At 40.8% G+C, this 252890-nt stretch overlaps 2 protein-coding genes across 10 annotated transcripts; both read right to left on the bottom strand.

Moving 5' to 3' along the window:
- Positions 1 to 79787: 79787 nt before the first annotated feature.
- Positions 79788 to 204241, bottom strand: ccdc18 (coiled-coil domain containing 18). 7 transcript variants are annotated; one of them, XM_059983902.1, is made up of 31 exons: positions 204109 to 204241; positions 201004 to 201165; positions 196753 to 196887; positions 185515 to 185707; positions 181455 to 181619; positions 179526 to 179635; positions 177978 to 178106; positions 163959 to 164055; positions 163755 to 163876; positions 162813 to 163119; positions 161649 to 161767; positions 158135 to 158292; positions 147059 to 147261; positions 141248 to 141358; positions 139713 to 139844; positions 123277 to 123411; positions 120903 to 120980; positions 120572 to 120688; positions 118616 to 118783; positions 118376 to 118518; positions 117030 to 117193; positions 116217 to 116430; positions 109637 to 109736; positions 105882 to 105998; positions 102740 to 102883; positions 101238 to 101441; positions 97838 to 97975; positions 95720 to 95917; positions 87703 to 88257; positions 82845 to 82942; positions 79788 to 80097 (listed from the first exon to the last, which is right to left on the bottom strand). In XM_059983902.1, the coding sequence occupies exons 3-31, from the start codon at positions 196884 to 196886 to the stop codon at positions 80049 to 80051; spliced, it is 4602 nt and encodes a 1533-aa protein (XP_059839885.1). In that variant the 5' UTR covers position 196887; positions 201004 to 201165; positions 204109 to 204241; the 3' UTR covers positions 79788 to 80048. The 7 variants fall into 7 exon arrangements, with proteins under 7 accessions (XP_059839885.1, XP_059839886.1, XP_059839888.1 ...); XM_059983903.1 differs by having other exon boundaries at positions 196753 to 196841; XM_059983905.1 differs by lacking the exon at positions 120572 to 120688.
- Positions 204242 to 209030: 4789 nt separating this feature from the next.
- On the bottom strand, positions 209031 to 251806 carry mtf2 (metal response element binding transcription factor 2). Of its 3 annotated transcripts, XR_009514692.1 has the most exons (16): positions 251659 to 251806; positions 250327 to 250553; positions 245791 to 245872; positions 242937 to 243032; positions 242755 to 242855; positions 241518 to 241666; positions 240795 to 240890; positions 237719 to 237787; positions 237130 to 237253; positions 233999 to 234066; positions 233181 to 233369; positions 228956 to 229067; positions 218144 to 218235; positions 216726 to 216868; positions 213980 to 214084; positions 210420 to 210436 (listed from the first exon to the last, which is right to left on the bottom strand). XR_009514692.1 is itself a non-coding variant. In XM_059983900.1 (15 exons), exons 2-15 carry the CDS (start codon positions 250531 to 250533, stop codon positions 210088 to 210090), a joined length of 1839 nt encoding a protein of 612 aa, XP_059839883.1. In that variant the 5' UTR covers positions 250534 to 250553; positions 251659 to 251806; the 3' UTR covers positions 209032 to 210087. The 3 variants fall into 3 exon arrangements, 2 of the variants coding, with proteins under 2 accessions (XP_059839884.1, XP_059839883.1); XM_059983900.1 differs by lacking the exon at positions 216726 to 216868 and having other exon boundaries at positions 209032 to 210436; XM_059983901.1 differs by lacking the exons at positions 216726 to 216868; positions 245791 to 245872; positions 251659 to 251806 and having other exon boundaries at positions 209031 to 210436; positions 250327 to 250440.
- Between the last annotated feature and the right edge of the window lie 1084 nt (positions 251807 to 252890).

The following is a 252890-nucleotide window of genomic DNA, read 5'->3' as shown; positions in this document are numbered from 1 at the left end:
ATAGTAACAGCCAGCAGATATCCAGTTGGATAGGCTATTGCTTTAAATAGCAATGGAATGAAATGCTTACTGCTGATGAATGTATGTAAGGTTGAGCAGTTATTGTTCTACACTGATTGATGTCAACACCTGACTACTCTGCAACACTTCAGGATTCAAGGTTGTTCATTCTGGTTCTTCAATACACAAGTGTAAAGCAGAACAAGATGATTATTACTCCAAATCCGAAACAGCATAACAAAACTCAATAGGCATAAATAACAATAAATGTGAAAACATTGTTATAAAACACAGTGTACAAGTGTAACACGCTGTAGGGTTTCACTGGTAATGTAATGGTTTCTCTGTAGCAGCAATGTTTGGGTTATGACTCAAGATAAACGGGGTTTGGAATGCTGTTGTTTTTCCTTGTGAGTCTGGAAGAGAGATATCCGCGGGCTTTTGCTGGGGAGAGAACAGGAGAGAAAACGCGAATGGAGACCGCCAGACGGGGTGGACTTGGAATGAGGGTCCGCAGGGCAGCGATGATCGGAGGAGGCCGATGGTGGACAATCGGCTTATCAGTGAGCTCCAACCTTGCGCAATAGACCGTTTCATAAGAATGGGCCCTTTTTTCTTTTTTTTGTTTCTTTACTAACCATAAAGTAAGAATTATAAAGCTTAGCCATTTAATCGCATATTGTGTACTGCTTGTTATTTCATGGTACTGATTTGTAACAGGAGACACATCGCCCAGCATCCACCTGAACGAGATTTCTTAGGCTTGGCCAGGCCAGGGGCTATCACCCCTATATTAAGCCGCTAGCCAAAGCGAGAGCTACACAAGTAACTGTCATATACAGACCTGACTGTATGTACATGATGTAACACTAAGTAGTGTTAATAGTGGTGGGGTGGGTTAATGGGTGAAGGTGTTGATCAGCCTGATGGCTTGTGGAATGTAACTGGTTTTGATTTTGGTGGTCCTGGTGTGGATGATTCATAGCCTCCTCCCTGATGGAAGTGGGACAAGCAGTCCATGAGCAGGGTGAGTTGGATCCTTCATGATGTTCCTGGCCATTTTCCAGCACCTTTCTGCATGTAAGTCCTTGATGGCAGGTAGACTGGTGCCGGTAATGGATTGGGCAGCATTAACTCCCAATTGTAGAGCCCTCCTGTTGTCCACAGTGCAGTTTCCACACCACACAATGATGCAGCGCTTTCCTAGGCTGCATTTCTACTCCTACAATTGTGTATACATTCCAAAACTAACCCTGCACAGGCTGCAAGCTTGCTGGGTCTGCACTACAGTCAAGAACAGTGTTGTTTTTCAACAGGTTTCTAAACCAGGAAGCACTGTTTATCTTGGCTAGATAACTCAAGAACAGCATCTGAAGCTAAGCAAAGGTGGATGTTTTTAACATCGAAAGACTGGCAGAACAGGTACTTATCTTAAAATTTGGAGCTTTTCTTGTGAAAAACAATTCTTCAGAAATGAAAGAGAAGGAAGGGTTTTAAAATATCTGTGTACAGTCATTCTTCTCTAACAGGTCTAACCTGCGGAGTCCTGGATATAATAGGTTTCTATGCTTGGTATATTTATATAATTTACACATTTTATTATAGGCACCTTGATTGCTTAGACTTTGAATCAAAATTTTGAATGGAGTAGGTTAACTTTCAAAGAGAATTTTTTTCACTATTGTAAGTTCAAATAAACTAAAAGCAGCTTATTAACCTTATTGATCGGGAAAGAAAAGACCCAGAGTAAGATGTCATAGGGTGGGACAGTAGCTCCAGGGGTTTAGGCTCAGTCCTGACCTCAAGTACAGTTTGTACAGAGTTTGCACACTTTGCCTGTGACCACATGGATGTCCTCGTGGAATTCCAGTTTATTCCCACATCGAAAAGGTGTGTAATATAAAAGCAGAACATTTACATCAAAATTAACTTTATTTATAATAAACTGTATTTACAAGAATATACCTTGTAATGATTTTTCATTCTTACATTCATGGACAAAGTGTTAATTATTACATTACTTGTAATATTTGGAGGTGCTACATTTTGGTAGGAATAATCAAAATAGGACATACATGATAAATGGTAGGGCACTGAGGAATGCAGTAGAACAGAGTGATCTAGGAATAATGGTGCATTGTTCCCTGAGGTGGACTCTCATGTGGATAGGGTGGTGAAGAAAGCTTTTGGGATGCTGGCCTTTATAAATCAGAGCATTGAGTATATGATGCACCATCAATAACTCTCGGAGACGTGAGGCGAGATATAGGCTTTTATTGGCTAGAAGAAAGAACAAGCAGCAAATGACCACCACACTACATCCTGGAGACTGAGGGCAGGGCTCAGACTCCAAATGCCTTTATACCGGGGTCTGTGGGAGGAGCCACAGGAGCAGTCAGCGGGGGGCGTGTCCAGACAGGTATATGTAGTTCACCACAGTATAGGAATTGGGATGTAATGTTAAAATTGTACAAGGCATTGGTGAGGCCAGATTTGGAGTATTGTGTACAGTTCTGGTCACCGAATTATAGGAAAGATGTCAACAAGATAGAGAGAGTACAGAGGAGATTTACTAGAATGTTACCTGGGTTTCAGCACCTAAGTTACAGAGAAAGGTTGAACAAGTTAGATCTTTATTCTTTGGAGCACAGAAGGTTGAGAGGGGACTTGATAGAGGTATTTAAAATTATGAGGGAGATAGACAGAGTTGACGTGGATAGGCTTTCTCCACTGAGAGTAGGGGAGATTCAAACAAGAGGACATGAGTTGAGAGTTAGGGGGCAAAAGTTTAGGGTAACACGAGGGGGAACTTCTTTACTCAGAGAGTGGTAGCTGTATGAAACGAACTTCCAGTAGAAGTGGTTGAGGAAGGTTTAATATTGTCATTTAAAGTAAAATTGGATAGGTATATGGACGGGAAAGGAATGGAGGGTTATGGGCTCAGTGCAGGTTGGTGGGACTCAGTGAGAGTAAGCGTTCGGCATGGGCTAGAAGGGCCGAGATGGCCTGTTTCTATATTGTAATTGTTACATGTGTACAATGCATATGTATGTAATCAAAATGGCTTCTTTGGTTTGCTAGAGTAGGAATGCTTTTATGTCTGATAAGTGTTTTTTTCTCGCAGTTGTTTAGCTTTGGACTTGCTGATATGGGGATTGTATTCATTTGTTGACCAATGGGAATGTTATTTTGTCTTGTGGGGCTGGGAGCTTGGGGGTTTCGCGGTCTTTTCAGGGGAGGCGGGAAGGAGATGCCAAGGAAGGTGGACGTGCGCTGCACTACTCGGTCGACCACCGGATGTGGTCCTAGGTGCGAGGACGTGGAGGTCGGAGGCAACTGACGAGGGGTCGAATGGTTTGATGGTTGAGCTCCAATGATGTGCACTAAACTGACTGAACTTTGATAAGTTGGCACCTTTTGCTTTTTCTTTTCTTTCTGTGGTCCTGTGCCTAGTACTCTTTTAGTTTTAGTAAAATCTTTAAAGTGTATTCCATAACGGTATCTGGTGTGAGTTTGATATGGTGTGCGTGCACACAGCATAAACTTGATTCTCACAGCACCTGCGTGTACGGGAGGTGGGGTTGGTGAGTGGCTGGATCTCCTTTTCCCCTAGACATATACCAGCCTGTTGGGTAAGTGTTACACATGGTTATAAATGGTTAAAGCCAATAGGACTGTCGACACTCATGTGGCCCCGTGTAGTAGTACACTATGACAATAATTGAGGAGCTTCCTTCTCTCAGAAGCCAAGGCTGGAATTGCTCAGAAGGTCAGGCTGCATCAGTGAGAAGAGATGTGTTGATGGGTCAGGTAACTGGCTACTGTCAGTCTCCCTTTGTATGTAGGTGAGTGTGGGATCGGGGAGGAGGTAATGGGAAGAATAAAATGAGGTCCTGAGAAAGGGTCTCGGCCCGGAGAATCAATTGTTTGTTCCTCTCCATAGATACTGCCTGACCTGCTGAGCTCCTGTATTACTGTGTGTGTGTGTGTGTGTGTGTGTGTGTGTGTGTGTGTGTGTGTGTGTGTGTGTGTGTTGTGTTGCTTTGGATTTCCAGCGTCTGGAGCCTTTCTCGTGTTTATCATTTCAGGATTAGTGTAAATGGGTGCATTATGTGTGGCAAAGATTTGACGCTCTAAAGACCCTGCTGTCGTGATGTATGACTCTATGTGTTTGGTATCTTTTGTGAGGTTCTTTAACCAGAGGGTGGTGAATCTGTGGAATTCCTTGCCTCAGAGAACAGAGCACGGGTTATTGGATATATTTAAAAGTCGGTAGGTTCTTGATTAGTAAAGGTGTCAAAGTTTACAGTGTCAGTACTTCCAGTTGAAATCTGTCTTTTTGTGTGACAGTCTGTGGTTTTGTATTGCCATGTACTCCTGTCCCCGCTCCTGCTCTACTCCGGCCCCTGTATCACTGAGTACTCCATCTCTCATCTGTTTCTCGTACCCGTATTTACCTGTATTGCTGCCACCTGTATCTCATTGTGCTCCACCTATCATCTGCCTCTCTGTTTATTGCTCAGTGTATTTCAGTCCTGTGCTTTCACCTATTTATTGCCAGATTGTGCCAGTGAATTTTCCTGAGCCCTTCCAGCATTCGAATTTGTACTCTGACCGTCTGAATGTCGACTCTGCCTGTTTGCCGATTCTGGCTTTTGGATTTCTCTGGATCTTTTGATCTCTGCCTGAACTTTGTCACTGACTTTGTTTGCACCTCGGGATTTGTTACTCAATTAATGTCACTGTGTGCACAGGACTGGGTCTGCGATTGGATCCCTGCTTCAGCATCCTGACAAGAAGATAGGAGAGTGGAATTGAGAGGGTTAATAAATCATCCATGATGGAATGGCGGAGTAGACTCGACAGTCCGGATGGCCTAATTCTACTCCAATACCTTATGGTCTTATAAACCAGAAGCAGTTCAGAGTTTGGTCATGGGGATATTGGGAGCAGAGGACTTCTGGTTTTCTCAGCGAACATATCCAGAAGCATTCTTATATACATGACCACGTTTTATAAAGTTAGTAACGTCTTTCCAGTGTGTTTAAATATTAGCTTTCAGCTCATGATATTTAGATTTTGGCTCTCTGTAAGAGTTGAAAGCAGCCAGACTGGTGTCCTTCTATGCTGGGCAGTGAGGCACCAACCAGTCCTCTGGACAGTGCTCCATGCCCTGAGCCAGCCTTCAGTCTCCCTCAGTACAACTCGGGAAGACCCATACTCAAGGTTTGGAATGTATTGGAGGGAGTTCTACCTCGGCACAGTGGAATGGGTATGCTCTGTACAGCCCGAGGAAATGGCGTTATTTTTGAAAAGACCTTTGTCTTTGCATGTCTGGCTGACACTGGGTGTGACCAAATATTGAACTGCTCAAACAGCAGGTTGGATCCTGTGCATGGCTTAGGATCATAATCTATATTTTAAACTGGCACATGAGAAGAGCCAGGAGATACAGAGGAAGGGAAAACTACCACAGCCAGAACAATCACAGTGACAGAGCCATAACTATGTACTAGTGTGTCCAGTTCAATGCCAACTTGTTAAACTGTGGACACAAGACTGTCAAATCTCCCCCATCAAAAGAGTCATTTCTTGGAAACCATTGACCACTAATTCTTTCTGATCTCGATTATCTAAATTATCTCAGTGGTGCTAATATAATTAGACAAGTCCTCAAGGTGTTTATGTGCTGCCTTTTTGCTAAACATATCAGTGAAAATGGATCATTCACGCTGTAACCACAGAATTACAAAGCTCCCCACGCCTTCAGGAAATGAAGCCTGAGTATAAGAAAAATCTTGTGGAAGGAAACGAGAAAATCTGTAAGTGCGGGAAATCCAAGCAACACACAACAAAATTCTGGAGAAAACTCAACAGGCCAGGAAATATCTATGGAAAAAAGTGCAGTTGACATTTCGGGCCAAAACCCTTCGGCAGAACTCCTTGTGGAAGGAGTTGTGAAATGAGAATTTCCTTGTACCTGGTGCTTACAGTAAATTGGAGTTAGACCATAATACAATGAATTAGACCATTCTAGCCCATCGAGCCTGCTCTGCCATTCCATCAATACAAAAGCAAGGATGTAGTGCTGAGACTTTATAAGGCATTGCTCAGATTACATTTGGGAGAATTGTGAGCATTTTTGGCCCCCCTATCTAGGAAAGGATGCACTGACGAAGGGTCTCAGCCCGAAATGTCGACGGTGCTTCTCCCTGTAGATGCTAGCTGGCCTGCTGAGTTCCACCAGCATTTTGTGTGTTTTGTTTGAATTTCCAGCATCTGTAGATTTCCTCGTGTTCACTGGCATTGGACAGGGTCCAGAGGAGGTTCACAGAAGTTATCTCAGGACTGAAAGGGTTAAACTAATTGGCACATTTGGTGTGGTGACTCTGGGCCTGTATTCTCTTGAATTTAGAAGAATGATGGACGAGGGGAGGGATCTCATTGAAAAGCCTAGATAAAGTACACAGGGCACAGCCTCAGAGTAGAAGGACATTGATTTTGAACAGAGATGAGGAGGAATTTCTTTAGCTAGAGGGTGGCAAATTCCTTGCCACAGATGACTGTGGAGGCCAAGTCATTGAGTATATTCGGGATTTGGGAACAGCTTCTTTCCAACTGCGATAAGACTACTGAACAGATCCTGACCTGGATCTGGGCCGTACCTTCCAAATATCCGGATATGACTTGCACTACCTTTCTTTCCCTTTTCTATTTTCTAATTATGATTTATAATTTAAATTTTTATTATACTTACTTCGATTTGTACTCCAGGGAGCACGAAGCGCAGAATCAAATATTGCTGTGATGATTGTATGCTCTAGTATCAATTGTTTGGTGACAATAAAGTAAAGTAAGTAAGTATTTAAAGCCGAGCTTGATAGGTTCTTGATTTGTAACAGCATTAAAAGTTTCAGGGATAAGGCAGGAGAATGAGGTTGAGAAGGATAATAAATCAGCCAAGATGGAATGGCAGAGCAGACCCGATGAATTTAATGGCATAATTCTGCTTCTAAGGCGCCACGGTAGCGTGACATTATTACAGCTCAGGATGTTCCAGAGTTCGCAATTCAATTCCCATGGCATCCTGATAGGAGTCTCCGTATGTCCTCCCTGTGGAATGCCAGGTTTTGGGGGAATGGGGGAAGAAATGTGATCTAAGTGACTCTGACTGTGGAATGATTGTTGGTGCCAGACGGGGTGGTCTGAGTATCTCAGAAACTGCTGATCTCCTGGGATTTTCATACACAACGGTCTCTAGAGTTTATAGAGTAGATGGCGACAGCTGCAGAAGACCATGAAAGTATATTCAGTGGAGAATTTATTAAGTACCTATAAAGTGGCCACTGAGCGTAACAACAAGGCAGCGAGACTTCACCCACACCCAGTTCTACCATTCACAACAATCATGCCCATGCCGACCTTAGCCTCAGCCCCACTGACAAGGACTGGAATGGGAAATTGAGTATTTTAAGAATAGTTAGGGAAGTGGAAACAAAGTTGAGATCAGATGAGTCAAAGGCTCAAATGACCATCCCTGATTGTAATTCTCCTCTTCTCACCCCCTTAATCTTCCTTCCTTGAAAGGTGGCAAATTTTTTACCATTATAAATCTGTTTCAACCACAAACTCTTTCAACTGCTTCCTTCTGGCAAATGGTACCACAGCATTAAGGCCAGGACCAACAGGCTCTGGGACAGCTTCTCTCACCAGGCCACCAGATTGATCAATACACATTGATCTGATTGCACATCTGACTACACATGTATACAAAACAATTATGCAGACAATCTTAGTGTTTGAGCAATATCTTCCCACATTTCCTTTCCTTATTGCTTGTACATAGTGACAGAAACGCAACATGAAGATTTTCACTCCTCACATTGTGAGATGGGTGTATGAAAATAAAATTCTATTTCTAATTTAAATTTTAATCTGTTGATGAAGTTACCATTCAATATTCTAAACTTGTGGTAAGCCATGATCTGTTAATGCAGCCTTTCTTCAAATTCTAACACCTTACATTCAAAGCTGGAAATATAAATACTTCATGCAGTTTTTCTGGTGTAGCCACATCCTTCCTGCAATGTGGTAAGCAGAAGAGCATGCAATTCTCCTCTTGTGACCAAATTTGCAAATTGTGCAAACCTAGCGTGTCTTTCCTGTTCTTATCTCCTTAACATTGGCTAATAAACACAAGGATCCCATAACATTTCTCAAAATTTACCAACATCTCATTACTTACAGGGATCTACAGGCATATTTAATGTTTGTATATAAATATTTCCTATTCTAATTTAATTTTTTTATGCCACAAAACAACAAACTTCATGATGTATGAGTGAGCACCTCCCTGTCAGTGCATTCAGAGCAGTCCAGCAGAGTTTCCTCAGATGCCTTTTTTCACAGTTTGACATGGTTTCTAGCTGTGCCCTCTTTTTGAGGTATTGTTCGGTAGGCGGGCACTAGATGCATGGCATTGACTCTTGGCCTGGACGATGCAGTACTGGCATCACTGCACCGTACCTACACACACCTGGAGAGTCCCAGATCATTTGTTAGGATGGCATTTGTGGACTTGTCCAGCACATTTAACACTGTGCAACCTCCCCACCTGGGACACAAACTCCGGCAAGTGAATGTAAAGCCCCACCTCTCCTTCTTCACAGACAGACACCAAAAAGTGAGATGTGATGGTTATATGAGCACCAACTGGAGCAGCACAGGGCTTGGTTATCTCACCAGCCTTGTTCACACTGTACACAGACAACTGCAGGAGCTCACACACAGGCACGCAGTACATCAAGTACACAGATGACACAGTCATCTTTGACACTACCAGCTCTGGTGATTCATCAATGTGGAAACCAATACCTTTGGTGGATGGTGCACAAACAACTATGTGGATCCAAAGCCCAGTAAAAAACTAAGGGAATGGTAGTGCACTTTAAAAAACAACAGTACACTATCCCAACCCTGGCCAGTTGACAGAGCGTGTTGGACTGCACAAGTACCTCGGCACAACTATAGATAACAAAATCACCTTTAAGACCAATGGTGTGTTGATACTCTCCAAGGACCAACAACAGCTATTTTCCCTTTGGAAGGTAGAGAAACTCCAGGTGCAGCCATCGAGTCTCCAAACATTTGACAAATGCTTCATCGAATCAGTAGTAACATCATGGCATGGTTCGGAGCAATGAGCACTAGCAACCTCAGCCGGCTCAGCAGAAATGTCAGAAAAAGTAGCGATATCATCGGCCAGGAACAAGAATCAACAAACAGCAGAAGATATTACACATACACTTCACTTGTACTCCACCCTCGTGCCATCTGGATGCCGCTACAGGTCCCTGCCCATCAGCACCAGAAGAGCCTTATCCCGTTTTGTGCCTTCCTCCATTTGCCTCCTCAACAACCAATTTTGAATCTATAATATGCTTAGCACCTTTGATAGTAAAAACAGTCAGTTTTAACATGTGCACTTGTATTTTAAAATCACATACATTAATTAGAAACATTGAAACATAGAAACAGAAAACCTACAGCACAATACAGGCCCTTCAGCCCACAAAGTTGTGCCAAACATGTCCCTACTATAGAAACTACTAGGCTTACCTACAGCCCTCTATTTTTCTAAGCTCCATGCACCTGTCTAAAAGTCTCTTAAAAGACCCTATCGTATCTGCTTCCACCACCGTTGCCGGCAGCCCATTCCATGCACTCACCACTCTTTGAGTAAAAATTTACCCCTGCCATCTACTCTGTACCTACTCCCCAGCACCTTAAACCTGTGTCCTCTTGTGGCAACTCATTTCAGCCCTGGGAAGAAGCTTCTGACTATCCACATGATCAATGCCTCTCATCATCTTGTACACCTCTATCAGGTCACCTCTCATTCTCCATCGCTCCAAGGAGAAAAGGCCGAGTTCACTCAACCTGTTCTCATATGGCATGCTCCCCAGTCCAGGCAACATCCTTGTAAATCTCCTCTGCACCCTTTCTACGGCTTCCACACCCTTCCTGTAGTGAGGCGACCAGAACTGAGCACAGTATTCCAACTGGGGTCTGACCAGGGTCCTATATGGCTGCAACATTACCTCTCGGCTCCTAAATTCAATTCCATGATTGATGAAGGTCAATATACTGTATGCCGCCTTAACCACAGTCAACCTGCATAGCTGCTTTGAATGTCCTATGGACTCTAACCCCAAGATCCCTCTGATCCTCCACACTACCAAGAGTCTTACCATTAATACTATATTCTGCCATCATATTTGACCTACCAAAATAAACCACTTCACATTTACCTGGGTTGAACTCCATCTGCCACTTCTCAGCCCAGTTTTGCATCCTATCAATGTCCTGCTGTAAACTCTGACAGCCCTCCACAGTATCCACAACACCTCCAACCTTTGTGTCATCAGCAAACATACTAACTCATCCCTCTACTTCCTCATCCAGGTAATTTATAAAGATCACAAAGAGTAAGGGTCCCAGAACAGATCCCTGAGGCACACCACTGGTAACCAACCTCCATGCAGAACATGACCCGTCTACAACCACTCTTGGCCTTCTGTCGGCAAGACAGTTCTGGATCCACAAAACAATGTCTTAGTTCCCATGCCTCCTTACTTTCTCAATAAGCCTTGCATGGGGTACCTTATCAAATGCCTTGCTGAAATCCATATACACTACATCTACTGCTCTACCTTCATCAATGTGTTTAGTCACATCCTCAAAAAGTTCAATCAGGCTTGTAAGGCACGACCTGCCTTTGACAAAGCCATGCTAACTATTCCTAATCATATTGTACCTCTCAAAATGTTCATAAGTCCTGCCTCTCAGGATCTTCTCCATCAACTTACCAACCACTGAGGTAAGACTCACTGGTCTATAATTTCCTGGTCTATCTCTACTCCCTTAGTTGAATAAAGGAACAACATCTGCAACCCTCCAACCCTCAGGAAACCTCTCCCCTCCCCATTGATGATGTAAAGATCATCGCCAGAGGCTCAGCAATCTCCTCCCTCACCTCCCACAGAGGCCTGGGGTACATTTCTTCCAGTCCTGGTGACCTATCCAACTTGATGCTTTCCAAAAGTTCCAGCACGTCTTTGTTCTTGGTATCTACATGTTCAAGCTTTTCGGTCTGTTGCAAGTAATCACTACGATCACCAAGATCCTTTTCCATAGTGAATACTGAAGTAAAGTATTCATTAAGTACCTCTGCTATTTCCTCCGGTTCCATACACACTTTCCCACTGTTACATTTGATAGGTCTTATTATTTCACATCTTATCCTCTTGCTCTTCACATACTTGTAGAATGCCTTGGGGTTTTCCTTAATTCTGCCCACCAAGGCCTTCTCATAGCTCCTACTGGCTATCCTAATTTCCTTCTTAAGCTCCTTCCTGTTAGCTTTATAATCTTCTAGATCTCTGACATTACCTAGCTCTCTGAACCTTTTGTAAGCTTTCCTCTTCTTCTTGACTAGATTTATTACAGCCTTTGTACACCATGGTTCCTGTACCCTACCATAACTTCCCTGTCTTATTGGAACGTACCTATATAGAACCCTACATAAACCTCCCCTGAATATTTGCCACATTTCTTCTGTACTTTTCCCTGAAAACATCTGTTTCCAATTTAAGCCTCTAATTTCCTGCCTGATAGCCTCATAATTCCCCATACTCCAATTAAATGCTTTTCTAACTTGTCTGTTCCTATTTCTCTCCAATGCTGTTGTAAAGGAAATAGAATTATGATCACTGTCTCCAAAATGCTCTCCCACTGAGAGATCTGACACCTGATCGGGTTCATTTCCCAATACCAAATCAAGTACAGCCTCTCCTCTTGTAGGCTTATCCACATACTGTGTCAAGAAACCTTCCTGAACACACCTAACAAATTCCACCCCATCTAAACCTCTTGCTCTATGGAGATGCCAATCGATATTTGGGAAATTAAAATCTCCCATCACGACAACTCTGTTATTATTACATCTTTCCAGGGTCTGTTTCCCTATCTGCTCGATATCCCTGTTGCTATTGGGTGACCTATAAAAAACACCCAGTAATGCTATTGACCTCTTCCTGTTCCTAACCACCACCCACAGAGAGTCTGTAGACAATCCCTCTATGACGTCTACCTTTTCTGCAGCAGTGACACTATCTCTGATCATCAGTGCTACACCCCCAACTCTTTTGGCCCCACTCCCTGTCCTTTCTGAAACATCTAAAACCCAGCACCTGAAGTAACCATTCCTGTCCCTAAGCCAACCAAGTCTCTGTAATGGCCACCACATCATATCTTCAAGTACCGATCCACACTCTAAACTTATCCGCTTTGTTCACAACACTCCTTGCGTTAACATAGACACATCTCAAACCTTCGGTCTGAGCGCATCCCTTCTCTATCACCTGCCTATCCTCCCTCTCGCACTGTCTACAAGCTTTCTCTATTTGTGAGCCAACCTCCTCTTCCCCAGTCTCTTCAGTTCGGTTCCCATCCTCCAATAATACTAGTTTAAACTCTTCCCAATAGCCTTAGCAAACCTCCCCGCCAGAATATTGGTCCCCCTGAGATTCAAGTGCAACCCATCCTTTTTGTACAGGTCACACCTGCCCCCAAAAAGGTCCCAATGATTCAGAAATCTGAATCCCTGCCCACTGCTTCTATCCCTCAGCCACACATTTATCCTCCACCTCATTGTATTCCTATTTTCACTATCCTGTGGTACAGGCAGTAATTCCGAGATGACTACCTTTACGGTCCTGCTTCTGAACTTCCTTCCTAACTCCCTGTAGTCTTTTTTCAGGACCTCTTCCCTTTTCCTACTTATGTCATTGGTACCAATATGTACCACGACCTCTGGCTGTTCTCCTTCTCACTTCAGGATATTTTGGACGCGATCTGAAACATCCTGGATCCTGGCACTTGGGAGGCAAACTACCATCTGAGTTTCTTTCCTGCGTCCACAAAATCGCCTGTCTGACCCCCTGCCTATAGAGTTCCCTATCACCACTGCCTTCCTCTTCCCTTCCCTACCCTTCTGAGCCACAGGGCCAGACTCTGTGCTAGAGGCATGGCCACTGCCACTTCCCCCAGGTAGGCTGTCGCCCCCAACCGTACTCAAACAGGAGTACTTATTGTCAAGGGGTACTCTCTAGTACCTGACTCTTCCCCTTCCCCCTCCTGACTGTAACCCACTTGTCTGTCTCCTGAGGCCCTGGTGTGACAACCTGCCTATAACTCCTCTCTATCACCTCCTCGCTCTCCCTGACTAGGTGAAGGTCATCGAGCTGCAGCTCCAGTTCCCTAACACAGTCCCTCAGGAGCTGCAGCTCGACACACCTGGTGCAGATATGGCCGTCCAAGAAGCTGGGAGACTCCAGGACCTCCCACATCTGATACCGAGCACAGAAAACTGGCCTCACACACATACTTCCTACCTCGCCTCGTCCCGTTACCGCCTGAGCCCGTTGAGCCAAAGCCTTACCACTCTGCTGCCTCTCACTCCGCTGCCCGCTCTGACGCTGGCTGCTGACACGGTGGTCTTCTTTTTAAATGTTTCGCACTCTACTGACTGACGTCACGTGCCTGCACAGTCTCACCTCTCTTTAACCTGAGTCGTAAAAAAACTCCCTTCGCTCCGAAAAATCAGCTGTTCACTCACAGCCTTCTTGCTCTGAATAAATTCTTAGAATTTATTATCTATTGTGAGTATTTTATATTGTGTTTAAATGTATATATATATATAGCATGGAGTTGTGTATCTGAAGCCCTGTGACATTGTCCTTATCACTGAACAAACGAAGTTCCTCATGGAAAATAAAGTGAATTGAATACTGTATGTCAGAGATAATAAACCTAATTTTGATTCTGAAATGTCTGTCCCGTCACACTTTTCATTGCTTTATCGTTTATTCTGCATTCTCTTATTGTGTTTGACTTCCCCAAAAGTATTATTTGAAAACAAATTCAAGAATTATTTTCTTCCCATTGACAACTACCTCCCCTCCTTTTCCTCACTGGCATGGTCAAAGTTTGTTTTAATTCATCAGGTTGTACAATCACAAGAGGGATTTCAAAAGGAAACCAAAGGTTTAATGAGTAGCCTGGTTTTCATTAAACGTGAAGTCAGAAGGAAATCTTCCAATACCTTTGCCAAAATTCCTTCCTCAAACTTCATCTAATCAGTCCATTAGGACTGTCCTCAGCAATACTGCACCAAGAACTCATCTTAAGAGCACTTGGTTCAGTAAAGCTGAAGGCAGAGGAACAGGATGCAAGAGGTTACACTTGTGACTGTGTGGCTAAGCACAGCTCCAATGCCACATTTAAGTTTGCTGCCAACACCACTGTCATTGGCCAGATCAAGAGTGGCGAGGAATCAGCATATGGGAGGGAGTTTGAAGATCTGGTTGAGTGGTGCCACAACAACAACCTCTCATTCAATGTCAGCAAGACCAAGGATCTGATTATTGATTTCAGGAGGATGAAACTGGAAATCCGTGAGCCAGTCCGCATCCGGGGATCAAAGGTGGAAAGGATCAGCAACTTGAAGTTCCTCAGTGTTATCATTTCAGAGGATCTGGCCTGGGCCCAGCACATACGTGAAATTATGAAGGAAGCACTACCGTGCCTCTACTTTCTTAGAAGTTTATGAAGGTTTGGCATGACACCTAAAACTTTAGCAAACTTCTATAGATATAGAGAATATGTTGACTGGTTGCATCACAGCCTGGAATGGAAACACCAATGCCCTCGAATAGAAAATCCTATAAAAAGTAGTGGTTACAGCCTGGCCATCATGGGCCAAGTTCTCCCTTACATTGAGCACACCTACCATGAGCACTATCGCAGGAAAGCAGTATCCATCATCAGGGACCTCTACCACCCAGGTCATAATGCTCTCTTCTCACTGCTGCCATCAGGAAGAAGATACAGGAGGGTCAGAGCTCACACTACCAGGTTCAGGAATAATTATTACCCTCAACCATCAGGATCTTGGACCAGTGGGGATAACTTCACTTGCCACATCACTGAACTCTTCCACAATTAATGGACTCACTATCAAGGATACTACATTTCGTGTTCTCGGTATTTATTCCTTATTTATTTGTTTGTGTGTTTGTTTACTTATTCAGTTATTTACCTGCTGTTCCCTTTTTTCATTTGCACAGTGTGTTGTCTTTTTATGCATTGATTGTTTGTCCTCCCAGTTGGCTGCTGTCTTTCATTGAGTCTATTATGGATTTACTAAGTATGCTCGCAAGAAAATGAATCTCAGGTTTGTCTATGATGACAAGCATGTACCTTGATAATAAATTTACTTTGAACTTTATTCAACAACACATTATGAAGCCATATAAATAACTCACACAATTTAATAGGAGTGTCACGGTAACATAGCGGTTAGCATGGTGCTTCACAATGCCAGTGATCTGGGTTCAATTCCCACTACTGTCTATAAGGAGTGTGTGTACATTCTCCTGCAAACACATGGGTGTCCTCTGAGCCCCTTGGTTTCCTCCCATATCTGGAAGATGTGCAGCTTGCTAGGTTAATTGGTCAGATGGGTGTAATTAGGACTTTGCTCCAAGCCCAGCTGCTAAAGGAGGAAGACTGGGCATGGGACTAACAACCCCATTAACACCTCGAGTTACAGAAACACCAGCAAAAGCTCCAAAGAACTCATCCCTGGGAGAGGAAGGATCTTTGCCTGGAAGACGGGGGACTCTGGTGAGCTGCTGTTGGTGACCCAAGCCCCAGTAGGTGTGATGGGCTTAAGTAAGTGTAATTCAGCTCATTGGGCCAGAAGGGTCTTTTACCTGCAGTTTCCCTAAATAAAAATAAAACAAAGTTATAAAAACATGTACAGCCTCATGGGATGGGTATAAAGAGGTGTATTGGGACACCTACGGTAAGGTCTGCAGCCTGAAAAGATTTCTGTTAATCTTCCATGATAACTTCATAAAACAGGAATAAGCGTCTTAAGAGATTGATATTCCCAACAGATATAAGGTTTCCTTCAGCAGGATCAGTAAGGTTAAACCACAGCATCAAGATAGTACACAGTTTGTAGAGCTTTGCAGGCCAAGGACTCTCCAGACAGTTCTGGCTAAACGAGCACAGTGTAGATCTTCAAATAAGTGCCTCAAGCCAGATCAAAACATCAGTTTTTATGCAAATGGACAGTTGAGCACTGAATCAAAATTTCAACTTTATTCAAATATTGGATTATTGTGGAGCTGGAAGCAATCAGTTTGGGAAAAGGTTGAAATCCAAATGCTCTAACTGTTCCAGCAACTGCAAATATTTCAGAATTTACTTTCTTTAAGGTCTTGGAACAACAATGATTAATGATTAGTTTATATAAGTGCTGAATGATGTCCTATGTAGAATTTGTCATAAATTATCAATAGCTAAGATGAAGGTAGAGCAGAATATGGACTTTAGTAAGGCATTTCACAAGGTTCCCCATGGTAGGCTCATGAGGAATGTCAGGAGGCGTGGGATTGAAGATAACAGGCTGTGCTGATTCAGAATTGGCTTTCCCACAGAAGGTAGAGGATGGTAGTAGATGGAAGGTATTCTGCCTGGAGGTTCGTGAACAGTGGTGTTCCATAAGGATCTGTTCTGAGACCCCTGCTCTTCATGGTTTTTATAAATAACTTGGATGAGGAAGTAGAATGTTCGGTTAGTAAGTTTGCAGATGACACAAAGATTGGTAGTATTGTGGATAGTTTAGAAGGTTGTCATGGGTTACAAAGGGACATTGATACAGTACAAAGCTGGGCTGAAAAGGGACACATGGAGTTCAATTCAGAAAAGTGTGAAGCAATTTACTTTGGAAGGTCAAACTTAAAAGCGAAGTACACAGTTAATTAGCAATGTGGAGGAATAGAAGAATCTTGGGCTCCATGTCCATACATGATTAAGAAGGCATATGGTGTGTTGGCCTTCATTAATTGGGAGAACTGAGTTCAAGAGCCGTGAGATAATGTAGCAGCTCTCTAAAACCCTGGTTAGACCACACTGGGAGTATTGTGTTTTGTTTTGGCACCTTATTGTAGGAGGGTTGTAGAAGCTTTAGAGAGAGTGCAGAGGAGATTTACCTGGATGCTGCCTGGAATGGAGAGCATGTCTTGTGAGGAAAAGCTGAATGAGCTGGGGCTTTCCTCTTTAGAGCAATGGAGTTAAGCAGGGAGTGGTGACTTGATAAAGATGTATAAGATGTTAAGGTGTATTGATAGAGTGGACAGTCAGCACCTTCTTCCCAAGATGCAAGTGGCTACTACGAGACTATTATATATTGTAACTCCAGAAATTAATCGGAAGAAAAACACAAGAACTGGGATTAACTTGTCTAATTACTTTTTCTTTTAGTGAGGCACTCACATATGGTTTGGTGGCATAATTGTGTATGCCTTTCACATACTCCTTACATATAACCCAAAAACAAATTATGTAAACAACAAAGAACACTTCATCAAACAACACATTTACAAAATTACACAAATATTACTGGAATATTAAATATACTACACTTCTCTCTGCTTAGCTATAAGCTCCAGTTCAATATAGAATACATCTCAATTCAAATATGTAGCATATTGCTCTCTAGTCATCTTATATACACAGTATATTATAAAATACAATATATTGACAATTATATAAGACATCCAAAGCATAGTAAATTTTAAATTGTCCCATTTAGACCTAAAAATTTAATCATTGTGGAGGATTTCTTAATCTTGTGAGGTGACATCGTTCCTGACAAAGTGGGTCATTCTTCTTGACAGGAGAGACTTGTGGCTGTGAAACAATCTCAGGTTCTGGGATCTCCTCTGTGGTGGTTGTAGGAGTTGACTTTGGGACTGCAGAAAGTGGTAGTGTCAGCTCTGGAAACCTTTCGGCCAAGCCATTTGTAGCTGGGTGGTACGGTGCAGGTGTATTCTGTCTTATTCCATTCATTTTCATGACTGACTGAAACAGTTTCACAATAAGCTGTGGTCCAGTGTCACTGACTGAGTGCTCTGGAACACCAATCCTTGAGAAGAGTCTTCTCAACGCACTTAGCTCCTCCAACACTTCAGCTCTCAGCTTGGATGATACAACTCTCAATCCCCCACCTAGTTAAAATTTGGATAATTGGAATTCCTTCTGCACATTCCAGCCATTTTGGGTGGCCATGCAGACCTGAGACAGTGTGGGGTCATTTCTGGTTTCCCTTTCGATCATCTCTGCCATAATAGGGAGACTTTCAGTTTGCATTAGGGCAAATATGGCAAGAGGGGTATCCTCTTTTTCAAAACTTTCAGGCATTTCCTTTTTCAAAGGGTAAACAGGACAATCCAATGGCATTTCCTTGAATAATTGTCTTCTTGAATTCGATCTTGAAATTGTGTCCTCCAGGAAACAGAGCCCATCTCTACATTTGTGCTGCTGTGGATTGAAAATAGACACTAGTGGCTGATGATCAGTAATGAGGGTAAACTCTCTCCCGTACAAATTCTGTTTGAAATGTTTAACATTCTAAACCAGACTCAATCAATCTCTGTATGTATTTTTTTCTCGGCAGCAGTAATGGAACGTGATGCAAAGTCCATGGGATGTTCACTTCCATCACTTATAACAATATGACATGACTGTACCTTTACCATAAAGCAATGTGTCACAGGCAAGCTTTACCAGACTGTTGGACATTACCAGCTCCTTTACATTTTTGAAAGCCACCTCACCCTGCTTTGTCTGGTGCCATTACTGTTGCCATAGTAATAAGTTCAGGGGGTGAAGTACAGTAGCTATATTTGGCAGGAGCTTGTTACAGTAATTGACAAATCCCGAAAAGGACTTCAACTGAAACATGTCCTTTGGCCTTGGGGCATCCATCACTGTTTGAATTTTCTCAGCACAATTTATTCAATACTTGAGCATTGATGTGATGCTTGTCTTAAAGAATTCACACTTGTTGCATTGTGCTCTAAGCCCATAATCTTCTAACATTTTTAACACTGTCTTATGATTTTGGAGGTATTCCTCGCCATCCTCACTGGTAACAATGATGCCCTCCAGGTAACGTTGAATTCCTGGACAGGCTTGCAGCACCTGGCCTATAGTTTTCTGCCAGAGTGCTACTGCAGATGCTACTCCAGAAAAGTAGCCTATAATAGTGAAAGAGTCCTTTGAGTGTTTATGTTGAGAAACACTTTGGACTCTTCTTCCATCTCTGTCTGTAGGTAGGCCTCAGCTCAGTTGTCTTTGCTGAAGTGTTTCCCTCCAGAAAGGTTTGCAAAGATATACACACCCAATATGGTTCATGTCACTCCCACAGGAGTTACCTTTTCTCCAGTATAAGTTCTTCATTGGATATCAAAGGATCCAGTTCCATTTCTTTGAAGTGCAGTTCAAACTCATTTTGTGGAATGACAAACAGCCAAGCCAGTGTCCAATTCCATTATAAGTAATTTGCCGTTCACCTCTGGTGTAAGCCATTTGCTTGCCTATTGTTAGTTTTCACATTGTAAATCATTATCAGATTTTTCATCAACAGCATGTAGATTAGTGTTCTTTTTGAAAGTTCAACTTAACCTTTTATCTTTTTCTCTTCCCTGTGCTGTCCATTTAGTTTTGTCTGTCTGGCATGCTCTTTGTTGCATTTTCTACAAGTTTTACCTTTAAATCTGATAATCTGGTGTATGTGAGCCCCTGCCACAATGGTAACAGAATTCGTGCAGCCAGTCCAGTTTCTGTTTAGATGATGCAATTTTGTCCACACTCACTTTTATTCCTGACTGCAACTTAATTGTGTGTTTGTCTGCTGTTCCCATTGATACAGTGATTTCAACTGCTCTTTTAAATGTGAGTTGTGCTTCAATTGGGAGCCATTTTTGAATGCTTTCTTGTAAGATTCCACAAGCTAAACAATCTCTCAGTACATCATTAAGCCCATCTCTAAACTGACAATGCTCAGTCAATCTCTTCAGTTCAGCCACGAAAGCTAAAATAAACTCCCCTTCCTTTCGATTACATTTATGAAACCTAAAATGTTCTGCAATCAACAATGGTTTCAGTTTGAAATTTTCCTGCATTACATTTACAATATCAGTAAAGCTCATTTCGGCTGGTTTGGATGGAGCAGTCAAATTTGTAAGTAAACTGTATGCTTCTCCATCTATTACACTCAGCAACACTGGCAATTATTTCTTATCAGCTGTTCCAGCTGAATTAAAATACTGGCTCAGTTTGTTCAGTATACATCATCCAGTATCTGTTGTGCAATTGAAAGCATCTATCTTTCTGATATAGCCAGCCAGTTATGCTGTTTATAATAATAATAATTATTATTATCACCCTGTACTCGTTGTTTACAAACCTGTGGCCATACCCATTGCTTGTTCATTTTGTCCATTTTCCGCCTTTTTTAAAACTCAACCATCTCTCTCCCCTTCCGAAGAAACACATGTTGTGCTTTTTTTAACAGTTCTAATGTCTCTCTCAATCCACTTCCAAAGAATAAACAGGCTGCACTTCAACAAGTAGGTAGTCACCTCAGGCTTGTTTTAAAACTTCCTGGTAAATCCAGAAGCTAATTAAAAGAAAAACATGGAAGCCAAGCCAAGATGAACTTAGTTTTTCTTTCAGCAAGGCGTTCACATATGGCATGCTGGTGTAATGATGTATGCCATTCAGATCCTTACACAGTGCCCATGACGAATTATGTAAACAACAAAGAATGCTTAATCAAACAATGCATTTACAATATTACTGAAATATTAAATATGCTACAGTGGGAGCATAATATTAAGGTGATTGGAGGAAAGTATAGTGAGGATGTCAGCAGTGGGTTTTCACGCAGAGAGTGAGTGGGTGTGTGGAACAAGGGTAGTGGTAGTGGCAGATACAATAGGGGCTCACAGATGAGAGAAAACAGGGGGGCTATGTAAGAGGGAAGGGTTAGATTGATCCTGAAGTAGATTAAAAGGCCGGCACAACGGCTTGGGCTGAAAAGCCTGCACTGTGCTATATTGTTCTATGTTCCAACAAAATTGGAAATGGATTTATTGATTTTCACAAAAGTGTTTGCAGAAGGATCTGTCAATACTGATAACTTGATATTGTATGCATGTGGTGTTTAACAGTTGGAAAATGGAACACAGAACAGGAAAAATCCCTTTGGCTCACCTTGTCTGCATTGCTCATGCCTGCACATGGTCCAAGTCCTTCCATTCCCCATCTGCTCACATGATTGCCTGAATACCTCTTAAATGTTAGTGGTATCTGATTCTACCAGCTTCCAGGCACCTACCCCTCTCTGAAAATCCTTGAAAATCTATGTGGAGCTTTTCCCCTCTCACTGTAAAACTATGACCTCATGTATTTGACATTTCCACTCTGGGAAAAAGTCTGAATATGTACCTTCTCTGTGCACCTCATATTTTTTCAAGATCATAGCTTCTGACTCTGAAGAAAAGAATCCGATTTGTCCACCCTTTCCATATGGCTAATACACTGCAACCTAGGAAACATCCTTGTGAAACTCTTCTGCACCCTCTCCACATCCTTCCTATCGTCTGATGACCAGAACTGCACACCAGAATTGAACATGGACAAACAGAAGTTTTATTCATCTGCAATATGACTTCGCGAACTCAGTGCCCTGACTGATGAAGGCAAGTAGGCCGAAGGCCTTGTTTGCCATCGTATCTACTTGTGTTGTCTCCGAAAGATGTCAGAAAGGATGTATCTATGATAGGACCACAGAATCCGCAGAAAGGTAAAGCTCGCAGCATCAATCCAGGTTTCTCTAAATCAGTTGTGACAATAAAAGATTCCCATGTCACCAGTTTCCTTTCTCTTCTCCTCAGACATACTGTAAAAATTTGAAAGTTATGACCAAATCCTGATATTCCTGAAATCAATGTTTTTAAAGATAATGGAGCCCAGGTTATCCTGGAGAGATGAAGGGCTGTCCCTGCAGCCAAAAACAGGCCTACCACTTAAGTAGTAAGTAAGGCTCAGATACCGGAGTCAACTAGTTTTAGAGAAACATTCAATATGCCATATGATCACAAGCAAGCATTATAATCACAAACAGAATATCCTTTGGGGACTTGGAAACAGAACATCACTGAATCACTTGTATTATGTTCTGTTTTCCTCTTTCTCTAAGCCTTTTTTTTCTAGTTCCAGACTAACTCACATGGTCTGTTTTTGTGGACAGCTACTGAACCAGTGTCAAAAGTGCAGTATCACCCCTGTGCTTTATTTTCCCTCCGTACTTGTCCTCTCTGCAAAGTTTCTCTTATTCTCTACCCCTCAGTATATTAATTCTAATATCTTGGTGCTCATACTTATCTTCAAATTTCTTCTCCAGGTATTTTTTAGTCATCATTCCCAGTTTTCCAAACCCATATTGTTGGCAAAACTCTTGCTGCTCTACAACCGCACTCCATGAGAACTCTTGGGTATAACTTCACCTTATTAACACACTTTTCCTTCAAACGTTCCTAAAAGTCTGACCTTTCAGCCATGTCCTCAGTTCAACCTTCCCATCCTTCTCTGGCTCTTCTCCATTCCATCTCTGCTTATCCACTTCTGCTCCACCTTCGCACAATCCCTTCACAAGTTCTTTTACTTAAAGGAGCTATTGATTCTTATCCCATCCGAGCATCTGTTCTTCAGGGACATTTTGGCGCAAATCTTGCCTGTCTTTCAGGTTGAGTGCTCCACATTGCCCTAAAAACTTTGACTTGACCAGGATGCCCAAGAGGGATGAATAGTGTTGACTGGCTCTATGATTGGTAACAATACATTCAATTTGAAACACGCACTAAATGCAGGAGGAACTCAGCAAGTCAGGCAGCATCTATGGAGGGGAATAAACCATTGGCTTTTTTGGAACCAGGCCCTTCATCAGAACTGGAAAGGAAGGGGACAGAAACCAGAATTAGAAGGCAGGGGAGGGGAAGGAGAACATTGGCATCTGATAGGTGAGACCCAGTGAGGGGGAAGGTGGGTATTTGGGGGAGGATGGATAATATCAGAAGCTGAGAGGTGATAAGTGTAAGAGGTAAAGTTGCAGAAGAAGGAGAAATCTGATAGGACAGGGCAGAAGACCATGGGGAAAGGGAAGAAGGAGGGGAACCAGGGGGAGATGGTGGGCAGGAGAGGAGAAGAGAAGGGCTGAGAGGGTAACGAGAATGAAGCATGGAAACAAGAGAAGGCGGGAGAACAGATAAATTACCAGAAGTTGGAGAAGCCAATGCTCATGCCATTAGGTTGGAGGCTACCCAGATGAAATATGAGGTGCTGCTGCTCCAGTTGGGTCTCATTGTGGTAGAAGAGGAGGCCGTGGACATACATGAAGTCTGCTTTTTGTAAAATTAACTGATTTCCATCACACAATAGGTATTTCTATTCATGGTACAAAAAAAAAATCTGTCAACAGCAACACACGCTTTTTGCTCACCACTTCAGGGGAATAATTGTTTACCTGTTAAATGTTTTTGGAAAACATTTCAGGTTCCCTAAAGGCCCTGTGACAGCGTTGACTTAATGAAAGAAATCACAAGGACCCAGGGTTAGCTCCTGGGTCTGCAGAGCAGAGGGAGGGAGTTGCACCTGGGTTTTGTGCGGAACATCGAGGATTCAGGTAATGGTGCTCAATGCTGCCTCATCCCTCACATTGGATTCACCTCCTGCTGTCACGAGGGAATGTCAAACAGTTTCTCGCTCTCTACTACGTGTGCAAATATGAATGGTGGAGATCTAGAGGAGGATGAGGCAGATAGACATTTATTCCAATCCATTCACAACACTTATACTTCCACAGGAGGCATATCCCCTTTGACACCCTCGAGCTTTTATTGGTGCTTGGTACGGCTGTGACTGCAACAAACTGCAGAAAGTTATGGAACAACTCAGTACATTACACTAACCAGCCTCCCCTCCATGGGCTCTGAACATACTTCTCGCAGCCTCGGAGAAGCAGTGAGTAGAATCAAAGAGCAACCTGCCCCTCTCTTTTGCACACTCCCATTGGGTTGAAGATATAAAATTCTGAAAGCACATACCACCAGGATCAAGGACAGCTTCTACCCCACAGTTATGACTATTGAATGTTTCTCTAGTACAACATGATGGACTCGACCTCACAATCTACCTTGCTATGACCTTGCACCTTATTGTCTGCACATTCCCAGTAACTGTAACGCTTTATTCTGCACTCTGTTATTGTTTTACCTCGTACTACTTCAAGGCACCTTTGTAATAAATTGATCTGTATGAATTAAATGCGAGACACCTTAAAAACCAACTTACCTAAGGGTTTCTTACCAATTCACTTCACTTATATTTCATGAACAGTTTGAGGAGATTTGGTATGTCGCCAAGGACTCTGCAAATTTCTACAGGTGTGCCGTGGAGAGCATCCTAGCTGGTTGCATCACCATCTGGTAAGGAGGGGCCACAGCACAGCACCGGAGCAGAAAAAGCTGCAGAGGGTTGCAAACTCAGCCTGCTCCATCACCGGCACCACCCTCCCCAGGATTGAGGACATCTTTGACAGACGATGCCTCAAAAAGGCAGCATCCATGATTAAGGACCCTCATCATCCAAAGCATGCTCTCTTCTCAATACTCCCACAGAGGGGAGATACAGCAGCCTGAAAACACACACTCGATGTTTTAGGATCAACTTCTTCCCCTCCACCATCAGATTTCTGAACAGACAAGGAAAAAACCTATGAACACTACCTCATTATTTTTGCTCTCTTTGTTTTATTTTTATTGTAACTTATAGTATGTTTTATGTATGGCACTGTACTGCTGCTGCAAGACAACAAACTTCATCACCTATGCTAGTGATAGTAAACATGATTTTGATTCTGATTTGCCACTACTGCCTAGACCAATATGGAGAAGACTGTGGTAGGCCCCTGGGAGTGGCAGTCCAAATGCCCAGTTTCCTCAGTCATGGGTCTGTGGGTGTCTATTTCACCTTGGAGCCAGAAGGTTGGTGGTCTGGTTACCTTCGCACCATATAAAAATATCCAGGCCAGCACTGCAGTACGGTACAGGCGAAGGTCGATATGTCACAGGTTCTGATTATCGGGTGAACTGAGGTCCTACCCGGTGGGCTTCAAAGATTCTGAAGAAGGAAGCTCCGGAGCCTTGTCCAACTCAGAACTGACCCACTCCAGTAAAAAGTGGATTTTTCTGATATCTGGAAACTTGCTGGGCACAAGTTACTGCTTTAATGCCATTTACAAGTTTGTACATGAAATCACTGTAGCAAGCTATCTCTCAAACGATGATGAGCCAGAGTACAGGAAGGAGATAGACAGCTCAGTGGTATGGTGCCATGACAACAATCTTTCAAGATTCAAGATTGTTTAATGTCATTTCCAGTACACAAGTGTAAAGGAGAACCAAATAATTGTTACTCAGGACCTGACACAGCACAAGCAAACACAAAAGATAAAGAACACAATAAAAATAAAAACACAACACATATAAGTACACACTGTAAGAGAGCTTACATTTACATACCTCGATTGTATGTCTATAAAGTGACACTGGGCTAGGAGTCTGATAGGAAATAATAAAGTAGTGGTGGAGTTAGTGGGTGGAGGTGTTGGTCAGCCTTACTGCTTGGGGATAGTATCGGTTTTTGAGGCTGGTGGTCCTGGTGTGGGAGCTGTGTAACTTGTCCCTGATGAGGGTGACACAAACAGTCCATGAGCAGGGCCATTGGGATCCTTCATGATGTTACTGGCCCTTTTGTGGCACCTTTCTGTATATATGTCCTTGATGGCGGGTAGGCTGGTGCTGGTGACGCATTGGAAGTTCTGACTACCCATGGCAGAGCCTTCCTGTTTGCTGCAGTGCGGTTTCCGTACCACGCAGTGACGCAATTTGTTAGGATTGTCTCTGCTACGGATCTGTACGCTGACGTGAGTGTGCAAAGTCCAGCTCTCTTCACCCTCCACAGAACTTGAAGGCGCTGGTGAGCTTTCTTGATTGTGTGGGATGTGTTCTGGGACCATGAGAGGTTGTGTGTGATGTGCACTCCCAGGAGGATAAAATGGCTTTCAGTTTCCGCTGCCATGCCACTGATGCAAAGGGTGGGGTGGGGAGGGGGTGTGAGTGGTGTTACGAACCCTGTAACTGGGTCACTTACCAGCAAAGATAGAGAGGTCCGTTGAAGTCTGATGGTACTATTTTTAACCGTATTTATTGATAAAGATACACAAAAATAATATCAATGCAAACATACAGATAATATACGTCGCCAATACTAAATCTAAAAGCGCGGGTATAATAATAATCAATAAGAAATAGCTCTATCGTTGTCTAGGGGATAATGTATTGTCCGATGGAAATATAACAGTCACTGTTAGTTCGTTCAAGCTGCAGCATTTTGGTTTGAGAGAAAGACAGGTTAAACTTGCCCAGTTCTTTTATGATGCCAATCCTTCGAGAGTCTTTGGGAGTTGGTTTCCCCGTTGTTAGCTAAAAGCCATTCTTCCGTAGTAAAAGCCACCGGTTCCAGGGCAAATGGAACCGAACGCACGTGGCCTCCTCCCATCGGCTTCTGCTATTATGGGATCGCTAGCGTTTCTTCTGGTGCGTCTGAGGGGCTGTTCCCACAGACCCTCTTTTATCCTGACTCACAGGGTCTCAGATGTCAATCAGGTTGGGGGTGATGCAATCCCTCTCTCAACCAGCCCACTTTGCCTGAGGGCTTCCATGTAGCACAGTATTGCAATACACAAGTTCATCTTCAAGAGACAATGGCCGTGTCCCGTAGCTTTATATCGCCGGGGAACGAGACATTCCGCACGTCTCTCTCTCATTTCCTGGGTCTCCTGACCCAAATCAATAGTGATCTTGCGATTCTCACAAAGGAGGGGGCTACCCCGCACCCTTCAGCCCCTCAGAGCTGTGGTACTTTCATAACAGTGGTGTGAGACCTCCTGAAGTTGACAACCATCTCCTTTGCCTTGTTGACACTAAGGAAGAGGTTATTTGTCTGACATCAGACCATAAGATCACAAGACATAGGAGCAGAATTAGGCCATTCAGCCCATCAAGTTCACTCCAACATTTCATCATGACTGATCCCAGATCCCATTCAATCCCATACACCTGCCCTCTCACCATATCCCTTGATGCCCCAAACAATCAGGAATCTATCAACTTCCACTTTGAATATACCCACAGACTTGGCCTCCACTGCAGTTTGTGGCAGAGCATTCCACAGGTTCACCACGCTTCGGCTAAAAGAATTCCTCCTTGCGTCTGTTCTAAAAAGACATCCCTCAGTTTTGAGGCTGTGCCCTCCAGTTCTGGATCCCATCACCAGAGGAAACATTCTCTCCACATTCACCTTATCTCATCCTTCAACATTTGGAAGGTTTGAGTGCAGGTTTTCAAATCAGGCCTTGAGCTCTTCCACCTCGTCCCTGCGGGTCATCTCAGCATTGTTAAAAATGAGCCCCGACACGGTCATATCACGGGTGAACTTGTTGATGTGATTGCTCGGGAGCTTGGCCATGCAGTCATGTGTGAGTACAACAATGGACTCAGCACACCGCCCTGGGGGCATCCATGTAGAGGATGAGGGAGGAGCAGCACGTCTAAGTCAACAGTGTTCAGGTTGAGCAGGTTGAGAGCTTTAAGATCCTAGGCGTGAACATCCCCAGTAGCGTGCCCTGGTCCAACCACATTGACATCTCAGCCAAGGAAGCTCACCAGCGCCAGGGGGTTTGGCACGTCCCCATCAAGTTCTAATAATGTTTATCGATGCACCTGAGAAAGCATTCTGTCCAGACCCTTGATAGCTTGACTGCAAGAAACTGCAGAGAGTTGCGGACACATCTCGGCACATCATAGGAACGAGACTCTGTCTATACTTCTTGCTGCCTCAGTAAAGCAGACGCTCCCCTCCCCAGACGTTCACCCTTCTCCTCTCTTCCACTGGGCAGAAGATACAAAAGACTGAAAGCACGTACCACTAGGCCGAAGGACATCTTCAATCCTGATGTTATCAGACCCTTGACCTCACAATCTGTCTCATTATGATCTTGTACTTCATCATGTACCTGTACTACACGTCTGTTTGCATAACTTTTACACTTTATTCTGCTTTATTGTTTTACCTTAATCTAGCTCAATGCATTGTGTAATAATTTGAAATGCGTAAACATAATGCAAGGCAAGCTTTTCATTCTATCTTGGTACATGTGACAATATTAAGCCAACTTACTACTGCAGTTCCCACATTTCAACAGTGTCTGCGCTTCCAAAGGATTTCATCAGTAGTAACGTGACTTTTTATCTAGTTTTTAAAATGCACTGTATAGATATAAATCTTTATTACGAAACCTGCCAAGTTACTAAAGCATAGACCTCTCATTTCTGCCTTTAATTTTGATATTTGATTTGACTCTTTGCCAGGGTCGTCAAGGAACCTGTTCAGCAGGATTCCATCACTATTATTCAATCCATTGTCCTGTGATGCCTGAGGAATCGACGGACGGAACAGCTTTTCTGCTGATCTTAGGAAGAGGTATGGTAACGTTTGATGTTGTTGAGCATGACCCACCACGGCACTGGTGTGCTGATATGATGGAAAACACCTTCAAGCAGATGCAACGTGATTCAACATCAGTCACACCAACACTTATGCTGTGTTCCCACTTACACTATTTGAAATCCCCTCAACCGGCAATATAGGACTTCTCTACTGGCAAGCCCCTGATGAATGATCTTGATCCAAAACATCGACGATCCATTTTTCTCTACGGAAGCTGGCTGGCCCACTGAATTCCACCAGCAGATTTCAGTGTCAGTCTCCTGAGTCTCTATTCTGACGACAACCTTGACAAATATGTGCCCTTGGAGATTAGGTTTCAATCTCGTCAATAGGCCTACTATTGAATTAATTACAGCAGATCAATTATCCGCATCAGCTATTATTATTTTGAAATGATTCCTGGCTCCAGCTTGGTTACTTTAATGTTGCTTAGATTTTACAAACAAATTGCCGCATTGGAAAACATTTGAACAGTGGGGAGTACATATGTGCATTTCAAAACTGCAGCTAAAACTCAGACTCAGTTCTTGTGGTGAGTTTGTAATTTGGCCTGAAGCTGTAAAATCCACCCTCTGTATGTTGTCATTGGAACAAAATAATCAACAGCTCATACACAAAGGACACACCTGCAATGAAGCTGGGATTTCATCTCTCTGGCATCTACACAGGTAACACACAAACCAGTGGGAACCTAGTCCCACAAATGAACTTGAACCCAACAACCAGAAAACAAATCGCCCCTCTCTTGAACCAATGGAGACACAAGACCAAGGAGCAGAATTAGGCCATTCAGCCCATCGAGTCTGCTCCACCATTTAATTAGAGCTTATTTTTTTCCCTCCCAACACAATTCTCCCGCATTCTCCCCATAACCTTTGACACCCTTACTAATCAACCTCCACTTTAAGTGTACCCAAGAACTTGGCATTCACAGCTGTCTGTAGCAATGAATTCCACCCTCTGACTAAAGAAGTCTCTCTTCATTTCTGTTTTAAAAGGATATCCTATTCTGAGTTTGCACCCTCATGACCTAGACTCCCCCACCCCCATTTGAAACATTCTCTCCACATCCACTGTACCTTAGGCCTTTCAATATTCAATAGGTTTCAATGAGATCCACCTGATTCTTCTAAACTCAAGCGAGTATAGGCCCAGAGCCATCAAATTCACCTCATACATTAACCCTTTCATTCCCAGAATAATTCTCATGAACCTCCTTTGGACCCTCTCCAATGCCAGCACATCCTTTCTTAAAAATGGAGCCCAAAACTGCTCACAATACTCCAAATGTGGTCTGACCAATGCCTGATAAAGCCTCAGCATTACATCCCTGTTGCAAGCAGTACAAGCATAGAATTTGGAATTGCCCCACCACTACTATCATCAACCTCTACTAAAATGTGAACTCTTGTGACTTGGCTGATGTCAACACACAAACAAGTAATTTCATTATGACTTCTACCCCCTTCCTTTCCAGTCCCAATGGTTTGCCCTGAAATGTTGACTATTTATCCCCCTCCGTAGATGCTGCCTGACCAGTTGAGTTCCTCCAGCATTTTGTGTGTGTAGCTCTAACTTCATTTTAACCTCGAAGCAGTTGGTCATAATAGACTGACATTTCCTTAGGAAGACTGGACTGAGGAGGCGTTTGAGTGTAAGAAATCCAAATGCCAGGAGCTGGTAGAGCAGTGCCAGAGTCAGGGATGGAGGGCACGACGCGAGCCTATAGAGATGGTGTGTAGAGGTTTTGCTGGCTGCTCGTTGTGCAGAACCTACTCTCTCCTTGGTATTATGGGGGCTGCAAAGAAAAAACCATCAGGACCATCACGGAGCTGCTGAGGGAGCCTCCAGGTGGCTATGGACCAGGGTGTGTGACCCATTGATCAGTGCTGCCAGGAGACAAGCCACAGCCTGATCAACCCAGGAAATTATAGACCAGTGAGTCTTACCCCAGTGGTTGGTAAGTTGATGGAGAAGATCCTGAGAGGCAGGATTTATGAACATTTGGAGAGGCATAATATGATTAGGAGTAGTCAGCATGGCTTTGTCAAGGGCACATCGTGCCTTACAAGCCTGATTAAATTTTTTGATGATGTGACGAAACACATTGATGAAGGAAGAGCAGTAGATGTAGTGTATATGAATTTCAGCAAGATATTTGATAAGGTACCTCATGCAAGGCTTATTAAGAAAGTAAAGAGGCATGGGATCCAAAGGGACATCGCTTTGTGGATCCAGAACTGGCTTGCCCACAGAAGGCAAAGAGTGGTTGTAGATGGGTCAAATTCTGCATGGAGGCCAGTGACTGGTGGTGTGCCTCAGGGATCTGTTCTGGGACCCTTACTCTTAGTGATTTTTATAAATGACCTGGATGAGGAAGTGCACAGATGGGTTAGTAAGTTTGCTGATGACACAAAGATTGGAGGTGTTGTGGATAGTGTGGAGGGCTGTCAGAGGTTACAGCGGGACATATCTAGGATGCAAACCTGGGCTGAGAAGTGGCAGATGGAGTTAAACCCAGATAAATTTGAAGTGGTTCATTTTGGTTGGTCAAATATGATGGCAGAATATAGTATTAATGGTAAGACTCTTGGCAGTGTGGAGGATCAGAGGGATCTTGAGGTCCGAGTCCATAGGATGCTCAAAGCAGCTGTGCAAATTGACGCTGTGGTTAAGAAGATGTATTGGCCTTCATCAATCATGGAATTGAATTTAGGAGCCCAGAGGTAATGTTGCAGCTATATAGGACCCTGGTCAGATCCCACCTGGAGTATTGTGCTCAGTTCTGATCGCCTCACTACAGGAAGGCTGTGGAAACCATAGAAAAGATGCAGAGGAGATTTACAAGGATGTTGCCTAGATTGGGGAGCATGCCTTATGAGAACAGGTTGAGTGAACTTGGCCTTTTCTCCTTGGAGCGACGGAGGATGAGAGGTGACCTGATAGAGGTGTATAAGTTGATAAGGGGCATTGAATGTATGGATAGTCAGAGGCTTTTTCCCAGGGCTTAAATGATTGCCACGAGAGGATACAGGTTTAAGGTGCTGGGGAGTAGGTACAGAGGAGATGTCAGGGGTAAGTTTTTTACTCAGAGAGTGGTGAGTGTGTGGAATGGACTGCCGGCAATGGTGGTGGAGGTGGATGCGATAGAGTCTTTTAAGTAGGTACATGGAGCTTAGAAAAATAGAGGGCTATGGGTAAGTCTAGTAATTTCTAAGGTAGGTACATGTTTGCCACAACTTTGTGGGCTGAAGGGCCTGTATTGTGCTGTAGGTTTTCTATGTTTCTTTGTTAACCCTGATCGCCTGACGTTGAAAGACCCAAAACATCCAATGACCCCAGGTTACATCACTGATGGCGTGCCCCAGTGCATCCTGGGATGTGCTTCAATGCATGCTGGAGTATTAAACTGTGGGTTAGCTGCACTTAGAGACTTGTGTGCAATGCTGTTTGCCCCATTTCTAGGAAGGATGTGAAGGTGTTGGACAGGGGCAGAAGAGGTTTTCTGGGGTGCTGCTTCGATTAGAGGATGTTAGCTACAAGGAAAGGTTGGACAAGCATAAATTTTTTTCTGGATCATCAGAGACTAGGGGGAAACCTATCTAAGAGTCTCTTGAACATCCTTAATGTATCTGTCTATACCTGGCAACACATTCCATGCAATCACCGCTCTCTTTAAGAAACCTGCCTCTGACATCCCCCCTATATTTGCCTCCAATCACCTTAAAATCATGACCCCTCATATGGGCTATTTTCTCCCTGGGGAAAAATCACTGGCTGTCCACTCTATTCATGCCTCTTACATCTTATACACCTCTATCCAATCACCATTCATCCTCCTTCGCTCCAAAGAGAAAAGCCCTACCTCGCTTCATTTATCCTTAAAAGACATTCTCTCTGCCCAGGCAGCATCCTGGTAAATCTCCTCTGCACCCTTTCTAAAGTTTCCATGTCCTTCCAATAATGAGGTGACCAGAAATGAATGCTATACTCCAAGGACAGTTGAACCAGAGTTTTATAGAGCTGCTACGTTACTTAGCAGCTCCTGAGCTCAATCTCCTGACTAGTGAAGGCCATCCCAGTATATGCCTTCGTAAACATCCTTTCAAGTTGCACAATAACTTTGAGGGAGCTATGGATGTGGAGCATAGGATCCCTCTGATTCTTCACACTGTTAAACTTCCTGCCATTAACCCTGTACTCTGCCTTCAAATCTGACCTTTCAACGTGTATCACTTCACAGTTTTCCAGATTGAATTCCATCTGCTTCTTCTCAGGCCAGATTGGCTTCTTATCAATGTCCCATTTTAACCAATGAGAGCCTTCCGCACTAACCACAGCACCAACAACTTTTGTGCCATCTGTAAACTTACTGACCCACCCTTCCAATTCCTCGTCTAAAAAACACAAAGTGCAGGAGTCTCAGAGCCCCACTGGTCACTGACCTCCAGGCAGAATATGCTCCATCTCTGACCGCCCTCTGCCTTCTGGGGGCAAGTCAGTTGTGAATCACACAGCCAAGTTTCCCTGCATCCCATGCCTCTTGCCATTTTGAATGAGCCTACCATGGGGGAAACCTTGTCAAATGCCTTGCTGAAATCCATACACACCACATTCACTGCTCTAGTTTGCTTTGTTACTTCCCCAAAGAATTCAACCAGGCTCATGAGGCACAAGCTGTCCTCAAAGCCATGCTGACTATCCCTCATCAGACTTAGCTTCTCCACATGCTCGTAAATCCTGTCACTAACAATCTGCTCCAATAGTTTGCCCAACACTGACGCAAGTCTCATAGGTCTATAATTCCTAGGGATTATAATCCCTACTCCCTTTCTTAAAGAAAGGAATACCATTTGCCACTCTCCAATCATCTGCAACTACTCCTGTGGACAGTGAGATGAAAAGATCATCACCGAATGTGGAGAGATCTACCCTAATGTTTTTCGGTGTTCGAGTACATCCTCTTTCTTAATGCCAACATGCTCCAGCACATCAGCCTGTTATATGCAGTGCTCGCATTCATAAAGGTCCCTTTCACTGGCAAATACTGAAGCAAAGTATTCATTCATGACAAACAAGAGAAAATCTGCAGATGCTAGAAATCCTAACAACATGCACAAAATGCTGGAGGAACTCAGCAGGCCAGGCAGCATCTTCGGAAAAGAGTGCAGTCGACGTTTTGGGCCGTGACCCTTCAGCAGGACTGAATATCACTGAGGACAGAGCCTAGCGGCAACTCCTTTGCTTGCATCTTTGGAAACAGCTCTATTTCTATCTTTAATATCTCTTTTTTTCCCTTTTCAGGGTTCTTTTGAAGACCCTGACCTGGAGTTACACGCTGACTTTGGTTCTTTGCGGGAATGGGACCCGCTCTCAGGGCCTGACAACCAGCCATTTTTTGATATGCCAAGGACACGGCCTAGGAGACCAGCGAGTCTTCAGGGTGCCGGATTTTTGTGGCTCTGGAGGAGGGCGGATTCAAAGTCAGTGCCACACAGAAACCCGGTATGTCGTGGGAGTACATGGGACATCGACAGCAGTGAGCTGGCTGTTGGCTATGTGCCCAGAGACCTAAGATCTTTGGGTACAGACCTCAGAAAAAGCCAAGCAACAGACTTTTAACACCATAAATCAGTGGGTTGTTTTGTTATGTCTCCCCTCTCACTGTGTAATGGGGACATCTCTTTTCCTCTTATTAGGGAGGCAGAGAGTCTGTGGTGTGTCGAATCACTGGGTGAACGAGCAGTCTTTGGAGCTCTGCAAGTCTGTGTCTTTATTGATGCTTTGCTGCATGCTTGAGCGCTCGGGGGGGGGGTTGCTGATGATTTTTTGCTGGGGGGGGTCATTGCCTTGCTGCTGCTTGTGCATGGGAGGGGGAGCTGGGGGTGGGGCTACAGGGTTCCAACATTTAACTGTCTTTCATTCTTTGGGGCACTCTGTTTTCGTGGATGTTTGCGAAGAAAAAGAATTTCAGGGTGTATATTGTATACATTTCTCTGACATTAAATGTACCTATTGAACCATTTTGTGTATACTCATTAATGACCTCCTCTTCCTCCTCCAACACTAGGCACATGTTTCCTCTTTTATCCCTGATCGGTCCTCATCATCCTCCTGTTCATCACATATGTGCAGAACACCTTGGGGTTTTCTGAATCTTACTCATCAAGGCCTTCTCATGTCCCCTTCTAGCTCTCCTAAATCCATTCTCACTCCTTTCTGGTTACCACATAACTCTCCAGAGCCCTCTCTGATCCTTACCTCCTAAACCTTAAGTAAGCTTCTTTCTTCCTCTTGACTAGATGTTCCACATCTCTTGTCAACCATGTTTTCTTCACCTTACCATAGCTTCCCTGCCTCAATGGGACAAGCTGATCTAGAACCTCATGCGAGCGCTCCCTAAATAACCTCCACATTTCCATTCTGCATTTCCCTGATACATTTGTTTCCAATTTACACTCCCTAATTCCTGCCTGATAGCATCATTCTCCCTCTCCGAGTTAAATACTTTCCCATACTGACTGTTTCTGTCCTTGCCCAAGGCTATGGTGAAGGTCAGACAGCCGAATTCTTTTTCCCGAATGTCAAATATTGGAAGGCAGAGCTTTAAAGTGGGGGGGGGAATTAAAGTGGAAGTGAGGGGGGAGATTAAAGGGAATGTTTGAAGCAAGTTTTTTTTACTCAGAGAGCAGTGAGTGCCTAGGACACACTGCCAGTGGTGACAGTGGAAGTAGGTACGATAGTGGTGTTCAAGATACTTTTAAATAGACACATGAATATGTAGGGAAAGGAGGGATGTGGATCATCTGCAAGTAGAAGGAATTGGATTAATTTATCACCATGCACAGCAGACATTCTGAACCAAGAGACCTGTTCCTGTGACCCACCTTCAGATCTCCGAAGTGTCCATGAACATTACCTCACCACTCCTTTTTGCCCTATTTATTTACTTTGTCGTTTATAGTAATGTTATGTCATTGACACAAAACAACAGCTTTCACGTCATATACGACAGTGATATCACCCTCACCCTCTTCTCCTCACTACGTTCATGGAGGAAGATACAGGACCCTGAAGACACCCACTTAACATTTTAGGAATAGCATCTTCCCCCTGCCGTCAGATTCCCAACTGGTCCACAAACCCATGAACATGAAGTCACTATTTTGCTCTTTTTTTGCACTATTTATATTTTTTACGTACTCTGGTTGTAACTAGAATAGTTTTTATGTTTTTCTGCTGCCAAGCAACAGATTTCATGACATATATTCTGTCAGTGAGGATAAACCTGATTCTGAGTCTGGTATAAACCCAACTTGATTTTGAAATGACAATAAACTACTCTGAATCTTCTAGTTTTTAAATCTTCTGAATCTTCTAGGATTTTAGTAAGGATTTTGATAAGGTTCCACATGGTAGGCTTATTCAGAAAGTCAGAAGGCATGGGATCCAGGGAAGTTTGGCCAGGTGGATTCAGAATTGGCTTGCCTGAAGAAAGCAGAGGGTCATGGTGGAGGGAATACGTTGGGATTGGAGGGTTGTGATTAGTGGTGTCCCACAAGGATCGGTTTCTCGGACCTCTACTTTTCGTGATTTTTATTAACGACCTAGATGTGGGGGTAGAAGGGTGGGTTGGCAAGTTTGCAGACGACACAAAGATTGGTGGTGTTGTGGATAGTGTAGAGAATTGTTGAAAATTGCAGAGAGACATTGATAGGATGCAGAAGTGGGCTGAGAATTGGCAGATGAAATTCAACCCAGAGAAGTGTGAGGCGGTACACTTTGGAAGGATAAACTCCAAGGCAGAGTACAAAGTAAATGGCAGGATACTTGGAAATGCAGAGGAGCAGAGGCATCTGGGGGTACATGTCCACAGATCCCTGAAAGTTTCCTCACAGGTAGATAGGGTAGTTAAGAAAGCTTATGGGGTGTTAGCTTTCATAAGTTGAGGGATAGAGTTTGAATCGTGGAGTAGTGATGCAGCTCTATAAAACTCTGGTTAGGCCACACTTGGAGTACTCTGTCCAGTTCTGGAAACCTCACTATGTGGAAGCATTGGAAAGGGTACAGAGGAGATTTACCAGGATACTGCCTGGTTTAGAGAGTATGGATTATGATCAGAGATTAAGGGAGCTAGGACTTTACTCTCTGGAGAGAAGGAGGATGAAAGGAGACATGATGGAGGTATACAAAGATATTAAGAGGAATAGATAGAGTGGACAGCCAGCGCCTCTTCCCCAGGGCACCCCTGCTCAATACAAAAGGACATGGGTTTAAGGTAAGGGGAGGGAAGTTCAAGGGGGACATTAGAGGAAGGTTTTTCACTCAGAGAGTGGTTGGTGCGTGGAATGCACTGCCTGAGTCAGTGGTGGAGGCAGATACACTAGTGAAATTTAAGACACTACTAGACAGGTATATGGAGGAATTTAAGGTGGAGGGTTATTTTGGAGGCGGGGTTTAACTGTTGGCACAGCATTGTGGGCCGAAGGGCCTGTATTGTGCTGTATTGTTCTATTTTTTAGTTACCCAGAAATCTCACACAGATGAAACTCTTCCACATGTTTTTAAAGGTTTTCATTTCTAACACCATATAGATAAATGTGATACTTTCTGGATGTGGAAGTTCATATTATTTCCTCCCTTTGATGCACTCAAAGAGTGTCAGAAGTTAACCACGTTAAAAGGTGCCTTTGTTTGGCACACAGAACAACTGGTTAACATCCATCCCTTTAACCATTGCATCCACGTGGTAATGTTACAGCTCTATAATGCTCTGGTCAGGCCACATTTATAACATTGTGTTCGGTTCTGGTTTCCTCATTATCAGAAGGATGTGGAAGGTACGGATGAAATTTAGCAGGATGCTGCCTGGATTAGAGAGCATGACTTATGAGGAAAGGCTGCATTTTCTCTTTGGACCAAAGGTGACTTGATAGAGGTGTATAAGAAGCATAAATAGAATGGACAGCCAGTGCCCTTTTTCCCAGAGTGGAAATGGCCAACCATTTTAAGAGTGAAGGAAAGTTTAGGAGAGATGTCAGAGGTAGATATTATAAAACAGAGTGTGGTGGGTGCATGGAATGGCCTGCCAGGGTGGTTTCAGAGCCTGATACAATAGGGGCATTTAGAAGGGCACATGGATGTAGGAAAATTGGAGGGCTATGGGCTGTGTAGGAGGGAAAGGTTAGACTGATCAAGGAGAAGCTTTATATAGTTGGGCACAACATTGTGGGCCAAAAGGCCTGTATAGTGTTCTACTGTTCTGTAGTTTATGTTCTACAAATAGTCAGTGAATTAATACAGAGGTACAGTACAGTATTGCTTAGTTCTGAGCTGGCCTCTTCTTTGAATGCTGGTCAATTGGTGCTACGTGAGATCTGAAGCTGGGCCACCATTACACAGTCAGCCTTATCAATGCGAGGTCTCAATACAACATTTTACCAATTAATGGTGAATCCAAGAATCAATTTTGTTTTTCTGGTTTTACTCGTGGGAAATTGCCATGGTAATGACCACTTTATTACGAATGCAGAAATCACATGCATTTGCACAAGTGGCTCTGCTGATATTTCTGCACAGCGCTGCAACTAATGAGATCTGTGAAGATTTTCTGGATTATATTTGTTCAATCATTTTACTTATGATGCTGATTGTTTAAAACAACCAGTCAATTCAGATAAGCTTCAGTTTTCTGATGAGAGTTACAGTTCACCATAATGAGCAATGCAAAAAAAATGTTGGCTTTGCTCACTCTGTGATTGGCAGTGATTTACAATTCAATGCAATGATCACATGGTTTCCATTTACTTGCTTCTGTCTGTTTGGTCTTCCGTGTAGTGGTTGAATCGGGTGAATCATGCTCTGGTGATTGCTTCCACAAAGACCAAGCCCTAACAGGGACTCTCATTCCATATGCATTTGTACATTTTGCTCAAAAAATTAAAGGGCTCCATGGTTTCCTTTGGATCTTGCACTGTCTTGTGATCTGTTCTATAATTATCTGTTATACTGAATTGAGCATTTTGGGTTTGTTGATTAATGACTGCAGTAAAAGCACCGCCTTTTCATTTATCTTTGGAGGAGCCAAGGCAAACTATTCCTCAGGAATTAACCAGAGGGAAATTCCATAAAAGAATGGAAACACCTCTGTGGAAGGTGTTGATTGAAAGACTGTGGTCTTCTGATGAAAAAAATAATAATAATCTCAGTTCTCTTCTATAAAATAAAACCACTTCCAGAATAGCTCATTGTAATTATCACTTGGGGAGATTTTAATCACATCATTGAATTTGGGAATACGTACACAATGCTGGAAGAACTCAGCAGGTCAGGCAGCTTCCGTGAGAAAAGAGTAGCCAATGTTTCGGGCTGAGACCCTTCATCAGGAATGGGGGGGGGGGGGGCGGGGGGAAGAGAGGGCTGAAGCCCAGTAATAGAGATAGGGGAGGGGGTAGGGCCTAGAGGCGCCAGGTAGAAAACCAATCAGAGGAAAGATAAAGGGGGAGGAGGAGGGGATAAGCATGAAAGAACTGTAGAGATAAAGAAGCAGAAAGTTGAAAGCGGAGAGAGGCAGAGAGGGACCTGGAATAGGGGGAGGGGGAGGGAATTACTGGAAATTGGAGAATTCAATGTTGAATTTGGGACTCTGCGTCCTATCGAAGTTTCCTGTTAATTAATACTCAGTTTCATGAATGCCATCACAAATTTAGGATCACCCATCTCCAGATCATTTAGAATGAGTCAAATTTTTGAGCTAATCCCAGAAGTAACCCCATTTGGTATAGTCTGCACTGCAGTAATTCTGGCCCACACTAATTTCTGAGGGAGCTTCGTACATTCAGCTGGTAGGCTATTGTATCTGTGGAAGTTAATGAGTGCTTATGGTATATTCAGTTCAAAAGGTTCAAAGTAAATTTATTATCACGGTACAAATATGTCACCATATACAACCCAGAAATTCAGTTTCCCTGCAGGCATACAGAGTAAATCCAAGAAACACAATAGAATCAAAGAAAGCCAGCTCCCAACAGGACAGACAAACAACCAATGTGGAAAAGAGTACAAAGTGTACAAATACAAAAGAAAAATAAATAAGTATCGAGAACATGAGATGAAGAGTCCTTGAAAGTGAGTCAATAGTAGGTGGTGGTCAAACCACAGTAATGGGCTGAGTGAGGTAGTTGAGCGAAGTTATCCTCTCTGGTTCAAGGGCCTGATGGTTGAGGGGTAGTAGCTGTTCCTGAACCTGGTGTTGTGAGTCCTGAGGCTCCTGTACCTTCTTCCTGATGGCAGTAGCGAGACGAGAGCATGGCCTGGGTGGTGTCAGGGTCTTTGATAATGAATGCTGCCTTCCTGCGACAGCGCTTCGTGTAGTTGTGCTCAGTGGTGGGGTGGGGGGGTGGGGGGTTGTAGGATTTTCCATTCAAGAGCATTGGCGTTTTCATTTCAAGCCATGAAGGTCAATATACTCTCCACTACATATCCATAGAAGTTTGTCAAAGTTTTAGATGTCATGTTGAATCTCTGCAAACTTCCAAGAAAGTAGAGGTGCTGCCATCCTTTCTTCATAATGGCACTTACATGCATGACACAGGAGAGCTCTTCTGAAATGTAACACTGAGTTACATTTAAAGTTGATGATTTCCCCAATGAGGACTGGCTCATGGACCTCTGGTTTCCTCCTCCTGAAGTCAATAATTGGCTCCCTAGTTTTGCTGACCCACACTAAAAGGTTGTTGTTACGGCATGACTCAATCTCCTTCCTATATGCTGCTTTGTCACCAACTTTGATTCATCCAACATCAGTGTGTCATCATCAGACTTAAATATGGCATTGGAGCTGTGCCTAACCACATAGTCATGTATAAAGTGAGTAGAGCAAGGGGTTAAGCACACAGCCTTGTGGGACACCTGTACTGGTAGAGATTGTGAGGGAGATGTTGTTGCCAATGTGAACTGACTGGGGCCTGCAAGTGAGGAAATTGGGATTCAAATGCACAAGGAGGGATCAAGGCCAAGGTCTTGAAGCTTATTGATTAGTTTTGAGGGGATGATAGCATTGAATGCTGAGCTGTAGTCGACAAAGAGCATCCTGAATTATGTACCTTTGCTATCCAGGTGTTTCAGAGTTGAGTAAGGAGCCAGTGCAATGGGTTCTGCTGTGGACCTAATATAACAATAGGCAAACTGGAGTGGATCCAAGTCACTTCTCGGTCAGGAGTTGATATGGTTCATCGCTAGCTTCTCTAAGCACTTCATTACAGAGGATGTAAGTGCTATTGGACAATAGTCATTAAGGCAGGTTACCACATTCTTCTTAGGTACTGGTATCATTGAAGCATGCTTGAAGCAGTTGGATACCCCAGTCTTCCAAAGGGAGAGGTTAAAAATATCAGTGAACACTCCAGTCAGTTGATCAGCACAGGCCTTTAGTATTTGGCCGAAGGCTTTCAATGGGTTCACCCTCCGAAAGGATGCTCTCGTGTCAGCCTCAGAGACCAAATCACAGGGTCACTGGGGGCTGTGGGAGTTCCCTCATGTTTTGACAGTCACAATGAGCGTCGATGGCATCGAGCTCATCTGAGAACAAAGGCTTGTTGTCGCCTGTGTCACTTAGTTTCACTTTATAAGAAGTAGTAATGTTCCAGCTCTGCCACACTGTCGAGCATCCTGCAGTGATTCATGTTTGGCCAGGATTACCACTTCTCATGTGATATGGCTTTCCAGAGATCATACCTGCACCTCTTGTATCTTCTTTGATTGCCGGACTTGAATGTCTCTGATCTGGCTCTCGGCAGGTTGCAGATCTCGTGGTTCAACCAGGGCTTCTGGTTGGGGAAGATTCTGAATGATGAATAAACTCTTCTCAGGTTTCCAGCCGGGTAGAGGTATCGATTGTAACTTATGTTTCGATGACAAACTCTGCCATTCTTATTGGGGATGGTGCCTGGGCAAGTCTAGTCCATGGTATTTATACCTCCTTGTCCTCTCGCTCCCGATTGGTTAGTCCTCATCTAATCAAGTTTCCACTCTCCCATCTTGTTTACAATCAAATTCCAGTTCTTACTTAGAGTGAGGCCTTCATCTTTGTTAAAATTCTTTTCCTCTGGTTTTATTTCAACGGCTTCCTTCACCAGGTGGTCCCAAAAGCCATTGGTGCAGCACAGTAGTTTTGTGCTGTCGAAGTCAATAAGCTGTGGCCACTGTGAATGCAGTGTTCTCCCGCCATTGACATGGCAATCCTACCAGAAACCGTGGAAACGTAGGGAAGACAGGCAGTGGTGACGGGTTCCTCTCGTTTGAGGTTTTCTGGTTCTTCTATCAGCTCTTTTAAGGGCCTGATTGATTTCCTCTACCTTGAAGTCATTCTGTAGGTTGCCTCCCTTTCCTGGACATTCTATTATGACAGAAACCGGATGGTAGCCTTGGACATAGCATCTATTGGAAGCCCACTCACGTGGACTTTGTACCTCAACAATAACAGGCACCATCACACCTCCCAACGTCGAGGGTTCTTTCCATTTTGATTAAATTTGCGAAAGCTATTCAGACGTAGTGAGTCTCCCCGAGGAAAAAAGATGATTACGTATGACACTCCTACAGAATGGCTACAAGGTGAAGGAAATCAATCAGGCTCTTAAAAGGGCCGCCGGAAAAACCAAAAACCCAACAGCAAGGAGAAACCTGTTGCTACCGCCTGTCTTCACTATATTTCCATGGTTTGGAAGGATCACGGAGACCTTGAGGAAATACTGGATTCATACCATCCTCAAACCAGTAAGGAAGCTCGAATCACAGCTTAAGTGACCTGGGATTCATGTCAGTTGCCATTTACAGGACTCCCTGTGAATGCAGAGCAGCACATACCAGCCAGACGGGATGCACGGTGGAAACCCGCTTCAAGGAGCACAGGAGGTGTGTCCGTTTGGGTTACCCAGAGAAATCGATAGTAGCAGAACACTGCATTCACAATGGCCATAGGATTGACTTTGATGGCACAAAACTACTGTGCCATGCCAATGGCTTTTGGAACCATCTGGCGAAGGAAGCCATTGAAACAAAATAGAGGAAAAGAACTTTAACAAAGTCAAAGGTCTTGCTCTAAGTAAGAACTGGAATTCAATTGTAAGCAAGGTGGGAGAGTGGAAACCTGATTGGATGAGGGCTAACCAATCAGGAGGGAGGGACTACAGGGGTATAAAACCACATGCCCAGGCATAATTTCTGATGAATATGGCAGAGTTTGCCATCAAAACATCAGTTAAAATTGATACCTGCATCTGGCTGGAAGCCAGAAAGAGTTTATTTGTCATATATGCTGGAAAAGCATTAAATAATTTTTCACTCTGAATGATGTTTTGGGGACACACCTGTTGACGACTGTTTTTATAAAGCCCGTGACAACTGTTCAGATCCTCTGAGGAGTCCTTGAACATGGCCCAATCCACCAACTCTAAGAAACACCGTAGCCGTTCCTCTGTCTCCACGGCTACCTCTTTGTGTTCCTTATCTCTGGAGCTTTGATCCTTAGCCTGTGCTTGTATGCAATAAGAGCAAGACAGCCAAGTGATAAGATTTCCCGATATTCTGTCTAGGCAAGGAACAATATTCCCGATTGTAGTATAGCAGCAGCTGAGTGTGTCGCGACCCCTGATGCTGCAGGTTAAATGCTGATGATAATTGAGTAGAGATTTCTTTAAACACACCTGATTAAAGTCCCTGACTATGATTTTAGATTCTTGCTTGGTTTTGGCATTCAATATCTCAAGTGACTGATTAATGTTGGCTCTTGGCTGTATGCAAACTGTGTTCAGGATCTCAAAGAACTCTCTTGATAAGTAAAACAGTTAGCATTTAATTGTTAGATATTCCAGGTCGGGGGAACAAGAGTGTGACAAGACCTAGACCACTGCGTCCAAACACCATAGAGAGTTCATCATGTAACACCGACCCACCCCTCTTTTTGCCTTCTCCAAATCAGCAGTATGGTGCCTCATGTCTGACCTCTGACCACCTTGTGTCCAAAGTGAGCCATGACTCAGTGAGACACAGAACACAGCATTTCCTCATTTCCCTCCAACCTAGCAAGTCCGCCGCATTCTTCAGAGTGTCATGAAATCGCTGGTTCATTAAATTGGTTTAAGAGTGAATTGCGTAAAGAGAAATTACAGGCTGTAGTTTGCAATGAGAGTAAATCAGAAGAGATACAATATACTTAGAAGTTTTATAAGCAGCCCACAACATGTTGCCGTAGTTCACCGGTGCCATCTTGGAAAGCAATGCCATTGCACTCTGATACTTGAAGTTAGATATTGTATTGTGTAACACAGGTTTATAAGTGCATGTAACCCAATATCAATTTTGCCCAGAGCAGGCTGAGCTAGTGATCAGTTATGAGTAAATTTGCACCACTTCTGTACATGATCAATGTTGGTTTGCCTGATATTTCACCAGTATCATTAACTGAGCTCTGAACATTCCTGACATAAATTGGACTGCAGAATCCCACACTTCAATTGTCATGGCTGTGGTAGTAGAACACATTACATTTTGTTCTTATTTTCTTCATTATTTAAAAGGACTCACTGTTGACGTAGGGACAACCTGCTGGGCAGTCAAAGTACTAAGTTTGTATACCATCCTCCAAGTGGACCACAACCTTGTCATTGTTTGAAAGCTTGCATGCCTCAATAACCCAGAGAGGTGTGCTTGTTGGAGTCAGGGCTTTATACTTTATGTCTTGGTAGGGTCACTCATGCCAAACAGGTCAAAGGGTAGAGGCCAGACTAACAGTGGTGCAACGGTCCTCCAGGTTCAGGGGTTCAGCTCAGGGCTAACAACCCTGACCGGTCAAACAAATCTATTATGGAAACAGCAGTGAAGAATCCTTCTACATCTGGCCAAGGACAGACAGAGATGGAGGATCTTCATTGCTGCCCTAAACGCCAGCAGGAGTAACAGGCAGTAAGCAAGTGGGTATGTACAGTATAACACACACAGCCTAGAGTTCCATCTTCTTGCAGGCAGCCACAAAACAAAGGAACTCATTAGAATCCACAAAAACCCACACAAGAAAGACCAACAAATAAACAAATCCGTACAAACAATAAAAAACGTAAACAGATAAAACGCAGAGCATGAGTTCCTAAAGTGAACCCACAGCCATGGAGCCAGTTGAGTGCTGAGATGAGTGAAGCTGGTCCAGGAGCCCGATGGCTACAGGGCAACGATTACTCTCGACCCCTGCTCCCGCACCACCCCACCCGCCAATGGTAGCAGCGAAGGGAAGGAGGGCTGATCCACCATCCACAGCGTGAACTTCAACAGCTTGAGAGGGCCTGCTTTCCTGGCACTTCGTTCCGGAGCCGCTTGGGAAGTCTCAGCGGCATCCATTATCGGGCGGGCTTGGATGCTGAGGGAATATGATCCCTGTGAGTCTGCTGGGGAAGTCAGAGCCAATGTCTGTGAATGCACAATCCCGCTGGAGGCTGGAGATGACCTGACCCAGGGTTAGAGCACTGTGTTGAAAGCTGAGCTGTGATCAATTACCAGCAGCTTGATGCAGGTATTACTATTGTCCAGGTGACCCAAGGACAAGTGGAGAGCTAGAGAGATTGCATCCGCTGTAGACCTGTAGGCAAATTGCAGTGAGTTCAGATCCCTGCTTAGGCAGGAGTTGATTCTAGCTATGACCAACCTCTCAAAGCACTTCAACACAGTAGATGTGAGTGCCACTGGGTGATAATCGTTGAGGCAGCTCACCCTGCTCTTCTTGGGCACTGGTATGATTGTCGCCTTTTTGACACAGGTGGGAACCTCTGAGAGACCGAAGATGTCCGTGACCACTCCTGCCAGTTGGAAGGCTCAGGTGCTCAATGTTCCTCCAGTTACACCATCAGGATCTGACACCTTGCGAGGGTTCACCCTTTTGACTTCCGCCTCTGAGACCCAGATCACAGGGTCACCAGATTCTGCAGAGATTCACACAGGTGTAGTTTTATTTCCACTTTCAGTGTGCATAAAAGGTGCTTAGCTCATCTGGGAGTGAAGCATCACAGCCATTCATGGTTAGATTTTACCTTGGTAAAAGTAACGGCCTGCAAAATTTGTCAGAGCTGATGTGCATCCAATTCCATCTCTAACCCCAACTGGAATTTTTTTTTTGCTCTTAAAATAGCCTTCTATAGGTCCTACCCAGACTTCTAGTGTTGGATCACGGGTCTTGAATGCCACAGATATAGCTCTCAGCAGACTACAAACCTCCTAGTTCATTCACAGCTTTTGGTCTGGTATATTTTAGAAGGCACGCACTCATCCACACAGGTCTTGATGAAGTTGGTGACAACTGTGGCGTATTCATTCAGATCTGAAGAGGAATCCCACGGTACTTTTCAGTTCACTGACTCAGTGCAGTCCTGTAAGTGGTCCTTCACCTCCCTTGACCATGCCCTCTTGATCCTCATCATTGGTGGAGCCGTCTTTTGTCTCTGCCTATAAGCTGGGAGTAGAAGTACAGCCAGGTGATCAGACTTCCCAAAGTGCAGGCATGGATGACATGGTAAGTATTCTGGCCCTAGGGATCTTATTTTCACTATGGATGTCCAGTCCCTATACATCCCTAGTACTACAGGTGATTAGTTGGGGATAGTAGTTCAGAGACCCCTTCAAGATGGCCTGGTTGAAATCTGTAATGATCGGGAAGGCATTAGTGTGCACTGTTTGTGATTGAATTAGCAGTTAAAACAAGGAGGATAGTGCATGCAGTGTCTACACAATGGGTTTCTAAATCAATCTGCTCAGGAACTAAGTGGGAGACAGGTTATTTTAACTCTAGTCTGAAGCAATGAGAGGGTTAATTAATAACCTTGAAGTTAATGGGTCTTTAGAGAAGAAAGGTGATCATATGACAACACTATATTAAAAGCTTGGAAATGATGGCCAACAGGTGATTGGTCTTTATTGTAAGAGGATTTGAGTACAAGAATAAAGACAACTTATTGCGGTAATATAGGCCCCTGGTGATAGATAGACAAGAACAGAATCAGACTATTTGGCCCATCGAGTCTGCTCTATCATCCCATCATAGCTGATTTATTATCCTTGTCAACCCCATCCTCCTGCCTTCTCCCCATAACCTTTGACATGCTTACTAATCAAGAACCTGTCAACCTCCACTTTAAATACTATCTATCCAATGATTTGGCCTCCACAGCCATCTGTGGCAATGAATTCCAGATATTCACCACACTATGGCTAAAGAAATTCCTCCTCTATTCTTGGAAAAAAGAAAGTGCAAGGAATTCTGATAAAAGTGGTATTGAATGTCACAAAGAGACATTAGTGACAGAGAGACATTATTTTCATTGGCAGAAGGTAAAAAGTCACAAGATGTAGAATGAAAGAGCTCGTCAAATTAACCTAAACGTATCTTAGGAAAAGATGTTTGTAACTCTTGTTTCTGGTATGGAATACTCTAGTGGTGTAGCAGTGGAGGTAGATGGAAGTTAAGAACTATAAGGAAAGAATATGTACGAGCATAAGCAGAGCAAGGTGAAGTGGGACAAACTAGGTTGCTCCTCTGTAGACCTAGTTTCTCATTAGATGGACAAAATTGCCTCCTGTGTTGGCGTCATTCTGCTTGTGCTATAAGGAAAGATTAAGTTGACTGAACCCATACCGAGCAACACACACAAAATGCTGGAGGAACTCAGCAGGCCAGGCAACTTCTTTGGAAAAGAGTACAGTTGGCTTTTTGGACTGACTTCATCACGACTGGAGAAAAAAAAGTTGAGAAGTCAGAGTTAGAAGATGGGAGCGGGGGGGGGGGGGGGTGGGGGGAGGAAGAAGCACAAACTGGGAGAGGGGGAGGGGTGAAGGAAAGAGCTGGCAAGTTGTTTGGTGAAAGAGATACAGGGCAGGAGAAGGGGGAATCTGAAAGGAGAGGACAGATGGCCATGGAATGAGGGAAGGGGGAAGGAGCACCAGAGGGAGGTGATGGACTGGTAAGGAGATAAGGTGAGTGAGGGAAAAGGGAATGGGGCATTATCGGAAGTTTGAGAAATTGATCTTCATGCTGTCAGTTTGGAGGCTACCCAGACGGAATACAAGGTGTTGCTCCTCCAAACTGAGTGTGGCCTCATCGCGACAGCCATGGATTGACATGTCGGAATGGGAGTGGGAAGTGGAATTAAAATGGGTGGCCATTGGGAGATCGTGCATTTTCTGGCAAATGGAATGTAGGTGCTCGGTGAAGCGGTCTCCCAACCTACATCGGGTCTCACCGATATACAGGAGCCACACCGGGAGCACCAGACACAGTAGATGATCCCAACAGATGAACAGGTGAAGTGTTGCCTCACCTGGAAGGACTGTTTGGGGCCCTGAATGGTAGTGAAGGAGGAGGTAAAGGGGCAGGTATAGCATTTGCTCCTCTTGCAAGGATTGAGTCGCAGGAGGGAGATCAGTGGGGAGAGACATATGGACAAGGGAGTTGCGTGGAGGGGAGGGAAAGATGTGCTCCACATCCGTGCAGGAAGCAGCATCAGTGCAGTCATTGAGGTATCGTAGGAGAAGTTGGGGAGTGACACCAGTGCAGGCTTGGAACATTAGCTGTTCCACGTAGCTGACAAAAAAGCAGGCACAGCTGGGACCCATGCAAGTGCCCATGGCTGCACCGTTTGTTTGAAGAAAGTGGGAGGAGCCAAAGGAGAAATTATTGAGTGAGGACCATTTCTGCCAGACAGAGGAGAGTGGTGCTGGAGGGGAACAGGTTGGGTCTGCTGTCTGGAAAGAAACAGAGAGCTTTGAGGCCTTCCTGGTGGAGGATGGAGGTGTCTAGGGACTGGACATCCATAGTGAAAATAAGATGCTTGGGGCCAGGGAACTTGAAATCATTGAAAAGTTCAGGAGTGTGAGAAGTGTCACAGATGTAGGTAGGAAGGGATTCAACCAGAGGAGATGAAACTGAGTCGAGGTTTAGAAAAATTAGAGCTGATCTCCTTGCAAAATACATTACCCAGAGCTTGACAGTGCAGCTACCAAGATGGTGCCTTCTCTGGCTGGTTTGGCCAGAACCAGGGGCCATAGTCTCAAAATAAAGATGTCGTCTGAGATCATTGATCTTTGCAGAAGAGATATATGTAATTCTCTACCCAATGAGACAGTGAGGGTCAGTCACTGAATAGTTTCAAGACAGAAATTTTGGTAATTATAGAATTTGGATTAGGGATATCACCAGAAAGTGGCACTGAGGGACCTGGCACTTGGGGTGGCATGGTAACGAAGCACCAGTGACCAGGGTTCAATTCCTACCACTGTCTGTAAGGAGTTTGCACATTCTCCCTGTGACTGTGTGGGTTTCCTCCGGGTGCTCTGGTTTCCTCCCACAGTCTACGGGCCAGTAGGTTAATGGTCACATGGGTGTAATTGGGTGACACAGGCTGTTGGGCTGGAAGGGTCTGTTACTGCGCTGTATCTGTAAATAAAATTAAAAAAACATAAAATGGCCCTCTCCTGCTTCTTCTTATATTCTTACATTACATCCATACACACCACTTAGGTCTCAATTCTGGTCACCACATAACAGGAAGATGATATCACTGCCTAGAGATGATATCATTGCTTAATATCAGGGATCAAGAAGTTTAATTATAAAGGGGCATTGACTGGGCAGACATTGTTTTATTTAGAAATGAAAAGGCCGAGGGGGGATTTAATGAATGTGTATAGAATTATGAAGGGCAGATGGTGGGAATAGGTTAGATTCATTTCATTTGGCAGTCTGGACTGTAGTTAATTAGTGACTGCAGGTTTAAAGGTTTGAAAAGACATGAGGTAAAGAAAAATAGCAACCAAAGAGAGGAAGTAGCTGGTACTGCATTGAAAAAGTACCTGAGTAAACACATTTACTGCGAGGATCTGGGCCGTGGAACCCAGATTGAATGATCCTTGTGGAGATTTTGATTCAGATTTATTTATTTATCACATGCACATCAAAACTTACAGTGTCTGCATTCACCCACAACCTAGGGATGTGCTGGGGGCATCCTGGAAGTGTCGCCACGCACCCCAGCACCAACATAGCAACCCCCCAACAGAAGGGCTTTCTCCTCTTCTTCCCCTTTGTGAATCTCTTCCCATCTCGAGCTCGGTCAGCAGCAAGTCCATGATCTCATCTGGTGGTTTTCCTGCCGCAGTCGAGGCTGTCACCTCTTCAGATGTTCCTGGGATTGTGTTTCTGTTGCCCCGGCTGGGGGTGGGGGTGGGGGAGAACATCCTCTTCGGTGGGCATTATCTAACAATGATCTCATCCCCTCAGTCCTGCATGGGGATGGTCAAAGGGGAGCAACTCCAAGTGTACATGGTCCTGAAGTAACAGCGAGTCAAATATGGAGTCATGCTGACCACAGGAAGTGGTACTGAAGGGGAACGAGGAGAGAAAATGCTGAACCAAAAGTAGTGGGCATCAGTTCTCCATGGTGTTAGCAAGTGTGCTACCAGGGCAAAATCCTTCCACCTTCAGATCTTAATCAAATAGCCTCTGGAGAATATCATGAGAAGGCCTATCTCTCTCCAACTATTTCATTTAGCTGTTGAGAAATCTTGCTATTCACTCTGCCATCTAGTTCTGGAGGTGGAAGTTGAAATCTTTGACTGCAAAGATACATCACAAAATTTCAACAACATATTTTAAAATGTGTCCATATAATCAGAGATCAAATTTCAAAGTAAATTTATTATCTAATATATATCACCATATGAAACCCGCAGGTTAAATTTCTTGCAGGCATTCACAATACAACAAAACAGAGTGAGAAACTGCACTCAACAAACACAGCCAGCTGCAAGTACAAACAGAAGAAATAAATAAATAGATAATGAATATCGAGAACAAGGGATGAAGAACCCTTGAAAGTGAGTGAGCCCAGGGGTTGTTGGGACAGTTCAGTGATGGAGTGAGTGAAGTTCAGTGAAGTTATCCCCTCTGGTTTGGGAGCCTGATGGTTGAGGGATAATAGCTGTTCTTGAACCTGGTGGAGTGAGTCCTGAGGCTCCTGTACCTCCTTCCAGATGGCAACAGTGAGAGGGGACCATGGCCTGAACGATGGGGATCCCTGATAATGCATTGTGGATTATTCCCATAAAGAAACAATCCACTGCCAAAAGTTCACTAATATTCGATGCCTTCACAGCACCGAACAAGGCTGCTTAGCCACTATCCACGCCAACTCCTTGTGAGACATAGGAAGTGATTCATAAAGCACTGTTCTCTCCCAAAAGTCTGATCTCCGTATCAAATGTGTCTATTCCTTATAGGATAGGATGGGATTCCAGCTCCCGTTGCAGCAAAGCATCCCATGTTTCATCAACACAACACGATTTTCCCTCCATGTTCTCTGACAACCATCTTGCCACTGATACTGCAACCAAAGGAACAGGACTTTCCCTCTTCACCCTTTCAAAATAGCACATAAGATTAAAGCATTTTAACCTTCTCTGTTTCCATGGGAATAGTCCTGTTGCTGAACTACTTTAGAAAAAGAATTTATTTGATTTGACACAACGTTGTGGGCCTGTCCCTGTACTGTGCTATTCTATGTTCTAAAGAACAGTGCAAGCCATTTGGCCCACAATGTCGTGCCAAGCTGTTAACTTACTCTAAGATCAATCTAACCCTTCCCTCCCACATAGCCCTCTATTTCTCTATCACCCTTGGGTCTATTTAAGAGTCTCTTAAATGACCCTAAAATGGATATTGTCTAGTATTGTCCATTTCTGCCCTGAGAAAAAGGCACAGGCTCTCTACTCTATGCCTCTCATAATATTTTACACCTCTATCAATTACCTCTCATCCTCCATCACTCCAAAGCGAAAAGCCCCAGCTGAGTCAGTCTTACAACTTTCTCAATCATGGAATTATGCAGAGAAATCCACATTAACTGTGTTCTAATTGCAGGTAAAGTCCATTGCATTTCACAAGGTCAAAGTTGAGTTTATTGTCATATGCACAAATACATGTTAGCACAGGTGCAATGAAAAACTTACTTTCAACAGCATACGCTTCCCCAAAACTCTGCCGTCTGAGCCAACTCCCATTCACCTGTTACCTCTGAACTCACAGGCTTCCTCGAGTGATACCTCCATATATACGCATAGAGTGACTATAAAAAGTATTCAGCCCCCCCCCCCCCCCCCCCACTCCCTTGTAAGTTTTATTATTTCACAGCATTGAATCACAGTGGATTTAATCTGGCTTTTTTTGACACTGATCAACTGAAAAAGACTCTTTCATATCAAAGTGAAAACAGATCTCTACAAAGTTATCTAAATTAATTGCAAATATAAAACACAGAGAAATTGATTGCCTGAGTATTTACCCCTCCCCCCACCCCCTTTAAAATGACACAGCAAATCACCCCTGGTGCAGCCAGTTGGTTTTACAAGTCATAAAATTAGTTAAATGGAGATCTGTTTTTGGAGACCTGTGCGCAGTCAAGGTGTATCAATCGAGTGTAGTAAAAGTTGAATTGAATTGGCTTTATTTCTTACAGCCTTCACATACATGAGGAGTAAAAATCTTTACATTACGTCTCCATCTAAATGTGCAATGTGCAATTTATAGTAATTTGTAATAAATGAACAGGCTGTCAATATAACAGAAATACAGTTGTGTCAGCATGAATTAAGCAGTCTGATGGCCTGGTGGAAGAAGCTGTCCCGGAGCCCGCTGGTCCTGGTTTTAATACTGCGGTACTGCTTCCCGGATGGTAGCAGATGGAACAGTTTATGGTTGGGGTGACTTGGGTCTCGGGCCCTTTTTACACAGCTGTCTCTGTAAATGTCCTGAAACGTGGGAAGTTCAGAATCAGAATCAGGTTTATCATCACTGGCTGATACACCATCAATAACTCTCGGAGACGTGAGGCGAGATATCGGCTTTTATTGCTGGAAGAAAGAACAAGCAGTAATTGACCACCACACTACATCCTGGAGACTGAGGCCGGGGCTGTGTTTCCAATCGCCTTTATACCGGGGTCTGTGGGAGGAGCCACAGGAGCAGTCAGCGGGGGGGGGGGGGGGGACATGTCCAGACAGGTACATGTAGTTCACCACACTGGCGTCTGTTGTGAAATTTGTTAACTTAGCAGCAGCAGTTCAATGCAATACATAACATAGAAGAGAAAAAACAAAATAAAATAATAACAATAAATAAATAAATTACAGTATACACACAAAATGTGTGTGTGTTGTTGTTTGAATTTCCAGTATCTGCAGATTTCCTCGTGTTTGCTCTTTAAATTATGGTATACGTTTATTGAATAGATTAAAAATCATGCAAAAAACAGAAATAATATATATTGAAAAAGTGAAGTTGTGTTCAAGGGTTCAATGTCCAATTAGGAATTGGATGGCAGAGGGGAAGAAGCTGTTCCTGAATCGCTGAGTGTGTGCCTTCAGGCTTCTGTATCTCCTACCTGATGGTGACAGTGAGAAAAGGGCATGTCCTGGGTGGTGGGGGTCCTAAATGATGGACGCTGCCTTTCAGAGGCTCCTCTCCTTGAAGATGTCTTGAATACTACAGAGACTGGTGCCCATGATGGAGCTGACTAATTATACAACTCTCCGAGGCTTCATATGATCCTGTGCAGTAGCCCCCCACCCCCACACTAGACGATGATGCAGAATGAAAAGTAGGTTTGGAAAGGGTAGCTAATCTAATTTGTGTTGGCTGTATTCTCTACCTCCCAAAATGTTGATTTTTTGAAACTTCGGGCTGTGTTTTGCTGTTTTGTTTTATTTAGCTACACTCTGGAAGGTGGATCCGGGGGACTTCCACAGCCTTTTTACCTGTGAAAATAAAAATACTGAGAAGATGAGTTGTAAAGCGTCCTTGAACACTCAGAACATGACACATGCACGTATACAACACTTCAACCTGTATACAGACTGGGCAAATTTAATTAGTGGCAATAATTTGGAGCACATATTCCTGGTTTGTATATTTTGAGATGTTGCATGCTAACAGGCCTTTCCAGGGCAGGGGCCTGCGCCATCTGATTACCCCATGCGGCCAATTAACTTACTAACCTGTATGTGTTTGGAATGTGGGAGGAAAGCCAGATGGTCATGGGAAGAATGTACAAACTCCTCACAGACAGCGACAGAATTAAACCAGGTCGCTGGCCTGTTATAGCGTTACGCTAACCACTATGCTACTGAACCAGTGCAAATCAGATGACTTTCTAGATTGATATATTAAGGAAACAAGGAGGGTGAGAGTGATGTAAGATCTCATTTTGTGCAATGGAAAAGGGTTAATTAGTAATCTTGTAGTGGTGCTTTAAGAGACAAGTCACCACAGTATTTTTGCAATTTTACCTAGAGTTTGAAAGTGATGTAATTCATGTATTGCATTGAAAGCTAAGAGCCTTGTCAAACAATGGGCAGAAATTATGCAAAACTACAGGTAAAGGACGTGGTGTCATGACTTTTTGCAACACAGTCACTAAAATTTGTCCCAACAGTTAGCAGGGCGATTGGAACAGCAAACCATTGTCTACAAATAGATCATTGAACAGATATGCATATTTTGTTCCTATGTAAATTAATGCTTGGTCATACCAAGAGGAAGTAAAATTACAGAGAAGGGGCGAGTGATGTAGATGAGTGAGCAGGAATGCAAATAAAAACAGCTCTGCAACTTCCAGCTCTGGAGCTGGGGAAAGAAGTGTCACATTTCAGCATCAAAATAGTTTTAAAAATTATGTAAAAGTAAAAATAGACAGAAAGGAAATGTATAGTAGGTGATTTTCAGTGTGACACAGTTCTGCCAATTCAATCACTCTCTGTACTTGGGCCTTATAGATGATGGAAAGGCTTTTGGGTATCCGGAGGTGAGTGACATGTGGCAGTGTGACCGGTTTCTGACCTGTTCCATGGTATTTATCTGGCGGAGTTTCTGGGTCAATAATGTCCCAAGAATACGGATGACGGTGGTGTCATTAAATACCAAGGGTAGGTGGTTTGCTGGACTGAATACACAAATTCCTTGTTTATTCGATGAACATTTCTCACTCTGCAATCTACTGGAGTGGAAGATTTGCTGCAGCAGAACCTACGACTGTGCAACCATGATAGTCTAGAGCAGGCATGGGCAAACTACGGCCCGCGGGCCATATGCGGCCCGTTAAGCTTTTTAATCCGGCCCGCAGAACGTGATGAAATTATATTAATAAACCTTGTTAACGTTTTTTCCCCGCAATTCTGGCGTTTTCCCAATAGATGACGCACTCTATATACATTGACCTTTGTTGAGGTGCAGCGTATTACTCCACATTTGCGCTTTACTCTTTGTTCGGCTCGACCTGTTTGTGTGAACAGGCGTTCAGCATCATAAACATCAACAAAGCCAGCCACAGATCCAAGTTAACTGACCAACACCTCAGATCCATCCTGAGAATCGCCACAACAAAACTAAATCCAGACTTTGATGCGCTGGCTAAAAAGGGAGACCAACAACACTGTTCCCACTGAAATTAAAAGTAAGTTTCTTCGTTGTGTAATGTAAAAAATGCATCTGAAAATATTTTTTTCAATAAACCTTACATGTTACATGTCATTTCTGTTAAGTGATGGACATGAGTAGTGTGCAGGTGCACGTATGTTCTCAAAATAAAAAATGCGCTCCAGATCAAATAACGCGCTCCGCATACTGGCGCGCTGTCAGTGTTCTGTCTTTGTGCTGGTCGTTGTTGAGTTTTGGCACAGGGGACAATTGAATAAGAAGGAGCAGGACAAGTAGACCTGCATCTCCTACCGTTTTTGAAATAAAGACAGTCAGGAGGAGAGTGATGATGATAATATCTTGAAGGATAACAGAATTTTCAGTGCTTTAAACTAATAACTGTTACTATTTTAAAAAAGCTGTATTTTATTCATTTAATTTTCAGTGTTTTAAAAGTCATTTCAATAAATAGCTAAATACCATGGGACTTCAAAGACAGATATTTTGTTGTAATGCATTTGTTCATTTTCAATTGAAATTAAAGCACATGTTTTCTACATATCCCATGATATTTTATTTTCTCTTATGAGGTGTTTTACCAAAACACTCCGTCCATCTGCTCCTGGTCCGGCCCCCCTGTCAAATTTTAGAACCCTTTGTGGCCCACAAGTCAAAAAGTTTGCCCACCCCTGGTCTAGAGGAAATGTAAAGATAACTACAAAATTAGTCAACATCCTGCCCTCTTCTTTGCAGCATTTCTCAGTACTGCATTTGGTTCTTTATATAACTGAAATAAATGAAAGGAAACATGAGGAACATGAGGAAATAAAGTATTTTTAATCATTGCTGGCTCACTATTTCTATTCTGGAACAAAGTGAAGACACTTTATCCCATAATTATTTGTGATTGAAAAGTTATTTTGTACCAACTGGATGATATCAAATGCACAAGTTCTGTTTGTTTCTGGGGACAGAGGATAAAAGTTATTAGCATTAAAAACAAAACACAACTAGTTATTTTTCTGCAATAAAATGCAGGATAAACGTTCTGAAAATACTCAGTTGAGTGTTGACAATGGAGAAGGAAATAGAGTCAACGTCTCCAACAAATGATCTTTCTTCGAATCATTCTGCCAAAACTTCCCTCTATTGATGTTGATTAGGCCTTAAACACCTAATGATCAAATGCCATCCTTCATAATCCTGACCGCAGTTTATGTACCGCCAGCAGCTGACTATAATTAAGAACTCGCGATCCTGCATGATTCCATCTTTAAACAAGAAACAGTCCATCCCATCGCATTTCAAGTCATAGTTGGAGACTTCAACCAAGCTTCTTTGAAGAAAGCCCTGCTCAATTACCATCAGCATGTAACTTGCAGCACCAGAGGTCCCAACATACTGAAACATTGCTATCCGAACATAAGGAATGCCTACTGTTCCTTGCCCAGACCACATTTTGGTAAATCAAATCACTTGGTTGTCCTTCTTCTACCTGTATACAGGCAGAGGCTAGAGAGCAAAGCTCAGGGATTGGGACAACAAAGAGGTGGCCATGGGAGGCAGAGGAACAGCTACAGGATTACTTTGAGTCAGTGAACTGGGCCGTGTTCAAGCACTCATCTAGTGATATGAATGACTACATAATGGTTGTAATGGACTTTATTAAGACAGTCATAGGTGAGTGTGTCCCCTCTAAACCGCTCAGAGTCTTCGTCAATGAAAAGCCCTGGATGATCCTTAAGATCCAAAATCCACTGACGGCTACATCAGAGGCGTTCAAGTCTGGTGACAAGAGGTCCAGGTATGTTTGCTGGAAAGATATCTCATGGGGGAAATGGAAATTCTGGACCAAACGTGAATCAACAAAGGATGCTTGACAGTTGTGGCAGGGCTTGAATACTATCACCTCTTTTAAAGTTAAATCAAGTGACGTGGGAGACTGCAAAGCTTTGCTTGCAAATGAGCTCAGTACCTTCTGTGTTTGCTTTGACAGTCAAAACATGGAGGAACCATCACAAACCCCCACATCCCCCAATGATCCTGTAATGTCAGACTCTGAAGCCGATGTGACATGCCTTAATGACTATCACTTACATCCATGCTGACAAAGTTGTTTGAGAGGTTGGTAATGAAACATATCAACTCCTGTTTGAGAAGGGATTTAGATCCATTGCAGTTTGCCTACCGGAGCAACAGGTCCACAGCAGATGCTATCTCATTGGCTCTTCATTCAACCTTGGAACATCTGGATCGCAAAGATACATATATTAGGATGCTCTTTATTGTCTACAGCTTGGCATTCAATACCATCATTAGCCAGGGCATCAAAGGATATGGGGGGAAGGCAGGGGAGTGGGGATGACAGGAAGAACTGGATCAACCCATGACTGAATGTCAGAGCAGGCTCGATAGGCCAAATGGCCTACTTCTGCTCGTATATCTTATCTTAAAAACCTGTAACCTGTGCCGCTTACAAGGTTAAATGCAAAGGAGCATGAGAATAAGATTTAAAGAGATATGGGCCAAATGTGGGCAAATAGGGTAAGTTTAGTTGGGTTGCTGCCTCTGTCTGTTAGAAGTTTGTCTGTTCCGCCCTGACCATGTGCATTTCCTCTGGGTGCTCCGGTTTCCTCCCACAGTCCAAAGACATATAAGTAGGGTCAGTAAGTTGTAGGCATGATGACACTTGTGGACCTGCCCCCAGCATATCTTTGGTCATTGAAGCAAATGATACATTTCACTGTATGTTTCAATGTACACAAGACAAAGAAGGCTAAGCTTTTAAAAACTGTCAGTATATGTGAGCTAGGCTAGAGGGTCTATTTCTATACCGTGAATTGCTCTATGATTCTAACAATGAAACGCCGTCCAGAGACAACTAGTACCACAAAACAGCAAATTTCACTTCATTATTGAATTGAATTGACTTTATTGCTTACATCCTTCACATACATGAGGAGTAAAAATCTTTACATTAGGTCTCTGTCTAAATATGCAATGTGCAATCATAGTAATTTATAATAAATAGAACTGTCTATGTAATATAGAGTACACTCAAATCAGCATGAGTTAATCAGTCTGCTATCCTGGAGCCTGCTGGTCCTGGCTTTTATGCTGCAGTACTGTTTCCCAGATGGTAGCAGCTGGAATAGATTGTGAATAGTTTGTGGTTGGGGTGTCTTGGCTCTCCAATGATCCCTCAGGCCCTTTTTACACACCTGTCCTTGTAAATGTGCTAAATCATGGGAAGTACACAATTACAGATGCACTGGGCTGTCCATACCACTCTCTGCAGAGCCCTGCGACTGAGGAAAGTACAGTTCCCATACCAGGCAGTGACGCAGCCAGTCAGGATGCTCTTAATTGTGCGCGTGTAGAAAGTTCTAAGGATTTTGGGGCCTATACCAAACTTCCTCAACCGTCTGAGGTGAAAGAGGCGCTGTTGTGCCTTTTTCACTACACAGCTGGTGTGTATTATGTCAGTGACAATCAACCTGATTTTGATCAGTGTCCTTTCCCTTCCAAATCACACAGCATCCTAAACAACATAGAAATGTGGGATTTCATCACAAAAAACAAAGTGTTAAAAAGTCAATATCTAATAAGGTATGATGTTGTGGCCATCACTGAATCATGGCTGAAGGATGGTTGTAGTTGAGAGCTGAATGTCCAAGGTTACACATTACTGGATATCAGAGGAACAGGAAGGTGGGCAGAGGGGGTGGAGTAGCTCTGCTAGTAAAGAATGGCAGCAAATCAGTAGAAGGATATGACATAGGATTGGAAGATATTGAATCCTTGTGGGTTGAGTTAAGAAGCTGCAAGGGTAAAAGGACATTGATGGCAGTTATATACAGGCCTCCCAACAGTGGCCGGGAGGTGGACCACAGGTTGCAACAAGAAATAGAAAAGGTGTGTCAAAAAGGCAATGTTATGACAGTCATGGGAGATTTCAACATACAGATCAATTGGGAAAATCAGGCTAGTAATAGATCTCAAGAGAGTGAGTTTGTTGTATGCCTAAGAGATAGCTTTTTAGAGCAGCTTGTCATCGAGTCTACTAGGGGATCGGTTAAACCGGATTGGGTGTTATGTAATGAACTGGAGGCAATGAGGGAGCTTAAGGTAAAAGAATCCTTACGAACCAGTGATCACAACATGATTGTGTTCAACTTGAAATTTTATAGGAAGAAAATAAAGTCTGATGTAGCACTATTTCAGTGGAGTAAGGGAAATTACAGTGGTACTAGGGAGGAGTTGGCCAAAGTAAATTGGAAGGAGTTGCAGGCAGGGATGTCAGCAGAGCAGCAATGGTGTGCATTTCTGGGAAAAATTAGGAAGGCGCAGGATATGTGTATTCCAAAAATGAAGAAATACTCAAATGGTAAAATAGTACAACTGTGGCTAACAAGGGAAGTCAAAGCTATTGTAAAACCAAAAGAAAGGGCATACAACAAAGCAAAAAATAGTGGGAAGACAGAGAATTGGGAAGTTTTTAAAATCCTACGGAGAGCAACTAAAAATATCAATACACACATGCTGGAGGAACACAGCAGGTTGGGCAGCATCCGTGGAAACGGGCAGTCAACGTTTCGGGCCGAGACCCTTCATCAGGAATGAAGAGGGAGGGGGCAGGGGCCCTATAAGGAAGGTTGGGGGAGGGTGGGAGGGAGAGGGCTGGTAGGTGCCAGGTGAAAAACCGATCAGAGGAAAGATCAAGGGGTGGGGGAGGGGCAGCAGGGAGGGGATAGGCAGGGAAGGTGAAGAAGGAATGTAAAGGGAAAGCATTATGGGTAGTAGAAGAAGGCAGAACAATGAGGGAGGTGATAGGCAGTTGGAGAAGGAGGCAGAGTGAAACTGGGATGGGGGAAGGGAGGGGGAGGGAATTACCAGAAGTTGGAGAATTCAATGTTCATGCCAAGGGGCTGGAGACTGCCCAGATGGTATATGAGGCTCCTTCAGTCTGAGTTTGGCCTCATCATGGCAGTAGAGGAGGCCATGTATGGACATATCCGAATGGGAATGTGAAGCAGAGTTGAAGTGGGTGGCAACCGGGAGATCCTGTCTGTTGTGGTGGGCGGAGTGTAGGCGCTCGACGAAGCAGTCCCCCAATTTGCATCAGGTCTCGCCGATGTAGAGGAGGCTGCACCGGGAGCACCGGATGCAATAGATGACCCCAACAGACTCACGTGAAGTGTTGCCTCACCTGGAAGGACTGTTTGCGGCCCTAAATGGTGGTAAGAGAGGAGGTGTAGGGACAGGTGTAGCACTTACACTTGCAGGGATAAGTGCCAGGTGGGAGATCTGTGGGAAGAGATGTGTGGACCAGGCAGTTGCGGAGGGTCTGATCCCTGTGAAAAGCAGAGAGGGGTCGAGAGGGAAAGATGTGCTTAGTGGTGGGGTCCTGTTGAAGGTGGCGGAAGTTGCGGAGGATAATATGCTGGAGCCAGAGGCTGGTGGGGTGGTAGGTGAGGACAAGGGGAACACGGTCCCTGTTGTGGTGACGGGAGGATGGGGTGAGGGCCAAAGTGCAAGAAATGGAGGAGATGCGGGTGAGGACATCATTGACGACAGCAGAAGGGAAACCACGATCCTTAAAGAAAGAGGACAGTTGGGATGTCCTGGAACAGAAAGCCTCATCCTGGCAGCAGATGCAGCAGAGACAGAGGAACTGGGTATAGGGAATAGCATTTTTGCATTTGGCTGGACGGAAAGAGGTATAGTCGAGATTGAGAGTCAGTGGGTTTATAGAAGATGTCAGTGTACAGTCTGTCTCCAGAAATGGAGACCGAGAGATCGAGGAAGGGGAGAGAAGTGTCCTAGATGGACCAAGTGAATTTGAGGGCTGGGTGAAAGTTAGAGGCAAAGTCAATGAAATTGACGAGCTCAGCATGGGTGCAGGAAGCAGCACCAATGTAGTTGTCAATGTAGCGAAGGAAAAGTTGGGGAGCAGTACCAGTATAGATTTGGAGCATAGACTGTTCCACATAACTCATGAAGAGGCCGGCATAGCTGGGGCCCATGTGAGTGCCCATAGCTGCACCCTTGGTCTGAAGAAAGTGGGAAGAGCCAAAAGAGAAGTTATTAAGTGTGAGTACTAGTTCCGCCAACTGGAGGAGTGTGGTGGTGGTAGGGAACTGGTGAGGTCTATTGTCAAGAAAGTAGCAGAGGGCTTTGAAGCCTTCTTGATGGGGAATGGAAGTGCATAAGGATTGGACATCCATAGTGAAAATGAAGCAGTTAGGACCGGGGAACTGGAAGTTATTGAAGAGGTGGAAGGCATGGCATGTATCCCGGATGTAGGTGGGGAGGGAGTAAACTATGGGTGACAAAATAGAGTCCAGGTAGGCAGATACAAGTTCGGTGGGGCAGGAGCAGGCTGAAACTATGGGCCTACCAGGACAGTCAGGCTTGTGGATCTTGGGGAGGTAAAACCGAGTAGTGTGGGGTGTGAGAATTATGAGTTTTTTGGCTGAGGATGGAAGGTCTCTGGAGTTGATAAGGGCAGTGATGGTACAGGAGACAATGGTTTGATGTTTTTTGGTGCAGTCCTGTTCTGGAGGTAAGTAAGAGGAGGTGTCGGAGAGCTGCTGTTTGGCCTCAGTGAGGTAGAGGTCCATCGGCCAGACTACTGTGGCACCACCTTTGGACTAAAAAAAAATTAGAAGGGAAAAGTTGAAATATGAAAGCAAGCTCACAAATAATATCAAAGCGGACAGTAAAAGTTTTTTCAAATATGTTAAAAATAAAAGAGAAATGAGAGTGGATATAGAACTGCTAGAAAATGAGACAAGAGAAATAATAACGGGGGACAAGGAGATGGCTGGTGAACTAAATGAGCATCTTGCATCTCTTCACTGTGGAAGACACTAGCAGTGTGCCTGATGTTGTAGTGTGTGAAGGAAGAGAAGTGGGTGCAGTTACTATTACAAGAGAGAAGGTGCTCAAAAAGCTAAAAGACCTAAAGTCCATAAGCCACCTGGACCAGATGAACTGCACCCTAGGATTCTGAAAGTGGTAGTGTTAGAGATTGTGGCGGCATTAGAGATAATCTTTCAAAAATCATTGGACTCTGGCAAGGTGCCAGAGGACTGGAACATTGCAAATGTCACTCCACTCTTTAAGAAAGGAGGAAGGCAGCAGAAAGTAAGTTATAGACCAGTTAGCCTGACCTCAGTGTTTGGGAAGATGTTGGAGTCAATTGTTAAGGATGAGATTATGGAGTACTTGGTGACACAGGACAAGATAGTACAAAGTCAGCATGGTTCCTTCCAGGAAAATCCTGCCTGACAAACCTGTTGGAATTCTTTAAGGAGATTACAAGTCGGATAGATAAAGGGGATGCAGTGGATGTTGTAATTTGGATGTTCAGAAGGCCTTTGACAGGGTGCTTCACCTAGATGAGAGCCCATGGTATTACAGGAAAGTTACTAACATGGTCAGAGCATTGGCTGATCGGTAGGAGGCAGCGAGTGGGAATAAAAGGATCCTTTTCTGGTTGGCTGCCAATAACTACTGATGTTTCACAGAGGTCGGTGTAGGGACCACTTCTTTTTATGCTCTATATAAATGATATAGTTGATGGAATAGGTGGCTTCGTTGCCAAGTTTGTAGGTGATACGAAGATTGGTGGAGGGGCAGATAGTCTTGAGGAAACAGGTAGGATGCAGGAGGACTCAGACAGATTAGGAGAACGGGCACGGAAGTGGCAAATGAAATACAATGTTGGAAAATGCATGGTCGTGCACTTCGGTAGTAGAAATCAACATGCAGACTATTTTTGAAATGGGGAGAAAATCCAGGAATCTGAGATGCGGAGGGACTTGGGAGTCCTTGTGCAGAACACCCTGAATGTTAACTTACAGGTCGAGTTGATGGTGAAGAAGGCAAATGCCAAGTTAGTATTCATTTCAAGAGGTCTAGAATGCAAGAGCAAGGATGCAATGCTGAGGCTTTATAAGGCACTGGTGAGGCCTCATCTTGAGAATTGTGAACAGTTTTGGGCCCCTCATCTTAGAAGGGGTGAGCTGGCATTGGAGACGGTCCAGGGGAGGTTCACAAGGATGATTCCAGGAATGAAAGGGTTATCATACAAGGAACCTTTGATGGCTCTGGGTCTGTACTCGCTGGAATTCAGAAGGATGAGGGGGATCTCATTGAAACCTTTCCAATGTTGAAAGACCTAGACAGAGTAGATGTGGAAAGGATGTTTCCTATGGTGGGAGAGTCTAGGACAAAAGGGCACAGCCTCAGGATAGAGGGATTCCCTTTCAAAACAGAGATGCGGAGAAATTTCTTTAGCCAAAGGGTGGTGAATTTGTGGAATTTGTTGCTACGTGCAGCTGTGGAGGCCAGGTGTTGGGTGTATTTAAGGCAGAAATTGATAGGTTCTTGATTGGACATGGAATCAAAGGTTAGAGGGAGAAGGCCAGAAACTGGGGTTGAGGTGAGATAGAGAAAAAAAGAATCAGCCATGATTGAATAGCGGAGCAGACCTGATGGGCCAGATGGCCTAATTCTGCTCCTATGTCTTATGGTCTAGTAAATTTCTTAGTTATTATATAGCACAGTCATCAATAGCAATTTTGTAACACTTGAAAACTTCTACAGATGTAGAGAGCATTCTGACAGGCTTTTTTGTGACAGGCTCCACCACTCTCTGGTATGAGGGGCTACTGCGCATAGCTAAAAGAAGCTACAAGAAGTTGTAAAATTAGTCATCTCTATCTTGGGTAGGATCCAAGACATCTTCAGGGAGTGGTGCCTCAGAAAGGCAGTGTCCATTATTGAGAATCCCCATCACCCAGGACATGCCCTCTTCTCATTGCTACCATCAAGAAGGAGGGACAGAAATCTGAAAGGACACACTCAGCGATTCAGGAACAGCTTCTTCTCCTCTGCCATCCAATTCCAAATGGACACTACTTCACTTTTTTCTCTGTTTTTGCACTGTTTTTAAATTAACTATTTAATATACATATATGTACTTACTTATTGATTTCCTTTTTTCCATATTATCATATATTGCATTGTATTGCTGCCTCTAAATTAACAAATTTTACAACATATGGTGATATTAAACCTGGTTCTGATTCATTAAGGTAAAATGGTGCCAACTTCCAATAAGAATGGGAGTGTATATTGGGAGAGATTGAATTGAATTGACTTTATTACTTACATCTCTCGTAGACATGAGGGGTAAAAATCTTTGCGTTACGTCTCTGTCTAAATGTGCAATGTGCAAATTATAGTAATTTATAATAAATAGTATGCACAACAGGACAGTCAATATAACATAGAAGTACAGTTGTGTCAGCATGAGTCAATCAGTCTGATGGCCTGGTGGAAGAAGCTGTCCTGGAGTTGTTGGTCCTGGCTTTTGTGCTGCGGTGCCATTTCTCGGGGCTGGAACTCTCTAGCTATGGTTTGGGTGTCTTGGGTCCCCAATGATCCTTCAGAATCAATGTGCTTCTAGAAAATCTTCTGCACGGGGTTTAGATAAACTAATGTCAATACGGGATTTAATAAGCAAGGGAGGTGCCTGAAACAGACATTATTCTGAGCTCATGGGAAGATATTACAAGGTAGACAGAAGAAAGAAATCTCAACATGCGTTCAAATTGCCTTAAAGAAATACATTGTCCCAAATCATCTGTGGCAATCTTAAAGTTTAAAGTGCAGAAGATTTTGGCTTAGAACTGAGAATCTTGTGTCCAAACATCAGGAACACGCAAAGGCCTCGCGTCAGTAACAGAAGCCACCCATCCATTCTCCCCGTCAGGTATATCCAGACTGGTGGAAGAGCCTGCCATTCCCATAAGCCACATCAGAACCCACTAAACCAGAGCAGAAACAAATTCCAAAGAGCGGACGAAGGGAATGGATTTTTTACAAATTACGACTCAGACAAACATTCCCTAATTCAAAACATTCATTATATACGGTATGTAAACATAACCTGAATCACACTGTAGAGCAACGCCAGCCCCAGACCTTTTGTAAAAAAAATTCTGACAAAGACTTTGAGAGGAAGGATAGAAGCCAGATCTGGCTTAACAGCTTTTTCCAAGATTCATTATCAAAGCCCTAAATTCTCATGAGAGTCATGTGGAAAAAACAATCCAGAAGGTCTCAAACTCAAATCACAATCGTGCATGAGTCGTTATTTTGATGAAAATAAATTAGTGAAAAAAAACCAAAAATCCGCATCTCCGAATATTCTGTGCTGAATTATAAATCTATTACCCTGCACATACTTCAACAATTTGGTTACAGAGTGTTGGCTGTTCTGCTCGAAGGCTATCATAACAGAATTTCTGATATCAGACATCCCCAATATGCAGCTACACCACTAGGTAGTTTTCTCATGTATACCTGCTAAATCTATGGAGGGAGCCTAGTCTTTTCTGGTTTGGATAATTCAGATACTTGGTGAACTGCTGTTTCTAGGAAGTATACACACAATAAACTGGAACTTGAGTAGCAGAAGTATTATTTCAACAGACACGACCACAGAAATTCAGAGAATGTGGAAATACCATGTCATAATGTGTCACTTGGTTTCAATGTAATTTTTGCATGGAGTAATATATAATAAAAGTACATTTCCTACCCTGTTAATAATGCCTGGCATTGGGTACAATATAAGTACACTCAGTGGCCGCTTCATTAGGTACATCTGTGCACCTGCCCGTTAATGCAATTACCTAATCAGCCAATCATGTGGCAGACATGGTCAAGAGGTTCAATTGTTGCTCAGTCCAAACATCAGAAAGGGGAAGAAATGAGTTGAACTGTGGATTGATTGTTGATGCCAGAGAGTCTCAAAATCTGTTGATCTCCTGTGATTGTTACATGTTACAGTCTCTGGAGTTTTCAGAGAAACACAAAAAAAAATCGAGTGTCAGTCCTGTGGGCGAAAATGGCTTGTTAATGAGAGGTCAGAGGAGAATGGCCAGACCGGTTCAAGCTGACAGGAAGGTGACAGTAACTCAAGTAACCACATGTTACACTCCACTTTATTAGGTACCTAATAAAATGGCTACCGAGTATATTTGTACAGAGAATGAGAAAGAAGGTTTCATGGTTATGTGAATTAAAACAGTGTCATCTATACCTGGAATACCCTTAATATGCTGTAACTATAGTTTTGTGTAGCATTATAAATTATATAACAGCAAATGAGAAATCCAAGGTTGCGTACTTTGGTATTAATAGTAAACATTTTCTCCATTTAAGATGCCACCATAATGGATTAATCTATATCTTACATACAGGGAATTATTGAATAAGTGTTGGATTTACCCTGTGTAATTTACAATACATCATGAGATAGATTATAATTTTGACAGCAGTCCAGCTCCTACTGTTTGGTTGCAACTGAGAAACACAGGCATATGTTTAGGAACAAGTTACAGTTCTGCACACGTAGCTGAAGTCAAGGAAGTGGATCAGGAAAAGGGAAACAAGGGCAATAAGGGCATACATTGGAAAGAGCCAGGTGCAATCAGGATTTGAAGGGCATGTGTGACAAAATACTCTTAACAATCACTGTGAATTCAAAACAACTTCCTATGCTGTTTCCTCTAAAAAAAAAATCATGTTTTTCCCTGATCTGGGTTTTTTAAAGAAGTGAGAAAATGTCACATGTCTGCCTTACAATTGTTCAACTTTCAATAACATTTGAAGAATATATGGCCCACAGCAAAATATTACTCCAGAGCAGGAGTTAACAATGTTTTTTTATGCCATGGACCCATATCAGTAAGCAAGCAGTCTGTGGACCCCAGGTTTGGAACCCCTGCTCCAGAGTCTGCATTGTACTGACATATTACATAATAAAGTAAAAAAATATATTTTTAATTAATTTAGCTCTTTTGTCTAAAAAGCTGGCTGACAGATCTACGCAAGAAGCTGACATCAGTATTAATTAAATAGTAGAACCTATTATTAAGGAATTAGTAACAGGGTAGTTGGAAAATAATCACAAACAAGAGAAAATCTGCAGATACTGGAAAGCCAAGCAACCAACACACACACACAAAATGCTGGAGGAACTTAGCAGGCCAGGCAGCATCTATGGAAGAGAGTACAGTTGACATTTCTCTCTGAGACCCTTCAACAGGACTGGACAGAAAAAAAGATGAGGAGTCAGATTAAGAAGGTAGGGGGCGGGGAGGAAGATAATAACAGGATTGGGTTAAGACAACATGGATGAATGAAAATAGTAGAATAGTTAATGACGTGTATTTGGACCTTCAATAAGGTGGCATAGAAGAGGTTACTAAAAAAATGGTGGCATGTGGGACAAGGGGTCACAGTCTCAAAATGAAGATTGGCCATTCACAACTGACACGGGAAATGAACTTTAGGAATTCTCGACCCAAAGGGGCTTGGGAACTTGGTTGTTGTGTATATTCAAAACAGAGGTCTGTAGATTTCCGAACTTATCAATGGTGCTGGTAAGTGATAGTAACATAAATGGTTAATTATGATTTTATTGAATGGTGGAGCAGGTACAGGAGCCCAAATGGTTTACTGTTGCTACTATACGATCTTATGCTAGTAATATTTCTCAGTATTAAGTGAAGGAAGCAAATGTATGGAACAAAGCAAACCTTAAAATCTATAGAAATAAACTTACTGGAGTTCTTCTAGTAAATTAAAGTCTCAAACTTTCATAACATACTTGAAATATTAAAATATAATGAAAAGTACATAATTATTTGATTATAAAATGGGGCACTTCAATTGTGCTGTGTGTGTTCTTTAATAAGAAACTTTGAAGAAAAAGAAAATTAAAATAACTGATTTGAAAAATCTGAAAAATATGCACAAAGTAGGTCAAATGTACAATAAGAGTCATTAAAGACATGGATGACTAAAGGTCAAAGACCAGTATGTTAAATTAATGATTTAATATGGTGATATATAGAGTCTTATAGCACAGAAATAAGCTCTTCAGCCCAACCTGTCCATGCCAACTGTGTTACCCAGCAAGCTAGTCCCATATAACAATTACAGCACCGAAACAGGCCATCTAGACCCTTCTAGTCCATGCTGAGTGCTTACTCTCACCTAGTCCCACCCACCTGCACTCAGCCCATAACCCTCCATTCCTTTCCTGTCCATTTACCTATCCAATTTTACTTTAAATGACAATACCGAACCTGCCTCTACCACTTCTACTGGAAGCTCATTCCACACAGCTGCCACTCTCTAAGTAAAGCAATTTCCCCTCGTGTTACCCTTAAACTTTTGCCCCCTAACTCTCAAATCATGTCCTCTTGTTTGAATGTCCCCTATTCTCAATGGAAAAAGCCTATCCACATCAACTCGATCTATCCCCCTCATTATTTTAAATACCTCTATCAAGTCCCCCCTCAACCTTCTATGCTACAAAGAATAAAGACCTAATTTGTTCAGCCTCTTCCTGTAACTTAGGTGCTGAAACCCAGGTAACATTCTAGTAAGTCTTCTCTGTACTCTCTCTATTTTGTTGATATCTTTCCTATAATTCAGTGACCAGAACTGTACACAATAATCCAAATTCGGCCTTACCAATGCCATCTGCTCCCATTTTGACAGTAGTGCAGTAAACTTCTCCAATCTATGTACTTACCTCTATGACTTTTTAAACAATGCTAATCAACCAGCATTTCTGGCATCTCTTTCCAAATACACATCACCCTTTGCATGAGTAAGTCACGCTCATTGACATCCACGCAACAAATCTTCCACTTCTTCAAGTAATATTTACAAAGTCATAAGGGAAGAATATTAAAGTTTACATGGGTGCTATGCCAAAGTCTTTAAAAATGTCTCATATTCAGGACATCATAAAATGAGATCAGATTAACATCGAGAAATGTAAAACAATCGCAAGGTTTGTTTCTTTTCAGTCCTAAAACTATATATGATGATTATAGTTTGTGTGTCAGCAATTTTATTCAGAGCACAGAGTGAAGACTTTCTGCCAATCAAGTCTGTGCCTATCTTCATGCACCCACTCATACTAATCCTTTATTATTCTCCCCATATCTCCACCAACTCCCCCCAGATTCTATCCATCATCTACACATCAAGAGCAATCTACAGTAGCCGATTAACCTTTGGAGCACCTGGAGGAAATCTATGAATGTACACCCCAGTCTTCGGGGTCGCATTGGCGGGGCCATCTTAATACGCTTGACGGAGGATGCTGCTCAGAGAAGCTGTGCCAGAGGGGATGGTCATCGGCTGGGAGGTTCGACGGACTCAGAGTCCGCTGCGGTCAGGTCGCTTTCAGCGTGTGCTGCGTCTGCGAGGCTGAGTCAGGTGGTGCCGTGGAATGCCGTGGCATTCCCTTCTGCCGCCGGCGTGGGATGGCGAGTCTGTTGGGACCCTGGGAACTTGTGGAAACTGTGTGGTGATTTCTTTTGAACTTATAGTCCTTTAACATCTTTGGACTATTTTTCCTGTGCCCATAGTCTGTTTTTTTTTTTATCAATTATGCTATTGTTTGCTATGTTGTAACTATGTGGTTTTGTGCACGTCTTGTAGCTTTAGTTTATGGTCTTGTTTGTCTGGTGGATTTGGAGCTCCTTTCCGGGGAACGCACTAAGATGGTAGCGCGATATTAATACACAGCAGCCTCTCCAGACTCTGGATTGGGGATTGCCAAATATTATGTGGATTTTCTAGTGTAGTCTGTTTTGTCATATGCTCTTGTGCTATCATTCTGGAGGAACGTTGTCTCATTTTTTAACTGCATTGCATTTGTGGTTTCTAAATGACAATAAACTGAATCTGAATTTCACACAGGGAGCGCTGGAGGTCAAGAACACAGAGCAGTACAGAAATTACTGGAGGAACTCAGCAGGTCAGACAGAATAAACGGTCAACATTTCAGGATGAAACCCTCTGCGTAAATGCTCCTCCAGCATTTTTGTGTGCTGCTCTGGACTTCCAGCATCTGCAGACTGAAAATTTAGCTGAGTGGTGTCATAATAACAAGCTCTCACTCAGTGTCAGCAAGACAAAGGAACTGATTGTAGACTTTGTGAGAGGGAAATCAGAGGTACATGAGCCAATCCGTATTAACAGATCAGAGGTGGGAAGGATCAGCTACATTAAATTCTTGGGTGTTACTATTTCAGAGGATCTGTCCTGGACCCAGCATGTAAATGCAATTATGATGAAAGCACAACAACACCTCTACTTCCTTAAGCATCTGCAGAGATTCAGCATGTCTTCAAAAACTATGCCAAACTTCTATAGATGTGTAGCGGAGAATATATTGACTGGCTGCATCATGGCCTTTTATAGAAACACCAATGCCTTAGAATAGAAAATCCTACAAAAGGTAGTGGATTCAGCCCAGTACATCATGGGTAATGCCCTCCTAACCATTGAGCACATCTACGTGAAACATTAGCATCGGAAAGCAGCATCCATCATCAGAGATCCTTGACACTCTGGCTGCCATCAGGTAGAAGGTTCAAGAACCTCAAGACTCACATCACCAGGTTCAAGAACTGTTACTACCCCTCAGCCATCAGGTTCTTGGACAAAAAGGAATAACTACACTCACTTACGCATTTACAATCATTGTTGCCACAACCAATGATTTCACTATAAGGACTCTTTATCTTGTTAATTCATGTTCTAATCATTATTTGCTATTTATTTATATTTGCATTTGCAGTTCTACACTCTACTTGATCTTTCATTGATCCTGTTATAGTTATTCTACAGATTTGCTGAGTATGCCTGCAGGAAAATGAATCTCAGGGTTGTATGTAGAGACATGTAGATATTCTGATAATAAAAGTTACTTAGAGCTTTTCTTGTGTTTAAGATTGAACCCAGTAGTTGGGATTATGAAGCAGCAGCTCTCCTGCCTACATTACTTTCAAAGTAGATATTAAAGCATTTCCATTAATGGGAGAGTCTTGAGAAGAAAAATGGGTATTAGGTGAGGCAGTGATGTATGCAAGAATGTCTTGCACAGGAAATGAGGATTCTCTCAAATTCTCTGCAAAGGTTAGATTTTCATAAGCCCTTTGACAAAGTGGTATAAATTAAGCTGTTTAACAAGAAAACATTCCAGCATGGATAAAGCAGTGTCTGATTGGCAGGAGGCAAAGAGTGGGAATAAAAGGAATCTTTTCTGGTTGGCTGCTGGTGACCAGTGGTGTTCCATAGGCGTCTGTGTTGGGACCTCTTCTTTTAACATTATATATCAATGACTTGGATAACAAAGTTGATAACTTTGTGGCCAATGATACAATGATAGGTAGAGATGACAGATTAGGAAAAGGGGCAAAGAAATGACAGATGGAATACAGTGTCGGGAAGTGAATGGTCATTCACTTTGATAGAAACATTAAACAAGTAGACTACTTTCTAAATGGAAAGAAAATTCAAAAATCTGAGGTGCAAAGGGACTTGGGAGTCCGTGTGCAGGATTCCCTAAAGGTTAATTTGCAGGTTGAGTCTGTGGTGAGGAAGCAGATGCAATGTTAGCATTCATTTCAAGAGGTCTAGAATATGAAAGCAAAGATGTAATGTTGAGACTTTATAAAGCACTGGTGAGGCCTCACATTGAGTATTATGAGCAGTTTTGGACCCCTTATCTAAGACAAGGTGGGCTTACACTGGAAAGGGATCAAAGGAAATTCGCAAAAATGATTCTCGGATTGAAAAGCTTGTCATGTATAATGTTTGATTGCTCTGAGCCTCTGAGCCTGAATTGGAATTCAGAAGAATGTGCGGTGACCTCATTGAAACCTATTGAATGTTGAACGGCCTCGACAGAGTGTATGAGGAGATGTTTCCTACAGTGGGAGAATCTAAGACCAGAGGACACAGCCTCAGAATAGAGGGATGTCCTTTTAGAACAGAGATAAGGAAGAATTTCTTTAGCAGAGAGTGGTGAATCTGAGAATTTGTTACCACAGGTGGCTGTGGAGGCCAAGACATTGAGTACATTTAAGGCAGAGGTTGTTAGATTCTTGATCGGTCAGGGCATGAAGGGATATGGGGTGAAGGTAGAAGATTAGAGTTGAAAGGGAAAATAGATCAGTAATGATCAAATGGCAGTAATGGGCCAAATGGTTTAATTCTGCTCCTATATCTTATGGTCTTTTCACTGGTTGTATTTGAAGATTTAACTGATTTACTTATTTAAGTATTTAGAGATAGAGCACAGAACAGGCCCTTTTGTCCCACTGAGTCACACCACCCAGCAACCCACTGATTTAAGCCTAGCCTAATCAATTTACAATTACCAATTAACCTACTAACTGGTACATCTTTGGACTGCTGTGGGGGTTGGGGGAGAGCATTCTGAGAAAACCCATGTGCACACAGTAAGAACACACAGACTTTTTTTTAAACAGAGGATGCCAGAATTGAACTCTGAACTCCAATGCACTGAGCTGTAAGTGTCGTGCTAACCGCTATGCTACTGTGGTGCCTCATAAGTTGGGTGATTTTTATGAAAGGTTGGACAGAGAGTTATGGGCAATGTGAAACTTGCATAGAAGAAAGGATAAAGCCTGAGCAGATCAGCCACAATAATGTTGCATGCGGAGTCTGGTTGTCTACTCCTGCTCCTATTTTCTATTGTTCTTGTTGAACTGCTGAGGAAAATAATTGACTATATTATTCAAAACAAACATTTAATGAGCAGCAGATTTTCCTTTGAAACACAAGCTGCTGAGCAATATGATAGGTGTGGAATCAAGAGAAATATTAAATATTTATTATGCATTAACTTAAGTAAACAGGTTTGGACCAGTAATATGTGAAAACCACAATGTTAGTGAGTTCAGGTCCAACAAAGTAAATGCTGAATGATAAAAGTAAGAAAAAAATGCGTGCAAGTAAAATACAGCAAACATTACTGGGTCCAGAATATTCTCAGTATGCAAGTTTTTTTTTAAGGGATAAGCGTGCAATAAGTCTGAGAGAATTATGCATTCCAGTGGCTCAGCAAATTCCAGGCTAACATATAGGAATAAAGAGAAATGGAAAATGCTGTTCAAAAGCCAAGTCAGGTAACATCTGTGAAAAGAGAATCTGTTAAACATCCTTCGTCGGAATGAAGAAAAAGAGAAGTCAGTCTAGGTCTGTGGTCCCCAACCACTGGGCCACAAATCATGTGCTACCGGGTTAAGAGGAAACAACACGATTTAGCGATATGAAATGATGAGTCAGCTGCACATTTCCTCATTCCCTGTCACGCCCACTGTTGAACTTGAACGCACGCGAGGTCATCAGTCGCCTAAACGCAGTGATACCCTAGCGCCAGAGATTACTGTTTGGCCTCGGGCGGCCGGCGAAAAGTGTCATTGCTACTGACCTGGAGTGCTGCCTCTAAACCTGTCTAACACACCAAATGTTCGTGGGGTGCTGAAATATTCACAGACGACCTAATTTGGGCTCAGGGTTTCATAAGTAGCAGAGCAGCTACCTCACTGCGATCTACTGAAAGTCATTCCTTGAACCAAACTTTCGTCGGCCGATAGATCTACCTACCTACAAGGGGGGCGGGCGCGCGCCCTGTCGCACTCCTCGCTCGGTTGCTCTCTCCAGACTGCGACCGCCACAGCCGCGGCACCTCTGGCCCTTACCTTGTCCTCTCACCCCACCCCTGACCAGCCGCACCTGGCCAAGGAGTCTGGCAGCAGGTGGGGGGGGAGGCTGGAGTTCGGGCCCGGAGGCTGTTTGATGAGGCAATGAAGCCCTCAAAACTGCTTCAGTACCTTGAGTCCAAGCACCCCGCACTTCGAGACAAACCAGCTGAGTTTTTTGAGTGGTAAAAATGTGAGCAAGCAGGACAGAAGCAAGTGCTGATAGCCACAAAAACTAAATTGCAGAATAGACTGGACATAAGGAACCCCCTTCCAGTATCGTTGTATTCCAGTAGTGATTTACACCCCCCTCCCCCGCCCGCCAGTCCACAAGAATATTGTCAATATTAAACCGGTCTGTGGTGCAGAAAAGGTTGGTGACACCTGATCTAGGTAACAAAGAGAGTGTGAGAGGGCCATCAATACAACAACAAAATGTGTATACAGTAATAGGGTGAAATTATGTAGACAGTTAATAATGAAACAATGGTGTCTGTGTAATGTGTTGCAAATATTGTAAAGCTTAGTTAATACTTCATAGTCTGGTCTTCTGGGATATTAGCAGCAAACCAGAATATTCAATGGAAAGAAAATAAAGAGGAATAAAAGACAAAAAATAGCCAGGCCTGATACAAACAGAAGTTTTCTTTCAAACTGCTGATTTTTTCAGCTTTTACTGGTTTTGTTTCAGATTTCCGGCATCTGCATTTTTTTTGGTTTGCAGATTCACCATTCCTCTCCATAGATGCTGCCTGACCTGCTGAGCTCCTCCAGCATTTTGTGTGCGTTACTGAAGGGCAGAGAAGGACTGAGGCACAGTACAGCCTAACCCTGCTCTTACTTATTATGTGTCAATTATCCATTATAATTAATACAGGACTCCACTCCTTGTGGTGTGGTCCAAGACAGGCTGCTACAACACTTTGGAATCAGACACAACACATTGCATTCAGAGTAATTTGCAGACCTATAGAAAGCTTGTCTGGAGAGTTAGGCATTTATGTTCCTTGCTGTTACTGCACTTGAAGCTATCAGGTAGATTGGGAACTTAAGAGTATGAATTTATACAGTCTGAGACTAGAGTTCAGATAAAGAACTCATGGAGATTTGTGTTGTTATATGGTACAAATCTTTTCTTGATGTTAGTTTGCTGAAGACTAACAATGTGCAACTTGCAATTGGGACACTATGCCAAAAACAAACAACGGGTGGTGAGTCAGCATCTGTAAATAGAAATGGACTGTTGACGATTTGGGGCGAGACCCTTCATCTGGAATGAAAGCTAGATGGAAGGTAATCGGCATAAAGAGGTGAGAGAAAAGGGTGGATCAAGAGCTGGCAAAAGATGGGTGGATCCAGGAGAGAAGGAGTGATGGCCAGATGAAGGGAAAAGTGGAAATAATGACAGGGGCCAAAGGGCAGTGGGTGATGGAATCTGAAGGCGGAGCATGGAACAATGCTGAGGCTGGCAGATGGAAACAGAGGGGAAAGGGCTCCAATGTGGGTGATGGAGTGCATGGAAGAGAGGACAAAAACAGACCAATTTGTAGAGCAGTGGGGAGAGGGGTGTAGGAGGAACTGGATAGACCTGGGTGAAGGAGAAAAGGGACTTAGAGGAAGCAATTCACCTGAAATAGAACAATTCAATGTTTGTAACATCGGATTATAAAAACGAGGTTGAATACGAGGAGCTGCTCCTCCGGTTTGCATTGAGCCTCAGCCTATCAGTAGGGAAGCAGAGAGCAAACAGTCAATGTTGGAATGGCTAGCAACAGCAACAGGGCGCTCTGGAAGGCTATGGAGAACAAAGCACGGGTGCTAAACAAAACAGTTGTCCAGTGCGTGGTCTCACCAATGTTGAGTTGGTCATATCGAGAGCAAAGTTGGAGGAGATGTAAGAGTAGGTGATACACCTAAAGTTGTAGGGGGAGGTGCCTGGGGAATAAGGACTTTGTTATTGCTATGACAGAAGTTCTAGGTTAAGAACGGTCTCTGGAGAACACATGTAGAGTGTTGGTGAAACCATCCTTAATGTATTTTCTTTCCTGTGTAGTACACTGATACTTCATAAACAAGTTTACGACATAGGCATGGTAGTTTACCCTAATGGTGTTGGAAAAACTGTACCGCAGTTGTTAATTCACAATATTTATAACTTTTTTTGGGATATTAGTCTTGTTTTAGCAATACAATATGAGACAAATAGTAATCAGACCTTGAGAAGCACAAAGGTGAGGGACTAGCAATCTAGATACACAACACATAATGATGGAAATACACAGCAGACCAGGCAGAATCTGTGGAGAGAGAAAGATCATTGACTCGAAACAGTAATTGTTTTTCTCTCTGCAGCTGTTGCCAGAACTGCTGAGATTTGGCTTGATTCCTTAATAGATCACGTAAAATGGAAAACTCTTGATTTAAGAAAAAGTCTCAAATTAATTTTAACCTCAAATATCAGGTCTGTATTTATGTAATGTTTTTCCATGCTTTACAATGTCTTAATACAGCAAGTAAATGAGAAAGGAAGACGCACAGGTTTTAGTACAATTGCTCTTTTCCTAATTTATTGCCATTCAGTTAGTAATCTGTCTTCCTGTAATTGCCCCACCTTCCCAACATGGATAATCTCACACTTATTCATGTTATATTGCATTTTCCATGTATTTTCCCACTTCAGGCGCCAGAACGTATCAAAGTGACTGAACCCAATGCTTGGACAACAATTTACGCGCTGGATTGAATTGGAAAGGTCAGTTACAAACCAAACCAAGGTGGCAGGGTTCAGGCCCCAGAGTGTATTGAAACCACTGAACCTGATATTTGGACAATTTAGACTGAGAAGGTCAGGGTGTCTGGGTTTGAGGCGAGGGATAGGCTGGTTCAGCTTACTGCTCCACTCTGCGTTGAACTAAGGGTCCATGGACAAACTTCCTTCATGGACTTCAGTTCAGAATGCTATTTGCTTGTGTTTATTGTTTACATGATTTGTTTGTTCTCGCCACTATATATTGGGTATTTGACAGTCTTCTTTTTCTATTGGCTTCTTTGTTTCATGGCTACCTGTTAGGAGACAAATCTCAAGGTTGTTTAATGTGTAGATACTTTGATAATAAATGTACTTTGAACATTGAACACTTCCTCAACTTGTCCAAATTATACTGGTGCTTCAAAGCACCCTCTTCATGTCCCACACTTCCACTCAGCTTTGTGGCATTTCCCAGTTTGGAGATATTACTTTAATTCCCTCAACTAAATTGTTTATTTATATTTTGAATAGCTGCAGAGCATTGAGCCCTCTAGTCTCTGGGGCACCACGATTATGTAGAGGTTAGCATAACATTTTACAGCACCAGCAATCATCGATCGGTGTTCAATTCCCACTGCTGTCAGTAAGGAGTTTGTATGTTTTCCCTGGGTTTGTCCAGATGCTCTGGTTTCCTCCCACATTCCAAAGACATATGGTTATGGTTAGTGACTTGTAGGCATGTTATGTTGGCACCGTGTGGTGACATTTGAACGCTGTCCAGTACAATCCTCACTGGTTTAACAAAAATGATACATGTCACAATACGTTTCAATGTAAGTGATAAAAAAAGCTAATAAAGTTAAATAATGTGCTGTCACCTGATGAAAGAAATGTTTATTTCTGTTCTTTGTTTCCTGTAGTTCTCTATCCCCAATCCCACAAGCTTTAATTTTCACACTGATCTGTTATTTTAAAGTCTGAATATAACACATGCAACTGTCCATCTACTCTGCTAGTTAGTCCAGTAGATTTTTCAAGTACGATTTCCCTTTCAATAATCCATGCTTATTTTGTCCAATGCTCGAAATGCTCTGCTTCTACATCTCTAACACTGGACTCTAGCATTTTCCACTCGTGGATGTCAAACTAACAAAATGCTGGAGGAACTCAGCAGGTTAGGCAGCATCGATAGAGAGGAATAAACAGATAATGTTTTGGTGTGCCTGTCGAGGGTCCTGATGAATGGTCTTGGCCTGAAATGTTGACACTTCATTCGTCTCCATAATCCTGAACTATTGAGCTCCTCCAGCATTTTGTGTGTACTTCTTAGGCTTACCAGCATCTCGTGTTTATGATTTGCTACCCTTCAATAAGAACATCTTTGTGACAAATGCAGACTTTAATTTCACTTTCCAAGTAAGTAGTAATTATGTTCCCTGCAATTTTGTACAAGATGGGCTGCAACATCACTTTGGAATCAGACACAACACTAAGGCATTGGACATACCAGAGCCATGTTTGTAACATATAGAGTACAGCCGCACTGCGATGAAAGAGCTAATATAAGGCCCAGGGTTACGAGATGGTATCCTTCCGAATTACACCATACCAGGCAGACATTTATTCACAGAATATGCTGGTTGGGTTGGCAAATTCACCTCAGTGTTTCTATTGATGCATTTTAAGAACTTTAAAAACATTCTAATATATTTATTTTAAAAATAAAGTTTAAACAGTAACACATGCAAATGAAGACAGGTTGCAGATTAAACTCATCATCTTCAGCACTGAGGAATAATGATGCTTGAATATAGGCGTGGATCTAAAGAACCAATAGGCTTAAAGCTTAATTTTTTTAAAGGACAAATAAAGCCTATAATAAGTCTGTTGAGTCTCAGTCCTCTTGTATTTAAAGAGAAAATACAAAGAAGAGATGTCAGATCAGTTGCATCTATACAGACAGAAGCAAAATTAATGTTGCAGGTTGATGACCTTTCACTAGAAAAATCTGTTTTTATTTCAGATTCCCAATGCCTGCATTGTCCTGTTTCTCCGTGCAGTGGGACTTAAATAAATATTGATTCACTGATGTTCAGAATCTCAACTCAGCACAAGCACCCCATCATAGAAACAGTTCCCTGGAAGTATTCAGAACGGTATTTTAAAAACTGAGTATTTGAAGGATCTGTCAACCAGTGAAACAAACTCTGGAAATATTCGTTTTGCAACTCTCCTTGTACTGTACACTGGTTGCAAATAGTTTAAAGCACATATCCAACACACTGTTCTTACATCACAGCTAAAACATATGATGTGCATCAGCAGTTTGTTCTCTCTCGCTCTCGTAGCAAACTCCTACCCTAGAAAGGTTATTATGAATGTATCCAGTACATATCATTTTTCACTTCTTAAGAGTCCATTGACTGATTAACCAAAATTGAGAAATCATCATGCATTGAAAAGATTACTCAGGAAATTCTCCCTGCTCCATTTCTCAGGATGCTTTTGATATCCCATCACAACTTCTCAAATAAATATAAGACCATAAGACATAGGAGCAGAATTAAGACATTTGGCCCAGAATCTATTCCACCATTCAATCATGGTTGATCCTTTTATCCACCAGAATCCCATTCCCTGGCCTTCTCCCCATAATCTTTGATGCCATGTCCAATCAAGAACTTATTAAGCACTGCCTTAAATACACCCAACCACCTGGCCTCCACAGCTACCTGTGTTAACAAGTTCCACAAATTCACCACCCCCTAGCTAAATAAATTTCTCCGCATCTCTCTTTTAAATGGCCATGTCCTCTTGTCCTAGACTCTCCCACCATGGGAAATATTTTTACCACATCTATCATGTCTAGGCCTTTCAACATTCGAAAGGTTTCAATGAGATCCCCCCTCATCCTTCTAAATTCCATCGAGTACAGACCTGCAGCCATCAAACATTCCTCATTACTGAAATCATCCTTATGAACCTCTTCTGGATCCTCTCCAATGCCAGCATATCTTTTCTTCGATGAGGAGCACAAATTACATCTATTCTACAACAGGCATACACAAATCCTTTTCTTCCTCAAAAGAAGCTATTGTATTGAAATACCTACCTATCCTAAACAGCCTTTTTGAGCTTGTGTCTTGCACCATATATGATGCATAAATGCAAAATTGCATTGATCTTCAATCAGTTAAACGCAAGGTTAGATATTGTGCAACTTACTGCTATGTGACTTTTTTTCTTTTATAAAGAATACAATCCAGATGAGATTTGAATACGTGCATGCCAAAAAGATGAAAACACATTCAGCAATAGAGAGTTTATTTTACATAGAAAAATTAAAATATTTCAATGAAATACACCTGTTATTTCTCTAAAAGCAAATTCCCACCAACATAAAAAAGTCACTTACACAATAAGTTACCTGCATGGCACTATGAAATTAGAGAAGATTTATTGCCAGAGCTCTGCTTGGCATAAAGTCAATGCATTCCCAACATTGCTGCATACAGTATCTCATATGAATGCCACTGGTTTCTAATTGTATCTTCATCCTGTAGTTGATTCACTTTTGTGACTGATCATGTTCAGATTCTTCAGAAAAGTCATTCATACTGCAACGTATGAAAATAAACCAGACAGTTGAAATTTCCAAGAACGTGTAAAATACATCACTTAAACATTCTTCAGCCTTTGAGATTTCTCAGCTATTTTGGATAATTAATTTTTAAACAAGCCATTTTAAATCAAAGAGAAATTGGAGTATAATATATTTTCCTCCAAAGAATAAGTTAACAAAATCTTGAACCCATGTGTAATTTGTGGGGAATAGAGTTACTATTTTACAATAAGTGCACATGGTCCACTATCAAAAAGTCTTTGCATAGGCTACATAAAAATTGTCATTTCTTTTGCTGTTCCTGCTCCTTTATTAATAAAGGTCCATCAAATAGCGATTCATGTTATGTTGTCATTTCTTGGCAAACTTGTAATTTCTTTTGATCTTATGTTGTTATTATAAAGTCACAGAAAAAACAGGCCCTTCGACCCACCTAGTCCATGCCGAGCCATTTAAACAGCCTACACCCACTGACCTGCACTAGGACCCACAGCCCTCCATACCCCTCCCATCCAGGTTCCATTATGTTATCTTATGTTATCATTTCTTGTCAAACTTATCATTTCTTTTGATCATCCTGCTCCTTTATTAATAAAGTTAAAAATAGTGATTCATGTTGAAATCAACATTAAGTATCATACAATTATCTATCTGTCCTATTGTTCACTTAACTGTGGTGTTCTTTGTCCATTAAATATCTAGCATCATGTCTAGAGTTCATTTCAATTAAAAATCTTAATTCTAAAATATCGTATGCCTTAGCTTATCAGGACATATTATGAAACATTACAGGATGAAAAACATACCAAGCAAAGGTTAAAGAGAGACAGAGAAGATGACTCAAGCCATTGGATAAGTACATGGATTTGAGGGCTAATGAAAGCTATGGACCAGGTGCAGATTGATGAAACTAGGCGTAGCAACAGCATAGCATAGATTGGCCAAAGGACCTGTAGTGCTCTGTGAGATAAGACCAGGAATATGACTTGCCATCAGCAGCTCAAATATGTTCCAACATTCAATGGGATCGTGACTGAGCTAAAAGTTTTTAAGGTGGTTTTTAGAAGGTAGAAAGAGATATATTTGAAAGGATTATATCACTGTCATTAAGGATGTAACAACAAATATTTTTTCTATCTTTCGAAGATGTTAATTTCTAGCTTTTTATCCACCTCTTTGTAAATTAAACTATAACCATATTTCATTATTTACATGTTGTGCCACTGAACCTCAAAAGCCTGTATCTCTGTGGACTTTTACTACAGCAGGACAGAAGGCAATAAAGGAGAACTTGGCATTGATGATCAGTTTTATCATGATTTATGTGCTTGATATAAAGGAATCAGGTGCAATTTTTTTTTAATTCCCTCGAATTTTGATATCCATGAAAATTACAGGCAGTTTTAAGAATTGGATGGCTAGTTTGTGTTCATGTCCTTATGTAGAAGAGAATAATTGTGGATAAAGGAAGTGGGGTTAATTATGATTAATTAATTAAAGGAGGAAGGGGAGCAGCCTATGTAATTACCATGATCATAAGATACAGGAGCATAAGTAGGCCATTTGGCCCATTGAGTCTGCTCCACCATTCAATCATGGGCTGATACAATTCTTCCAGTCATGCCCACTTCCCCTGCTTTCAACCCATACCCTTTGATGCCCTGGCTAATCAAGAACCTATCTATCTCTGCCTTAAATATACCCAATGATTTGCCCTCCACAGCCACACATGGCAGCAAATTCCATAGATTTACCACCCTCTGACTAAAGTAAATTCTCCGCATCTCAGTTCTAAGTGGACGTCCTTCAATCCTGAAATTATGCCCTCTTGTCCTAGAATCCCCTACCATGGGAAATAACTTTGCCATATCTAATCTGTTCAGGCCTTTTAACATTCGGAATGTTTCAATGAGGTCCCCCCTCATTCTCCTGAACTCCAGGGAATACAGCCCAAGAGCTGTCAGACATTTCTCATACGGTAACCCTTTCATTCCTGGAATCATTCTTGTGAATCTTCTCTGAACCCTCTCCAATGTCAGTATATCCTTTCTAAAATAAGGAACCAAAAACTGCGCACAATACTCCAAGTTTGGTCTCACAAGTGCCTTATAGAGCCTCAACATCACATCCCCGTTCTTATATTCTATACCTCTAGAAACATATGCCAACATTGTATTCGCCTTCTTCACAACCGACTCAACCTCGAGGTTAACTTCTAGAGTATCTTGCACAAGGGCTCCCAAGTCCCTTTGCATCTCTGCATTTTGAATTCTCTCTCCAACTAAATAATAGTCTGTGCGTTTATTTCTTCTACCAAAGTGCATGACCATACATTTTCCAACATTGTATTTCATTTGCCACTTCTTTGCCCATTCCCCTAAACTATATAAGTCTCTCTACAGGCTCTCTGTTTCCTCAACACTACCCACTTCACCACCTATCTTTGTATCATGAACAAATTTAGCCACATATCCATTAATACCGTAGTCCAAATCATTGACATATATCGTAAAAAGCAGCGGTTCCTGTGGAACTCTATTGGTAACCAGCAAGCTAGAATAGGATCCCTTTATTCCCACTCTGTTTTCTGCTGACCAGCCAATGCTCCACCAATGCTAGTAATTACAAAGCTAGAATAAGTGTCTCAACTAACCTCTTTCAGAAAGTCAGTAAAAACAATTAATAAACATATTTGAAACTTGTAGGCTGGAGATGCATATTTTCTATGTTATTAATACCTACCACAGTTGAAGAAAATGACACTTTTCAGCATATTTCATTGGCAGGGAAGAATGACTTGGTTCTTGTAAGTCGGAATCATTAAGACAGTGGGCATTCTCCTGTCAGCAAAAAGTAATAAATATCTTACTTAAAATAATAAAAGCAGGTTCAGTAGCAATAAAAGTGTAGGAATAGTAAGCAAATAAAAATCAGAAATACAGTGCAGTTTAATTAAAATTGACTGGCATCTCAATAACTTCTGAGAAGTTCTAGCAGTTCTTTAAATCTAAGTGTTTGTAACAATAATCTGCAGCCTGAAAAAGTGATAGATACCTTAAAACTGGCCTACAACCTCTCTGTTGCTGTAATAACTTGAGTAACAACATTATACCAACCAGAAACGCCAAATGAGTTTAAAAGATGTGTGGGAAGCAAAGGTAAAGCATGTTTTAAAATATAGGATAAAAGTCTGGGTGAAATTAAAAGAAGCTTGAGAAAAGGAGCTCAGTGAACTTTAAAGGAATGCAGGAAACAGGGTTCCTGTGAGTTTAAATAAGCAGCAACAGGATTAAAGTAGCTCCACGGGGGTAAGTAAAACAGTAAGGAATCTGATAGCAATGATATGTAATAGTATTTATAGTAATAATATTTTATACTCCCCCTTGGTTGAGACAATTTAATCCACAGGGGCACTTCAGATCTATTGAATGCATGTCTTGTGCATACAGGAGCTCAAAATGCTTCCAGCTCCTGGATACCGACAAGTAGAGGAAGTGTTGTCCTCTTGAAAGAGCTCCATCTGTAGGTTTTGGAGTTGAGTAACACCTGACATCACCCAGAAAACTGAGCATTTTGTGGATAAATAAAGTATTTCAGGGAGTGGCACCCTGCAGCTAACCAGAGTGCAGACAAAGGGAATCAATGATTGTCAAACAGACAAAAATGATCAAGCCAGTAGGTATTTATCTCCTTAATCAATACTCCATGTGAAATCTGTTGGGGGATATGCTCACAGGCAAGGAAGCCAGAGCCAAGACCAAAATACAACTGGTGGCTCATCTTTACAGAGGGTTGCAGAAGGGAGTAGAGAGGAGGGAAAAGAGAGGACACCAGATAGCATTTCTGTAGATTTAGAAAAATCCTGCAGAGGAACAGCAAACAGCCAGAGGTTGCAGCCCACACCAGTATTAATAACAAAAAAAAAAGGGAAATAAGGCATACTTTAAGGAGTAAGGACAGATATCTCAAAAGCAGAAATCCCCAGATTATTCACTGTGTCATGATGCAGTGAGTATTGAAATGGGAGGAGAAATATAAATATATCCATTGAGGTATTTCCTGTTTGGAGGCATATATGCACTAAGTTGCCAGACTTAAGCAAGCTCAGTATCAGATTTATTGACACGGACATACAGTGTTGTGCAAAAGTCTTAGACACCCTAGATTTTAAAATTTTGTTTTAGTTGTTTATTTTTTGACTTTGCAAGTAGAAAAGAGCAAATTTTAGATTTCCAAACATTCATTTTCCAAAGAATTAAATGTTAGACACATTTTTGTATTTCATTAAAGAAAGTAATAGACCACTTTTTAAATAAAAACTTGATTACTTTGTAGCCTGGTGCATGATTAAATGCTGATAACAAACAGGTGCTAATACCAATGACACAATGAGTTGAATAAACTAAACTGATTAACTGAAACAGAAACGGTCTGAAATAGAAGGAATTAAACTAGACGAAGGACAACCAAGTGAAAAGGTGAGAGTGTGGCAGATTTAACAGTTTAAGTCACAATTCTTACACCATAACAAGTGTAAGCATGGCAACAAGACACAAGCTGGACATCCTGCATCAACAAGATCTTTCTGTGGCTGAGAAGGCATATGGTGTATTGACCTTCTTCAATCATGGAATTGAATTTAGGAGCCAAGAGGTAATGTTGCAGCTATATAGGACCCTGGTCAGACCCCACTTGGAGTACTGTGCTCAGTTCTGGTCACCTCACTACAGGAAGGCTGTGGAAGCCATAGAAAAGATGCAGAGGAGATTTACAAGGATGTTGCCTGGATTGGGGAGCATGCCTTATGAGAATAGGTTGAATGAACTCTGCCTTTTCTCCTTGGAGCGACGGAGGATGAGAGATGACCTGATAGAGATGTATAAGATGATGAGAGGCATTGATCATGTGGCTAGTCAAAGACTTTTTCCCAGGGCTGAAATGGTTGTCACAAGAGGACCATAGGTTTAAGGTGCTGGGGAGTAGGTACAGAGGAGATGTCAGGGGTAAGTTTTTTACTCAGAGAGTGGGTGGGTGAGTGGAATGGGCTGCCGGCAATGATGGTGGAGGCAGATACGATAGGGTCTTTTAAGAGACTTTTGGATAGGTACATGGACCTTAGAAAAATAGAGGGCTATAGGTAAGCCTAGTAATTTCTAAGGTAGGGACATGTTCAGCACAACTTTCTGGGCCGAAGGGCCTGTATTGTGCTGTAGGTTTTCTATGTTTCTCAAGTAGAAATTTCACAGCAGACAAGAGTTTCAAGATGTGCTGTCTAAGCTCTTCTGAAGAAGCACAAAGAAATGGACAAGGTTGAGGATCACCAGAAATGCAGTGGTCTGCCACAGAAACTGAATGCAGCAGACAAGAGATGCATTAAACTGATGTCCCTTCTAAATTGGAAGAAGTTCACAACTGCTGTCAGCTGTGAACTCACAGAAATGACTGGATCCCAAAAACAACCCTCCTCAGGAGTATTTTTCATGGAAGAGTCGCTGCTAAAAATCCATTCCTCCGAATGGGAAAGAAAGCCAAGAGACTTACCCAAGCATTAAAAAACACAAGGAATAGGGTGCTGAAAGATGGCAGCAAGTGCTCTGGACTGATGAGTCAAAATTTGAAATTTTTGGCTCAAACAGGAGGCACTCTGTGTGAAAAAGAACTAGAGAGTGCTACATGGATGAGTGTCCACAGCCAAGAGTGAAGCATAGCAGATGATCTATGCATGTTTGGGGCTGCATTTCTGCAAATGGACCTGATGATCTGGTCAGAATTAATAGAATCCTCAACGCTAAGAAGTACAAGCAGATTCTCAACTATCACGCAATACCATCAGGGAGGTGTCTGATTCATTCTGCTGCAGGACAATGACTCCAAACACAGGGCCAAGGTAATAAAGAGCTACTTCAACAAAAAGAATAAAGAATTCTCCAACAAATGATATGGCTTCCACTGAGTCCTGATCTCAAAATCATCAGGGCTGTCCGGAATTACATGGAAAGACAAAAGCAAGAAAGGCAGTCAAAGTCTGAAAAGAACTGTGGCAAGTTCTCCAAAATTCTTGGAACAACCTACCAGCTGATTTTGTTATAAAACCACTTAACCACCCAACAATTTTTGCTCCTGTACACCTCTTCGTTGCTATCTGAGAGTCTGTCTTGTAAGTGGTATCACTGGAAAATTTATAGATGGCATTTGAGCTGTGCCTAGCCATACAGTCATAAGTGTAGAGAAAATAGAGCAGCAGGCACACAAACATCCCAGAGGTGTGCCTGTGTTGACTGTCAGCGAGGAGGGGATGTTATCACCAATCTATACTGACTGTGGTCTCCTGATATGGAAGTCAAGAATCCAGTTGTACAAGGAAATACTGAGGCCTAAGTTTTGAAGCTTGTTAATTAGTACTGAGGGGATAATGGTGTTGAATGTTGAGCTGTAATTGATATACCACTGCCTGACGAGGTATTGCTGTTATCCAGGTGAAGCTTCACCCACTTGGAGGATGTTCTAACGTCAGCCTTTGAGACAGATCACTGGGTCACCAGATACTGTGGGGATTTCCACAGTGTAGTTTTATTCTCCCTTTCAAAGCATGCATTAAAAAATTTTGCTTTTTATTAATGATTTAATCTTGGATATAGTGACTATAATTTCCAAACGATAAAAATCTTGGAGGTGAGATGAGTGGTGTGAAGGAGAGAGTTAGAAGTTCAAGAAGATGTACAGGCTGTTGGAGTGGGTGGCAGACAGAATTTGTTGCTAAGAAACTTTGCCATGAAGAATGAAAAGAAGCTATGTAAACTAGAGGACATAATATCAAGTGGATTGTAAATACAGTGAGATCTGGAGGCAAAAGTGCATGGTTTGCTGGAAAGAGTAAGTAATAAAGTGGCTTAAAAAAAGCATACAGGATCCAGGATTTATAAATAGACCACTCAGAGATTTACTCGAATGATATTGGGCACAGAGGAATTCAATTCAAGTGGAAAGACCAACAAAGTTGGAACAGACTTGCGAGTGGGAGATTTGATAGAATATGTATGTGGGAATTCAAAAATAAATTGAGAAACTGTTCTGTCTTGAGAATTTGTAACTAAAAAGAAGAAACGTAGGATAAATGGAAAATATTATTTTACTTTTGAATATCCAAGCAGTTAGGATCCGAAATGGATTACTTATAAAGATAGGAAGCAGATTCAAAGCCAAAGCTGAGTTTATTGTTATTTGTGAAAGTTACAAAAGTGGTTAAAAATGTTGCTAAAGAGTAGTGCTTAGTGTTTTATTGGTTGATTCAAGGATAAAATGGTTAAAGAGTTCAAACATTCAAAATCATGCTTAAAAACAAGCAGTTCTTAAACAGTGGAATAATTGTATTGTTCTGTCAAAGAATGGCAAAAACACAATACAGAGAAGTCCTCCTGCATTACATGATTTCCTGTTAACAATTTTCAAACATTTAGTGATGCAGTAGTATATTATACTGATTCTGCACTGACATTACTTATTGAAATGCTGACTTTACTTACTCAAGTCTTTTCACTTAAAGCATAACTTTGCTTAGAAACTGCAATGAAACCAACTGGAAATGCAATACAACACTAACCGCATTTGGAATCTGAAGCTTTCCTGCTGAACATTCTTTTAATCTTGATTTAACATGTTCGCCAGACAATCCAGATGACTTGTCAGTTGGACAGCCCAGCTTTGTATTATATTGCTCCATAGCAGTAAAATCACTGGACATTGCACTTAAAGTTTCCAAGTTACTCTTGCTAGCCAGCTTAGTGAGTTCCAAATTTTCTTCAGTTTCTTCTTTTGGAGAGCTAGAGAGTAAAGCAGCACCCTGATTGGAAACATCCTTAGTATCTTGTAAGCTGATGTATCTGGGGTTGAAAGATTGTTCAAGACCTTCTCGAATCCTGTTAGAGTGATGCATGGAATTTAATGCTGAACCAATATCAATCCCATACATATCATTAACACTAAAAGATATATTCATATTTTCGGCAAAAGGGTAGAAACTCCTTGCTTTCCCTGTAAAGTTTTTTCTATTCTCAGCTTCATTCTGAAGGTGTAGCATGGGAGAAGGTGCCTGCTGTTTTCCCTTGGCTCGTTCAAATCCAGAAATTTTGACTTGCAGCCTTGTTACTTCAGATTCCTACAATAAGAAATGGAAAACATATGACAACAATGTCTTTTTGAAACTACTTATCCATGCTTCCCATTCTGATTCACTATGGCAAACTTGTAGTGAAAAACCAGATGTCATGGTAGCGTAGCGCTTAGTGCCACACTATTACTGTTTGGAACATCAGGGTTTAGAGTTCAATTCCGACGTCATCTGTAAGGAGTCTGTACGTCCTCCCAGTGGAATGCTCTTGGTCCTCCAGTTTCCTCCCACAGTCCAAAGACAGACCAGTGAGTAGGTTAATTGGTCACCATGATTAGGCTACGGCTAAACTGGGGCTGCTAGGTGGTGCGGTTCAAAGGGCCAATTCCACACTGAATCTCTAAATAAATAAAAATAAAATTTGAAATACTATATAATTTAAGACTCAAAGATTAATAAAGAAACCTGCATTCTGTGCTAGGAAGTTCAAAACCTATATTACAACTTTAAATGTAATTACATTTCTGTTATGTTTAAAGAAATATGTATAGCAAATGAAAGCCGACATTAATTTCTAAGGGATAGGGTTTCTTACAGTTGTCAGGCTAAAGAAAAAAAATCATGTGAGCTCTGAAACGTGCTATTTCAAAACAGAAATAATTGTCGAAGATGAAGAAACTGACAGTATTATACTGTAAACACGAGGAAATCTGCAGATGCTGGAAATTCAAACAACACACACAAAATGCTGGTGGAACACAGCAGGCCAGGCAGCATCTATAGGGAGAAGCGCTGTTGACGTTTTGGGCTGAGACCCTTCGTCAGGACTAACCTTATGGAAAGATAGTAAGAGATTTGAAAGTAGTGGGGGGAGAGGAAATGCGAAATGAAAGAAGACCGGAGGGGGTGGGATGAAGCTAAGAGCTGGAAAGGTGATTGGCGAAAGTGATACAGAGCTGGAGAAGAGATAGGATCATGGGACCGAAGGCCTCAGGAGAAAGAAAGGGTGGGGGGGGAGCACCAGAGGGAGATGGAGAACAGGCAAACAACTAAATGGGATGGGGTAAGAAGGGGAGGAGGGGCATTAACAGAAGTTAGAGAAGTCAATGTTCATGCCATCAGGTTGGAGGCTACCCAGCCAGTATATAAGGTGTTGTTCCTCCAACCTGAGTGTGGCTTCATCTTGATAGTAGAGGAGGCCATGGATAGACATATCAGAATGGGAAAGGGACCTGGAATTAAAATGTGTGGCCACTGGGAGATCCTGCTTTCTCTGGTGGACCGAGCGTAGGTATTCAGCGAAATGGTCTCCCAGTCTGCGTTGGGTCTCACCAATATATAAAAGGCCACAACGGGAGCACCGGACGCAGTATACCACACCAGCTGACTCACAGGTGAAGTGTCGCCTCACCTGGAAGGACTGTCTGGGGCCCTGAATGATGGTGAGGGGCTACACCTGCCCTTACACTTCCTCCCTTACTACTTTCAAATCTTTCCTTTTCTTTCGGTTAGTCCTGACGAAGGGTCTCGGCCCGAAGCGTCGACAGCACTTCTCCCTATAGATGCTGCCTGACCTGCTGTGTTCCACCAGCATTTTGTGAGTATTATACTGTCTCTGAATAGTAGCCAGGATGTGGGATAGAAACTACAACAGGTGCTATAAAAAACATTTTAGAAAGGTAATGGGGGATTTCAACATCCAGTTAGACTGAAAAAATCATGTTGCCACACGATCCCAAGAGAAGAAATTTGTAGAATGCCTACAAGATGGCTTTTTAGAGCAGTCTGTGGTTGAACCCACCAGGGAAAAGGCAATTATGGATTGGATGTTGTGTAATGAACCAGATTTGATTAGAAACCCTTAGAACGTGATCATAAAATGACAGAATTCACCCTGTTTAAAATTGGATGTATTAGTATTATAGTCGAGTAAAGGCAATTACAGAGGCATGAGAGGGTAGCTAGCCAAATTTGATTAGAAGAGGATCCTAGTAGTGATAAAGGTACAGCAGCAATGGCAGTGGATTCTGGGAGCAATTCAGAAGACACAGGATCATTTCATCCCAAAGAAAAAGATGCATTCTAACTGGAGGAAAAGGCAAGTATGGCTGACAAGGGAAATCAAAGACAAAAACAAAAGAGAAGGCATATGATATTACAAAAAAAAGTGGGATGATAGAGGATTGGAAATCTTTTTAAGAAGGCAACTAAAAAGCAAAAAGAGGAGAAAAGACAAAACATGAAGTAAAGAGAATACCAAAAGTTTTTCAGATATGTAAAGAGCAGAAGAGAGACAGGAGTGGACACTGGACCACGGGACAATGACACCAGAGAAGTGGTAATGGTGATGGATGAATTGAATAAGTTTTTGTGTCAGTCTTCATCGTGGAATACACCAGCAATGTGCCAGAAATTTGAGTCGGGGCAGAAGTGAATGTAGTCATTATTACTAAGAAGGTGCCTGGGAACCACAAGGATCTGAAGTGTGGATAAGTCACTGGAGAAGGTAACTGAAGAAATTATGGAGGCAACAGTGATGATCTTTCATGAATCACAAGAGTCAGGAATGCTGGTAGAGGACTGGAAAATCATAAAGGTCACTTAATTCTTTAAGACAGTTAAGTAAAAAACTGGAAATTATTGTTCTGGTACCTAAAAAGACCAAGGTAACATGTCTGAATGACTGGTGTCCTGTTGCACTCACCTCAATAATAAGCAACTGCTTTGAGAGGCTGGTCAAGGACGACATCTGCAGCTTGCTACCACCCAAACTGGACCCCTCCCCTACAATTCACCTACTGACACAACCGATCGACAGATGATGCCATAGCCACAGCTCTACACATCGTCCTTACACACCTGGAGAGGAGGGATGCTTATGTGAGAATGCTGTTCCTGGACTACAGTTCAGCATTCAACACCATAATTCCCTCCAGGCTCAACAAGAAGCTAGAGACCTCGGCCTTCATCCTGCCTTGTGTAGCTGGATCCTCAACTTTCTGTCAGATTGTCGACAGATGATAGTGGGCTCCCTCTCCTCTGTCCCTCTGACCCTCAACACAGATGCTCCTTAAGGCTGTGTACTAAGCCCCCTCCTTTACTCTCTGTATACCCATGAGACTGTGTCACCACCCACAGCTCCAATCTGCTAACTAAATTTGCTGATGATACTACCCAGGGGTGTCAAACTCAAATACACAGTGGGCCAAAATTAAAAAATCGGTACAAGTCGAGGGCCGGACTGGTTCAGTGTTTATTGCAAAACTTATTGAAATGAATTTATTATACATATTAACCTGGAACCTAACAAAGCTTAGGTTATTGCCTACAAAAATAACATTGAACATTAAATAAATAAAAAATCAGTTGCATTTATTTCTTATGGCTTTATCTGCAGCTTTTCTGGAGTAATTTCTAATGAAAACATTTTTCCACAGGCCAACACTCTGTGATTCACACTAGTCTAAGCCAGATACTTGGCATCTCATCTTGGATGCAAGTTCATCAATGTTTGGAGTCAGGCTCTGAGCTGAGGAAATCCTCAGAATTGAGTGAAGGTGTTCATCAGAAAGACGACTCCTGTGTGATGTTTTGTTTATCTTCATCAAAGAGAACAGTTGTTCACACAGATATGTGCTGCCAAACATAGAGAGCATTTGAGCAGCTTGGGTACGCAGCTGGGGCATTGTGTCGGGAATGAAACGTAGAAACTGTGCAGCGCCCACCGAGTCATACTTTGCCTTGAGTGTGTCACTACATTGGAGTTCAATCAGCTCCATTTGTATGTTGGTTGGTGCGCTTTCCACATCAGCTGCAAATGGATTACTGAGCAGTTCAAACCTGCTTTTTTGGGCTTCAAAGTCGGCAAATCGCCGTGTGAAGTCGGCACCAAGTATGCTAAGTTTTTCAGCAAACTTTGCAGGTGGGAACACTGTGGTAGAAACCTGCTCTTTCATAGTTTGGCAACACAGAAAATGGCTCAAGTTTTCTTGCTGCATCTGCGTCTCCCACAGGCGCAGCTTGGTTTTAAAAGCCCTCACTGCAGCGTACATGTCTGTGATCACACAACCCCGCCCCTGAAGCTGCAGGTTGAGCGCATTGAGATGGCTTGTGATGTCACATAGAAACGCCATTTCACAAAGCAACTTTTTATCCCGGAGCTCTGTTGTGTCTTTCCCTTTGCTTTCCATGAACTGACAGATCTCCTCACCCAACTCGAAACATCTTTTCAGCACTTTTCCTTGGCTTAACCATCGCACCTCTGTGTGATATATTCTGAACCCAACTCCTCCAGAAACGACTTGAACTCGCGGTGATTTAAACCTTTGGCTCTTATGAAGTTAACTGCTCGTGTTATGGTGCTCATTATACGTTCCATTTTCAAGGCTTTGCCACACAACGATTCCTGGTGTATGATTCAGTGATAAGCTGTCAGCTCACCTGCGCTGTTCTCCTCCCGCATCTTCTCATGGATCCTGCCCACCAATCCACTCTTTTGACCGCACATCGCGGGCTTCTGTTTCTTGTCCAGATGCTTGTATTTGTCGTGGTGTTTCGTTTCATAGTGTCGTCTTACGTTATATTCTTTAATTACAGCCACACCATCTCCGCACACAAGACAAACAGGTTTGCCCTTTATATCTGCAAACATATACTCTGCCTCCCACCTGCCTTGAAAACCCGTTTTCAAAGTCCACCTTTCGTTCAGCCATTTTTGGGGTGAGGGATAGCTGAAAGTTGACCACACGTGACTAGCGCCATAAGGATGCTGATGAGAGAGTAAGGCAAGCGCGAGCAATGCACTGGCAGTGCATTGTGGGATTTGTAGTATTAGTGGTGCATGCAATATAGCGGTGGGCCAGCTCTAATAGAAAAAAAAATTATTCATTAATGATATTCAGGAAATAAACCAGGGAAACCAAATAAACATGAAAAACCCTGAAAACCTGGTACCTGAATAAACTCAGCATTAGCCATATCATACGCCACAGGTGCTTCGATTACTGGGGACAGCTTTAATAGTAATTAGATATTATCTCGTGGGCCAAAGATAATTCCACCGCGGGCCTTGAGTTTGACATATATGCACTACACTGATTGGCCTCATCTCAATTAATAATGAGGCAGCCTACAGAGAAATCATCAGCCTGACACAGTGGTGTCAAGAAAACAACCTCTCCCTCGATGTTGCAAAAACAAAGGAGCTGGTCGTGGACTACAGAAGGAACGGAGAGAGGCTAGCCCCTACTGACATCAATGGATCTGGGGCTGAAAGGGTGAACAGCTTTAAGTTCCTCGGCATAAATATCACTGAGGATCTTGTGGTCTGCACACACCAGCTGTGTGGTGAGAGGCACAAAAGCGCCCCTTTACTCAGATGGTTGAAGAAGTTTGCTATGGGCCCCCAAATCCTAAGAACTTTCTACAGTGGCATAATTGACAGCATCATAACTGGCTACATCACTGCCTGGTATGGGAACTGTACTTCCCTCAATCACAGGTCTCTGCAGAGAATAGTGTGGACAGCCCAGCTCATCTGTAGATGTGAATTTTCCCTCTATTCAGGACATTTACAAAGACAGGTGTGTAAAAAGGGCTTGAAGGATCATTGGGGACCTGAGTCACGCCAACCACAAACTGTTCCAACTGCTACCATCTGGGAAATGGTACTGCAGCATAAAAGCCAGGACCAACAGGCTCCAGGACAGCTTCTTCCACCAGGCCATCAGACTGCTTAATTCATGCTGACAAAACTGTTAAACTGATGATCCTGTTGTACATAATATTTATTATAAATTACTATACATTGCACACTTAGACGGACACATAACGTAAAGATTTTTACTCCTCATGTATACGAAGGGTGTAAGTAATAAAGTCAATTCAATTCAGATAGCCCAACTTTAGTGGCTTTGGAATCCATTAAGGATGAACTTTCAGGGTACTTGGAAACCCATGACAATAAGCCAAGAAGATCTTGCCTGACCAATCTGTTATTCTTTGAGGAAGTAACAAGCAGGATAGACGAAGGAGAATCAGCGGTTGTTACTTACATGGATTTTCAGGCCTTTGACAAGATGCCACACATGAAGCTGCTAAACAAGACAGTATTGTATAGTATTACAGGAAAAGTACTGGCATGGATAGAAGACTGGCTGACTGGCAGAAGACAGAGTGGGAACAAAGGGGGCCTTTTCTGCTTGGCTGCTGGTAAGTACTGGTGCTCCATTTGGTTTGGTGTTGGGTCCACGATTTTTCACATTATACGTTAATGATCTGAATGATAAATTGACGGTTTTCAGATGATGCAAATATATGTGAAGGGAGAACAAGTTGGGAGAATGGGCAAAGATGTGGCAGATGGTATACAGCATCAGAAAGTGTATGATCATGAACTTTGGTAGAAGGAATAAAGGTATAGACTATTTTCTAAATGGGAGGGAGAATTCAGAAATCAGAGGTGCAAAAAGTAATTTGGAGTGCTAGTGCAGGATTCACTAAAAGTTAATTTACAGGTTGAGTTGGTAGTAAGGAAGACATGTGCAATGTTAGTATTTATTTCCAGAGGACCAGAATACAAGAACACAGATGTAACATTGAGGCTTTTTAAGGCCTATAAGGTCAGACTATATTTGGAGTATTGTGAGCCGTTTAGGGCTCCATAGCTAAAAACAATGTGCGGAGAGGGCCCAGAGAAGGTTTACAAGGATAATCCCAGAGATCATTAACATGATGAGTGTTTGATGTTTTGGGGCTGTAGTTTCAAAGCTGGAGTTTTGAAGAATGAGGGGTAATCTCACTGAAACATAACAAATATTAAAAGGCCTTGACAGAGCAGAGAGGAAGTTTCGAATAGTGACAGAGTCTAGGGCCTCAGGGCATAATCTCAGAATAGAATGACACCACTTTAGAAATATGAAGAGGAGGAATTTCTTTAGCCAGAGGGCAATGAATCTGTGAAATTCATTGGCGTTATCAGCTATGGAGGTTAAATTATTTGATATTTTTAAAGCAAATGTAGATAGATTTTTGATTAGTAAGGGCGCCAAAGGTAAGAAGGCAGGAAAAAGGGGTGGGGGGGAATTCAATCATGATTGACAGGCTTGTTAGGCTGAATAGCCTAATTCTTCTCCTATATCTTATTGTCAAACCTAGCCTTATCCACCTTCGTGCCACTCTAATTTATTATTCTTGTTTCTTTTAGATCTTGCATTCCATTTGATCATTTCAGATTAATTTCATTCTGCACATTTTTGAATTTTTGATGTCCTATTTTCTCGAATTCCATCTCTAAACTATTTTACTGCATCACATCCCCAATTCTAGTTCTTCATATCCTTCAGTACATTTTCAAAACCCATTTCTTTTCAATTCTTCCCTTTTCTGTTTTGGATTCTGATTCTGATTTTGTAAAGTGCCTTGACAAATCTTTGGTATTATCGGCATTGTATCAATGCTGTTGTCAAAAGATAAACTTTTGTTCAATGCCTCAACCAAAAGAAAAACCTACCTTAATTATGAGAGCTTCTTGAGTAGCACTTATCACCTCCCTTTGAAAGTGGAGCTCTGACTCAAGTCGTAGGATTGTTTCTTGGCTTTTTTCCAGCTCCTGCTTCAATTGTAGCAGCTGTTCATTTGAGATATGGGTAGCAGAGCACTCCTCAGTAGATGCTATTAACTGTGGTATGCTTTCTTTCAGCACTTTGACCTGTGACAAAATAAAAATGCACTTTTAAAGATCAGTATCTGAGTGTTAGAATCTGTCCCATCCCTCCACAGCAAAGATGCAAATCCATATCAAATAGATTGGAAGGGAACTCTTGTAAAATCATCAACAAATATTTCCAGGCATGTTGAAATATAGCTTTGTTACAACAAGATTTAATGATTTTCATATGATATAAAAATTATTTAAACATATGGTCTTGTTTATGAAGTAGCAGAAAGGTGAAGATTTGAGAATTACCCACCTCGGTCATAAACATGGGATAGCTAATTAATTCCTCTGCGTCCAGGATTAAGAAAAAGAAACAGCACAGACCCATCTAGGCTTTCTATTCCCATTCACTATCCAGAATCTTACAAAGTATATCAGGATGTGGCCACGCACTGGTATAACCCAAGGTCAAAAGGCTCCCATTGAACATTTTCATATAAATAATGCCCATTTAATAAGATACTAGCAATTGTTGATCTGTATTCCAGCTAATATCTTCAGTTAACTTGACAATGGAAAGACACAATGTTGACATCAAAAATCGACAGTAGCCAGTATGCAGAGAACGCACATTGCTATTGATTGATTAAATAAAAATTGACATGTTATTCTCCACACTTTTGCACAGTCATCATCCTTCCAGTTTAAGATATCCTTCAAATATTGTGGATTAGGTATACCAGTGTTCTCAAAATAGGATTAATTGCACTTTCTCAGGTCTCAGAAACTGGATATCTGCTATGCTTTCAAAGAAACATTATGGTATAGTTAATATTAACCTAGTGCTGGAGGGGTTTTTCTCTGTCTGGAGGACTGAGACTAGTGGTGTTCCACTAAGAGCAGTGCTGAGACTTCTATTAGCTGTAATATACACAAATTACACACACAAAATGCTGGTGGAACTCAGCAGGCCATGCAGCAAGGATGGAAAAGAGTAAACAGTTGACGGTTTGGGCCAAGACACTTTATCGTGACTAATGAAGGGCCTAAACTCAAAACATCAACTGCTTACTCTTTTCCATAGATGCTGCCTGGCCTGCTGAGTTCCTCCAGCATTTTGTGTATGTTGCTTGGATTTCCAGCATCCATACATTTGTGCCTATAAAAAGTATTCACCCCCTGTCCCTGGACGTTTCCATGTTTTACAACATTGAAACACAATGGATTTAATTTCACTTTTTTGACACTGATCAACAAAAAAGGACTCTTTCATGTCAAAGTGAAAACAGATCTCTACAAAGTGATCTAAATTAATTCCACATATAAAACACAAAATAATTGACTGCATAAGTATTCACTCCCCTTTTGATATGACACACCAGTCAAGGTGTTTCTGAAAGGTCCATCTGCTGGTGAGTCAGTATCCTGGCAAAGGCTACACCATGAAGACAAAAAAAAACCATGAGCTTTTTTTTCCCAACAGTGGCTTTCTCTTTGCTACGGTCCCATAAAGCTGCTACAGGTGAAGCACCTGGGCAACAGTTCTAGTATGCACAGTCTCCCATCTCAGCCTATGAAGCTTGTAACTCTTCCAGAGTTGTCATAGGTCTCTTGGTGGCCTCCCTCACTAGTCCCCTTCTTCCACAACCACTCAGTTTTTGAGGACAGCCTGCTCTAGGCAGACTTACAGCTGCGCCATATTCTTTACATTTCTTGATGATTGATTTACAAGCAAAATCCTTTGCTTGTAAATGGAGACAAACAATTGCCAACAAATATCATGGCTATAGTGTAGACCCAGAAAGAAAAACATTATACCTTCATCATATCAAGTTTATACATACAGTAGTCATATCAAATTGTTGTAAAAGCCAACACATATCTATTGCTTTGTTGTATTTTCAACATTAACGGTTTACCAGCATTTTCAAACAGTTTCCATTATTCTTCGTTGAATAAATTAAACCCAACCTCTTCTTCGTGAGCATTCATTAAGTGTTCCACAAATTCTTTTAACTTCTTTATCTCTGCCTGCATCTTGAACTCTAATTGAGTTTCTCGAGCTTGAGCAGCAGACAAGTCTTCTGCAAGGTGAGCAGCATGCACTTCCTGGAGGTAACAATTATAATTAGAAATGAATTTGCGATTATTAGATTATGAAAATTGTTACATTACACTCAGTGGCCACTTTTTTGCATCTATATACCTCGTTAATGCAAATATCTATTCAGTCAATCATGTGCGAGCAACTCAATGCATAAAAGCATGCAGACACAATCAAGATGTTCAGTTCAAACAGCAGAATGGGGAAGAAGTGTGATCTAAATGACTTTGACCGTGGAATGATTGTTAGTACCAGACAGGGTGTTTTGAGTATCTCAGAAACTGTTGATCTCATGGGATTTTCTCATATAACAGTCTCCAGAGTTTATACAGAATGGTTCAAGAGACAGAAACATCCAATGGGCAGCATTTCTGTGAGCAAATACACTTTGTTAATGAGAGAAATCAGAGGAAGATCACCAGACTGGTTCAAACTGACAAGAAGGCGACAGTAACTCAAATAACTATGCATTACAACAGTGGCGTTCGGAATATCATCACTGAACGCACATGTTGAACCTTGAATTACATGGGCTACAGCAATAGAAGACAATGAACATACACTCAATGGTCACTTTATTAGGTACAGGAGGTATCTAATAAAGTGGCCACTGAGTGTACTTGTGTAATACTGCACAACAGCTTTTTTTAAAAAATGTTGCTTCCTCAAGAGATTTTTTTGTTTATGATAGACTGCTTGAAGCTGAACACAAATATAATTTCATAATTTTAGAATATTTGTATCACGTAGGAATTTGGAGAAGCAAGAAATTAACTTTTATTGAATATTTAATTGCATAATGGTGCTGACGCTTCGCATAGTTCAACTAAGCTAAAATTGTTATTTTTGATGATTTTCAATTCTACTCGGTGTCTGGGGCTTCTCGCACAAGTGTCCAACAATAATCTGCCAGTATTGATGGATTCTAGTTGCGCTGATAGTATTTCTCCTTGACTGCAATATCCTGGTGAAACCTTTCACCATGCTCATCACTGACGGTGCTAAGATTTGCAGGGGAAAAGTCTAAATGGGAATACAGAAAATGAATCTATGGTGACATGTTGCACTTCATGCTTTTGTATGCTTTGAAGCATGTTGGAAACCAGATACACCCAAAAGCAATCAGGAAGCAAAATCTTTGTTCAGTGTAATCGAACCTCCCTAATGTGAAAGTGAAGTGCATAAAGACTAGCATGTACCAATATGATTGATGAGAATTTAACTTTTTACTTGATACGCCAAATCTAATTACCTATTAACAGCAATGGATTTTAAATTCCAATGAGCATTTCAATCCCTCAAGGGGAAAGTACTGGTATTCAAGTTTATAATCATCATGAATTTCACTAAAAATCCAAATGAAAATCCATCGGTTCTTGAGGCTAGATAATGGAAATATATAGCTCATGTCCATACAAAAAAAACCACTTCAACAATTTTATCATTTTTGTGACAAGCTCAGTAGAAGTCTGTGATCTACCAGCAAGAATAGGTCACTCAGGCTCTCCACCCTAATCTACCATTTAATACATCATGGTTAACCTGTGTGTAATCTCATCTCTATATTCCTATCTGTAATGACCTTTAACCCCCTTGGTTAACAAGAATTGATTTATCGCCTCTTTAAAATTCTCATGAGGACACTGCTTTCATAACCTTTTAAGTAAGGCTTATAAACTTTGAAAAGAAAAAAAAAGTAGTGTCATGGTTAATGCCTTATTTTAAAATAGCAACTTCTGGTTCTAGATTCTCCTATAAAAGGAAGCGTGTCCTCCCTATTCATCCTTCCAAGATCAAATCTTATATGTTTCATTCGTCCTCTAAATTCTAGTGGATACGATCATAGTATATGTTGTTTAACACTGAATGGAGTAGCAATGCAATTTTGTTGTCCTGAGCAATGACAACAAAGTTCTAATTAACATCTCCAATCTTTCATTATGAGACAACACCTCAAATGTAGATATTAATCTACTACATCTAAATTCCAAACCAATAAATAAGACCAATAATGTACATTTGAGATCTCACCAATTCCTAGCACAACTTCTAGACTTATGTATTTGCTGCCCTATAAATGAATGAAAATGTTCTATGTTCCTTCTTAATTACCTGCTTTATCTATTGTATCCATCATCCTTTTGCAGATCATGGAAACAGCAATGAAGTATCCTTTGACATTTGAGTGTGACAGTATTCTTGAGTCTCTACATAGGACTTGCATGACTGACTGTAGTGAAAACTGCGCTACTAACACCATGAAGGAAACCCTGAACACCTCGAGAGATAGAGGACCTTCATTGCTGCCCTAAATCCTTTCACAGCTCAGAGTTCTGCAATATCTTACTACTTAGATGATGCTTTTGTTTTATATTTTTCTTGCTAAAGTGGATGGTTTTATATTTTCGCACATCATGCTCCATTTGCAAGATCTTTGTTCATTCACTTATCATGTAAGTAAAGACAACCTATATATACACACACAATTTTGCTTTTGGATTTTGGCATTTAATACATTTTTACATAGGCACATGGATGATAGAAAAATGATAGACTCCATAGGATGGAAGGGATAGATTCATCTACTCCCCATAACACCGCTGATGCTTAGGGCAGCAATGAAAGTCCTCTATCTCTGGTGGTGTTCAGGGCTTCCATCACCATGTCAGTAGCTCAGTTTTCACTACTGTCAGTCATGCAAGTCCCATGTAGAGACTCAGGAATACTGTCACACTCAAATGTAAAAGGATTCTTTATTGCAGTTTCCGTTTTGTTTTACCAGTTAGGCTTGTTAGCCCTGAGTTGAACCTCCAAACCTGGAGAACTGGTGGACCGCTCTTAGTCTAGCTTCTATCCTTTGACGTGTTTGGCACGGGTGACCCTACCAAGAGCCAAAGCATAAAGCCCCAACTCCAGCCAGCATAGCTCTCTGGGTCATTGAGACACACAAGCCTCCAAGCCCTACAACAAGGTTGTGACCTCTTGGAGGAGATTCATCTTATAGGTTAAAAGGACGGTATAATATCGTGGGACAAAGGGCTTGTACTGTGCTGTTTCTAAAGGTTTTTTTTCCTAGTATCACAACAGGGATTTTCATGCCAAGACATAAGCACAGTTTAGATAAAGCCTTTTATATTGTCCCTGTAACCTAAATTCCTAAGTTGGTCTGCAAAACAATCTTTAGCAAAAAACTGTTTTCTTCTAGTTATTACAACACAAGGTTATCTTTTATTTCATTGCCTCAAATTGACTACTTTTCATAGTTACCTTTTCATGAGATCGTTGAATAGCTTGATCCAACTCAAGAGTTAAGCGGTCTGCTTCCTTTTGTATCTGTGCCAGCCGTTGTCGAGCCTCCTTCAATTCCAAATGACAGTGTTGCATTTGCTGATGAGCTAAGCGCACTTTTTGACTTTCACCCAATACTTCCTGCCGTTGCTTTATGATGCACTGCTCCTTACTTGTCAGAATCTGAGAGTAAAATAAGACAAGTAGTAGAAAGACTCAAAATTTTAAGGTGTAGCTAGGACAATGCTTATATCTTTTTACAGTGTATACTCCATATTTGTGGAGATTTTCTACGTTTAGTGTTCGGTGTTATTTAGTTAGCACAAGGTCAACAGAAAATATGGAAATGCCATGTTTTTGGTACTGGAGTAATATAGTTATGGTTCGTTATACAACTAAATCAGATTAATTGTTCTTCCTGCTGAACTAAAGGAGATATCAAAACATCTCCTTGATTATTCTAACATTCTCTTGGTCTCTCAGCCCTATAATCCCATACATTCCATTACTGGTGTTTGTAAGTAAGTGTCTTCCTTGGTCCACTATTCTGTGAATCCACTGGGGAAGTCAGAGGCCTGCAGCCTGCGAGTCCACGAATCTAATGGAGGCTGGCGGGCAGGAGGTATCCTGTCCTGGGGTTGGACGACTCTGTGTGAGAAGGTGGGTGGGTGGAAGGAAAGGGGCTTGTTTTATTGTTGTTATTTTGTTGATTTTGTTCTTCTGAACATTGTGGATATGCTATGTTTGCGCCAGAATGTGTGCCGACACTGGTGAGCTGCCCCTAGCACATCCTTAGGTTATGGTGGTTGTTAATACAAATAACACATTTCACTGTTAATGTGATAAATAAATGATTCTGAATCATTGCCCAATTTTCCTAATCACTACTGACTTCCAATTCTCTAATGCCTATTACTACAGTGAATTAGTGTAATTCATTGCCACCAATGCTGGTGGAAGCCAAGTCATTAAGTATATTTAAAGCAGAGGTTGATCAGTTCTCTATTAGTGAGGATATTAAAATTTAAGGGAGAAGATAGGAGAATAGGTTTGAGAGGGATAATAACTCAGCTATGATGGAATGGCAGAGCAGACTCGATGGGCCAAGGTGCCATTATGCCATTTAGAAACTTATGTTCCTATGTCAAGGTTTCAATTCTCAATTCAATTTGTTCCTCCTAATCCACCATCTTTCTTCCCTACCCTTCAAACTCTTAATTCCCCTGCTATTAGCGTCTTATGAAGCTTACCATCCTTTCCTTCAGGCCATCAGTGGTAAATGTGTTTCTGCCATTTTAGCTCATCTCTTTGATACTTAATTTCTAAATCTTAATTAAATCTTCAGTCATCTTCAACCCCTTTAAAGCCAATAGTTTAACCAAATATATTTTGTCACCTTTCACAATTTTAAAATACCTTGGTATTAAAAATTAAAGATCCTACAGGTTTGTATTGCTTAAGGATTACTTGGATACTTTTACCTGCTTGAATTCCTCAATCTGTAAATGTTTTACTTCAACTTCACTTTTCAGATGATTAATTTGCTGTTCCTTCTGTAGTAGTTCAAAGTCTTTCTCACAGAGCTGTTCTTGTGTTGACTGTAGCTTTTCATCCAAAGTTCCCACCTGTCCACAGAAAATTACATTAAATTGTCTCAGACTTGGGAAGCAATTTGGATTGATAAACAGTTGGTGATGGAACGGGGTAGAGGGAGAGATAGAGAAAAAAATATTCAGAATAAGAGAATAGACATATTTACTGTCCGGCTGTATACCATAAAACAGCAAATGTGATATTAGTACGTCTTCAACCAATAGATAAATAAAGGAGGGAATAAATGTTTATCCTTGTCTATTCAAATAAAATTATAGCTACTCTAGATAAGCTCAGAGATATCTGCATTCATCTAATTGTGCTCTGCTGATTATCTCTGAAGAGAATGATTTCAATTGCGCTGATTTGATCAATTGTTCCATCTACCTCAAACCCCACCTCTAATGTTCATATTGACTCTGATTTCAGTAAGGTGCAGTCACTGCTGACATGGAAACATGTAGTAATCCTCTCCAAACTATCTTGTCTTCACTTAAAATATCCTCAGCCACTCAGATCTTGTAATGTCTTACCAAGACTCTTGGGCTCACTCCTGGGCACCCTGGATATGATAACTATAGAAAACATTCTCCAGAATTCAATTGAAAAAAAACAGACAGACTGTTATATTAATGAACTGTTAACTTATGCTAGCAAATGTGGTACATTAAGAAACATTGGATTCTTTTTCATTTTTATATAAAGATCATTTACATTCCAAATACTGAAACATGACCATCAGCTATCATGAAAGTAACTGGTAAGGAATCAAATATCATTTGTTCTCTAGAACTTTGGGCAGTGGTCCAACTTCTCTGGATCCAGAAGACTGTTCACTAGTGAAGACTGCCTTGATAACAAGCACTAAGGGCCTGACAAGCAGCAAGGCCTCAAACAGTAAGACTACTTGACTTAAGTAGGTCAGAATCAACCCTGTCTTTGAAGTTTCATGTCAAGTAATGCTCATGTCTCAATATTTATTTGGAATATAATTGTTCATTGTGCAAAAAAAAAAAACAGCAATGCTCCTACCAGGCTTAGCTACTGTATCTGTCAAAATAGTCACGGCTTTGAATATTGACAGTCACAATAGAGAGATTCAAAAATATTAAAAGTGAAATATGTCTCAATATTTTTTCTTAAAAAACTAAGGTCACTTAAACACACTTCAATGATGTAATACTATGAACCAAACAGAAATCTTACTTTTAAATAAGTAACTTTTCTCCCCACCAGCATTATGATATACATCAAGAGGTCACATGTGCTGCACCAGGTCTATCCTAGCACAGGATCAAAAAACAATCTTCATTGCAAATGCTGGGGATTTCAGTCAGCCTTTGGCCTCCTATTAAACTTGATGCAACTTGACCAGTAAGTTGTCAACTTTTGCAAGAGTACACAAATCTTGAAACTCAACAGCACTTAAGTTGAGAAATCTAATTTCATGTTGACCTGCCAACAATAGTCCAGGAAAGTAAGATTGCTAGAAACAATCATCTTCCCATCAATGTTCAAAGATGCCTTAACTTTATGGTAAGCTTCGACTTCTTATTTCCATGGTGATGAAGCTAAAGTGGAATACGGTGGATTCGAGTTAATTGTGGCAGCTGCTCATTTGGGGTAACCCTTAAAGAACAAAAATTGACGAAGACAATAGCCGGGATTCCCTTCATTCCTTTGGGACACTATGCCACTTCATTGGGACAGGCGACTGTTGCCGAAAAGTTTCTAACTTGCGTCAGTCGTGTGAACTATGTGACTGTTAAAGACACAGCACCGTACTTAGAGCAAACAGTTTTTATTTAACGTCAGTTGTGTGCTTCGTGTTCAGAAAGCAGTGAATTCTGTTACTGATATTTGGTGAAAAATAAGCAGAAAGAGAATTTAGAATCGTTTTACTCACTGCGGTTTCAAGCATTCAGGCTTGGAGATCCCAGAAATGGCTAGGAGTGGAAATGAAATGAATTCACTTCTTCAACAACTTCAATGAAATTTGAAGGTATCTACAGTAATCTTGAATGTTGCAATGAAAATAAGGAATTGGACAATGCAATCTTCGAAAGCATTATATGAAGACAGTCCATTATCTGTACTAAGTGTCAGCTAATTTTGTTAATTTACAGTCAAGGAAAAGAATACAGCAGCATGTTGGTTGTCCGTCATAATCGACGATGTCAGTGAAAGCTGGGCAGCTGAGCTTTTAAAGTGGAAAAGCCATTGCATTGAACAGTTCCACTCTCTCGACCTCAGAAGTTCAGGTCCAGTGGTCGTCATACACTTGAGTCTTCCTTGGTTGCAATGGATGACCATGACATCTTCTGTGCCTTATCATGCCCTTCACTCTCCACGAAGCGTTGCAGAACCAGCTTCTAGCCATGGATCTCACTGTTGATCTCAACTGCCCAGTTTGCTGGAGCTGCCTCCATATGTCAGGACAGGCATATCCCTATTTCACCAGGGTACGAGGCCCATCGGGTAATATCACCTAGTTTTGTCTGCCTGTCGAAGCGATGTATCAGGATCTGGCCACTGTTGCATGCAAACAGCTACCTAGAGCCACAGGGTAAGAGCTGAGTGGCAGGTGGGGACCAAATGTGAGAGAGCTACCTCAGAACTGATATGACAAGTCCCTTCACCAGAGGTACTACCTCTCCCTGGATATTCTGTACACTGGTTGAATTCCTCTGTTGATAACTATTAGGATCTAATAAGCAGTTTTATAGTACAGTAGTAGCATTGGTAGTGTTCTAATTTGTTCTGTATTTCATTTGAATACATAATTTGTTACTCATTTAAATGGTAATTTAGAATTTTTTTTAAATACCTTTTTAACTATTTTTGTGAAACTTTGGCTAAGTGAGCAGCTGCTTAATTGGGTCTAAATGTACTGGTCCCAATGTAATGTATCCCAATTAACCGGAAACCACTGAATCTAATATACTACTTTTCTAGGTCAGTCAGATTATTTGGTTTAACTCTGAAGACAACGTTGAGGTTTTTTATGTTTAAGAAGGAGGCATATCAAACCTGTTTATTCCGTTCCTTAATGCTCAATTCTGCTTTCTCTAAAGAAGCTTGTAAATGAATAATCTTCTGTTCCATCTCAGTTTTGTGTTCTTGAACATTCATATCCAATTTTGTAAGCTGTGGAGTAAGTAATATCGCAAGATAAACCAATATTAAATTCCACAATTTTATTTTTTATTTTAATCTAAAAAGTTTTCTATAGCAAAATGAAATTGCAAATCAGAACTGAAACTTCAAAAAAGCATATTGAATATGGATCAATTAATTGCACATTGTATAATCCTTGCCTAAATGAAATAATACAGTGAATGTTTTCTTTTTAAGAGCTGATAACCTGTTTATTATTCTGGAAAAGAAAATTAGAAACATTTTTAATTTAATAGCTTCTAAAAATTTGATAATTTAGCGATCACCTAAATGAGTGACAATTCATTTGAATTATTCAGCACCATGCCTATATAAAAATGTACCAAAAAATTGCAATCCAAAACAAAAACAATGTTGGAAGCTTTCAACAGGTCAATAAATGTCAGTGGAGATAAAATACTCAATGCTTTGGGCTATAGATTCCTCATCAGTACTATAACAACAAGAAAACAAACTGTTTTATGCATTAAGTGGGAGGGGTGAAGAGGAAATGTCATGTAAGGGTACTAACAGATATTTTCCAGACAACATAAATATTTTCGGTATGAGCAACTAGATACAAAGAAAAAGAAATAAAGAATCCTGCTGGTTAGGCACATGAAATAAAAGAAAAACAGTGGAAGTACTGAACAGGTCAGGCTGCACTTGTGGATTGACTCCAGCTGCCTCCTTTGCAAGATTCATACAGGCAGCTCAATCTTGGTAGATCAATTGTTTCAGCCTACCCTTGTAGAACTTGAGAGTTTTCAGTTTCATGGTTCTAATTAACAGTTCTTCACAACAGACTTCCAATTCCTTCATATCTTCACCCTACAAGAGGACGCTCAGTGGCTCTTCCATTTCTTCCTTAAGCAGAGATCAAGGTATTCTTCCTCTACCACCATTCACCTATGGCACTGCTTCTTAATGATGTCTTGGACACTACGGAGACTGGTACCCACCATAGAGCTGACTAATTTTACAAGTTTCTGCAACTTATTTCAATCTTCTGCAATACCAGACGGTGGTGCAGCCAGTCAGAATGCTCTCCATGGTCCATTTGTCTTAGAGTGTTTTAGTTGACAAACCAAATCTCCTCAAACTCCTTATAAAATATAGCTGCTGTCTTGCCTTCTTTATAGCTGCATCAATAAGTTGTGTCCAAGTTAGGTCCTCAGAGATACAGAAACCCAGGAACTTGAAATTGCTTGCTCTCTCCACTTCTGATCCCTCTGTGAAGATTGGTGTGTGTTCCCTTGTCTTACCCTTCCTGAATTCCACAATCGGCTCTTTGGTCTTGCTGACATTGAGTTCAAAGTTGTTGCTGACACCACTCAACTAACTGGTATATCTCACTCCTGTATACCCTTTTGTCACTCTCTGAAATTCTGCCAACAATTGTATCATCAGCAAATTTATTGATGCTGTTTGAACTATGCCTAGCCACACAGTCATGAATGTAAGAGAGAGTAGAGCAGAGGGCTAAGCACACAGCCCTGTAGAGCAGCAGTGTTAATTGTCAGTGAGGTGGAGATGTTACTTCCAATCCACAGAGATAGTGGTCTTTTGGTTAGGAAGTTGAGGATCCAGTTGCAGAGGGAGGTAAAGAGGCCTAGCTTCTGAGGCTTTTTGTTCAGGACTGCAGGAATACCAGGGTTAAATGCTGAACTATGGTCAATAAACAGCATTCTGACATAGGTATTTAAATTCTCCAGGTGATCTAAGGTTGTGTGTAGAGCTGTTGAGATTGCATCTGCTATAAACCTATTGTGGCAATATCAGTTTTGCTTTTTGCATTTGTAAAGAATTGAAAAATTCCATTACCTTTGCTATTTAATTTCCGTTTAGCCCTCAATGTGTTACATGGTCCATATGTAATTCCTCCCTTTTCTAAAAATCTCTACCTCAAATTTCCATCTTAAGGCTGCTGATTACCACTGCATCTTCTTGCACCTTTCTTCATACAGGGACTCTATTTTTCCAGTTTCCCTGTTGTATCCGCTCTGATGACAAGACTTTTCACACCCGTGCTTCTAATTGTTTTTTTTCTTTCTCTTTAACCGTGGCATTCCTTCTTTATAGTTGATAAGGCCCTCAAATAATACTCCTTTATTTTCCACACCTCTGCATTCACTCCCTTTCATTCCAGCAAGACAGACAGTATTTCCCACACCCTCGCTTTCCATTCCACTAGCTTCCAACCTCAATGAATCACCATCCATAGTTTCTGCCACCTCAGACACATCTTCAACTCTACTCCCTTCCCCTTTCAGTATTTTCAGAAGTCTGTTCCACTGCAATTCCTTAATCCATTCTTCCATCTCCACCAAATGTCCCTCCTTTACATTTTCCCATGGAAGTACAGGTTTACAAGACCTGCCCTTTCAGCTCTCCCATCATCCAGGGATCCAATCAGTCCTTCTGCGTGATGCAGCAATTCAAAGTACATACATGTCACAATATACAATCCTGAGATTCATTTTCTTGTGGGCATATACAGTAAATCCAAGAACCATAATAGAATCAATGAAAGCCAGCACCCAAAAGGGCGGACCAACAACCCATGTGCGAAATATAACTAACTGTGCAAATATAAAAGAAAAAAATAATAATAATATTTAAACAAGAAATATCAATAACATGAGATGAATAGTCTTTGAAAGTGAGTTCATAGGCGGTAGGAACAGTTCAGTGATGGGGCAAGTAAACTTCAGTGAAGTTGTCCCCACTAGTTCAAGAGCCTGATGGTTGAGGGATACTTCTTCTAATTTAGAGCAATGCATTCTGTCACGATACAGTATGTCATGATATATATGACGCTGGAGCCTTACGCTGGAGAACGTAGAAGGCTGTGTATATTGAAGAAATTGGTACTTAGTATTCAATTTAACAATTCCAAGTAACTAGTTTTGTTTTCCCCACAGAGGCAGCTGTACATTTTGTGTTTTAATTTGCTTCATTTGTCTTTGCTCTCCAAAATAATTATCTTGATCATTTTTGTATATTGTACTATAGACATTTTCTCTGCACAGCACACACCCCAGAATCCCCTACCACTTCTCTGCAACTCAAAATACATTTGCTTTCTTACTTTTCCAGTTCTGATGGCAAGTCCTTGACCAAAATATCAGCCCTCTTTTCTCCCACTTATGCTTCCTGAACTGCTGAATGCATCCAACAGTTTCTTTGTGTCCATAATATAAACCTTGTTAAATATTAATCCTTAGTCCTTCAATGCAAACATAATTGGCTCAATTTAAATCTGATAACTACAAAAAATGTAGACCATCTCATTTTTCAGACTAGTCATCCTACTTCTCAAATAGCACACCTCAATACTTCATAATGCTACAATGATCTCAACATATCAATCTGAATTTCCCCATTCATTTCTAAGTACTGCTCTACAAAAATAATCAACTGACTACTGAAATACTCCTCACAATAATTAAAGAAACTATTTTATATACAGTTTAAATGATTGATCACTTGACTCATATCAACAAAAAAATTGGGCAAAAAATGATGAATGCAGTGAATAAAACATATTAATAATTGAAACTAAAATAACTTTAGGAAATTACTCAGCATCATCCATTGCATAAAATTTAATTTGCCTCATGAATTACCAGAGCCGCTCTTTGCTGAAGCTCCCATTGCCTGTCTTTAAGTGCTTGGTCCATATCAATGATGTTTGCATCTTTCTCTTGCAATTCACTTTTGCATTGTCTATGAAATGAAATTAAAAAAATCAGCAAAGCTCAAGAAGGACCCAAAACAACTAAGGCAGTCTTCCTTACAATATCTCAAAAACACCTCTCAATAAAAGATTGGCTTTATTTGTCACATGAACATTTAAACAGCAAAATGTATTGCTTGCGTTGGGGATGTATTGGAGAAACTCACAAGTGTCACCGCTCTTTCACAACAACATCACATGCCCACAACTTACTAATGGTAGTGCAGTGGTTAGTGTGATGCTATTACAGCTCAGGGCATTTAATGTTCAATTCCAGCGCTGCCACTATTGGAATTGGTGAGTGCATGCACTTCCTGTGGGTGTTCTGATTTCCGCCCTCAGTCCAAAGATGTAGTGGTTAGTAGATTAATTGGTCATTGTAAATTGTCCTGCGATTAGGCAAGGTGGGTTGCTGGGCGGTGTGGTTCCTTGGGCTGGAAGGGCCTGCTCAGTGCAGTATCTCAAAATAAATAAAAAAATAAAACAAATTCGGAATGCGCGAGGAAACAAAAGCACCTGGAGGGAACCTAAACAGTCACAGAGAGAATATATAAAATCTTTCCAGAGAGCAGCAGGAATGAACCTCAATATTACAGTTAGTGTGCTGTAAAGCCTTGCGTTAACTGCTACACAATGCCCGCTCAGGATGTTAATGTGGTGCACTTTATGAAAGAATACATTGGCTGGAATCCTGAATCAAAAGGGAATGCTGGTAGTAATGAGATCAGGCAGCATCTTTGTAGAGGGAATAAACTGATGATCCTACCAGCAAACTCTGACACAAATGGAAAAGGCCAATTACCACCATTTTGCTGCATTTCTAACCTCCCCATCTGACTGTGGGAGTGGGGTCCTCAAAGGAATCCCCAAGGTTAGCAAATTGACTTCCCGAATTCTCCTTTACTGCAACCTGGTCCTCCACTTGCAACCCAAGTCTTTCTTCCAGATTTCCATTAGGGTCCCAGGAAATGTCTGAACGTGTCCTTACTGTTAGCTTGCAGCTCCAGAACAAACAACATAGCCAGTGGGATGATTGTGGCACCATCTGTGGAGAGGAGGTACTACTTGCAAAAATGGCTGTACATATCATCAGCAGTCTATCTGCTAATAAAGGAGCCTCCTGATCATGCAGGCAGCTTTCCTTTGGCACAGACTATAGAATTAAGCCTGAAGGGTATGAGTAACTCCTTAAATCATATAGTTGCAGTGACTGAAGTGTCACAAAACCATAATTTATTGGAATGGCTATGATTTTCCAAAGCAGGGTCTAACTTAATTTCAGCTGACAACAATCAAAATATGAGCTGCATGATGAGAAATATCAATCTGAGTACATTCTGTATCTCAGACATTTGCCGTGTGCTGGTATGTCAACTATGGATTTCTCACACAATAGCCACATTTGAGAGTTACACAGTTACATCAATTTTCAATCACTTTGCATGTTAAAATGGAATACAATTTTACATGACAATATTCTGAATTTGTGCGAGATAATTCAAAAGACAGAATTGGGCCTGCAGAAAAATAATTAATTCTCATAATAAAAACTTTGACATCATTATTTGCTAAACTTAAAGAACCATTTCCCCCCCCCCCCCCGGAATGATTCTTTCCAGCTGTTCTGTATATAATCCAAAGCTGTCTCATAATACTTGCCACATGAGCTGTGTCACAAGTTATCAGAAAACATTGGAATACTGATGGAGATCAGGAGTAGAAACTAATCCTCATTTCAGTCTATGAAAATAAATGCCCAATAATGTGACAGTAAAAGTACAGCATATATATCAAGATAAAACCATTCTTTGAAGTCAGGACAATGTTTAAATTTTATGGTTGGTGCAAACAGCAGTTTCTACTCCAGCTATATTTCCAAGTGTTCTATTCTGCAGACATATGGAAAAAATTAGTTTTCTGATGTGCTATGCCAATTGTTGCAGGATCTGGTATATTTAATATGGTTTGAAAATTCAGTATGATTTTTTTCAAGTCAGTTAATCTTAGAAACATATCTAAATTAAATCCATGTGCGCAACACAAAAAGCTATTCGTAAAGGATGGAAATTCTTTTAACCCTTACACAACAAATTGTGATAAATAATTAACTAATACAGTTTGTCTACACACTATTTGCTGACAACTACTTAATCCAGCCATACTTTTAATGGTATAATTACCATATTTTCAGTAGGCTATGGAAAATTATAAACATTTGAGATTCTATAGTTGCTGGAAACCCAGAGTAACACACACACACACAACACAAACAATGCTGAAGGAACTCAGCAGGTCAGGCAGCATGTATGTAAAGGAATAAAGAGTTGACATTTTGGGCCGAGAGCCTTCATCAGGACTGGAAAGCAAAGGGGAAGAATCCAGAATAAGAAGGTGAGGAGGTGGGAAGCAGAATAAGCGAGAACGTGATAGGAAAAATAGGTGGATGGGAGAAAGGACTATGAATTGTGATGTTGGGACGTGATAGGTGGAAAGGTAAAGATGAAAGATGAAGAAATCTGATAGGAGAGGATTATTAATCTAACTTTAGTTGACAAGTATATAATGAACAGAGTGCACAATTTCTATGAAGGTAAACAAGGCATCAGATTTTTTGCAAAATATTTTCCTGTTTATTGAAACACCTCGTCATGATGGTTTCTTTCATTGCCTGGCTTGCCTTTTTGAAAGCATTTGTTCATAGCATATAGAGAAATAGTTGTTCAAGGATGAAGCATTTTGTTGCTCTATATCAGGGTTTCTCAACCAGAGTTCCATGAGGGGTCGCTAGGGTTCTCACAAGAGATCGATTAAAAAAAAATTGTTTTTGGAACTTCTCAGGATGCTAGCACTGGCAGTGGTGGGCAGTGACTGAGCAGACCCACTAGCAATCTCAGTCCGGTATGAGAGGGCGCAGTTGAACCATGTTTATTTGGTTGAGTCCAGTCTCAGTTTTTGATGCAAGACAGGGGAGGCTGTTGATAATTGATGAGTGCTGTATTGCACCGGGGGGGGGAACAGCAGGATGATGGTGAGCACTACATTGCATACAGGGGAGGATGGTAGACTGATGGTGAGTGCTGTATTGCACGGAGGGGAGGATGGTAGGCTGTTGAGGAGCATGAAGTGCATTTTTCAAGCATTGAATCAATTCGCCCAACTTCGGCTGTGACATCAGCCTCTCCATCCCAAATTACCTCCCCCCAACTTCTCCTTACATGTCACCAACTGAGTTATGTGAGTGAACAAACACCCAATTTAGTAGAAAATTGGAGGGAAATTTTCATTCTAAAGTCGATCCAGTGTGGCGATTTTTGAGGAGGAGGTGAGAGACGGAAGAGGAGGATTCTTTGCCTAGGTTAATAATAAAGAATTACAATCTTCTGAGTCATTTCACTGCACTAGTGCAACAACGGACACAAAAAAGTCTGCCTTTACAATGAAAGCTACTTATCAATGGTTTTCCATGGACTGGTGATCCACGTTGTCCTGGTCTGTGGCAAACAACTTATAAAAGTAGCAGTGGCTCCAGCAAAACTGAAAAGATACTTAACTACAAATCACAACCATATGGCACATAAAAGTGGTGATTATCTTAAACTATTGAAATCTTAAAGCAAACAGATTAAAGCTTTTGAAAATAAAATCACAGTTAGTAAAAGGGTTCGGGAAGCAAGTTAATTAGTAGTTTTAAGACCAGTTCACTTGAAAATGTTTTTTAAAACTTGTGTGAAAACTTGGACAAAGCATACCAATCTCCTGCTATAGACAGATATCTGGTGGCTTAGCATAAGGAAGAGTTCTCAACAAAGTGTTTGAGCTGAGAGGTGAATTTCAGGAGCACTTTCAAGAAAATAGTAGGCTTTGCTAAGTGCTTTGAAGATGAAGAATGGCTGCAGAAACTAGCCTGCTTAACATTTTTCATCATATGAACCAGATGAAGAAGTCTCTGCAAGGCCCTGGAGAAAATGTTTTGAGTTCAAGTGACAAGATTCTTGGATTTAAAAGGAAACTAAACCTTTGGAAAAAATCATGCTACAAAAGGAAACCTTGAACTGCTGCTTAGGCTTGAGAGAGAGGAAGGATATCAGAAGTCTCGAGTCTTAGTGAAAACCACCTGGAAGAACTGCAAAGCAAGGTTGAACAGTATTTTTCCTCCCTTTCAACATAAGCATAAGACTAGGTGAGGGACCCTTCCTATAAATCTACTGTTCATTCTGAGAACTTGACATTGAAAGAAGAGGAAGAACTTTGTGACTAGTACTCTGACCATGCACTCAAGACTCTGGACAAGTTCTGGATTTCTGCAAAAGAAGAGCATCCTGCCATTCATAGGAAAGTCATGAACATTTTGTTGCAGTTTTCAACTTCTTACATATGTGAGCAAGCTTTTTCTTGTTTAACAAGCATCAAGAGCAAGGATAGAAATTGTCTCATTTCAGTTGAAGGTGAAATCCGTGTATGCTTGTCTCAAGTTCGACCTGGAATTGAGAAATTTATTATATTTGCCTTATGAGTTTTTAAAAATTAATGGAAGGAAAGAAAGAGATTAATTTCAAGAAAGATAAGCTAAGTTTAACTACCTATTTATTTTCCAAGAAAGGTTGGCTAAAAATTCATTCTCTACCCAAAAGAGCATTGACAATTAGTTTTGGATTATTATATCTACAACTTACTGATCACACTAATGTTCAATGGAGCTAAAGATATAATTTTTATGTAGACCTAAGAATTCCTTGAGTCATAAAAATTATTTCAAGGGCTCCTCCAGGGCAAAAAGGTTGAGAAGGACTGCTCTACGTAATCAACGAGCGAACACTGCACTGTGCAAAGGGGAACTCTGTGGGATCATTTTTTTCTTCTCCCCTTACTTTCACTTGAGAAGGTCATATGTCCAACTACATGCCAGAAAGTAAATAGGCTTATGGTAATCAACATCAAGCCATTCCACAAAATGTTTCTGGATCATTTTCACCTCTATTTACTGTGCAATTTCAGTCAGGCCTTTTGAAATTGCTTCCTTATCCAAATTGTCATCTGTGTAAGGTGAGTGGAGGAAGATTAGTGTCAGAGATATGATTTTTACACAGAGAGTGGAATGCACTGCTGGGGTGGGTGATAGAGACTGATATAACAGGGACATCTAAGAGACTCTACGATTAAAGATCAGCTTTATTTGTCACGTGTACATTGAAACATATACAATCTGAGGATTGTGCTGGTGACAGCCCACAACTAAAGCCATGTTTCTGGTGCCAACGTCACATGCCTGCAACTCATTAATCCTAACTGTATGTCTTTGGAATGTGGGTGTAAACCACAGCACCCGGAGAAAACTCACTCAGTCATGTGGAGAATGTGCAAACTCCTTACAGACAGTGGTAGGAATTGAACCCCGACCCCGATCAGTGATTTCTGACACTGTGAAGTGACTGTTCTAACCGCTATGCTACTGCGTGGCACAATAAGGAAACTACGATGAGAAAAATGGAGGGTTATGGGCTGTGTAGGCGGGGGGCATTAGATTAATCATGGAATGGGTTTATATAGGTTCGCACAACATTGTGGGCTGAAGTACTAGTACTATGCTGTTCTGTTCTGTATAGTTCCGGAAAGATTTTGCTCCAGAAATTGATCTGCGTGATTGGTTTCGCTGTACTCCACACTGTGGGCTCTTCATTAATTGCATCAATAACTGTCAGCTTCTTGAAAAAAAAATTCCAAATAATTTCCTTTACTAACATGTTTGTAATAATAATTCCGATCAGTAACTTTTAGCATGTGGAATTGTTCCCTCATGAGTAAGTTGGATGTGCATTTTTTTTATATATTAGTATTTTTGTATGCTTTTGCTAACAGGTCAAGATCTATTGATTTGGGTTTGATTAGATAATTATAAAAATCAAATGCACAGTTAGTAATTAACTGCTGGAAAGTTAATATAAAAAGTAATTTTCTTTGATCAAAATCTAAATCAACCTGAGGAAATAATGTTCTTCAATAATTTAATCTATTATTTTAAAAATTAATTATTAACATATTGAGGGCTAGGAAGGAAAGAAATAGGTCACTCATTATTTTAGATTCTGTTCTGCTCAAGATCAGTAGTTTAAAATTTAAAATTTTCTTTATAGGGCATTAATACACATGCAGTTTATTTCTTCCCTTTTTAAATGGCTAGCATGAGAAGGCATAGTTTTAAGGTGCTTGGAAGTAGGTACAGATGTCAGGGGTAAGTTTTTTTTTTAAAAAACGCAGAGAGTGGTGACTGCGTGGAATGGGCTGCTGGCAGCATTAGTGGAGGCAGAAACGATAGGGTGTTTTAAGAGATTCCTGGATGGCTACATGGAGCTTAGAAACATAGAGAGCTATGGGTAAAGCCTAGGTAGTTCTAAGGTAGGGACAGGTTCGGCACAGCTTTTTGGGCTGAAGGGCCTGTATTGTGTTGTAGGTTTTCTATGTTTCTAACTCACCTCAGTTCATTTGTTAGCTCTTCAATGGTGCAATCCTTTCCTTCAATGCTGTTCTGAGCCTTTTGAAATACATCTCGAAGCTCCTTAAACTGAGTTAAAGTGTCTTGTAATTCTTTATACATGTTCTTTAATTGACTGTCCATCTCCAGAGCTTTCTGCACTGAATTCCTACAGTCTGACTCTGTTTGGTGCAGATTTTCCTCCAGTTCATGAACTGTTGGGCATATTTCAAATTAAGTACATTTACATAAAGGCAAAAATAAAATTTTACTTTGTTACATTTAACTATTTAACATTATATAGCTGCATCGAAACAATATGCAATCTAATAAACTCTTCTTGGGCTTCCATCAAGAAGATGGCAGAGTTTGTCATCAAAACATCGGTTGTAATTGATATCTGTACCCGGCTGGATGCCCAAGAAGAATTTATTTGTCATATGCACCAGGAAAGCACTAGATCCTTTCTTCAAGATGCAATCTCTGCAAATTTAAAAGAAATACCAAAATACTTTACTAATGTAAATTTTCTAACATACTACTTCCAGTTGTATATAGCATAATGAAAAGAAACTCAATTATGAAAACAAATTGAAATTAAACACTCAAATATTTTTTTCACATTAGCTTTAGAGAGTATAAAACTGTTGTAAAACATTTTTAATTATCTTTGGACTGATGATTAATGATATTAGCTGTGTTTCCCAAGAAACTCAATTTAAAAAAAAATTTCTCCATGGCAAACAAAAAAAAATTAGGTGCCTAAAATAAATATTAATTTGACATATACACACCCAGACCAAGTATTTTGTACCTTGTTTAGATTTCTTGTTCAGTTCTGTCTGTGCATTATGCAGAGTCTCTTCTAGCTGGTTAAGATAAACATCCTTGTTTGCAATATCTTGCCTTAGTTGAAAAAGTTCATTTTCCAATATGGTAACCTTATCTTTGTATGTTTCCATTTCTGTCTTTGTGTCTCTAATGAGTACAGCAAAATAAATGAATACTTGGAACAAAACTCATGAGTGATAAATAGTTAGTTCCCATGTACAAAATGTTTGAAGCTTCAGTGGATGCCCAATAATCTATAACTCAAGAAGCTAGCTTATTCTTAGCCATTCATATAATATTTTTTTAATTAACCAAAGACCATCTTAACCATAAAGACAAAGCTCAGAATTTTTTCTTTAAGGAATTAAAAACATCTTCACATGGAAAATTAATTATATTTTATAAAAATAACTGTTAACAAAGTAATACTTTTTTTAAAATGTGCAATTGTATCCTAACTTTCACAACTTCTGAGTATTACATTACAACAAATAAAATACTTCTACTGTATACCCAAGTTTGCAATTTAAGGAAGCGTAACAGCCTACTTTCCACAATGACAAGATTAACTTTTGTGAATTATGCAGGATAAATAATAACCAGGAAAACTGAGAACTTCTTGCTCTGTTTCTATTGTAGCACAGATCTTCAGTTCGACAATTTAGGTATGGCTTTAATTCCTACTGTTAGCTAATTCTCCCATTATTGTTAGCATAGTTAGCTTGGCCTCCATCAGCCATCTGAGAGGCCTTGATTTGTTCAAGCAATATCCAACAAGATACTGAGGATGCAAGTAACCCAGATGTTTAAACTTTTTCAGAAATGTTCCCACAGACCGCCAATGAAATTTACACCTCCTCTTTAAGACTTGCAGGTTTGATTTCAGGAGAATGCCTAACAGATTTTAAAGCATCTCACATACTGCACTGACAATAATTAGTCATAATTAGGGCTCCAGTGAAATTTAATCATGCCTTATGCCACAAACAAAAAATTTCATTTTCAATAAAGCATTGCCTTCAGATGCTGTCTGAATCATAAGCATTTTCACAATTTACTCTTATAGCCAAAATGTCATCTTGTGATGAAATGGTTCACAAAGAACATGACTAAAGTTGTCCCCAATTCAATTCCAGCAGGACTCTGACCTCTGACTCTTATGCTAGATTCAATCACAGGGTCCTAATTAATAAAGTTGTGAACTGCAATTTCAACCAAAATTTTTACTCATGCACATTTATTTTAAAATTTAACCATGCTGATTCAACAATGCTGAAAAAGTGATAAAGAAATGAACAACATTTTTATCATCTTCTGCACAAGACTTACTTCAGAGCACTACAAAGTTCAGACACCTGCTGATGTTTGGAATCCTGTTCTCCATAGGCCTTGAAAAGCTTGTCTTCTGCTTTGGTCAGCTCATCTGTAAATGTTATCTTCTGTTTCAATAACTCTTGCTCCAGTTTAGAAACCTATTACATAAATATAAATGTCCTTTAGTACAATATTATCCCAGAGAGATGCTTCATTAAACAGGTGTCCTTATAAAGAATAGTTGTATACAATCACCTCTCCCTGTAGATCTGCCTGGTGGTCTTCTAAGTCTCCAATCCTAGCTGTCCCTTGCTGTAACATTTGTTGGTAGTGCTGCAGTGTCTGCTGCTGCTGAATATTCTGCTCATTTGCTTCTTTTAAGTTGTGTGCAGACACCTTCAGTTCTTTCTGGAGGCAATGTACCTTCAAGACAAAGATCAGGAAAGCTCTACTGCCTCTTGAAGTTTTCATACACTGGTCCTGTTCAACACAATGAAACTGTATGGTACCCCAAAAGTTAATTACTTCATGTAGAAGCCACTATTTAAGATTTATATGGTTTCTGTAATTTTGCACCCTAAGTACTCAGTAGCCACTTTATTAGGTACCTCCTGTATGGTCATGGTCTTCTGCTGCTGTAGCCCATCCATTTGAAGTTTCAATGTGTTGTGCATTCAGAGATGCTCTTCTGCACACCACTGTAGTAACACATGGTTATTTGAATTACTGTCAGCTTCCTGTTGGTTTGAAATAGTCTGATTCACACTCAGCCACAGAACTGCCAATCACTGGATATTTTTTGTTTACCGCACCATTCTCTGCAAACTCTAGGGGTTAATGTGCACTAAAATCCCAGGAGATCAGCAGTTTCTGAGATACTCAAACCACACCATCTGACACCAACAGTTGTTCCATGGTTAAAGTCATTTTGATCACATTTCTTCCTGATTCTGATGTCTGAACAACTGAACTCCTTGACCTTGTCTGCATGCATGCAGTGCATACACTGAGTTGTTATCACATGGTTGGCTGATTAGATGTTTGCATTAATGAGGTGTACAAGTATAGTACCTAAGAAAAAGGCCACTGAGTGTATATTACCTCATATTTTCCCAGAATTACCTATAGCATTTATCTATCCTCTTGCTTGCTTCCTCCCTTATCACCTGTTTTACAATTATAGTTTGTCAGATGCCTCATTTACCACCAAAAATTTAGATAATACTGATTACTGAATCCAGAATGGCTACATTGAATGAGTATTCCACTGTCTTTAAATATGACAGTGGTGGTGAAGAGGTTGGTAAAAAGACACAACTATGTAAGGGTGGAGGAAATCATAGAGTCATAGAAAAGTACAGCACAGAAACAGGCCCTTTGGCCCATTTAGTTTGTGCTAAGCCATTTAAACTGCCTACTCCCAGTGATCTGCACTGGGACCATAGGCCTCCATTCCCCTACCATCGAGGTGCCTATCCAAGCTTCCCTTAAACGTTGCAATCGAGCTGGCATGCACATGATCATGTAAAGGCAGAAGAGATTTAGCTTAATTTGATGTCATGTTTGGTGCAGATATCGAGGGTTGAAGGGTCTGTCCCTGTGCTGTACTTTTCTGTGTTCTAAATCAAGTATTAAAAGCATTTGTGTTTACATGTTTCTTCAGATTTGCAGAAAGCAAACACCTAGGTCACAGATGTCTACAAACATGAATAAATGATACTCATAACAATAAATATGATTTGAATCACTTATATACCTATTTTACTCTCTTCTTCTGCCCTTTCCAACCCAAGCCTGCAAGTTAAATACGTTTCTTTCAAAAGATTCATTGCATCATTTTCCAACATTGCCAAATTTATTGATCTAGAAAAAGATGTGCATTGTCTTCTTGGCAAGAAATCAGTTGGGTAAGACAAATAAAAGGAGAGAAAGGCTCATTTGAGAAGCTTTGAATATTTAAGTGGATATTATAAATGGTTATAGACTATAACTTGTCTGTTCTTAAAGACAACACTTTAGAGAAACTGTACATTCTTTTGTACAAGTGTTATTTTGAATTATTTTTTCAATTACTACAATGAGGAAAAATGCCAGTGTAAGAGAATTTTTAAAAAATTTTATATTTGGTTTGTCAATTGCAAGGAAGACAATAACTAATTCTGTTAGCTAAAAGAATGCTTTATTCAGTGGTATGGTGCAAGTTAAATTTACCTCTTCTGATTTTTTTCTCAACCTTTTCTCTTGTTGCTCCCTGTTTTTATCAACTTGCTGCAGTTGCATTTTTAGTTCCTCATTGCACTTCGCCAGTGCAGTTTCCAGTTCTTTAACCTGTGTATATATATATATACAAAAAAACTGTACAACTGATAAAATATTTAAAACTTTCTATGAACTATTACTGGTCCCAGAAACAGAAATTGTCATAAAATGGTCACCAATTTGAAGATCTCACTTAGATTTAGACATATATTCTCAATAAATGAAAGAAGATACATTCTATAATACCAAGCTGTTAAATTATTATAAATTGAAATTTACAAACTTTGGTGGTTTCTTCTTCTACTTGAGTTTGCAAGGTTTTTAATGCTGCATCATGTCTTTCATTTTGCTGCTTTGATTCCTGCAAGCATGAATAACGTCAGAAAATAAATTAACATGCAAAAATGTCTTCAATAGAACTGACAGACTGATAAAAACTATATGCTTCTATGCTAAACTAATCTAGCCAAATACAAGAATATGATACTTTTATTTGTCATAGAGCAAGTATTTTTAATGTTTAATATAAATAAAGGTAAAATGAAGGGGATCATATTCAGTCTGAGTGTAAACAAGCTGCCAGCTGAAGGTGGATGTGGGGATTGGGGGGGGGGGGGGGAAGAGGAGGAGGGGAGGGGTGGAGAGTAACTATAACAGTATTAGTATCTTTTGTTGACTCCTCCTTCAACTGAAAGATCATGTCTCTAATCATTCCTCTAATCTACATGAGTATTTCCATAACTTTCTGTTTTTAGTTTAAATTTACAACATCTACAAATATTGTGTTAGTACCACTGGTATGCCTGTTTATTGGCTTTGGGAGTTCACAATTTTGCCAAAAGAGCTGCATTTAATTACTGAGTAGTTTTGGTCTTTGAACCACATTTTTACTCATGGAAACAAATAGAGTCCATTCTACCGCCAACTGTTCTAATAACATTTTCCTTAGCAAGGCAGCTTTATTTATCTGCTTGTTTACTTATTATATATTTTTGATTTGTGGTATGTGGTCAAGACTTGTTATCTGAACACAAAAGTATTCCCATGACTTTGTTTTTACTTTAAAACCAAGGAAAAACGTAAACCATAATTACATTGTTAGGCCTAGACTCAGGTCAGAGTCTTAGAACACTACAGCACAGAAACAGGCCGTTAGCCCTGTGCTAAACCATTAATCAGTCTAGTCCCATCAACCTGCACCCGGACCATAGCTGTCCGTACTCCTCCTATCCAAATTTCTCTTAAGTGTTGTAATCGAACCTGCATTCACCACTTGAGCTGGCAGCATGTTCCACACTCTCACCAACTCCTGAGTGAAGATGTTGCTGCTCATGTTCCCCTTAAACATTTCACCCTTTACCCTTAACTTATGATCTCCAGATGTAGTCTCACCCAGCCTCAGTGGGAAAAGCCTGCTTGCATTTATTTATTGGGATACAACGTGGAATAGGCCCATCCGGCCCTTTAAGCCACACCGCCCAGCAATCCCCTGACTTAATCCAAGCCTAATCACAGGAGAATTTACAATGGCTGATTAACCTACTATCCAGTGTGTCTTTTTAAGGACCATGGGGGGGAACTGGAGCACCCAGAGGGAACTTATAAACTCATTACAGGCTGTGGTGGGAAGTGAACCCCGATCACTGGTACTGTAAAATATCGTGCTAACCACTAAGCTACCATGCAGCCATTTACCCTATCTCTACCCCTCATAATTTGGCAGATTTCTACCAAATCTCCCCTCAATCTTCTATGTTCTAACATACTTAACCTTTCCTTATAACTCAGGTCCTCAAGTCACAGCAACATCATTGTAAATTTTCTCTGTACTCCTTCAATCTTACTTACATCTTTCCTGTAGGTCAGGGTGAATAAAGATGGCAGATTTCCTTCCCTAAATCAGAATAGTAAATCAGATGATACTGATGTTCTTTTTCACCCCCATAATATAGTAACATGAAGTAAAGCTTACGGGAAAGGAGTTATTTTTATAATTCTCAAGGTTTATGATCAAATATATAGTTATTCATAAACGTGTAAATGCAAAGTCCAATCCACAGCAAAACCATTACTAGGTCTAGATAGATACTGTCTCACTAAGTGGGTAATGTTGAGACCATGTAAGACTGATGGTTATTGATTTTCACTCAGCAAGTATATTAGGATAATGGATTAAAATGGACAGATGTAATTTAATCGGGTTATGGAGAAGCTAAGTGATGAATACTTTAATGTTTTCCAGTATTCCACAAACATAATGGAACAGGAAAGTACTAGCTGATCATTCCATTGGTGGCCACTGGAGAAAAGCTGTATGAAGAGAACAAGGAATCATTTGAAAAATTTATGTACTTTCATAAAGGCAGGAAAACCCAGCGGTGAATGTCTTCAAGTAACATTTGTAAAAGAAATACTAGCAACTCAATTTCATGAACATGCATAATTTTAACTTTAACAACATATCCACGAGCAAAGACTCATTTCAAATAAAAATGTAATTTTCTGACTTGCATCTAGCAATGCAGCTAGATGTTGTCAACATCACAATATTTTGAAAGCATTGATTTAGGCAAAAACCTTTTCATAAATTTAATACTTATCTAATCCCCAATAGATCTGAACAATTAAAAAATATATATATATATTTTTAAACTTGCCTGCCTGGTTTCTTCAAGTAGAAATTCCAATGATTGAATTCTGCTTTCCTTGGCATAGATGTCTTCCTGAAAAGTTGAGATTGTTTTCTTTTGTTTTATCATCTGTGCTTGTTCCTCTTCCAGTTCTCTTTTGAGCTAAAAAAAAAAACAGCAAAGGGAAGAAAGAACTGGTAGGAATTGACTATAGACATAGCATTATGCAGGACCCTGAAGTGTACAAAACAAGAATACAATAATTATGAAGCCTTTAATCAAATTCCATCTTTAAGGACAAACCAAATCATTAATAATAATGTGGAAGATGAATTCAAGGAGTATAAAAGAAATGTTTTTTTTTGGGAAAGGAGTTTGAGAAACTAATAGAACAGCGGTTTCTAACCTTTTTTATGCCATGGATGACATTAACCAACGGGTCTGTGAACCCTAGGTTGGGATGCTCTGTAATACGGGAACGTAATATTCTAGATTTCGAATTGTGTAATAAGAAAGGGTCATTTGGGACCTGATGCTCGCTAGGAAATGATGATCAAATCATAACATTTATACAGATTTCAAGAGTGATTTATTTCAATTTGAAATCATAACTTAAATCTGAATAAAGCAAATTACTAAAGTCTGAGAACTGAGTTAGCCATGATAGATTGGGAGACTATATTAAAAGGAAATACAGTAAACAATGGCTAACAAAACAAAAACATGATTTTTAGGTAATGCATATTCCTTTAAAGCATAACAAAAAGACAACAGGAAATGCCTTCCAGCACTGCTAACAAGAAGTTAAGCAGGGCGTTAATAAGAGATCAGAACAAATAGTTTGGGCTGAGTCAGGGGTTCAACTGAAATTAGTATCAGTAAAAAAATTAGTGTTGTAGAAAGGACTGAAAGCCAATAAATACATATATCGGTTGGAAAGGGTCAGTAACTTTAACTGCCTTGACATTATCATTCCAGAGGATCTGTCTTGGGTCCAGCACATAAGTACCATTACAAAAAAGGCACAGCAGCACCTCTGCTTTCTTTTAAGTTTGCAAAGATTTGGCATGTTATCTAAAACTTTGTTAAGTTTCTATAGATATGTGGTGGAGAGTATACTGATTGCATCACAGCCTGGTATGCCCTTGAATGCAAAAGCTTACAAAAATTAGTGGATACACTCCAGTCCATTATAGGAAAAGCCCTCCCCAACATTGAGCACATCAATAAGGAGCACTACCACAAGAAATCAACATTCTCATCAAGGACCCACACCATCTAGTCCATGCTTTCTCCTCGCTGCTGTTATCGGGAAGGAGGTACAGGAGTCTTAGGTCCCAAACCACCAGACTCAGGGACAGTTATTACCCCTCAACAATCAGGATGTTGATCAAGAATTGATAACTTCACTGATTACACAACCTACAGACTCACTTTCAAGGATTCTACAACTCATATTCTAAATAATACTTACTATGTTTTTTTCCTCTCTTTTTGGCATTTGCACGATTTGTTGTCTTTAGCATTTTGGTTGTTCAAGCCTCTTTGCTGAGTGCAGCTTTTCATTGATTCTATTGTGCTTCTTTGTATTTGTTGTGAATTACCGCAAGAAAATAATCTCAATGGAGTACATGATAACATGTATGTACTTCGATAATAAATTTGTTTTGAACTTTTACACTTTAAATACCTAGGACCTGATGACCAACGACGCAAAGCTTCAAAAGAGAGGACTATGGATATAATGATTGCAATGGCTGTCTTCTTCCAGAAATTCATATATTCTAGGACAGTTCCTTCAGTGGAAAGCAGCAAATATAATCCTGCATCGGAAAAAAGGAAGCAAGGAGAGAAAAACCAGGAACTATAGACCATTTAGCCTGGCATCAGTACTAGCAAATGGCTCAATCTGTTATTATGGAAGTGGAAACAGAGCACTTAAAAAATAATAACATTGAGCTGAGTCAATGAGGATTTTAAAAAAGTGAATTTGTCTTTGACAAGTCTTATGAATGTGTGCATTTTTAACTTTCAGAAGGCCTACAAATTTCCACACAAGAGGTTATGAACTAAGATTAGAGCATATATAATTGGAGATAATATACTGGTAGATTGGGGATTAGTTTACAATTAGAAAAAAAACAAAATAAATCTTTTCAGGTTGGGAGTTTGAAATAAATGAGGTGCTGCAGGCCAAGCTGTTCACAACTTACATCAGTGATATAAATCTAAACACAAAATTCTGCGGTTGTGAAAGAACACATGGATGGTATGTTGTCTCCCAGGTGCCAGGGTCAGGAACGTCTTTGATCGGGTTGATGGCATTCTAAAGGGTGAGGCTAAGCAGCCATAAGTCTTGGTACATATTGACAGAAATAACACACTGTAGGTAGAAAAAGGGAGAAGGTCCTGAACAGAAATTAGATAGAAAGTTGAAAAGCGGGACCTCTGGGGTAGTAATCTCTGGATTGCTGCCTGTGCCACGCACCAGTGAGAGTTCGAGTAAGGTGATTTAGCAGACAAATGTGTGGCTAGTGAAGGGGGCAGGGCTTCAGAGTTCTGAATCATTAGGATCTCTTCTGGGAAATGCAAGATCTGTACAAAAGGGATGGGTTATACTTGAACCCAAGGGAGACAAATACACTTGCAGGCAGGTTTGTTGGAGCTGTTGGGTAGGGTTTAAACTAATTTGGCAAAGGGGGTGGAAACTGAAGCGATAGGGCTGAGGATGAGGCAGTTGGTATACAGGTTGGTGTAGTGTGTGGCGAGACTGTGAGGAAGGACAGATGATAGAGCAAAATTGTAATCAGTGTGGAATGAGTTGCAATGTAACATGGGAACAAAATCAAAAAAGGGTGATGAATACAAGACTTAAGATGTTATATGAAGTAGCTGATCTTGCAGCACAGTTAAGAGATTGTCAGGTATGACGTTGTGGGCACTGAGTCATGGCTCAAAGAAGATTATAGTTGGGAGCTTAACATCCAAGGTTACACATTATATCAAAAGGTCAGGGAGGTAGACAGAGGGGTGGGGTTGGTTAAAAAATAAAATCAAATGCTTAGAAAGAGGTGACATAGGATTGGAAGATATAGAATCCTTGTGGGTACAATTAAAAACCTGCAAAGATAAAAAGACCCTGATGTGAGTTATATACAGATCTCCAAACAGTAGCTAGGATATGAGGTAAAAATTACAATGGGAGATAGAAAAATCATGTAAAAAGGGCAGTGGTATGATAGTCATTGGAAATTTCAATATGTAGGTAGATTGGGAAAATCCAGTTGGTGCTGGATCACAAGCGAGAGAGTTTATAGAATGCCTATGGGATGGCTTTTTAGAGCAGCTAGTCATTGAGCCATTAGGGGAACGGCTATTCTGGATTGGGTGTTATGTAATTAACCAGTAACTTGATTAGAGGAGATTAGATTTGGTCACTCTTAGAAGAAAGTGATCATGATATTACTCACCCCACAACTTGAGAGGGATAAACTAAAGTCAGATGTATCAGTAAAAGGAATTACAGAGGCATGGGATGGCAGCTGGCCAAAATTGATTGGAAGGGTCACGAGAAAGGATGACAGAACAGAAATGACTGGAGTTTCTGGGTGCAATTTGGAAGGTGCAGGATAGATGCATTCCAAAGAAGAAGTACCCAAAGGCAGGATGACACAACCACAGCTGACAAGTAAGTCAAAGACAAGGATAGGTTCATGAGCTTAGAAAAATACAGGGCCATGGGTAAGCCTAGTAATTTCTAACATAAGCACATGTTTCAGCACAATATTGTAGGCCGCAAGGCCTGTAGTGTGCTGTAGGTTTTCTATGTTTCTATGCTTCAAAATCAACATACAAGCCAAAGAGAGGGCATATAATACAGCAAAAATTAATGGGACATTAGGGAATTGGGAAGCCTTTAAAAATCAATAGAAGGCAACTAAAAAGGTCATAAGGAGGGAAAGATGAAATGTGAAGTTAGGCTAGCCAATAATATCAGAGGATACCAAAAGTTATTTTCAAATATATAGAGTAAATGAGAGGGGTCAGTAGATCTGGGATCTCTGGAAAATGACACCAGAGAGTAGTAATGCAGGACAAGAAAATGGCATATGAACTGATTAAGTATTTTGTATTAGTCTTTACTGTGGAAGACACTAGTAGGCACATATGGATGACACCTCCGGCTTCTGAAAGAGGTAACTAAAGAGATTGTGGTAGCATAAGTAATGTTCTTTCAAGAATTAATAGATCTGGCAGAGTTCCAGAGGACTGGAAAATTGCAAATGTCACTCCACTTTTCAAGAAGGGACGGAAGCAGAACAAAAGGAAATTACTGAAAGGCCAGTTAGCCCAACCTCAGTGATTGGGAAGATGTTGGAACTGATTAAGGATGAGGTCTCTGGATAGTTGGAGGTACATGATAAATCAGGCCAAGGTCAGCAAAGTTTCCTTAAGGAGAAATCTTGCTTGATAAATCTGTTGGCGTTCTTTGAAGAAATAGCAAACAGAATAGATAAAGGAGAAGCAATGGATGTTGTGTACTTGGATTTTCAGAAGGCCTTTGACAAGGTGCCACACATGAGGCTGCTTAACAAGATAACAGGCCAAACTATTACAGGAAAGATACTAGCATGGATAAAGCAGTGGTTGATTGGCAGGAGGCAAAGAGTGAGAATAAACGGATGCTTTTCTGGTTGGCTGATGATGACTAGTGGTGTTCCACAGGAGTCTGTGTTGGGATCACTTCTTTTTACGTTATATGTCAATGCTTTAGATGATGGAATTTGTGGCTTTGCGGCCAAGTTTGCAGACAATATGAGTTTAGGTGGAGGGGTAGGTAGTGTTGAGGAAACAGGGAGGCTGCAGAAAGACTTAGACAGATTATAAGAATGGGCAAAGACATGGCAAATAGACTATAGTGTAGGCAAATCTATGGCCATGCACTTTGGCGGAAGGAATAAAAGAGTTTACTATTTTCTAAGCAGGAAGAAAATTCAAAAATCTGAGGGGCAAAGGGGCTTGGGAGTCCTCGTACAGGATTCCGTGAAGGTTAACTTGCAGGCTAAGTTGGTAATGAGGAAGGCAAATGTGATGTTAGCATTCATTTCAAGAGGGCCAGAATATAAAAGGAAGAACGTAATACTGAGGCTTTATAAAGGTGAAGGTTGATAGGTTCTTGATTAGTCAGGGCATGAAAAGTTAAGGGGAAAACAAAATGGAAAAGGGAATGAAGTGTAAGGTAACCAAGCTTCCAGATGATACTAAGCTGGTTGGCAGAGTTGAATACGAAGAAGCTACAGACTTTAGGAAAGCAAAACTGATTAAATGAAAGGGCAGATAGAATATAATGTGAAAAAGGTGAGGTCTTCCACTCGACTAGAAAAAGTAGAGATATTTAGAGGTTGATTGGTATCGGTGTTCAAAGCGACTGGCATACGTAATCACGAATCTCTGAAGGTTAACTTCTAATTAGAGAAAACCATTAGGATGAAAAATAATACAGTATTTTGGTCTTTGATGCTAGGGATACTAGATGAAGAGTAGATAAATTTTGCTCCAATTATATTGGCCCCATGACATAGCATCTGGATTACTGTGTATAGGTGTGGTCTCCCTACCCAAGGTAGACTATTGAATATAAACTGGCAATTGCTAATGTTCATTCACAAGAACTTGAATCTCTCAACCTCACCATCACTAATCCAAATGAGAATGTGCACCGCCCCCTTCCTGAAGTCAATGACCAGCTCAATATCTTTGATGACATTGAGGGAAAGGTTGATGTCATAACACCGTAGCTCTAGGCTCTCTACCTTCTTCTGTACTCCAACATCATTATTTCCACATTCGTGTTATCATCTGCAAACTTGCAGATGGAATTCGAGTGGAATCTGGCCACACAGCTCTGAGTAGGGGCTGTGGTCTCAGCTTTATGAGACAGAAGAACTGAGAATAATCGCAGTGGAGGTGTTACTAGTGATTCTTATTAGTTGCTGTCTGTTGATCAGGAAGTCAAGAATCCTGTTGCAAAGGGAGCTATTGAGTCCCAGGTTTAGGAATTTGGAACAGTTTGTTTGAAATTGGAGTATTGAAGGAGCTGTAGACAATAAACAATATTTTAACATAGGTGTCTTTACTGTCCTGATGCTCCAGAGACAAGTGTAGGTTAAGGGAGATGGATTCAGCCAAAGACCTACTTCTGTGGTAAGCAAATTGCAGTGGGACAAGATTGGTTCGAAGGCTAGAGTTACTGTGTGCCATAACCAACCTCTTGAAGCATTTAGAAACACAGAAATCTACAGCACATTACAAGCCCTTCAGCCTACAATGTGATGCCAGCCATGTAACCTACTCTAGCAACTGCCTAGAATTTCCCTACTGCATATCCTTATAATTTTCTAAGCTCCATGTACCTGAGGACTGATAAAAGACCCTATCGAATCCCCCTCTACCACCTTCATTGGCAGTTCATTCCATGCACCCACCACTCTCTGTGTGAAAAACTTACTTCTGACATCCCCCTTCTACCTACTTCCAAGCACCTTAAAACTATACTTCCTTGTGTTAGCCATTTCAGCTGTGGGAAAAAGCCTTTGGCTATCCACACAATCAATACTTCTCATCATCTTATACACCTCTATCAGATCACCTCTCATCCTCCATCGCACCAAGGAGAAAAGGCCAAGTTCACTCAACCCATTTTCATAAGGCTTGCTCTTCAATCCAGGCAACATCCTTGTAAATCTCCTCTGCACTCTCTCTAAAGTATCCACATCCTTCCTGTAATGAGGTGACCAGAACTGAACACAGTACTCCAAGTGGGGTCTAACTAAGGTCTTCTATAGCTCAGAATCAGATTTATTATCACCGACATGTGACATGAAACTTGTTAACTTAGCAGCAGCAGTTCAATGCAATAATCTAGCAGAGAAAAAAAAATAAACAAGTAAATCAATTATATATATTGAATAGATTTTTTTTAAAACGTGCAAAAACAGAAATACTATATATTTTAAAAAGTGCGTTAATGTCCAAAGCTTCAATGTCCATTTAGGAATCGGATGGCAGAGGGGAAGAAGCAGTTCCTGAATCGCTGAGTGTGTACCGTCAGGCTTCTGTACCTCCTACCCAATGATAACAGTGAGAAAAGGGCATACCCTGGGTGCTGGACATCCTTAATAATGGATGCTGCCTTTCTGAGACACTGCTCCCTAAAGATGTCCTGGGTACTTTGTATGCTAGTGCCCAAGATGGAGCTGACCAGATTTACAACCTTCTGCAGCTTCTTTCAGTCCTGTGCAGTGGCCCCTCCGTACCAGACAGTGATGCAGCCTGACAAAATGCTCTCCACGGTACAACTATAAAGATTTTGAGTGTACTTGTTGGCATGCCAAATCTCTTCAAACTCCTAATAAAGTATAGCTGCTGTCTTGCCTTCTTTATAACTACGCTGATATGTTGGGACCAGGTTAGATCCTCAGAGATCTTGACACCCAGGAACTTGAAGTTGCTCACTCTCTCCACTTCTGATCCCTCTATTAGGATTGGTATGTGTTCCTTCGTCTTACCCTTCCTGAAGTCCACAATCAGCTTTATCGTCCTACTGATGTTGAATGCCAGGTTGTTGCTGCAGCACCATTCCACTAGTTGGCATATCTCACTCCTGTGCACCCTCTAGTCACTACTTGAGATTCTACCAACAATGGTTGTATCGTCAGCAAGTTTATAGATGGCATTTGAGCTATGCCTAGCCACACAGTCACGTGTATATACAGAGTAGAGCAGTGGGCTAAGCACGCACCCGAGGTGTGCCAGTGTTGATCGTCAGTGAGAAGGATCACCAATCCACAGAGACTGTGGTCTTCTGGTTAGGAAGTCAAGGATCCAATTGCAGAGGGAGGTACAGAGGCCCAGTTTCTGCAACTTCTCAATCAGGATTGTGGGAATGATGGTATTAAATGCTAAGCTATAGTCAATTAGCAGCATCCTGACATAGGTGTTTGCGTTGTCTAGGTGGTCTAAAGCCGTGTGGAGAGCCATTGAGATTGCGCCTGCCATTGACCTATTGAGGCGATAGGTAAATTACAATGGGTCCAGGTCCTTGCTAAGGCAGGAGTTCAGTCTAGCCATAACATTACCTCATGACTCTTGAACTCAGTTGAAGGCCAACACACTATACGCTTTCTTAACAACACTGTCAACCTGCACAGCAGCTTTGATGGTCTTATCGACATGGAGCCCAAGATCTCACTGATCCTCCACATTGCCAAGAGTCTTACCATTATATTCTTATATTCTCTCTTCAAATTTGACCTAACAAAATGAACCACTTCACACTTATCTGGGTTGAACTCCATCTACCATTTCTCAGCTGAGTTTTGCATCCTATCAATGTCACACTGTAACAATTTACTACCCTCCAGACTATCTACAACACTCCCAACTTTTGTGTTATCAGCAAACTTACTAAAACACCCTTTTACTTCCTCATCCAGGTCATTTATAAAAATCACGAAGAGCAGGGGTCCCAGAACAGATCCTTATGTAACACCACTAGTTACCGCCCTCCAAGCAGAATACGAACCATCCACAGCCACCTTTTGCCTTTTGTGGTCAGGCCAATTCTGGATCCACAAAGCAAGGTCTCCTTGGATCCCTTGCCTTATTTCTTTCAGAATGAGCCTCAGAATGAACCTTATCAAATGCCTTAATGAAATCCATATACACTACATTCACTGCTCTATCTTCATTAATGTATTTTCTTACACCCTCAAAGAATTCAATCAAGTTCGGAAGGCATGACCTACCTTTGACAAAGTCATGCTGACTAGCCCTAATCAGATTATGTCTCTCCAAATGCTCATAAATCTTGCCTCTCAAGATCTTCTCCAACTATCACATCTGATTGATTCTATTCTTACACGGTTCATCCTCTTGCTCTTCACATACTTGTAGAATGCCCTGGAGTTTTCCTTAATGCTGCTCACCAAGGCCTTCTCATGGCCCCTGGCTTTCCTAATTTCATTCTTGAGCTCCTTCCTGGCACCCTTGTAATTTTCTAGAGCTCAGAACCAGAATCAGGTTTATTATCATTAAATTTGTTAACTTAGGAGCAGCAGGCATTCAAAGTAATACATTATATAGAAGAAAAATGAATAAATAAATTACAGTATACACAAAATGAAAAATCATGCAAAAACAAAAATATATATTAAAAAAGTGAGGTAGTGTTCACAGGATCAATTGGGAGCTAGCTTTAACAGTACCTAGTTTCTTGAACCTTTCATAAGCCTCTTTTCTTCTTAACTAGATTTTCTACATCCTTTGTACACCATAGTTCTTTTACCCTACCATCCTTTCCCTGCCTCAAGGGAACACACGTATGCAGAATGCCATGTAAATGTTCTCTGAACATTTGACACATTTCTACCGTATGTTTATCTGAGAATATTTGCTCCCAATTTATGTTCCCCAGTTCCTGCCTAGTAGCATCATATTCCCCCCCCCCCCCACCACAATTAAATGTCTTCCCAAGTTGGCAGCTCCTATCCCTGTCCAATGCTATGGTAAAGGAGATAGAGTTGTGATCACTACCTCCAAAATGTTTTCCCACCGAGAGATCTGACACCTGACCAGGTTTATTTCCCAATACCAAATCAAATACAGCCTCTCCTCTAGTTGTCTTATCTATATACTGTGTCAGGAAACCTTCCTGAATACACCTAACAAACTCCACCCCATCCAAACTCCTTGCTCCAACAAGATGCCAGTCAATATGAGGAAAGTTAAAATCACCCATCACAACAACCCTTTTATTATTGCACTGTTCCAAAATCTGCCTCTCTATCTCCTCCTTGATGTCTCTGTTACTACTGGGGAGTAACCCAGGTTAAAAATAACCCAGCAGAATTATTGCTCCCTTCCCGTTTCTGATTTCCATCCACAATGACTCAGTAGACAATCCCTCCATGACTTTATCCTATTCTGTGGGACTATCCCTGATTAGCATTGCCACTCCCCCAACTCTTTTGCCTCCCTCCCTGTCCTTTTTGAAACATCTAAAGCCTGGTACACTCAGCAGCCATTCCTGCCCCTGAGACATCTATCTCTCTGTAATGGCCATAACATCATAGTTCCACGTACTGATCCACACTCTAAGTTCAGTGGATAGTGAGGTCAACTGAGAAGATCATCGGGGTCTCTCTTCCCACTATTACAGACATTTACACTACACGCTGCATCTACAAAACAAACAACATTATGAAGGATCCCTAGCACCCCTCATACAAACTCTTCTCCCTCCTGCCATCTGGGAAAAGGCTCTGAAGCACTCGGACTCTCACGACCAGACTATGTAACATCTTCTTCCCGCAAGCCATCAGACTCCTCAATACCCAGAGTCTGAACCGACACCAACTTACTGCCCTCTACTGTGCCTATTGTCTTGTTTATTATTTATTGTAATGTCTGCACTGTTTTGTGCACTTTGTGATTCTGGGTAGGTCTGTAGTCTAGTGTAGTTTTTTTTTGTGTGTTGTTTTTATGTAGTTCAGTGTAGTTTTTGTATTGTTTCATCTAGCACCATGGTCCTGAAAAAAGTTGTCTCATTTTTACTGTGTACTGTACCAGCAGTTCTGGTCCAAATGACAATAAAAAGTGACTTGACTTGACCTGCCTTGCTTATGATACTCCTTGTGTTAAAATAGAGACATCACAAACCATCTGAGTGCTTTTTTGCTCTATCATCTGCCTATCCTTCCTCATAAACTCCCTACTTGTGTGCCAACCACCCCACCCTCTGCCTCTTCAGTTTGGTTCCCACCCCCCTGCAAATGTAGTTAAAACCTCCCCAACAGCATTAGCAAACCTCCCTCCCAGGATAATGGTTCCCCTCCAGTTCCAAGTGCAACCCATCCCACTTGTACAGGTCACCTCTTCCCCAGGAAAGGTTCTAAATGATCAAAGAACTTGAAACCCTGCCCCATGCACCATCTCCTCAGCCACTCATTCATCTGTGCTATCTTCCTGTTCTGACCTTCCCTAGCTTGTGGCACTGGAATCGGAGATTACCACCTTGGAGGTCTTGCTCTCTAACTCCCTAAACTTACTGCACAGGATCTCTACCCCTCTCCTGCCCGTCATTGGTACCAACATGTACCACGACCTCTGGCTGCTCATTCTCCCCTTCAAGAATATTCTGCAACCGGAGAGACACACTAAACCCCAGCACCCAGGAGGCAACTCACCAGCCTGGTGTCACTTTTGCTGCTGCAGAATCTCATATCTGTCCCCCTAATTATCGAGTCCTCTATGACTATTGTTCCTCCTGACTTCATCCCACCCTTCTGAGGCTCAGAGACAACCACAGTGCTATTGGTCTGGCTGCTGCTGCCTTGCCCAGATAGGTCACCCCAACAGCAGTATCAAAAGGGGTATACCTGTTGCTGAAGGAAATGGCCGCAGGAGGTCCCTGCACTGACTTCCTTCTCACTTTACCTCTCTCGGTGTTCACCCATCTACTTCCTGAATTCTGCACTCTGGGTGTAACCACCTGCTCAAAAGTCGTATCTATCAATTGCACTGCCTACCGGATGATCCCAAGTTCATCCAACTCCAGCTCCAGATGGATGTCATGATGCTGAATGTCAGAGCTACTGTCCAGTAATCATTAAGGCACATTACATTGTTTTTCTTAGGTAGAGGGATGATAGTGGTCTTCTTAAAGCATGTGAGAACCTCAGATTGAGGGAGAAGTTAAATATGTCCGCAAATACCGCTGCCAGCTGATCTGCATGGGATCTAAAGTGACACTATCCTGGCCAGTTGCTATTTGCATGATTGTCATATTAACACAAGTTCAGCTGACTGCACCAGTGTTCTCTAGAGTTTAGAAGATTGAGAAGGATTTCTGTCAAACATACTGAATTCTTGAGAGTGTGACGGACCAAGGTGCAGGACTGATGCCTACTCTTGCTGGGGTATTCAAAATCAGAGATCATAACATCAAGAGCAAACACGAGGAAATCTGCAGATGCTGTAAATTCAAACAACGCACACAAAATGCTGGTGGAATACAGCAGGCCAGGCAGCATCTATAGGGAGAAGCGCTGTCGATGTTTCGGGCCGAGACCCTTCTTCAGGACTAACAGGACAAAGGACCAGCATTTTGTGTGTGTTGTCATAACATCGAGAATAGGCTGGTCACTCAGAGACAAATGTGAAATATAGTGAAGCTTTGGAATTCTCTATCTAAGAACACAGAGGATACACAGCTACTGAATAAGATCAGTCATAATCCTACTGAATGCAGAGGAAGCATAGTAACCTAAATTGAACACTGTTGTTTCAACATACTCAGTTATTTTGTTTAAGCTTCATGCCAAATGTTGCATATATACAGTCAAGTGCGAGATTCTAAAGCACACCACCTCCTTAATTTCAATTCTAATAGTCTTAAGACCATGAGCACATAAACTGTGTGGGAAAGCACAGAATGTTGTTTTTAGTAGATATGAGTGGGTCAAGGTCTGGCAGATGGAATACAACGTTGGTAAATGCGAGATCATCCACTTTGGAAGGGATAATAGGAGAGCAGATTATTATTTAAATGGTGAAAGATTGCAGCATGCTGTTGTGCAGAGGGATTTGGGAGTGCTTGTTCATGATTTGCAAAAGTTGGCTTGCAGGTACAACAGGTTATTAAGAAGGCAAAAAGAATGTTGGCCTTCATTGCTAGAGGGATTGAATTCAAGAGCAGTGAGGTCATGCTGCAACTATACAGGGTACTGGTGAGGCTGCACCTGGAGTACTGTGTGCAGTTCTGCAGCTCGGGTTGAGGATGTTGTTGAGTAGCTCGCTGAGCTGGCTTGTTAGCTTGCAGACATTTCATTACCCAGCTAGGCAATTTCAGTGCAACTTCGAATGAAATGTTGGTGATCTACATTGTGTGCGTCTGTATCTGTGTGTCATTTCTATTAGTTACTGATTTATGTAATCCGTGATTGGTCTGTTAAAATCCGATTAGTTTTATTGTTTGAGTCCATTCTCAGTTTTTAACGTGAGACGGGGAGGCCGTTGATAATTGGTGAACACTGCATTGAACAGAGGGGACGACATGAGGAAGCATTGAATACACATTTTCCAAGCACTGAATGGACTTGTCCAACTTGGGCTGTGACATCAGTCTCTCCCTCCCGAATTGCATCCTTCAATTTCCCCTTGCAGGCTGCCAACTGACTTATGGGAATGAATGAACTCTACCGGTGTAGTAGAAAATCGGAGGGAAATTTTCATTCTAAAGATGGTGCAAAGTGATGCTTTCCGAAGAGGAGAATTCTAGGTCTGGGCCTACAGACAATTCTGATGTTAATGATGAAGAAGTACAATCCTCTGAATCATTGTGCACGAGTGCAACAATGGACACAAAAAATTCCACCTTTACAATGAAAGCTACTCAGCAATGGGATTTACAGGAACTAGTGATCCAAACTGTTTATTCCATTGTGCCTAATCTGTGGCAAACAACTTACAAATAATGATGTCAATAAATTTTCTCCTGTAAATAGTATTAATTAAAATCAATTTATGACCTTTATTTAAACTAAAGCCACTAAGCCTACCTTTAGAAAAATTAAATCCCAATTTGGCTTAAGCCAGTTATTTAACATTTATAAAAGGGGAAAAAAAGAGTTTAATTTCAAGAAAGGCAAGCTAAGCTTAACTACCTGTTTTCTCTACTCAAAAAAAGCACTGAGTTATTTCTTGATTATTATATCTACAACTTACTGATCCGTGGAGCTGTAGATATAATAATTTTTATGCAGAGGTTCCTTGAGACCTCAAGATTATGTCAGGGATTTCTCCAGGGAGAAAAAAAAGGTTGAGAAAGGCTGAAATAGATCATAATCTCTTATGTGACCTACTGAGCATTTCCAGCATTTTCTGCTTTTGAAAAAGCTGTGTGTTCTTTGGGGTTGCTAAGAACAGTATATTGTATTTTTACTACAATCAATTGAAACATCTTGACTGCACACAGGTGATCTTTATTTAACTAGTTGTGTCTTCTAAAACCAATTGGCTCCACCACTGATCATTTGGTGTGTCATTCTAAAGGTGGGAAGTGGGTGAATACTTATGCAATCAATTATTTTGTGTATTATATTTGTCATTAATTTAGATCATTTTGTAGAGATCTGTTTTCACATTGACACAAAAGTTTTTCTGTTGATCAGTGTCAAAAAAGCCAAATTAAATCACTGTGCTTCAGTGTTATAAAACAATAAAACATGAAAACTTCCGGGGGGGGGGGGGGGGCGGGAGTGGTGACTACTTTTTATAGGCACTGTAGCAACAATATTTTCATACCCCTTCGAGTTCTATCAGGGCCACTATTCAAATACAATCAAATGAGGTATTTAATATTCTAACAAACTATATAATTGCCCAAATTTCCATGCTGTAATTGTTATATGGTTATAAATAGGACTGCAATAAATTTGTAGCCAATATGATGGACAATGCAAAAAAAATAGAATTCTCAGCAACAACATAAAGCTCCTGACAAGTTTCATAATGAACTGGCTTTTCCAATTAAAACCCGTAGCTCCACTGGAAATGTAAAACACGGCAGGCATTTGCGGCTCCCAAGCAAAAACAAATATCTCCAGGCAGCTGATATCTAACAGTACAGCAGGTACTGGAATGTTCTACATTGTCCCACTAATCAGGTTGGTAAATACGCCCACTAAAATAGCAGTCTCACTGATTTCAATGACAAAAATACATAATCAGCTAGATGGAAAAGCTTGTTTTTCTTTTTTTATTTAACTGAACTGCTTCAACTTCACTTAAATTGTTTTTGTTTCCTTGTGTCCTGCATTTTTGAAGTTCAAAAGCGTAATAGTACTCGACATTCTGATGAAGGGTCTTGGCCTGAAACATCGGCTCTTTACTCCTCTCCATGGATGCTGCCTGACCTGCTGAGTTTCTCCTTTATTGTGTGTGTGTGTTACTCTGGATTTCCACATCTGCAGAATCTCATGTTTATAACAGTATATCTAATTTTTTTAAATATTATTGAGATTTTATATCTTTGTGATAGTCAGCAAGCCTAGGACAGGGTTGATACAGCATTTTTAAGGTTGACACATTTTCTCTGAAAGGACCTGTGCCACATTGGGCATTCTTGATCAGGCAGGACCTAGCTCTCCAGCGGAAGACAGTACTCGGAAACCACACCAAGTATCAAAGGGTAAAGAAGGCAGGCAACTAATAGCTCACTAATCAGCAGAAAATCCAAGTCAAAACATATTGACAAGTCATAACTTCTGAATCAGGCTATGAATTTCTTTTGCTTTCAAACAGAAATTTTCATTTTTACACTTTTTTGTCAACACCTTCAGAAGCATCAAAGCATTATAGAAAAAATGAATAACCAACAATTAACATTGATTTTTTTTTAATTGTGTCACATTATATGAGCAACTCTGAATTAATATATCAGTGGATTTATTTTGCAAATCATAATTCTTGTTTAATGAAACTATTCTGGAAATAGAAGGAAATAAAGGTGTATCAGATGATGAGAGGCATTGATTGTGTGGATAGTCAGAGGCATTTTTCCCAGGGCTGAAATGGCTAGCACGAGAGGGCACAGTTTTAAAATTGCTTGGAAGTAAGTATAGAGGAGATGTCAGGGGTAAGTTGTTTTTTTATGCAGAGAGTGGTGAGTGTGTGGAATGGGCTGCCAGCGATGGTGGTGCAGGCAGATACGATAGGGTATTTTAAGAGACTCCTGGACAGGTACATGGAGCTCAGAAAGATAGAGGGTTATGGTGCCCTAGATAATTTCTAAGGTAAGGACACGTTCGGCACAGCTTTGTGGGCCAAAACAATGCTGTAGGTTTTCTATCTTTCTATTGATAAAATGATGGTGACATATACAATAGCTGACTCAATCTACCAGAAATTAAAAAAAAAACATTTACTAATAGCAAAAGGAGCTTACTACCTCAAATGTAAAATTATGAACATGCTCTTCAAACTAAACATACTTATGTATTTTCTTGTTTAAGTATTTAATCAGTTATATAGACCAAATCCAGCCCACTGAGGGTGCTCCACAAATATAGAGGAGTAACTAGTCAGGGGAAAATAATATACATATAGATTGCAAATGATTATCAGCCACATGAGCTCAGAAATAAAAATAATCATGGCCTGTGGCAAGCTTTTTGCGATGTCCATTATCTTGGCCCCAACTTATACCATATAACTCTCAATGAATGGTTTAAGATCAACATTTCCTTCCTGTTTATAGCTCATCATTACCCCAAAAATACAAACATTTGTTAACTTTAAAACTTCTACTTTCAAGACCAGCTTGCTTCTAAAATTCCAAAAGCTCCCAATAATATTCAACAGTACACACTGAAAAGAAAAGCATCAGTTAAGAGAAAACTTACTAATTCAATCTGCTTTTCCAGTTCATGACACTGCTCAGACTGTATTTTCCTGGTCTGTTCTCTAGCAGCAATATTTTCTTCTTGTTGCTTTTCAATTAATTTCTCCAATTTGGCAATTTCATTATTTTTTTCCTATTATTTAAGGGAAGCAGAAAAAGATCATGCTATTGTAAAAAAATCTCCCATCAGTTCCTTAGCATGCGCATTTCTTCACAAAGAAAATATTCTTTGAGCTTTTTATATATTTCTAATGGGAAAAGGAGGAAGGAAAATTCCTGTGAACAGTTTGTAACCTGAATAATTTACATGTCAAAAATGCTGCCAGAAACCAAGCTCCCAGGCAGCAGAAGATGTCTGCAGTCCTGCATCGGCTGGCAAATCCATTCTGACAGTTTCCAAAACATTTGGTTTGTATGTACAGGCTGCAGATAAGTTGGGTGTTTGAATATACGTTTAGCTGAGAATGACATTTTTATTGTCATTTATAGTCAACATTTAAATGAAAATGTTATTCTCAGTTAGCAGGGAATTCGATAATTTGGTCCCCAGAATATTAAAATAAAGTCATGACATCTTATGCAATACTTAATTATTAATCTCAAATTAGTTGAAAGTCAAAGATAATATAGAGCTACAATGGCGCTAGAGAGCAGTTGCTTCAAGCTATTCTGTGGAAACAGTCTAATTTATAATTTTAATGTCTTTTTTCTCCCCCTTTTCAAGGTGGATGGATTCTGTCAATGCCCTTGACCTGCAGCTGCACTTAAACTGTGGTTCTTTACAGCAATGGTCCCTGCCGCTCCTGGGGCTCACTGACTAGCTGTTTTTCAATATCCCAAGGGTGATGACGAGAAGACGAGCTTGCTTTCGTGACTTTGTTTTCCAGGCTTTGCGGCCTTAGGGCAAGCCAACTTAATGCTGGTGCCATCGACTGGAGTGTGGTGAGAGAAAAAGGAATATTGGGAACAGCATATCAGCTGTTATAAGTCTCTGTATTCAGCAAATCGCTCTCTCTCTCGGTAGGGGAGAGTTTGCTACCGATTCTCGAGTCGGAGAACTTGTAAAAAAGACGCAGCAGACTTCAACACCACACGTCAACTTTTTGGTTTTGCTGGTCTCTCTCACTGTGTGGCACCTCTCTGCCCCTTTTTTAGGGAGACAAAGAGACAGAGTGCCAGGGGTATGTCAAATTGGTTAGGTAAACAGTGTTTCTTTGTACTGCAGATCGTGGTCTTTCTTGGGGGCTTTGGTGTTGCTTGTTTGCTAGGTGGTGGGTGCTCATGCTTTTTCAAAAAATAAATGGGGAGGGAAGGGGAGGTTGATGCTTTGCTGCTGCTTGTGCTTGGGGGGAGAAGGGGGCTTTGGGGTTCTAACTTTTTACTATCATTCAATCTTTGGGGTACTCTTCTGTTTTCGTGGATGTCAGCGGAAAACAAGAATTTCAGGTTGTATATGTATACATTCTCTGATATTAAATGGAACTATTTAACTATTAATGTTGTTCAATTTTATTTTAATTATAATCCCAATGTTACCGCAAATGCTTGTTCATATTCAACAATTTTCACGGCTTTGGCCGAGTAAGCTATAGTTTTCTCCTCCAGTTGTTTCTCCACTGTAGAAAGCTGTGACTTTGTTTTTCTTAGCTGTCAAACAGAATATGTGCATGGGTAGTCATTATTAAGTGCAAAATATTTAGCGAACAGATTCATTTAATTTACAATGTATTGTTCAACTGTTTCTCCCCCCCCCTTAAAGATTAAAGAAAGGTGAAGATTATCTTTATTTCTCACATGTACACTGAAACATACAGTGAAATGTGTTGTTTGCGTTAACAGCAAATACAGTCTGAGGATGTGCTGGGGACAGCTGACATGTCACCATGCTTCCAGTGCCAAAATAGTATACTCACAAGTTACTAACCCTAATTATGTGGAATGTGGAAGGAAACCACAGCACCTGGATGAAACTCACATGGTCATGGAGAGAACAGACAACTCCCTGCAAACAGCGGCAGGAATTAACCACCATCTCACGGTTATACAGTGTTACACTAAACGCTATGCTACTGTGCCACCTGTGTTAGAAACAGGACAGTCCTGTCTAACTTCCAAACCAACGTAATATTTTTGGCAAACACTAAACTTTACACACTGCTGCATGTAACATTCTGAACATTATTTAAAATGGTCAGAATATTGTAAGTTTCTGACCATTTAAAATAAGATTGAGAATATTCTAACTTACCAAATTTTCAATCTGAGTAAATTCAGTGTGTAAATACCTTAACCTGGGAGCACCAAGTTAAACAACAATACTTCTAATTCTATTGTGATGAGCTGAAATTGTTCACGTTTTAATGCAAGGAGTATTATCAACAAAGCAGATGAGCTTAGAATGTGGATCAGTACTTGGAGCTATGATGTTGTGGCCATTACAGAGACTTGGATGGCTCAGGGGCAGGAATGGTTACTTCAAGTAACAGGCTTCAGATGTTTCAGAAAGTACATGCAGGGAGGCAAAAGAAGTGGGGGTGTGGCATTGTTTAGAGATAGTGTCACGGCTGCAGAAAAGGAGGAAGTCATGGAGGGATTGTGGGTGTAAGTTAGGAACAGGAAAGGGTCAATAACTGTACTGGTTGTTTTTTTTTATATATAGACCACCCAATAGTAACAGGGACATTGAGGAGCAGATAGGGAGACAGATTCTGGAAAGGCGTAATAATAACAGGGTTGCTGTGGTGGGAGATTTTAATTTCCCAAATTTTGATTAGCATGTCCCTAGAGCGAGGGGTTTAGATGAGGTGGAGTTTGTTAGGTGTGTTCAAGAAGGTTTCTTGACCCTAAACGTAGATATGCCTACAAGAGGAGAGACTGCACTTGATCTGGTATTGGGAAATGAACCTTGTCAAGGTGTCAGATCTCTCAGTGGGAGAGCATTTTGGAGATAGTGATCACAATTCTATCTCCTTTACCATAGCTTTAGAGAGGGAGAGGAACAGACAAGTTAGGAAAGCATTTAATTGGAGTAAGGGGAAATATGAGGCTATCGGGTGAAACTTGGAAGCATAAATTGGAAACAAATTTTCTCAGGGAAACATTTGGAAGAAATGTGGCAAACGTTCAGGGGATATTTACATGGAGTTCTGCATAGGTACATTCCAATGAGACAGAGAAAGGATGGTAGGGTAAAGGAACTGTGGTGTACAAAAACTGTTGTGAATCTAGCCAAGAAGAAGAACTTACAAAAGGTGGAACACAGCAGGCCAGGTAGCATCTATAAGGAGAAGCACTGCCCTGACGAAGGGTCTCGGCCCGAAACGTCGACAGTACTTCTCCTTATAGATGCTGCCTGGCCGGCTGTGTTCCACCAGCATTTTGTGTGTGTTGTTTGAATTTCCAGCATCTGCAGATTTCCTCATGTTTGCACTTACAAAAGGTTCAAGATAGAGATTTAGAAGATTATAAGGCTAGCAGGAAGGAGCTTAAGAATGAAAGTAGGAGAGCCAGAAAGGGTAATGAGAAGGCCTTAATGGACAGGATTAAGGAAAACCCCAAGGCATTCTATAACTATGTGAAGAGCAAGAGGATAAGACATGTGAGAACAAGACCAATCAAGAGTGACAGTAGAAAAGTGTGTATAGAACCGGAGGAGATTGCAGAGGTACTTAATGAATACTTTGCTTCAGTATTCACCACAGAAAAGGATCTTGGTGATTGTAGGGATGACTTACAGCGGACTGAAAAGCTTGAGCATGTAGATATTACGGAAGGGGATGTGCTGGAGCTTTTGGAAAGCATCAATTCAGGTAAGTCACCAGGACCGGACAAGATGTACCCCAGGCTACTGTAGGAGGCAAGGGAGGAGATTGCTGAGCCTCTGGCGATGATCTTTGCATCATCAATGGGGAGGGGAGAGGTTTCCAGAGGATTGGAGGGTTGCAGATGTTGTTTCTTTATTCAAGAAAGGGAGTAGAGATAGGCCAGGAAATTATAGACCAGTGAGTATTACTTCAGTGGTTCATAAGTTGATAAAAATAGTCAGCATGGCTTTGTCAAAGACAGGTCAAGCTCTACGAGCCTGACTGAACTTTTGAGGATGTGATTAAACACATCGATGAAGGTGGAGCCATAGATGTAGTGTATATGGATTTCAGCAAGGCATTTGATAAGGTATCCCATGCAAGGCTTATTGAGAAAGTAAAGACATGGGATCCAAAGGGATATTGCTTTGTGGATCCAGAACAGGCTTGCCCACAGAAGGGAAGGAGTGATTGTAGTCAAGATATATTCTGCATGGAGGTTGGTGACCAGTGATGTGCCTCAGGGATCTGTTCTGGGACCCGTTCTCTTTGTGATTTTGATAAATGACCTGGATGAGGAAGTGGAGGGATGGGTTTGTAAATTTGCTGATGTCACAAAGGATGGGGGTGTTGTGGATAGTGTGGAGGGCTGTCAGAGGTTACAGTAGGACATTGATTGGATGCAAAACTGGGCTGAGAAGTGGCAGATGGAGTTCAACTCAGGTAAGTGTGAGGCGGTTCATTTTGGTAGGTCAAATACAATGGCAGAATGTAGTATTAATGGTAAGACTCTTGGCAATGTGTATGATCAGAGGGAACGGGGTCTGAATCCATAGGACACTCAAAGCTGCTGTGCAGGTTGACTCTGTGGTTAAGAAGGCAGACAGTGCATTGACCTTCATCAATCATGGGACTGAGTTTAGGAGCAGAGAGGTAATGTTGTTGCTATGTAGAACCCTGGTCAAACCCCACCTGGAGTACTGTGCTCAGTTCCGGTTGCCTCACTACAGGAAGCGCGTGGAAACCATAGAAAGGGTGCAGAGGAGATTTACAAGAATGTTACCTGGATGGGGAGCATGCCTTATGAGAATAGGTTGAGTGAACTCTGTCTTTTCTCCTTGGAGTGACAGAGGATGAGAGGTGACCTGATGTATAAGATGATGAGAGTCATTGATCGTGTGGATAGTCAGAGGCTTTTTCCCAGGGCTGAAATGGCTAGCACAAGAGGGCACAGTTTTAAGTTGCTTGGAAGTAGATACAGAGGAGATGTCAGAAGTTAGTTGTTTTTGTTTTTGTTTTTTTTTTGCTTTTTTTTTTATAAACGCAGAGAGTGGTGAGTGCGTGGAATGGGCTACTGGTGATGGTGGTGGAGGCGGATATGATAGGATCTTTTAAGAGACTCCTGGATAGGTACATAGATCATAGAGAAATAGAGGGCTATGGGTAACCCTAGGTAATTTCTAAGGAAGGACATGTTTGGCACAGCTTTGTGGGCTGAAGAGCCTGTATTGTTCTGTAGGTTTTCTATGTTTCTAAGTATCTGTTTGAAGAGATTTTATAAGTAGAGGGTCAAACAGCACAGAAGTGAGCCCACTGTCTCCAAATGGTTAATACTGACCTTCAGACAGCACATTATTGCCACCCTAATTGCATATTTCATCCCATGTTCCCATCTATTTTCCCCATATACTATATACTAATGGCAAATTACTATGGGCAATTAACCTACTAACCCATATGTTTTTGCAACACCCAGAGTAAATCCACATGATCACAGGAGGAAAGTGCAAACTCCAAATAGGAAATACGAAGGGTCAGGATTAAACCCTGACCCTTGCTGTTGTTGTGAAACAGCAATTTGATTAGCTGCAGCTCTCACAACCAACTTCACTCTGGAGACTAAAAACTAGCCAGTTTGTTCCCTGATCAAAACAGACAATAGACAATAGGTGCAGAAATAGGTTCCAATGATAAAAAAAAAATCTTTTTATCAATTTAAATTTCCATTTCCATACTAAGGGAATGGGTAGACATTAACATAAGTTAATCAGTGATGCAAAGATAGGTGGCAGTACAAGTAGAGGGAGCCTAAAGATAAAATTATATAGTCAGTTTAAGCAAATAGTTTCAATTTAAGAATTTTCAATTTTGACCCAAAACAAACAGAAAATAAAAATAATGACAAGATAGTAATAATGGATAACAAGATCCATGAAACTAGAATCATTGAAAGCGGACAGAAATAGTAAACAAACAAATGCTGGCTTCTTTACCTACATACTTCAGGAATAAACTATGCCTAAAATACCGTTCTGGCCACTCCACCTTGAAATTTGTTAACCATTGGACAGCATGATAGCATGGCTGTTAAGACTGATTTATACTTGTGAGTCACATCGACGCCGTAGGTACCGCGTACCCTACGCCGTAGGGTGACGTGCACCTCTCCAGAAAAGTAACTCAAGCATCGCGGCGACACAGACCGCAACAACTGTGATTGGTCTGCTTGGTAGCATCACGTTTCCTCCTACGCATTTTCAGTTGCTTCTTCTCCGTCATGTCTGTACACTGATGCAAAATAGATTAGCCAAATTGTCAAATCGACCTACCGACCTACCGACATGTGAAAATATTTGAAATGCATTTCCTCATCCACGTCTCTCACAAAGAAACTCAACACTGTGGCAAAGAAACCCCACTGCCAACTTGCATTTTGGCGCACATCAACACATGCTCGCTATGGCATAGAGCTACACATTCCAAAGATGTACATATGGGTTCGGGTTAGTTAAGTTGTGGGCATGCTATATTGGCACCAGATGCATACAGCATTTGCAGACAATGTTGGTCTTTGATGACCAGTTTCTAACCAGTTGAAATAACTTGTTTTCTCTCTTTCTCTCTCCCCACCTTCATTCCCCTAAGTATAATAAATGACTTAAACCATATAACATTCCTAAGAAAATAATGTTCGTTTGTATAATCTATCTTATGGCAAATATACACTGCACTACGTCCAAGGGAATTAATATGAAATGGTGCCCAGAACCAATCCTGCAAGTTGTAAAGTATTAATTTACTAGAGGTTAAATTATGAGATTAAACATTTGTAGTTAGATTCCCTGGAATTTCAAGATTAAACAACTATTTGATAAGCTTTCAAGATAAATAAGGGAGAATTGAATAGGAGTAACAAAGAACAATTATCTGCAGTGGTTGAGATCAACCCCGAGGGCATAATTCAGAGGAAGTTTGGAAACAACTCTTAAAACAATGATCCTTTCATAAATAATAATTGATATGGGTTCAATTGTTAGCATTAAATCTAAAACTGATAGATTTTTATAACCATATGGATTATGGGAAATGGGGAAAGGGATGTTTGCAGAGGATTAGGTGATAGATCAATCACAATTGCTCCAAAAGGTGAAACAGGCTTGAGCAGTTAAAATGGTCTGCTCCTGTTCTTGGTCATATTGATGTAAAGCATCAAAAGTGGAATTGTGGATTTAAATGCCATTATCTTGATGTGCAAGTTACGCACCTCCTGTTCTATCTTCTCCATGCCATTTTCTTTTTCCAAGAGTTGCTCTTCCAAGTCCTGACAGTTGATTATCTGCTCAGTAATCTGAGTCTCCAATGTTGATATTCTAGATTCTGCTTCTAATAATTCTGTCTGCAGTTCTTCAAATTCCTTTTGTTTACATTGTTCTTCTTCTAAATGCTGTTCCAGGGTCTTTATCTCAGCTGACAAGATAAAAGAAATTGCTCTTTTTTTTTGTAAAATAACAATTCTATTGAAGTAAGATGGCCAGCTTGCCAAAAGCCTGCTTCACCACCCTGTTTACCTGTAGCACCACTTGCAGGGAACCATGTATGTGTGGTCCTTGTACTTGTCAGCCTATAGATACTAACCATATCCATAAAACACCTTTTTTTTTGTTATGCATTGGCTCTGACACAAAACATTCTGCAAAACTATGGCAAATAATCAGTCCAAAATAGCAGACTTCTTACTCTGAAGCTATTCTACCTAGTATAGATTCTGTAGCCAGCGGAAATAATCTCTCAGCATATGCTATACCCTTCAATCCTTCCCAGAATTTTGTACATTTCAAATAAATTACCATTGTAGACCTACTTCACTCAACTTCTTCTTTATCCTGGTAATCAACTTAGTGATGATACACCGCACCATATTAAAGCTATGAGCATTCTTTAACATTTCAGTCTGTATTCCAGGTGTGACCTCTGCATCTGCAACAAGACTTCTTTCAACACTTCAATTCACCTCCATTAAAAGTCAAGATCCCATTTCCCCTTCCAATGGCTGCCGTATTGCATGCTGGTATGCTTCATAAACTAGTAGTATCTATCTGCTTCATAAACTAGTAGAATCTATCTGCACTTCAACTTTTGCTAAATTGTCATAAAGTTTTAAAAACTTGTAGAGAGTAATGTGATGCTATTACAGCTCGGGGGTCAGAGTTCCGAGTTCAATCCTGGTGTCCTCTGTAAGGAATCCTCACTGGAATGTTCTGGTTTCTTCACACAATTCAAAGATATAAACATAGAAAACCAACAGCACAGTCCAGCCCCTTTGGCCCACAATGCTCTGCTGAACAGGTACTTATTTTTGAAATTACCTAGGGTTACCCATAGCCCTCTTATTCTCCTAAGCTCCATGTACCTATCCAGGAGTCTTTTAAAAGACCCTATTGAATCGGTCTTCACCACCGTCACTGGCAGCCCATTCCACACAATCACCACCCTCTGTTTAAAAAACTTACCCAACATCGCCTCTGTACTTACTTCCAAGCACCTTAAAACTGTGCCCTCTCACGTTAGCCATTTCAGCCCTGGGAAAATTCCTCTATCTACACGATCAATGCCTATCATCATTTTATACACCTCTATCAGGTCACCTCTTAGCCTCCGATGCTCCAAGGAGAAAAGGCAGAGTTCCCTCAACCTATTCTCATTAAGGCATGCTCCCCAATCCAGGCTACATCCTTGTAAGTCTTCTCTGCACCCTTTCTATAGTTTCTGTAGTGAGGTGACCAGTACAGAGCAAGTGGGGTCTGACTAGGGTCCTATATAGCTGTAACATTACCTTTAGGCTCTTGAACTCAATCTCACAATACTGACTCACCAGCAGTTGGACCTTCCAGACATGGGTGTATTTTTACTACAACCAATTGAAACATCTTGACGGCAGACAGGCCTCTAAAAACAGATCTCAATTTAACTAATTATGTGAGTTCTAAAACCAATTGGTTGCACCAGTAATGATTTGGTGCATCACATCATAGAAGAGTGAATACTTATGCTATGAATAATTTTATGTTTTATATTTTTAATTAATTTAGATCACTTTGTAGAGATCTGTTTTCACATTGACATGAAAGAGTCTTTTTTCTGTTGATCAGTGTCAAAAAAAGCCAAATTAAATCCACTGTGATTCAATGTTGTGAAACAATAAAACCAAATCATGGGAAAATTTACAATTGGACTTCTGGAGGAAACCGGAGCACCTGGAGAAAACACATGTATTCCACAGGGAGAAAGTCCAACCTCCCTACAGAGGACGCTGGGATTGAGCTGCAAAATCTAACACCCCTAGCTGTAATGGAGTTGTGCTGACTATGCTACCGTGACACTCAATCTTCTACAATCACTAACCCTAAAAGTGAATTCCACATACCCTTTACTCAATTAAAACTTCCTACACTTAATCTTGTAATTATGGCCAGACATTCCTGACTGCTAAAATGCTAGCAATAATCTGCTTCACACCACCTTCCCTCATCATTTAATTATTTCAAGCTAACAACAGTGCAAAAGTAGTTCCATAATTTGTAGTTACACTAAAAAAAGCCTAATTTTTCCAAATTATCTCTACTTTATTTCCACATATCAGCTAACTTGTGAATCTGCATATCCCTGTAACACCTCAATTTCCATCTGAGTGCAGTAATAAAACTACAGTGGGAGATTTTTCTCACAACACTGATTAAAATCATGGAATCAACTTCAATTCCTATCTATCTACGCTCAATGAACCTCAATGAACTTTGTTGAGTACAATTTCAACAAAGCAAAGCCGCCTTGCAATCTATACAGCAAGTGAATAAAAACATAACTGACACAAGTTACCAGTTTCAAAAGCACTATATAATACGGTTAATGCATTCATTGTAGATTAATATTAATGTGGTAACTAGTGGTGTCTCAGAGCATGAAAACCTTCTGATCATTTCTCTTACGTCCATGTCTCTTACATCAAAGGGACAAAGAAAATGTTCCCAGTCAGATGGGAACTAACACGCGCTGCCACAAAGTGGAAGGAAAGTGATCAGTTATAAAAATGCACAGCATTCTAAATTTACTGGTTAATGGGTTGATTGGTCATTGTAAACTGTCCCATGATTAGGCAAGGGTTAAATCGGGGACTGCTGGGCGGCACAACTCAAAGGTCTGGTCGGACCTATTCTGTGCTGTACCTCTAAATACATAAACAAACAGGCTGTTAATGCTGGTGTATGGAGGGGTCCTGATCTTCTGGCTCTTGAAATACAGAAAGTAATAGCATTTTGACAAAGGCAAACAGTATATTAATTATCTCAGACAGCTTCCCGAGGAAAATGGGCAGTTGATGTTTTTTCATGTAGACTGACTTCCCTCAACTGATGGTTCCTGGCCTGCTGAGTTCCTCCAGCAGTTTGCTTTGTTTTGCTCCAAATTCCAGCATCTGCAGTCTCTCGAGTCTCAAAATTGATCTACACTAAATGAAATTGAGGCAAATACAAAGTGATCTTATTGAGACATACCAGATTCTGGGAGATTTGAACTTAGCTATCAGAATCATATTTAATATCACCTTCATGTATCATGCAATTTGTTAAATTTATGGCAGCAGTACAATGCAATACATAATATAAAGAAAAATCTGAGTTACATTAAGTATGTATATGTCTATTAAATAATTAAATTCAAACAAGTAGTGCAAGGTAACAGAAAAAAATGTAGTGAGGTTGTGTTCATGGGTTCTATGTCCATTTAGAAATCAGACAGCAGAGGGAATAGAAGCTATTCTTGAATCACTAAGTATGTGCCTTTAGGTTTCTGTACTCTTCTCCTACTTCAGCAGTGTGAAGAGGGCATGTCCTGGGTGCTGGAGATCCTTAATGATGGACACCTCCTTCATAAGGCACTGCTCCTTGAAGCTGTCTTGTATATTATGGAGGCTGGAACCCATGATAGAGCTGGCTAATTTTACAAGTTTTTGCAACTTATTTTGATTTTGTGCAGTAGCCTCTCCCACCCCCCCCCCCCCCCCACTCATACCAGACGGTGACGCAACAAGTCAGAATACTCTCCACGGTACATTTGTAGAAGTTTGAGTGTTTTAGTTGACAAACCAAATCTCCTTAAACTCCCAATGAAATATAGCTGTTGTCTTGCCTTCTTTATAGCTGCATCTATAAGTTGCATCCAGGTTAGGTCCTCAGAGATACAGACACCCAGAAACTTGAAATTGCTCACACTCTCCACATCTGATCTTCTACAAGGATTGGCTTATATTTCCTTATAGACTTCAGAAATGCTAAGACAATCAGCTCTTTGGGCTTGCTTACTCTGAGTGCAAGGTCGTTGCTCTGACACCACTCAACTAACTGGTATATTTCACTCTTGTACGCCCTTTTGTCATCATCTGAAATTCTGCCAACAATTGTTGTATCATCCGCAAATTTATTGATGCTGTTTGAGCTATGCCTAGCCACACAGTTATGGGTATAGAGAGTAGAGTAGTAGGCTAAGCACACATCCCTGTGGAACACCAGTGTTAATTGTCAGTGATGTGATATGGATGCTATGGAGACAGTGCAGAGATTTACAAGGATGTTGCCTGGGTTGGGGGACATGCCTTATGAGGATAGATCGAGTGAACTTGCTCTTTTCTCCTTGGAGTGATGGAGGATAAGAGGTAACCCGATAGAGGTGTACAAGATGAAGAGAGGCATTAATCATGTGGATAGTTTGTATTTTTCTCAGGGATGAATGGCTAACACAGGGGGTATACTTTTAAGGTGCTTGGAAGTACGAGGGGTGATTGATAAGTTCGTGACCTATGGTAGGAGTCCATTTTAGAAAACCTAGCACATTTATTTTTCAACATAGTCCCCTCTTACATTTACACACTTAGTCCAGCGGTCGTGGAGCATGCGGATCTTGGACCTCCAGAAATTGATAAGTTTGTGGCCCAAGATAGAAGGAGATGAGTTATACAGCTCTCTTTACATGCACATGCAGTTCAACTCCGAGTGATTATGCAGAAAGTTTGAAGTTAATAACTCATTAGGGATTATTGATAAGCTTGTGGCCTAAGGTCAGAGGTAAGTTTTTCACACAGTGAGTGGTGGATGTGTGGAATGCACTGCCAGCAAAGGTGGTAGAAGCAGATACAACAGGCTCTTTTAAGAGACTCTTAGATAGGTATATGGAACTTAGAAAAATAGAGGACTATTACTGTGGGCCGAAGGGCCTGTAACGTGTTGTGGTTTTCTATGTTTCTAAACTAGCCCTGCTTCAGTCTAGGACCTAAATTGGTCCTGCTCCAGTTCAGGACCCTAATGGATTCTTATCTTTTTTTTTGCCTGTTTATTCTGTCCACTAAATCTCCAGTTTTGTCAAAAATATCAGGACATTGTTGCTTTCAACTGCTAATAAGACTAGATTTCAGCATCTGAATTTCACTTGTAGAGAGCCTGCATACTTTTATTCTCTAATCCCTTGAAATAATGGCCAACATTGCACAAGTTGTCCTAATTATCTGCTGCATCTGCTAGTTTTTGGTTTTTCATGTGCAAGTTTCTGCTGCAGCTCTCTACCATTCTTCTTCATTTTTCATGATCATTAAACACTTTATTCTTACTTCCGTTTTCTTATGCTCTTCAATCCCTAGCATATCCTCATGGTTTGGTTTCTCATTTTGTTTTGTAATATAAGTTAGCTTTGGTGCATCTCACTCTCTTTTCAACTAAGGATTACAAGTGTGTTTAAAGAAACGGGGTTTTAAACTCCCTATATCGACTATCCTGCTGGTAAATGTGCAATCTCTGGTGAATAAAATCAATGATCTCAGAGCTAGGGTGCTGAATCTGAGGGACTTTAGGACCACGTGTGTCCTTTGTTTCATTGAATCCTGGTTAACCCCTTCCGTACTGGATGCAGAGATTCAGATCGATGGGTTTACTATACACTGTCAGAATAGATCTTTAGAGTCTCTCAAAAGCAGAGGTGGAGGAGTATTCCTCATGATCAACTCTTCTTGGTGCACAAATATATCAGTGCTGTCCCAATTCTCTCTCCAGACCTGGAATGTCTAGTAGTAAAGTGTCGTCCTTTTTACCTACCACGGGAGTTCTCTGGGGTCATTCTGATAGCAGTTTACATTCCACCTCACGCCAATGTCAAGCAGGCTTCAGATGATCTGAGCAATGGGATCAACATCCATGAAAAAGCGCACCCTTAATGCCTTCACCATCATTTTGGGAGATATTAACAAGGCCCGCCTGAAAAAAACCACTAAGCAAATACCATCAACAGATCACTTGCAATACCAGAGTAAACAACATACTGGACCATTGTTACACCACCATCAAGAATGCCTATAGTGCTATTCCAAGCCCTCACTCCAGGAAGTCTGATCACCTAGCAGTACTTCTACTCCGAGTATAGGCAGAGACTAAAGACTGCAGCACCAGCAGTGAAGACCAAGAAGGTAAGGACAAGGGAAGCACAGGAGTGCCTACAGGACTGCTTTGAATCAGTGGACTGGACTGTATTCAGGAATTCAACTTCAAACCTGGATGAGTATGCTGCTGACTCATGAGTATGTTGTTACCAACTTCATTAAAATCTGTGTGGATGAGTGTGTGCCTACAAAGACTTACTGTACATTCCCAAACCAAAAGCCGTGGATGAACCAGGAGGTCTGTCATCTGCTGAAGACTAGATCTATGGCATTCAAGTCTGGTAACCCAGGCCTGTACCAGAAAACCAGGTATGATTTGCAGAGGGCTATTTCAAGGGCGAAGATACAATTTTGAACAAGGTTGCAGGCGATATCAGATGCACAGCAACTCTGGCTGGGACTGTAGGACATTACTTCCTACAAAGCGAAATGCAACAGCATGAATGGCTGTGAAGCTTTACCATCAGGCTGTGAAGATCCCTACTTGATGACCCTGTGATCTCTGTCTCAGAGGCCGATGTTAGACTGTCTTTAAGGAGAGTGAACCCAATGGAGTACCTAGGAAGGTTCTGAAAACCTGTGCCAACCAACTAGCAGGAATATTCAAGGACATTTTCAACCTCTCACTGCTACGGACAGAAGCTCCCACTTGCTTCAAAAAGGCAACAATTATACCAGTTCCAAAGAATAATGTGGGCTGCCTTAATAACTATCGCCCCGTAACAACACATCAACAGTGATGAAATGCTTTGAAAGGCTGGTTGTGACTAGACTGAACTCTTGCCTCAGCAAAGACCTGGATCCACTGCAATTTGCCTATCGCCACAATAGGTCAATGGTAGATGCATCTCAATGGCTCTCCATATGGCTTAAGACCAGGGGTCACCAACCTTTCTTGCACCGCGGACCAGTTTAATATTGACAATATTCTTGCAGACCGGCCAACGGGGTGGTGGGGGGGTGGGGGGGGTGGTGTTAATCACGACCGGAATATAGGTAATAAGTCAACTATAAGTCACTTATAAGTGGCTAATACACTCAATTTCATTTCTAAAAGGGTTTATCTAACGAATTTAATATTAAACACACAGCGCACATTTTCCTCACATGAATATAGTGATAAGTCAACTATAACTCACTTATAAGTCAATAGAATCATAACATTTTAAGTAACGTTTGGATATTAAACACACAGCACATATTTTCCTCATATGAACATATAAAATCATTGCATCACACCAATATCGCTGAATCAGTGGGAGCCCTGGGCTTGTTTCCTTGCAACAAGACAGTCCCATCAAGGAGTGATGGGAGACAATGATACTCAAAGGGAGTTCCTTATATCCAGTCTATTCCACAATTTAATTTTCATTGCATTCATTGCAGAAAACCCCGCTTTGCAGAAATATAATGTTGGAAATGGAAGCAACATTTTCAGTGTTTTCGTGGCTGTCTCAGGATATTCAGGCTTGACTTTGATCCAGAATGCCGGCAGAGATGTTATGTCAAACATACTTCTCAGCCCACCGTCATTTGCAAGCTCGAGGAGTTGATCTTCTTCCCACGCTGACATAGATGGACATTCACAGATGGGTCACGAACCCATTCCTTTGCATGTCTTGGGTCATTTGCGGTTGGGAAGTAATGCTTGAATTCTGTCGACAGCGAAGATAGGTGATCGTGCACCAGCTTTGAGAAGGACGGTGCAGCTTCAGTCTCTCCCAAAATCCCAGCTAATGTTGGGAACATGTCAAATATGCCCCTGTCCACTTGCCGTCCCCACAGTTCCAGTTTGGCTTTGAAAGCAGACAATTTATCTGCCAACTTGAAGATGTCATTCTCTCCTGAAGTGACAAATTGAGTTCACTGAGCAGGTTGAAGATGTCACACAGATAAGTGAGTTTTGCTATCCACTCCTCATCACTGAAGTGTGCTACCAGTGGTAACCTTTTTCCTTCAAGAAATCTCTGTAGCAGCTCTCTTAACTCAAAAACCCTGGCCAGGGCTCTCCCCCTTGATAGCCACCTGACTTCAGTGTGTAAGAGAAGGCGTTTGTGCTCTGCATCCATTTCCTCGCAAAACTGCTCAAACAGACGTGAGTTAAAGGCTTTTGCTTTGATGTGATTGATAACTTCAACAACGTCACTCTATACGCTGTTAAGATCAGTTGACATTTTTCAGCTAGCCAGCATTTCCCTGTGTATGATACAGTATGTAGACTGGCATTTAGGAACAACCTCTGTGACTCAAGTAGTGAAACCAGACAGCTGTCCAGTCATAACTGCAGCCCCATCTGTGCATATTCCAACACAGAATGACCAGTCCAGTTTGCCTGACATGTAGTCATTCAAAGACTTGAATAGTTCTGCCCCAGTTGTGTTAATTGGCAGCGGCAGTGCACACAACATATCCTCATGCACATTGTCTTGAAATATATATCGCACATAAACCAGCAGTCTTGCCTTGTTATCGACATCAGTAGACTCGTCAACCTGGACAGCATACCATGGTGCCTTATTAAGCCATTCCAATAGCTGTGCTTTGATGTCCTCCGCTATTGATTTTCCTTGAACCTGTGGTAGCTGAAAGAGAAACCTGTGCCATCTTGTTAGCTGCCGCTTCTCCCAACAGTTCACAGCACATGTCCTTGGCAGCAGGCAGAATAAATTCTTCACCAACAGTGAAAAGCTTCTTAGCCTTAACAATATGGCTAGCAACCTAGTATGACACTCTCAGAGCAGCAGCATTTCTGGAGGTGATGGCTCTCAGCACTTGCTTCTGTCCCACTTGTTCACGTTTTTTCCGCTCAAAAAACTCAACGGGTTTGTCTTAAATGCAGGGTGCTTGGACTCAAGGTGCCGAAGCAGTTTTGAGGGCTTCATTGCCTCATTCGACAGCTTGGTTCCACGGGCTTGGAGCGTGCGAGTCACCAGATGCATTAAAGCCATATTTTATGTACGACATTGTATTTTCTGCTGAAGGAAGCTTTTTTTTTGCAGTCTCGACCTCAGCTGTCTCTGCGTTATCATCATCGTTAGACCTTTTATGTCCCCTACCACCTCTTCCAAAGAAACCCTCAAGCGACGTTTGTTTTCTTACTCATCGAGTAGTTGTAGGTTAAAGACTGACTGATGACCTCGCGTGCGTTCAAGTTCAACAGTGGGTGTGACAGGGAATAAGGAAAGGTGCAGCTGACTCAAATCGTTTCATATCGCTAAATCATATCGTTTCCTCGCGGCCCAGTAACACATGCTTCGCGGCCCAGTACCGGTCCGCAGCCTGGTGGTTAGGGATCACTGCTTTAGACCATCTAGACAACACAAACACCTGTGTCAGGATGCTGTTCATCCACTATAGCTCAGCATTTAATACCATCGTTCCCACAATCCTGATTGAGAAGTTGCAGAACCTGGGCCTCTGTACCTCCCTCTGCAATTGGATCCTTGACTTCCAAACCGGAAAACCACAGTCTGTGCGGATTGCTGATAACATATCCTCCTCGCTGAAGATCAACACTAGCGCACCTCAGAGGTGTGTGCTTAGTCCACTGCTCTACTCTCTATATACACGTGACTGTGTGGCTAGGCATAGCTCAAATGCCATTCATAAATTTGCTGACGATACAACCATTGTTGGTAGAATCTCAGGTAGTGATGACAGGGCGCACAGGAGTGAAATATGCCAACTAGTGGAATGGTGCCACAGCAACAACCTGGCACTCAACGTCGGTAAGACAAATAAGCTGATTGTGGACTTCAAGAAGGGTAAGATGAAAGAACACATACCAATCCTCATAGAGGGACCGGAGTGGAGTGAGCAGCTTCAAGTTCCTGGGTGTCAAGATCTCTGAGGATCTAACCTGGTCCCAACATATCAAAGTAGTTATAAAGAAGGGAAGACAACAGCTATACTTTATTAGGAGTTTAAAGAGATGTGGCATGTCAACAAATACACTCAAAAACTGCATTCAAAGGCAGTTAACAAAAACACTCAAAGGCTTCTTCACTGTCTGGTATGGAGGGGCTACTGCACAGGACTGAAAGAAGCTGCAGAAGGTTGTAATTCTAGTCAGCTCCATCTTGGGTACTAGCCTACAAAGTACCTGGGATATTTTTAGGGAGCAGTGTCTCAGAAAGGCAGCGTCCATTATTAAGGACCTCCAGCACCCAGGGCAAGCACATTTCTCACTGTTACCATCAGGTAGGAGATACAGAAGCCTGAAGACACACACTCAGCGATTCAGGAACTATTTCTTCCCCTCTGACATCCGACTCCTAAATGGACTTTGAAGCTTTGGACACTACCTCACTTTTTTTTTAAAACAGTATTTCTGTTTTTGCACGTTTTTAAAAGAAATCTATTCAGTATACATAATTGATTTACTTGTTTATTTATTATGTTTTATTTTATTTAGTATTTTTCTCTCTCTGCTAGATAATGTATTGCATAGAACTGTTGCTGCTAAGTTAACAAATTTCACATCACTTGCCAGTGATAATAAACCTGATTCTGATTCTGAAGTGTCTGTCAATGAAAAAAACCTGTTTATTCTTATAGGTTTCAGTCATTTAACCAATGACCTGATTACATCATTTCACCTTATCTCAACTTGGGGATCCCTTATCTCACACACCTGTTAAATGCTACTGTACAAATACTTTTGAGAAACCTAAAATAAACATCCACTATTTTATACCATCAGTTAATTCCTTAAAATATGGATTTTTGCTTCACAAAAATCACACTGCCATTTTGCTGAAAACTGAAGACAAACTATGTCTATAGTGCTTTTATGTATTTTATTACAATCCTGTGATTAACTTCTTAGCTTTGCTTTTATTTTCCAAGCTAGATAAAACTTACCATTCCTTTTTCTGCTTGAGGATAGATCTGGGCTCATTCTATCCAGTGAATCTCCACTTACATCAAAAACATTAGAATATTGCGGCTTTGAGACTTTGCTGTTGATCAGACTAGATTCCAGCTTCTGAATTTCACCATCTTTCATTCCTAATTTCAGTCTAAAGGAGAACAACTTTTGTCAAATATGCCATAAAGCAAATACATGGGGTCAAACAAACAACTTTCTGACCATATTTTTACTTCACCATACTGAACTAAGGCATTTACTCAAACTTGCTAAGAGAATATAGAAAGTGCTGCATTGCAAAGATCAGTATTAAGACCACTGCTGCCAGTATACTCATAAATGATTTGGACTCGAGAATCAGAAATATGAAAATAAAATTTCCACTAAATTGGAAAAATAGATTTTACTGAGGAAAATAATTATAAAATAGTACCAAACTTGAAGAATGAGTATATAAATGGTGCATGAATTTCATCGTAAGCATCTGTGAATTACTGCCTTAGGCAGGCAGAATAAAAAGCCAAGTGTAATAGAGAAACAAGGAGTCTAAGGATGAAGTTTCAAAAGCAGCTAGTGTAGGTGTATACATAAAGATATTCCCTTCTAGTGGATGAAAAGCATATTATGTTAAACCAATAAAATTTTGGTTAGGTCAAACTTACGAGTATAATGCATAATACTGTCGGTGATATTATGATGGAAGGAAGTAATGACCTGGTGATAAACATGAGCTGGTAATTGGCTTCAGAAAGGGGGGCAGTGCACAAGCTCCAGTCTAAGTATTAAGTATTAAGGTTCAGAGGGTGGAGATGGTCTAACACTGAACATTCTTTGTCTATCAGCTCACTCCTAACTCTTCAGAATTTTTTTTGTCATAATCAGATACATTATGGAATATTTTCAACTTAACTGAATGAGTGCAGCTTCAACAACACTGTCGAGGCTGAACACAAACAACAACAAAGCAGCCGACCTAACTGACACCCCAGCAGCCAACTGTGCCATTCACTCCTCCACACTGGCACACCAAGTCTGCCCTGTGAATCATCTCCAAGACCCACTGCAGCAACTCAACTGCACTTCATCAATAGCACCTCCCAAAAATGGTAACTTTTATAACCAAAGATGAAGAAGTCAAACAGCACTGGGGAACGTCAGGACCTTCAAGTTTTCTTCAAAGCTATAAACTATATTTGACCATATATTACCCATGATTCTAAACTTGTTCCAACATCACAGAAGTAGAATGATCAGACAAAACGCAAAGCTTCAAAAGCAATTCACATGGACAGCCAGATTTGAGGAATGACTACTGGCCTTGAGAGCTGCCTGGATCATGGGAGTGAAAAATAATTGTTTCAATTTTCTGTCACAAATATAGTCCCTAACATTTTCTTTGCTGCAAACTCTGATATATTCCACTTGGTAATGTGGATCATGGCATTCAGCTCTATTATATGCTTATAACAGTCTTGCTGCCATTTCCAGAAGGATACTCGGAAGGAGTTACAGATACTCTTCTCCAACATTCACTGAAGTTGAGTACTCTAGACACTAGATGGAGCAACAGTGCAAAATAATTTTTTTAATGTCTGGGATTCCTTAAGTTCAAAGCAAATTTATTATCAAAGTACATACATGTTATGTTACCACATACAACCCTAAGATTCATTTTCTTGCAGACATACTCAATAAATCCAATAACCAAAACAGAATCAATGAAAGACCGCAATTACTAGGCAGACAACCAATGTGCAAAAGACTATGTGCAAACAGACATAGAGCCCGAGACAGACAAGAGACGCAGAGACTGAGAGACACACACACAGAGACCCAGACAGAGACACAGAGAGAAACGCACCAAGAGAGAACTCAGATAAGACATACTGTTAATCCACATCTTCTTTGTGGTCTATGAGAAGTTCCAGTGGCTTAAAAATCTTTACTGGCTTCACCCTCTTTGAATCTAATTGTTAAGTTGCTACATCGTAATTTAAAGCCAGACGTTTTATATTATTAATCAGAAAATCCATTTATAGAACAATAACCCATGTGGAGCCTACTAAGGAGGGATTCAATTATAGTGTCACTTTGTGCAGTATCCTTACTGGCTTTGCCACTTCCACACAGTTCAGATATTCTTAAATGAATTGTCCTTAAAGTTTGAATCTAAGGCAGCATTTTGGATAGATCCAGAGTGGAAGACTTATATTTACTGAAAAAAAATCCAGTGGATATCTTGTGTAGAATCGTTTGATGTAACTAATAAGGTTACAAAAACAAAACTGCTCCAGTGTGTAGCTCCTTGATTTTAATCTGAATGAACTCTGTACTTTTAATTGGTCACATTCTCCACTGCTGCTTACTGGTTCAATAGAGAATGAAGGTTTTCTTGTTTACAAAAACATTTGGCCAATATACAAAGTTATTAATAGAGATTATACCATACACACATTGGCTATAGAACATAAATTTATATACATTTTGAAGACACTTGAAGAACAGTAACTAGTACTAAAGACATGAATTCTAGTACCAGATGCAATACTACCCCAATATAGTCAAAGTACTGGAATCTGCCTGAACATATGGAAAGTTGCCAATTTCCAAGTTGCCAAGTTGCCTATTTACAAAAAGCAGGACAAATTCCATTTGCTTACTACCACTCTCAATCATCAACAGCATGATGGAAGGTACATGGGCAGGGCTACCAAGTGGCTCAACTGCATCAGCCACATGAACACTGTGACTACAACAAGTTGCTGCCTGGGTATCCTGGAACTCTCCTCCAGGCACACTGGTGCCTTTGTCCTATCTATAAGGCACATCAGGAGCATAATGGAATTCTTACCACTTTCTTGCCTGAGCGCACCGCCAAGAACTTTCTTCCTTGACTCCATCCAAGGCAAAGCAGCCCACTTCACTGAAACTACCTGAACCACGTTAAACATCAACATCCTTCACTACTGGCACACAGCAACTGCAGCATGTACCATCTATAAAATGCACTGCAGTTATTCATCCTGGCTATTCTGACAGCACTTCTCAGATGTGTAGCTGCCACCACCAAGACACAAAAGGGTAGCACGAGAAGAACACCACCATCTTGCAAGCTCCCCTTCAAGTCACACACCTTGATTTGGAAATATGGACCACGCCTTCATTGCTACATCATTGCACTTCCTACCCAGAGTACCTCCACAAGAGAGGTTGCAGCAGTTCAAGTAGGCAGCTCACTATCATCTTCCTAATGGCACTTAGCGATGGACAATGAAAGCTGACCTTATCAATGGTGCTTATACCCCAGAAATAACAAACAAAAACAAAACTGAAATTAAGTCAGGCTCAAATACCAACATCTCAGAATATTAACTTTTTAAAAAAAATCTGAGTTATCATGATTTAGCTTTTTAAAAAATGGGTATACATTCATTTTTAAAGGTTGATCAGAATTATTATGTCTATTAAAATAACATATTACAATGATCAATGTAGTTTAAAAAATACCTTGGGTCTGCAGAAAGGGAATCAGCACTTAATTTGGAGCCTTTCATTTCATTTTCCTTTCTCATTTTAAAGACATCACTGCAGTTTATTATCCCTGCACTGAATACACCACTTTCACTCTGAAACAGAAGGAATTAGAATTGAAGGACTGCATGTTTAAATTATATTCCTGAATTGATAAACAATATGCTTTGAACAGCAGGTCACTACAGACTGGAGCTTCATTCCCTGCAATATTAATTCATTTCTTAGCATACCATTTAATCAGCATCTGGCTCTCTATACTAAAAACAACATGTGTAATTTTGGACCTCAAAGTAACACCTACTTCTTTGGTAACATTCTATTATTTGTTGGTCTTGGATATGATATAGGTATGAATTGTAATTCATTAAATATTATCAATGTGAAAATAAAACAATGAGGCTTGAATTGAAAATACTTGAAAATCAGTAAATGGATGATTACAATCAATAAGCAGTTAGGTATTAATAAGAACCTTACAATAAGAAAGATTATTTAACTGACAAGAGTTAATACACTTTTGTCTGCTAAAGATGATGTGAAGAAAAACAAGCATAATCAGTGTGAAAGAGCAGAGGAATTGAATGAGAAATGCAAAGGTGCGGAGCTAATAAACAGAAACTGACAGGTGACAACAAAATAAAATCTTCAAAACAATACTTGTTACATCTTGCTGGAAAATCTGTTAATGCTAGATGATAGTTGCATAAATTATCACATGATCAGCATAGAGCTTTTCATTGTGCTGGGGAAAGCCTCAGTTAAACATGCAATATCAAAAATGATATATCTAACAATGTTGCATTCTGTTTATAATGTACCGAATTACCGCTGAGCCTATATATTCCAAGACTCTGAAGAGGGGACCTTCTGAATCATGGGGCAAGAATTCTACCACTAAAATAAGTCAAAAACACTTCTTGATAATCAAATAATTTTGTACAAACGGTAATCTTAGTCCCAGGTCTTGAAAAGGAAGAAACCAATTAATATATTGTGGACTGTAAATTAAATCTTTTGCGGTATCAGTGTTATTCGTGTCTTGAAAGGATTTGAATCTACTTGGGAACAAAAAGAAATAGCTGTCACAATGTTAAAAAATGTTTTTCATTGATTACTTCAACATTTACTCTAGTTTACCTCTTTATTTACTGTCCGATGCAGTTGCAGAAGTGACTCCAAGTTCTTCACCTCCAATTTAGTGCTCTCAAGCTCTTTACTGAACTGAAGCAACTTTTCATTTTGGGAAGCTGTGAGTAATCTTAGTTCCGCATTCTCTAGTCTCAGGCCTTCCTGATCTTTCAAAATCGTCTCTTTATTAGCCAGTTCATTTTCCAACATTTGAATCTTCTCGTTCGCATCAGATAAAACTGAATAGAACCCTGAACTTTTAGCCTCCACGTCCCTTTGAATCACCTTCAGATCGTAGTTCTGTTGCTTTAAAAGCCTATGTACATAACAAATTTTTAAAATATACCAGTATAAATGGGAATGGGTCATATGCCTTTCCACACTTAATAAACAACTTAGTAATAATTTTAATGTTGCTCTGCTGTGCAGAATTATTTCAAGCTATGATTAAAAAAGAATTAAAGGAAATAATATCCACTTCAAAAAAACTTGTTCAAGAATGCACAGAACATCTGGTTAAGCTTGCACTTCTCTATATTAACTAAACTAGTGTAAGATGAAATTTTCAACAGAAGACGGTAGGGGGAAGAGACAGAAGGTCTGCAAGGTAAAGGGAGGGTGTGCACAGGAGAGAAGGAACACATAGGATAGATGGTGGTGTGGATGCAGGAAAGAGAAGAAATGTACACACAAGACAAGTATTGTAAAGAGGTTGCCTGTAGGAAAGAGAAAGAGCGCAAGCAAGAGAACGATGGATCACGAGCGATGCAGAGCACATGTAAGAGACAGAAAACACTGCAAGGGGGTTTGTGCAAGAAAAAGAAAAGGAGAATGTAAGATAATTAGGTACTCTAGTGCGATATTAGCTACAATCACATTTTGAACTGTAAACATTACCACCATACTTGGAAGAATAGTGAAACTGCTGAAATATACTGTTGAAAGATTAACCTGATTTCTTCATTCTTTTTTTCTAATTCTTTTTCGAAGGTGATATATTTCTCGTATAACTCTTCTTTGTCCTTGCCACAGTGTTCCAAGCTGTTTTGCCAATTCTCTTCATTAGCTTGAAACTATGACAAAAAAAATAAAAGATCGAGCATTCCCACGTATTTTATGCTTACAGTCAAAAACTAACTCTACTGCCCTCCTTACCATAGTAATTTTTTCAGCAGTCTTTTCCTTGTACCGTTTGAAAGCTTCAGTAAGCTCCTCAGCATTAATGAGGGCTTCATTTCTTTGTTGCTCAGTTCTATATAAGAACAAAAATAAATTGTTTCCTTGTTAGGCTAATTATCAAACAGGTTGCAGATAATTAAGAGTGGCAATCTTGTTCATTTTAAAATGACAGATTTGCCCACTTGATTTTTGTTGAAATTCAATTGTCAATTATGTGCCTATTCTGCAAGGCTATTGTCTTCCTGAAGATGATTATATTCTCATCTATACTAATTATACACTCTTCTCTCCACTCTGTTATCTGAAAAGTTTTGAAATTATGTTTTTGATTCTCAAGTCAAATTTGTGAACATATATTTTGAGGAGTGGCTCTAGTGTTGATCCCTGAAAGTTTGACTTTCTACATAGGTAAGTAGGTAACACATCGCTGTAGGAGAATGACTCACTGAAACATACTAAAGATCAAAATGGAGCAATCTTAATTTCCTTAGAAATTTAATTGGGTAAGAGTGACCATAATATGGTGGAATTCTTCATTAAGATGGAGAGTGACATAGTTAATTCAGAAACAAAGGTTCTGAACTTAAAGGGTAACTTTGAAGGTATGAGACGTGAATTAGCTAAGATAGACTGGCAAATGATACTTAAAGGGTTGACGGTGGATATGCAATGGCAAGCATTTAAGGATCACATGGATGAACTACAACAATCCCAGTTTGGCAAAAGAATAAACCAGGGAAGGTAGTGCACCCGTGGCTAACAAGGGAAATTAAGGATAGTATCAAGTCCAAAGAAGAAACATATAAATTAGCCAAAAAAAGCGGCACACCTGAGGACTGGGAGAAATTCAGAGACCAGCAGAGGAGGACAAAGGGCTTAATTAGGAAAGGGAAAAAAGATTATGAGAGAAAACTGGCAGGGAACATAAAAACTGACTGTAAAAGCTTTTATAGATACGCGAAAAGAAAAAGATTGGTCAAGACAAATGTAGGTCCTTTACAGTCAGAAACAGGTGAATTGATCATAGGGAACAAAGGCATGGCAGACCAATTGAATAACTACTTTGGTTCTGTCTTCACTGAGGAGGACATAAATAATCTTCCGGAAATAGTAAGGGACCGAGGGTCTAGTGAGATGGAGGAACTGAGGGAAATATATGTTAGTAAGGAAGTGGTGTTAGGTAAATTGAAGGGATTAAAGGCAGATAAATCCCCAGGGCCAGATGGTCTGCATCCCAGAGTGCTTAAGGAATTAGCCCAGGAAATAGTGGATGCATTAGTGATAATTTTTCAAAACTCCTTAGATTCTGGATTAGTTCCTGAGGATTGGAGGGTGGCTAATGTAACCCCACTTTTTAAAAAAGGAGGGAGAGAAACCGGGGAATTATAGACCGGTTAGTCTGACATCGGTGGTGGGGAAAATGCTAGAGTCGGTTATCAAAGATGTGATAACAGCACATTTGGAAAGAGGTGAAATCATCAGACAAAGTCAGCATGGATTTGTGAAAGGAAAATCATGTCTGACGAATCTTATAGAATTTTTTGAAGATGTAACTAGTAGAGTGGATAGGGGAGAGCCAGTGGATGTGGTATATTTAGATTTTCAAAAGGCTTTTGACAAGGTCCCACATAGGAGATTAGTGTGCAAACTTAAAGCACACGGTATTGGGGGTATGGTATTGATGTGGATAGAGAATTGGTTGGCAGACAGGAAGCAAAGAGTGGGAGTAAATGGGACCTTTTCAGAATGGCAGGCAGTGACTAGTTGGGTACCGCAAGGCTCAGTGCTGGGACCCCAGTTGCTTACAATATATATTAATGATTTAGATGAGGGAATTAAATGCAGCATCTCCAAGTTTGTGGATGACACAAAGCTGGGTGGCAATGTTAGCTGTGAGGAGGATGCTAAGAGGATGGAGGGTGACTTAGATAGGTTAGGTGAGTGGGCAATTTCATGGCAGATGCAATTTAATGTGGATAAATGTGAGGTTATCCACTTTGGTTGCAAAAACAGGGAAACAGATTATTATCTGAATGGTGGCCGATTAGGAAAAGGGGAGATGCAACGAGACCTGGGTTTCATTGTACACCAGTCATTGAAGGTGGGCATGCAGGTACAGCAGGCGGTGAAAAAGGCAAATGTTATGTTGGCATTCATAGCAGAAGGATTTGCATACAGGAGCAGGGAGGTTCTACTGCAGTTGTACAAGGCCTTGGTGAGACTGCACCTAGAATATTGTGTGCAGTTTTGGTCCCCTAATCTGAGGAAAGACATTCTTGCCATAGAGGGAGTACAGAGAAGGTTCACCAGATTGATTCCTGGGATGGCAGGTGTTATGAATGTACCACAGCTCTGAGGGGCCGAAGGGTGCGGGGTAGCCCCCTCCTTTGTGAGAATCGCAAGATCACTATTGATTTGGGTCAGGAGACCCAGGAAATGAGAGAGAGACGTGCGGAATACCTTGACCCCCCCCCCGGCAATATAAAGCTACGGGAAACGGCCATTGTCTCTTGAAGACGAACTTGTGTATTGCAATACTGTGCTACGTGGAAGCCCTCAGGCAAAGTGGGCTGGTTGGTGGAGGGATTGCATCACCCCCAACCTGATTGACATCTGAGACCCTGTGAGTCAAGATAAAAGAGGGTCGGTGGGAACATCCCCTCAGACGCACCAGAAGAAACGCTAGCGATCCCGTAATAGTGGAAGCCGATGGGAGGAGGCCACATGCGTTCGGTTCCATTTGCCCTGGAACCGGTGGCTTTTAGCTAACAACGGGGAAACCAACTACCAAAGACTCTCGAAGGATTGGCATCATAAAAGGACTGGGCAAGTTTAACCTGTCTTTCTCTCAAGCCAAAACGCTGCAGCATGAACGAACTAACAGTGACTTTTATATTTCCATTGGACAATACATTATTCTCTAGACAACGATAGAGCTATTTCTTATTGATTATTATTATACCCGTGCTTTTAGATTTAGTATTGACGACGTATATTATCTGTATGTTTGCTTTGATATTATTTTTGTGTATCTTTATCAATAAATACTGTTAAAAATCAGACTTCAACGGACCTCTCTATCTTTGCTGGGAAGTGACCCAGTTACGGGGTTCATAACAACTTGGGATTCTCATCTGGGGATTTGATACCAAATTGGAGGGCCAGTGAATCAGGCTTGTAAGTCCAAACTTGGATCTGGTTATGCGGGTAGCCAGACAGGAAACCAGCAAAGATGGACGTGGGTGAATTTATAGAAAACCCGACTCTGGAGGCACTAGAGGCGGCCACCAAATCAGACTTGATAAATTTGGCGAAGGGGTTAATCCTCGCAGAGGTGAGGTTGTCAGTGAAAAAGCAGGAGGTGCGAAGGGCAATAACTCAGTATTATATTGGGAAGAATGTGTTTGCTGCTGAGGTATTGGAAAATATTCCTGAAAAGGTACCAGCTAGTAGGACGGCTCAGTTAGAGTTGGAGAAATTAAGGTTGGAACATGCAATTAAGGTAAAGCAGCTGGAAGCAGCTGAGAAGGAGAATGAAAGAGCCGAGAGAGAGAGGGAGCATGCGCTCCAGCTAAAGGAGTTCGAGGTGAAACGGGAGCAGGAAAGAGCTCAGAAACAAAGAGAGCATGAAATTCAGTTAAAACAGCTGGAAGCAGCTGAGAAAGAGAAGGAGAGAGAGTATGGGGAGGCAGAGAAACAAAGGAAACATGACTTGGAGATGGAGAAGTTAAGGCAAGGGCGAAGAGATCAAGGGTCAGACCGAGAGGAGCGGTTTAATGTTAGTCGAGAGTTGAGGTTAGTACCTCCGTTCGAGGAGACAGATGTTGATAGTTATTTCTTGCTTTTTGAAAAGGTGGCAGTGAATCAGAAGTGGCCCAGAGATCAGTGGGTGGCGCTGTTACAAAGTGTGTTAAAAGGGAAGGCACAGCGGGCATATACGACGTTGACCATGGAGGAGGAAGAGGAGGAGAGCTATGACAAAGTAAAGGCGGCCATTCTCCGGAGTTATGAGCTAGATCCTGAGGCGTATAGACAGAAGTTCAGAACTTTAAAGAAAGGGTGGAATCAGATGTATACCAAGTTTGCCTATGAGAAGGGTGTGCTCTTGGACCGTTGGTGCACAGCAGAGATAGTGGAGGAGGATTATTGGCGTCTCAGGGAGTTAATTCTGATTGAGGAATTTAAAGGTTGTGTTTCGGAGGATATCCGGATGTATTTGAATGAGAAGCTGAATAAGTCCATCTCAGAATTTGCTAGGTTCGCAGATGAATGTGCCGTAACCCACAAGACAAAGTTTTCCTCGAATAAAAGTTCCCAGAGAGACTGTGGGAACGATTGAGAAAGCCCGCCGGCTGAGGCAGAGGTCCCGCCGGGAGCTAGTGGTAAGGTTGAGGGGGAAAGACCAGACGGCCAGAGATTTCCGGGCTTGACCTGTTTTAATTGTGGAGAGGGGCATATTGCATCTAGGTGCTTTGCTCCAAGGAAAGAGACAGGAAAAGGGAAAGCAGCAGTCTCTATCGGATGTGCCGTGGTAATCAGTAAATCGACAAGAGAGCCCCGGGTAGACAGAGTACGAGAAGGGTCTGAGACTTGTCTCTCAAACGAAACCGTGTCTGTGAGGGAGGGAGACACACCAGTTCCAGTACGGATCTGGAGAGATACGGGGACTGAGCTATTGTTGATCAGCAGTAAGGTACTAGATTTTGGTCGCAAGATGGGAATGGTAGCTGTGAAAGGAATAAGCAGAGGGACAGAAATGGTGCCCTTACATAAGGTCATTATGGATTGTGAGCTGGTGTCTGGACCAGTTGAAATAGGGGTGCAATCAGAATTCCCGAGAACTGACGCGGACGTCCTTCTTGGTAACGATTTAGCCGGTGGTAAGGTTTGGTCAGCAATGACGTTGACAAGCCAGCCAGTGAGTGTTGCGACCCCGCCCCTAGATTCCAAGATCTATCCCGCATGCGCGGTCACTCGCAGCATGTCGAGAAAGGCAGCTGAGAAAGGGAGCAGTTTAAATCCGGCCAGTTCCGATTTGGCCGAGATGTTTTTACCGATCCTGTACCACAAGGGTTTACAGGGTGGTAAAACTAAGAGTAGTAAAGTGAAAGAGGGTAAGGGAGAGGAGGTAGACCTGCCCTTAGCGAGGAGAAAAGTTCTAGAGGCAGAAGATAAAGATGAGAAACAGCTAGAGCTATTAAAAGGTCCAGGGTTGGACCTGGATGATCTGTCTGGGTTGGCAGAACTGTTTGAAGAAGTTGAAAATACTAGAGGTGTTCCCGATAATGAAATGAGGGCATTCCTAGATGAAAAGGGTGCCCTTACCTTGAAGGGGTCTGCTGGGTTGGCAGATGAGGTTGTTTCAGCCCGTGGGGTTGAGTTTACTCCGGAAGGGAGTTGCCCAGAGAGTAGCTGGGAAAATCAGGGGAATTTAGAATTTGGACCGGGCACGGGTATTGAAAGCCTGAAAGAGGCAAATGTCCCGTTTGAGTGTGTCCAAGATGTGGATGCACGTGGTACTGAACCTAGTAATGGAGCTCAGAAAAAGTCTGAGGTATTTGATTCAGTTGAAAAGGAAGGCCATCCTTGTGGGTCAGATAGACTTGGTTCAGTGAAGAAAAGGTTAACCTTGGTCATAGTGGGAAGTGAGAGTTCCCAGGTGTTTGTGCTCGAAGGTGTGTTATAAATTAATGCGGATATCAAACGTGGGGAGATAAATATTATTGTTGAAGGAAACGGGAAATATGTAGTTCCCAAATCGAATGAAGAAAATTTAACGCCTGCGGATCGCTTACAGATTGAGTTGGAAGATGACGGGGCCCCCCGTGATATTGTTATTCCAGAGTGTGGGGTGAAAAGGCAGAATTTGAAATGCTGCTTGAACAAAGAGTTCGAACTAAAAACTAATAGCCTGAAGGGTCCTGAAGAGAGGGCTAGCAACTTGTGTAAAATTAAAGAATTGGGTGGCAATTCCGAAGATGGTCTAAGTTTGGGACACGGTGTTAATAAAATAACTCCTATGAAAGAAGCAGGCGAGAGCCTATTTCGCCAGGGTACCCAAGCTCCCCACGTGGGAACTAACCGGAAAAGAGGCGACAGTTAATGGGGACGCCATTTTTAAATAGCAAAAGCCGGTTTTACGGGATTTCGACAAAGCATGTGAATAATAAAGACAACCCCATGGAAGCCTGCCTGTTAAGTTTGAAAGCAACAGAAAGATTAGTATCTGCATGAACTTTTGTAGATACACGTAAGCTAAGATCACAACTCCTTAGTTTTTGTTTGCTGAAGGAAAGAAATAAAAATAGGTGGTTATTAAATTGAAGTCTGATGCTACAAGACTTTAGTAAGGTACAAGATGTTAAGATATAACCATATAACAATCACAGCATGGAAACAGGCCATCTCGGCCCTCCTAGTCCGTGCCGAACTCTTAATCTCACCTAGTCCCACCTACCCGCACTCAGCCCATAACCCTCCACTCCTTTCCTGTTCATATACCTATCCAATTTTACCTTAAATGACACAACTGAACTGGCCTCTACTACTTCTACAGGAAGCTCATTCCACACAGCTATCACTCTCTGAGTAAAGAAATACCCCCTCGTGTTTCCCTTAAACTTTTGCCCCCTATCTCTCAAATCATGTCCTCTTGTTTGAATCTCCCCTACTCTCAATGGAAACAGCCTATTCACGTCAACTCTATCTATCCCTCTCAAAATTTTAAATACCTCGATCAAATCCCCCCTCAACCTTCTACGCTCCAATGAATAGAGACCTAACTTGTTCAACCTTTCTCTGTAACTTAAGTGCTGAAACCCAGGTAACATCCTAGTAAATCGTCTCTGCACTCTCTCTAATTTATTGATATCTTTCCTATAATTCGGTGACCAGAACTGTACACAATATTCCAAATTTGGCCTTACCAATGCATTGTACAATTTTAACATTACATCCCAACTTCTGTACTCAATGCTCTGATTTATAAAGGCCAGTGTTCCAAAAGCCTTCTTCACCACCCTATCTACATGAGAGTCCACCTTCAGGGAATTATGCACTGTTATTCCTAGATCTCTCTGTTCCACTGCATTCCTCAATGCCCTACCATTTACCCTGTATGTTCTATTTGGATTATTCCTGCCAAAATGTAGAACCTCACACTTCTCAGCATTAAACTCCATCTGCCAACGTTCAGCCCATTCTTCTAACCGGCATAAATCTCCCTGCAAGCTTTGAAAACCCACCTCATTATCCACAACACCTTCTACCTTAGTATCATCGACATACTTACTAATCCAATTTACCACCCCATCATCCAGATCATTTATGTATATTACAAACAACATTGGGCCCAAAACAGATCCCTGAGGCACCCTGCTAGTCACTGGCCTCCATCCCGATAAACAATTATCCACCACTACTCTCTGGCATCTCCCATCTAGCCACTGTTGAATCCATTTTATTACTCCAGCATTAATACCTAACAACTGAACCTTCTTAACTAACCTTCCATGTGGAACTTTGTTAAAGGCCTTGCTGAAGTCCATATAGACTACATCCACTGCCTTACCCTTGTCAACATTCCTCGTAACTTCTTCAAAAAATTCAATAAGGTTTGACAAACATGACCTTCCACGCACAAATCCATGCTGGCTACTCCTAATCAGATCCTGTCTATCCAGATAATTATAAATACTATCTCTAAGAATAATTTCCATTAATTTATCCACCACTGATGTCAAACTGACAGGTCTATAATTGCTAGGCTTACTTCTAGAACCCTTTTTAAACAATGGAACCACATGAGCAATACGCCAATCCTCCGGCACAATCCCCGTTTCTAATGACATCTGAAAAGATCTCCATCAGAGCTCCTGCTATCTCTACACAAACTTCCCTCAAGGTCCTGGGGAATATCCTGTCAGGACCTGGAGATTTATCCACTTTTAAATTTCTTAAAAGCGCCAGTACTTCCACCTCTTTAATTGTCATAGGTTCCATAACTTCCTTACTTGTTTCCCACACCTTACTCAATTCAATATCCTTCTCCTTAGTGAATACCGAAGAGAAGAAATCGTTCAAAATCTCTCCCATCTCCCTCGGCTCCACACATAGCTGACCACCCTGGTTCTCTAAGGGACCAATTTTATCCCTCACTATCCTCTTGCTTTTAATATAACTGTAGAAACATTTCGGATTTACTTTCACCTTCTTTGCCAAACCAACCTCGTATCTTCTTTTAGCTTTTCTAATCTCTTTCTTAAGATTCCTTTTACATTCTTTATATTCCTCGAGCAATTCCTTTACTCCATGCTGCCTATATCTATTGTAGACATCCCTCTTTTTCCGAACCAAGTTTCTAATATCCCTTGAAAACCATGGTGCTTTCAAACCTTTAACCTTTCCTTTCAACCTAACAGGAACATAAAGATTCTGTACCCTCATAATTTCACCCTTAAATGACCTCCATTTCTCTATTACATCCTTCCCATTTAACAACTTGAACCAATCCACTCTCTCTAAATCCCTTCGCATCTCCTCAAAGTTAGCCTTTCTCCAATCAAAAATCTCAACTCTAGGTCCAGTCCTGTCCTTCTCCATAATTATATTGAGGCTAATGCTATTGTGATCACTGGACCCGAGGTGCTCCCCAACACATACATCTGTCAGCTGACCTATCGCATTCCCTAACAGGAGATCCAACACTGCCCCATCTCTAGTCGATACTTCTATGTATTGTTGCAAAAAACTATCCTGCACACATTTCACAAACTCTAAACCATCCAGCCCTTTTACAGAATGAGCTTCCCAATCTACGTGTGGAAAATTAAAATCTCCCACAATCACCACCTTGTGTTTACTACAAATATCTGCTATCTCCTTACACATTTGCTCTTCCAACTCACGCTCCCCATTAGGTGGCCTATAATACACTCCTATCAGTGTTACGACATCTTTCCCATTCCTCAATTCCACACAAATAGCCTACCTAGAGGAGCTCTCTAATCTATCCTTCCAAGGCACTGCCATAAGATTTTCTCGGACAAGCAATGCAACACCTCCTCCTCTGGCCCCTCCTACTCTATCACACCTGAAGCAACTAAATCCAGGAATATTTAGTTGCCAATCACACCCTTCCTGCAACCATGTTTCACTAATAGCTACAACATCATAATTCCAGGTATCAATCCACGCTTTAAGTACATCCACCTTTCTTACAATGCTCCTAGCATTAAAATAGATACATTTAAGATACTCTCCACCTCCTCCTCTCTTTTCATCCCTAACAATGCATTCAAATTTATTATCCTTTTCTTTCTTCTCCCCTACATCTTCTGGCTGAGCGCATCCCTTCTCCATCACCTGCCTTTCCTCCCTCACACACTGTCTACTTACTTGCTCTACTGGTGAACTAACCTCCTCTCCCATACTTTCCTCAAATTGATTCCCGCCCCCCCCCCCCCATCCTACTAGTTTAAAGTCTGCCCTATAGCCCTAGCAAACCTCCCCGCTAGGATATTGGTCCCCCCAGGATTCAAGTGTAACCCGTCCTTCTTGAACAGGTCACGCCTGCCCCAGAAGAGGTCCCAATGATCCAGAAACTTGAATCCCTGCCCCCTGCTCCAATCCCTCAGCCACGCATTCAACCTCCACCTAATTCCATTCCTACTCTCACTGTCACGTGGCACAGGCAGTAATCCCGAGATTACTACCTTTGCGGTCCTTCTTCTTAATTGCCTTCCTAACTCCTTATACTCTTGTTTCCTACCTTTCCTTCCCCTTTATACTTCCCCTTTCCTACCTATGTCATTGGTACCTACATGTACCACGACTTCTGGCTCCTCACCCTCCCACTTCAGGATATCTTGGACACGATCAGAAACGTCCCGAACCCTGGCACCAGGCAGGCAAACTACCATCCGGGACTCCCTATCACCTCCACAGAACCGCCTGTCTGAACCCCTGACTATCGAGTCCCCTACTACTATGGTCCTCTTTCTTCTATCCCTACCCTTCTGAGCTACAGGGCCGTCCTCTGTGCTGGAGGCCCGGCCACTGTCACTTCCTCCAGGTAGGCTGTCCCCCCCAACAGTACTCAAACATGAGTACTTATTGTCAAGGGGTACAGCCACTGGGGTACTCTCTAGTACCTGATATTAAAGGAAGTGACACTGTTTAGATGCTGAATTGAATGTATAACTATATTACTCTATAGTGAAAAGGAAAAGCTTTTGCATTGTGTTAGATTCTAAAATCCTGTAAGACTCTGTACTATTTCATTTTCACCGCTGGTGAAAACGCTTTGAAGAAAGGGGGTGTTATGAATGTACCAGAGCTCTGAGGGGCCGAAGGGTGCGGGGTAGCCCCCTCCTTTGTGAGAATCGCAAGATCACTATTGATTTAGGTCAGGAGACCCAGGAAATGAGAGAGAGAAGTGCGGATTGTCTTGAACCCCCCCCCCGGTGATATAAAGCTACAGGAAACGGCCATTGTCTCTTGGAGATGGTCTTGTGTATTACAATGCTGTGCTCCGTGGAAGCCCTCAGGCAAAGTGGGCTGGTTGAGGGAGGGATTGCATCACCCCCAACCTGATTGACATCTGAGACCCTGTGAGTCAGGATAAAAGAGGGTCTGTGGGAACAGCCCCTTCAGACGCAACAGAAGAAACGCTAACGATCCCGTAACAGCGAAAGCCGATGGGAGGAGGCCAAGTGCGTTCGGTTCCATTTGCCCCGTAACCGGTGGCTTTTACCACGGAAGAGCGGCTTTTAGCTAACAACGGGGAAACCAGCTCCCAAAGACTCTCGAAGGATTGGCATCATAAAAGGACTGGGCAAGTTTAACCCGTCTTTCTCTCAATCCAAAATGCTGCAGCTTCAATGAACTAACAGTGACTTTTATATTTCCATTGGAAAATACATTATCCCCTAGACAACGATAGCTATTTCTTATTGATTATTATTATACCCGCACTTTTAGATTTAGTATTGACGACGTATATTATCTGTATGTTTGCATTGATATTATTTTTGTGCATCTTTATCAATAAATACTGTTAAGAATAGTACCATCAGACTTCAACGGACCTCTCTATCTTTGCTGGTAAGTGACCCAGTTATGGGGTTCGTAACACAGGACTTTCATATGAAGAAAGACTGGATCGACTAGGCTTATACTCACTGGAATTTAGAAGATTGAGGGGGGATCTTATTGAAATGTATAAAATTCTAAAGGGATTGGACAGGCTAGATGCAGGAAGATTGTTTCCGATGTTGGGGAAGTCCAGAACGAGGGGTCACAGTTTAAGGATAAAGGGGAAGTCTTTTAGGACTGAGATGAGGAAAAACTTCACACAGAGTGGTGAATCTGTGGAATTCTCTGCCACAGGAAACAGTTGAGGCCAGTTCATTGGCTATATTTAAGAGGAACTTAGATATGGCCCTTGTGGCTAAAGGGATCAGGGGGTATGGAGAGAAAGCAGGTACAGGGTTCTGAGTTGGATGATCAGCCATGATCATACGGAATGGCGGTGCAGGCTTGAAGGGCCGAATGGCCTACTCCTGCACCTACTTTCTATGTTTCTAATTCAAGTTGTTAGAATTTTGATTGCCTGAACCATTTATTAAGCAATAAGTGAGCATGGGCAAAGTTAGCATCTAATAGAGATCTAAATAACTCAATAAAATTGCCATTCAAACCAAACCCCATTAGAAATATTCTCTACAATAAAAGTGTTTACAAATTTAAGTTTCTAAATTATCAATTCTAAATTATGAAAGACCACCAACAAACAGGCAGTGATCAAAATATAAACAAATAGCCTCTGAAAAGAGATTTTCTCCACTGTGATAGTATAAAGTAATGAATTTAGTATTTTTATAATCTTTTAGCCCTCAGTTTTTCATGCTTTTAAAATGCAGAGTTGTACACTGTTGGTTTTGCACTCCTTTATCACATACTCTAAAGGAAATTTTGTATAACTTTATACAACTACATGTGAAGTTCCCCACTTATGCCATTCACTTGACTGTTTTGATAATACATCTAATCTATACTGCACTTAATCAAAAAAGAAAACAAATGCAGCAGATGCTGGAAATCCGAAATAGAGAAAGCCAGAGATACTTATGAAATCAGGCATCAACCGGAGAGAAAATCTGAGGTAACATTTAAGGATGATGACATTTCATTAGCCCTATGAATAGTCAGAAATCAAACATACTTGATGTTAGAAGCCATGTGAAACAAAAGTGAAAGAAGACCTTCACCCAATCGCCACTTTATTAGGTACACCTGCTCATTAATGCAAATATATAATCAGCCAAACATACAGCAGAAATTCAATGCATAAAAGCATGCAAACATGGTCAAGAGGTTCAATCGTTACTCAGCCCAAACATCGAAATGGGGAAGAAATGTGGTCCAAGTTACTTTGACCATAGAATGATTGTTGGTGCCAGATGGGGTGGTTTGAATATCTCAGAAATTGCTGATCTCCTGGAATTTTTACACAGTCTCTAAAGTTTATAGTGAATGGTGCAAAAAATCATCCAGTGAACAGCAGACCTGTGGACAAAAACAGCTTGCTAATGAGAAACTTCAGAGGAGAATGGCCAAGTTGGTTCATGTTGACAGGAAGGTATCAGTAACTCAAATAATCATGTGCTACCATAGTGCACAGAAGAGCATCTTGGAAAGCACATTACATCGAACCTTGAAGTGAATGACCTACAGCAGCAGAAAACCATTTCAGGTTCCGCTCCTGTGGCTACTTTATCAAGTATACTCCTCAATCTAATAAAGTAACCACTGAGTGTGTGTTCAAAGGATAAAATAGCAAACTTAAAGATCTTTTTTCAAAGTGTAAAGTTCAAAGTATGCATGTGTCACACTAAGATTCACTTTCTTGTGGGTGGAGTAAAACAAAGAAATGCAGTAGAATCAATGAAAAACTATACACAAACAAATAATGACAAACAAGCAATGAGCAAAAGAAGACAACCTGTGCAAATACCAAAATAAATAAATAGTGTAAGAACACAAATTGTAGAACCCTTGAAAGTGAGTAAGTGCAGAGTCTGTTTAGTGTGTTGAGTGAAGTTAACCACATTGGTTCAGAGATGATTGAAGGTGAATAACGGTTCATGAAACTGGTGGTATTGGACTTAAGGCTCCTTCCTATACCTTCTTCCCCATGGTAGCAGCGAGCATGGCTTGGATGGTGAGGACTGCCATGGCACAAATGTTGAAGCTTGTGAAAGCAAAATGAAGACCAGCTGGTTCCTTCAGATAAATTTCTTATAGGTCACCAGACCCTGTAAGATGCATTTACTAATCTCATAAGCATTCACTGAGATGTAGTTCCTTATAGCAGGACTTGGCCTTTCCTAATTAAAACCTTTTCAGAGTTCAAAAATCTGGATTGCTTCCATAACCTTCCTGGTGTTCATCAAAACCCAGCGAGCGAGGTAGTGTAGGGGGTAGCACAATGCTTTTTAGTACCAGCATTCCAGGTTCATTTCCTGATGTTGCCTCTAAGAAGTTTGCCCGTTGGTAGGTTAATTAGTCATTGCAAATTGTCCCATGACTAGGCTAGGGTTAAACTGGGGGGTTGCTAGGCAGTACAACTTGAAAGACCAGAAGGGCCTATTCCACGCTATATCACAATAATAACTAATATATCAAAAATTATTTGAAGCATCTGTAGACACAATTCTTAGTTATCTAACCTTCCCTCTGTAAGAATTCTTTTTGAGCACTGATTCCACAAAATTTTAAAATTTTATCTTAAATTCTATATTATACCAACACAAATTTTGAAGTGCAAAACATCTTCTGCACTGCTGAGTTTTAATGAACAGCCTTGGAAATATTTTGGAACACATTGACTTCCTCAAAATTTGTTGTCTGGCTCAATATCTTGCATTTACTGTATGTAAAGCATCCTTAACAAAATATTTTCTGACCAAAATATATTCCACTTTTAAACTCTACCTTCTTCCTCTTCTACTTTGTTCATAAAGCTCTTCCTTTATCCTTTTGCATTCTTCTGACAGTTCTTCCAGCAGCTTGTCTTTCTCAGCTACCTTCCTTTGACTCTCTTCCAACTTGTTTTCAATAACTCTTATTTAAGAAAAAAGAACTCATATTGGTAAAGGAAACAAATGTTACTCTACAGTATTGTGCAAAAGTCTTAGGCACATTATATACGAGGGGTGATTGATAAGTTTGTGGCCTTGGGTAGAAGGAGTCAATTTTAGAAAACCTAGCACATTTATTTTTCAACATAGTCCCCTCCTACATTTACACAATTAGTCCAGCGGTCGTGGAGCATACGGATCCCTTCTTTGTAGAAGTCGGCGTCTTGGACCTCCAGAAGTGGTCCACAGCAGGGGGTGATTGACAAGTTCATGGCCTAAGGTAGAAGGAGATGAGTTATATAGCTCTCGTTACATGCACATGCAGTTCAACTCTGAGTGATTATGCAGAAAGTTTGAAGTTAATAACTCATCTCCTTATCTATATAGATATATATACATAGCTAGGGTGCCCAAGACTGTATATCTGGCGGGAGTAAAGGATGTTGGGAATAGTGAAGGTGGAGTGCCGCGAGAACCATGTGGGACAGGTGGCAGCAAAGGAGTGCCAAGGGCAGGGTGTAATGTGGGGGCAGACACCCAGCCTGAGACACCAGGCAAGGTCATCTGATTCCAAACAATTGATCATTACAGAATGTCTAACTAGTGTTTCCCACCCCCTCCCCTCACTCCTCTCCTTTTCCCAACCATGAAACCCCTCTCTCTGCCCCCTTCCCATTCCCAGTCCACAATAGAGATCCATATCAGAATCCAGCTTATCATTACTCACAAACGTCATGAAATTTGTTCTTTTTGCGGCAGCAGTACAGTGCAATGGATAAAATTACTACAGTACTGTGCAAAGGTCTGAGACACCCTAGCTATACCTATGTGCCTAAGAGTTATGTACAGTATTGTACCTCTAAACGTTATGCTCTTTTATGCAACTATAATTTGCCAATTTCACTGCTAGGTTATAAAATGTTGAAATGAGATAAAATTTAACATTATAGGCTAACAATAAATGACACCAATAAAGAACGCAAATTCTGGATCTTTCAAACAAGTTAGGTTGGTTTAATAATCACTATTAACTATATATTTGGGATTAAATTACTTAGCTTTGTTGAAGAGTAAACTTGCAACATCTCAATTTGTGAGTGTTATGAACGAGCAGTTCATCTGCTGTTGTACTGGTAAGAACTGAGACCAGTATATAAGAACATGTCCTATTTTAAATTAGGGCAATTTTATATTTGCACAAATAAGTGAACGGGCTTTCTCTAATTTCTCATTTGAAAGATCATACATCTTTAGCAAGACAGGTACTTCTAGAGTGTTACAGGATAGTTTGATTATACTCCTGGCATCAACAACCTTTCACACTGCTACATCCAACAGAATATCCAAGGTAGACCCATAATTTGTAATACCTGACAAAAACTGTATTACTACTTTCTTTTACCTGAGAGCTTCCTGTTGAGACTCTATTATTGCCTCTAAATCTAGGATATCTCCATTTAACTGAGAAATACGTTGTGTCTTTTCCTTAATAGATGGCCCAAGATTAGAAACCTGAAAGTAAAACAAACACAAATTTTCAGGGTAATATTTGACACTGATTAAAACACTTCAATCATTGCTCTTAAACATATCTACGCCTCTCCCCTCCCACCTCAACAGTTTCTCAAATCAATTTCCTAATCTGATCAAAATGCGATGGGAATCTGCTAATTTAATAATTTGAACCAAATGTGAACATTTCTGGTAAATTTGGTAAACTGGTTTATTACTGTCACATATACTGAGGTACAGTTCAAAAACTTGTCTTGCATACTGTTCATTACAACAGTGCATTGAAGTAACTACAAGGCAAAACAATAACAAAATACAGAATAATGTGTTACAGTCTTAAGAGGTAAGTGCAGTGGAGGTGGGTGGTAAGATGCAAGGTCATAATAACATAGATTGTGAAGTCAAGAGTCCATCTTAATATTACTAAGGAACCATTCATTAGTCTTATGATAATGGGACAGAAGCCATTCTTGAGCCTGGTGTTTTGTATTATGGCAGTGGTATTGCTGCCTATACTTACTAACTGCAGTCTTTTGATCAGTAAGTCAGGGATCCAGTTGAAAACTGAAGTGCTGAGTCCAAAGTTTAGGAATTTGGGGATAGGTTTGCATGGAATTATAGTATCGAAGGCAGAGCTGCACTTGAAAAACTCTAGTCTAACATAAATGCCTTTACTGCCTGCATGATCCAAAGATGACTGTAGGGCCAGGGAAATGCATCCACACTAGTCCTGTTTCGGCAGTGGGCAAACTGCAGTGGGTCAAGGCTGTCTGGGAGACTGGAGTAAATGACAGAAAGACAGACATCCTTTATTGAACCCGAGGGAAATTGGGTTTTGTTACAGTTGCACCAACCAAGAATAGAGTAGAAATATAGCAAAATAAAACCAGAAATAATTAAATGATAATAAGTAAATTATGCCAAGTGGAAATAAGTCCAGGACCAGCTTATTGGCTCAGAGTGTCTGACACTCCTAGGGAGGAGTTGTAAACTTTAATGGCCACAGGCAGGAATGACTTCCTTTGACACTCAGTGTTGCATCTCGGTGGAATGAGTCTCTGGCTGAATGTACTCCTGTGCCTAACCAGTACATTATGGAGTGGATGGGAGACATTGTCCAAGATGGCATGCAACTTGGACAGCATCCTCTTTTCAGACACCACCGTCAGAGAGTTCAGTTCCACCCCCACAACATCACTGGCCTTACGAATGAGTTTGTTGATTCTGTTGGTGTCTGCTACCCTTAGCCTGCTGCCCCAGCACACAACAGCAAACAAGATAGCACTGGCCACCACAGACTCGTAGAACATCCTCAGCATCGTCCAGCAGATGTTAAAGGACCTAAGTCTCCTCAGGAAGTAGAGACTGCTCTGATCCTACTTGTAGACAGCCTCAGTGGTCTTTGACCAGTCCAGTTTATTGTTAATTCGTATCCCCGGGTACTTGTAATGCATACCATGACCTGCCATTTGAAGCACTTTATGATGGTAAATGTCAGAGCTATTGTATAGTAGTCATTAAGACATGTTACCTTGTTTCTCTTAGGTACTAAATGATAATGGGAAACCACAAAGATTAAAAATGCCCGCTAATTCCCCCACCAGCTGATCTGCACATGATCTAAGGACATGGCCAGGGATACATTCTCAGCTAGACACTTTCAATGTGATTACTTTTCAGAAGATTGATATTGTGTCCCAACAGTGTTCTGCTGGAAAGTGGGATTGGACTGAGGAGCTCCATTTCAAATTGGTTTTCAAAGTCTAAATTTTCTATGATTCTATGTTATGTAATTAACACATATATTTAAAATACTCACTTTAACTTTTGATTCAGTCAGCTCTATTTGTATACTTTCAATTTCCCGCACCAAACTGTGATTCTGGGAGACCAAACGAACATTGTCCTCGCGTAGGGCACTGAGCTTTTTCCATAATTGTTCATTTTCCTGCTCCACACCAGATGTAGCCGACAAATGAGATGTCTAAAAGTATGGAAGTTATGATAGAACTTTTAAACAATTCCTTCCTGAAGGCACTTCCTTTCCATAGACGATAGGCTATCTATTCCTCAACCAACTTGTTACATGTTGCCTACAACTAAACAGCACTATTCAATGATGAAGTACATTTAAGAGATCTATAAAATAGGAATTCATTTATGATCATGTTTGTATTTGTTTGCTTATTAACTCAAAATTTCTGCTCTGAATGAAAGAAAAAGTTTAGTGACACTGAAGGATTATTTCACATCAAATATTTAGTATTCATTCTTCAGACAAGATATAGGTGCTGGAAATCAACACACACAAAATGCTGGTGGAACGCAGCAGGCCAGGCAGCATCTATAGGAAGAAGCACTGTTGATGTTTCGGGCCCAGACCTTTCGTCAGGACTAACTGAAAGGAAAGAGGAAACACACACAAAATGCTGGAGGAACTCATTAGGCCAGGCAGCATATACGGAAAAGAGTACAGTCCACTTTTCAGGCCGAGAGCATTCAGCAGGACTGGAGAAAAAAAGATGAAGAGTAGAGTTAGGTGAGAGTAGAGGAAGGAGAAACACAAAGTGATAGATGAAATCCGGAGGGGGAGAGGTGAAGTAAAGAACTGGGAAGTTGATTGGTGAAAGAGATATACGGCTGGAAAAAGGAGAACATAACAGGAGAGGTCAGAAGGCCATGGAAGAAAGAAAAAGGGGGAGGAGCACCAGAGGGAGGCAACAGACAGGCAAGGAGATGAGGTGAGAGAGGGAAAATGAGATGGGGAATGGTGAAGGTAGGGGGAGGGGAGCTATTAGCAGAAGTTTGAGAAATTGATGTTCATGCCATCAGGTTGGAGGCTACCCAAATGGAATACACAGTGTTGCTCCTCCAACCTGATCGTGGCCACATTGCAACAATAGAGGCAGCTATGGATTGACACATCAAAACAGGAAGTGGAATTAAAATAGGTGGCCACTGGGAGACCCCACTTTTTCTGGCAGACAGAACACAGGTGCTCAGCGAAGCTTTCCACTTTCCATTCCCACATGTCCATCCATGGCCTCCTCTACTGTCGCGATGAGGCCACATTCAGGTTGGAGGAGCAACACCTTATATACCATTTGGGTAGCCTCCAACCTGATGGCATGAACATCGATTTCTTGAACTTCTGGTAATGGTTCCCCCCACTTCTTGATTCCCCCTTCTCACCTCATCTCCTTACCTGCCCATTGCCTCCATCAGGTGCTCCTCCCCCTTTTTCTTTCTTCCATGGCCTTCTGTCCACTCCCATCAGATACCTCCTTCTCCAGCCCTGTATCTCTTTCACCAATCAACTTCCCAGCTCTTTACTTCACCTCTCCCCACTACCGGTGTCATCTATCACCTTGTGTTTCTCCCTCCCCTCCCTGCACGTTCTGACTCCTCATCCTTTTTTCCCTCCAGTCCTGATGAAGGGTCTCGGCCTGAAACATCCACTGTACTCTTTTGCATAGATGCTGCCTGGCCTGCTGAGTTCCTCCAGCATTTTGTGTGTGTTGCTTGAAGGTGCTAAACTAATCTGAGAAAGAGAAAGAATTTCCATTGACATAAACCAAAAACCACAGATCAGATTCAAGGTGATTGCCAAAAGAATCTAAGGTTGCTGACAGGAGAAGTTCACTTACACAGTGAATGGAAAATTCACTGCAGAATTTTTGGAATTTGCTGCCAAAAATGATAATGGAACAATAGCTTCAATCTTGGGTTTCAATGGAATTGGATAAATAGTTGAAGAAAAATACTGCAGTGCTACATGAAAGGAATCAAGTTATGGGGGGAACTGTTTTTGCAAAAAGCCACAGTGGGCTCAATAGGCCAACAGACTTCCAACTAATATACGTGAAACAGAGCCTTAAGTTTGTTTCAGTTATATGAATGACAGAGCAAAGTCTCAGATCCGCCCTGTTTTGTGCCTCTACCTAATCACTGTAACCCTCAATTCCCATAATATTAAAAAATATATTGACCTAAGCCTTTGAAGAGGATTCCAAAATATATATACACTCATCAGGTTAAAGAAATTCCTAAACACAAGAGATTCTACAGATGATAGAAATCCAAAGCAACACACAAAATGTTGGAGGAACTCAGCAGTTCAGGCAGCATCTATGGAAAAGTATAAACAACATTTCAGGCCAAGACCTTTCAACAGAATCAGTCAGGATAAAGGACCAGGCTAAATGGTGAAAGACTGCAGCATGCTGTTGTGCAAAGGGAGTGCTTGTTCATGAATCGCAATAAGTTGGCTTGCAGATACAACAGGTTATTAAGAAGGCAAATACAATGTTGGCCTTCATTGCTAGAGGGATTGAATTTAAGAGCAGGGAAGTCAAGCTGCAACTATACAGGGTACTGGTGAGGCTGCACCTGGAGTACTATGTGCAGTTCTAGTCTCCATACTTGAGGAAGGATAAACAGGCTTTGGAGGCAGTCCAGAGGAGGTTCACCAGGTTGATTCCAGGGATGAAGGGGTTGACCTATGAGGAGAGATTGAGTCACCTGGGACTATACTCTCTGGAATTCAGAAGAATGAGAAGGGATCTTACAGAAATATACAAAATTTTGAAAGGGATAGTTAAGATAGAAGTAGGAAATTTGTTTCCATTGGTAGGGGAGACTAGAACTAGGGGACATTACCTCAAGATTCAGGGGAGAAGATTTAGGACGGAGATGAGGAGAAACTGTTTTTCCCAGAGAGTGGTGAATCTGTGGAATTCTCTGCCCAGGGAAGCAGTTGAGGCTTCTTCACTAAATATATTTAAGATACAGTTAGATAGGTTTTTACATAGTAAGGGATTTATGGGTTATGGGGAAAAGGCAGATAGATGGAGCTGAGTTTACGGACAGATCAGCCATGATCTTATTGAATGGTGGGGCAGGCTCGATAGGCTGGATGGCCTACTCCTGCTCCTACTTCTTATGACCAGTCATTTACGAAGGGTGATTGAAAAGTTCATGGCCCAAGGTAGAAGGAGTCAGTTTTAGAAAACCTAGCACATTTATTTTTCAACGTAGTCCCCTCCTACATTTACACACTTAGTCCAACTGTCATGGAGCATACAGATATCTTCTTTGTAGAAGCTAGCGTCTTGGACCTCCAGAAGTGGTCCACAGCAGGGGTGATTGATATGTTTGTGGCCTAAGGTAGAAGGAGATGAGTTATACAGCTCTCGTCACATGCACATACAATTCAACTCTTTGACTGATTATGCAGAAAGTTTGAAGTTATTAACTCAACTCCTTCTGTAGGAGGGGACTATGCTGAAAAATAAATGTGCTAGGTTTTCTAAAATTGACACCTTCTACCTTAGGCCACAAGCTTATTAATCACCCCTCATAGAACTACTGTGACAAAGAAATTCCTTCTCACCTTAGTTCTAAATGACTAGACCTTTATTCTGACTGATGCTGAATCCATCATCCTCGTAGGTAGAGAATTCCAGGTACTAACCACTTTTCATATTTAAAAAAACTTTTCTTTTCCATATCTCTTTGTATCTTTGTGCAAAATTTTAAACTTTTTAATTATTCATTGTACCTAAGAGTATAACTTAATGGACTTCTCTGCGGTAACAGATTTATGATTTTATAAATCAGTCCAGACTCAGGATAGACTTTCAAATTTCTTGTTTGTGTAACCCAGTAGTAAACCTCTCCGTCAAGGCCATCAGGAAACTGGATAAAGCAATTAAGGAGGAAGGGTTTTCCCGGGTACTTAAACTGCTTCCAATAAGATGCAAACCACCTAGTGAAACTACCATGCCCATACAGATTGACAGCAAACTGACAAGTGGCACTGCCAAATAAAGATGATTCAGAACAACAAACACAGTACAATAAGCACCTTAAAAGCTTACCCTGCCTCCAAAACTGCTGGATGGATTAATGTTACTAAAAACATTTTTTTGAGGAAGCACTCTCTCAGCAGTTGACAGGTGACGGTTGGTGATTTGAGGAACTATAGGACTGGACTGAAAGAGATCTTCCATTGTTAAAGGTGGTACATGATCTTGCTGTGGAGAGTCATCAGATTGGTTGTTTAACCAGGAACTGAGGAAAAAAAATAAAAATACTTTCCTAAGTTTATTTGTACACTTGAGTTTGAAATTAGAATACCTTTCTCTTAGGTTAAACCTAAAACGTGCAGTACATGTATATTTTTATCTTAATATTTTACAAGTTATTTTCATGTCTCCTTTGATGTTGCTAATCAGAAAAATCAAATCACTCAAAGGTGACTCAACACAAAGGTTAGGGTGAATCCAAACCAAGAATAATAAGCAGATCTTTTGTAACCTACAGTAATTGTTATGTCTTGCCTCAAGGCAACTTAAAGCTGGGCTTAGGAATCCTGATGACAGAGGATCAGGAACTAATCAAGTATAGAAGAAATGACTGAGTAACAGACTGCCAGCAACAGAATTCTAGATTAGATACACCAAGGTTTGGGGTAGTGCGGTAGCATAGCAGTTAGCATAATTATATTACAGTGCCAGGAACCTGAGTTCAATTCCTGCTGCTGTCTGTAAGCAGTTTGTACACGTTCCCTGTGACTACATGGGTTTCCTCCAAGTGCTCCAGCTTCCTCCCACATTCTAAAGATATACAGTTGCAAGAAAAAGTTTGTGAACCCTTTGCAATTACCTGATTTTCAGCATTAATTACTCATGGTAGGGTACAGGAACTGTGGTGTACAAAGGCTGTTGTAAATCTAGTCAAGAGCTTACAAAAGGTTCAAAAATTAGGTAATGATAGACATATAGAATATTATAAGGCTAGCAGAAAGGAGCTTAAGAATGAAATTAGGAGAGCCAGAAGGGGCCATGAGAAGGCCTTAGCAGGCAGAACAAAGGAAAATCCCAAGGCATTCTACAAGCATGTGAAGAGCAAGAGGATAAGATGTGAAAGAATAGGACTTATCAAGTGTGACAGTGGGAAAGAGTGAATGGAACCAAAGGAGATAGCAGAGGTACTTAATGAATACTTTATTTCAGTATTCACTATGGAAAAGGATCTTGGCAGTTGTTGGGATGACTTGCAGCAGACTGAAAAGCTAGAGCATGTAGATATTAAGAGGATGTGCTGGAGCTTTTGGAAAGCATCAAGTTGGATAAGTCACCGGGACCAGATGGGATGTATCTCAGGCTACTGTGGGAGGCGAGGGAGGAAATTGCTGAGCCTTTGGCAATGATCTTTGCATCATCAATAAGGGTGGGAGAGGTTCCGGAGGATTGAAGGGTTGCGGATGTTGTTCCCTAATTCAAGAAAAGGAGTAGGGATAGCCCAGGAAATTATAGGCCAGTGAGTCTTACTACAGTGGATGGTAAGTTGATGGAGAAGATCCTGAGAGGCAGGATTTGTGAACATCTGGAGAGGCATAATATGATTAGGAATAGACAGCATGGCTTGCATAAGGCAGATAATGCCTTATGTGCCTGACTGAATTTTTTGAGACTGTGACTAGACAAGGTAGAGCCGTAGATGTAGTTTTTGTGGATTTTAGTAAGGCATTTGATAAGGTACCCCATACAAGGCTTATTGAGAAAGTAAGGAGGTATGGGATCCAAGGATACATTGCTTTGTGGATCCAGAACTGGCTTGCCCACAGAAGGCAAAGAGTGGTTATAGACGGATCATATTTTGCATGGAGGCCGGTGACCAGTGGTGTGCCTCAGGGATCTGTTCTGGGACCCCTATTCTTTGTGATTTTTATAAGTGACCTGGATGAGGAAGTGGAGGGATGGGTTAGTAAATTTGACACAGAGGTTGATGGGGGGGGGGGGTGTTGTGGATAGTGTATAGAGGGCTGTCAGAGGTTACAATGTGGCACTGATAGGGTGCAAAACTGGGCTGAGAAGTGGCAGATGATGTTCAACCCAGATAAGTGAGGTGGTTCATTTTGGTAGGTCAAATATGATGGCAGAATATAGTATTAATTGTAAGACTCTTGGCAGTGTGGAGGATCAGAGGGATCTTGGGGTTACAGTCCATAGGACATTCAAAGCTGTTACGCAAATAGACTCTGTGATTAAGAAGGCATATGGGGCATTGGGCTTCATCAACCGTGGGATTGAAATTAAGAGCCGAGAGGTAATGTTGCAGCTATATAGGACCCTGGTCAACCCCAACTTGGAGTACTGTGCTCAGTTCTGGTCGCCTCACTACAGGAAGGACGTGCAAACCATAGAAAGGATGCAGAGGAGATTTTCAAGTATGTTGCCTGGATTGGGGAGCATGCCTTATGAGAACAGGTTGAGTGAACTCGGCCTTTTCTCCTTGGAGCGATGGAGGATGAAAGGTGTACAAGATATTGAGAGGCATTGATCGTGTGGATAGTCAGAGGCTTTTGCCCAGGGCTGAAATGGCTAGCATGAAAGGGCACAGTTTTAAGGTGCTTGGAAGTAGGTATAGAGGAGATGTCAAGGGTAAGTTGTTTTTGTTTTTACACAGAGAGTGGTGAGTGTGTGGAATGGGCTGCCAGCAGTGATGGTGGAGGTGGAAACGATCGGGTCTTTTAACAGACTCCTGGATGCTACATGGAGCTTAGAAAAATAGAGGGCTATGGGCAATGCCTAGGTAGTTCTAAGGTAGGGACATGTTCGGAACAGCTTAGTGGGCCAAAGGGCCTGTATTGTGCTGCAGGTTTTCTATGTTTCTATGTGTAAGTGTGGTCTGATCTTCAGCTAAGTCACAGTAACAGACAAACACAATCTGCCTAAACTAATAACACACAAACAAATGTATTTCTTGTCAATACTGAGTACAGTATACCATTTAAGCAATCACAGTCCAGGTTCAAAAATGTATGTGAACCTTGGGGTAAGGTCTTCTACAAAAGCCATTTGGAGGAGTCAGATATCCCAATCAATGAGATGAGATTGAAGGTGTGGGTTGTATAAAATTCTAAAGGGATTGGACAGGCTAGATGCAAGAAGACTGTTTCCAATTTTGGGGAAGTCCAGAACGAGGGGTCACAGTTTAAGGATAAAGGGGAAGCCTTTTAGGACTGAGATGAGGAAAAACTTCTTCACACAGAGAGTGGTGAATCTGTGGAATTCTCCGCCACAGTTGAGGCCGGTTCATTGGCTATATTTAAGAGGAAATTAGATATGGCCCTTGTGGCTAAAGGGATCAGGGGGTATGGAGAGAAAGCAGGTACAGGGTTCTGAGTTGGATGATCAGCCATGATCATACTGAATGGCGGTGCAGGCTCAAAGGGCCGAATGGCCTACTCCTGCACCTATTTTCCATGTTTCTATGTAAAGTTGCTCCATCCTATAAAAAAGACACATAAAGTCAGGTTACTGACAGAGCCCTCCCTTGTCAAGAAAGATCCGTTTATGTACACCATGCCTCGATTAAAACAACCTTCAGCAGGGCTTAGAAGAATTGTAGAGATGCATGCAGCTCAAAAACACTACAAAAGCATTTCTAAAGACCTGAGTCTTCATCAGTCCAAAGTAAGAGGAGGAAATCCGGTACTGTTGCTACGCTCCCTAGGAATGGGTGTTCTGCAAAGATCACATGAAGAGAACAACGTGTAATGTTGAAGGAGGGGAAAAAGAACCCAAAGGTAAGAGCAAAGGCCTGCAGAAATCTCTAGAACTTGCTGAAGTTTCTGTTCATGTGTCAACTATAAGAAAAACAAGAATGCTGTTCATAGAATACACCACAGAGGAAACCATTGCTCTCAAAAAAAAACTGCACATTTCAAGTCTGTAAAGACCATCTGGATATTCCACAAAACGTCTGGGAAAATGTTCTGTGAGAAGATGAAACAAAAGTTGAACTTTGTGGTAGAAATGCACACCAACATCAAAACCTCATCCCAACTGTGAAACATGGTGGAAGGAGCATCATGGTTTGGGCTGCTTTGCTGCCTCAGGGTCTGAATAGCTTGCAATCATTGAGAGAACAATTAATTCAAAATTGTATCAAGACATTTTACAGAAGAGTGTCAGGGCAATCTCCTGAAGCTTAATAGACGTTGGATAATGCAACAGGACAATGATCCAAAACTCAAGAGTAAATCAACAAAAGAATGATTTAAAAAGAATAACATTCGTGTTTGGAATGGCTGAGTTCAGACCTTAACCCAACTGAGATGTTGTGACATGACCTGAAGAGGGCTGTTCACGTAAGGTATCCCAGAAATATTGATGTACTGAAACAGTTTTGTATGGAGAACTTCCTCCTCGCCATGTGCAAGTCTGATTAGCGGCTATAGGAAATGTTTGGTGGAGGTTATTGTTGGTAGAGGTGGAGGAGTATGCCTCATGATCAACTCTTCTTGGTGCACAAATATATTAGTACTGTTTCAATTCTATTCACCAGACCTGGAATATTTCACAGTTAATTGCCATCCATTTTACCTGCCACGGGAAATTTCGAATCATTTTGGTAGCCAACGACTATGAGGCTTTAGATCAGGGGTCGGCAACGTTTACCACTGAAAGAGCCAATATGGACCCATTTCCCACAGAAAAGAAAACACTGGGAGCCACAAAACCCATTTGACATTTAAAATGAAATAACACTGCATACAACGGGTTTTTTTGCCTTTATGCTATGTATAAACAAACTATAATGTGTTGCATTTATGAAATTGATGAACTCCTGCAGAGAAAACGAAATTACATTTCTGCATGCAACAAAAACATTTTGAACTCCGAAAAAAAGACGTTGGGTTGAAGGTTACTCCATAGTTGGCCTACCTTGGATCGAAGAATTAAAAGAAAGCGCGCACTGGCGGGTGGCAGGCATTGGCAGTGGTGATGTATATTAATAGCGATAAAAAACACGTTGTAGCGGTGTGCTACACGCAGCGCTAAAATAAAGACACTGCAGTCAAAGGTAACTTTATTCGAACTAAACAGCCTTGCTTTAAAGCCTCCCTCAACCCGTCCCCGTGGGCGCGGATGCTCCAAAAGACACGTACTCACAAACCCCCGCAGGCTATCTCCTTTAGCCAGAACGGTGGCTAATTGTGAGCCGGTTCGGATGTGCCAGGAAATGGGGTCTCCACAACGTTTTTAGATTGTACATGATCACCATAATCTTCAAATTCCGAATTACATTTCAAAAACTAACAAACCACGGGGAGCCGCAGCACAGAGCTGAAATAGACGCATGCAGCTCCGGAGCCGCGGGTTGCCGACCCCTGCTTTAGATGATCTGAACAATGGGATCACCATTAACAAAACAGCATACCCTAACACCTTCACCATTGTCTTGGGGGATTTTAACCAGACCAGTCTGGGAAAAAAACATCACTAAACAATTACCATTAACAGATCACTTGCAATACCAGAGGAAACAACACACTGGACCATTGTTACACAACCACTGAGAAAGTCCACCGTGCTATTCCACGCCCTCACTTTGGGAAGTCTGATCACCTGGCTGTACTTCTACTCCCTGAGCACAGCCAGAGACTGAAGATTGCAGTACTGGTAGGGAGGACCAAGAAGCTATGGAGAGGGAAGCACACGGGTGCTTACAGTATTACTTTGAACCAGTGGTCTGGACCATAATCAGGGATTCATTTTTGATTCTGGATGAGTATGCTACCATTGTTATTGACTTCATTAAAACCTATGTGGATGAGTGAGTGCCTACAAAGACTTGCTGTGCATTCCCAAACCAAAAGGTACTTTGTTTGCTGAGGGCTACATCTGTGGCGTTCAAGTCTGGTGACCTCGGCCTATACCAAAAAACTATGTAGGACCTGCGGAGGGCTATTTCAAGAGCGAAGAGACAATTTCAAATGACGTTGGAGGTGACCTCGGAAGTACGACAACTCTGGCAGGGTTTGCAAGATATGACTTCTTACAAAGTAAAATCCAATTATATGAATGTCAGTGATGCTTTACTACCAGATGAACTCAATGCCTTCTATGCTCACTTTGAAAGGGAGACTATAACTAAAGCTGTTAAGATTCCTGCTGCACCAGATGACCCTGTGAGCTCTGTCTCAGAGGCTGATATTAGGCCGTCTTTAAAGAGGGTGAACCCTTGCAAGGCGGAAAGCCCTGATGGAGTACTGGTAAGGCTCTGAAAATTTATGCCAACCAATTGGTGAGAGTATTCAAGGACATTTTCAACCTCTCACTGCTACGGGTAGAAGTTCCCACTTGCTGCAAAAAGGCAACAATTACACCAGTGCCCAAGAATAATGTGAGCTACCTTAATGACTATCACCCAGCAGCACTCACATCTACAGTGATGAAATGCTTTGAGAGGATGGTCATGACTAGACTGAACTTCTCCCACTGCAAGGACCTTAATCCATTGCAATTTGCCTATGGCCACAATAGGTCAACGGCAGACGCAATCTCAATGGCTCTTTCCACAGCCTTAGACCATCTGGACAACACATACACCTATGTCAGGATGTTGTTCATCGACTGTAGCCTCAGCATTTAACAGAATCAGGTTTATTATCACGGACATGTGACGTGAAATTTGTTAACTTAGCAGCAGCAGTTCAATGCAATACATAATCTAGCAGAGAGAAAATAATAAAATAAAACAAAACAATATTAACCAAGAAAATCAATTATGTATATTGAATAGATTTAAAAGAAAGTCCAAAAACAGAAATACTGTATATTTTTTAAAAAGTGAGGTAGTGTCAAAAGCTCCAATGTCCATTTAGGAATCGGATGGCAGAGGGAAGAAGCTGTTCCTGAATCGCTGAGTGTGTGCCTTCAGGCTTCTGTATCTCCTACCTGATGGTAACAGTGAGAAAAGGGCATGCCCTGGGTGCTGCAAGTCCTTAATAATGGACACTGCAATCCCGATTGATATGTTATAGAACCTGGGCTTCTGTACCTCCCTCTGCAATTTAATCTTGACTTCCTAACCAGAAGACCATAATCTGTCCAGATTGGTGATAACATCTCCTCCTCGCTGACAGTCAACACTGGTGCACCTCATGGGTGTGTGCTTAGCCCACTGCTCTACTCTCTATATACCCATGATGATACAGCCATTGTCGGAAGAATCTCAGATGGAGACAAGAGAGCATAGAGGAGCAAAATATACCAACTAGTGACGTGGTGTCACAGCAATAAACTTGCACTCAACGTCAGTAAGACGAAAGAGCTGATTGTGAACTTCAGGAAAGGTAAGACGAAGGAACACACACCAATCCTCATAAAGGGAGCGGAAGTGGAGAGAGTGAGCAGTTTCGAGTTCTCGGGTGTCAAGATCTCGGAGGACCTAACCTGGTCCAAACATATCGATTCAGTTATTAAGAAGGCAAGACAGCGACAATACTTCATTAGGAGTTGGAATAGATTTGGCATATCAATAAAAACACTCAAAAACTTCTATAGATGTACTATGGAGAGCATTCTGACAGTCTATATCACTGTCTGGTGTGGGGGGGCTAGAGCACAGGACCGAAAGAGCATGGTAAATTTAGTCGACTCCATCTTGGGTACTAGCCGACAAAGAACCCAGGACGTCTTCAAGGAGTGGTGTCTCAGAAAGGCAGCATCCATTATTACAGATCCCCGGCAGCCAGGGCAGGCATGCTCTTTTCTCATTGTTACCATCAGGTACAGAAGTCTGAAGGCACGCACACAGTGATTCAGGAACAGCTTTTACCCCTCTGCCATCTGAATCCTAAACGGTCATTGAACCAGTGAACACTACCTCAGATTTTAAATACATGAAAAGTAATATTATTTGTCTGTTATTAGTTAAGGCAAATTGTGTTTGTCTATTACTGTGACCTAGATGAACACATTTTATGAGTAATTAATGCACTGGTAAGGCCTTCAGTGGTTTTAGGTCCCTTATCTTAGACAGGATGTGCTGAAACTGGAGAGGGTTCAAAGGAGGTTCATAAAAATGTTTTCAGGATTGAATGACTTGTCATATTAAGAGCATTTGATGGCTCTGTGCCTGTATTCACTAGAATTCAGAAGAATGAGGGGGTGACCTTATTCAAACCTATCGAATGGTGAAAAGCCTTGAAAGAATGGATATGGAGAACATGTTTCCTGTGGAGGGAGTGTGTAAGACCAGACAGCACAGCCTCAGAATAGAGGGGGTTTTTTTTAGAATGGAGATGAAGAGGAATTTCTTTAGCCAGAGAGTGGTGAACCTGTGGAATTTTTTGCCACAGGCAGCTTGAGGAGGCAAAGTCTTTATGTACAAAGCATTTAAGACAGAAGTTGATAGATTCTTGATTGGTCAGGGCATGAAGAGATATGGGGAGAAGGCAGAAGATTGGGGCTGAGAAGAAAATTAGATCAACTATAATGGAATGGCAGAGCAGACCTGATGGGCCAAATGGCCTAATTCTGCTCCTGTATCTTATGGTCTATGGTAAAACCAGGTAATTGCAAAGGGTTCACAAATTTTTTCTTGCATGGCAGCAGCAGCAGGTGCTCATTTCCACCGCTGGCATTTAGGGCAGTAACAAAGGTCCTCCATCTCTGGCGGTGCACATCAGTAGCTTCCTCTCAGTTTTCATGCAAATCCTGTGTGGAGACTCAGGAATACGATCACACACAGATGTAGAAGGATTCTTCATTGCTGCTTCTGTAACAATTTTGTTTTACCGGTCAGGGTTGTTGGCTCTGAACCTGGAGGACTGGTGGGCCACTCTTTGTTGGGCCAGTACCCTTTGACCTGTTTGGCATTGGTGACCCTACCATGAGCCAAAGCATAAAGCCCTGACTCCAGCCAACATAGTTCTCTGGGTCACTGAGACACACAAACCTCCAAACCGAATGACAAGGTTGTGGTAGTCGTGGAAGAAAGTTGAATGGGTTAGTCGGTTAATTGGTCACATGAATGTAATTGGAGAGTGCAGGCTCATTGGGCCAGAAGAGCCTGATACCGTGCTGAATCTATACAGTGTACGAAGGATTACGCAAAGAGTCTTCACAGAAAATATAATCTAAATTATTGATAAAGATTTCTAAGTATAAAAAGAAATTTAGACATTCCATCAGTTGAAGAAACTAATGATGGTATGGATATGGTATGCAGCTCAGTTCACAGGCCTCTTACACACAGCAATTGTATACCATTATGTTAAGCTTCAATATATTTGGCTAAAAGAAGATTAGAATACAGTCTAGAATGTGAAACTCCTTGTAAGAATTAAACATTCACTAATTGGGGTTCGAGTCCAGTTGCTGTCTAGGAGGAGATTGTGCTTCTTCCCATGACCATGTTGGTTTCTCCCAAAATTCCAGACATTCAAAGTTTAGAGTAAATCTATTGTCAAAGTATGTTTTTGTCACCATATACAACCCACAGATCCTTTTTCTTGTGGACATATTTAATAAATCCAACTGTAATAGAATCAATGAAAGACTGCACCAACAGGGTGAACAATCAGGGTGCAAAAGACAACTGTGCAAATACAAACTGGAAGATATATAAATGAACAAACAAGCAAACAAACAGCAACAACTATCGGGAACATGAAATGAAAAGTCCTTGAAAGTTGTGGGAAAATTTCAGTGATGGGGCAAGGAAAGACGAGTGAAGTTGTCTCCTCCGGTTCAGGAGCTTGAGGGGTAATAACTGCTCCTGAACCTGATGGTGTGAGCCCTGAGGCTCCTGTACCTTCTTCCTGATGGCAGCAGCGAGATGAAAGCATGTCCTGGGTGGTGGGTGCCCCTGATGATGGATGCTGCTTTCCTGCAGCAACACTCCATGCATGTGTTCAGTGGTGAGGAGGGCTTACCCTATGATGGACTGGGCCGCATCCAGTACTTTTTGCAAGATTTTCCACATCAAGCTGTGATGCAACCAATCAATATACTCTCCATAGCACATCTATTGAAGTTAGTCAAAATTATAGATTTCATGCCAAATCTTCACACACTCCTAAGAAGAAGAGATGTTGACATGCTTTCTTGATAACTGCACTTACGTGCTGGGCCCAGGACAGGTCCTCTGAAATGATAACACCAAGGAATTTAAAGTCACTGACTCTCTCCACCTCTGATCCCCCAATAAGGACCTCCAGTTTCCTTCTCCTGAAGTTAATAATCAGCTCCTTGGTCTTGCTGACATTGAGTAAAAGAGGTTGTTGCTGTGACACCACTCAGCCAGATTTACAATCTCCCTCCTATATGCTGATTGTCAGCACATACAGTTAGGGTTAGTGTTAGTAAGTTGTGGGCACGCTGTGTTGGCACTGAAAATGTGGCAACACGAGGGCTGCCCCAAGCACAACCCTCCTTGATTTAATTCAACGCAAACAGCACATTTAATATATGTGACAAAAAGCTCATCTTTAATTGTTTAATGTTTACATTAAATCTTCTGATGATGCCAAGTTCAGATTCATAGAGCAAGATCATGTTTGAAATGGGACTGTCATTTGTTGAAAGATTGGAGCGACTGGGCTTGTATACACTGGAATTTAGAAGGATGAGAGGGGATCTGATTGAAACATATAAGATTGTTAAGGGATTGGACACACTGGAGGCAGGAAGCATGTTCCTGCTGATGGGTGAGTCCAGAACTAGAGGCCACAGTTTAAGAATAAGGGGTAGGCCATTTAGAACAGAGATGCGGAAAAACTTTTTCACCCAGAGAGTGGTGGATATGTGGAATGCTCTGCCCCACAAGGCAGTGGAGGCCAAGTCTCTGGATGCATTTAAGTGAGAGTTAGATAGAGCTCTTATAGATAGTGGGGTCAAGGGATATGGGGAGAGGGCAGGAATGGGGTACTGATTGTGTATGATCAGCCATGATCACAGTGAATGGCGGTGCTGGCTAGAAGAGCCGAATGGCCTACTCCTGCACCTACTGTCTATTGTCTATATTGACTTTGAACCTCAGTCCTTCAATATGATGGTATTAGAATGGAATTTAATGCAGAAAGATAGCAAGACTGCTTGCACAAATTTAAGTCTACCACAGATGCTTTCTGAGTTCAGTGGTAATCAATTTTCCGAGTAAACTCATGCTCTTACATGCTGGAGGTGAATGCCATTAACCTATCCTTACAAATGCACTCACATATGAAGGCACATGTGAAAAACAGTTGTTTTTCCACCCATACCTCTTGATTTCATGGTAACTGTTTTAACAATAGTTGATACTCAATGTCTGACCTGTTTAAGTCAATTCTTGGGCTTCGCAAACTTTCCTCAATCTTCATCAACTTCTTCCTCAAAGCTACCGAATTATCCATCCACTTGCCCTTTTGTAACAAAACATCAATGACTGTCATGAATAAGTTGTCCATGCTACAAAAACAAACATTGAGACTTTTAAGTAACAAAATTTTTCAAATAGCCATGTTAAATCCTGATAAAGTAAATATCAATGAATTAACACATCGAAACAAAATACCTTTGATTGACTCAAAAAACAATTTTCAAATACTTGGATCAAATGACAGTAGAAATTTCATTTTAAAACTTTTAGCAATAAGACTGAATAATTTATTTTTAAGACATCAATTCAACTTTCTCATATGCCACAATTACAGGCCCCATTTTATGCAAAATGTATCAAGAAGTTTCACTACAGTGATCTATTGAATGAAAGGAAGAGGATGGAATTCTCTTACAAGGAGGAGCACAATGGAAGACATTCTTAAGTGACTAACAGGGTAATGTTTTTAAAAGAAAACAATTACAAATGCTGAAGAATCGAAGGAGAAAATGAAAAGTGTGTAGTCCATAGTTGAACCAGCACTCATGATGAGAGAAACTGAGTCAATGTTTGCGATTGCTGTCCATTCCTTTGTTTAAGAAGGGCAACAGGGATAAAGCAGGGAATTACAGTACTGTATAGGCCAGAGTGCAGAAGTTATTGGAGAAGATTCTTAGAGAAATTTACTTGCATTTTGAGCACAGACGTTAAGAATATTCAGCATGGCAATGTGAATTTGACTGAGATTTTTGCAGAAGTGATGAACAGGAGGGATGAGGGTAGGGCAGTGGATGTTGACTGCATCAACTTTTAGAAAACCTTCAATAAGGTCCCTCACTGTAGACTCAGCAAAAGATTAAGGCACATGATGAATTAGTAAACTGATTTGAAATTGGCTTGGTCATGGAAGACAGAGAGATCTAGAGGTTTTTGTTTCCTGACTAAAAGTCTATGAACAATTGAGTATTTGTGCTGGGACCTTTTTTTGCTTGTAATAGATTAAGGCTTTGGATGAAAATATAGATAGTTTGATTAGCAAGTTTGCAGATGACTCAAGAATTGCTGAAGTTGTGGATTACGAGCAAGGTTGTCAAAGGATATAACTTGTCAAAGAATACAGAGGGATATAGATTAGTTGAGAATCTGGGCAGAGAAGTGACAGATAGAGCCCAGTCTAGACAAATGTGAAGTAATGAGTATGGCATGCTTCTCTTCATTGGTAGGTGAGTAGAGTATAAGAATAGGAAATCATGCTGAAGCTATTAAAAAAACTTCAGTCAGACTGCACTTGCCGGAGTACTGTCAACAGTCCAGGACACCTGGAAGGATGTGGAGATTGTTGGGAGGGTGCAGAAGAATTTACTGGATGTTATCTGGATTAGAGAATATCAGCTGTAGGAAAAGGTTGGATAAACCTAACTTGTTCTCCCTAAAATGTTGGAGGCTGAGGGAAGAACAGGTGGAGGGTTTTTCAATTATGAGAGGTATAGCTAAGGTAGACAATTTTTTTCACCTGGGTGGAAATGTCACACAGCAGAAGGTATGCTTTCAAACTTGGATGGGGGGGGGGGGGGGGCCAAGGAGTTTAAAGGCAATTTGGAGAAAATTTATTTTTTAAAATTTTTTTTTTACACGCAGAGTGGTAAGAGACTGGAATATAAGGTTGCTTGGGGGAGCAGGCAGAGGAACGAACCAGAAGTACCTAGAATGAACTGTGAGAACAGCCTCCTTACCATTCATCAAAAACATTTATCAGGAGCAGGGCCCTTAATATTATTAAGAATCCCACCCATCGATCCAGCATCATCTTTGACTTTCTACCATCAGGCAGGAAACCACGATGCATAAAAACAAGAAAGGTCAGGATGAGAAAAAAAGTTTCTTCCCCCAGGCCATTAGGCTTCTGAACTCCCTGCTGCATTGTATTTGAAGTATCGCTGGTTAATCTGCTCTGTTCCTTACAATATTTATTAATGTACTTCAGTTGTGTTATTATGTGTGATTCATCTGTAGAATTTATCCTTAGCTTCATAAGTTATTGTGTGTTATGTGTACTACTGTGCTTTACACCCTGGTTGAAAGAATCGTTGCCTCATTTCTATATACATTATATCCATGTATGTAGTTAAATGACAATAAACTTCCCTCGGCACTTAAATAGGTTGTCGGCAGAGGAGAGGAAAAAGCCAATTTGGTGGAGATCCCTCTGATCCTCCACACTGCCAAGAGTCTTACCATTAATTATTATATTCTGCTATCATATTTGACCTACCAAAATGAACCACCTCACACTTATCTGGGTTGAACTCCATCAGCCACTTCTCAGCCTAGGTTTGTATCCTATCGATGTCCCACTGTAACCTCTGACAGCCCTCCACACTATCCACAACACCTCCAACCTTTGTGTCATCAGCAAATTTACTAACCCATATCTCCACTTCCTCATCCAGGTAGTTTATAAAAAGCACTGAGAGTAAGAGTCTCAGAACAGATCCCTGAGGCACACCACTGATCATCGGCCTCCATGCAGAATATGACCCGTCTACAACCACTCGTTGCCTTCTGTGGACAAGCCAATTCTAGGTCCCCTTGGATCCTTACTTTCTCAATAAGCCTTGCATGGGATACCTTATCAAATGCCTTGCTGAAATCCATATACATTACATCTACTACTCTACCTTCATCAATGTGTTTAGTCACATCCTCAAAAAAATTCAAATCAGGCTCATAAGGCACAACCTGCCTTTGACAAAGCCATGCTGACTATTCCTAATCATATTATGCCTGTCCAAATGTTCATTAATCCTGCCTCTCAGGATCTTCTCCATCAACTTAACCACTGAAGTAAGACTCACTGGCCTATAATTTCCTGGGCTATCTCAAATTCCTTTCTTGAATAAGTGAACATCTACAACCCTCCAATTCTCCAGAACCTCTCTCCACTGATAATGCAAAGATCATTGCAAGAAGCTCAGCAATCTCCTTTCTCACCTCCCACAGTAGCTTGGGGTACATCTCATTCGGTCCCGGAGACTTGTCCAACTTGACGCTTTCCAAAAGCTCCAGCACATCCTCTTTCTTAATGTCTATATGCTCTAGCTTTTCAGTCCACTGCAAGTCATCTCTACAATCGCCAAAGTCCTTTTCCGTCGTAAACACTGAAGCAAAGTATTCATTAAGTGCCCCTGCTATCTCCTCCGATTCCATACACACTTATCCACTGTCACACTTAATTGGATCTATTCTCTCACGTCTTATCATCTTGCTCTTCACATACTTGTAGAATGCCTTGGAGTTTTCCTTAATCCTGCTCACCAAGGCCTCCTCATGGCACTTTCTGGCTCTCCTAATTTCATTCTTAAGCTCCTTCCTGTTAGCCTTATAATAGTCTAGATTTCTATCATTACCTAGTTTTTGAACCTTTTGTGAGCTTTTCTTTTCTTCTTGACTAGATTTATAACAGCCTTTGTACACCATGGTTCCTGAACCCTACCATCCTTTCCGCCTCATTGGAATGTACCTATGCAGAACTTCACGCAAATATCCCCTGAACATTTGACACATTTCTGCCCTATATTTTTCTGACAACATCTGCTCCCAATTTATAATTCCAAGTTTCTGCCTGATAGCTTCATATTTCCCCTTACTCCAATTAAACACTTTCCTAACTTGTCTGTTCCTATCCTTCTCCAATGCTGCGGTAAAGGAGATAGAATTGTGATCACTATCTCCAAAATGTTCTCCCACTGAGAGACCGGACACCTGACAAGATTCATCTCCCAGTACCAGATCAAGTACAGCCTCTCCTCTTGTAGGCTTATCTACATATCCTGTCAGAAAACCTTCCTGAACACACTTAACAAACTCCATCCCATATAAACCCCTTGCTCTGGGGAGATGCCAATCAATATTTGGGAAATGAAAATCTCCCACCACCACAACCCTGCGATATACACACACACATACCTATATACCACCCCACCCACTTTGCTTGTCCCTTCAGTACAATGTGTATCCTTAGATGCTAAGCTCCCAACTATAATCTCCTTTCAGATACTAATCAGTGATACTCAGACTTTTGGGTGTCATGGAAAGAAGCGAGTCCTAGATATGCTCTGGTCAGAATTACTTCAAAGAAATCAATCCTGTTTAATATTACTGGGATAGAGGTTTCCACATTAAGTGAATGGCAACCATTAACATACCGTATGTCTGCAGTAAATTAATTGGCAGCATGTATATCCAGTTCCAGAAGTTTCATATTGGCTCAAGTCCCATTTCAGGGACTCAATTGCATATTCAAACCTGACACTCCAGTACAGCACTTAGGGAGTGTTGCCCTCACTAATGCACCTGCTTTCAAGTACCTGGAATTCAATAATAATAAATTATTTATACAGCACTTTCATACAGATGATGTAGTTCAAAGTACTTCACGATGGGATAAAGCACTTTATAATGGAATAATACAAACATGAAAATAAAATAAAAAGTAAAAATAAGTATGAAAATAAAAGACACAAAGACACTCACAAGACGTACTGCAGATGCCGGAAATCTACAGCAATACACACAACGTGCTGGAGGAGTTCGGCATGTCAGGCAGCATCTATGGATTGGAATAAAGAGTTGATGTTTTGGGTCAAGACTCTTCAACAGGACACATAGTCCTGATGAAGGGCCTCGGCCTGAAACATCACCTGTTTATTCTGATTCATGAAGACGAGAAGATCTTAGTTAAAAGCAAGGTAAATAAATAGGTTTTGAGCTGACATTTAAAAGTGTCAACTGAGTTTTAGATATTGAATTCCACAGTTTAGAAGTGTAGTTCAAAAAGCTAGTCTGCCAATTATCTTTTTGAGAGAGATGTTTAAACTTAAGAGACTGGCAAAAGAAGATCCAAGAGCTTGACCAGGATTATAAAGTGAAAGTGATTCTGTGACGTTCTCCAGTGCCAGATCATTAAGAGCTTTGAAAAAAAGTGACAGAACTTTATAAACAATTCTAAAAGATAGAGGTAGCCAATGGAGAGTAGCTGGGATAGGAGTGACAGGCTCCTTCATTCACGTTTTAATTAAAAGTTTACAAACATGTTGCTGGGACAGGAGGACCTCAGTTACAAGGGAAAATTGAATAGCTTACAACTTTAATGCTTGGAACATAGAAGATTGAAGGGAGATTTGGTAGAGGTATACAAAATTATAAGGGGTATAGATAGGGTTGGGCAGTTTTTCCACCACTAAGGTTGGGTGGAACTACAACTAGATGTCATGGATTAAGGGGGAAAGGTGAAAAAGTTTAAGGGGAACGTGAGGGGAAATATTGCCACTCAGAGTGCCGTGAGAGTGTGGAACAAGCTGCCAGCATAGGTAGTGCATGCAAGCTCGACTTCAACGTTTAAGAAAAATTTGGATAGGTACCTGGATGGCGGGGGTATGGAGGGGTGTGGTCCTGGTGCAGGTTGACATGAGTAGACAGTTTAAATGGTTTGGCACAGACTAGATGGACTGAAGGGTCTGTTTCTATGCTACACTTTTCTGTGACTCTATGACTCTAGAGTGGATTTCTGAATGAGTTGAAGTTTGTAAATAGATTGCTTTGGAGCCAGTAAAAAGTGTATTGCAGTAAATCTAGTCTGCTTGATATAAAAGCGTGAGTTAGTTTGTTAGCATCATTATGTGACAGAAATGGATGTAACTTTGCAATATTTCTAAGTGCAGAAATGCTGCTCTGGTCACTTTCTTTACATGGGATTTAAAATTCATTTTATATTCAATTAAATCAAGGTCCTATCTAGTAGATGAGCATAGAGACCCCATGATAATGCTGTAAAGAGGAGCTAGGAAATTATGTCAATCAACATTTCTAAAATAGATTACATTTTTGTTGGTTGTGGTTGATTGTTGTGCACACACTACCTCACTTAGTAACTATGTTATAATGCAACACACATAAAATGCTGGAGGAACTCAGCAGGCCAGGCAGCATCTATGGGAAAGATATAAGAGTCAATGTTTCAGGCAGAGACCCTTCATCAAGACATTAGAACTGTGGCTACACTTCAAACAAAAGATGCTGTTTGGGATATCCTGGGAAGGGCTTCAAATAGTGTTACGTTAATGTATGTCTTTATTTCCTTTATGTTCAATTGTACATGAAGGAGAATGTGATGTTAAAGTATGAGCTCCCATAAAAGTGTAATAAAATGTCCAAATACTGGTACTGTAACCCAGTGACTTTCTTCCAACTTCTGATCACTATTTGTTCTGGTATTTTTGATTTGGAGAAATGTGTTCAGGAGCAAGAAGTGGAGAGGGTCAGCAACTTTAAATTCCTGGGTGTAACTCTCTCAGAGGACTTGTCCTGGAACCAGCAGGTAAGTGCAATTGCGAAGAAGGCACAACAGCACCTCTACATCTTCAGGAGTCTGCAAACATCATTCAGGAGAGTGCACTGACTGGCTGCATCATGGCCTGATATGGAAACACCAATACCTTTGAACTGAAAATCCTGATCATTGAGCACATTTATATGAAATGCTGTCGTAGAAAAGCAGCAGCCATCATCAGAAAACAGTTACTGGGTTCAAGAACAGTTACTACCACTCAACTATCAGGCTCTTGAATAAAAGTGGATAATTACACTCACTTACCCCATTTTTGAAATGTTCCCACAACCAATGATTTCACCTTGACTCTAGCTCATGATCTCATTTATTGCTATTCATTTTTATTTGCATTTTCACGGTTTGTTGTCTTCTACACTCTGGTTGATCATCATTGATCCTGTTTTAGTAACTATTCTATAGATTTGCTTCGTATGCCCACAAGAAAATGAATCTCAGTATTGTATATGGTGAATCAAACTTTATCACTCCCAATCACGTAACCGTGTAAAAGTAACCATGGCTACCCTTATTTAACCATAATCAGTCTGACTCAAAAGAGAACAAAAAAAGACTTCCGGAATTTAATAACTCAACCAGATGGAGACATTTTCTTTCGTGCGATTTAGGATTTAGTGAATAAACGGAGAACATTAATTTGATATTTAAGAGATATGTATTTTAGAATTGCTCGATTTCCTGGCCAGAAGCAGCTAAGAACGTTTCCAATATTTGGAAACAGGATTTGTTGGATTTTTGGGGGGAATCTGCATAGTTGCTTGAACTCCTTAAGTCTCTCAATTTATATACATATTTTTAAAAATCTACATTTATCCCCAAAGAACTCAAGCCACGGATGAGAGACAGTTAGGCCATATTCATCAAACTTCCCCTTATACTAAGACTTACAAATGCGGCACATTACCTTCAGCACAGTGTAGGTGTAAGTCGGGAAGTGGGTGGGTGATCATAGAGGTTCCAGCAGCTGAGAGGGGGGCCGACTTGCGGCCGCCATCTTCCCGCTGGGCTGTCGATGCTGCTACCCGTCACCTGGAGATTCCGTTTTGAGCTCGGCGCGATGTGGTTTCTGATTGGACGGGGCGGGGCTTTCACGGCCACCGTACTCCGCTCTACAATCGACACAATTGTGCGTTTGCGTCCAGCTCGGGAGGGCGAGCGGCCGTTGTCCTCCCTGGTGGGATAATGGAGAACGGTGAACACATTGAGTCTCGGGAGCGCTGTTCGCAGGCCCGTCAGCACGTCCCCAAATCGCTTGACAGACAATTTCACAGATGGTAAATCGGTTTGTCATTGCCACGTGCCCTGGGGTACAGCGAAAACACTTTGTTTGGCATGCCATCCGAACAGATCACTTCACAGGATTAGTACAACGGAAAGGTGCTGACACAATTCAGAATAAAGTATTGCATTGTGTGCAACGCATACATACAATAAGGTGTAAAGGGCTATGATAAGGTAGGTTGTGAGGTAGGGTCCATCTCATGATACAAACACTCCATTCAATAGCCTGAGTCTGGTCGTACGCACTTTAAGGTTTTTTTTTGTATCTACTGCTCAGTAGGAGTGGGAAAAGAAAATGTAACGTCCTTTGAAGTGGGGTTGATAATATGTGGAACGCACACAACTGTTGCACAGCAAGATTCAGAGCTAAACAGACGGAATGACGTTATGCAGAAAGGATTTCCAATAGCTAAATAACGTATTTAATTTTATCCTTGATTCAAATTTAATGATTTACACACACACACACAAACAAACAAAATTCTGGAGGACTTGTGTAAAGTTTCAAAAGGTCCAAGTGTGATCTCCGGAAATATATCTCATGGGCGAAGTGGCAATTTCGGACCAAACTTGAATCAACGAAAGTGGAATGGCAAGGTTGTATATGGTGAACTATGTACTTCGATGACAAATTTACTTTGAACTTTTGAGTGCAAAATTTAATATAAACTGAAGAAATTGCCGATTATCGATTAATCTGGTTATTTAATCCTCTCCACATTTCACCTGTCGTCATTGCTGGCGGTGAATGTAAAATAAGATTTAAGCGTTGTAAATCCAAAACACAAGTGCCAGAAATACTTTTAACTTTACCACTGACATTCTTGGTTTGGATAGTGATGGTATATAGTACATTGCACGTTTGCCCTTCTGAATTGGTATTCTAGGCTGTGCTTTTCACATAATTTAATACACACGTTAATTAACTACCCAGGGTCAAATCCAGAAGCCTTTAAATATACTGCCATTTCAAAAAACACAAGTTCATTGGGCATTGATACAGGACACACTGCCCAGAAAAATATTGCAGGGGGGAAAAAAACAAATACACATACCAAAATTAGGCTAACAACAGACACTACCAAATTTTTTAAAATGTGTGAAATTGACATTAAGAAATAGGTGGCTTGAGATTCACAAAATACTAATTTTCAATTCGTGGTTTGTTTTAAAAAGACAACTTCCCAGCAATTTCCAGAAACTTGTCAAAAACAACAAAAATAAATATTAATCGAAGTTAATTTTGGAGAAGATTGATTTTGACAGTTGACTTTACAGATAAAGATTTGGACGAAAATTTCCAGAAGTTCCATTTATTAGCCAATCAGCTAATAAAACTTTCAATATCCAATCCAATTAACCTTACTGCCAGCTTTGCAAGCCACATACACAAAATGCTGCAAGTATCAGCAGTCCACGTTTCAGGCAGAGAGCCTTCTCGGACTGGAAAGTAAAATGAGTAAGGTGGGGTGGGGAGTACGTAGTACCAGGTGGTAGGTGATCGCTGCAAATTCTGCTCTAAAGTATTTGTAGAACTGGGGTTTTACAAGTTTTGTTTTGTATGCTTCAGATTTTCCAAATATATTTGTTATCCTCAAACTGCAATTAAATTCAATTGCACTTCCAATTTTGTCGTTTGCTGAGAAATATTAGTTATCTTCAGTGGATCAAGCATCACAATGATGTGGCTTTACAATCCTTAAATATATTTTGTAGGTTTTCTGGCCAGAGATTTTATGGTGTCCTGACATTATTTAAATTGAACTTATTTCATATAAAATTTATGTTTTCATTACTACTTCTTTTCAATCTTTTTATTCATGTTTTCATTACTGTAAAAACACTTAAGTAATTGCCTAAAATTACTGAAACTTTAAGGCTCTCATCTGAATAAAAATCACCCAGTTATAGTAAAATAATATGGAAACACACAAGGCTGTGGTGATATCAGACTGCTGTCCAAAAATCCATCAGTATGTTAATAATACAATGCTACATAACATGATAATAGATTCTCCGCTGAACAAAGTTATGGGGAAATGCAGACCTCAAGTCTTTGGGGACCATGGGAAATTATCTGATAAGCCCGTGGGGAACCATCAGGATTTCCAAAAGGTCAGATGGTGGATTATCAGAGTCTCTTAGCTCTTCACCAAATTGTTATTCCCCCCCCCCCTCCCACAATATAGAAAGGACCATGGTACAGTATATTAAATTGAAATTAAATTGTCTATATGTTCTAATCCAATCTAATCCCAACTTCACAGCTAAAATCTAAACGTGGTCTTTATTCAATCCTGTACAATACCATAGAAAAATGACTTAATATCATGTATATATTGTTGCTAGGAGGAAGCAAGACCTGGATGTTGATTTCCTGCAACAGGTCTCCGTATTAATATGCTCATCAGCAAGGAGGTTTAGCCACGATGAACTGAGCCATACCCACTACTTTTTGTAGGCTTTTCCATACAAGAGCATTACTACTTCCATACCAGGCAGTGATGCAACCAGTCAACATACCTGCACGACACGGTAAAAGTTTGTCAAAGTTTTAGATGACATGCCAAATCTTTTCAAGCTTCAAAGAAAGTTGAGGCACTGCTGTGCTTTCTTTGTAATGGCACTTGTGTGCAGGACCCTGAACAGATTCTCTGAAATGGTAATGCTGAGGAATTTAAATTTGCTGACCCTCTCCAACTTACTTAGTAAGATTTTGAAAAAGGAACAACAATGAACAATTTACCGAAAATTTTTTAAATATTATGGCAATTGGGCACTACAACTTAACAAGGCTGGCTCTAGTCAGCATTGACCAGAAATGTTAACATACATCTTTACATTATTAATACCCATTATTTCAGATCAGCATCTACAGTACTGTGCAAAAGTCTTAAATACATATAGCTAGTGTGACCAAGACTTTTTCACAGTACTATAGTATGTATTGTCCTGCTGCAGCAAAAAAAAACATTAATGACGTGAACAATGATAAATAATTCTGATATGGGTCTCTTATGGACTAAGAATGGGAAAAGGGCACGGTGACTGGGAGGGAGCAGGAAGCACAAGAGACATTCTGTAATTATCAGTAAACTAATTGTAATTAAATGAACTTGCCTGGTTTCTTGGGGCTGTGAATACCACCTGTCCCTGGCACTTCACAGCCACCTGCCCCACACCCCTCCTGCAGTGCTCCATCCTCACGAACATTCTTTAACTCCCACCAGATTTACAAACTCGTTGTCCACACCACATTGGCAAATACCATATGGTGCAAAAGTCTTAGGCTCCCAAGCCTATGTGTGCACAGACTGTATAATCATTTTTTTAAGGTTGGCTTTTCTGCTTTTTGGTGTTGTATGAATTTATACTCTATTAAATTCATCCCAGTTAAAGACAGATGTTAACTACCTTGGATCCTTTGGTCTCTGTCCAAAGTGTTGCCGTTTCAGCAGTGCATTTAGCTCTGAGCTTAACTGCAACACTGGCACCCATCCAATAGCATGCTTAATTCAACCTGGCCAATTACCAGCCAATTAGATTGCTTCCAGGAATCAACAGTATTGCAATTATCCAAAGTTAAGCAAACTGAGGATAAATTTCCATTTAAGTGGATGACCTAAATCCTCAGATTCTGGTTGAGGTAGAAGTTAAACTACAGTATGTGTAAGAACATAGAGAAAAGTGTAGAATTAGGTCATTTAGCCCATCAACCCTATTCCACCATTTTATCATGACTAATCCAATGTTCCTGAGCCCCAATCTCCTGCCTTCTCTCCATATCCTTTAATGCCCTGACCAATCAAGCATCTAACAACATCTGCCTTAAATATCCAACAGGACGGCCTCCATAGCTGCCTGTGGCAAAGAATTACACAGATTCATCACTCGCAGGCTAAAGAAATTCCTCATCTCCATTCTAAAAGGAAGCCCCTCTATTCTGAGGCTGCATCCTCTGGTCTTAAGACTCTCCCACCATAGGAAACATCCTCTCCATATCCAGGGCTCACACCCAATTCCTCAAGGCTATTTCCCCTACCACGACTTTATAATTTGGGATATTCATTTGTCAAGGTGTAAATAGTTAAATGAAATTCATCATCTGTAATTGACTTCATCTCCTATCGCCATCTATCTATACCAAAGATTTTCACTTCTATCAAATTTTATGAAGGACTAGTAATTTTTTTTAAACCTTGACTAGACTAGAGGCAAAGGTCAGGCTGATTCTGCTCGCTCTCATACAGAGGCTGTAAAGCTGTTCAAGCCACTTGGCTTGTGGCAATTTGCCATGTAATGTACTGAGACCATGGGCTGCTCCAGGCTTATGGACTCTATTTCATTCTGAATGCTTTGTTTTTATTGTTTGCATGGTGTGAGTTCTTCTTCTCTGCAAACTGGTTGTTGGTCTTTTTTTTTTAAAAAAGTTTATTTTGGGTTTCTTGCTTTGTGGCTGTCTGTAAACAGTCAAATCTCAAGGCTGCATTGTTTATACATTGATAATAAAGTGTACTTCGTACAATATCTCTTACCTCAAATATGGATCAATTCACCAGTTCTCAAATGCACCTTCCACAACCACATGACCTTAAAAAGGGAAATCTTGTTCATGAGGGACACTACCCAAATCACATATCCTAACAAAGAAATTTGCTCTCCATTTACTATTCGTTAAAATCTTAGAACTGCCAATTTCAGAGTTTGTGGGTATATCCCAAGTAGTACCACAAGGAAATTCTGCCAAGAACTGTGAAAACATCCCAAAACAAAAGAAAAAGGCCATAATCAAAACTGTACTGGAGAACTACCAGTACACAACTCGACACATGGAAAAAATGAAGGTTGTTCTTCAGAATAGAGTGAAAAAAAATCAAGTAATTGAAGAGGGAGAAATGGTAGTGGGAGATAAAAAAAAAATTCCATGTAAATGTTAAACATACTTGCTAACTTCTACTTAATAGATATGAATTTAATATTTTATTCTTTGGCTAAACATGCCCATTTCAAATCATTTAAAAACAAATAGAAATAACAGGTTGCTTACACTAGCATTATGGAAAAAATTGCCAGTTTAAAAACAATCCTCGGTAACATTTCTGAAATTCCAGAGGTATCAATGTGATCATTAAGATACAGCAAATTGCCAAGTACAGTACTGCTACATCGAAAGGCAATACTCCGTTCACCCTGTGGATTCAATACACTTGAAAATCTGAAAACATCTACTAGTACTACAGACAATATTAAAAAATTACATAACCATTTTGGTACAGACTGACCTACGGATCAATTAATCCCTGCAGGTATGTTTTAAGTACACAGTTGTAAGCAGTAGCACCAAAATTCTTAGATCAAGCCTGAGTGGAAAGTCACTAAAATATTGCAAATGCTTCCTGAAAATTTTGAAGATTATGGCTAATTAACATTTACACTCAATTACCCACTTCCAGGGTATAAACCTCAGTTGCATAGGAATAAAGTTTACTAGAAATACATAGGAGAGTCAGAATGACCTTATGGTCCTTCTGAACCTCATGCTTAAAGGTTCAAGTGTTCACAAGATGAAGCAAGCTTCAGAAACAAACTTGATTACAAAGAATCAAGATGCAGTTATTCCTTCCCATTCTACCAGGTATTGAACTTTGCCATCCAGAGTCACTCGACGAGCCAAGATTCGATACTTTTCACCACAGGCAAGTCTACCAGCAGCACCAAAGTAGTTGGTAATTGATGATTTTAAGTGATTTAGGTGCATATCTCGATCATCAATAATTTCGGTATCAAGTCCATCATACTGGCAATCATCCTTTTCTTCAACATCATTCCCACTTTCTGATGTCTGTGCCTGAAATGTTCTTGCAGAGGTGCGGCCTCGTCTTTTCTTCAAACGTTGCAAAGTCAATGGCCAAGATCTACCAGTGCGAGTTCTCCTTCTTGGACCAGAAAGGCTGGATCAAAATAACAGAGGAGTTATTCAAAAGCAGCATTTAAAACTATTCATCAATGATGCCCTCACCTGCATCTCCTCCATTTCCCACAGTTCAGCCCTCACCATCCTCCTGTCACCACAACAGGGACCGTGTTCTCCTTGTCCTCACTTATCACCCCACCAGCCTCCGGATCCAGCATATTATCCTCCGCAACTTCCGCCACCTTCAACAGGACCCCACCACAGGACATCATTCCCTCTCTGCTTTTCGCAGGGATCGTTTCCTCCGCGACTGCCTGGTCTACATGTCCCTCCCCACAGATCTCCTACCTGGCACTTATCCCTGCAAGCGTAAGTGCTACACCTGTCCCTACACCTCCTCTCTTACCACCATTCAGGGCCTCAAACAGTCCTACCAGTTAAGGCAACACTTCACTTGTGAGTCTGTTGGGGTAATCGATTGCATCCGGTGCTCCCGGTGCGGCCTCCTCTACATCAGTGAGACCCGCAAGTTGTCGAGCACCTACACTCCGTCCGCCACAACAGACAGGATCTCCTGGTTGCCACTCATTTCAACTCTCCTTCACATTCCCATTCGGATATGTCCATACATGGCCTCCTCTACTGATATGATGAGGCCAAACTTCGGTTGGTGGAACAACATCTCATATACCATCTGGGTAGTCTCCAGCCCCTTGGTATGAACATTGAATTCTCCAACTTCCAGTAATTCTTTCCCCCATCCCACCTTCACTCTGTCTCCTCTTCTAGCTGCCTATCCCCTCCCTGCTTCCCCTCCCCCACCCCTTGATCTTTCTTCTGATTGGTTTTCCACCCTCCCTCCACCTTCTTTATAGGGCCCCTGCCCCCTCCTCCTTTAGTCCTGACGAAGGGTCTCGACCCGAAACGTTGACTGCTCCTTTCAACGAATGCTGCCTGACCTGCTGAGTTCATCCAGCTTTTTTGTACGTCTTGAGAATATAGCCAAACTCACTACCATCCCTCACAAATGAGCCCATCTTGGACCACAACTTTTCAACTGAAGGAAAAATATAACTGACTTAACCTCAGGATCACAAATGTCTTTGGTTTCAAGTAGCACAGGATATGATAAAATAAGTAAATGCTATTATACCAGCATCTCTATTATCAAAATCTTCTGCATGCAAAAATATAAGAGAGATGACAGTGGATACAAGACCGCTAGAAAATGAGGCCGGAGAAATAATAATGGGGGACAAGGAGATGACAGATGAACTAAATGAGTATTTTTCACCAGTCTTCACTGTGGAAGACACTAGCCGCGTGCCATAAGTTCAAGGGTGCGAGGGAAGAGAAGTGAGTGCAGTTACTATTACAAGGGAGAAGGTGCTCAAAAAACTGAAAAACCTAAGGATACACAAGCCACCTGGACCAGATGAGCTGCACCCTAGGGTTCTGAAAGAAATAGCAGTAGAGAATGTGGAAGCATGAGCAATAATCTTACTAAAATCATTGGACTCTGGCATCGTGCCAAAGTACTGGAAAATTGCAAATGTCACTCCAATCTTTAAGAAAACAGGAAGGCAGCGGAAAGGAAATTATAGACCAGTTAGCTGGACCTCAGTGGGTGGAAAGATGCTGGAGTCAATTAATAAGGGTGAGGTTATGGAGTACTTGTTGATACAGGACAAGATAGGACAAAGTCAGCATGGCTTCCTTAAGGGAAATTTGCTGACGAACCTGTTGGAATTCTTTAAGATTACAAATTAGATAAAGGGGATGCAGTGGATGTTGTATATTTGGACTTTCAGAAGGCCTTTGACAAGGTGCCACACATGAGGATGCTTACCAAGAGCCCATGGTATTACAGGAAAGTTGCTGGCATGGTTAGAGCATTGGTTGATTGGTAGGAGGCAGCAAGTGGGAATAAAAGGATTCTTTTTTTGTTGGCTGTCACTGACTAGTGGTGTTTCACAGGAGTCGGTGTTGGGTCTGCTTCTTTTTGTGCTATATATCACTGATTTAGGTTATGCCAGGTTTGCAGATGATACAAAGATTGGTGGAGGGGCAGGTAGCAGGTAGAGGAAGCAGGTAGGTTGCAAAAGGACTCAGACAGATTAGGAGAATGGGCAAGTGGCAAATGCAATACAATGTTGGAAAATATGGACAGACTATTTTCTAAATGGGGAGAAAAATCCAAAAATCTGATATGCAAAGGGATTTGGGAGTCTTTGTGCAGATCATCCTAAAGGTCAACATGCAGGTAGAGTCAGTGGCAAAGAAGACAAGTGCAATGTTAGTATTCATTTCAAAAGGTCTAGAATACAAGAGCAGGAATATAATGTTGAGGCTTTATAAGACACTGATGAGGCCTCACCTTGAGTATTATAACAGATTTTGGCTCCTTATCTGAAAGAGGTGATGGCATTGGAGAGGATTCAGAGTAGCTTCACAAGGATTATTCCAGAATGAAAGAGTTATCAAATGAAGAACATTTGATGGCACTGGGTCTGTACTTGTTGGAATTTACAAAGTTGGGGGGGGGGGGAAGAGTCTCATTGAAACATTTCAAGTGTTGAAAGACCTAGACAGAGGAGATGTGGAAAAGATGTTTCCCCATGGGCTAAGACAAGAGTGCACAGCCTCAGGATAGAGGGGTGTTCATTTAAAAGAGATGGGGAGAAATTTCTTTTTTCAGAGGATGGTTAATTGGTGGAATTTATTACCACAGGCAGCTGTGACTGAGAAAATGGAATATGAACTGTTAAGTATATTAGAATCCTAAGACAAAACTTTAGTGAGTAAAAAAAAAATTTGCATTCTAACCCACATCAGGCTTTAAGGTCTTTCTAATGCCAGCCTAAGCAATGCCCTATTGAGAATCTAGAACAACGGCAAGGTAGCTTAACTATAAAACAGGGCAGCAAAAAGGAAGTAATGTAGCAAAAATGCACGCAGTTTAGAAAGCTAAACATGTAGGCTTCAGTGAGGATTTCTCTGGTTGACTCCAATTAGAGAAAACAAACTAGGGTGAGTTTCTCCAAAAAATCTTCATATTAACTGCATTTGTATGATACATAGAGGAGGGACAAAAAACAAGATTTGCCAAACTTGCTAGTTCAGGTGAATTCCATGAGGCATGAGTTGTAGAAAGCTAGATGCATATTTCACGTGAAAGGTGCATTTGAACTTTCTCAAATCAAAAGGACTAATAAACTGAAGGATTAGGAAATCTTATTCAAATATTGTCAAACTCATTCACTGAAGGGAATAGAACGTGCAAAGATTCGGGGGGGGGAGTTGGGGAAGAAGGGGGAATAAAAGGCAATGGAAAGCTTTCAAGAAATAGATTTTCACCCATAATAAACAGACAGCTCGAATTTGAAAGAGCAGATGATTAATAATTTACATGTTTGAAATTCTCTAAAGTAATATTCACTTCAATGCAAATCCACAAACCTAGCACAAGAACTTAAAGTCAATTTAACTGACAATAAATCCCAATCAATTTTATTGTTTTCTTTCAATTTGGCAAAGCAATCCAACATCCTTTTAGTTTATAAAAGAAAATACTGCTTACCTGGACTGTCGAGACAGACTGGTTGAGGTAGTTTCTGTAGTACTAGCTGCACCGGTGGATTCTACATCAGAGGTATTAGAAGACTGCGCTGTTTGCTCAAGTCTCCTAACAAATTAAAATGTGGAGAAATAATGTTAAGTTCAAGAGTGGTGTAATTTAAAAAGGCAACTAGAGTCAGATAAGCTGGCTATGGAAGCTTGCAAAATTAGAGCACAACAATAATTAAGGGGAAACATTTAGAAAATACAAAATTCATGAACATAAATGCAATCCCTAAAGGAAAAGGAACTAATTGTAGCGTACCAGAAAGTCAGAACAATATTAGATTCCAAGCTATGGCTGAATTAGCTGCATTTGTGCCGCAAAAATCAAGATTACTGGTTTAACTTTTCCAGGAGAAAGGAATCTAGGCTCATATTCACGCACATAACACTCGAATTTCTAAAGATGTACTATGGAGAGATTCTAACTGGTTGCATCACCATCTGGTATGGAGGGCCACCACACAAGATCAGAAAAGGCTGCAGAGAGTTGTAAACTCAGCCAGCTCCATCACCGGTACTAGCCTCCCAACATCAAGAACACTTTCAAAAGGGAATACCCATCATTAAGGACTCACATCACCAAAGTAAGCCCTCTTCTTATGAAGTGGTGGTACAGAAACCTGAAGGCACATACTCAACCTTTCCAGGAACAGCTTCTTCCCCTCCACCAGATTTCTGAATGGATAATGAACCCATGAACATTACCTCACTTATTTTGATCTTTTTGCAATACTTATTTAATTTGATGTTTTAATACGTTCTTATTGTATTATGTATTGCAATGTAACACTGATGCGAAACAACAAATTTCATGACATATGCCAATGATGTTCTGACTCTATGCCTGACTCTGCCATTGTGGGAGAATGTAGTATTGTCTTGTATGGTACTAAATGTGGCAATCCTTCAGGTCACAGTTGAGAATAATTGAGACTTTATGGCTGCAATTCAAAGAGAAACTAAGGAATTGTGTTCAAGGCAATTTGCATCTTGATCAACAATATGAAAACAGATAATCTGATCACAAGTACACTCAGACCCCACATAGCGCTGATTTGTTGCAACACTGTTGTTCAATTCTTTACTGAAATTTTAAAAAATTACAAAAATACATTCTAAACAACACTTAAAACTTCCAGGGGCTGCCATTACAGTGAGCATTCAATCAAGTGAAGTCACTTTAATGTCATTTTGACCATAACTGCTATGCATAGTACACAGTAAAAATGAGACAATGTTTTTCAGGGCCATGGTGTTACATGACAGTACAAAAACTAGACTGAACTGCATAAAAAACAACACAGAGAAAAAACAACTAGACTACAGACCTACCCAGGACTGCATAAAGTGCACAAAACAGTGCAGGCATTACAATAAATAATAAACAGGACAATAGGGAAGTAAGGTATCAGTCCAGGCTCTGGGTATTGAGAAGTCTGATAGCTTGGGGGAAGAAACTGTTACACAGTCTGGTCGTGAGAGCCCGAATGCTTGGGTGCCTTTTCCCAGACGGCAGGAGGGAGAAGAGTTTGTATGAGTGGTGCATGGGGTCCTTCATAATGCTGTTTGCTTTGCTTTGGTTAAATTATGTGACCTCAGCTTACTGAGGGGAATGGGCCTACAATCCTCGGACTTGCCTGATGCCGGTAGCTGGAGATGGAGACGTTGTAAGCGATGTGCGAGGAAGCAGAAGCGAGGCAAGCAGGCAGGGGTCCATGCCAGGCAAAAAGCAAACCCTAGCCGGCTGGCTCTCCCGTCCATTCTGCTCTCCAATGTCTGCTCCATGGACAATAAATTGGACTTCATCCGACTAAAACTAAATACTCGGCGAGAGTACAGAGTCTGCTCTGCGTACGTTTTTACAGAAACATGGCTCACTGAGGGAATTTCGGACGCTGCCATTCAGTTAGACAGGCTTGCCTTGTTTCGAGCAGACGGGGTGCAGCTCTCTCCGTTAAGACTCACAGTGGTGGTATGTGTATTTACATCAATACGGAATGGTGTAAAACAAGGCGAGCCTGTCTAACTGAATGGCAGTGTCCTAAATTCCCTCAGAAAGCCATGTTTCTATAAAAATGTATGCAGAGCAGCCAATGCGATTGCTTTATATATGCTCTGAGCCACTCACACCCAATCATGCATTAGTTCACACTCTGCCTTCCCTTTGTGTGTAAACATTCTTGCTCCTGCGCCAATTTATTCCATCTTTTTTCACTCAATGTCTGGAAAATGGCCTTCAACTTCCAATGAGGGTAGTACTAGGAAAGCTGTCTAGGAAAAGCATTAGCACAATTGTGAAGCTCCTAGGATTTCAGACAGAACCAGTCATCCAAAACGTCGTTGAACTGGCCAATGAAGCGGGATTAGAGGATATTAATGACGGCGATGTTTAAGAGTTACTGTATTCTCATGGTGAAAGCCTTAGTAACGAAGAGCTTTGAGAATTGGCAGAGCAACGCACCCTGGGTGAAGCTGAGGATACGGATGAAGAAAGGGAAACACCAGCAAGGAACCTCACCACAAAATTCCTTAGCACTAGCATCACCACGATCACTCAAATCATGGGACTAGTTCTAATGAAAATTACCCTGGCTGGGAGCAAAGCAACAAGGCAAAGAGGTGTTCTCGACATGATTTCCTGCTACCAAGAACTGCTTCATGAGAGGAAACTTAGGAAAAGGCAGTCAAATCTTGACACATACTTGAAGAAGCCATTGTTAGAGGAGGGCCACAGTCTGGTCCCTCCTCTAAGATGTAACCACCACCTGCTTCCCTCTGCTGCTGCTGTGCTGTGTTGCTGCTCCACTGATGTACAGGTCAGGCCTATTTGTTACTCCACGAATTACTGTATATACATAAAATAATATATTATCTCAGGTTTTTTTTTAAAATCAGGCACGTCTATTTATGTAATGTTATAATGACCCCACATAGCGCTGATTTACATAGCGCTTCACCTCTGAGGAATGCATTCTCAGTATTAAGCAGGATCTGAGTGTATAACAGATTAAAGAACACTTAATTATTATAGTGTTGGCATGTGGCCTAGTGGACAAGGCATTGGATTAGTAACCTGAAGGTCACTGGTTCGAGGCTCAGCTGAGGCAGCTTGTTTGTGTCCTTGAGCAAGGCACTTAACAACACATTGCTCTGCAACGACACCGGTGCCAAGCTGCATGGGTCCTAGTGCCCTTCCCTTGGACAACATCGGTGGCGTGGAGAGGGGAAGGCTTGCAGCTTGGGCAACTGCCGGTCTCCCATATAACCCTGCCCAGGCTTGCGCCCTGGAAAAACCTTCCAAGGCGCAAATCCATGGTCTCATGAGACTAACGGATGCCTAAAAAAAAATTATTGTAATTCTTTATCTGTGATAGCTGAAGTTTCGATGTTGGATTCTAAACAACAAGGATTTGTGAGTAAAGTGGTTCTTATAGAATGCTTACTCAATTCCATCTTTAATGTTCTTTGGCAAAGTTCACAAAAACAATGAGGGATTGAGTTCAAGAGCCACGAGGTAATATTGTAGTTTTATAAAACCCCGTTTAGACAACATTTGGAATATAGTGTTCAGTTCTAGTCACTTCATTCTAGAGAGTATTTAAAGGAGCAGAGATTTACCAGGATGCTGCCTGCATTAGAGAGCATGTCTTATGAGGATAGGTTGAGTGAGCTTGGGTTTCTCTCTTTGGAGCGAAGGAAGATGAGAAGTGTCTTGACAGAGGTGTACAAGATGAGTAGGCATAAATTAAGTGGATAACCAGTGACTTTTCCCAGGATGAAAATGACTAATACAAAGGGACATAATTTTATGATTGGAAGAAAGTACAGGGGTGATGCAGGAGGCAAGTTTTTTTTGACATAATAGTGGGTGCCCTGAATAGAATGCCCTGCCAGAGGTGGTGGTGGTGGTGGAGGCAGATACATCGTGATATTTAAGGAATTCTTAGATAGGCACATGGAGGGCTACGTAGGAGGGAAGGGTTAGGTTATAAGGTTGGCATAGAACTGTGGGTCGAAGGGCTTGTACTGCACTGTAGTTTTCTTCGATGTAATAATAAATATAAGTTAAAATAATTTCAGGTTTTGTTTCAAAAGCTTATTTTGTACACAACTTAGTTACCTTTTGGGACCAGGTAGATCCAAGGCAAGTGAATCCAACATTGCAGACTGGTCCTGAAAATCACAGTGGCTTTGGTTACTTTTCTCACTTTCCTGAAAAAGAAAATGCTGGATCAATATGGCTATGGCTGCAACACAAAAGAACTCCTATGTTCAACTGTGAATAAACATCACAGTCTGTCTTGCTCTTCACTGATGCATAGCTCATTTAAGTCTAGATGCACTTTCCACTATTTCACAATCAGTCTTCACATTCACACATCACTCAGCAGTTGATTGGCAAATTTAATAAACTACAGGAAGCTTATAAGTTGCTCTACATCACAAACAAGAGAAAATCTGCAGATGTTGGAAATCCAAGCAACACACACAAAATGCTAGAGGATCTCAGCAGGCCAGGCAGCATCTATGGAAGAGTACAGTCAACACTTCAAGCCGAGAGCCTTCAGCAGGACTGGAGAAAAAAAGATGAAGAGTAGAGTTAGAAGCTGGGGGTAGGGGAGGGAGAAACAAGGTGATTGGTGAAACTGGGAGGGGAGAAGTGAAGTAAAGAACTTGGAAATTGATTGGTGAAAGAGATACAGGAATGGAGAAGGGGGAGGAGCACCAGAGGGAAGCGATGGGCAGGCAAGGAGATAAGGTGAGGCTGGAGGGGAATAGAAAGGGTGGGGGGGGGGAGGAGAATTACTGGAAGTTAGAGATATTGATGTTAATGCCATCAGGCTGGAGGCTACCCAGATGGAATACAAGGTGTTGTTCCTCCAACCTGAGTATGGCCTCATCAGTGGAGGAGGCCATGAATATACACATTGGAATAGGAATGTGAAGTGGAATTAAAATGGATGGCCACTGGGAGATCCCACTTTCTTTGGTGGGCGGAGCATAGGTCAGCAAAGAGGTCACCCAATCTACTGGACATGGTACATGACCCCAACAGACTCACAGGTGAAGTGTTGCCTGTTTGGGGCCCTGAATGGTGTGAACTCAGTGCCAGGAGGGAAATCAGTGGAAAGGGATGAATGGACAGCGAAGCCACATAGAGAGTGATCCCTGTGGAAAGCAAAAAGTGGGAAGGGAAAGTTGTGCTTGATGGTGGGATCCCTTTGGAGATGGCAGAAGTTGCAGAGAATTATGTGCTGGATGCCAAGGCTGATGGGGTCGTAGTTGAGGAGACGAGGAACTGTATCCTTGATACACTGGCGGGAGGATGGGGTGAGAGCAGACGTGCATGAAGTGGGGTGTGTATTGGGGTCATCTACTGCTTCAGGTGTGGCCTCCTATATATCGGTGAGACCAGACAGACTGGTAGACCACTTCACCAGAAAAAGTTGGATCTTCCAGTGGCCACCCATTTTAATTACACTTCTCATTACAATATGTCCATTCATGACCTCCTCTATTGTCACGATGAGGCCACACTCGGATTGGAGGAGCAACTCCTTATATTCTGTCTGGGTAGCCTCCAACCTGATCGCATGAACATTGATTTCTTGAACTTCCAGTAATGCCCTCCCCCACTTCACCATTCCCCATCCCCTTTTCCCCTTGCCTGCCCATTGCCTCCCTCTGGTGCTCCTACCGCCTTCACCCTTGTCTTTCTTCCATGGCCTTCTGTCCTCTCCTGTTAGATTCCCCCTTCTCCAGCCCTCATCTCTTTTACCAATCAACATCCCAGCTCTTTGCCTCACCCTTCTTGGTTTCACCAATCACCTACCCTCCCCCCCAACCTTTTAAATCTGCTCAACTTTGCTTTCTTCAGTCCTGCTGAAGGGTCTCAACCCAGAACGTTGACTGTACTCAATGGGGAGAAGGCAGGAATGGGGTACTGATTGTGGATGATCAGCCATGATCACATTGAATGGCGGTGCTGGCTCAAAGGGCCGAATGGCCTACTCCTGCACCTATTGTCTATATACTCTTTTCCATAGATGCTGCCTAGCCTGCTAAGCTCCTCCAGCATATTCTCTTTAGTCTTCATAACTATAGTTCAAAAACAAACTTATAGTCTTACAACAATTTTTCTCCATTTTTTGTCGTTACCTTCCAATTATAGGAATGATTCTTAATTTTAAGGTTTTGAAACAGTGTGCTTCAGACCATTGATGACTGATAAATGTAATTTAACCACATCTGGTACACGTAAGTGCTACATCCATGCAACCTATCTATTTTTTGTAAAAACCTGCTTACAAAGTAGTCTTTATTTTAAAGCAAGCTTACATAATTACAATGCACACAAAATGCTGGTGGAACACAGCAGGCCAGGCAGCATAAGGAGAAGCACTGTCGATGTTTCAGGCCAAGACCCTTCGTCAGGACTAACTGAAAGGAAAGATAGTAAGAGATTAGAAAGTAGTGGGGGGAGGGGGAAATGCGAAATGATAGGAGAAGACCGGAGGTGGTGGGATGAAGCTAAGAGCTGGAAAGGTGATTGGCAAAAGTGATACAGAGCTCGAGAAGGGAAAGGATCATGGGACGGGAGGCCTCGGGAGAAAGAAGGGGGGGGAACACTAGAGAGAGAGATGGAGAACAGGCAAACGACTAAATATGTCAGGGATGGGGTAAGAAGGGGAGGAGGGGCATTAACAGAAGTTAGAGAAGTCAATGTTCATGGCATCAGGTTGGAGGCTACCTAGCCGGTATAAAAGGTGTTGTTCCTCCAACCTGAGTTTGAATTCATTTTGACAGTAGAGGAGGCCATGGAGACATATCAGAATGGAAATGGGACGTGGAATTGAAACGTGTGGCCACTGGGAGATCCTGCTTTCTCTGGCGGACCGAGTGTAGGTGTTCAGCGAAATGGTCTCCCAGTCAGCGTCGGGTCTCACCAATATATAAAAGGCAACACTGGGAGCACCGGATGCAGTATACCATACCAGCCAACTCACAGGTGAAGTGTCGCCTCACCTGGAAGGACTGTCTGGGGCCCTGAATGGTGGTGAGGGAAGAAGTGTAAGGGCTGGTATAGCACTTGTTCCGCTTACAAGGATAAGTGCCAGGAGGGAGATCGGTGGGAAGGGATTGGGGGGGGGGGGGACGAGTAGGGAGCAATCCCTGCGGAAAGCAGAAAGAGGGAGACGGCTTATCTACTGATATCTCTGGAGTCAGCTTATCTACTGATAATTTTTCTGTCTCCATCTCTGGAGACGGCTTATCTACTGATATCTACTATAAGCCTACAGACTCTCACAGCTACCTGGACTTTTCCTCTTCCCACCCTGTCTCTTGCAAAAATGTTATCCCCTTCTCACAATTCCTCTGTCTCCGCCGCATCTGCTCTCAGGATGAGGCTTTTCATTCCAGGACGAAGGAGATGTCTTCCTTTTTTAAAAGAAGGGGCTTCCCTTCTTCCACCATCAACTCTGCTCTCAAATGCATCTCTCCTATTTCCCACACATCTGCCCTCACCCCACTCGGGATAGGGTTCCCCTTGTCCTCTCCTACCACCCCACCAGCCTCCAGGTCCAACGTATAATTCTCTGTAAATTCCGCCATCTCCAAAAGGATCCCACTACCAAGCACATCTTTCCCTCCCCCCTTCTGCTTTCCGCAGGGATCACTCCCTATGCGACTCCCTTGTCCACTCGTCCCTCTCATCTCTTCCCACCAATCTCCCTCCTGGCACTTATCCTTGTAAACGGAACAAGTGCTACACCTGCCCTTACACTTCTTCCCTCACAACCATTCAGGGCCCCAGACAGTCCTTCCAGGTGAGGCAATACTTCACACGTGAGTCAGCTGGTGTGGTATACTGCGTCTGGTGCACCCGGAGTGGCCTTTTATATATCGGTGAGACCCGACGCAGACTAGGAGACCGCTTCGCTGAACACCTATGCTCGGTCTGCCAGAGAAAGCAGGATCTCCCAATGGCCACACATTTTAATTCCACGTCCCATTCCCATTCTGATATGTCTATCCATGGCCTCCTCTACTATCAAAATGAATCCAAACTCAGGTTGGAGGAACAACACCTTTTATACCGGCTAGGTAGCCTCCAACCTGATGGCATGAACATTGACTTCTCTAACTTCTGTTAATGCCCGTCCTCCCCTTCTTACCCCATCCCTGACATATTTAGTCGTTTGCCTGTTCTCCATCTCTCTCTCTAGTGTTCCCCCCCCTTCTTTCTCCCGAGGCCTCCCGTCCCATGATCCTTTCCCTTCTCGAGCTCTGTACCACTTTTGCCAATCACCTTTCCAGCTCTTAGCTTCATCCCACCCCCTATCATTTCGCATTTCCCCCTCCCCCCACTACTTTCAAATCTCTTGACGAAGGGTCTCGGCCTGAAACGTCGACAGTGTTTCTCCTTATAGATGCTGCCTGGCCTGCTGTGTTCCACCAGCATTTTGTGTGTGTTGTTTGAATTTCCAGCATCTGCAGATTTCCTCGTGTTTACACAATTACAAAATAATTAAAAATTGCCATCCAGCATTTCCAGCTCCAAGTAGTTTAAAAATGTATTATATATACAGTAATACAAAAGTTACCAGGAATGGATCAACAATAAGCTTCAACTGGTTTAAAATGTAGTTTTCAAAGTAATTTGGTTAACCAAAAGAAAATTTCTTATTTTTATATATAATACACACAACTGTTAGTATTATGACCAACTATTAGATAACCAAAATCCTCAATCACTAATCCTTATACCAATGTTATTGAAATTGTCTCAGATAGGTTTGTAATAAAGACTATGTAACTCAGTTCTGCAAAAGTAAATTTACTTTTGTATTAATCTTTAACAAAATTGGTCAGATTCACTCACGACCAGCCGGAAATCCACATGCAGAGATCAAACAATTCAGCAACAGTACAACTCCTAAGCAAAATAATCTCAACAGAAGTGGTTATTTAGGATTGAATCAACAGGTCTCAAGATGGCACTTTTGGAGTGAAGCAGTTTTAGGCTTTGCTCCAATCCTTTTACTTTTTTTAACCTACAAACACCCCCTAATTGATCTTTTTATACCTATTCTAAAGGGGTTTAAACGTATGAAATTTTTTTCAACTGTTTGAATCATTTTCAACTCGCTGAAATGTCTAGACCAAAGGAATCGAAACAGATGAAAGAACCGTTAACTTTAGAAGCAATTGCGAATCTTATGGACGACAGACTTGGAAAACTGGAGAGTAAATTAACCACAAAGCTTTCTACATTCAATGAAATTTTAAAGACATTTGACGCAAAACTTCAAGCACTTACACTGGATTCATAAAAACAACAAACATGTATTTCTTATACACGGTAAAAGTCCGTTTTTGCTTTATTCTGAGTTTGGTTTTTTTCATATTATTAATCTGTTAGTTTTGAAAGTAATTCATTAGGGCTTTCTTTTAAGTTCGTATACACTTTTTTATATTTTTACCGTTTAAATATTAAGATTTTTTTAAAAATAAAATGTTGTTTCTTCTTCCCGAAAGACCTTAGTGCTTGGAAAGTCACATCCTTTTTGATGTGTCTGAATAAGTTTAAGGACTTTCTTTTAAAACACTAATAGAATATTATCCATTTATGGGTTTTATCATTTTAATATTTTTAAATCCTTTTGTTTTATATATATATAATACAAATTTTATATTTTAATTTTTGTTATACCAACCCTTTCTTATAATATGGGTGGTTTGTATCTTTTATTCAACTTTTTTTTGTTTGAGTTGCCGTCTTGAGACATGGGGGTAATTTTAGTGTTAGATTGCTTGCTTGCCTCTTTTTGGCTTTTTTCCTGCGGTTTTGAGGGTGGAGGGAGGGGGATTTTTCTTTTTTCTTGCTTTATGCTTAATTTTACTTCATGGGCTCATATGAAACTACAAAAATGGTTGCAGTGTCATGACTTCCGGTTCCTCCTTGAACTTACTTCCCTCTTCCGGATTCATGCGTTCATCTTTTTTTTAAACCTTATGTGTTAATTGTAATAAATATTGTCAATATGGATAGGATTATTAATTTTGTTTCTTGGAATACTAATGGTTTATATCATCCGATCAAACGGAAAAAAAATATTCAAAGTATTCCATAGAATGAATGCTAATGTCCTCTTTGTACAAGAGACTCATGTAAGGAAGGTGGATAGTCAATGCTTTTTTAGGTCTTGGAAAGACCAACAATATCACTCGAATTCTCAAGCCAAAGTAAGAGGCGTTTCCATTTTTATAGATTCTTCAACCTCCTTTATACACCACGAAACAATTTCAGACCCACAAGGTAGATTTTTGCTTATCACTGGTCTACTTTTTAATCAAAAAGTTGTTTTAGTTAATGCTTATGATCCAAACATTGATTGTCCTGAATTTTTTAAGTGTCTATTTACACCTTTCCAAATTTGAATCAGTACAGGCTGATAATGGGTGGGGATTTTAACTGTTGTTTAAATCCTTCAATGGATAGATCTAAGCCCACCCATGCTCTTCGAAATAAATCGGCCTCTCTTATTAATTCCTTTATAATTGATTCTGCAATTTCCGAAATTTGGCGTTTTTTTACACCCCAATGACAAAGTTTTCATACTTTTCTCATGTTTATTATAATTATTCAAGAATTGATTACTTTTTCATTGATCACCGTTTACTTACAGATGTTATCGATTGTAAATATGACTCTATTACCATTTCTGACCATGCACCTTTGAAGCTATCTATTAAGATAATGGATTCATCTATTAATGCTAAATCTTGGAGGATCAACTCTATTTTATTGCAGGAGTTAGACTTTGTTGATTTTACTAAACAACAAATTGATTTGTTTTTCTCAACAAATTCTACAGCAGAGATCTCTAGTGGAATTTTATGGGACACTTTTAAAGCATTTATTCGTGGACAGATTATTTCATACTCTGGAGTTAGGAAACGAACTAATTTTAAAATATTAACATTGGTTGATAAAATCAAAGCAATTGATAAGATTTAGTCAGTGACCCCCAGCAAAGAACTTTATAGAGAAAGAGTGGAACTTCAAATGGAGCACAGATTGTTATTATCCTCTTCAATTGAAAATCAGTTAATTAAATCTAGAACCCAGTTTTATGTACATGGAGATAAGTCTGGCAAATTATTGGCTAATCAACTGAAAACTGCTTCGGTTAAACGACAGATTACTAGGATTCATAAACAAGATGGCACTCTGACGATCGACCATAAGGAGATAAATAAAGCCTTTCAAGATTTTTATAATTCCTTATATCAATCAGAATTTGTTGAGGATTCTTCTATAATAGGTGAATTTTTAAGGAAATTGAATATTCCAAAATTAACAGTAGAGGATAGTGTATTCCTAGATACACCTATTACGGAAACTGAAATAAAAAAAGGCTATTTTTTCAATGAATTCCGGTAAAGCTACTGGTCCGGATGGTTATACTGTAGAATTTTTTTAATCCTTTTCCTCTATACTTTCTCCTTGGCTTTGTAAAATTTTTAAAGATGCGTTAATTATAGGCAAATTGCCACAATCTTTTTATGAAGCCTCTATTTCCTTAATTCTTAAAAAAGATAAAGACCCTATTCAATGTGCATCCTATCGGCCTATATCCTTGCTGAATACGGATTTTAAGATTTTTAGTAAAAATTTGGCTACTAGATTAGAAAATATATTACCTCAAATTATTTCTGAAGATCAGTCTGGATTTATTTAAAAATCGCTATTTATCTTTTAACATTAGAAAATTAATATTATTTATACTTGTGTTGTCTTTATGGCAGTTATTTAGTTTATAATATTTTCGCTTAGTAATTCATTTGTTAGTATTTTCTAGTTAGAACTAGAAGTGTTTAAAGTATATTCATTGCCTGTAAAATATATCGGCATGTGATGACGTCACATCCGGTTTCGCCGCGTCTTGTGGGAAAATACCGGTTTGAGATCGACGCAAGGGTGGGGGCTCACCACGAGGCAGACCCGAGCAGAAGTTGTTTTGCAAGCATTAGAAATCACAGTGAGAGCAACGCTGTAAGTTAATAGATAATCGATATGTTGAATTAAAATGTTAATGCCAATCCTGTTAAAAGTAACGACGGTCAATAAGGTTTATGTTTTTGTTAGTTAAAGAGTTGCGGATAGTTTGCATTGAAGTGTATTTAAAGTAGTCAATGGCGTAGGTAAACTCTGCCTGTATACTGCACTTTAATGTAATGTAGTTATAGTTACTTTTACAAGTATTTACAATGGAAATGTGATAATAAGAAAGGAACAAATACTGTATCAACCTTGTATTGTTTTATCAACAGTTTTCACCATATGTTAATGTGAAGATTGAACAGTAAATGGTTAATCTTACTGCGACCTGGTTCTCATTGACTGTGGTTTATCTCGGCGTTTCAGTTACACCCGAACGAGAATGCTACAATACTCCTTCACCCAAAATACCAGAATGTGTCATTTCCTCAGATGCTGAAAAAGCATTTGATAGAGTTGAATGGCCATATTTATTTAATACGTTGCAGCATTTTTCAAAATTTATATCATGGATTAAATTAATATACTATAAACCCTTGGCTTCTGTCTTTACCAAGAATCAAAGATCTCCTTTTTTTCAGTTATTCCGTGGTACAAGGCAAGGCTGTCCTTTAAGTCCTTTACTATTTGACATTGCTTTGGAACCTTTGGCTATAGCCATTCGTGAATCACCTAATATTTTGGGTATTACTCGTGGGGAGGGGATGTATAAGTGATCATTATATGCTGATGATTTGTTACTATACATATCCGACCCCGAGAGATCTATTCCTGCTATTTCATCCTTGCTTGCTCAGTTTAGTAACTTTTCTGGTTATAAATTGAATTTTAATAAGAGCAAATTATTTCCATTAAATATGCAAGTTCCAATTTATAAACATTTACCATTTAAAGTTGTTACAGATTATTTTACTTATTTGGGTATTAAAATTACTAAAAAACACAAAGATTAATTTAAAGTTAATTTTTTACCTTTAATTGACCAAATTAAGCAACTTGTTACCAGGTGGTCTCCATTAGCTTTGTCATTGGTTGGTCGAATTAATGCTATTAAGATGATGGTATTACCCAAATTCTTATATTTATTTCAAGCATTACCAATTTTTATTCCCAAATCTTTTTTTGATATTATTGACTCCAAAATATCTTATCTGTAGCAGAATAAAAATCCTAGACTAGGCAAAAAATATTTACAGAAGCCTAAGAAGGAGGGCGGTTTGGCTTTGCCAAACTTGAGATTTTACTATTGGGCAGTTAATATACGATATTTAATATTTTGGACACAAAAATCGACTATAGCTGCTTACCCACAATGGGTAAATTTGGAATGTAAATCTGTACAAGACTTTTCATTGTTTTCAATTTTAGGATTTTCACTTCCTTTTTCTTTACCTAAATTGAATAAACAAGTAACTAATCCTATAGTCAAATATACATTGCGAATTTGGTTTCAATTTCGTAAATTTTTTGGTTTGAATAAGTTCATTTTATCAAGCCCCATAATATCTAACTTTTTTTTTCGGCCCTCTTTTTTTTCAAGCTTTTTTTTATGAAAAACAAAAGGTATAACATGTTTTCGTGATCTTTTTTTGGATGATAGCTTTATGTCCTTTGAACAGCTATCTAATAAATATAATTTACCGAAAACTCTTTTTTTTTAGATATTTGCAAGTTAGAAATTTTTTGTGTAATGAGTTACAGTCTTTTCCGAAACTATGTCCATTGGACATTAGGGAAAGAATTTTAGCTCTGAATCCTGGTCAAAAGGGTTTAGTAGCTGTTATTTATAATATGATCATGAAAATACAGTCAGAAGTATCAGAAAAAATTAAGAAGGAATGGGAAAAAGAACTTCATTGTCTTATATCCACTGAGCAATGGGAGAAAATTTTACTATTAGTCAATTCGTCTTCTATTTGTGCTAAACATGCCCTAATACAATTTAAGGTTGTACACAGAGCTCATATGTCTAAGGATAAACCTGCTCGATTTTATTCTTATGTTAATTCAACCTGTGACAGATGTCATTCTGATGTTGCTTCATTGACCCACATGTTTTGGTCTTGCCCTTGTTTGCAAAATTATTGAAAAGATATTTTCAGTATTATCTCAATAGTTCTGAATATCAATTTCCAACTGCATCCTATTACTGCAATTTTTGGTTTACCAATGGTGGATAATAGTCGTTTATCCTCCTCATCTCGACGAATGATTGCATTTGTTACATTAGTGACCAGAAGATCTATTTTATTGAATTGGAAAGAAATTAATCCTCCAACTATATTTCAGTGGTTTTCTCAAACTATCTCTTGTTTGAGCTTAGAAAAAATTAGAAGTATTGTTTTTGATCCTTCAGTTAAATTTGAAGAAACTTGGAGACCATTTATTCAACATTTTCATATGAGTTAAATGTCTTTTCCTAAACCTCACTTTTATTATCCTTAATTATTTGGATGGAGGCTTGGCATTATTGGCACTACTGTATATATCTAACATTATGCAATGGCCCATGTCAGTTAGTGTTTTTTTTTCTTCTTTTTTTTGGGTTTTTTTTTCTTTTTATTTCCTTTGTTCATAAATACTATGAGTTTGGGAGGTTATATATATATTGATTATTATATATTTGAATGTCTACTTAAACTATTAACTATGTACTCTCAAACTCTTTGTATTCATGTTTCATTTATGTTTGCTTAAAAATTAATAAAAAGATTTAAAAAGAAAAAGAAAAGGATTGAACCGTCACTGGACTCACTTGAGAAGTCACTTGACTAACGTGGATGCCATCTCTACTATTGTAACACATTAATTTGAGATGTGCTCCTAAACTGTAAATGATGAATATGAAGTCAACAAGCTCCTTACCACAGTTGCTGGATTAGAAAATCTCTTTACTTTCTTCAATTTTGTGTATTGTTCAGATGATTCAGCTGAAGATTTTTTCTTCCCTTTCTTCTCTATGCCATTATTTAATGGACTAAAGAGAGAAGATAGTTCAGAGTTAATATGTAAACTCAGTGCATTGTTTTTTTTAATATCTGCAATATCCAAATTCTTCAGGGGACACAACTGTGGCTTAACCAATATGAAAACAAAACTAATGAAGTTACAAAACAGTCTTCCAGCAGTTTTTCCAGAAGGACTTAATAATAATAATCCATCACCTAATGATTGCCAGTATTATCTTTCACCTGGGTTGCAACCAGAAAGGATTTTAAGAAAGCGTGCAGTCTACTAAAGTAAAGGTCATGATTCTAAACACAAGCAATTTGGATAAATTTTGAAAATTACAGAGTTTGGCTATTTTTCAGCAAATTACTTTCCCACTTTTTCAGACTTCAACTGAAGTATGGCTTCAGAACAACATCCTATGGGTCAATTTTCAGGCCATGCCACGATGACTTATGCCAATAGCATTTTGTGATTGTATATGCTATCATAACTCTATGTGCTGTGCAACTGCTTGTACAGTGTTTTGCACCTTAGCCGCAATATTTCGTTTAGCTGTATACATGCTTTTGGTTGACTGATAATTGAACTAGAAATTACTTCTTTCATCTCTCAATTTGTTTTAGTTCCATGTTCAGAAACTTAAAGAAAAGCATTGGCAGTAATTTGTTATAATTAATAACCAATGAATATTACAAGATGTACTTGATACCAAAGATGGATTATTATTCCAGTGGCATAGCAGTTTTACTTGCATCATAGAATCATAGAAAACAGACAGCACAATACAGGCCCTTTGGCCCACAAAGCTGTGCCGAACATGTCCCTACCTTAGAACTACCTAGGCTTTACCCATAGCCCTCTATTTTTCTAAGCTCCATGTAGCCATCCAGGAGTCTCTTAAAAGACCCTATCATTTCCACCTCCACCACCACTGCCGGCAGCCCTTTCCATGGACTCAGCACTCTCTGCATAGAAAACTTACCCATGACATCTCCTCTGTACCTACTTCCAAGCATCTTAAAACTATGCCCTCTCATGCTAGCCATTTCAGCCCTGGGGAAAAGCCTATGACTATCCACACGATCAATGCCTCTCATCATCTTAAACACCTCTATCAGGTCACCTCTCATCCTCTGTCGTTCCAAGGAGAAAAGGCCGAGTTCACTCAACCTATTCTCATAAGGCATGTTCCCCAATCCAGGCAACATCCTTGTAAATCTCCTCTGCACCCTTTCTATTGTTTCCACGTCCTTCCTGTAAGTGAGGTGGCCAGAATTGAGCACAATACTCCAAGTGGGGTCTGACCAGGGTCCTAAATAATTGCAACATTACCTCTCGGCTCTTAAACGCAACCCCATTACTGATGAAGGCCAATGCACCGTATGCCTTCTTAACCACAGAGTCAACCTGCATTGCAACTTTGAGTGCCCTATGGACTCGGACCCCAAGATCCCTCTGATCCTCCACACTGGCAAAAGTCTTACCATTAATACTATATTTTGCCGTCATTTTTGACCAACCAAAATGAACCACTTCACATTTATCTGGGTTGAACTCCATCTGCCATTTCTTAGCCCAGTTTTGCAATCTATCAATGTCCTGTTGTAACCTCTGACAGCCCTCCACACTATCCAGAACACACTCAACCTTTGTGTCATCAGCAAATTTACTAACCCATCCCTCCACTTCCTCTTCCAGGTCATTTATAAAAATCACAAAGAGTAAGGGTCCCAGAACAGATCCCTGAGCCACACAACTGGTCACCGGTCTCCATGCAGAATATGACCCGTCTACAACCACTCTTTGCCTTCTGTGGGCAAGCCAGTTCTGGATCCACAAAGCAATGTCCCCTTGGATCCCATGCCTCCTTAATTTCTCAATAAGCCTTGCATGGGGTACCTTATCAAATACCTTGCTGAAATCCATATACATGTTTAGAAACTGCTTCAATCTATCAAAAGTATTTTTTTTAAACAAAATATTCATCAAGCAATACAGCTACTAAAACTCCTAATTTTGTTCCGGGAAGGACTGGCAAAAGTGATAAATCTCAAAAATTTAAACAGACTTCCTCTACCAAATAATACACAAAAATCAACCATTAACTGGGCCAACTGGTGGCACAATGGCATCAGCGCCGGATTCCAGAGCGAAGGTTCCTGAGTTCGAATCCAAGTTGGGCCACCCTCTCGGCCTTGTAAAAAACAAGGGTCAAGTCAGGAACGTTCATATCATGACCCGGTTAATCAGAAAGGAGACCAATCCTGACACCACACGCCAGACAAGAATGGCTGACTGTCCAGTGCGACACACTAAAAAAACATTAAATTTATAGATGGAAACCTATGATGTATTCTATGCACTTCTTACAAAAATCTGAATTTGATGACTTCAAGAAAATAAATATTTCACTTCTTTGGCAACTGATGGGCCACCCTCCACTCCTATCCTTCTATAATGTAGTTCATGTACAGTGCCTATAAAAAGTATTCATGTTTTATTGTTCTACAACATTAAATCAGGGGATTTAATTTGGTTTTTTTGACACAGATCAAGACTTCCTTGTCGAAGTAAGAACAGATCTCTACAAAGTAATCTAAAGGAATCACAAATATAACACACAAAATAATTGATTGCACAAGTATTCATCTCCTTCAAGCCTGTATTTAATAGATGCACCTTTGGCAGGCATTACAGTCTTTAGTCTGTGTGGATAAGTCTCGATCAGCTTTGCACATCTGGACACTGCAATTTTTCACCATTCTTCTTTACAATACTGCTCAAGCTCATCAGATTGTATGGGGATTTTAAGTGAACAGCCTTTTTCAAGTCCAGCCACAAATTTTCAATTGGACTGAGGTCTGAACTCTGACTTGGCCACTCCAGGACATTAACTTTGTTGTTTTTGAGTCATTCCAGTGTAGCTTTGTTTTATGCATGGGGTCATAATCTTGCTGGAAAACAAACCTCCTAAGCTGCAGGTCTCTTGCAGACTGCATCAGGTTTTCCTCCAGAACTGCCCCATATTTTGCTGCATTCATTTTGCCCTCCACATTCACAAGCCTTCCAGGGACTGCTGCACTGAAGCATCTCCACAGCATGATGCAGCCAGCACATGCTTCACGGTAGGCATGGTAGTTTTTGGCCATCGGACTAAACGCTATATTTTGATTTCAGACCATAGAAACTTCTTCCAGCTGATTTCAATCTCCCACATACCTTCTAGCAAACTCTAGGCAAGATTTTGTGAGAGTTTTTCCCCCCCACTGTGGCTTTCTCTTTGCCACTCTCCCTGTCTTTCCCACATCAGCAGCCACTGAAGCTTGTTAACTCCTCCAGAGGTGCCATAGGTCTCTTGGTGGCCTCCCTCATTAGTCCCCTTCTTGCACCATCACTGAGGATGGCTGATTTACAGCTGTGTCATGTTCTTTCCATTTCTGATTAACTTAACTGTACTCCAATGGACATTCAGTGACTTGGAAATTTTCTTGTATCCATCTCCTGGCTTGTGCTTTTCAATAACTTTTTCATGGAGTTGCTTGGAATGTTCTTTTGTCTTCATGGTGTAGTTTTTGCCAGGATACTGACTCACCAGCAGTTGGACCTTCCAGATACAGGTATGTTTTTACTACAATCAATTGAAACACCTTGACTGCACCCAAGTCTCCAATCACAGATCTCCATTTAATTAATTACGTGACCTCTAAAACCAATTGGTTGCACAAATGATGATTTGCTGTGTCATATTCAAAGGGGGGGGGGGAGGGATGAATACTTATGCAATCAATTATTTTGTGTATATATATTTGTAATTAATTTAGATAACTTAGAGATCAGCTTTCACTTTTGACACAAAAATCAGTGCCAGAAAAGCCAAATTAAACCCACTGTGATTTGATGTTGGTAAACAATAAAACTTAAAAACTTCTGGGGGGGGGAGGGGGGTAATACTTTTTATAGACATGGTATATCAGAATGGCCTCCATTAATTAAAATCAAGCTTATTATCATATGCACAAGTAGCTGCAAAAAGATAAAGTGGCTCAAAATAGCAGGGATCTTTGATGATGCAGGGTATGCAGAGAAAGAAATCATTAGTCTTTTAAGATTCACAGATAGTAATTGAAAGCAGTTTTACCTTTTTGTAGTTGCAGGTGCAGGTAAAGATGTGGATTTACTGGACTTCCTCCCTTTAATTTTAAATTCATGAGAAACTTCCTCATTGCTTTCCTCAGTCTTCATTACACCATTTGGAGGAATGGGAGGAACCCGAATTCGTAATCCATACAAATGTTTCTTCTTCTTGATTTCTTTCCCAGACATAAACCTGAAGTAAAATAACCAAGATGAGAATAAACAGATGTTTGCACTGTACATGAAAGGGGAAAGGTATACATCCTCTAGGTGTACTATACATTATGTAATATTTTTCTGTGGGGAGCCAAATTGGGATGAGAAAAAGATTCCTCTGTTAGCAAGAACAAATGAGATTTTTTCTTAAAACACATTGATGGGCACAAACTCCATCTAGACACTATTTTATTTAATCTCAAACAAACCCAAATTCGTGACTTTAAGAGTGTTTGTGCGGATTAGAAATTGTTTGTATTTTCAATGTTCTTTTAAAAGAACCTGCCACAGCATCAAATTAGAGCATTAAACTGTCAATCAAACTGCTGGATGCTCATAAATTTTGTATAACTCTACATCTCTATTATTTATCTGCTGCTCAAGTTATTGTTTTCTTCCCTAAAACATCCAGAGTGCTGATAAAGCTGAAAGTATGATAGCTAATTATTATGACACAAGCCAAGGCAACATATTGAAGAAATTCCTACTCCCTGGAAGACATTTACAATGCAGGGCAAAGAACAGAAATCTAATCAGCAGAAATGTTTCATCCTTATTCACAGAACATGGATATTTCTATTTACTACGAGGTATGTCTACACTTACATGCACTTGTTCTCATTTAGGGCTTCAAGAATGTAGTCATGTCGGTCAGATTTTAGAGTGTCTGCAAGCTGCAAATGTAGAAAATAATTCAAAATACTCATTTGCTCTGCCATCACAATTGATGAAATTGTACATAAATCAAATGAACTGCTATACATATTAACGTTTAGTTATGACCATTTTCAAACTGTGTAATAATTCATGCAATGAGACTTTTCTCTTTCAAGCAAGCAGGACCTCCGTTTATCTCTGATCCCGAAAATGAATAAGTTTTTCCTGTACAATCCTTTAAAATTCTACAACATAATTAACAGACCAAGTATATCTGAACACACAGGCTATGTAAAGTCTATTTTGAATGACAATGTTAATCATACAGATTTGGTATTGAATATACTTTAGCGAAGCCAGCCATTGATATTAGAAGTATTTAAAGTTAACCTGCCCCTTGCTTAATGATCAGGTTGCATCCCCAAGAACAAGTACCGTAAATTCCGGACTACAGAGCGCACCTGATTAAAAGCTGCACGCTCTAATTTTAGAAAGAAAATCAATTTTGTACTTGTACAGGCCGCACCGGATTTTAAGCCGCAGGTGTCCCACGTTGTAATATGAGATATTTACACAGAAAGATATTACACGTGAGGATTTTTTAACTTTTAATTAAATCCGTATGGTAACATAAACAAATACATATTACAAATGCTTTTTTTCGAACAGTGCCTGTAACACAGCTACTTTTAAATATACATACGTATCAGTAACACACAAATTACGTTGCGTATACTTTTTTACTGAACAGTGCACGAACAACATTCCAATATCTCCTAACGACTGGTAAAAAAAATATATATATACTGCAGACTACCAGGAAAAGTTATTGATCACCTTCTTCATCTTCCTCCTGCGCACTAAAACCATCAAAGTCCTCTTCTTCAGTATCCGAATTGAACAACCTCAGGATCTCGTCACTCACTTCAGTCTCTTCGTTGTTGCTCTCACTTGAGCGCACGCGGTCCTCTTCATCACGCAGCAGTCCAGCCTTTCGAAACCCGTTGGTGATGGTGGATGTTGTGACACGGCTCCACGCATTTAGGATCCACTGGCAGACTTGAGTTAAAGATGCTCTTCGCATGCGGCCTGTTTTGGTAAAGGATTTCTCGCCACTCGTCATCCAAGCCTCCCACTCAATGCGCAGCGCCACTTTAAATGCCCGGTTCACGCTGATGTCCAGTAGCTGCAAATACTTCGTGGTGCCCCCAGGAATCGCAGCTGGAATTGAGTTTGTACTCTTGATGGCAGCTTTCACTGAATCTGTTATATGGGCCCTCATGCTGTCCATAACGAGCAATGCTTTTTTTCTGTGAAAAAATCCCCCTGGTCGCTTGGCGTAGCACTCTCTCAGCCAATCCTTCATTAGACTCTCCATCATCCAACCTTTCTTATTGACTTTCACCATGATTTCTTTTGGGAATTTTTCCTTTGGCATTGTCAGCCGCTTAAAAATCACCGTCGGTGGAAGCTTTAGTCCGGATGCTGTGCAGCTCAGAACACAAGTAAAATGCGTCCTCTCATGGCCACTTGTTTTCAGTGTGATGGACGAGTCACCTTTTTTATTAACAGTCCGAGTGAGAGGCAGGTCAAACGTCAAAGGTACTTCATCCATATTTATGATATCATCTGGCCCGATGGAATTCTCCGCTATCTTTGTTTGAGTGAATGTGCGGAAGTTAGCAAGTTTTTCCTCGTGGTCGGGAGGGAGCTGCTGACACAGAGTCGTGCGTACCCTGACGGACAGGCCTTTTCGTCTCATAAATCTAAAACACCACGATGGCCCACCTCTAAAATCTTCGATTTTCATTTTGGTGGCGATTGCTTTAGCCTTCAGTCTGATCTGCACAGTGGAAACACCGCGGCCGCCTGCTCTCTGTGTGTTAACCCAGTCTTCAAGAAAGTTTTCAAGTTTGGGCCATCTGCTATGATTACCTCTGAAAGCTTTTGTCATCTTTTTGCATTGACTCAGTTCTTCACGCTGGTGTCTCCACCGTCTCACCATCGATTCATTTATGCCAAGATTATGTGCAGCAGCTTGATTTCCTTCTTCAACCGCCAGATTGATCGCCTTTAACTTAAAAGCTGCATCATATGCTTTTCTTCGAGTGTTTTCAATGTTGATGAGGGTGAGTACAAATGACTGATTTACAATAATTTAATTGTGAAAGTGCACTTGATTTATCGTACAATTTCATTGGACCTCTGTGAACTACTCATCAATTTTATTGGTCTACTGTTACGAGGCAAAATGTTTTTGGCGGCATGAAAAAAAAAACATGCATTAGCCGCACCGTAGTATAGGCCGCAGTGTTCAAAGCGTGGGAAAAAAGTAGCGGCTTATAGTCCAGAATTTACAGTATGTTAGGTCAATCAGCACAACAAGCAATCAATCCTGCATTATGTAGAGAGACGTGGTACTGACAACGTTGACGCGCCAAGAAACATATGCAAACTTCTCCCCTCCCTAGCAATTAATGTTGAGTGTGTTCCCATAAAGAAATCTGCAGGCTGGTTACAAGTATGTAGTCATACAGAAAGAGGGAGACAGCAGTTTCTATTACATCCAACATGAAGAAAAAAGGGAACCATACAGTTAAAAAACAGAATTCCAGAGCACTTTACAGGCCCTTCGGCCCCCAATGCTGTGCCGACCATGTAACCCAATACAGAAACTGCCTGGAATTTCCTAAGAGCAAAGCCCTCTTTATTTCAAAGCTCCATGTACCTATCTAAGAGGCTCTTAAAAGACCTTATTGCATCCCCCTCGTGTTAGCCATTTCAGCCCTGTGAAAAAGCCTCTGGCTATCCATATGATCAATGCCCCTCATTATCTTATACACCACGATCAGGTCACCTCTCCTCCCGTTTTGCTCCAAGGAGAAAAGGCCAAGTTCACTCAGCCTACTCTCATGAGGTACGCCCTCCAATCCAGACAACACCCTTGTAATTCTCCTCTGCACTCTCTCTACAGTATCCGGAAAAAGAAGTTTGTCATAATTGCTACCACCACTCCCTCCTCATCCAAAAACATGATCACTAATTAATTGAATTTAGTTCTAACTGTAATTAGTTCTTACCTCACCAGTTTGCAGTCTGTCCCAATTTTCATGAATGTAAGTCATCAATTCAAGCTCAGAATCAAAATACTTCTTTTTGTGAATAACACTTAGGTTATAAAGGCTTAAATGTGCTATGTCAACCCTAGGAGAAAATACTTAACATTAACATTCAGACATTTAAAAAAAATCATTTCTGATAGTTTGAGCACTTTTCTTCAGTAGTTCGTATTTGTTTGCTGACTACGAAACTCAAAACAATTACTGCAAGAAAAATTAGGAAGTAGGGAAATAACAATATGATATACTTGACCAATACTGGTGTTGCCCAATTTAAAAACAAAAGCAGAAATAAAATCTTCATGGAAACAGTTGTTAATTCAGTTCAGTTTTAAGCCAATACTTAATATTAATTTAATACTTGTTTCAATGAAATATTTAACATTGTAAAATGCATTTAGTATCCATAAATATATATGTGAAAAGGGATGAACTGAATGCAACATATCTAGTCAAAGTGTAAATTTATAATTGCTTATATCTTAATTATCCCTGGCATACAGAGTCACTTGAAAAACATTTAAGGTAAACCAGGAAAAGAATAACATACCATCGTAACGGTAGACGTTTGAGGTATTCTGGTCCAGAATTGCAAACAGAACAAATAAATAAATAGAACCTGTGGACAAGAAAAATAATGAATCAATAACATAACTTGAAAGTGCAAACGATCGACACAGAAGAAAAGAAAAAGCAAGCCATTCTGCTCATCAAGCCTTTAGCGATGTTTATACTCCACAAGACTCCAATCCCACCCACCTCACCTCTTTCAGCTTACCATGCTACTCTTACTGTCTCCAGACAATTATTTTTTGCAAACATCTAAGCTGAGGCAATGAATTCCACATTGTATCCTGCAAAAAGAAATTTCTGTTTCCTAATAGATAAACGGTTCTTCCCCAGATTAAGACTGGGTTTCATTCCTGTGAAAAGCCCATACCCGAATAGCTGCAAGATGGAAATGCAGAGAAGTCTCTCCAGAAGGCAACAGGAAATAAAACCAGAGAGGTAGAATAGGCCATTTGGACTTAGAGCATCTTCTGACTTTTGATATGATATCTGATCCTCTATAGCTTAATACCATATTTCTCTCACCCAACACCTACCGCTCAAGTATAGCTCAACTATACTTTGCAAGATAAATTTCTAGTTTGCTGTTTGGAATTCTACAAATGAAGAAATTTCTCCACATTCCTACATTTTTTACCATGTATCCCAAAACTGGAATGCCTGGTTTTCTCACTACATCCAGTATGGATTTTGCATATTTAAAGATAACCCCTTCATCAGAAACTTGAGTGAATACAAACGTAGGCAATACAATGATAATTCAACAGTTCTGGCATTCCAGTAATGTTAGATTAACCTTCATTCCGGTTCCTCTATGGAAAGTATGTATTTTCTTTCCATAGAATTTTCTACCAAAATTGCACTCAATGTTCCAGTTGTTTTATCAAGACCTGTGTAAATGCAGCAATATTCCCTTGCTCCCGTAGTCAAAACCTTTTGCAATGAAAGACAACAAAGCACTTTGCATTTTTACATCCCACCTGCACCTAATAGTTTGCTCTCTGCATTTGGTGTACACGGACACCCAGATCACTTTGTGTCAACATTTCTCCAATCACTACCTAAATAACACTATATTTTCCCTAAATTGGTTAACTTCACATTTATCCATGTTATAAAATACATGTAATGTTTTTGTTCATGCTTTCAACTTCACTAAATTACCTGAAGGACTCAGTGCATCCTCTACAACACCCTCAAAGTTCAAAGTGCAGAAAGATTAACTTCGTCCCCATTTTAAGCTTTCTGGCAGAGGCTAGCAGGTTTTTATCCAGGATCTCTCTGTATTTAGCAGCATTCATCTTTCCATCAATCCTGACCAGATGTCCGGTCCCTGCTGCTGGAAGGCATCTCTATAGCATGACACTACCTCCACCATACTTTACAGTAGGGATGGCGTTACATGGCTGATGTACAGAATTAGATTATGTCACATTACCACTTAGTGCTGAGGCTACAAAGCTCCACTTTAGTCTCATCTGACCATAATATCTTCTTCTACATCTTTATAGTATCTTCTAAGTGAGACTTTGCAAAGCTTTTATGAGCAAGAATATGCTTTTTTTTTTAAAAAACCAGGGCTTCTTCCTTGCCATTCTTCTATAAATACCCTTTCTGTCAAGGCCCTAGAGATTGTGGAGCCATGAACTTCATCGCCAGTTGCAGCCACTGACTTCTGCAGCTCACTCAGAGTGAATGCTAGCATCACAGTAGTCTCTAACAAGTGTCTTTTTTCTCTGGTGACAAAACTTAGGGGGGGGTGGCCTGCTCTAGGCAGTGTGGCTGTGGTTCCATTTTTTCCCCCACTTTTTCACGATGAACCGTGCTGTGCTTTGAGGGCTGTTCCATGCCTTTGAGATACTCCTGTTCCCTTCTCCAGATTTGTGTCTCTCTATCATCATTTCTGACTTGCACTTATGGTCTGCATTTTGGTTTGGTCTCTTGAAAATCTATCATACTGTTGGACCTTACAGAGTGAGGGGGTGTTTATAATTATGAATTCTTTGAAAACATGATTATAAGACACTTAGAAGATATTGACAAAGAAAACATGAATTTATGAAATGGAAATCAGGCTTAAAAGATCTAGTCTTTCCAGGCTATAACTGGTAGAATAGATAAACGAAAGTCAGGAGATCTGACAAAGCTGGATGAATTCCCACAAAAAATCGTGATGCACGAGATTAGGAGGAAATATACTGTCATGGTTTGAGAATGGATTGAAAGGTAAGAAGCTTAAAAGACAAGTACTTTCTTCAAGATGGCAGATGGTGAGTGGTGGGGTAGTGATACAGTCTGCAGAAGTTCACCATATTTACTGAGGATTTGAATAAAGAAATCAAATGTAATATTTTAACACAAAATAATGAATCTCAAGGTTGTATATTGTGACATACAATGCCTTGCAAAAGTATTCAATCACCACAACTATTTTCACATGTTACTGTCTCATTTTCTAAATTTCAAATATTGAAGTAGGATTTTTTGGAGCTAATCTACAAAACATTGTGCATCATGTCAAATCAAGAAAAAAAAATCCAAAACCTGTCCCCAACCACTTGTGTTAAGGATAACCAGTCCGTGATTCTCTATTTTCCCTCTTCCTCGTCTCCAAAACAATGGGATTACATTGGCATGTTTCAATTTGCAGGACCTACATCTAATTTCTTAAATTTCTAATGTCTAGTAACATTTAGTTGTTTTACCTAAATAACATTGTCAATATTCAGAAACAAAGTGATTTGCCAGTAAATGCCAATGAGAGAATTTAATCAAGTAATGATCAATTTCTTGAAACATTCTGGCAATATACCAATAATGGTACAGCAGAAATAGTACAAAGTCAGCTTAAACCTTTTTAAAATTTTAAAAAGGAAATCAGATTTGTAAAACTATCAATTAGTGTCCAGATATCCCTAACTACCTTGTCAAATCATTGCAATATTTGAATGCTAGTAGGCACCTAGATGAAAAGGGCATGCACTTAATCCCATTACAGACATGGGTAAAATTCATACAATTATAGATACATTTTAAGCAGTAACACCAGGCATCACCTGTCTCCATACAGCATCGGCTTCTGCAAGCATTGTATACAGGCTTCGTGGAACCACTGTTTACATCTCCAGCACTGCAACATTTTCAGGTACCAACTTAGAAAGAAAGAAATCTGCATCAGACATCCAAATATAATTTAAACATTTACAATAAAAATAGTATCACCACTAATAAAGTCTACCTTCAATTGGAAGAACTCATTTTTAACAGAATGCCCTTTTTAAAAATATAGATAAAAAGCACTCAAGGTAGTTTATCTCAAGCACTCCAAAGAACAGGTGCTGAGGAGCACTTGTGTCCATGCAGTTGTGACCCTGACTGGCACAAATGACAAGGTTCAAGGCAACTGTCATAAGCTAATTTGTGTAACTTGCCTTTTGTAACTATAGATTGCATTCCAACAACCGAATATTTCAGAATTACAGCTACACAGAAATAATGACTGCAGCCAGAATTGGTGATGAAAATGCCAATGAGTGCGTTTTCCTTCCCAATTAACTTTAGTCAAAATCCACCCCCAAAAAAGTTTAAAACTTTCCTAATTTCAACCAAAATTTTTAAGACTTCACCTAAAGGACAAATTGTCTTTATTTCATGGCCATATCCCAATACCTTGAATTGGTTTATTTGTGAAAGGATAGAAGGACACACAAGGCATAAACCTCAAGAAAATTGTTCACAATTTTTTCCAAAACAAATTCAATCTAAACCATTTGACTTACTCCCCAGGGCCTCCACAATAACAGTAACACTGCTCATGATTTGTTTTATGGCCTACATCCCACTGAAGATCTTCTAACTGGTATGGCAATGTCTGCTTCATGACTTGGAGAGCTTTGGCATTTGGTCCCTTCTTAAGAGCACCACCCCTCTAAAATGGAAGGCAAAAACAAATGAGTTAGCAACATGGTACATAACTGACCAATTAAGATACAAACACCAAAAGATGAAAAATACCAAGCACTTAAAAAAGTACACATTTTCTATACCCCAGTTTCCAGTATTTTAACCATGTGACAATTTTTCCATCATTGGAACACGATTTATAAAAATAAACAACATTCACAGGTGCTTCACATTGCCTCCAGAATGCATTCTTAAGAAGCAACCGGAGTCAGCACCAAATAGGGTCATTATGGCATTATACAGAGACTTACTACAGCACTTCTAAGCCCTATGCAGTTGATAAGCTGTTGTGCCAGGAACTTGGCTGAAAAATTTAGCTCTCCAGCAAAAATAAAGCGCAAAGTGACATTATCACTACATCATTCAGTGTGGAGTTAGCCATCTCTCAACATACAATGTCATTTTCCAGGCTAGTGTCAGGTGAGTGGTGTGGTGAACCCATTGCAGAGATGAGGTCAGCATCCTGTTGACATAATCAAAGCATTCCATTGCTGGGAACTGGCCCCTGCCATTCCATGCGTTGACAGTCTTCCAGAATCTTGTTGCCCTCTCATTGCCTTCTTTGAATATGATGGAAGCTGCTGTTTCCTGATCTTTTTGCTTCCCCAGCCTGCAGACCTCTTTGACATGTTCACAGTTGATGACTGTCAATCAGGTTTATTACCTTAGAGACATTTCTGGCCTATGGAGAGCAGTACAGCAAAAAAAAAAGACAGATGCTTCCAGCATATCAACAGAAAATAATGAGACACAGAGAATCCCAACCACATATCAAACATATTGAGCAGTAGCTATAGTCCACAGTGACACTGTGCTGGCTAGGGTGTATCTCTCAGCCTTCCACCTCAGTACTGAGCAGACACATTGCTCACCCCAACCTTTGTTCACTTGAGACTGACCAGTGCTGCAGCAAAAACACTATTTCACTAGCTCATGAGCACGAAAAAAGAGCAGAGACTAGTGCCATGCTTTTGGCATAGCAACATTACAATGAATCAGTGCTTTCTAGGGCAGCATTAAGGGGAGTAGCAACATACTTCAGTTGTACAATACCTTTGTGGTAGTGGCAAAGACACACTGGCGACACAGCCACTTAGCATCTGATGCAATCACACTTGAATCTATGTTAGGCATGTGACATTTCTGATGATAGCCTATTGAAAAACAATTAATCTGTTAAAATACTTGTTTAAAAGTACCTTTGCCAATTCTCAAATTGATACCAAATTGTGTACCTTGTCCACACTTGTCACAAATAACCATTTCATTAGGTACTTCAGAACACTCCTCCTGGCATATTGTGCAAACCATCTCTCCACCTCCACAGGCTCCTAGGATTAAATGCACAATAATGTAGCCTTTTCACATGTTTTCACAGTCACCATGTTTGTTAACAAAGATAACTCATGGAAATCTGAGAAGCATTTAAAAAAAATCTTGGGACATTAAAAAGCATAGATCTAGAAATCTAAACTGTGATACTATTATACAAATATACACATGAAAAAAAACCCATGACAGTTCATTTGAACTTTTATGTTCTTCAGAAGATGGCACTGCCAAGTATCAACATAAATTTCAACCCATAAAGCCAAAATTGATAAACTAGTTCTCTCTCAGTCCAACCCACCATCCATTATTTAGGGATTTTTTAAAATTCATAAATGTATTCATGTCGACATCACTAGGAATGCAAACATTTAATGCATACCCCAACCTCCAAGGTTTCATTAAGAATCTGGGCCTGGAGTATGCAGTGACATTATAGGCCAGGGCGGGCAAGAATGACAGATTTCTCTGAAATATTTCTGAACTAAATGGGCTCTGTGCACATTATTTTTAAAAGACAATCCAACTTTTACCTTTACTTTAATTTCATATTCTTGAATCACAAATCCAATGTTCCAGCTTAGTGGTCACCAACCTTTTTAAACCCAAGATCCCCTACCTCGGCCTTAGTGAAAGGCAAGATCGACGTACTAAGTCGGTTAGTCACACGCATGTACACCGGACAGAAAAGACCGGAAGTAAAACCCCACAACCCAGAAGTAGAAATAATGTTTGTACACCAGGGGTCACCACACTTTTTTTGCACCGCGGACCAGCTAATGATGGGGGGGGGGGCTGAAGCAGTTTTGAGTGCTTCATTGCCTCATTAGACAGCCTCTCAGCCTCTAGGCCCGAACTCCAGCCTCCCGCTTGCCCGCTGCCAGACGCCTTGGCCAGGTGTGGCTGGTCTTGGGTGGAGTGAGAGGACAAGGTCAGGGCTGGAGGCCCCCATGCCAGGGCCGCAGTGGTTGCAGTTCAGAAAGAGCGACTGACCAAGCGAGGAGTGCGCCCACCCGCCTTGTAGGATATATCGGCTGACAAAAGTTTGGCTCGAGGGATGACTTTCAGTAGATCGCAGCGAGATATCTGCTCTGCTACTTACAAAACCCTGAGCCCGAATTAGGTCATCTGTGGATATTTTTAACATTGGCTACCCCACAAACATTCAGTGTGCTAAACAGGTTCAGAGGTGGCGCCCATCTGTCCACGCTCCAGGCCAGTACCAAAAGCACTTCCTGACAGCTGCGTGAGGCGGACCAGTGATCCCTAGCACGACGGTGTCACTGCATTTAGGTGACTAATGACCTCGCGTGCGTTCAAGTTCAACAGTGGGCGTGACAGGGATTAAGGAAAGGTGCAGCTGACTCATATCGTTTCATATCTCCAAATCATACTATTTCCTTGCGGCCTGGTGGTTGGGGACCACTGAAATACACTGTGTAGTGCGTGGCAGGGGAACTACACGCATGCGCACTGAGCAGAAAGAACTGAACTAAAACCCCGCAACTCAGAAACAATCTCTCAACAGTATTTGTGTATTTATTTTTCAATTTTTCGGGAAAGTCTCAAAGATTGACCAGTCGATCGTGATCGATGGGTTGGCGACCACTATTCTTGCTATTAATCCAATCGTTAAATCATTAAACTGCAGTACCAATGGTAACAGTACTTTTTTTTACATTCATTGGAGGAGGGTCAAATGGTTACAATCTAATCTTTGGTAAAAATAGACCCTTCCAAAAACAAAAGATACATCAGTTTTTCATGGACAAATATAGAAGGACAATTAAAATGTTCGCATTGCTATCAATCACATTTTAAGAACATTTTAACTTCTAGGATAGTTTTCATATTTAGTAAAACTAAAAAATCAAAAGTGTATGCCAATCACCGGCTTCATAAACATAATCACACAATGATGTGGCCATAATTTGATTAGTCTGATAATTTCAAAATCAAAACAGTCCATTCTTTATGAGATTTTTTATGCAAGCTCAAATTAATCTACAAATCACAAAACAACAAAATGCAAACAATTCCTGCAAAAAAAGCTAAATCAAGAGCAACTGCTCCAAGATCAAAATCCCTCAAAAGTCCCTGCTTTTTGGACAATGCACTGCAGTTTTTGTTGTTATAAAAAAGTGTACTGACGTTATAGGGCACAAAAATCTATGCAGGTTAGAATGAGGAAATAGTCAACTACTGCTGAGCCACACATCAAAAATGTACATTGAAATACTTGGCTCTGATATGACAAATCTTGGTGATTTCTCCCTCCCTGATGTCTCATGATCAAATTGTTCACTGACCTCTTCTGTGTCCTGACATAACACTTAAACATTTGGAACATGGAACAGTAGATCACAGGAACAAATCATTCAACATATGATGTCTGCATCAAACCTGACACCAATTGAAACCAACCCCATCTGCTATACAAGGGACCATGTCCCTCTGTGCTCTGCCTATTTTCAAATTCCTATTGGCAAGTAAACTTACTTCATTTGGATTAAAAAATGTTCATCATTCAAGAGCTTCCCTAACATTTAATTGAAATATGAAGTTAACTTTATACTGTAGATCAGCCCTATTTTTCATAATACTTCCCCCAAATATCTCTTATGACCTCCATCATAGCAGCGAAACAGTCTATTTTCAAATAAACAGTTTGGATCATATTCTTGGCAGAATATCACTAATGCATCAGCAGGTTCTACAAGATCCAGTAAAGCCTCGCCCACTAAATTATAAAAAGGTTACCAGTCTGTATGTCTTTCCACAAGACCCAGGACTTTGAACTGTCTTCAAAGATGACAAAGCAGCTCTCTTTCTGTTTGTTCACCTTTAAAGGAAATTGGAACAAAGATAAGCTTTTTATAGAAATTTAAGGTGAAAACAACTGGAGATACAAATGAGGTGAATTCAGTTGGAAATTTAAGAGAGCATTTTGAGAAGTCCAAATACTCCCTTGAACTTCCAGTTGCATTCACCTCACTTGTAGACCATTCTTTTCTCACGAAACCATGTGGCCTCCAATTACAAAACAACGGAAAATAAATCCAAAAGTAAAATGAAGTGTTTTTGTTGTTTTTACTTATGATCAAAGTACAGAACTAAAATCAACAACATAATGGAGCACCATTTGAAATAGTTCCTCTTTCAATTTCATATTGATTTCATATTTATCAGGATTAATACTCTGATTAAAACAATTTGTTCAATAACTTGTATGAAACACATGCTGACATGCCCTAAGAAAAACAGAAGTCCAGCACCTAGATCCCACATGTACCAGCCTTTTTTGTTTGTTGTTGAAGACACAGGGCAGATATATTCTACTCGTGCTTACAGATTGGGAGCAGTGTTTTTCAATTTGGTTTGAATGATTGATTCAAATCTAGTAAGTGGATTCCACATCAATGATAGGAAATGGGAACATACAGTAAAAATCCCCATGGCTCTTCAAGACTGCACTGCCACAAAAATACCATAGCTGATCAATTTGAATTTCATGTACAACAATAAATGCATCTTTCAAAATTCCCTTTGCATCCATTAAATATAAAACTTAAATTAATCTATAATACACCAAGAGTGTACACTCAATCTTTTGTGGAAGGGAAACAACCATTCACAAACAAAAACTTCCAGATCCCTTGGATACCAACGTTTCCAAGAATCTCATCTTCTGAAAAATAAACCATGTTTTGCCCACATTTACCCCTGCCAATTCATGACTCCTGTGTACTTCATTGCCACATTCTTATCAATCCATCTCACTTAAATTACTTACTTCCTTGCATGTTTTATTATTCACTAATTTACAAATTATGCTTTGTACATCCAAATCAATTATATAAACACTGAACTGTGACTCACTAGTCACAGGCCTCCAGACTAAGAAATAACTTTACATAATCACCCTCTGTATTGTACCATCAAGCCAATTACAAATCCTATTAGCCATCTTTCCCTGGATCCCATGCAATCTAACCTTCTAGATGAGCCTGCCACGTGGGGCCTTGCTGAAGTCTAAATAACTAAAGACCACTGACCTTCACCTATTCTCTTGGTTCCTTCTTCAAAAAATTGAGATCCGTTGACATGACTTCCCATGCACAAAGTGTTATCCCCAATTACACCTTTCTTATCCAAATAACCACATCTCCTGTCCCTCAATGAGAAATGCATCCTTTTGAAGAATCGCCGCCAACCCAGATCCACATCTTGCATGTTCTTTTAAAATCTGTTATAAATAGATGGTAGCAACATTTGTGACTGACCTTAGCTTTAACTCTTCCTCTTGAATAGTTTTAAATGTCTGCTACCTTCTAGTTCACATTGTCTATTCTATAATCTAGGTAAGGAGCTTGAAGATCAAAATCACTAAACCAGTTGCTGGTACTTGTGTAACTCACATGCATCAGGTCTAGACAATATTATCAGCTTTCAGCCCCTTTCACTTCAGTACTACTTTAATACTAATGTTTGGTTCTCCTCATCAATAATCACTTGGTTCCTGTTTTTTTGTTATGGGAGTCTTCCATAGATCAAAAATACTAATCAAAACAAGAGTACTTAATGCTCTCTCAGCTATTTATTGTAAATTTCCTTGTATCACCCACGTGTAAAACTGCAATTTTGTCATCTTTCTTTTATTGTTAATTTACATGCAGCATCTATCAATTTCTTGATAGGCATCAAAAGCAAAATTAAACATTCTTCAGTCTTCAACTATTGGGAGCCTATGATTTCTGCCACAAATATGAACTAATACTTCCGAAAAAGCTAAATGGCATGAAAAATATTTTAGATCTTACAAAATGTTCATATTGTAAATAATTATAAATGGACCCTTAAGGATATGCTTTTTGCAGCTGCCTCCCATTTATGAAAGTCTGTGCTTGCCAAGATCCTGAAATAAAAACAAAAGCTGGAAGAACCTACTCAATCATTAGCATCTGTAGAAATGGAAGACTTTTCACATTCCAGATCAGGGACCCTTCTGAAGAGTTCCTGACCAAAATATCAATTAGTTTTCACTTTCACAAACACTGTTTGGGCAAGTTTTTTCCCCCTAGCATTTAGTTTTGTCTTGGTCATCTACTTTTGAACTCTAAAAAACCACCAGCCCTCAGACTTGTTTCTTTTTCCTGTAACATTGTAAGACTTTCAAGAATCATGTACGTTATTAACTGCCATTGGACTTCTAATCCCAATGGTATTTTCGTTCCTCAAGGAAATGTATACCTGTTACTCAGTACAAATTGAAATGTTTGCCACTACTTTTCTGTTACTTTTAATCTATTTTCCTAACTTACTTTGGTCATGTCACACTTCACAAATTACACAAGGGCAAGGCCTAAGTTGTGTTATTGACAAAAATCAGTATTATACTTGTTACAAAATCCACTATTTCTTCCAGTGGCTCCTTTACTACAGGGCTGTTAATTAACCTTGTCTCACTGCACAATACTATATCCAAAATACCTTGCTTGCAAGCTAGTTCCTCACTTAAACTAAGAATTTATTTTATTTAGAGATACAGTGTGGAATGGAACTTTCCAGCATGACCCAGCAATTTAACCCTAGCCTAATCACAGGACAACTTACATTAACCTACTAACTGGTACATCTTTAGACTGTGGGAGGAAATCAGAGCACTTGGGAGGAAAACCACCCAGTCACAGGGAGAATATACAAACTCTTAACATAGATTAGCAGGGATTAAACCCTGGTCACTGGTAATAGAGTTATGCTTACATGCCACACCAAATAAAAAAGATAGTCTTATTATAATATTTAAGAAAATGTACAATACACAAGATAAAGTCAGAGGAAGGTTTTGTGGTAGTTTAAAATCAGGGTAGTATGGACTTATTGGAGTAAAGATCATGGGTAAGTGCTGATCCTTTCATAAACAGAGCACCTGCAGAAAGAACATCCTTAAGAATCCAGTGTTATTTACAATGTGAACATGATATAAAATCTGAAAAGTATTTTAATGTAATTTAGCTTTATCAGAGATATCTGTGACAAGCACAGGTTTCTGATAGTTGAAATCTGAAGAACAATCTGCTACCCCACAGAATGATTGATGTTACAGGTGCCTAACTTGCCTTCAGCCTTTTGGTAAATCCCAGGCGACGTTAAAATGCAATATACATTACCTGTGTTTGTTTTCCTGCCTAACAATGGATAATGTGACTTAATAACATGGCTGTTAACACCTAATTCAACTGAAGTGTGAATAAACATTGCATGGAGAATTAGAAATCTGTTCTTAAAAGCACTGGCTAGTTGTTGAGGCAATCATTCAGAACCAAAACAAATATTCTAATTATTTTCAAAGCAAACCACAAACTTATACCACTCACAATACAACAGCAAATCTAGTATGTCCTGTTAAGAAGTGAAATCATCCATAATTACTCCCTTATAACAATGCACAAGTCTCTAATTCTATGGTTTATATTCTATATGATTACGCAACTACCATTAGCGGGCCTATAAGCATTTTTAAAAATTATTTATTGAGATACAGCACAGAATAGACACTAAGCTGCACAGCCCAGCAATTCCCAACTTAACCCTAGACTAACCATGGGAATATTTACAATGACCAATTAATCTATTAAACAGAATGTCTTCAGACATTGGGAGGAAACCAAAGCACCTGGAGGAAACCCACACAGTCACAGGGAAAACATACAAACTCCTTACAGATGGCGGTGGGAATTGAACCCAGCTCGCTGGTACTGTAAAGCATTGGGCTAACCACTAAACCACCATGAATGTTTTTCAACATCTTAATTTTCCAACCTACGATAATTACTCTCCACCATCGTTATTTGATTTTATTTATTACCCAAATTAAAATCATTGAGCAATTGTACAAAAATATTCATGCTGTCAGAAAGTTCAAAACACTGGTCAATTTTTTTTAAATACCAATTATAAACAAGCTGCTTGCATCATATTGGGAATAAATAAAGTTAATAACTCTTGACAGTGAATTCAAAGAGTTTATGCATCTAACCAATTTTGTACATGTTGGCAAAGAAAAAGGATGAGGGAAAGAAAAACTCATTCTTGAATTCCACACCTCACAAACAATTTGTTAGCAATGATGAGGAATTGTCACCTTTGATATCAAGAATAGTTTACATTTCTCCCATAAATGTCAAAAAGAAAAGACCAACAGCATCCTCTACACTTACGTCGTTCTACATGATCCTGCCTTGCTTCACAATAGATACTTGCTGTGGACTGAAGTTATATGTATATTGTTTTTACCTTTTTGACTGTTCCAAGATAAAACAAGCCATCTGACCACCTGGCTAGGACATCCTGGCCTTCCTCAAACTTGCACACGGGTCTTTTTCCTTTTGATCCATCCTGTAATGACAAAGGAACCGAGGACACTGGCGTCTTCAGGTTATGATGGGAGGGAGATCGTTTGTGGAGAGATGAGTTACCTACTCCCGTACCGTCTCTGTCCATCAGGAAAATGGCATCATCAACTGGAATTTAAAGTCCAAATAAGCCAATTTTAGAACATATTACATTGTAAACCACATTTTATGACAACCTACCATTATATTCTGTCTAAGACCATCAAATTTAATCATACTTCCAAGTCACCTGAGGAAGTTCACTCCCAGCTAGCCATGAAACCTATTATAAAATTGCTTTAATTAGTTTAAAAATAAGTCTCAAAAATGCAAAAGGTCACTTAACTGTTTAATTAAAAAATTAAAAACAAAAATTCATTCTTAATTTCAGATTAAGGTATAATTTGCTCATTTTTTGACAACATCAGCAAAATGCCTCAATAATTATTTCATTCTTAACTGCTTTAATTCTCCTTTACGTTTGTGTACTGGAAATGACATTGAATCTTGAATCTTAAACGCAGTTACATTTAACTTAAGATATGTCACATTCTATAACTTAAGACAATGTAAGCCTTTATCAGGGGGCAACTTTCAAAAGTGGAGTCCAATTTAACAAAACAGCATTAAATTTGCACAAACACACTCTCCTATTTAAGAAAAATAAACCGAACCAAACAAACCTAAAACATTATAAGGTAAGTGTATGGCAGCACATCGGCCTGCATTATGCTGTAGTAGCATGGTTATTAACACAAACTCATTCATCACAAATTCTGATGTACAATAACACGTACAAAATGCAATAGCAACTTCAAAACCTAAACTAAACATCGTTTAAAGAAAACGAAACCACACTGCCATATCGGCATAAAGATGCGGGCTAAAGAAATCCTCCAGCCCTTCACTTCCTACCGACTGCAAGAACAGAAATCGAATCCCCTCCAACCTATTAGACTTCATCTTAGACAAAGGCGGTGGGCAAATGTAAACAAAATGAAGCAAAGAACGTGTCTAAAATCAGCCCTTTGCAACCACACTGCAGTAGGACCAGAATATATTAAGATAGTCCGCGGTTTCTGTATCTAGAAGCCGGACACAGAGGGGCCACTTCCCCTCACGGAAACGGGAACCAAGAGGCCTCGCTCTTGAGGCTCCAGAAAACCTTTCCCTCCTTAAAAAAAAACAAAACAAACACACACAAAGAGAATATTATTTAAACAGCAGTACTCACCTCATTCGGCCACTGCAGTGAAATCACTCTTTTTTTGTTTTTCAAAAGCATACAGTGCCGTACACAGCCACCCCTCTCGCTGCAACCACTCCTGTTACTCCTCACTCACAATTAGGGGCACCTCAGCTCACGCCAACGCCATTTTGGTTTCCCGCGGACCAGGCTATGCATTGTGGGGGAGGGAAGAATGAGACCGGCGCATGCGCGTTGGCCCCTGCGAGCGCAGTCCTGCACATCCAGCATCTGGGCTGCCCGTCCGGACGGTGACTTCGCTCGTTCCCAAACAGTCAAAAAGAGGAACGAAAACTCGGAATAGAGACACTTCTTTTCCATGCATTAGTTGTCGCTCAATCGTTATACGGCACCTTGTACCAATCCTTTTGTAGAGTCATCGTACTTTTAATGTGAACTTCATGCTATCAGAAACATTATTTGGTTTTGCAGCGGTAGTCAATGTAAGTAAAGGGCATATCTACAAGAGCATTTTTTTAAATATATGACATTGGAAATAACAGATATTAGAGTAATCAAATAGGGATTGTGCGCGTTATATTTTATTTTCTAAAAGATTTTGTAACAGATGGTGTTACTGGCAAGCCCACCATTCATTGTCCGTTTTTAACTTCCTTTAAAAAGAACCACAATTTGAAATACCAAGATCCTCTACTGAAGGAACAGCTTTATTGTTACTGAAATATGTCGTGAAATTTGTTGTTATGTGGCAGCAGTACTGTACAGAGCAAAATATAAAACATTAAACAGTGCAACAGAGTGTTCATGGACTGTTCAGAAATCTGTTTACAGAGAGGAAGAAGGTATTTCTAACACGCTGAGTGTGGGTCTTCAGGCTCCTATGCATTCTCCCTGATGGAAACGATGTGAAGAGAGCATCACCCAGATGGTGAGGATCATTATGATGGATGTTGCTTTCAGACTAACTGTAACACCGAAATAACGACTGTAGTCTTCCCTGTCGCTGTGGAAGGAGCTATATCTGTCTCAGCCTTATTAGTGACAGAGAGAGCTTATGGGATGTCAAATTATTTGAGTGGTTTTTGATGGACTGTAGACCATGGTCTCTCTTTGGGGGCTTTGCTGTTGTTTGCATGGTGGGTGGGGGATTGCTGATGTATAATGCTAGAATAATTTGCAGGAAGGGGGAGCATTGTTGCCGCTGTTTGTGCATGGGAGGGGGGCAGGGGACTTTAGGATTCTCGCATCTTTTATCTGTC

Source organism: Hypanus sabinus, chromosome 11 (assembly GCF_030144855.1).
Source record: "Hypanus sabinus isolate sHypSab1 chromosome 11, sHypSab1.hap1, whole genome shotgun sequence".
Classification (NCBI taxonomy): Eukaryota; Metazoa; Chordata; class Chondrichthyes; order Myliobatiformes; family Dasyatidae; genus Hypanus; species Hypanus sabinus.
This window is presented reverse-complemented; position numbering and strand designations above follow the sequence as displayed.

What these genes read in the sequence shown, in the direction of transcription:
- mtf2 (XM_059983900.1), bottom strand. Translation starts at nt 250,533, where the DNA reads ATGGACAGAGACGGTACGGGAGTAGGTAACTCATCTCTCCACAAACGA. An exon ending in TTGTGACAAGTGTGGACAAG is followed by an intron (nt 242,856 to 242,936) that starts GTACACAATTTG and finishes GTTTTTCAATAG; the next exon opens with GCTATCATCAGAAATGTCAC. An exon ending in GATCTACCTGGTCCCAAAAG is followed by an intron (nt 214,085 to 218,143) that starts GTAACTAAGTTG and finishes TTAATTTGTTAG; the next exon opens with GAGACTTGAGCAAACAGCGC.
- ccdc18 (XM_059983902.1), bottom strand. Translation starts at nt 196,886, where the DNA reads ATGGACAACTTATTCATGACAGTCATTGATGTTTTGTTACAAAAGGGC. An exon ending in TGGAGAAGATAGAACAGGAG is followed by an intron (nt 141,359 to 147,058) that starts GTGCGTAACTTG and finishes TCTGTTTGACAG; the next exon opens with CTAAGAAAAACAAAGTCACA. An exon ending in GAACAAGAAATCTAAACAAG is followed by an intron (nt 116,431 to 117,029) that starts GTACAAAATACT and finishes TATGCCCAACAG; the next exon opens with TTCATGAACTGGAGGAAAAT.